The sequence below is a fragment of the Pseudopipra pipra genome, chromosome 9 (assembly GCF_036250125.1).
Source record: "Pseudopipra pipra isolate bDixPip1 chromosome 9, bDixPip1.hap1, whole genome shotgun sequence".
Lineage (NCBI taxonomy): Eukaryota > Metazoa > Chordata > Aves > Passeriformes > Pipridae > Pseudopipra > Pseudopipra pipra.
Window position 1 is genome coordinate 20,534,016 of NC_087557.1, and position 288,358 is coordinate 20,822,373.

The 288,358-nt window shown below is 42.5% G+C and overlaps 6 protein-coding genes and 1 long non-coding RNA gene across 24 annotated transcripts; 5 read left to right on the plus strand and 2 right to left on the minus strand.

The window, feature by feature from the left end:
- The first annotated feature begins 21,640 nt into the window (after nucleotides 1–21,640).
- On the plus strand, nucleotides 21,641–31,781 carry LOC135419052 (cytochrome P450 2J2-like). Its single transcript, XM_064665141.1, has 9 exons — nucleotides 21,641–21,847; nucleotides 23,394–23,556; nucleotides 24,188–24,328; nucleotides 26,291–26,451; nucleotides 27,060–27,236; nucleotides 27,794–27,935; nucleotides 28,510–28,697; nucleotides 29,636–29,774; nucleotides 30,236–31,781. The coding sequence occupies exons 1-9, from the start codon at nucleotides 21,641–21,643 to the stop codon at nucleotides 30,412–30,414; spliced, it is 1,497 nt and encodes a 498-aa protein (XP_064521211.1). The 3' UTR covers nucleotides 30,415–31,781.
- Nucleotides 31,782–32,774: 993 nt separating this feature from the next.
- On the plus strand, nucleotides 32,775–39,234 carry LOC135419048 (cytochrome P450 2J2-like). Of its 2 annotated transcripts, none has more exons than XM_064665135.1 (10): nucleotides 32,775–32,870; nucleotides 33,391–33,692; nucleotides 34,216–34,378; nucleotides 34,536–34,685; nucleotides 35,281–35,441; nucleotides 35,843–36,019; nucleotides 36,256–36,391; nucleotides 36,622–36,809; nucleotides 37,291–37,429; nucleotides 37,929–39,234. In XM_064665135.1, the coding sequence occupies exons 2-10, from the start codon at nucleotides 33,504–33,506 to the stop codon at nucleotides 38,102–38,104; spliced, it is 1,479 nt and encodes a 492-aa protein (XP_064521205.1). In that variant the 5' UTR covers nucleotides 32,775–32,870; nucleotides 33,391–33,503; the 3' UTR covers nucleotides 38,105–39,234. The 2 variants fall into 2 exon arrangements, with proteins under 2 accessions (XP_064521205.1, XP_064521204.1); XM_064665134.1 differs by lacking the exon at nucleotides 32,775–32,870 and adding an exon at nucleotides 32,877–33,027.
- A 601-nt stretch (nucleotides 39,235–39,835) lies between these two features.
- LOC135419047 (cytochrome P450 2J2-like) lies at nucleotides 39,836–52,679 on the plus strand. Of its 4 annotated transcripts, none has more exons than XM_064665132.1 (10): nucleotides 39,836–40,305; nucleotides 40,668–40,969; nucleotides 41,502–41,658; nucleotides 41,811–41,960; nucleotides 42,553–42,713; nucleotides 43,114–43,290; nucleotides 43,550–43,685; nucleotides 43,916–44,103; nucleotides 44,586–44,724; nucleotides 45,229–45,838. In XM_064665132.1, exons 2-10 carry the CDS (start codon nucleotides 40,781–40,783, stop codon nucleotides 45,402–45,404), a joined length of 1,473 nt encoding a protein of 490 aa, XP_064521202.1. In that variant the 5' UTR covers nucleotides 39,836–40,305; nucleotides 40,668–40,780; the 3' UTR covers nucleotides 45,405–45,838. The 4 variants fall into 4 exon arrangements, with proteins under 4 accessions (XP_064521202.1, XP_064521203.1, XP_064521200.1 ...); XM_064665133.1 differs by lacking the exons at nucleotides 39,836–40,305; nucleotides 40,668–40,969; nucleotides 41,502–41,658; ... (5 more) ...; nucleotides 44,586–44,724; nucleotides 45,229–45,838 and adding exons at nucleotides 46,557–47,170; nucleotides 47,522–47,823; nucleotides 48,323–48,479; ... (5 more) ...; nucleotides 51,413–51,551; nucleotides 52,074–52,679; XM_064665130.1 differs by lacking the exons at nucleotides 39,836–40,305; nucleotides 40,668–40,969; nucleotides 41,502–41,658; ... (5 more) ...; nucleotides 44,586–44,724; nucleotides 45,229–45,838 and adding exons at nucleotides 46,559–47,170; nucleotides 47,522–47,823; nucleotides 48,314–48,479; ... (5 more) ...; nucleotides 51,413–51,551; nucleotides 52,074–52,679.
- A 1,304-nt stretch (nucleotides 52,680–53,983) lies between these two features.
- LOC135419049 (cytochrome P450 2J2-like) lies at nucleotides 53,984–60,013 on the plus strand. 3 transcript variants are annotated; one of them, XM_064665136.1, is made up of 10 exons: nucleotides 53,984–54,461; nucleotides 54,813–55,114; nucleotides 55,613–55,769; nucleotides 55,920–56,069; nucleotides 56,662–56,822; nucleotides 57,223–57,399; nucleotides 57,658–57,793; nucleotides 58,024–58,211; nucleotides 58,693–58,831; nucleotides 59,344–60,013. In XM_064665136.1, the coding sequence occupies exons 2-10, from the start codon at nucleotides 54,926–54,928 to the stop codon at nucleotides 59,517–59,519; spliced, it is 1,473 nt and encodes a 490-aa protein (XP_064521206.1). In that variant the 5' UTR covers nucleotides 53,984–54,461; nucleotides 54,813–54,925; the 3' UTR covers nucleotides 59,520–60,013. The 3 variants fall into 3 exon arrangements, with proteins under 3 accessions (XP_064521206.1, XP_064521207.1, XP_064521208.1); XM_064665137.1 differs by having other exon boundaries at nucleotides 53,984–54,304; XM_064665138.1 differs by lacking the exon at nucleotides 55,920–56,069.
- A 2,284-nt stretch (nucleotides 60,014–62,297) lies between these two features.
- HOOK1 (hook microtubule tethering protein 1) lies at nucleotides 62,298–85,642 on the minus strand. Of its 3 annotated transcripts, none has more exons than XM_064665074.1 (23): nucleotides 85,485–85,642; nucleotides 81,449–81,534; nucleotides 80,109–80,181; nucleotides 79,827–79,877; nucleotides 79,200–79,332; nucleotides 78,487–78,554; nucleotides 77,188–77,250; nucleotides 76,409–76,492; nucleotides 74,560–74,599; nucleotides 73,637–73,799; nucleotides 72,899–73,039; nucleotides 71,552–71,753; nucleotides 70,605–70,715; nucleotides 70,228–70,315; nucleotides 70,084–70,144; nucleotides 69,509–69,649; nucleotides 68,899–68,986; nucleotides 68,405–68,439; nucleotides 67,747–67,829; nucleotides 67,232–67,332; nucleotides 66,782–66,883; nucleotides 66,021–66,089; nucleotides 62,298–65,818 (listed from the first exon to the last, which is right to left on the minus strand). In XM_064665074.1, the coding sequence occupies exons 1-23, from the start codon at nucleotides 85,533–85,535 to the stop codon at nucleotides 65,660–65,662; spliced, it is 2,193 nt and encodes a 730-aa protein (XP_064521144.1). In that variant the 5' UTR covers nucleotides 85,536–85,642; the 3' UTR covers nucleotides 62,298–65,659. The 3 variants fall into 3 exon arrangements, with proteins under 3 accessions (XP_064521144.1, XP_064521145.1, XP_064521146.1); XM_064665075.1 differs by lacking the exon at nucleotides 85,485–85,642 and adding an exon at nucleotides 82,112–83,958; XM_064665076.1 differs by lacking the exon at nucleotides 74,560–74,599 and having other exon boundaries at nucleotides 73,637–73,803.
- A 108-nt stretch (nucleotides 85,643–85,750) lies between these two features.
- Nucleotides 85,751–100,089, plus strand: LOC135419054 (uncharacterized). Of its 2 annotated transcripts, none has more exons than XR_010432802.1 (2): nucleotides 85,751–86,073; nucleotides 86,524–100,089. It is a non-coding gene; the product is annotated as an uncharacterized LOC135419054 (long non-coding RNA). The 2 variants fall into 2 exon arrangements; XR_010432803.1 differs by having other exon boundaries at nucleotides 86,934–100,089.
- A 950-nt stretch (nucleotides 100,090–101,039) lies between these two features.
- FGGY (FGGY carbohydrate kinase domain containing) lies at nucleotides 101,040–235,570 on the minus strand. 9 transcript variants are annotated; one of them, XM_064665085.1, is made up of 16 exons: nucleotides 235,446–235,570; nucleotides 224,099–224,346; nucleotides 222,158–222,269; nucleotides 220,522–220,673; nucleotides 211,336–211,421; nucleotides 186,692–186,807; nucleotides 174,008–174,136; nucleotides 169,240–169,343; nucleotides 146,584–146,691; nucleotides 143,314–143,375; nucleotides 138,158–138,305; nucleotides 136,737–136,811; nucleotides 133,493–133,613; nucleotides 130,814–130,908; nucleotides 105,760–105,821; nucleotides 101,043–102,610 (listed from the first exon to the last, which is right to left on the minus strand). In XM_064665085.1, the coding sequence occupies exons 2-16, from the start codon at nucleotides 224,333–224,335 to the stop codon at nucleotides 102,385–102,387; spliced, it is 1,833 nt and encodes a 610-aa protein (XP_064521155.1). In that variant the 5' UTR covers nucleotides 224,336–224,346; nucleotides 235,446–235,570; the 3' UTR covers nucleotides 101,043–102,384. The 9 variants fall into 9 exon arrangements, 8 of the variants coding, with proteins under 8 accessions (XP_064521151.1, XP_064521155.1, XP_064521149.1 ...); XM_064665079.1 differs by lacking the exon at nucleotides 235,446–235,570 and adding an exon at nucleotides 234,894–235,214 and having other exon boundaries at nucleotides 222,158–222,266; nucleotides 224,138–224,346; XM_064665077.1 differs by lacking the exon at nucleotides 235,446–235,570 and adding an exon at nucleotides 234,894–235,214.
- Between the last annotated feature and the right edge of the window lie 52,788 nt (nucleotides 235,571–288,358).

A 288,358-nucleotide genomic window follows, 5' to 3' on the forward strand; every position in this document is an offset into this window, starting at 1 on the left:
ATGAATCATTATTTTAGTACATATTGTCCATTCTAATCTGCAGTCCAATTGTGAAGTCATTCAAAATGCTGCTTCTCAGTAATTAGCAGGAATCTAACTCAGAGCCAATTTCTGATTAAATGTGCTTAAAATCAATAAAACATCATGAGTGATTAGAGTCACGTGTGATTAGCCCTGTCGAACAAAGCAGAATAAGTTATGGCCTCACTTTAACTTGTCAAAAAACAGAACTGGGGGTGGGAATGAGGAGGAACAGCTGATATTTCTATAAAGGGTTTTTCCAGTTCTCTGCCTTTCTCTTTGCTCCTTTAGAAAAGTGAAAGGATTGATTTGTTGTCTGAAAATTGCAGGCTGAAGGGAAAAGTTTGGGGTGGCTTTGGCTTCTCTCATGGGTTTGTTTAAGGATATGATGGGAATGGCATTTTTAATCCTGTGTCTTAGCTGCAAAGGGTTACCTGCTTCTCCTGGCCTCACTCTTTCTCCAGCTCAGTCCTGAATATTTGCAGGAGCAAATAGGTGTACGATTTTATTTATTTTTGTTTTCTAGAAGAGGCTCAAAGATCTCTTCTCCCTCCCTGTGAAAGGGAGCAACACAATAACTCCCCTGTCAGTAATGAAAATAAAGAGCAACTGCTCAAAACCAGGTGTTGATTGAAAAGCATCAGAGGTTAAAGCTGCATGTGAGATGTTTCTCTCCATCACGCTGCCATGAATCAGGGGGACTCACAGCACTCCCACCCCGGGGTCCCCTGGATAGAGACCACCATCTATTTGGGGTCCAGCACAAGGTGCTGTTGATGGAAAGCGGCTTTCTGGGCGAGCAGCTTTTGGCAGCATCTTCCCCCATCACAGCAGCTCAGGGCTGGGGTGTGGAGATGTGCCAGCACCCGGCAGGGAGGGAGACGGCTGAGATCTCACGTGGGGGCTGCGTGGGGTGGGAGATCTTCTCCAGAGCTTGGCAAGGCTCACCAGCAAAGCTTCCCTTGACGTCAGGAAATGGAGAACAACACTCATTTATAGCTTCTTCCCTTACAGCTGTGTGACCACATCCCCACCGACTGGACCTTCAGAGAAAAATCCATCTGGATTGCTCAGTGCTGCCTCCAGATCCGGCCCTGACAGTGGTGCTGCTGGGGCTGCTTTCTTCCCATCTCAGTGAGCAGAAAAAAAGCCCCACATCCACAACGTGCACATGGTGGTGGGTGCAGAGGGGAGGCTTGGGAAGCATTGTCCCCAGTGTATTTCTGCTGGCAGACTGTGTTCAATTGTATTGTTTCATGGCCTGTTTGAGTACATTGAGTACATGTACTATTTCCAGAGTACATCCACGTGCTCATTTCCTGCTCTCAGCAAAGTCCTGGACTTCCACCAGTAAAGCTCAGGAACTTTGGGAAAAATCTGATGATGATGATGACGATGATGATGATGATGATTATTTAACATGTGTGTAACCCTGGAATGTTCCCTCCTGCAGAAAGAAGTTATACATGATGTTGTTTGGGTCTGCTCATTCCCAGGAAACTCCTCGTATGCCTGTCCCATGGGACAAGAGCTTGTGATTCCATGTCATACCTGGGAGATCCTATGAGCTGTCAGGGAAGGCTGTATTTAACTTGGGCAAAAGACCCACAGGCACAGGGAACCTTCTTCTAAGAGGAGTCCTGCTGTGGGCAACCCTACCATCCACAAGTGCCATGCTGAGCTTTGGGTTGGTGTTTCTTCCAAAGGAAATGGTCTTGCAAGCCTCCAGTTGAAATGAAAATGCAAAGAAAGTTCATTAAATGGTGATCTTGAGTCAAAATTAGCAATAAAGACTTAGCAAGGGTAGGTTGTGCATCATAATGTGCTGTTTGGTGGGTCAGCACTGCCAACGTGGGACAATGTCCCTGGTTCACTCTATACAAATTTCCTCTCTTTTATAGGTTTTCTTACTCCTTTTCTTGAAAGCTGCTGGTGTTTCATGGCAAAAATAGTGCAGAAACAGAGGAGCAGATCCTCAACAGATGTCCATGTCAGTAGCTGGTTTGCCCCCACATTACAGCAGCTGAGTCCCAGGGTCTGCTGTGCTCTGAGAGATAAATTACCCTGCACTGACCTCCTGGATCCAACCTCAACGTGGGACCATCTGTGCTCATCCCTGGTGCCACGGCATGTGTGGGGAGATCTGCTGCTCAAGGTGGTCAGAGTCAGGACCATCCAACATAGGGTAATGAGAAAAACCCAGGGCTGAATGTGGGAATTACATAAATGAGCTAATTATTCCTCTCCCTGTGCCCCCGTGCATAGTTTGGTGTCTGAGCTGGGGCTTTTTGCTTTTCTCCAAAGCAGCTGGAGATGGGATGTTGAACATGGTGTGTTATTGCTCCTTATGGTATTAAAGAAAAACAACTCAAGTGCTGGTTGGCATGTTTTGATTGTATGTGAGGGTAAAATGAGTGCCAGATTTGGAGCAGGGAAGACGTTTTCCTACAGATCAGATTAGCAGGAGCAGTTGGGGGAGTGAAGCAGGGAAGCGAGGAGCTGGGGAGTGGGGGGAGCACTGGAGAGAATCTCTCTCTTGGAGTTAATTTGGCATTTTCACTGAACAACTTCCCACTACAGAAGACCAGAGCCCTTGGTGGTTCCTTTTCTCTCTTCCTTTGGTGTTACTATTTGTGGCTTTATTTATTTGTGCTAAAAGCCTTAAGCTCGTTATGGCATTTTTGCGAAGTGTTTTTGTGGCTTGTGTTGAGTGAGTGTATGCAGAGCAGTGTTCTCTGGACTTTTGGATTAATGTTTGTCATATGATTGCCTGTGATTTCATGACCTCTGTGGCTGAAGTGAGCCCTGTGGGGTTTTTTATGTATGTGCAATTTAACTTTTAATTAAGACCTTGTTATCCAGGGAGTTGCAGCTCGGTTGGCTTGCATGCCCCAGGGTTCTCCCGGCTTGATACTGGAGTAAGGTAGCCCATATTTGGAAATATTCAGCTTGTTTCTCTCGTTTCAGTTTTCCAAGCTGTTTGAATTAATCTTCAGTCTCCTTTTCCAATGTTTACTGAAGAACAGCAGTTTTTTTTAACACTCCCTTGTATCACACAGTGCGATCAGCCCAGCTCAGACAATGCACATTCATGCTGGTGTCTGTTGCTCATTTAGCAGTCTACAAACTACTAATGAAGTGCAGATGCATTGGGGAAGATCCTCCCTCCATGGATGAACCCTGGATCGGGATGCACTGAGGAGCCGTGTTGTGCACTTCACAGAAGCCAGTTGCAGGCATCACGGGGAGAGTAGTTTTACTTCTATTTGTCTTCCTATTTACTCCTTTTTTTCTTTGCTAAATGGCTCATCAAGGTTCCTGCATTTAGCTCTAAAATACTGTCATATAATCCATGGACATAAGGTTTGCCTTTATTTCAGGAAAGCGAGTGGTTTCTGTTGGTGTGGTTTTTGGGTGCTCAGGCTGTATCATGTGCAAAGGATCCATTTCCAGAGTTGACTTCCTTTCCATGCATTCTCCCTCTCAGTTGTCTCTAGGATACCCAAAGAATTTAGGAGCTTTGACAGACACCTGGCTGCAGATTAACTCCAGATAACCAGAGCAGATAGGTACCAGACCTTCATCCTGCTCCTTTCCCTCTTCCTCCTGCTGCTCCCCAAAACAGGAATTTACTTGACAGCAAGTTCCCAAGTTGCCACTGCACTCAGCTGTCTTACTAGACTAACATAAAGACTACTATTAGCAAGTTTTCATACGTCTGTTTGGGAGTCATTTAGCATAAGGGCAACTCAAGCTGAATTTTATGGCTGTGTATGTAATTCTGGATAATCACATGCCATCTCTATGAAGAAGTAATAGAGGTGCTTCAAACATCCAAATTTCAGTATCAAGACAAATTAGGTAAACCAGAAGGTGTTGAGATATTTCTAGCCAATGTTTTTATTGATAAAATGCACATTTGTAAAACCAGGATCCATATCTGAGCTCAGACTTGGTGCATTTTACAATTCCCTTGTATGTTAGGTGGGCTCCAGCACCTCCATCCTGGTCCAGTTTTAATAGTTTAAGTGTCTTGTTGTTAGAGTGCACTTCTCACTGACACATGTGTTTTAAAGCTGTTGATTTATGCCTCTTGTTTTCCTAAGCTCAGTGGTGAGATGTTGACCTGGGTGCTACACTAATCTAATAATCTTTAGAAACAGTTCTGGGGTGTTTAATATTCTCACAGTGGCCAAACTCTGAGTTGTAATCATTACACTGGAGTATGGTCAAGATGCAAAGTTTGGCCAGGACCCTGTGGCCATCTGGTTGCAGGGAAACCAGCTGCCTCTTGAGCTGAAAATGCCCTTCATCCATCATGATAAATCCCCTTTTCTACCAAAACACCTTCATTCCGTAGCCTGCCTGCCTGTACATAAATGGCTATACTCTTCAAATAGGGTCATTGATGGCGTTTTAGGTTTCACGTGGCCTCTTGGAGAAAACTCAGACCAGATACGCTGGCAATAAGCTGAGGTGGATTTGCCAGACCTTGCAGAAATCCAGGACCGGTACATGAACCTTGATGGCATCACCTGGGAAGGCAGGTGCCTGTGAATCATTTGAGCCAAGGGGTGTAGAAAGGCATTTGTGAAGGGATAGGATTCTCCCAAAGGAAAGGCACATTCAGAGCACTTTTAAAATTTATTTTTATGATACAGGATAGGAGCCATGTCTCCTGACATTGACTGTTCCATCGGTTGTTACTTGAGCAAAAAAGATGCTTGGGATGCAGAAATTACCCCCAGCTAAGTTCAGATGCCTCAAGTGGCTCAGATAAACCATGATTTACTCACTCATTTCTCTCCATTGATGCTAAAGGGAATCTAAACCAGTAGCTCCAATGCAGACATCAACCCTGGAGACATCTAACATCCGTGGAGATGTGAATCTCAGCTGGATTGCCTCTGCCTCTAAGCTTGAATATGAGAAAAGGGAAACCAGGCTGAAATCAAAGGCAGTTAGAGACATAAAACAGATGCAAAATGTCAAGAAAGATAAGAGCCAAGAGATGGCCTATGGTTCTGGGAAGGCATGGGCACCTATCTGAAAATGAAGTAGCAAAACAAGAAAGCAGCAAAGAAAAAGGCAGGGTTGGACCAGTGCAGTAAGATAAAAAATTCCTTTCAACGCTGAAAGTAACAGTTTCTCAAATCCACCTTCTCTGTCCCTCCCAAAATGTAAATGCTCATAGTTACCCCAATGAAAATCTGGAGCAGTTTTGTGGTAGTAAGTAGCAGATTCTTGGCTACTGGAGCCTCAATGTGGCAGATGGGTTTTCTGGAAAATGCCACTTGCGCAGCCCAGCTGGTAACCACAGCTGAGATCTCCCTGTCGGAGATCTTAGAAGTCAGCGGCTGCATCGGCTTTGATTTCTCTGCAAACAGCGGCTGGGCTGCTGGAAATTGTACCCAGGTGTGAGGTGGAGAGGTCAGACTTGGCCAGCGGTTCCCTGGGTGATAACTGACCCACTTCAGGCAATTCAGGCAATTAATTCTCCATGTTTAACACAAGAATCATCTGCATTAACTGTGATATTGCTGCAATCTTTGGCAAATAATTTTTGCCTTTTTAGGTGATTTATTAAAAATCTTTCCTCCCCTGGGTTTGGATGATATTTAGGCCCAGTTTGGCTGAGTGTTGGGCACCTCTTTCTGGCACTGCCCAAGGCCCTTTGCTTTGGAAAGGCTGATCTGCCACCAGCCTGCTGTTAAACCAAGCCAGAAGCAGGCATTTTCCACTCCCCAACAGGAGAAGTTGGCATTTAAAAACAGTCCCCTTCTGAATCACACAAGAAACTTGGAATATTAAACAATTTTATTGAATAAAAGGATAGTGGGATTACTTTGTCTCACATGTGGCAATATGAAAAGCAGTCAACAACTTCCCTCAAAAGTAAACAACGCAGCACAGGGGAGCTCTGCTGGGGCTGTTGTAATCTTCATGCTCCCAAAAAATTTGGAAGCCATATTATTTCCACATGGAGGGGAAGAAAGCGTGTGGCATGTCTGACCAGTTGCTTCCAACTCCAACACATCGGCTGGGTTTTGACTTTACCTCTGCTGAGAGTTCAGTATTGTCTGTATTTTAATTTTTTTTCTTTCACCAGGTCTCCCTGTACCCAACAATAAATGGAGGGACCTCCAGAGTGTTTTCAGTGTCACCTGTAAACTGGCTTTTGTATTTTAACTTTCCTTGAGATCTAGAAAGCACAGCTTTCCTTGTACCATCGGATCTGACTGCTATTTAACCCTCCTTTTCCAATAGTTTCTGTGTCCTCAAACTTTGTCTCTAAAACTTACTTTTTGTTCCCATGCCATATGCACACCCACCTGGATGTGTTATGTGCTATGTTATGTTTTATGCTGTGCTAAGTGCTATGCACACACACCTAACCATGATGTGTTATGAGTAGAGATAGCTGTGGATTTTCCATCCTGTCATTTTCCAACAGAAAAAGTACATTCAAAACACCATGTTTTCCTGTTGCAAAATAGAAATCCTTTTGCCCCTGGATGTACAGCCCCCAAATAAAGCCAGCACTGTGAAGATTGAAATTAAATATTTTATTTGAGGATAGATTGATTGTAACTAGAGTATTTATAATGTTTCAGCTAATTGTTTTCTTTTTCATCATTTCAGCCAAGTGTTGAACTGCTTTTGCCAGTGGTGAAACCAGAGAACGTGAGAGCCCTGGTTCAGTCCTGAACCTTCTCATGGAGGATGACTTCATCCTTCACCTGGTGTGCAGTGGTCACAGCACTGTTACAAGTAATGGGAAGTGGCATTTGGCCGAGGCCACAGACCTATGGAAAAGGAAAAAAGTCCTGATTTCAAGGCTGGGATTTGATGTTTCCCATCATTGCTGCCAGAGAAAAATGTAGGAGCTGGGCTGCTCATGAAGATTTGGGTCCGTGAGATATTTCCCATTGCCTGTGGGAGCACTGGAGGAGGTCTTTGGTTTGCCAAAATAGACTTTTTGAGTGTTTTTTATGGAAAGGGGAGGTTGTAGTGTCCTTCCTATTGCTGTTTCTGCTTTAGGAGAGACCGGGGAAGTTCTCTGCAGTGACTTTGATGCCGATGGAGAAGGGTCAGTGGAAGGGATGGAATCAAGCTGTTGATGAAGAAGTTGGTTGATGTGTGGATGGTCTCTATATTGATCTCTACAAACAAACAAGGGAAGTACTTGTTCTTTTAAAATATAATTATAGAAATCATTGTTATCCAGTCAGCAACTGGATGGAGGTGGACAGCACTGGTGGTTCTGCTTCACTTTCAGAGCCCTAAAACACTTTTCAACACAGAGTGATCCTGCTGCTACCTGTAGGAGCTCACAGTTGTCCTCTGATCAGTTCTCTCCTCGTCTCCCTAACAATGATTAGTGGTGTGTCCTTTCTGTTGTACTTCTCAATTACTCCTTTGTGCCAGCCCAGAAAAACAGGTGATTCCTGCTCACAAGTCTCCAAGTACAAAATCCTGTGGCCAGGAGGGAGAAAAAGAGAAGTAACTCCAGCTATACTTTAGCGAGACTGACGAGAGGGACACCAGAAGACAACAGTGCAGAAAGCTTCAGTGAATACTCCATTTGTGCAACACTCAAATAACAAGTTAAATACAACTACCAGACAGGCTGCATCAGGAGGGTTGCTTACATGACATAGGTACTGGGAATTAGATCTATCCAATGAAGGGAAACAGTTTTAAACCTTTTTTTACTAAAGTTGTATTTTCCAAGACAAGTCACCCTATGGACTTCACTGGAGAGGTTCTTTTAAGCTTGAGGTTCTTTTAAGCTTAAGGTTCTTTTAAGCTTAAGTCATAGATCTGTGGGTAAAGCATAGTCCTGAAAGTCAAGAAATATGTTCTCCTTCCAGCTCCATGGTGATTTTGCTGCATAACCACGAACAAGTAAATTCACATACCTCGTTTGTGCATTCAATCTTCCTTTAACCTGTCTTAATCTTTCATCTGGCTTCAAAGTCCTCTGGACCAGCCAGTGAGCAGCAAACCTGACAGAGTTCAAGAAGCACTTGGACAATGCCCTAAGGCACATGGTGTGATTTTTTGGGGCTGTTTTGTGCAGGGCCAGGAGCTGGAGTCAATGATTACTGTAGACCCCTTCCAACTCAAGATATTCTATGATTCTAACCTGTGCCAGCCAACGTGTGATGGTTAAAGCTCATCCTCTCCACAATGAACACAGACCGAATGGCAATACACTGTCAGAGATTATTAAATTCCTTTCTCACACTCCATTTTATGGGTTTTACATGCTGTTCACTAACCAAAGCAAGAGTTATATAGATTATTTAATTCTCACAAAGGAGATTAGTTGATTGTTTTGGGGGTGTGTAACACTCAGATAATATAGAAATGCCAAAACTAATGTTTCACCATTGTTTCTGCATGTCAAAACTTCCTACCAAGAATTCTCTGTCTGCTTTCCTGCCAGAAGTCCTCACCAGAGTTTCTTGCTGGAGTTTTCCTGCCAAAAGATCCTGCTATTGTTTATGGTTATCATATCTCTTCAAACATCTGAATAGGGCTACGTGCCAAGAAATCATGTACAACCTCCTTTGAACACTACAAAAGTTGAGGAAAAATTTTGGAAAATGAGGGAGAGGAAAAGGACAGAGAGAACTAGTTACAGTAACTGCGCATCTCTCTCTCGCCCCCCCTTCCCTCCCCTCTTCTCCGCCACCCCACGCTGGCTGCCTGCCACCAGAGACTGAAACCCTGCCGGCCTGGGGAACTGAGACCCACCGTGCCACAGGCGTGAGTTACACCGCATCCTTCTGTCCTTACCGAGGGCCGAGAGCTGCTGCTGAATCGAGACCCTGCACGGCCCGGGACACGGCTCAACGTGAGCAGAAAGGCCACACATCCTGGCTGCATTCCAGAGAACTAAGCTGCTAAGACCCCCCCGCTGCAGCTAAGAGATAACATCGAAAAGCGTCAGAGACAGAAAAAACAACCTGCTCCTTCCCCCTCTCCCCCCCCCCAACCCGCCTCCACCATCTCGGCTGGAAAGGTAGCTCGGTGGTACCTTACCTACGCTTCTAAAAGTAATCTTAGCTTTTTCCAGCCTTTTCTTATTTTTTCCTCTTTCTCTTTGCATCTCCTAGCAATTAATATAAATAAAAATATGGGGTTTGGTATCAACAGATAACTTGTGTGAGTTTTAATTTTGCTCAGGGGCATATTAGAATCTGAAGTTCTTCCTGCAACATTTAAGCATATTGTAACAGGGTGAGAGGTGTTTGTTTTGTTGTGGTTTTTTTTCTTTTTCCTATAAATAATTCTCTTTTTGCATCAAAGAATTCTGGAAAAGGAAAATTATCTATTCCGTAACTACAGCCCTAGCTATGATGTAGATATGTCCTCTGAAAATTACTTCAGCTTTCAGAAATGTCTATTATGAGGAAAATATAACATTACAGCTGCTTTGCAGTATTTGAAGGGCAAAAGTACCTAAGCTATTGCTCCCCTGACTTCTGTTTCCAGTGAGTGAAAAATATCTTACAGACAGAATATTGCTGATCTCCAAACGCAGTGCAGAATTGTTGTTTGATTCCTATTCTCTAACAGGGATGCACCAAAAATAGAAACAGCTGCATCTTTCAATTGGGCGAAATTTGAATAATGTTGCTGTGCTGGAAATAAAATGGAAAACCCACATGGAGTGAGGGGTTTGATCTGGTAGATGCAAATGAGACCAAATTTCAATATTCTGTAGCATATATAATTCTAGATTTTCATGACCCAAAACTCAAGAGCATTTGAATCTGAGGTTCTAATTTCTTCTTATAAAGAAAGTAACATCAACAAAGATTTACCTTACACTGCTTAAGGAGCGTTCTCACCTGCAGATGCTGTCAATAGACAGATGTAGCAGACCAGTGATTGCCAGATGATATCAGTGAGATGTTAGACCAAGAAATTAAGACAGCTGCTCTTCTTCCTTAATCCTGTTCATTTGAATGGTTTTACAAGTTTTAATAAATTTGCTGAAATTAGTAGCATTTTTACAAGAGTTACAGTATTAAAATGCCAGGCATTCAAGAACACCTGCATGCTGTAATTCTGGGGGGGTATAAATCTCTCTTATATAGAAATATAATGAAAGTAGCCCCCAAAACCAGGACCTTGTTTTCTATTGTTCTTGCCTGTAAGACTGAATCTGCAGGTGTTACTTCACATGGGCCTTGGACCAGCTACAGGTCTCTGGCATGCAGCAAAGCTGTTATTTAGTAAACAAATTCTTCTGAACAAGTCAACTTGAAAGCAATGTCTGCACATGAAATATGTAAACTGAGTGGGTTTGGTCTTGAAGAACCTAAGTCCAGGTCCTGGTGTGGGAACTGATTGCTGTGATCACCCAACACAGGGCTCTTTGCTGTGCTCCATAGGAGACAACAGACAGGGAAGCAGGGCTTCAGTCCTGTTACAGTGCTGTGCCAGAGTAAGTTTGTTCCTCTGTCTAGGCTTTGGAGGGTCCTTCTCACTTGGTTTGTTGTCAACACATGGGCTCACACCTGTGTTGCTCCCATTCTCCAGTGCCTCTCAGTTCCTGTGGGTCCCTGGGGCCTCCCAAAGGCTGTCCCTCTGTGACATTTACATCTTTCACATAGTTGGGCTCATTTGCCATGTCCCTCAGTTTACTCATTGCACGGTGATGCATATTTACTAATTCTAACATTTCCTCGTTAGTCATTCCCTCCAGGCCCATTAATCACTATAAATTCCCAAACGAGAGGCTGCAGTACATCGTTCCTTCCAACAGACAGCTGACACGTAGTAATTAGGCAGCTGAACATAAAAATAATGAGGCTGAGGCTCCCGCAGATCTCCTTCCCCCTCTCGGCACCTCAGGGGCGGCCTCTCTGCAGCCACCACTGCACAAGCTGCTCCCCAACACGGATGTGCCTGTTTCCCTCTCTTTACCCCAAAACCTGCTCTCCGATCCATTGAAAAGGCACATAAGCATTTAGCTTCATGAATTCTGGTGGTGTTTTTCCATGCATCACATCAACACATACACTGAATTATTTAATCTCTCTGCCTCCCCTGTTTCCCCGTCATGCAGGGACTGGTCCAGCTCCTGTTGTTCATCTCTACCTGCTGCTCCAGAAAATCCTCGTGCCAAGCTGCCCTGCCAGTTTGCCGCAGCCTCTCTAACCCAGAGCACACTCTGGGAAATAAATGCATCTTTTCACAATGGCTCTACTCCCTGAAATAAATAGCATGATTCAGGCAGGGGTTTGACTGCCATGTGCAATGCAGAAATGGTCTGAGAAATGAAAAAGGCTCTTTGTGTCCAGCCTAATTTCCCTCTGCACAGTTAGGGAGCAGTTCTGCAGGTTTTTTTCCTTTTTTTTTTTTTTGTGTGTGTGTGTGTGTGTGTGAATATGTAGTGATCACTTTTGTTTGCCACAGAAATACCTTGGAAATGGAGAGGGACACAGCACCATCCACTCCAAACTACACGGTAGTGTCCAGCATCACTGGCCAAACTGGAGTAAATGGGAATTAGGAAGAAACTTCCCCTGCAGCTCTTTTTCTTCCCCTCCTGCTCCTTTCTGAAGCAATGTGTCTAGGCTGCATTTGGCTTAAAAAGACCCTTGATCTGCTTTGTTTATGGTAATTTCTTTATTCCTGTGAGAGAGAGAGAGAAGGCAGCACCGAACTGATATTGTTCTGGGACTGCAGATGGGCAGATGGTCTGAAAAAACGATTGCAAGATTTCACTTGCACTCTGGGCCTGTCTTTCACATTTGGGTGCAAAGACCAAGTTTTGTCTTCTGTCACAGGGAGCCTAATTTAGATTGCCTAAAACTTGAAATCAGTCTGAAGACAAATCCCCAAGGTCAATGACTCCACAGATTTGGAGGTTAAGGAATTGAGGTTAAGAACTGACAAACGAGGATGCCAAGGCAAGATTATGGAAATGAGGATCTGTAGCAAATTCTCTCTTGTTTCCCCCTTGTAACCTCCTAATGACATTAGTGCCTGTCTTTGACAGTCCCTTCTCAAAGGGGAACTTACTTGAGCACTAAAGACGCTTTTATGAGTCCCAGAGACACACAGGAAAACATGTGGGCAAATCTGCTAAGACCCAGATATGGGACACAATACTTAAAAGCTCTGCACTGACTTAAAAGAAATGACCTGATATAAGGGAGAGAGCGAAACACAGTTGGCAGGTGGGTTCCCACCACCATATTCCCATCCCAGTCCCTGGGCTGAAAACAAACATCCTTTTCTACTTCCACACTGCTGAATGCACACAGTCAAAAATCCAATCTTTGCATCTCCCTAGTGAGCAGAAGCACTTCTACTGTCCCTTCTCACAGCTGTGAAGCTGCAATTCAGAGGGATTAAAGCCAAGATCATAAAACAGCACCCATTAGCACTGCCTGCCCAGCCCAAACCACTCATCTCCCGAGTCCTTAAAGTTAGCATTTTGTGTAATGCATTTTTGGTTTTGCTTATCCTGTTCACTGCTTGGAGGTTGCTGAACTCATTTACTCCAGGGAGACTTTCTGGACACCTGGTCCATGGCTGGAAAATTTTTTTCTGTAAGTATCTCCCCCATCTTCACCAAGGAATACTGTGTGAAACGTACGCTGGATTTATTTCTCCAAGTGGTGTTTCTTAGACTAAAACACACAACCCATGTTTTACTGCAAGGCTCTGTCTCATCCCATGCATCGTTTGGTTGCTGCAAGTGAGGTTTCCTCCTGGAGTCAGTGTAGCACCAGACCTTTCCTCCCTCTTTGTCTCTTGATCTTCCCCACAGTAACTACTCAAAGAGCTGACCAGGAACAACTGGATGAATAGAAGGCATTTAATGGAGATGCCTTTACTTCCCCATCAAGTCAGTGAACTGAGCCATGGTGCTTCACTCCTTCTCATCTTCTTGTTTGTAGGACTTCTCTAATGATGCTGGTGAGCTCAGGCCCATTTCTTTCCTGTGATTAAATGACAGAATGCAAGGTGAACTTGCTCTTTTTCTTTTAATATATGAGCCAGTGATTGTTAATGAACGCTGAAAGATAATTTTTAACTGTAAAGTGAGTAAGATACATCCTTAAAGGGCAGCAAAGTATACATGTGGCATTAAGTATGGATAAATAACGTACATGGCTATTTGGGAAGCACCTTATTCACCTGCCTAAAAGACCTGCCATCCTATTGATCTCAGATGTAAGAATTTATGGCCTTGTTATGAATTTTCTGATGCCTCAGCTCCCTAACATTGAAACATTCATTCAAAGTAGTTATAGCTTTACAAATAGATTATTTTTTTTTTCAGAAATAGAGTTTTTCCATCTGTTTGTTCCATTTTCCCATCTGTTCCTCCAGCCTCATAGTCTTGTTCAACCTGTTTACGAAGATTGCCTTTAAGTGAATATATATATATATAAATTTTTTTTCCATTCCAAGACAATTGTTTCTTTCACAGTGATTTGACTTGTTCTTAAACTGCCTCTTAGTTAGATCAGGAGCTGGACTGGATTTGCCTCTGTGTTTGTCTGAGGCACAACTAAGCACCCTTCTAGAAGTGATCATTTTTCCTACAGAAAGAACACAAATTCGCGTCTCTCCAGGCCACCCAAAAAGTGATCTTTGATTTGTTAAAATAATCCTTTAAGCAGAGGAATTGAGAGCTTGGAAGATATCCAAAAATGTGTTAATCTACACTTTTTAAATTTCTCTTTTCATGTTAGGAGAAGAGAACTAATAATAAGCTTGTAAATCTTGTGGTTAAGTTTAAAGAAAAATGCTTTGGGAAAGTTTTCTAGCCTTTTGCAAGACATTTTGTTTTTATTCCTTCTGTCTCCACAAGACTTCTGCCTTCTACTGTTTGCCAGCAGGACTGGAAAAATTCTACTAGTCCTGTCATCGCAAGGGACGATTGTGGAGTTGTTTTATTGTTACTCCTCTCCTTCTGGTAGGATGAGATCAGACCCTCCATTTAGCTGAAGACAAGGCATCTTCTTTTTAATTCCAGATGTACTAAACTACTTGTAAACAATATGGGATTTTGTCATATTCAACATGAAATTCAACTCTTGGTTGGGTGTTCATGAGCTTTTGAAGGCTGCTGTGCTTCACCTTTCAGGTAAAAGGGGTCACAGAAAGCCTTTGGGGCAGAGGAGACCCCAATTCCTGGTTCCAGTGCAGGAGGAGTTTCCCAGAAAGATTCAGAGAAAGCACTGGCCTTCCAGACTGAAGGCAACATCTCCTTCTTTTAAAGGTTTATCAAGACCATCTTGCTCAGACATGTGCATGTTGGAGACGGGCAGAAGCCTTTTGCAGCAGCCCCTCCTCTTGCTCCTGGTGGTGGCTTTATTTTAGTGTGGTCTTCTGGCCAATAAGCAGAAATGAGCTATAAACTTTCCTCCAGGGGCAGCTGTTTGGGCCATGGGATTTAGGCACAAGAGGCCAGTCCTGTGTGTTTTATTGCAAGCTCAAGTCTGTACCCTCCAGCTCAGCACAAAAAGTTTATCCATTACCAACCTGTGTTGGTTTGGTTCCCTTTGTTCCCAGAAAACAAAGGCTCTGTGTCCACAGTTGAATTCCGTCATCCAAGTATTTCCTATAACAAAACAAAAGCCTTCTAACCAAGATCTTTTCTCCCTCTGGGAAATGATGCATTCCCCCACGCTCACGATATGCAACATTCCCTTAGTTCCCTGATTTTGTTACTTTTTACAGTTCAGTTTCCATACGCTGCTGCTCATGTGTGGTGCCAATGCTGCTGGTGATGAATTTCTTGCAGAGCTGACTTGAGCAATGTCTCTCTGTAGTAATCACTCTCTGTCTCCCCAGCGTTTAGCTGAGTACATCGTCTCCAAGACCTTTCACCAAGCATCCATCAGCAAGGAGTTCAAGCTAAGCAAGACATTATCCCGTTCCAGAGGCTGAGCACATCACATGCCTGTGCTGTAACTAATTATTTCTATTGGCTGATTGGTTTTTAATGCATCTATTTTACAGGTAAACAGATTTATCTTAGGAAGGGAAAGGTAATAATAATGCCGGGTCTTATTCACTGCCTTCCATCAAATATGGAAAATTTGAATGGTGAAATAGGTGTGAGTTAGTCATACAATCCCTTGATTTTTGTACCTAGGCAGTATAGGTGTCTGGGATTGCTGGGCAAGATTGGAAAAGCCCGAAAAAAATTGTGGAGCTTCCTAACAGGACTCCATGAATGGATGACATTAGCCATGTGGTCTCCAATTCCAGCTCCTCATGAACCTCTCCTTTTAGAATAGAACTTTTTCTAATTGGCAAATTCCCTGGAAAAGGCAGTTTCTGGTGCCCTCACATAGATTCTAAATACAGATGGCACAGGAGCATCAGCCATTTGTGATGTTCCACTCACCCTTCTGATCCCAGGTGCAAATCTGTCCATGGATATCTTGCAGACATCTCAGCAACTGCTCTGGCAACTGAAGTGCTGTTTGTACAGTGGTTGTATTGCATAAGCACTCAAAAATGTCTCAGAGCACATAACTCACCCACTAAAGAGATCCAAAAAACTGTGCTTGACCTGAAGTGCATAAGACTGAAACACTAGAAGGGTGGATGGAAGCACAGGAGATAGAAAAGCACTGCTCGCTGGTGCAATTTAGATACAATCAGGGGCTTGTAGGAATGAAATGGACCCTGAAAAGCCCTTTCAGGCTTACAAACTAAGGAAAGGGAAGAAATTCACAAAGTTAAAATTCTTGGAGGGAGATGTCATACATGTATGAGGTAAGATAAAGCCATGGGCAGAGAGCACTGGGTGATGCCCTCACCCACACCACTCCTCTATGGTTTTTGAACTTTTTTTCAAAGAAATGTGGGTCTTAAAAACAAAAATCTAAAGCTAGAGATATTCAGAAGTGAGAGTGGCTGCCTTCAATTTAATATGGCCAACCTTGGAGACTTGAACCAGCATGAACCTATCTGAACAAGCAAGTGCTCAGCAGCATCCATATCTAACAGGGTGAAAGACTGGCTCCTCCATTCCTGAATTTTTCTGCTTTGGAAAGACCTTTCTTTTTCTTTCCCCCACTAAACAAAACAAAAACAAAACAAAGACAAAGACAAAAACAAAACAAAAAAAACCAACCAAACAAACAAAAAAGTGACTTTCAGTGTAAGTTTTACCACAGGTTTTCCTGTCTGCCCTCCCTGGGCTCAGAAAAGGAGGAAGAGCTTTACCTGCTGCTCGCTGCCAGGCAGGAGGCACCATGAAGCAAACAGGACTCAGCCGTCTGGTGGCAGCTTTTTCGGCTGGATTTCGACTTGCCTGCCGGGCTGGGGTTGCAGCTGGCTGGCCTGATCTCCTTCCCTCCCACCGGCTCTCACTGGGAGCAGAACATGCCTTCTCCTGCTGATTTCTGCTTGCCATATTGATTGCAGCAGGGTATAATGGAGACAAGTCAGGCAGAAAGCCAGCCACCCTTGGGAATGATTAAAGAGCAAGCAGAAAAGGATAGAAGTGAAGAAAAACAGGCTGACACTTAGGACGTGGTGGATTTGGAGCAAATTATGCCCTTTTCCCCACGTCACCCCAGCGAGGTGCCGGGGACGGTGCAGCGGCACCTCTATTTCAGCTCTGCCCAAAAGAATCATCATATCGACCCCCATGTACGCGGGGAACAAAATCCCCAGAACGTGTACAATATCCCTATTGTGCATGGATTTGCAGCCTGATTATTCAGAGCATAGCCAAGGAAAGGTAAGGCTATGACCCATTGTTTTCCTGCGATCAATTGAATACTGTCATTTGCATTTAAAACGCTCCGAATTCGCACTGTCAATATGCCAAACAGCTGCTCGGGCTTTTCAGCATTCCATGGTGACAATCACACTATCGTACATCATTGGCACCAGGATTTGCAATACTCTCAGTGTCAAAATTTTGTGGGGTTTTTTTTTTTTTTAAGAGGGAAAAAAAAAATCCTCCCCTCCCCCCCAAAATACCCAAACCTGCGAAAAATCCACTTTTAAAATGATGGCGTTGGATGCTGCTAAGCAGGCCCTCACAGATGCCAACATATCAAAATTCATCTCTTTTCTTCCTCTCCTACAATTAAAAGGTAGTTAAGAAAGAGGCTGTTCCTGATAGACCCACCTTCTGTTTTCTCCTTTGTATGCGTATTATTCATTAGCAGTCTAATAAGAGTTTCAAAATGCTCTGTGCCTCTGCCAGCAGGGCATATGTATGTAGACATGTGCTTGTGACAGATAAGTACATAAACAGCATATTGGCACCAGAAAGACATCTGTGCCTAGAAAAACGCTTGTGATATGTACATAAATGACATTTTAGCTCTAGTCAAGTCCTTGTGGCTTTGAGAGGAATATGTGACTGTACTCTTCTCTGTGAATACTGAAAAGGTGCGCTTTAGAAGGGAGAGTATTCCGGAGGTTTGCGGGAAGCCGGAGGACGGGCTGGGATGCGGGAAGCCGCCCCGCGCGAACAGCCGGGGTTGCAGCCCCGGCTGTGCCAGGTTGCGGCAGACGGTGGGAGAGCCTTGCCAGGGGGATGGTGGGCGGCTGCCGCCGGCACTGCCTCGGGCTCGGCCCCCTCGGGGGGAAGCACCCGGCACCCCCAAATCTTATTCCGTGCGTCCGTCTGGGCTCTGAGGCAGTGCAGCTCCTGGATGGGAAGGGAATAAAATTTGGCCAACAGACCAAAAAGCTAGGGGTGATCCAGGGTCCGGGAGCACAGGGAGCCTCCCTGCAGTGCTTTGTGCTACCTACATCTAATTATCTGGCTGACAAGTCTGAATGCAAACCCTTCACCACAGCAGAAAATGGACATTTTGGCCTGCTGCAGAGTGGGACTGAGCTTCCCGTCTTCTGGGATCCTTCCCAGATGGCACAGTGGGACACTTTGTAGGTCTACTGACACTGCTCATAATGCCTCACTTTCACTTTACCCATTCCTGGCGACAGCTCCCAGTCTTATAGCTCTGAGTGCTGGAAATAGTGCTGTGGCCAGGAGTGTACAGGTGAGAGGTCTATGGTTCCAGGAAAACCTAGGAAATATTTACATCTAGTCTGTGTGAGAAAGGAGACAGAGAAGATGCAAAACTGGAGGTATTTCAGTATTCACCACATATGCACAGCAGCAAATATGTACTTGGCTCCCTGATTCTGGGGCTTGTAGTCAAAGTCCTAGATATATTTGAGCCCTGAGCTCCCATGGGAGCCCTTTTGTACCTGTGAAATCACCCCAAGCAGGGAACTTAAGCTTAAGAAGTGAGTTCAACCATGTCTTTTTTGAGCTTGCTCCAGGAGGTTTGGGTGTCCCAGCACTCCCCATTCCCGGCTTTCTGAAATTACAAATCTTTTCATTTGATCCAGTAAAGTAAATCCTAAAAGCAAATGAGTGTCCAAAGCTGTCACTGATTCCAGGTTCATGAAGACTCACATCGGCTGGATCATGAAACAGCAGCTGCACCTCTGTGAAAGCTTCTGGGACGTGGCCTTAGGACACTCACTGGGGCAGTTGCTGCTGTTCACCAGCTTGTCCATGGTGAAAATTGCCCTGCTCCTTTGGGACTGACACAAAGAGGGAAGAAACAGCAAAATATTCCTTGGTGTAAGTCAGGATGGGTCCTTGGATTTCTCTGGAGCCTGTTTGTTGACATGACCTGAGCATGTGGTTCCCTGGATGGGTGGGGGTCTCACACCTCCAACATGATGGATGGAACCACGGTGGTGGATGAGCTGTTACTTGCCTGAAAAAAAAAAAGTGTTTTTGGGGAAAATTGTCTCCAGTCATTTCATTTTGCATGTGATTTTTCCTACATATGTTTCTAATCATTAAGAAATTCTGTAGCTTAAATAATGCTCTGAAAGTACGGTAACTGTTGGACTACATTCTGTTGTAACCTTATTGAATTTCACTTCTCTGGAAAAAATAATGGGATACTCTATCTTGAAAAACAAATGGTAATTGCATTTTTAACAGAATGTTTCTCTTTGTGTTTCAAAACCTTCTGCACACAGTTAGACATCTAGCCAGGGAAGAAGGTACAAAGCATATGGGCCAATTTCTGTCTGTTGGCTGTTCAAGATGCCTTAATATTCAAGCAGTGATGTGTGTGTGTCCATGCAATATGGCACAAGTTATCTACATGGTATTCAGGAGCTCAGGTGAGGTGGTCAAAAGTTGTGTACTGGGGTCAGAGAAGGTATTCAAGGAGAAACTGGGGGAAGGTGGGTTTAAATCCTGTTCCCTACTAGATGTGTGAGTTCTCATCTTCATATTAATTCAAATTTTGGTTATTTGGACCACATAAGACTGATGTTCGTGGTGCTGACCAGAGGAACAGGTTCATCTTCCAGATGACCAGGATCTTACGCTAAGGGTCTTATCAAAACTGCAAAAATCAGAGTTGTCCAACACCTTTGCACTGCCCATGCACTGCAGTGACGTGACATCCTCTATGCCTTGGGGATCTGCACATCACCACGTGCTGAGCACTGAGTTGATTAAAGCCTGGGACCCAAAATAGCATCATCGCGACACAGTTTGATAACACGCTAGTGTTATTGTCTGCCAAGGTTAGGAGAGCCCTGCTAATACCGGAATGCTCTTCCCTAATTTTTAGTAAATCTGGTGTGTTAAGAACTTTGTGAGGGGATGCTTTTGGACATGTGAAACTTCAAGGCAAAGGAATAGTCTTGAGGTTTGTGACTGACAAGACACATGTGAGTACATGCAAAATGTGCTCCTCCTGCTAAAAATAACATTTCTCCTGTCAACCACGATGCATCCACCCCCACAACACCACCCAGAAGAACACATTAACACCTTGGCTTTGCACGTAGCCCGATTCACAGCAGCCACAAGTGGTAGAGGGATCTGCACTCTGTGTGCATGCTGACAAATCATATGGCATAGCGAGGAACAGAGGAGTGAAACTGGGCTAGCAGAAGTTGACGCCTTATCATCACAGTCCCTCTGAGCATGCTGTAGGCTGACACCTCCACCAACCGAGTCATCTCCCTGATGCCAGGATGAAGAGCATGAGCCTGCTATCCTGATTTAGCCTCTGGTAAGCGAGGTTTGGCTTGCCACACCAGGAAGGCTGGAACACGAGGTGCATTGGCATGGGGAGAAGCACAGCATGTCCAACCACCGCTGCTCGCAGCTGTGCTATGGTGACATGCAAAATACACTTTATAGACAAGTGATGTGAAATGTTTGTCCCACTGCTCCTCCCCATTTGATGCCTAATCCCATCCAGAAACCTGTAAAAAATACTTCAAAGAGAGAAGGGTGGGTTGCTCTTAAAAAGGACTTCTGCAAAAGCTGAAGTGAAGGTCTATCATACAGCCTGTGTGTGCTTCTAAGGTAATGAAAGACATGGACAACAAAGTTTGTAAAAATGTTGAAAAACTAGAGAATGCCAATTTTTTCCCAATGGTTGCTCCCTATGAAAATTTCCTCTTTTTTTCTGAAAAATTAAAGCTTTCTGAAAAATACTGAAGACATAGCTTCCTTGCCCATGGCACGGGTGGGAATTAGATGGTCTTTAAGTTCCCTTCAACCCAAACCATTCTGGGATTCTATGACAAGAAAAATTTACTATCCTTCTGAACTCCTCACTGTAACTTCTAGGCAAATAATTTGAAAACTCGTTACTGACAGCTTTGCTTCGGTATAAATTTAGATTGTTTGCAAGTAAATTTATTAAAAGAAAAAGAAAAAAAAGGAAAAAGGAAAAAAAAAAAGGAGCTGGAAACAAGTCGTAGCTCAAGTATTAGCAGGTGACATGAGACTGCTTTCCAGTCACAGAGGTCAACGTCAGTGCTCTGCAGCCTTCCCCCAGGACAGCGTGAAGCTTAATTCAAAGGAGATTTTGAGAAAACCCAGGAGATTTAAATGCATAAGTTGCAATCTCATGGCAAATGCATGAGTCTGTCTTCTCACTCTCGAAATAAAGCTCCTTTATCTCTCATTTAAGCGGCTGGAAGAGCCCTGGGCTCCCGCTGTGCTTCCCTTGTCCGAACCTCACCTGATGGCTCCGACAAAGCTGAGAAGGCTTTGGTGGGCACTGATGGCATCCAGCTCTTTGCAGAGGGTGCTTAGCACTTAATAGGATCAGCCTCTTAGCCACTTGTATGATGTCCATCACCTCAGATGCCTCACCATTTCTGAATCTATGCAACGCCCACCATATGTAATTAGCCAAGTAAGCTGCTTTCACCTCACCTCAAATGTTTGCCATGCTGATAATCCCAGCTAGGTGTCTGTATAAAGGAGCCCCTTGTCCAGGGCAAAATGGAGAAATGCTCTTCTATAAGAAAATTAGGGAGTTGACAGAAATGTAAAGCTAAAAGATTTGCAAGATTGCTTTTGGTTGGCCAAATGTTTTGAGGTCTTGGGGTTGTTTTTGGAGGTCCTGGTGTTCACAGTTAGTTATTCAGTAGGACATCTGGCAGCAGCTGCACATGGAAAAGCAGCTCGCCATCAGAAAGCTACCGGTCTTAGCTTTTTTTGTTTCCTTTCCAGTCCTTTCTTACTCCTGTTTTAGCAAATGTAACACCAGAATCGCGTCCCTTCCTGGGATGAAAATCTGTGAGTTCATCAGCCAAGATGGAGCTTCAGTTTTGGTCTGATTTGGTTTCTCTCTTGGAAAAGCTGAATGGTCGGATGCTCTTGGTATTTCTGCTCTTGTTTCTTTTGATTATTGACCTTGTGAAAAAGAGACGACCTAGGAATTTTCCTCCGGGGCCACAGCTCTTTCCTCTTGTAGGAACCTTTGTGGATTTCAAGCAGCCCCTCCATCTTGCTCTGCAGAAGGTAAGAGCTCCATGGACATTTCTCCTACTAACAATAGCTTACCTCTTCCATGACTTTTGTCACCAAACTGGGAAGAAGCAAGGGCAGCCTCTGAAGAACTACCTATATAATAACCATGTATGATAGATGACCCTTCTTGATTTTATCTCGCACTGTCACCTCCTCTTCCATGAGAGTAGGAAGGTTAAATGGAAAAGAAACCCATAATGGAGGAAGACCTACATGTTCCTCCTCTTTCTTCCCATCTGACCATGACCATTTTCTTCTGGAGCCCAGGAAGGACTGAGCCTGGCTAGGGGACAGACAGCAAGTGCTGTGTGAGAAATGAACTGTTGGGACTGTGAGGATCACCTCCGGAAATTTTCTTTGCTCAGAGGGTAACAATTTGCCCCATTACATCTGAAAGAAACATTTAAGACTCTGAATTAACCAGACCTGTGGCTTCTTCTGTGTTGCAGAAAGAGGCAGTGATTGCTCTTGAAAGGTTTCCAGAGCTCTGACTCCCATCAAAGCCAACAAAAGAGAGATATTTTATACATGCTGAGTATGTCTCTCTGAAAAGGTGGGAGAAGTTCTGACTTGCTGGCTGCAAATATCCTTTCTGGTGACTATTTATCTCTTGCTTTTACTTAGCAGGCTGACACCATCTTATCTACCCTGGGTTTTCACATGCTACTAGCACAGATATCCCCTGAGGGTACCCTTGGGGAAGGCTGAAACAGCAAGCTCAGAATATTTTGTCAATACACACAATTATTATTAAGAACATTAATACCATTCGTTTGCACACACACAGTCACTGAAACACCCATTTGGTCTCAGGATGGTTTCATGAGTCACCACAGCAGTTCAGGGTGACTGTGTGTGCCTTTCCATGTAGATTCACACTGAGAAGAGGATGAGCTCCTTGGCAGAGAAAGGATGTGACTGTCCTTTGCTCTCATACATCAGCAAGAAGGCACTAAGGCCAGCAGAGTCCATGCAAGGAAAATGGCTATAATTTGGACATAAATGCATTCAGGCTTAAAATTAGAAGTACATTTCTATCCATAAGCAGCTGGAGCTCCCCTCTAAGTGGGAGAGCTGGAGAAGCCACACTACTTTAAACACAAAGCTGATGAAAGAGATAATTTGTTTTACTTTGCCCTCAGCAGGAAGAGCCTGAGTGTGGTGACCCAGGTGGTGCTTCAACTTTTTGTACTCTTTCTGTGAAGAAATGGCCATCAGTTACAAAGCAAGTCATGTACTTCTTACAAGTCAAATTGATGCAAACACCTGGTAAAACCCAGGTCACACCTGCTAATAAATATAAGCAAACCATCTCTCCCACACTACAGCTCTCCAGCTCTTTTTAGGCCTTCTCCAGCCTTCATGGAATAGTTTAGATTGGATGGGACGTGCAGGCTTGGGTTTGGGCTTTTCTTAAGTCCCCTTGCCTCAAGAAGGATTAAATTTGAAGTTAGATCCCCTTGTTCAAGGTCTTGTCCAGATGAGTTTCGAAAATCCCCACCTTGTTGATCTCAGAGGGCAATGATCTCTCTTTCAGCTCACTGGTCAGTATGGGAACATCTTCAGTGTGCAGTTTGGAAGTCTGACTTTCGTGGTTGTCAACGGATACCAGATGGTGAGAGAAGCTCTTGTCCACCAGGCTGAAATATTTGCTGATCGGCCAAATATTCCACTCCTCCAAGAAATATTCAAAGGCTTTGGTAAGCACAACTACCAAGATTTGGGGACAAATCTTTTATCTATTTGGAATGATAACAATTAGAGTGAAAGGAACAGGCTGAATTCAACACTTGTGAACTGCACTGGGGAAGGCAAGAATTGAATTCAGACTAAAAACCTCCCAGGAGTATGTTTTAATCTCTCTGAGATTTAGGGATGAGGATGGGATCAAAGCCAGGTCTTGATGAAAGAGGAGAAATAAATTCGAGCTGCCCAGCAAACGATATATTTGAAGAGTTTTCCCCTTGGTTTTAATTTCTCCTTTACTTTTTCTCCCTCAGTCGCATACAGCTCCAGAGATGGGATGTGGTGCTCCTGCCTGCAGCTCTGCCAGCAGCGTGATAGTGCTCATAGTATTTTGGCTTACACCTTTTTTTCCCACGCAAAGTGACAAAGTAGCAGATTAAAGCAAATCCATAAAGCTAAAGATCTTTAGCATAAGCCAATTACTCTTGAATTTTAATTCCCAGGCAAAGGCATAGTTTTTCCATATCTATGGGCTTTGTTTGCTTTGGTTTGGGGTTTTTGTTCACGATGAATGGCTGTTTCTGAATCCTAATGCTCACACATGACCCAGAGAGAGGTTTGTTCACTTGTTTTTTCCACCTACAGGGCTCATATCTTCAAATGGGCACATATGGAGGCAACAGAGAAAGTTTGTTTTAGCAACACTGAAGAGCCTTGCCGTAAATTTTGAGGAAAAAGTGCAAGAGGAGAGCCGGTACCTCGTGGAGACGATCGAGGAGGAGAAAGGTGGGGAGTTAATGTACAGCAACGTGCTCAGAGCTTCCAGCTAAATGAACAATGAGAAGTAAAACCCTTACCCCAGCACAGCTCCTAACATGCAAAACATTTCTTCAGTAGCTCAAATCTCTATCTTACACTTCCAGACTGTGCCTTTTAGCACTTATTTTAGACCTCGGGCCTCCTGTTTCAGTTCTTCCTTATAATATCAAGCAAATATATAGTAGGTGGTTATTAAAACACGCATGTTTATAGGGCTAAGAAGGTGTCTCCTGTATTCTCTGAAGGAATAAATGCAGCTCTCCTGCTATCAAGCACTACCACTCAGAGGCTTAGTTAACCTCTGCTTGTCCTTGGTTTTGCAAAGTATTTTAAAACTTGTTTAGTCAGGCTTTCCTTTTGTGTCACACAAAGATGAAGTGTGTGTTTTGCTCTTTTATGGTCCAGCTTTTAAAAACTGCCAGAGGGATATTAGTAAGAATAATTTGTATGTTGGTACATGGGTGATGTTGCACTTCAGCTTTAAATAGAAGCAGATGGGGTTGAGCTAATTCTATGGAGCTATATATAGTAAACAAGAAAGATCTAAATAGGAATTGTGAAATTATATACTAAACTTGCTCCATTTTAATTGCTGTTGCACTGAACAGGCCAAATACTCCATGTTGCCAATTGATTATAGTCCTTTATATTCCTAATCAATAAACTAATTAAGCTGCTGGTTTGGGCCTTTCTTCCCATTAGCAATGACAAATAGTGATCATGTCCATCACTCTGATATCTGAGCACCAGCCCGGTTTAATTACTTTCTTGAAGAGTGGAGATCAGCAGGCCTGTGCAGAGTGCCTTGCATTTCAAAGTGATGCTCCCCAGTGTAGAGACAGAAGCTCAGGGCTGGGCTGGGTTTGTTACTGAGATTAGTCTCTCATGTCACAGCAAGGAACTCTCCACACTGCTGAAATGTGTCCTGGGAGATGGTGGTGTCTGCTCAACAGCCCTCCCAGGGAGTGCAGATGTGACGAGTGTCACACCACACTTTATTCTTGTAAATGTGCATCATGTCTATGGGCCATATGAGCTGTTGCTGGAGTTTACAGTGGGCACAGAGACTTGCAACACTCTTCCCTCTCTCCCTCATGTCACTGGATTTCTTTGTGGTGGACAAATAAAGGCCAGTGCAATGGTATTTTTGCAGTGTGGTTAGTCCTGAGCTCCCTGCCCTGGGCTAAGCTTTGAGGGACCAAATGTGTTGCAGCATACAAACTCAACAGCCATAGCATGGCATGCTTCTGGTTGTTTTCTCTGGTTTCAAACCCTGCTTCTGGTTGTTTTCTCTGGTGTCTCAAACCCTGCTTGGGCAGCTCTGTGCCAATGTCAGTGTCTGCCAGCAGCCTGGGCTGGAGACAGGAGGGGATGTCCTTAGGGAAAGGATATCATGGCCCACAAGGCCTAACCTCCAATGAGATGGTGGAAGTGATGGGGTTGGTGGGTACCTCAAGACCCAACTGAAGCCTTTATCATCACCATGGGTGAGAAGTAGGTGAGGTCTCACCCCAGCTTTACAGCTGTGGTAGAGTTGTGGTTTTGACTGAGATTTTAAAGAAAAAAAAGAAGCTGTTATTGGAATCAGAGAGCCATTTAGATAGGGAAAGGCCCTTAAGATCATTCACCACCTAGCACTGCTGTGTTCACCACTAAATCAAGGCCCCAAGTGCCACATCCACAAGCCTTTTAAACACTTTCATGAATGGTGACTCCATCAGTGCCCTGGACAGTATATTTCTATGTCTGACCACCCTTTCAGTGAGGAAATTTTCCCAAATATCCAACCTAAATCTCCAACCTAAATCTCCCCGGCACAACTTGAGGCCATTTCCTCTTGTCCTGTTGCGTGCTACCTGGAAGAAGAACCCAACCCCCATCTGGTTGCAACCTCCTTTCAGGCAATTCCTTTCATTTTATTTCCTCCAGGACAACCATTTGACCCTCACTACAAAATTAATGGTGCTGTTTCAAACATCATCTGTTCCATAACTTTTGGGAACCGCTTTGACTACCATGACAACCGTTTCCAGGAATTACTGCACTTGCTGGCTGAAACACTGCTACTCATTGGAAGTTTCTGGGGCCAGGTAAAGAGAGTTGGATGTTTTTCTAGCTTCAGCTGCATGTAAGAGCTCAGAAACTGGAGTTTCTAAGGCACTGATATAATCTCCTTTTCCCTGTAGAAAAAGTCACGTTATAAGAAAAATTTCCAAAAGTATTGTTCTACATTAGACTGGAAACATACACAAATCTATCAGGAAAGCAAGGAAGTAAGTTAAAATAATTTGGGCATATGGGGAAAAAAAATACTACAGGGTTGTAAAACCAATCTTATGTGTTACATAGCCAAAGAACAACGTAAATGTAGTTCCTGCATGGCCACATACCATGGGTCAGGTCTGATCTCTGTCCCCTCCATGAGGGCACTAAAGAGCTCATCTGCACCCACCTCATCTGTGGCCACCTCACATTTGGTGCAATCAGAGAATTTTATCAGCAGAAAACATCTGGGCCATTCTTATCTTGTTTGTACTTGTTTACATAGTAGATTTGCACAAATTGGACCTTTGTAGCAAAACTGATGTTTCTTCCTGGCAGCAAGTGGAGTTAATAAATTGTCCTATAATCTCAGCTATGACACCAGCTCTTTTTGAACTCAGGAAATGCTCTTCTGCTCTGTTTGATTTCTCACCAGTTGTATAACGCTTTTCCTTTGGTCATGAGCTGGCTGCCAGGACCCTTCAAGAAAATCTTCAGGCACTGGGAGAAACTTCGATATTTTGTGAAAGGTGTGATTGCAAAGCACAAGGAGCATTTGGACCAGTCTGAGGCGGGAGATTATATTGACTGTTACCTGAGGGAAATAGAAAAGGTAGGAGGGAAATGCCTAAAGCCACTGAAAGATTAACCCATAGAATGGGTAGAGAAGACTCAAGTCTGTTTTGTCAGGGGCGCTTATGCCTCACGCTCCTCATGCCTTCTCCTCCCTACCTTTGCCATGTCAAACTCTAGAAACAGCAGGAGCCCGATCGCTTTGAAAACACACAGATTTTTTTTTTTCCATTTGAAAGTATTTACACTTTGTCTTCTTCCCTTTTTCACTCTGTTACATGGCGTAGGAGGACTCTCAGGGAACATGTTCAGGTTTACATGAGAGCTCTCAGGCCTGTGTTTGCTATTGGGAAACTTGACATTTAAAAACACTACCTTCATTCAAGAGTTGCTCTACAGCATCCAGATTGTCTTTCAAAACAGTCCATAGGGCTTAAAATTCAGTGAAAATAAGAGCTAGAAATTTCCAAGTCCAGGGCTGGTAGATAATAAAGGAGCAGCAGGATTTAGGTTACATACCAGTGGTTCTGGATCGGGTTTTTGAAAGCATCATCCCCTCCTTAATAAGAGTTTTCATTGCCATGTTTTTCTCCTAAGTTTAAGGGTGACACCAGCTCATATTTCCATGAGGAAAATCTGTTGTGCTCCACCTTGGACCTGTTCTTAACTGGGACTGAGACAACGGCGACCGCCATCCGCTGGGCTGTGCTCTACATGGCCACGTACCCCCACATCCAGGGTAGGGCCACAGATGGGTCCTTTGCTTAGCCCAAAACTAGATAAGTGAAACTCAGGGAACAGAGTAATCCCAGCTCTGCCATGTGTCGGATATGCCTGTGCTCCAGGTATCTTATTGGGAATTTTTTGAAGGAGTGATTGAGGGAGCTGGGAGGGTTTAGCCTGGAAAAAAGGAGGCTTGGGGGGCTCAGAGGAGACTTTCTCATACTCTACAACTCCCTGAAAGGAGGTTGTAACCAGGTGGGGGTCGGTCTCTTCTCCCAAGGAATAGGTGATTGGAGAAGAGGAAACAGCCTCAAGTTGTGCCAGGGGAAGTTTAGATTAGATATTAGAGAAAATTTCTTCACTGAAAGGGTTGTCAAGCCCTGAAAGAGGCTGGAAGAGGGAAGTGATGGAATCACCACCCCTGGAAATCTTCCTAAAGGAGTATGGATATGGTGCTTGGGGACCCAGTTTAGTGGTGGCCTGGCAGTGTTGGGTTAATGGTTTGACTCGGTGGTCTTAAGGGGTTTTTTTTACCTTAAAAATCCTATGATTCTATAAAGACAGGTTTTTGTTTTTTTGGCTCTCCACAGAGAAAGTACAGCTGGAAATCGACACGGTGCTTGGCCAGTCCCGCCAGCCCACGATGACCGACAAGGACAATATGCCCTACACCAGCGCCGTGCTGAGCGAGGTCCTGAGAATGGGCAACGTGGTGCCACTGGGGGTGCCCAGGATGGCCACCAGCGACACCACCCTGGCTGGCTTCCACTTGCCCAAGGTGCGTGCAGTCCACCAGCCTCCATCCTACCAGAGCAGGGTCTTCACAGCCCAAATTCCAAATCTCACCTGGAAGGGAAGCAACCAGCAGGATCTTGCAGAGATATCACTGTTATAAAGAAAATACAAGCCCTCCTGATAGAGGGTGTGGGGCTGTTATGGGTCTCAGTTCCTTACAGAGGAGAATTGTAAGATCCTTATGGTGTTGGTCAAAATTTCCAATTTTAAAAGATTTATCCCTTAAAATTTTGTAATTTTATATTCCACACATTATGGGAATAGAGGGCCAAGAAACACAGGAAATCAAATAGTTTGGGTTTGTTAATTCCATAGAGTATTAAAAATCATCTATTAAAACCAGAACTTGATTAAAGCCATGTAGTGGGTATTGTTGCACGCACACTGTGCTGCAATTATGAAAGCAAATATTAGATTTAGATACAACTAGCCTCTTCAATCTATATGGCTGGTTGCATCAAGGAAAATTAGAAATAAAAAATCTGGGTGTTTTCCTCCACATTGATTAGAATATTTCTCTTGCTGATGGAGGATGTGGAGATAAACCAGATCAAGTCTGGGGGTTTTTTAAGGCTCAATAAAACAAACTGATTGAAAAGCATTTGATTTAATTGTTTCAAATTCCTATGGGATTGCAGTGTTACCAATTTAAAGTTGGTTTATAGTAACATCACCTGTTACAGCAGCTCAAGGTGTGGATCAACACTATGGTGATACCTAAAGACACACAGAAGTGAACAATCCTGTAGGTTTTCATCCTCATTTAATTACATAGCTTAGGGGGGAAAAAAACAAACCACATTTTGCCCTTAAGAAAATGTAGTTTACGCTGTGTGTGGAACAGAGCTAATAATAACACGGTCTGACAACACTTTGGCTCTTCTCCGCCACATAATCACCCGCTTTCCCCACCTCTCGCAGGGCACCACTCTGATGACCAGCCTGACTTCGATAATGTTCGACAAAAACGTGTGGGAGACTCCAGACACCTTTAATCCTGAACATTTCCTGGAAAACGGCCAGTACAGGAGACGGGAGGCTTTTCTGCCCTTCTCTGCAGGTAGGATGATGGATGGGGAGGTGGCTTTCCCTTTTGCAATGCTTTTATTTTTTTCCCCCAAGACACAGCTTATAGAGAGGAGCTTACTGCTCCTGTCCAGCTTCCAGCCCATCCCCACAGTGAAAATCCCAGTCACTGTTAATACTGACTGCTCGGAGCAGGAGGGAAATCAATTTTGTTATTGCAGGATAAAGAAAATAAGCCTTTTTCCCTCTTCCACAAGTTGCATAACTGGGGTTTTTTCACCGTTTCCCCTCTCTGTCTATCTGAGCAGCCGCAGTTTGCTCAGCAGTAAACTTCTGGGTAAGGTTTGAGCAGATTGTGTGGGTGAACATTGCCACCTAACCTTTCCAGGAAGAAAAGCTGCAGCAGCCTGTGCAAGGCGGCGCAGGCGAGAGGAGACTCAGAGGTGGCTGGAGCTCACTCAGGAGTCTTTTGGATTATTTTTTGCTCCTTTTCAGGCAAGAGGGCTTGTCCCGGGGAGCAGCTTGCCAGGACTGAGCTCTTCATCTTCTTCGTAGCCCTCCTGCAGAAGTTCACCTTCCGGGCGCCGGCAGACACCGCGCTGACCTTCGCCTTCACACTCAGCCTCACACGCTGCCCCAAGCCCTTCCAGATCTGTGCGTTGCCTCGCGACTGAGGCCAGTGTGGGGCTGCCCCATGACTGCCCTCTGCAGCCCTCCACAACCTGGAGAGTGTCCCTTCACCAATCTGCCCCACAGATTTTGGGCTGCAATGATGGGCCGTAGAGGTCTAGCACCCATCAACATCTGGGTTGCAGGGAAAGGGCAGAAGGGCCACATCCTGAACACTGCAACAAAGACAACCCTTGTGGTTCTTCCCTTCATTCCTCCTCCTCTCTACCATTTTGAAAAAATGCATGAATGTAAAAGCCTTATTACCTCATTTCCATCGTTAGCAACTCACAGGAAGGTGTATGCCACCCGTGAAAACATGGTTTCGTGTTGACTTCTCCGTAAGGGGATATGCCCATCACCCAGAGACCATTTAGCAACCACTAAATCCCAAAGCTGCAGAACCCCATATAGCCAAGGGCTGTGTTTTCTGAAGTGTCCCTTGGCAGGGAGAGCAGTTGGCCTTGGACATGATATACAAGCCCTGAGCTTATGCCTGAGCACAAATTTGTACTTCAAGGTGGCCACTGACAATCATGAGCCTCGGGTGGGATTGGGGTTGGGCTCAGTGTGGTGGGCACTTCCTGCACCACCACACTGATGCCTTGTGATGGAAATAGCAGAATGGTTTTGTTTAGAAGGGACCTTAAAGCTCATCTTGTTCCACCCCCCCTGCTGCGGGCAGGGACACCTTCCACTAGGCCAGGGTCGCTCCAAGCCCCAAGTCCAAGTCCAACCTGGCCTTGAACACTTCCAGGGATTAGAAATAACTAAGCAGAGATCTCTGCAGCAGCATGCATTTTTTGGATCTCATAGATAATATGGAAATTTTAATTAGGAAGCAATAGGGGAGAAGAACCTTATACCAAAATTCCAACCCAAGTGGGATGGCACAAGGAGCTGTGCAACCAGCAGGCCTGGAATGATTATAAAAATACAGTATTGGGATATTGTAATGGAAATGCAATAGGTTTCTGCTAATAAAATAAAAACCAGGAAAGTTGCAAAAAAATAATGCCTCTGTTGTTTGGGAGCACTTTATCCAAAGCCCAAGAGAAGGAGAAGCAGCAGAGAGTGTTGGAAGGGTCGTGCCTGTGGCAGCTCACCGCTGGCTGTCAGGAAGGAAGTGGCTTTGTGGTGAAAAGTCTCGAGTTCAACACTTCCCCTCTGTATGTGGCAAAGATTTGTGTCCATGATGGCCATGATGGGCCTGGACACAGCGTGGGGCCGAGGAAGTGGGTTGGGACATGGCCCCCTCGGTGACAGACACACTGCTCCTGCCCATACCAGCTCCCTTTGGATAAGAGTTCATTAAACATGCAACTTGTAAAGAGCTTTTTCATTTACGTGACCAAATATTTATGCTCAAAAATGCTGTCTCCTGGGTGCTTCTGTCTGCAGTGTAGTCACAGCAAAGATTCTTCTTTTTTCTCTTTTTTTGGCTTCTCACCTTTCATAGAAGACTTTTCAATGGGAACCCATGTAGGACACAGAACAGTTAACAGGAAAAGAGGATTACATTGAGTTCCATTTCCACTGGTTCCCTCTACATCCCTGACAATCCACAGCTTCCTACATCCACTTTGCTGCAGTAAAAAACAATCACTGTGCAGTGGCAGATTTATGCCACATGGGAGAGTCCTCTGCACATCACATCCCTGCCATGCCAGGCACACAGGGATTCTGTCACTGAGCTGTCCTTCCAACTCATCACTTGAATCCTATTGCGTTTTTAATTAATTTTTAACAGTCACAGGCTCCCAAGTTATGGTTTTATCTTTCTCAAAGCGAAAACATAAAAGATCTGAGAAGTTTTTTCGCCTATGAAGTTTTCAAAGCCACTCAGGACCAGGCAGTGGTTTCTCTTCATTTTTTCATTCATTCTGCTGTAGGTCTGACCTCTGGCAACTTGTATTATTTGCAGTGGATTACAAATAAATGTTGCTCTCTTCTCTCTTGCATTTCAAACTTGTGTTTCCCAATTACTTTAGGGTTTCCTCCCCTACTCATGGAGAGAATAAATTATTCAAAATATCTCCTATTTCTTCTTTTTTTTTTTTTTTTTAATGAGTTGAGGGAAAACCCCAAAATGAAATGCAAAGTTCCCCTAGCATACAGGCAGAATTCATTTACTTTTTGAGTGGAGGATCTCACATAACTAAATAGAAAATGTGCATCTCCACAGGCTCCGGCCTAAATGTGCTTAAAGACGAGATGTTAAAAGACAAATTCTCCTCAAAATCAGGTTTCCCACTTTCAGTCCCACAATATAACAGGGATTTCACTGTTCAAGCTTCTCAAGCGTGAGGGCTATGGTAGAAACATGAATGGCATCAACCCAGTTGCTCTGCTTGCACTTGGTGCTTCGGGACCGCTGCCGAGCCTGGATGGCTCTTTGCTGGCAGCCCGCGTCACTGTGACACACAGGAGCCGGAAGGAAGCAGTCAGGCGGTTTGGGAAGGTTTGTGCAACCTTATCTCGGATGCCCCCGGCGACCTGGGCCTTGGTCTGGGACTCTTCAAAGCAGCGAACGAGCTCCTGTCAAGGAGGAAAGCTCGAGGCACTCGGAGCGGCTGGAGCCTCCCGGCACCGTGGAGCTGACACTGGGACCCGGCACAGTGAGGGCACCACGGGGATGAGAGAGCAGGGCTGGGCTGAGCCAGGGGCTTGCGGGAACAGCGCAGGGAAGCTGCCGGAAGGTTTTAATCTCGATCCCGCAAAGCTCAGTTCTGTCCTTGACACGAGGCGTGGATCACTGGGGTTTGGTGAAGCAGCGCTGGAGGCGGGAGGGGAAAGGGGCAGCTGGGGGTGTTTTGGTTTGGGGTGGTTTGTGGTTTTTAACCGCAGCAGAGGAAATGCTCGGGTTTAATCAAGAACGGGGTTTAATCCTTGCTGAGAGCTGGCAAAGCAGGAGTCTGAACGCAGCCTGTAGACCAGGGCAGCAAAAGGTGCTCCGTGCTCTCTTGTGTTTGTGCCCACAGAGCCAGCACATCACCCCTCTCCCCCTGTCCCTGGGGATTCAGTGGTGCCCTGGGAGCTCGACCTGCCCTGACCTGCCGTGGGACACCTCCGTGCACAGCCCCCCCATCCAGCCATGCTGCACTTCCTCTGGGACAGCATCTCCTTCCATACGCTCCTCATCTTCCTCATTGTCTTCCTGTTGGTCGCTGACTACATGAAGAACAGAAACCCAAAGAACTTCCCTCCCACCCCTTTACGCCTTCCCTTTGTAGGGCACCTTTATTTGATGGACTTCAAAGATCCCATAACCACAGTGAAGAAGGTACATGGGTGGTGGGCACTGTGGGGGAAGGAACAGAGGGAATTGTAGCTGCAGGGAAGGGGTTAAACCAGACCCCATGGGCCAGGCAGGAGGTTTGTAATCATAAGTGACGTTTACCTGGGTACAAGGTGGGGCACAAGTGTGCAGTGATCCCTGGGGCAAAGGGCACAACACGATCACACAGGTGCAGTCACAGATGTAGGAGCCCCGTAGGACTGAGCTGGGGGCTGGAAGGGTGTTTGGGAAGGGAGCACAACAAAAGCTGGAAAAACAGAACTGAAAAATCAAACCTGGAGAGGTTTACTTGATTTATGGACAATCAACACCAAGTCCTGACCAGTGATTCAGGAAAAGAGGAAAGAAAAAACACTGTGCAATCAGGCAGAGATTTGTGCACAAATTCTGTGTCCTCTCCCCCTTTCAATTTCCCTTATTTCTGCCTGTGCCCCCTGACAGGTCTGTCCCTGTCCCAAAAGACACAATCACTTCAAATGAAACTCCTTTTACTTATTTCCCCTTCCAGCTTACTAAAAAATATGGTGACATCATTGGTATGTCCATGGGCAGCATGAAGCTTGTGGTAGTAAATGGGATGCGGCTGGTTAAGGAAGTGCTTGTAAACCAAGGGGAAAACTTCCTGGAGCGCCCAGAAATGCCTATTCACAAGGATATGTTCAGCAAGATAGGTGAGTGATCCCTCAGGACATGCACCTCAGCTGCAAGGCCCAAGTGACAGCCCTGTCTTGTCCCCCTGTCCGAGACAGCTGGGGAGAAGGCAGAGCCCTGGAGCTTTTTCCCCCCAGTGGGGGATCAGCTTGGCTCACGGGGGGCTGTTTCTGCCAGGACTGATCTCCTCCAGTGGGCACTTGTGGAAGGCACAGAGGAGGTTCACCCTGAGCACCCTCCGAAACTTTGGCTTGGGGAAGAGGAGCGTGGAGGAGCGCATCCAGGAGGAGTGCCGATTCCTCGTGGATGCCTTTAAGGATGAGCAGGGTGAGTGCCACCTGCCTCCCTCAGCAGCTGTGCTGAAGGCAGGACCTGGTACGGCCTGGTATCATTTCACCCGTGGTTCACTGCATGCTGAAAAATACCTCACTTTACAAGGGATGCTGCAGCCCCACCAGCATCCCTGCTCCCTCCTGCAGGGGTTTGGCCTTCAAAGTGACTGGAGAGTGCAGGCAGGTAACACCCCATGCATTATTCATAGCCCACCTTCAGCCTCCTGCTCTCTCTGAGATCTCTGGGAAATACCATGTGTGTATAAACACTGATGTTCCCAAGGAATTCCAGTGACAGAAAGAATGTTATTTCCAATGTATTCCAATGACATCCCTCTCCTGCAGATCTTGCTTTTCAATGCAAATAAACATCTCCATAATCTGACAGAACTGGGACCAATGAGTTGCCAAGCCAAGCTTGGCCAGCTAGTGGGGGCAGCGAGGTGTCCAAGCAAAGCAGTGACCGAGGTCGATGTCTATCAGGGGCCATTCATTTCATTCATATTTGTTTACTATTTTATCTTTACCAAGAGTATTTTCTTCTCCTTTTCTGAGAAAACCAGAAGAGAATTGATCTTTTCCTTCTCCAGGAAATCCTTTCAACCCTCAGTTTACACTCACTAACGCTGTTTCAAACGTCATCTGCTCCCTTATCTTTGGCAATCGGTTTGACTACCATGATGAGGACTTCCAAAAATTGCTGAAGCTTCTACATGAGATTATTATCCTTCAGGGAACCAACACAGCTCAGGTACAGCCCTCCTGCCACCACCCCACAGCCATATTTTCTTCTCTGGAGTCAACCTCAGAGCTCAGTGTTGTCATCACCAAACCTGTCTTTGCCTATTGCTTTGCACAGGGTGGATTGGCCTGTCATTTCTTGCTGCCTTACTTTCAAGCTGGGCCTTGCTCATGCTACTTTCTCTCACTCAGCATCACTTCTCCTGCCCATTGACTGCCAATCTGCCTGCTCTAATACCTGGCAACACACAAGTCCTTCCTTCATGAGGGATTCCTGCTCTTCTGGAGCTGAGCTATTTCCACCAACTTCAGCACTTCAGCAAGCACAACATTGCAGGATCCTCAATTTTTGGGTTTTGAAGGGATTTTCAGTCCTTTATTCAATTTTTCTTTCTCCTTTTGTGTCCAAAGCTGTACAACTCTTTCCCATCTATAATGAAGTTCCTCCCTGGAGCACACCAAACCATTTTTAAAAACTCAAAGTTGTTGAAAAGCTACATGCAAGAGCAGATCAACAAGCATAAGGAGGACTGGAACCCCTCAGAGAGCCGGGACTACATCGACAGCTACCTGCAGGAGATAGCCAAGGTCAGCAATGCAGAGCAAAACCTTCTGCAGCAGGGCTTAGAAATGAGGAGGGATGAGAAATGAGCCAAATTCTCCAGCTGAGCTTAGGACGGACATCAGGCTCAGAGCACCCATCAGTGGGATGGGATGGCAGGGGGCCAGCAGCTCCTGCCCATATCTTTAGCGTGGTTTAGACTAGGCTTAATGTCAGGACAGCCTTCACAGTTCCTACAGCACTAACACACCTTTTTGTGAAGGACGAGGGCAGTGACACCTTCCGGGAAGAACATCTTATCACTTGCTCACTTGACCTGATGTTTGCTGGAACCGAGACCACTTCCACAACCCTCCGCTGGGCTGTGCTGTTCATGGCCACATATCCAGAAATTCAAGGTACAAATAGCAAAAGGTCAGGGTTTCCCTTCCTTTTATCCCTCACAGCTTTGTGAGAGACACTTTTCTTGAGAGAAAAGTTGGGAATCTCCCTGCACTCACACAAAAGAGATGCAAACAGTGGCACATGTTCCAGGTTAGTCCTTAGGGGACCCTCACAGCAACAACCTTGTGTTGTTCCAAGGGATTTTGTCCTTGGGCCTTGGCTGATTCCTGCTCTTTCCCACCAGCCCGTGTGCAAGCCGAGATCGACGCCGTCATCGGACAGGCTCGGCAGCCAGTGCTGGAGGACAGGAACAACATGCCCTACACCAACGCCGTCATCCATGAGGTGCAGAGGAAAGCCAACATTGTCCCTTTCAACGTGCCAAGAATGGCAGCAAAGGACACGATCCTGGATGGCTTCTTCATCCCAAAGGTAAGCTCACCCTGAGCACTGGGACCTCAGGGAGACTCCCAGCTCCCCAGGCACGATTCACCAGGCCAGGTCCCTCCTGCACAGACACACTGTCCCTGCCCTGTCCAGAGTTCACTCCTGCTCAGTGTGCATTTTTGCCATCCAACCAACCAATATTCTCCAGCTCCCCAAAGGGGGCAGAGATCTCCAGGGTCCCACACCCCCTGGGCACACCTTTGAGGCACAGATCCCAGCTCACAGAGCTCTTACAGGAACTCTGGCCCAAGATTACAGCAGACAAAGTGATGCTGATGAGGGGAAAATGTGGTTCTAGAATCACTGCACCTCCAAAGGGACCCTGGGCCTGCAGTGGTTGTCAGACAAATAATTCCAGTAGAATTTGACTCTGCATGTTCTTCATGGAGAGATTGGAAGATAAAACTGCCCCTCCTTCTGTCAGTGCCACCAAAAGTGTAAATTTTTTTTCTTTTTCTCCTCTTAGGGCACTGTTTTGATGACAAATTTAACCTCTGTGATGTTTGACAAGAATGAGTGGGAAACCCCCAACACTTTTAACCCTGGGCATTTCCTGAAGGATGGGAAGTTCTGTAAAAGGGAGTCATTTCTAGCATTTTCTGTGGGTAAGATTTGCTGAATTGTGGTGGTTTTGTGTTCAGGCACCAGGCTTAGGTTTCCAACTGCATGGAAGGGAATGGGAATGGCAGATACAGTCGTGAGGTGCCGCTCAAACAGTGGCCACATGGTCATCCCAAAGCACCACAACCACACTCAGAGCCCTTTCTTGGCTCTCTTTTTAAATGCAGAGAAGGGAAATGAGGATGACTAAAAATCCCTGATAATTCCAGAGACCCCAGGAACACCTTCACCAGGGCAGAAGCATGTCTGTATATGATTAAACAGTCAAGCCCTCGCAATATTATGCAATTTGGGGGCAGCCTGTGTTGTAATGCCAATATCCTCATTGGGAAATTCACGTTGGGCGGCAAAACCTATCCAGAATGGGGATTTGGGTAACAGACTTTTGAGTAAGAGAGATGGACCATGGTCCTGAGGGAAGGCAGAAGCATTTCCAGCAGCAAAAGCTCAGTCTGAGGATGCCGGGGGTTGCTGTCTCCGCAGGGAAGCGCGCCTGCCTGGGCGAGGTGCTGGCCCGCTCCGAGCTCTTCCTCTTCTTCACGTCTCTGCTCCAGAAATTCACCTTCCAGGCACCCCCGGACACCACACTCAGCCTCCAGCCCGCGGCGGGCACGGTGACTGACCCACAGCCCTACAAGATCTGCGCTGTGCCTCGGTAGGAAAGCCTCGGCCACAATCCTTACAGGGAAAATCCTTTGTCAGTAGTGCGGAAAAAAAGCCCTTGGCAACTCATCTGGGCTAATAAAATAGAAAAGCTGCAAAAAAATAATCCCTCTGTTGCTTGGGAGCACTTTATCCAAAGCCCAAGAGAAGGAGAAGCAGCAGAGAGTGTTGGAAGGGTCGCGCCTGTGGCAGCTCACCGCTGGCTGTCAGGAAGGAAGTGGCTTTGTGGTGAAAAGTCTCGAGTTCAACACTTCCCCTCTGTATGTGGCAAAGATTTGTGTCTATGCATGATGGGCATGGACACAGCGTGGGGCCAAGGAAGTGGGTTGGGACATGGCCCCCTCGGTGACGGACACACTGCTCCTGCCCATACCAGCTCCCTTTGGATAAGAGTTCATTAAACATGCAACTTGTAAAGAGCTTTTTCATTTATGTGACCAAATATTTATGCTCAGAAATGCTGTCTCCTGGGTGCTTCTGTCTGCAGTGTAGTCACAGCAAAGATTCTTCTTTTTTCTCTTGTTTGGCTTCTCACCTTTCATAGAAGACTTTTCAATGGGAACCCATGTAGGACACAGAACAGTTAACAGGAAAAGAGGATTACATTGAGTTCCATTTCCACTGTTTTTTTTTTTTCCCTCTACATCCCTGACAATCCACATCCTCCTACATCCACTTTGCTGCAGTCCAAAGCAATCACTGTGCAGTGGCAGAGTTATGCCACACGGGAGAGTCCTCTGCACATCACATCCCTGCCATGCCAGGCACTCAGGGATTCTGTCACTGAGCTGTCCTTCCAACTCATCACTTGAATCCTATTGCGTTTTTAATTAATTTTTAACAGTCACAGGCTCCCAAGTTGTGCTATTGTCTTTCTCAAAGAGAAAACATAAAAGGTCGGAAAACGTTTTTCCATCTATGAACTTTTCAAAGGCACTCAGGACCAGGCACTTGTTTCTCTTCATTTTTTCATTCATTTTGCTGTAGGTCTGACCTCAGGCATGTATTTTTTGCAGTGGATTAGCAATGAAAGATGATCTCTTCTCTCTTGCATTTCAAACTTGTGTTTCCCAATTACTTTAGGGTTTCCTCCCCTGCCTACGGAAAGAATAAATAATTCAAGTAATTTTTTCATTCTTCTTTTTTTCTGTATTTTAATCAGTTGGGGGTAGAAAATCAATGCAATTATCCCACAACATAAAGGCAGGAGGCATGAATTCATAAATTCTCGGCAAGATCCATCTCATGTAACAAAATGGAACATGTGCACCTTCACAGGCTCATGCCTAAGTGTGCTCAAAGGCAAGATCTTAAAAGAAAAATTCTCAAAATCAGGTTTTCCCACTTTCAGTTCCAAAAAATAACAGGGATTTAATTTTCAAGCTTCCCAAGTGTGAGGGCTATGGAGAACACATGAATGGCATCACCCCAGGGGCTCTGCTGCACCTCTGTGCCTTCTCATCAGCACAGCATAACCCCAATGGCCACAACTGATGGCCCCAAAAGGGAGAAAAGGCCCCCAAAACGTCCCCCAGAGCACGAGGGGGCAGCTGACAACTGCAGAGCCACGTGGTGCAATGTCAGACTGCTGCTGCCACCCCCCTGCTGCTTTCACAAGAAAACACAACATGTACATCAAAAGTCCAGGTGCTGCACGTGCACCAACACCTCCCGGCCTCAGAGCCGATCCAAGGGGAAAAGTCAGCACGGCCTGTTGCCAGCTACCCCGAAAGGGCCCCCGCCGGCAGAGCTGGGCATCTGCTTTGGCTTCTCAGCACCTGCCCCAGCTTTGTGGGGCTTTGGGAACGGCTCCACCACGGGCTACGCACCCAAAAGGACAAGGGAGGTCTGGGAAGGGATGGCTGGAGGGCTCGGGCAGGGCCAACCTCCCGGCCAGGGCAAGTTGCTCTGCTTGTCCCGCGGGGATGAGAAAAGGACGGTGCTTCGGGACGGCTGCCGAGCCTGGATGGCTCTTTGCTGGCAGCCCGCGTCACTGTGACACACAGGAGCCGGAAGGAAGCAGTCAGGCGGTTTGGGAAGGTTTGTGCAACCTTATCTCGGATGCCCCCGGCGACCTGGGCCTTGGTCTGGGACTCTTCAAAGCAGCGAACGAGCTCCTGTCAAGGAGGAAAGCTCGAGGCACTCGGAGCGGCTGGAGCCTCCCGGCACCGTGGAGCTGACACTGGGACCCGGCACAGTGAGGGCACCACGGGGATGAGAGAGCAGGGCTGGGCTGAGCCAGGGGCTTGCGGGAACAGCGCAGGGAAGCTGCTGGAAGGTTTTAATCTCGATCCCGCAAAGCTCAGTTCTGTCCTTGACACAAGGCGTGGGTCACTGGGGTTTGGTGAAGCAGCGCTGGAGGCGGGAGGGGAAAGGGGCAGCTGGGAGTGTTTTGGTTTGGGGTGGTTTGTGGTTTTTAACCGCAGCAGAGGAAATGCTCGGGTTTAATCAAGAAGGGGTTTAATCCTTGCTGAGAGCTGGCAAAGCTGGAGTCTGAACGCAGCCTGTAGACCAGGGCAGCAAAAGCTGCTCCGTGCTCTCTTGTGTTTGTGCCCACAGAGCCAGCACATCACCCCTCTCGTCCTGTCCCTGGGGATTCAGTGGTGCCCTGGGAGCTCGACCTGCCCTGACCTGCCGTGGGACACCTCCGTGCACAGCCCCCCCATCCAGCCATGCTGCACTTCCTCTGGGACAGCATCTCCTTCCATACGCTCCTCATCTTCCTCATTGTCTTCCTGTTGGTCGCTGATTACATGAAGAACAGAAACCCAAAGAACTTCCCTCCCACCCCTTTACGCCTTCCCTTTGTAGGGCACCTTTATTTGATGGACTTCAAAGATCCCCGAGTGGGAGTGAAGAAGGTACATGGGTGGTAGGCACTGTGGGGGAAGGAACAGAGGGAATTGTAGCTGCAGGGAAGGGGTTAAACCAGATCCCATGGGCCAGGCAGGAGGTTTGTAATCATAAGTGACGTTTACCTGGGTACAAGGTTGGGTACAAGTGTGCAGTGATCCCTGGGGCAAAGGGCACAACACGATCACACAGGTGCAGTCACAGATGTAGGAGCTCCGTAGGACTGAGTTGGGGGCTGGAAGGGTGTTTGGGAAGGGAGAACAACAAATCTGGAAAAATAGAGAACCGAAAAATGAAAGCTGGTAGAGGTTTATTTGATTTAACACCAACTCGACAATTAACACCAAGTCCTGATCAGTGATTCAGGAAAAGAGGAAAGAGAAAACACTGTGCAATCAGGCAGAGATTTGTGCACAAATTCTCTTTCCTCTCCCACTCTCAGCTTCCCTTATTTTTACCTGTGCCCTATGACATGGTTGTCCCTGTCCCAACAGATACATTCATTCAAATGAAACTCCTTTTATTTTTTTCCTCACCCAGCTTACTGAAAGTTATGGTGACATCTTTGGCTCTTCAATGGGCAGCATGAAGTTTGTGATGGTAAATGGGATGCGGCTGGTTAAGGAAGTGCTTATAAACCAAGGGGAAAACTTCCTGGAGCGCCCAGAAATGCCTTCTGAAATCTTCAGCAAGATGGGTGAGTGATCCCTCAGAACATGCACCTCAGCTGTAAGGCCCAAGTGAGAACCCTGCAGAGGTCTGAGACAGCTGGGGAGAAGGCAGAGCCCTGGAGCTTTTTCCCCTCAGTGGGGGATCAGCCTTGGCTCACAGGGGGGCTGTTTCTGCCAGGACTGATCTCCTCCAATGGGCACTTGTGGAAGGCACAGAGGAGGTTCACCCTGAGCACCCTCCGAAACTTTGGCTTGGGGAAGAGGAGCGTGGAGGAGCGCATCCAGGAGGAGTGCCGATTCCTCGTGGATGCCTTTAAGGATGAGCAGGGTGAGTGCCACCTGCCTCCCTCAGCAGCTGTGCTGAAGGCAGGACCTGGTACGGCCTGGTATCATTTCACCCGTGGTTCACTGCACGCTGAAAAATACCTCACCTTACAAGGGATGCTGCAGCCCCACCAGCATCCCTGCTCCCTCCTGCAGGGGTTTGGCCTTCAAAGTGACTGGAGAGTGCAGGCAGGTAACACCCCATGCATTATTCATAGCCCACCTTCAGCCTCCTGCTCTCTCTGAGATCTCTGGGAAATACCATGTGTGTATAAACACTGATGTTCCCAAGGAATTCCAGTGACAGAAACAATGATATTTCCAATGTATTCCAATGACATCCCTCTCCTGTAGATCTTGCTTTTCAAAGGAAATAAACATCTCCATAATTTGATAGAACAGGGACTACTGGGGTTTCCCAGACAAGCTTGGTCAGCTCATGGGGGCAGTGAGGTGTCCAAGCAAAGCAGTGACACAGGATGGTCACTGGGACCACTCATTTCATTTGTATTGGTTGACTATTTTACCTTTACCAAGTGTGTTTTCTTCTCCTTTTCTGAGAAGACCAGAAGAGAATTGATCTTTTCCTTCTCCAGGGAATCCTTTTGACCCTCAGTTTACACTCACTAATGCTGTTTCAAATGTCATCTGCTCCCTTATCTTTGGCAATCGGTTTGACTACCATGATGAGGACTTCCAAAAATTGCTGAAGCAGATGTATGAAACAACTGCCCTCAGCGGAACCATCTCAGCCCAGGTACAGCCCTCCTGTCACACTCCACAGCCATGGTTTCTTCTCTGCAGTCAACCTCAGAGCTCAGTGTTGTCATCACCAAACCTGTCTTTGCCTATTGCTTTGCACAGGGTGGATTGGCCTGTCATTTCTTGCTGCCTTACTTTCAAGCTGGGCCTTGCTCATGCTGCTTTCTCTCACTCAACATCACTTCTCCTGCCCATTGACTGCCAACCTGCCTGCTCTAATACCTGGCAACACACAAGTCCTTCCTTCATGAGGGATTCCTGCTCTTCTGGAGCTGAGCTATTTCCACCAACTCCAGCACTTCAGCAAGCACAGCATTGCAGGATCCTCAGTTTTTGGGTTTTGAAGGGGTTTTCAGTCCTTTATTCAATTTTTCTTTCTCCTTTTGTGTCCAAAGTTGTACAACTCTTTCCCATCTATAATGAAGTTCCTCCCTGGAGCACACCAAACCATTTTTAAAAACTCGAAGTTGTTGAAAAGCTACATGCAAGAGCAGATCAACAAGCACAAGGAGGACTGGAACCCCTCAGAGAGCCGGGACTACATCGACAGCTACCTGCAGGAGATAGCCAAGGTCAGCAATGCAGAGCAAAGCCTTCTGCAGCAGGGCTTAGAAATGAGGAGGGACAAGAAACAAGCCCAAATTCTCCAGCTGAGCTGCCTGTGTGGCCATTTAGGAGCTTAGGATGCACATCAGGCTCAGGGCATCCATCAGTGGGATGGGATGGCAGGGGGCCAGCAGCTCCTGCCCAAATTCTTGTGTGTTTTGCACTAAGCCTGGTGTCAGGACAGCCCTCACTGTTCCTGCAGCACTAACACACCTTTTTGTGAAGGACAAGGGCAGTGACACCTTCCGGGAGGAACATCTCGTCGCCTGCACCCTCGACCTGATGTTTGCAGGAACCGAGACCACTTCCTCGACCCTCCGCTGGGCTCTGCTGTTCATGGCCTTACATCCAGAAATTCAAGGTACAAATAGCAAAAGGTCAGGGTTTCCCTTCCTTTTATCCCTCACAACTTTGTGAGAGACGCTTTTCTTGAGAGAAAAGTTGGGAATCTCCCTGCACTCACACAAAAGAGGTGCAAACAGTGGCACATGTTCCAGGTTAGTCCTTAGGGGACCCTCACAGCAACAACCTTGTGTTCTTCCAAGGGTTTTTGTCCTTGGGCCTTGGCTGATTCCTGCTCTTTCCCACCAGCCCGTGTGCAAGCCGAGATCGACGCCGTCATCGGACAGGCTCGGCAGCCAGTGCTGGAGGACAGGAACAACATGCCCTACACCAACGCCGTCATCCATGAGGTGCAGAGGAAAGCCAACATTGTCCCTTTCAACGTGCCAAGAATGGCAGCAAAGGACACAATCCTGGATGGCTTCTTCATCCCAAAGGTAAGCTCACCCTGAGCACTGGGACCTCAGGGAGACTCCCAGCTCCCCAGGCATGATTCACCAGGCCAGGTCCCTCCTGCACAGACACACTGTCCCTGCCCTGTCCAGAGTTCACTCCTGCTCAGTGTGCATTTTTGCCATCCAACCAAACAATATTCTCCAGCTCCCCAAAGGGGGCAGAGATCTCCAGGGTCCCACACCCCCTGGGCACACCTTTGAGGCACAGATCCCAGCTCACAGAGCTCTTACAGGAACTCTGGCCCAAGATTACAGCAGACAAAAGTGATGCTGATGAGGGGAAAACGTGGTTCTAGAATCACTGCACCTCCAAAGGGACCCTGGACCTGCAGGGATTGTCAGACAAATAATTCCAGTAGAATTTGACTCTGCATGTTCTTCATGGAGAGACTGGAAGATAAAACTGCCCCTCCTGCTGTCAGTGCAAGAGAAAATGTGAATTATTTTTCTTTTTCTCCTGTTAGGGCACTATGTTGTTGACAAATATAACCTCTGTGATGTTTGACAAGAACGAGTGGGAAAGTCCCGACACTTTTAACCCTGGGCATTTCCTGAAGGATGGGAAGTTCTGGAGAAGAGAATCGTTTCTGGCATTTTCTATAGGTAGGATTTGTTGAATTGTGCTGAGTCAGTGGTCTTGGGTTTCCAACTGCATGATGGAGATAGAGAGGAATATAGTGACGGAGGTGCCACTCAAACAGTGGCCACGTGGTCATCCCAAAGCACCACAACCACACTCAGAGCCCTTTCTTGTATCTCTTTTAAAACGCAGAGAAGGGAGATGAGGATGAATAAAAATCCCTGATAATTCCAGGGACCCCAGGAACACCTTCACCAGGGCAGGAGCATCGCTCTGTGCTCCTGCTCCCACATGGCTGAGGTCACTGGGGCCTCACTGTTGCCACCCCAGGCTACCCCAGCCAGCAGCTTCCCTGGGGAGGTGGCTTTTAGCACCCTGTTTCCCATACCAGCATCACACAACTTCTCAGTTTGGGCTGCAAAACTCATCCTGGGAAGAGATCAGGGACCGTGGTCCTGAGGGAAGGCAGAAGCATTTCCAGCAGCAAAAGCTCAGTCTGAGGATGCCGTGGGTTGCTGTCTCCGCAGGGAAGCGCGCCTGCCTGGGCGAGGTGCTGGCCCGCTCCGAGCTCTTCCTCTTCTTCACGTCTCTGCTCCAGAAATTCACCTTCCAGGCACCCCCGGACACCACACTCAGCCTCCACCCCATGATGGGCATCACAATGGCCCCACAGCCCTACAAGATCTGCGCTGTGCCTCGGTAGGGAAGCCTCGGCCACAATCCTCACAGGGAAAATCCTTTTGTCAGGAGTGCTGAAAAGAAGCCCTTGGCAACTCATCTGGTCTAATAAAATAAAAAACAGAAAAACTGCAATAAAATAATCCCTCTGTTGCTTGGGAGCACTTTATCCAAAGCCCAAGAGAAGGAAAAGCAGCAGAGAGTGTTGGAAGGGTCGTGCCTGTGGCAGCTCACCGCTGGCTGTCAGGAAGGAAGTGGCTTTGTGCTGAGAAGTCTCGAGTTCAACACTTCCCCTCTGTTTGTGGCAAAGATTTGTGTCCATGATGGCCATGATGGGCATGGACATAGCGTGGGGCCGAGGAAGTGGGTTGGGACATGGCCCCCTCGGTGACAGACACACTGCTCCTGCCCATACCAGCTCCCTTTGGATAAGAGTTCATTAAACATGCAACTTGTAAAGAGCCTTTTCATTTACATGACCAACTATTTAGGCTTAGAAGTGCTGTCTCCAGGGTGCTTCTGTCTGCAGTGTAGTCACAGCAAAGATTCTTCTTTTTTCTCTTTTTTTGGCTTCTCACCTTTCATAAAAGACTTTTCAATGGGCACCCATGTAGGATACAGAACAGTTAACAGGAAAAGAGGATTACATTGAGTTCCATTTCCACTGGTTCCCTCTACATCCCTGACATTCCACATCCTCCTACATCCACTTTGCTGCAGTACAAAGCAATCACTGTGCAGAGGCAGATTTATGCCACATGGGAGAGTCCTCTGCACATCACATCCCTGCCATGCCAGGCACACAGGGATTCTATCACTGAGCTGTCCTTCCAACTCCCCACCACTATTTTAATCTGTAATTAATGGTCACAGTCACAGGCTACCAAGTTGTGCTTTGGTCTTTCTAAGAGAGAAAACAAAAGATCTGTTTTCCCCCTTTAGGTCCCACCATAAAAAAGGGATTTAACTTTTCAAGCTTCCCAAGTCTGAGGGCTATGGAGAACACATGAATGGCATCACCCCAGCGGCTCTGCTGCACCTCTGTGCCTTCTCATCAGCACTGGACAACCCCAATGGCCACAAGTGATGGCCCCAAAAGGGAGAAAAGGCCCCCAAAACGTCCCCCAGAGCACGAGGGGGCAGTTGACAACTGCAGAGCCACGTGGTGCAATGTCAGACTGCTGCTGCCACCCCCCTGCTGCTTTCACAAGAAAACACAACATGTACATCAAAAGTCCAGGTGCTGTACGTGCACCAACATCTCCCGGCCTCAGAGCCGATCCAAGGGGGAAAAGTCAGCACGGCCTGTTGCCAGCTACCCCGAAAGGGCCCCCGCCGGCAGAGCTGGGCATCTGCTTTGGCTTCTCAGCACCTGCCCCAGCTTTGTGGGGCTTTGGGAACGGCTCCACCACGGGCTACGCACCCAAAAGGACAAGGGAGGTCTGGGAAGGGATGGCTGGAGGGCTCGGGCAGGGCCAACCTCCCGGCCAGGGCAAGTTGCTCTGCTTGTCCCGCGGGGATGAGAAAAGGACGGTGCTTCGGGACGGCTGCCGAGCCTGGATGGCTCTTTGCTGGCAGCCCGCGTCACTGTGACACACAGGAGCCGGAAGGAAGCAGTCAGGCGGTTTGGGAAGGTTTGTGCAACCTTATCTCGGATGCCCCCGGCGACCTGGGCCTTGGTCTGGGACTCTTCAAAGCAGCGAACGAGCTCCTGTCAAGGAGGAAAGCTCGAGGCACTCGGAGCGGCTGGAGCCTCCCGGCACCGTGGAGCTGACACTGGGACCCGGCACAGTGAGGGCACCACGGGGATGAGAGAGCAGGGCTGGGCTGAGCCAGGGGCTTGCGGGAACAGCGCAGGGAAGCTGCCGGAAGGTTTTAATCTCGATCCCGCAAAGCTCAGTTCTGTCCTTGACACAAGGCGTGGATCACTGGGGTTTGGTGAAGCAGCGCTGGAGGCGGGAGGGGAAAGAAGCAGCTGGGAGTGTTTTGGTTTGGGGTGGTTTGTGGTTTTTAACCGCAGCAGAGGAAATGCTCAGGTTTAATCAAGATTAAACTGAGAGCTGGCAAAGCAGGAGTCTGAACGCAGCCTCTAGACCAGGGCAGCAAAAGCTGCTCCGTGCTCTCTTGTGTTTGTGCCCACAGAGCCAGCACATCACCCCTCTCCCCCTGTCCCTGGGGATTCAGTGGTGACCTGGGAGCTCGACCTGCCCTGACCTGCTGTGGGACACGTCCGTGCACAGCCCCCCCATCCAGCCATGCTGCACTTCCTCTGGGACAGCATCTCCTTCCATACCCTCCTCATCTTCCTCATTGTCTTCCTGTTTGTCGCTGACTACATGAAGAACAGAAACCCAAAGAACTTCCCTCCCACCCCTTTACGCCTTCCCTTTGTTGGGCATCTTTACTTGATGGACTTCAAAGATCCCCAAAAGGGAGTGACGAAGGTATATGGGTGGTAGGCACTGTGGGGGAAGGAACAGAGGGAATTGTAGTTGCAGGGAAGGGGTTAAACCAGACCCCATGGGCCAGGCAGGAGGTTTGTAATCATAAGTGACGTTTACCTGGGTACAAGGTTGGGCACAAGTGTGCAGTGATCCCTGGGGCAAAGGGCACAACATGATCACACAGGTGCAGTCACAGATAGAGGAGCCCCATAGGTCTGAGTTGGGGTCTGGAAGGGTGTTTGGGAAGGGAGCACAACAAGCTGGTAGAGGTTTATTTGATTTAACACCAACTCGACAATTAACACCAAGTCCTGATCAGTGATTCAGGAAAAGAGGAAAGAGAAAACACTGTGCAATAAGGCAGATATTTGTGCACAAATCCTCTTTCCTCCCACTCTCAGCTTCCCTTATTTTTACCTGTGCCCTATGACATGGTTGTCACTGTCCCAACTGATACATTCATTCAAATGAAAGCCATTTTATTTTTTAGCTCACCCAGCTTACTGAAAATTATGGTGACATCTTTGGCATTTCCATGGGCAGCATGAAGTTTGTGATGGTAAATGGGATGCGGCTGGTTAAGGAAGTGCTTGTAAACCAAGGGGAAAACTTCCTGGAGCGACCAGAAATGCCTTCTGAAATCTTCAGCAAGATGGGTGAGTGATCCCTCAGGACATGCACCTCATCTGTAGGCCCAAGTGACAACCCTGCAGAGGTCTGAGACAGCTGGGGAGAAGGCAGAGCCCTGGAGCTTTTTCCCCTCAGTGGGGGATCAGCCTTGGCTCACAGGGGGGCTGTTTCTGCCAGGACTGATCTCCTCCAATGGGCACTTGTGGAAGGCACAGAGGAGGTTCACCCTGAGCACCCTCCGAAACTTTGGCTTGGGGAAGAGGAGCGTGGAGGAGCGCATCCAGGAGGAGTGCCGATTCCTCGTGGATGCCTTTAAGGATGAGCAGGGTGAGTGCCACGTGCCTCCCTCAGCAGCTGTGCTGAAGGCAGGACCTGGTATGGCCTGGTATCATTTCACCCGTGGTTCACTGCACGCTGAAAAATACCTCACCTTACAAGGGATGCTGCAGCCCCACCAGCATCCCTGCTCCCTCCTGCAGGGGTTTGACCTTCAAAGTGACTGGAGAGTGCAGGCAGGTAACACCCCATGCATTATTCATAGCCCACCTTCAGCCTCCTGCTCTCTCTGAGATCTCTGGGAAATACCATGTGTGTATAAACACTGATGTTCCCAAGGAATTCCAGTGACAGAAAGAATGTTATTTCCAATGTATTCCAATGACATCCCTCTCCTGCAGATATTGCTTTTCAAAGGAAATAAACATCTCCATAATCTGATAGAACAGGGACTACTGGGGTTTCCCAGACAAGCTTGGCCAGCTCATGGGGGCAGTGAGGTGTCCAAGCAAAGCAGTGACACAGGATGGTCACTGGGACCACTCATTTCATTTGTATTGGTTGACTATTTTGCCAAGTGTATTTTCTTCTCCTTTTCTGAGAAGACCAGAAGAGAATTGATCTTTTCCTTCTCCAGGGAATCCTTTCAACCCTCAGTTTACACTCACTAACGCTGTTTCAAACATCATCTGTTCCCTCACCCTCGGCAATCGGTTTGACTACCATGATGAGGACTTCCAAAAATTGCTGAAGCTGATGTATGAAACAATTGCCCTCCATGGAACCATCACAGCCCAGGTACAGCCCTCCTGTCACACTCCACAGCCATAGTTTCTTCTCTGGAGTCAACCTCAGAGCTCAGTGTTGTCATCACCAAACCTGTCTTTGCCTATTGCTTTGCACAGGGTGGATTGGCCTGTCATTTCTTTCTGCCTTACTTTCAAGCTGGGCCTTGCTCATGCTGCTTTCTCTCACTCAGCATCACTTCTCCTGCCCATTGACTGCCAACCTGCCTGCTCTAATACCTGGCAACACACAAGTCCTTCCTTCATGAGGGATTCCTGCTCTTCTGGAGCTGAGCTATTTCCACCAACTCCAGCACTTCAGCAAGCACAGCATTGCAGGACTCCCAATTTTTGGGTTTTGCGAGGGGGTTTTCAGTCCTTTATTCAATTTTTCTTTCTCCTTTTGTGTCCAAAGCTGTACAGCTCTTTCCCATCTATAATGAAGTTCCTCCCTGGAGCACACCAAACCATTTTTATAAACTGGGAGTCGTTGAAAAGCTACATGCAAGAGCAGATCAACAAGCACAAGGAGGATTGGAACCCCTCAGAGAGCCGGGACTACATCGACAGCTACCTGCAGGAGATAGCCAAGGTCAGCAATGCAGAGCAAAGCCTTCTGCAGCAGGGCTTAGAAATGAGGAAGGACGAGAAATGAGCCAAATTCTCCAGCTGAGCTGCCTGTGTGGCCATTTAGGAGCTTAGGATGCACATCAGGCTCAGGGCACCCATCAGTGGGATGGGATGGCAGGGGGCCAGCAGCTCCTGCCCAAATTCTTGTGTGGTTTGGACTAAGCCTGGTGTCAGGACAGCCCTCACTGTTCCTGCAGCACTAACACACCTTTTTGTGAAGGACAAGGGCAGTGACACCTTCCGGGAGGAACATCTCGTCGCCTGCACCCTCGACCTGATGTTTGCAGGAACTGAGACCACTTCCTCGACCCTCCGCTGGGCTCTGCTGTTCATGGCCTTACATCCAGAAATTCAAGGTACAAATAGCAAAAGGTCAGGGTTTCCCTTCCTTTTATCCCTCACAACTTTGTGAGAGACGCTTTTCTTGAGAGAAAAGTTGGGAATCTCCCTGCACTCACACAAAAGAGGTGCAAACAGTGGCAGGTGTTCCAGGTTAGTCCTTAGGGGACCCTCACAGCAACAACCTTGTGTTGTTCCAAGGGATTTTGTCCTTGGGCCTTGGCTGATTCCTGCTCTTTCCCAGCAGCCCGTGCGCAAGCCGAGATCGACGCCGTCATCGGACAGGCTCGGCAGCCAGTGCTGGAGGACAGGAACAACATGCCCTACACCAACGCCGTCATCCATGAGGTGCAGAGGAAAGCAAACATTGTCCCTTTCAACGTGCCAAGAATGGCAGCAAAGGACACGATCCTGGATGGCTTCTTCATCCCAAAGGTAAGCTCACCCTGAGCACTGGGACCTCAGGGAGACTCCCAGCTCCCCAGGCATGATTCACCAGGCCAGGTCCCTCCTGCACAGACACACTGTCCCTGCCCTGTCCAGAGTTCACTCCTGTTCAGTGTGCATTTTTGCCATCCAACCAAACAATATTCTCCAGCTCCCCAAAGGGTGCAGAGACCTCGAGGGTCCCACACCCCCCCAGGCACATCTTTGAGGCACAGATCCCAGCTCACAGAGCTCTTACAGGAACTCTGGCCCAAGATTACAGCAGACAAAAGTGATGCTGATGAGGGGAAACCGTTGTTCTGTAATCACTGCATCTCCACAGAGATGAGAAGTAGGAACAACTGGCCCTGCATTGGTCAGACAAACAATTCCAGTAGAATTTGACTCTGCATTTTCTTCATGGAGAGACTGGGAGATGAAACTGCCCCTCCTGCTGTCAGTGCCACCAAAAGTGTGAATTATTTTTCTTTTTCTCCTCTTAGGGTACTGTTTTAGCAACAAATTTAACCTCTGTGATGTTTGACAAGAATGAGTGGGAAACCCCCAACACTTTTAACCCTGGGCATTTCCTGAAGGATGGGAAGTTCTGGAAAAGAGAATCATTTCTGGCATTTTCTGTGGGTAAGATTTGCTGAATTGTGCTGAGGCAGTGGTCTTGGGTTTCCAACTGCATGATGAATACAGAGGAAAGTAGTGATGGAAATGGTAGATGCGACCTGGAGATGCCACTCAAACAGGGGCCATGTGGTTGTCCCAAAGTACCACTACGACCCTCAGAGCCATTTCTTGTCTCTCTTTTTAAATGCAGAGAAGGGAGATGAGGATGAATAAAAATCCCTGATAATTCCAGGGACCCCAGGAACACTTTCACCAGGGCAGGAGCATCGCTCTGTGCTCCTGCTCCCACATGGCTGAGGTCACTGGGGCCTCACTGTTGCCACCCCAGGCTACCCCAGCCAGCAGCTTCCCTGGGGAGGTGGCTTTTAGCACCCTGTTTCCCATACCAGCATCACACACCTTCTCAGTTGGGGCTGTAAAACTCATCCTGGGAAGAGATCAGGGACCATGGTCCTGAGGGAAGGCAGAAGCATTTCCAGCAGCAAAAGCTCAGTCTGAGGATGCCGGGGGTTGCTGTCTCCGCAGGGAAGCGCGCCTGCCTGGGCGAGGTGCTGGCCCGCTCCGAGCTCTTCCTCTTCTTCACGTCTCTGCTCCAGAAATTCACCTTCCAGGCACCCCCGGACACCACACTCAGCTTCCACCCCATGATGGGCGTTGCAATGACTCCACAGCCCTACAAGATCTGTGCTGTGCCTCGGTAGGAAAGCCTCAGCCACGATCCTTACAGGGAAAATCCTTTGTCAGGAGTGCAGAAAACAAGCCCTTGGCAACTCATCTGGGCTAAAAAAATAAAAAACAGAAAAGCTGCAATAAAATAATCCCTCTGTTGCTTGGGAGCACTTTATCCAAAGCCCAAGAGAAGAAAAAGCAGCAGAGAGTGTTGGAAGGGTCGTGCCTGTGGCAGCTCACCGCTGGCTGTCAGGAAGGAAGTGGCTTTGTGGTGAGAAGTCTCGAGTTCAACACTTCCCCTCTGTTTGTGGCAAAGATTTGTGTCTATGCATGATGGGCATGGACACAGCGTGGGGCCGAGGAAGTGGGTTGGGACATGGCCCCCTCGGTGACGGACACACTGCTCCTGCCCATACCAGCTCCCTTTGGATAAGAGTTCATTAAACATGCAACTTGTAAAGAGCTTTTTCATTTACCTGACCAAGTATTTAGGCTTAGAAATGCTGTCTCCTGGGTGCTTCTGTCTGCAGTGTAGTCACAGCAAAGATTCTTCTTTTTTCTCTTTTTTTGGCTTCTCACCTTTCATAGAAGACTTTTCAATGGGCACCCATGTAGGATACAGAACAGTTAACAGGAAAAGAGGATTACATTGAGTTCCATTTCCACTGGTCCCCTCTACATCCCTGGCAATCCACATCCTCCTACATCCACTTTGCTGCAGTACAAAGCAATCACTGTGCAGTGGCAGATTTATGCCACACGGGAGAGTCCTCTGCACATCACATTCCTGCCATGCCAGGCACTCAGGGATTCTGTCACTGAGCTGTCCTTCCAACTCATCACTTGAATCCTATTGCGTTTTTAATTAATTTTTAACAGTCACAGGCTCCCAAGTTGTGCTTTGGTCTTTCTCAAAGAGAAAACATAAAAGGTCTGAGAACGTTTTTCCATCTATGAACTTTTCAAAGCCACTCAGGACCAGTCACTGATTTCTCTTCCTTTTTTCATTCATTCTGCTGTAGGTCTGACCTCTGGCATGTGGCTAAAACTTGTATTTTTTGCAGTGGATTAGCAATGAAAGATGATCTCTTCTCTCTTGCATTTCAAACTTGTGTTTCCCAATTACTTTAGGGCTTCCTCCCCTACTGATGGAGAGAATAAATGATTCAAGTAATCGTCTCATTCTTTTTTTTTTTATTTTAATCAGTTGGGGGGGGGAATCAATGCAATTATCCCACAACATAAAGGCAGGAGGCACGAATTCATAAATTCTCTGCGTGATCCACCTCATGTAACTAAATGGAACATGTGCACCTTCACAGGCTCATGCCTAAGTGTGCTCAAAGGCGAGATGTTACAAGACAAATTCTCCCCAAAATCAGGTGTCCCCACTTTCAGTTTCACAATAGAACAGGGATTTAACTTTCAAACTTCCCAAGTGTGAGGGCTATGGAGAACACATGAATGGCATCACCCCAGGGGCTCTGCTGCACCTCTGTGCCTTCTCATCGGCACTCGACAACCCCAATGGCCACAACTGATGGCCCCAAAAGGGAGAAAAGGCCCCCAAAACGTCCCCCAGAGCACGAGGGGGCAGTTGACAACTGCAGAGCCACGTGGTGCAATGTCAGACTGCTGCTGCCACCCCCCTGCTGCTTTCACAAGAAAACACAACATGTGCATCAAAAGTCCAGATGCTGTACGTGCACCAACACCTCCCGGCCTCAGAGCCGATCCAAGGGGAAAAGTCAGCACGGCCTGTTGCCAGCTACCCCGAAAGGGCCCCCGCCGGCAGAGCTGGGCATCTGCTTTGGCTTCTCAGCACCTGCCCCAGCTTTGTGGGGCTTTGGGAACGGCTCCACCACGGGCTACGCACCCAAAAGGACAAGGGAGGTCTGGGAAGGGATGGCTGGAGGGCTCGGGCAGGGCCAACCTCCCGGCCAGGGCAAGTTGCTCTGCTTGTCCCGCGGGGATGAGAAAAGGACGGTGCTTCGGGACGGCTGCCGAGCCTGGATGGCTCTTTGCTGGCAGCCCGCGTCACTGTGACACACAGGAGCCGGAAGGAAGCAGTCAGGCGGTTTGGGAAGGTTTGTGCAACCTTATCTCGGATGCCCCCGGCGACCTGGGCCTTGGTCTGGGACTCTTCAAAGCAGCGAACGAGCTCCTGTCAAGGAGGAAAGCTCGAGGCACTCGGAGCGGCTGGAGCCTCCCGGCACCGTGGAGCTGACACTGGGACCCGGCACAGTGAGGGCACCACGGGGATGAGAGAGCAGGGCTGGGCTGAGCCAGGGGCTTGCGGGAACAGCGCAGGGAAGCTGCCGGAAGGTTTTAATCTTGATCCCGCAAAGCTCAGTTCTGTCCTTGACACAAGGCGTGGATCACTGGGGTTTGGTGAAGCAGCGCTGGAGGCGGGAGGGGAAAGGGGCAGCTGGGGGTGTTTTGGTTTGGGGTGGTTTGTGGTTTTTAACCGCAGCAGAGGAAATGCTCCAGTTTAATCAAGATTAAACTGAGAGCTGGCAAAGCAGGAGTCTGAACGCAGCCTGTAGACCAGGGCAGCAAAAGCTGCTCCATGCTCTCTTGTGTTTTTGCCTACAGAGCCAGCACATCACCCCTCTGCCCCTGTCCCTGGGGATTCAGTGGTGACCTGGGAGCTCGACCTGCCCTGACCTGCCGTGGGACACCTCTGTGCACAGCCCCCCCATCCAGCCATGCTGCACTTCCTCTGGGACAGCATCTCCTTCCATACCCTCCTCATCTTCCTCATTGTCTTCCTGTTGGTCGCTGACTACATGAAGAACAGAAACCCAAAGAACTTCCCTCCCACCCCTTTACGCCTCCCCTTTTTAGGACACATCTACATGATGGACTTCAAAGCTCCGCATATCACAGTGCAGAAGGTACAGGGGTAGTGGGCACTGTGGGGGAAGCAACAGAGGGAACTGCCCCTACAGGGAGGGGATTAAACCAGTCCCCATGGGCCAGGAAGGCAGGCAGGAGGTTTGCCCTCAACGGTTTGCCTGGGTACACGGTGGGGCACAAGTGTGCAGTGATCCCTGGGGCAAAGGGCACAACACGATCCCACAGGTGCAGTTGCAGCTGTAGGAGCCCCATAAGACTGAGTGTGGGCTGGAACGTTGTTTGGGAAGGGAAAAGCTCAAAAAACACAGAACTACAAAATGAAACCTGGAGAGGTTTACTTGATTTAGTGATCAGTGATTCAGAAAAAGAGGAAAGAGAAAACACTGTGCAGTCAGGCAGAGATTTGTACAAAAATTCTTTGTCTCCTCACACTGTCAGCTTCCCTTATTTTCACCTGTACGCCCTGACAGGGCTGTTGCTGTCCCAACAGACACATTCACTTCAAATGAAACCCCCTTTATTATTTTCTCTCCCAGTACACTAAAAAATATGGTGACATCTTCGGCATGTCCATGGGAAGCATGAAGCTTGTGGTAGTAAATGGGATGCGGCTGGTTAAAGAAGTGCTTGTAAACCAAGGGGATAACTTTTTGGATCGCCCAGAAATTCCTATGGATATGTTCAGCAAGATAGGTGAGTGATCTCTCAAGACATGCACCTCAGCTGTAAGGTTCAGGTGCTGGCCCTGCAGAGGTCTGAGACAGCTGGGGAGAAGGCAGAGCCCTGGAGCTTTTTCCCCTCAGTGGGGGATCAGCCTTGGTTCACAGGGGCTGTTTCTGCCAGGACTGATCTCCTCCAGTGGGCACTTGTGGAAGGCACAGAGGAGGTTCACCCTGAGCACCCTCCGAAACTTTGGCTTGGGGAAGAGGAGCGTGGAGGAGCGCATCCAGGAGGAGTGCCGATTCCTCGTGGATGCCTTTAAGGATGAGCAGGGTGAGTGCCACGTGCCTCCCTCAGCAGCTGTGCTGAAGGCAGGACCTGGTACGGCCTGGTATCATTTCACCCGTGGTTCACTGCACGCTGAAAAATACCTCACCTTACAAGGGATGCTGCAGCCCCACCAGCATCCCTGCTCCCTCCTGCAGGGGTTTGGCCTTCAAAGTGACTGGAGAGTGCAGGCAGGTAACACCCCATGCATTATTCATAGCCCACCTTCAGCCTCCTGCTCTCTCTGAGATCTCTGGGAAATACCATGTGTGTATAAACACTGATGTTCCCAAGGAATTCCAGTGACAGAAAGAATGTTATTTCCAATGTATTCCAATGACATCCCTCTCCTGCAGATATTGCTTTTCAAAGGAAATAAACATCTCCATAATCTGATAGAACTGGGACTACTGGGGTTTCCCAGACAAGCTTGGCCAGCTCGTGGGGGCAGTGAGGTGTCCAAGCAAAGCAGTGACACAGGATGGTCACTGGGACCACTCATTTAATTTGTATTGGTTGACTATTTTACCTTTACCAAGTGTGTTTTCTTCTCCTTTTCTGAGAAGACCAGAAGAGAATTGATCTTTTCCTTCTCCAGGGAATCCTTTCAACCCTCAGTTTACACTCACTAACGCTGTTTCAAACGTCATCTGCTCCCTCACCCTCGGCAATCGGTTTGACTACCATGATGAGGACTTTCAAAAATTGCTGAAGCTGATGCATGAGACAGTGTTCCTTCAGGGAGCCATCACAACCCAGGTACAGCCCTCCTGTCACACTCCACAGCCATGGTTTCTTCTCTGGAGTCAACCTCAGAGCTCAGTGTTGTCATCACCAAACCTGTCTTTGCCTATTGCTTTGCACAGGGTGGATTGGCCTGTCATTTCTTTCTGCCTTACTTTCAAGCTGGGCCTTGCTCATGCTGCTTTCTCTCACTCAGCATCACTTCTCCTGCCCATTGACTGCCAACCTGCCTGCTCTAATACCTGGCAACACACAAGTCCTTCCTTCATGAGGGATTCCTGCTTTTCTGGAGCTGAGCTATTTCCACCAACTCCAGCACTTCAGCAAGCACAGCATTGCAAGATCCACAATTTTTGGGTTTTGAAGGGGTTTTCAGTCCTTTATTCAATTTTTCTTTCTCCTTTTGTGTCCAAAGCTATACAACTCTTTCCCATCCATAATGAAGTTCCTCCCTGGAGCACACCAAACCATTTCTAAAAACTGGAAGTCGTTGAAAAGCTACATGCAAGAGCAGATCAACAAGCACAAGGAGGATTGGAACCCCTCAGAGAGCCGGGACTACATCGACAGCTACCTGCAGGAGATAGCCAAGGTCAGCAATGCTGAGCAAAGCCTTCTGCAGCAGGGCTCAGAAATGAGGGGGGATGAGAAATGAGCCAAATTCTCCAGCTGAGCTGCCTGTGTGGCCATTTAGGAGCTTAGGATGCACATCAGGCTCAGGGCATCCATCAGTGGGATGGGATGGCAGGGGGCCAGCAGCTCCTGCCCAAATTCTTGTGTGGTTTGCACAAAGCCTGGTGTCAGGACAGCCCTCACTGTTCCTGCAGCACTAACACACCTTTTTGTGAAGGACAAGGGCAGTGACACCTTCCGGGAGGAACATCTCGTCGCCTGCACCCTCGACCTGATGTTTGCAGGAACCGAGACCACTTCCTCGACCCTCCGCTGGGCTCTGCTGTTCATGGCCTTACATCCAGAAATTCAAGGTACAAATAGCAAAAGGTCAGGGTTTCCCTTCCTTTTATCCCTCACAACTTTGTGAGAGACGCTTTTCTTGAGAGAAAAGTTGGGAATCTCCCTGCACTCACACAAAAGAGGTGCAAACAGTGGCACATGTTCCAGGTTAGTCCTTAGGGGACCCTCACAGCAACAACCTTGTGTTGTTCCAAGGGTTTTTGTCCTTGGGCCTTGGCTGATTCCTGCTCTTTCCCACCAGCCCGTGTGCAAGCCGAGATCGACGCCGTCATCGGACAGGCTCGGCAGCCAGTGCTGGAGGACAGGAACAACATGCCCTACACCAACGCCGTCATCCATGAGGTGCAGAGGAAAGCCAACATTGTCCCTTTCAGCATGCCAAGAGTGGCAGCGAAGGACACGATCCTGGATGGCTTCTTCATCCCAAAGGTAAGCTCACCCTGAGCACTGGGACCTCAGGGAGACTCCCAGCTCCCCAGACACGATTCACCAGGCCAGGCCCTCCTGCACAGACACACTGTCCCTGCCCTGTCCAGAGTTCACTCCTGTTCAGTGTGCATTTTTGCCATCCAACCAACCAATATTCTCCAGCTCCCCAAAGGTGGCAGAGCCCTGCAGGGTCCCACACCCCCTGGGCACACCTTTGAGGCACAGATCCCAGCTCACAGAGCTCTTACAGGAACTCTGGCCCAAGATTACAGCAGACAAAAGTGATGCTGATGAGGGGAAAACGTGGTTCTAGAATCACTGCACCTCCAAAGGGACCCTGGACCTGCAGTGGTTGTCAGCCAAATAATTCCAGTAGAATTTGACTCTGCATGTTCTTCATGGAGAGACTGGAAGATAAAACTGCCCCTCCTGCTGTCAGTGCAAGAGAAAGTGTTAATTATTTTTCTTTTTCTCCTCTTAGGGCACTGTTTTAACAATAAATATAACCTCTGTGATGTTTGACAAGAATGAGTGGGAAACCCCCAACACTTTTAACCCTGGCCATTTCCTGAAGGATGGGAAGTTCTGGAAAAGAGAATCATTTTTGGCATTTTCTATGGGTAAGATTTGCTGAATTGGGGTGTTTTCGTGTTCAGGCACCAGGCTTAGGTTTCCAGCTGCATGGAAGGGAAGGGCAGATATAGTTGGGAGATGCCACTCAAACAGCGGCCACGTGGTCGTGCCAAAGCACCACAACCACACTCAGAACCCTTTCTTGTCTCTCTTTTTAAATGTAGAGAAGGGAGATGAGGATGACTAAAAATCCCTGATAATTCCAGGGACCCCAGGAACACTTTCACCAGGGCAGGAGCATCGCTCTGTGCTCCTGCTCCCACATGGCTGAGGTCACTGGGGTCTCACTGTTGCCACCCCAGGCTACCCCAGCCAGCAGCTTCCCTGGGGAGGTGGCTTTTAGCACCCTGTTTCCCATACCAGCATCACACACCTTCTCAGTTGGGGCTGCAAAACTCATCCTGGGAAGAGATCAGGGACCGTGGTCCTGAGGGAAGGCAGAAGCATTTCCAGCAGCAAAAGCTCAGTCTGAGGATGCCGTGGGTTGCTGTCTCCGCAGGGAAGCGCGCCTGCCTGGGCGAGGTGCTGGCCCGCTCCGAGCTCTTCCTCTTCTTCACGTCTCTGCTCCAGAAATTCACCTTCCAGGCACCCCCGGACACCACACTCAGCCTCCAGCCCCTGATGGGCATCACGATGGCCCCACAGCCCTACAAGATCTGCGCTGTGCCTCGGTAGGCAAGCCTCAGCCACGATCCTTACAGGGAGAATCCTTTGTCAGGAGTGCTGAAAACAAGGTCCTTGCAGCTCTGCTCTGCTCAAGGGAGAGGCAGGGCTGTTTGTTTCTTTTAAAGCAGTTGCTAAATAATTTCCTTTATATGTGGACCTTGTGCTCTGTTTGCCATGAGAAATGTCATCAGCCTGGGAGCTGCCAGGGCACTTTCAGGCCCTATGGCACTGTAAATGAATGAGAGGTTTGGGGCCTTCCTAATTTTATGATGGATGGCCATAGTTCACCTTGGCAAAATGAGGGACACTTGAGAGATTGCAGTGTAGAGGCTGTGGCTGTGTACAGTCGAAGAGCAATACCAGCCCTTGTTTTGTAACACTAATACAAGAATACAAGCAGTAATTCATCACCATTTTAAGGAAATGTACTCCTCTAAAAAAAAAAAAAAAAAGTCTCTCTCTAACAGCTCTCTCTTATGTATCAATAAATGTTTACCAAAACATTTTTGGCATGAAGCATTCTGCAAAGTAAAGACCAACACAGGACATGTCCAGCACTGGCTGTAGCCTTTGGACTGCCCACATTGCTGCAGCATTGCAGGAGGCTAGCACTGTAACAGCAAAGCCAGTTCTGGTGAACTGATGGAAATAAATGACCCTGACAGAACACGTAAACTAGAACTAGGATATTTTACCTGCCCAGCATCACTGAGTGGCTGGTGTGTCCAGGGGCAGAGGGAGCTCCAGCAACACATGATGTACTCAAGATTCTAATGAGAAAGAGGTTCCCTTGGAAAACACCAGCAATAAATTACTATTTTAAACAATCACATGCAAGGTGAAACAGTCCCAAGATTCACAACTGATGGTTAACACCAGTAAAAGCATTGACTGGGTGATGGCTGCACCACAGGATCCTGGTGAGGCCTCCAGGCATGAGAAGCTGCAGCTCCTGGGAGCAGGACCGGGGCTGCCTGGCAGGAAAGCAGCACAGCACCAGTAACACACACTCCAGTTCCTGATCACCTGCTGAGGAAATGGGGAGAAAACAATCTTTTCCTGTTAATTTACAATTTTCCCTGGAGTACTGTTCACGTATTCCTAGAGGAAGCAAATTTCTCCCAAGTGAACACAGCTTCTGGCAAGGCTCTGTCAAGCACAGGGCTTGGTGGGGAGGTTCTGTGCCAGGTGAAAGCAAGAGGTTGGAGTAAGATGCTGTTTCTGGCACTCAAAGCTGTTTTGCAGATCCATAAGGAGGACCCAAACCAATCCATTTATATAGTGCAGGAGACTTGTCTCATCCCAATTCTAGTGAGAACCTGGTCATTCCAACCCCAGCTCTCAACACCTCCTCTCCCTGTGCCAGCTGCCCTCCCACCTGCTGCTGCCACAGGGCTCCCACACCTTTCCTTGACAGCAGAAACAAGACAGTCTATTTGACTTTCTAGACCTTACATCCTTTCTTTTCCTTTCTTGGGAGAAGCAGAAGGGGAAGGCTGGAAGTAGGCTGCGTGCCTGGAATTGACTGGGAACTGGGAAAGGGGGAGCAGTGACAAGTGTCTGCTGTGTGCAGCATTACTTTCAAAGCACTCCCAGTTCGCAGGTGTCATTTGACTGTTTTGTGGTACTTTTGTTTCTCTAATGCTTGGCTCAGATTCCCATTTCCTTTCCCAAGCTGCTGCTATATCCAAAAGCTTCCTCCCCCTCCTACCCAGGCCTCTGTTGTACTTTGAGAGAAAAACACATCTCACAGGCTTCTTGAATATTTTGCCCCCTCCACCAAAACCATCTCCCACACACGGTTACCTCAACTCCTTGTCTTTGCACTCCGGGCTTTATTCCTGCACCTCTCCTCCAGGCCCCCCCTCTCACAAACATACAAACCTCCCACTGCAGTGCTTGGCTCTTCAGGAGTTACCAGAAAAGGCGTAAGTAAACAGGGTCAGGGCTGAGCACAGCTCAGCTCAGGCTTCCTGCACAGCTGAGTGCCTCCTCTCTTCCTTTCTCCCTCAGACACACACCTGCACATTTTTTTCTTCAGTGTCTGAAATTGCCTTTACATCTAGTCTCAGAAAGCAGAAAAAACAGTTCTTCTGTATGTGGTTGTTCACCTCATGCTCACCAGGATTTCTGCCAGTGCAAAGCGGCCCTTCCACACTGAGGCATCACAGGTCCTCATCCTCAGGTCTTCCCTCTGCAAGGCTGAAGGCTGCCTGATCTTCCCCAGCATCACTTCTGGGTTGGAGCTCAGGGAACAAGAAAGCTTACAGTGAAATTAACAGTGGAGCACTTAAATCACCTGCAAAGCAGGCTGCAGAGGGCAGTCAGCTTTCTGTTCCAAATAACAGCAAACAGTGATTTAGAGAGGTACCTGTTCTGTGTCCTCTCAGGTAGATACCTATCAGGTAGATGTCCTATCAGGCAGATACCCTCCCCTCCTTCAGTAGCTGTAAGCAATTCCTGAAGTCACCTGACAGTTTATCTGTAGTAGGGTTTAGGCTTTTCACTTCCCAAAGTCCCTTGCCCAGCTCTGAGATGACTGACTGCAGGCTGAGCAGAGGGAACCAGCTTTGGGTGGGAGCAGAAATATGAGCAGGAAAGAACTGAGAAGAGGAGGGAAAGGTAGCACAACTCATTATACACACGTTACACATCCCAGCACATGACATTTAGGTGGTATAAGTGTTATCAACATGCTGATCCAGGTCACATGTTGCCCAGAAATACAGATGCTTACATCAACTAGGGACCATTAAATGCATTTCTTGGAATAAAGACAACAAAGAATTAATTTTAAAAATCTTTATGTGAATATAAAAGAACTCTTTCCAAAGAAAAAAATAAAAACAAAAGTTTAAAAATTAGTGCAATTTTCAAGTTCTATGCAACACAGTGTTTACATTTGTTTTAAACAGAAGATGTAGACACCGATACACCGAAAACTTTAAGTCTAGCATTAGGGGAAGGAAAAAAAGAAACATGTAAGAAAATTACTGTACTAGACATAACCAACTCTTAAACAATTGTTTTTATTTTCTAATTTCTAATCTATTTATGGCTACCTAAATAGAACATCAGTATTGCTTATATTACTTATTTCCAAGTAAGTGTATATCATATAAAATAAAATACCCATATATATATATTTTTAATGAACCAAAAAATCAGGTGAAAATTTTTTTCAGTGAATGTTTCTTAATCCACTATAATAAAGTTGTTGCAAAAGAATCTTCTCAAAACTGCTGCCTGACCCATCTTGAGTAAAAGAACTCACTAGTCCAGAATTTGTATTATTGCTATAAAACTTCTCTTCCATAGTAATCTTATATAAAAAATAATTAACGAATGATATGTCAATCAGAACATATTTGTTGTTTCTTTGGATCTGTATTACCCGTTTTACTGGAAACTGGCTAAATTACTAATAATCCTGTTTAACTTCACCAGTATTTAGTGATTTAACCTCATATTTGGATGTGTTCCTAACTGTGCTGATGGGATGGTATGAATTCATCTTGCAGCAGAGACAGTGGTCTCTTTCTTTGTCCTGCCTCAGCAGTGGTGCATAAAAGGACATGTATTGACAGAGCTCTGCTGCTACATGTTGGATACAACTCGGCTGTAAAACAGCAATGGCATTAGTAGCTTTTTTGTTTGACATGAATGAAGCAAACATTAAAATTATACTCATCTAATGGTCCTTCCTGCACAGCCAGAGGAGCTGAAGTGAACACACCACCATGGCTTATAATCCAGTATTTATTTCTAAAGATCAGTTCCTCATTCATACGACATAACCCAAGTTTTACCAGCTGTAGAACAGCTGCTCTTAAACAGGTTCTCAATCCCAAAGAAACCCTTAAGTTATATTCACAGGCTTAACTTCTAACAGTTTGGAAAAGTCCCAAATAAGCAACATTTTATTCAATATCTGAAAACCTGATTAATTTTTGGCAACCCCAACGAGACTATGGGGACAAGTGTGCCCTGAAAAAGGCTGATCCCTGCCTGTAGTTTGGGATTGAAATCCTTCCATCACTAGTTAGAAGACAAACTTCCAATTAAATGATAAGGAGGTTCTTGCTTATTTTTGGTCCCAGGGTCTGCAGTTTTGAGAAGTGCAAGTCAAAGACATTTGCTCCAAGTTTGTCACTATTCAGCACCTGACAGACACTGACTGACACAGCTCTACTACTGTGAGAAGTACAACAAATGCATCAAGCCTACAAACTAGATGAATATTTGAGGGACGTCCATGAAAGTTTCCATGCTGCAAAGAACGAGGGTTAAGAGACCCACTCAACACCATCAGTGACAGCTTCACATTTCACTACACCACACCACAGACCAGGCTTTAGGAATGTAAGCATCTTGCTAAGACTGAATCTCCTGCTCCACTGCTCACCACCATCTCCCACACTACCAGCAGAGTGAACAAGCAACTGTATCTTAAAAACACAAACTCCACTAATATCACTGCAGCAATAAAAGACCTCAAAACCCAAGAGGTAGTCCAAGCATAGAGTCCCAAAGAACAGCACCAGACAGACAAAACTCTCCAACAGCCACTTGTCTGGCACGTTCTCTGCTCTCACAACATATGTAGCATGAGACTGGCTTTTAAACAGTGCTTTTTGAAGGAGGAAATCTGTTGGATGCCTAAATGTACAGCACTGTAAAACAACCACCACAACTAAGAAGCAACCTTAAGTATTAGAAATTAATACTTGCCTTTTCCCTGGCATTGCATGCAATGCCCAATAAAGAATTTAAGATGTTGGGGAAGGAAGAAATCAAATGACAAGCCATAGTGAGAGGCATGTAAAATGAAAGACTACCCAAATTTCATAATTCAAGACTTAAATTCTGCAAAGCTGAATTCTGCTCTCAAATCAAATATGGTGAGACGTGTGTTTTCATTCACAAATGTGGTTTTGTATTAGATGATGCTCTAGTACACCATCCTCAAATACTTAGTTTAAGTGTATTCATTTTATTTTACAGGCTGCTGCAATTTTATTTCATTTAACTACTGGCATAATGAATTTGTTCTAGACAGTCTGCAAAGAAGAACAGACATTGACAGGTTTCCTAAAAATACAATTCAAAACAACAAGACATTTGGAAAATAAAGTGACAAATTCTGTGAAAGACAGCAACTTCCTGCACACAAATTTCAGATATCAATCCCTTTTTCATCTTCTATTACACTATTATAGTTTATGCACTTCTCTCACTGCCAACAACTGTCAAAGCCATCTTTCATTTCTCTGCCTAGTACTCAGTTGAGAATAACTGAAGTGAAAACTACATTTAAAAAAGAAAAATTAATTTCCATGCACAGGGTTGTATAAATAGGTTGAAATAAATGGGGCTCCTTCCCACCTAATTCCCCTTCTGCAAATAAATGCAGCATATGAATATGCCAGACTTTAAAATACAGCCCAGACTTTTGAATTATTATTATAGCTTTCTCTTACACAGGAAAAGACAAGCTTTTTTGGCTTAAGTGAATTCAGCATCTTAAAGACAGGTTTTCTTTAGTGTGTATATGCACAAACTTAAGCTTTTTTTTTTTACTAAACTGAGTAATTCTGCTTCTTACGAAACAAATCCTGTCTTCTGTACTGGTACTATACCTTTATTTTCTTTTTCTATAAATGCAAGTATTTTCTTGCATTTAAAACTGTACTTTCTGTTCTAAAAAAACCTGTATTATTTTAAAACATGGTACCAATCTTTTAAATCTATTTTTAGAAGAGCCCAGCAAAAATGCCCAATATTGCCAGTTTCCTGAAGTAAATTTTTGCATAACATCTTCCCATTATAAAAGTCAACTTTCTAGCCCAAACCCATTAAATAAAATTTTAAATATATAGTGCCAAATTTCATATTTACAATATAATCTGAAGGCAAATATAAATCTTTTACGTTGTGCTTGTAAATAGGTACTGCAGTTATCTAATCTACTTGGAAAACTACGTGCTACCTTCTACACACACCACTGATCAAATCAATCACTCCTTGAGAGTTCTGATGTTGAATTTGCAGCTGCCCAGTTCTAACCTCCTCTTTCCTCAAGTAAAGTGGAAGCTATAAAACATTTAAGGACACTTTAGCAGGTAAGTTTTCCTCATGGTCCTTGTGGTTTAATCAGATGTTGCCCCTGGTACTTTAACAGTGAGATTCCTCCTGCTGGTGGTGACGTGACGTTGCTGAGCCAGGAAGGAGCGTCCAGGCCCATCTTTGCAGGCACCACTGCTGCCAACCAGCCTTGCTTCCATACCCAGCTTCTGCAGAGTCAGGCTCTGCAAAACAGTTAAACAACAGCTTAAATAATAGCAAAAACGGAAGAAAAAAGCCCTGCCATCTTTCATACACAAAGCTCATCCTTATTTAGTATGCACACAGAAATTCTTTTACTGGATTTCTTAGATTAACTGAAATGTAACTGTTGCATTTAGCAAAATATGTTTTTCTGATACACCAACAAACGAATTTTTGACCCACCTTGTTATACCACGCAGTTACAATTAGCTTTTCCTCATAATCACGTAGCTTAGCCAGTTTGTATTCATTCTACAAGGAGACAAGAGGGAAGATAAGCTCAATTAAAACACAAATTTTATCTGCATAAACTTATGGCAGCCCATAGAGTGAAACAGAGGCAGCAGAAATGCTTCAATATGCAAAACAACTAGAAAGCTTAGAAGTATAAAGATACTTCCATTAAAGACTGAGAGATAAATTACCAGACTACTTCAAAGAGGCTAAACTTCATAAAAGTTGCAGTTAGAAACACAGAAACAACTTAGAAATATACTCTGAGGGTTTGTGTGGGGTGTATCAGAAAGTCTATAAATAATTCAGTAATCTTTCCAGCTGAAAGGACAAGAATGTACTTCCAGCAGCTGACTATTCTTATTGTGTTACCGAATTGCTATTATATAATATACTTAGAACATCTTGCATAAAAGCAATCTGAGGCCACAGCACATATATAGTCAGACCTATCAGCCTACTCATCTGTGTTGAGAAATTCTGTATTTGTCCAGGTAACTATTTAACTAGACCCATCAATACTGCTGTAAAACTGAATGCATTTCTCCATTTTTTTTTGATATTTGGACTACTGTCAACAATCCTTTCAGAATTTCAGCCAAGCTGAAATCCTGAATCATTACTGAATCATTAGGAAACAGTATCTTGACTGTCTAATATCAGGACAGAACACATTACAAGTTGTTATTAAATATATGTAAAATTTTTACCTCTAGTGCTTCAATTTTTTTGTCTTTCTCCAGTATCTGTTTTCTGAGCAACATAATTTCTGCTGATGCTGGATTTAGCTTGGGGTCTAAGGTTTTTATCACCTGGATAAGGCAAAAAACAAGAGCATAACAAGTTAGGTTTGATTCTCAACAGCTCTGCACCTCATCTGCTCAGAGAAGGAATATGGAAACAGTCTGGGCACTGCTCAGGGAATTATGATGAAAATTAGGCTGTTACACTGTTAACAGAGACCAAAGGGTACAAAGGAATTATTAATGTACCTCATGTTTAGTATAAACCCCATTCTCTCATACACTTAACTGACTGCAGTTGAGCAATTTGATTAAGAATGCCATTTTTAATTGGGAGGTGGGGACACACACATTCAAATCAATCTGTTTAACAATTTATGAGGGAGGAATGTGTATGTTCAGAAATAAGCCACTTACATTTCTTGCTTTCTCAAGGTACATTTTATATCTTTCTTCCATTGCTTTCATATCCTCATCTTTTTTTCGTAAAGCTGCTTCCAGCTCTCCAATCTTCTGGGCTATTTACAGAAATTACCAACAAAATAAAAAAAAATAAAAACAGATGTGGTACTTTCAAGGCTTCTGAGTTCCCTTGATTTCAACACTCTCAAAATAAACCTTCTGGCTACTACAGAGTTCTCTAAGTTATGATTTTTGTCTCAGTTGTCCCACCCGACCCTGAATTCCCATTTGGCAGAGTGCTGTGCAACAAAACTAAGCCCCCAGGATCCTCTCCCTGCCCACCAGCGGGCACAAAAAAAATCCCCTCCATACACCCCATTTCATGTTTAAAGCTAAGCTGTAGCAGAAACCCCTATCCAGACAAGTATCCCATAGTCCACTGGCTATGGGAATCATTTCAGAAGACACTTAACTTATTAAAAAAAAAAAAGAAAGCCAAAAGCCCAAAAATCCCACACAAAACAACTTACGGTTCTGACTGTCATCAGGCTGGAGCTCTGCAAGATCAGCCTCTTTCTTCTGTAACTCATCATGAACTTCGTTCAGCTTTTCCCTATGAATGAAAGGCTGGACTAAGGCTTAAGCTCACAAATAATTCCTTGCAGTTTTAAGAGCTGGAAGCTGAAACTTGATGGCAGAAGTACTTAAATAACTATTTTAAGCTCTGGCAATTCTTCTGAGTTTAAACAGAAATATCAGTATGTGTTTTTGAAGAACCATAAAAGTTGTGACTCCTGAATTGAGTCTCATTTACCTAAAACTAGGAAAAAATGAACAATTAAACCCCTCCAGCAGCTCCTTAGCAGGAAGTACATCTGCTGAGAGGAAGGAAGTATTCCAGAAGAATGGAATATGTTTTGAGCCCAGTAACAGTGATGCTTTTAGCAGTCTGTTGTAGAATCAGAACACTTAAAATGCTAGTGGTGGTGAAGACAGTTAAGTGGTACTAGTATTACCAGATCATCATGATCAGAGTAGACAAAACCAGAACACCAATACTTTACTCACTTTATGCAGGATTCCCAAATCAGTGGCTTAGAAAGACAAGACATCCCTGCAAAGATTTAAGCAGTTTCTGTGCTGTATTTAGCATAAATAAGCTGTTGTGGATGCATGTGCCTTACTTACATGTGTGCTGCCAACTTCTGCTTCAGGTTGCTGGACTATGAAAGGGAAGAGTTAAAATTGAGTTATATTTCAGTGTTTCATTCCAAGCAACATTGAAGTGCTCTTACAAATCAGCCAAGAATACTTAGCACAAGTAAGTCAAAGCAAATAAATACTAAGGAAACTGCATTTTTGTAACTACATTCATATTTTTTTGCATTGCACAGAAATCAATTCCACATCCTTTTCTTTAAAGCTCTTCCTCTCGTTACACCACTATTGACTGATAAAAACTAAATGTAGAAGGTAGAAGAGTTACAGTTCCTTAAAGAAGGTGGAGGAAAGGAATCACATAAAACATGAGCTTTTCAACTGAAATACAGTTGGTGTGAGGTGTTTTTCAGACACACTGAAAAATAAGCTGCACATCTAAACAAAGGACTTGATGTTACACTGAAGGACTTAAAACAAAACTGGTATGTGTTCAAGGCCAAGAAGCCTAAACTTCTACTTACTCCTTCAGTCTTGGATCCCTGCTCCTGCAAAGTCTTTTGCAGATCTTCAATCTGCTGCTGTAATCCCCCAATACGCTCTTCATTCAGCCTTTTAGGAGGAAAAGACAGTTATTGGTCATCTGTATAGATCATAGACAAATTTTTCTGCTTCATGTCTGGATAACAGTTTTTCAGAGGTAGATCCAGGAGGACTTAAGCCACAAAGAAACTGATTTTTAGTTTGACTTGAACTTCTGCTGAAACAAGCACATGGAGCTTTAGTCAACATTTTATAATGAATTGTTTTAAGTTTTGAGAAACCTTAACTACCAAAAACTGTCATATTCTAATGAATTGCTTTCAGCATTAACTGATAGAGAAATTCAGACCATATCCCATGGTCTAGCAGTTTGAAGTTCTAGAAACAGAGTTTATATCCATTCTTGGTCTACTTTCAAGAATCACTCAGAACTAAGAAAAGTGTCCTAAAAGCAACTTCTCATTTATGGTTACACTGGTGAAAGAAAAGGTACTTGGCTTCCTACACGGTGCTACACTACAGATACAGGCCACAAGGCCACTCTCAAATTCCAGAAATCACTTTTTGCTGTGTTTTAAGATGTAGTTTCACCTTTTCTCAGTTTCCAGTTCGTTCACTGTCCGGTGCTTCTGCTCCAGCTGTTCCTGGAGCTCTGCAATACGCTCATTTTCTGACCCTTCCTGTTTCAACAGGAGCATCTTATTTTCATGCTGCAGCCGAATAAACATTTCTCTGAATCAAAAAAAACCCAAAAAAAGTCCCTGTTAATTAAGAAGGTGACGAAGAGGAAGAAGTAATATTCTTGTTCGCTCTCCCAGCCTTAAAGTGTGAGTAAATCAAGTTCTGCTTAATGATATAATTGGGGTAACACTGCAATTTTTTATTAAAAGGTAACTTAAAATATTGTGATGTTTGCAAATTGTAAGAGATATGAGCAAAGTTTTAAGTTGTCACTCCAAACCCAGATTTATTTACAGCAATCTGATATGCTTTTAAGAAAAATTAATTGTAGTATAGGAAAATAACAATTAACAGCTATATGGTGGTCTGAATAAGCATCATGGAGGCAAAGCAGGAATTGGGATACAGAGTCATGAACCTTCCCAGAGGCAGCATCAAGCCCCACCCATGAACATCCCAAAACAACCTCTACCTTTTGGTCTCACCTGTATTCCACTGGCAGAATTTCAGCAGCAAGATTCTCATGGCTTTTAACACGAGAGCCACCTGAAATCACATGGGAAGTTTAATTAACACACTCAAAGAAATCTCTAACACAAATAAAAAAGCCTCTGAAGGTACAGCAATACCTGTTTGACTCAGGTGATCCTGCTGCATCTGTGAACACCGGAGCTCTTCATTTGTTTCTTTTAATGCATCACACTGCACTATCAGTCTCTAACAAGACAGATTTGAGGTGGAGTTAAGTCAAACTGCTCCCTTTTAAGAGCAAATAACAAGAAGCAGAACTAATACTGACACATGCACTTTTCAGGTTGGACTTTATGATCTTGGGAGGTCTTTTCCAACCTGGATGATTCTATGATTCTTTATTATATGTGTATACACACACACACACACACGTGTGCAATTTTTTTGAAGACACTAATTCCAGGAAGATTTTCCTCCAGCAGAGCATTTAAGAGAGACATTAGGTGCTCAAATAAACTCCCTTAGAGAGACTTACCTCTTTTTCTTTGATTAAAGCCTCATGTTTTTCTTCAAGCCTCTTCATTTCAAATGCCAGTTTATCAGCTCTTTTGGATTCTTCAGACAGTTTGTTATGAAGCTCTTGGACCTTTTCAGAAAAACAGTGTATGAATATTGCAAGATGCTACTTCTAAAAGCTATATTAAAACAGTCACTCCTGTCCAGTTCAGCCAAAATAAAACAGCTAGTCCCTCAAGCTTAGGGGAGGGAAGATGGGACAGGAGCCTGTGTGCTTTGGGGGTTTTTTTGTTAGTTGGTTGGTTTGGGGTTTTTTTTATATTTAACTCTCTCTTTTAAGTACTACTGAAATTAAAATAAAACTACAGTTTAAAATACATTTCCATTAAGAAATATAAGAATACAAGCATGTAGTGACAGGACAAGGGGGGATGGGTTCAGATTGTAAAGAGAGAAAATTTAGGTTAGATATATGAAATTCTTTCCTGTGAGGGTGGTGAGGTCCTTTCCTGTGAGGGTTGCCCAGGGAAGCTGTGGTTGCCCCATCCCTGGAAATGTTCAAGGCCAGGTTGGATGGGGTTTGGAGCAACTTGGTCTAGTGGAAAGTGTCCCTGCCTATGGCAGGGGGTTGGAACAAGATGATCTTGAAGGCCCCTTCCAACCCAAACCATTCTGTGATTCCTTACAAGTGACCTCAGTAATAGCTGAACAACCTCTCCCAGAAGACAGTAAAAAAGAAAAGTTTGCAAACCACAGACTCTCACATCAATTGAGAGGGCAACCAGTTAAGCTTCCCAGTTTAAAAAACAGGGGAAAACCCCAGAAGTGAAAGGCAGCATATGAAAGAGTTTTCATAAATAAGAAATTCTAAGGGGATGACACAGGTAAAGCCCATGGGCTGTTACATTAAGCTGTTCCCAAGTACCTGAGGAAAAATTAATATATCCAGTATAAGTGTGGCCTCACCTGTCGTTTGTAGGTCTCCAGCTGGGCTCGTGCTGCATTGGCTTTCTTCAGCTCATCCTCCAGGCTGACTGTGTTGTGCATGTACATCATGTTGGTCTCCTGCAGCGACTTGACCTGTCTGCGGAAGTCATTCAGATCCTGCAGCTTCTTCCGATACACTTCCACAGTTGATTCCAGCTTGCTTGCCTTGTCTGCAGTAGCCCTTAAAGTATGAACAGGAATTAGAACAGAGAGCATGTTTCTTCAAAAGCTTACAAAAGCCCAATTCTGCTGTCATGAGCATTCAAGCTATTTTCAAAGAGAGATGCAACACGCTTAGCAGCACTTACATCTTACTACTTTATTTTTAAATGTATAATCAACATAAACTTGCTCATAAAAATTGAAATCAGCACAGGGTTTAAGTGGGAGTAAGACTGACAGTTGTATGCAAGAAGTATGAGCAAGGGTTAGTGTGTCAAATACCCCTGGGGAATTCTGTGGGGTGCAATGTAAATGCACCACATCCTGTGCTAGATAGTCTTCTCAAACTGCTGGTACCTGGGAAGGAAAACCACACAGGTGTTCTCATTGTGGGATTATACATAATGAGAACATAATTGCACTATGAGAATGGTCATTAGCAGATATGACCAAGAATTATCAGCTTATCACTAACAAAAATCCACACAGTAAGAAAATACTGGAATCATAAATTTCAAATTATTTTAATATTTGTGTTTAATATCTGCATTCTCATATCATTAAAAACTGGTACAAAAAAATTATGGAAAAAATCTATAGTTAACATTTGTTTCAGATGTTACTTAAGAATCACTGTAAGTTAAGCCCCTGAAACCAATTTTCTTTTTATGTTTTATTGATAATATTTTATGAATAGCAGACCTGCTTTCACAGTGTGAGTTCTTGGGTGGTCTGGTATTTTATACAGTTTACACAAGCTGGAATGTTACCTTAAATTCTCATAGAGGTTACTTTGTATTTCATCTTCATTTTGTTAATGATCTCCCTAACCTAAATCTGGCCTAGAATGCTGACACCAAAATTGTGTCTAGCTGTATATATGCTTTTCTACTTTAGAACTTCAACTTTCCATCCCACATGAAGAAGTATAAGTTCTGTAGTCATTAATTCTGCTTTAATTAATTCTATGTGTTATTCTTGTCAAACAACAGAGGTTTGCCTGAAAGCTTCCACTTCATCTCTCCTTTGTCAAACACCTCATCCAGGTAAGATCTGCAGAAGTAACACCTCCAAAAAATCTTGTTAAATACAAAGCCTTGGATTTAGTCATTAAATCTTCCTAACGTGTGTGTGTGTGTGTGTGGAGCTCCCCCTACTACATACCTAAGAATATCATTTTCATCTTTCAAGGCTCTAGATTCTTCTGCCAGAGAGGTCAGTTCATTGTTTCTATGTTGCAGTTCAATCAGTTGTTTTTCTAGATCTTCACAATGGACACGATAATCATCTTTTGCAGCTTCAAGCCTACCAGATCAAAAACAGGAACTCTGTTAGGACCATTTTGTTATTATACAGTTATCATTTAGTGCTAGAATTACTAAAAATAAGACAAAGCAAAACTGTTAAGTCACCAGAAAAATGGTATTGCAAACACGGAACTTTTTACTGTCTACCTGTTAAATCATAATGGATTGTTCACTACAAATCTGCCACACCAGTATCAAGGGATCACATGAAAAGCGATTTTCCCCCCACTATGTATCACAGAGAGAAAGACTAATATGTGAAAGAAAAGAGTACAGTAAAGAGATATGATGGTGTTAGGTGGGTTGGCGTTTGTTTTGTTTACACACCAATCACTTCAGCACTCATTTTCTATCCCCCCTCCCCTTTTTTGAAGTATCAGAGGGCTATACCAAAGTATATTACCAAAGTAATATCTTTTACAAGTAACAGTGTCTTTTTCTTTTTAAATATAAGGACTATCTTTAAAATATGCTTATACAGCACTGGAAAGCTTTTAATGCAATAGAAATTGAGATGGGAAATCTCAAAAGAGTATCAGAAATTCTCAGGATATATTAGACAACTGAGGGATTTTTGAAGGAAATAATTTAATACCTGAAATTTTCTTCTTGCAATTGCTCCAGCTGCAACTGTGCATTAAAATACTTTTTTGCAACCACAGTATTTGGATCATCAAGAGAGTCGTCTAATTGCTCTAGTCTGTCATTCATAATCTCATTTTCTGACATCAAGCTGTTTTTTTCATCCTGGAGAGCAGCTACCTAGTACAGATAAAACAGCATCAACACTGTAAGACCTGTCCAAAGAACTCAAGCAAGGCAGCAGGATGTCACCAAATTAGTTTATGAAAAAGGTTGAGCGCTTAGAAATTTTAGAATGTAGTTTTACAGAGCACACTTGAGCATACAGATGCTTTAGTGTATGACAGTTATGAAGCACTAAAGGAAAAGTCCTTCTAAAAAAAAAAAAAAAAGACAATTTTTTGTAACTGAAACCACAGTAAAGGCACACAAAGTGATATGGAGAGGAACTGGTACTTTCATTAAAAACACCACGGACGCCGTACAAAAAACTCCAGAACTGGTGCAAAGGTTACTCTCCATCTTGCTTGTACTGGACAATAAGCAGCAGGATGGCATGGCCAGCACACCCAGGGACTGCCGTGCTCAGCAGTGAATGGCTGCGCGTTCGGAAGCGGTTTCAGGCGCCGTAAGCACACACGCAAAAGAAAACCTGGCCAGCTTCAGAGAGAGCATGCACTGGGCAACAGTCAGATACTGGGTGCTCACAGCTAAGCAAATGAGGATACAACACTTCACTGGAAGTATATTAACAGCCATAAAATGGGGAAGGATTAGGAGGATAGAACCTTTAAAGTTTTTCTAGTGAAAGCTGTTGTGTTAATTTTAACGTCCTGTCAAACACAAGAGCACGTAGCATGTGTTAGTCAACTGGCATTTAAACAGGGACAATATGCTTTTTGGGTTATGTTTTCCTGAATCAGAAAGTAAACCTACCTTTCTTATACTCTTGGAAAATATCAAGGAAGACTGAGACCTTACAAGTGAATTTATTAAGAATTAGTTTAAATGAGAAGTGTCAGTCAATATTACGGCTTCAAATAAATAAAATTAAAAAAACATATCATGATATTATAAAATAGATACAACCTAGAGTATGCAATATTAAGAAACAATTTGTTTGTGATCATAATTTTAAAGTCTATCAGTCAAACAGATATAAAAATCAAACAGTAGTTAATCTACCACTTCATTAGGTGCTGGCTTTCTGGGCTCACTCCTTTTTTACAATACCAGATGTAATTTACTATTTGCATTCACAGAAACATCTGTGAGTAGAGAGTGTATCTGAGCCTTGCTCAGTAAAACACTTCCTGTTCAAGGTTCAGCCACTCCTTAAGCATGTGCAACATTTAGACTTCAAGAATAACATTAAGACATCTCCCATCTCAGACTTAAAAAACCTTAAAATGACAAAACTCGGAGCAAGTTTTACATCTTTTCTCAGTTCCTTTCTGATAGTTTTCTCTTTCATTATTTCAGCATAACAGAAGTGGTGTCAAAGTCAACACAGATTATAAAGAGATATTTTAAACACACATCACAGTATTACAGAGTGTGGTGACATTAACTCCTCTGTTTATACTCAGCAGTACCTTTTCCTTAAACACCTTTCACCTGTCCCATACTATGTTATGAGCAACTGGCTTTGCATAACTTATGATTAATTAATAGAGAAATCTGGAAAGACAAGTTTGTGGGAGACAGGTGAAAGCCTGGGACTTCTGCAGATTCTGTTCACTTTCATATCTCTGTTCTCACTAGGAAGCCTTACTGCTGCCTCAAGAAAAAATTAAATACCAATTCCATTATAACAATAGCTTCCTGGGCATGGCAACTAGCTCTGAGCTACTTCATATACAAGTATTCAACTTTTTCAGTTGTCACTGCCTGTAAGAAACATAAAGCTGGCCTCTGCTTTTGTGGGTGTTCATTTTCAGATGCTCACACAGCCAGTACAGCCCTTTGGCTCCTCTAAGAAGATGCAATCCAAATGTTCTCTTTGTGCAGAGCCAAATTTGAGATGAAGTGCCTTGCCAGATAAAACTCTCTCTATTCTCAGATGATTGTGCCATAAAAGAGGAATCACACTTAAGAGTATCAAATGGATTCTTTTTTTCCTTTAAAAAGTTGATTGAAATGCAAATTTCTCTTTATTGTTACGAAATCCTCTCTACTTTTTCTCAAGAGTGACTTGATTAACTGCTATATCCATTAAAAACAAAAATAGGTCTATTATTAGTGTTGTTTGAAAATGTCAGCAAGGATCTATTAGTTTCCATTATTTTATCCAAAAGTATCCTCCATGCTACACTTGTGCATGACAAAAAGTTAACAAATTTTAGATAAATTTCGAAATTTAGTCATTCATCAACTCCTATTCAAACAGCATCATTTTCCTGTGATTAAATCTAATGACTGGTTATTACATGAACTGGATTTTTTGGACACAGTACAAAAGACTAGAGGAAACAGTGATTAAAAATGAGAAGGGCAATTTTTACAACCATGAGAACATTGTTTTAACACTACCTGCTACTAAAGGTAAACAAAGGTAAGAGATCAAAGACCATCTGAGGTAACAGCTGGCACAGGACCTCAGCTTACACTTCCATTGGAAAACGTTCCCCAGTAACTGCATTTTGGAGTACAGAATGATTGCTTTTCCCCCACAAGAACTCTCACAGAAATTTAAATAATGCAAAATTCACTCTGCCCTTCACTTCTGCATCTTAATAGCAGCACCACTACATATTAAAGAAGTAAGTGACTTGCTGTTTCTTACCTGCAAATCAAGCTCTTGACATCTTTGTGCCAACTCTTCTTTTTCTGCTAATGCTTCCTGAAGATCCTCCAAGGCTCTTTTAAGCTTTCAAAAAATAAGACAGTCAGTCACTGTGGCCCATATCCAAAGTGCTCACAGTTGTAGCTTACAAAACAACTTAACTGCTTATATGAACTGTTTAAGAAGTATGTCAGGTGCACGCACTGACACAGAAACCTATATATACACTGTTACATCAGGATCCCTGCTCATTTCACTTGTCTTCTAAATGATTGCCACATGTAACAAGTAAATTATTGAAAAACAGCAAACACAGCAACTTGGGCTAAAGGCATAACAAAACGAAATACAGGAGCATTTATGTGGTCACAATTTCAAAATCCCTGCCTATTAAAGAAATGCCTGCCCTTCATCTTAGAATAGAAATACTGATGCTCCTTTATGAGCAGCTATTTGTAAAGACAAGTTTCATTTTATGTGTAACTTGTAGTGTTATCAAGACTTTCCACGACCCCTTAACAATAACCTGAAGTGTTCAGCCTGGCATGGCTGAGCCTTGATGTACCCTCACCTCTTCTTGCACTGACCAGTTTTACCCCATCCAGTAAGATGACATAGCAGGCGCTGTTTTTTGGGGTTTTTTTAAGAAGCTATAGAACAGCAGATAACTTTTTACTTAATTAGCACTGAAAAACAACATTACTTCACTTAAAGGATGGCAAGAAACCAGCTTATTGTTCAGGCTTGATCTACAACAGCGACAAATATTAGGCAGTTACCTGCTGTTCCACTTCACTTGATGCATCACAGGTGGAAGGACTCGTTACTTCCTTGCTCATGAGCTACAAGAAGAGGCCACAAGAAAAAAGGTTAAGTTAGAGGTTAAATATCTGTAAATTCACTGCCTACAGAGTACCAGTTGTATTTTCCACTATATCACTGCATTCCTTCAATATGTCAAAATAGATTAATAGTAATAATAAAACCCACCTCATGATTGGTAAAGGATTTAAACAAATCTAGAATAAGATTACATTTTTTACCTCTCCCTCCCTTCCCTCCCTCAAAAAAAAAAAAAAAAAATCAAGTTAGCAGTAATATCTTATTGGATGAATCTGTGATCTGTTGAAGATAAAAAGGAGTGAACCAGAGGACAGGATTTCAGTCAATTAAATTAACAGTCATCACACTTCTTTGTACTCCGTTAATTGCCACTAAGCAAACAATGGGAACATTAACACTGCTCTCACTGATCTCCAGTACAAAGAGGTACACAGTGTATCTGTCAACAATTACAGGGCTTTACTTTTCACTCAGGAATTACTGTATTATTTCTAGACCTTCTTCAGAAATTTTAATTAATCAGAAGACAACAACCAAGAGGTTTATGGATTTCTTTCTACCAACAGGACCCCTGCACCTCTAAAGACTATCCAGTCAATTTAAATCTGAGTTTTAAAGCCTATTACCAACTCCACTCACACCTTGATGAGGTTGCAGTTACACACCACCTTTTCTTCAAAGTCAGTATTTAGTTTCTCCACACCTTTCTCCACACTCTGCTTCAGTCCTTAAGCTTACAAATGTGAGTGACTGCAGAGCTAAGCCATGAGCTGGATCTCCAAGATGATCCAACCAAAACCAAATTAAAATAGGAGGAGGAGCACACCATGACAAGAATGGAAGAGATGCAGCTGCAAGCTTGTAAATCAGAAGCTGGAATGGTCCTTCCGTAACAATGCAGCCTCACAGACACAATCAGGTTAATTCTGGGACCAAGACTACAACACTGGGATATTTCAGAACCTGACTCCAGTATAATCAGTGGTTGGCAACTATATACATTTCTTGTGTGGAATGAAAAATCTTAAGCATTTGTTGTATGTTTGGGCACATGAGACTAAAATCAAAACCCCTTGGTTGGAATCTGGGGCCTCTTGGTCCTGAACCTCCCAAATAATTTAGGAAAGTACTTACAGTCTTCCCTGTAAGTTCTTTCATTCAAGCAAAGGTCAAAGATAACAAATAGATATTTGGACTTCTCAACTGACAGCATTAGGCTGTGAACTGTTACCTACCTCTTGAATGGCTGTCATGACAACATGCTGAACAGACTCTTCAAGGGTCATGATATTTTGTATGTGTTCTGTGAAAAACAATTTGCAGTGACTCACGACCACGTTCATCTTAACAGCTTGAGTAATGTGATAAAGTGTTTGCAGAAAGATCCAGCTTTATTATCTATAAAGCTCCTTCAGAACAGGTAGTGGTCTTTTTGTACAGAGGACTACTGTTAACCAACAACATTATTATCCAGTAATATGGTATAAACACAAGAGATTATAAACTCTTAACTGCACAAATTAATATTCTGCATAACAGAGTAAGGAGCAATGCCATCAGAGCATGGAGCATTAGCTCTTGTACAGGGAGAGAAAATAACCAATTCAATTTTGAGACTCACAAGAGACAGTTCCCAATGTAAGTTTTTAATTTAATTCGTTAGATTTGCATTCGAATAGTAAGTTTTACGTCTTATTTTAATAAGTACAAATAATCCTCAAACGCTTTAGACTGTTTTTTTAAACCTACTTGAACAAAGTTTTGAGTTTTAACCAAAGAAGATTCCCACAGATTTTCCTTTAAGTGAACTCCAGTTTCAGAATAGGAATGTAACATATTAAAAATAGAGACTTTCTGACACGTAAGAAAAAAGTTTCTATGCCTCTTATACCTTAACAATCACCTGTCAAAGTCTGGTGATTGTTGAACAGGTTAAGGTAGTGCCTACCTTGTTTCCTCTCACAGTTGACTGCACATCCTAAAATAAGCTGCAGAAGCCTGCCCAGTTCAGTGGGATCTGAGTTCTCAGATATCTGGTTTAAATCTGGAATAAGCTCTTCTGAAATCTGCTGACCCAAGAACTGAAAAAAATGGAAAAAAAAATAATTAAGAGATAAAGTAGACTCCCACTTTTGTACAACATGAAAATCTGGTATCACGCAAAAAATCTGGACTCGGTGAGCCATGCAGAGAAAATGATCCAGGAGGATTTGTACCTTGGCTTTCAGCTTCCAAGTGAATATCATAAAACCTAAACTGGGGTTGCTGAGTCTGTTCTGTTGTGTACAAAAGGATTAAAGCTTCTCTAGACAAGAGCAAACATGAATGCACAGACTAAAGTCAACAGGATTCTGCAGCTCAGTCCTTATGACATTTACCTGGGCAGAGACACGGTTTCCAGATTATACTCCAAGAGTCTTATTTAAAATACATCTGCTCAAATTAATTTTATATTCACTCAGACCTCCCACTTAGCAGATAATCAACATACACTTTCTGCCAAAGAAGTCCTTAAGATAAATTCACTTGCCAACAAAAAAAAAAAAGCCAGGTGAAGGAGGGTAATAATCCATACCTCATGGTAGTAGTCCATAATTCCTTGCAGTATCTTCTTCAGATTACTGGACTAATTGTTGTGCATGAAAGGCAAAGTTACAAGCTTTAATTAAAATTTTTGATTTTGATGAAATATCCCCACAGAAAATCCCCATGCAACAATGCTGGAAGGCACTTAAAACTATCAACAGACAGTTCAAGCTCATTTAAAATATGCTTGAAAGCCTGATCTTAATTCTGTAGGTTTTGGACTTCTAGATCTCAGGACTTCATAAATTTCACTGTCTTCAGTTTTAAATACCTTTATTCTCCAGTTGTCACCAACATCATCTTTAATGCGATTTAGCCAAGAGGCATCAAACCAAGCAACGTCTCTGAAACAAAATTAAATGATTAATCAATAAGCACAGACTTAAATAAGACAGCAAATTCCCAGCATTAAATCACCAGGTGTTGAACTACAGTGTCTAATGAGGCATGAATTTCTGGAGATTGCAAGGTAAACTTATGTCACAGGAAATTCCCATCCTGCTGGCTGCATTAAGACACCTTCCAGGGCTGGGAGAATTTCCATGTGTGCTTGAGCTGGGAACAGCTGGAACACAAGGATGTGTAGATCTTTGCCATGCTGAATTTTTATACCTGACAAAGTGATCGAAATCATGCAAAGGAACATCCCTTTTTGACTAGTGCTGATATTAAGTTTGGTATCTATTCCTGCAGGTTGCACTTTCTAACATTCACCACAATTTGTCAAAGGCACTTATTAAAAAAGCAGTTTGAACTACTGGCATTTTGTATTTTTTGTGTGTTTGGTTCCCCTGGGCAGAAGCCTTTTCTCTTTGCCAGCATAAATAAAGATGAGTTGTTGTGGGAGGTGTTTATACACACCAAGCTGCCAAGCAGTACAATCACAACATATTTAACAACATATTAACTTTTACAACGTACTGTTTATTCACTGGTCTCAAAGCACCTAATAAAGGACAATTATTATCCCAACTTGCACATGAACCAACTTGGCTGTGCAGAGGTCTGCCCAGAGCCTGTGGCAATCCAGTACCCCAAACACGTGGGAAGCAATCCTCAGCAAATCCTAAATCAATTTTTGCCATGTTTCAGGAAAAATATGATTTCTGTCCTTACACAGCACATTTTAAATCTTCACAAGCAGACAGGAGGGCTTCTGAGTTCAGGAGGGGTTTTCTTACAGGGGTGGGGGTTAGTGGTGGTGTTTAAGTAATTTCTTAATAACCAAAATTACAATTTGAGCAGGAGATGGTAATGCAGACTTCTCTTTAATTATCTTATCCCAACAACAAGTGTTGATGGGAAAAGTGAAAAAGATCATGTCATTCTTGCCTAGTTATCCTTTATACTGCAGTATAAACATATACATATATATAAAAACATATATATTTTTATATATATATATTTATATATATATTTTTATCACCTTCTCCATCATGTTATTATTCAACTGTTATATCATCACCGAAACAGCAATACACAGCCATATTCTCTCTTCTTCTATAACTGCCCACTCCGAGTTTCTGCCTACTTTAAAAGCAACTACGTATGTCAGACACAAAAACCTCAAGGAATTAAATACCTCTTCTTCAAACTGGAGAATCAACTTACATCTGGTGAAGCACTTGTGCCATGGCAACCCCATTAGTCAGGTCCTGAACATCTCTGCAAGGTGCAGCAGTATTGAAGGTCTGCAGCTAAAACAGGGAAAAAACACTGTGTTTCTCATTCAGCAGACAAAAGGACAGGAAATTAGTTACCACTTTCCTTTTCCTCTTTAAGTTAAAGATGTCTTTTCACTTGAGGCAGCTAAAATCCTTTTTGAACTATGCAGGTTTTAAGCCAACCCAATTATCTCAGTACTTGTGACTGTTATGACTAGTAGCTTAAAAAGTTAGTACAACCACCCACGCTTTGCTTTTTCATGCCAGACCTTCTATTGTAAGTCAAATTATGGAATGATAACTTGGGAAACTACAGTTGTATTTATCCGTCCCTCCAATTATGTTGCAGTGCTTAGTTCTGGCCATAATTACCTAAATAAAAAATGGTATCAGAATAAGGTGTGAAATTTGCAGAGAAAAAAAATTCCAGTCTTTTACAACAAGAACTTAGTAATAGAAGTAGGATGGGATTACCTCGGTGTTAAAAATGTTTCTCCATTTTAGATATTTTGGGTTTTTTTTAAGCTGTCCCCAAGCTTATATCTAACATTATGACAGAATTAGATGTATATTTAGAGTTGCAATATTTTATTCCTCCACAATCAATCACCTCAGAACTAACTATTCTAGGTGAGAGAGCCATTTCCATATACATGTCAGTTCATCACAGGAAAATAAGAGCCTTCTTCACCACTATGAACAGAATAGAAAGTTTGCTGTTAGTGCTACTAAAAGATGTGTATATGAAATGGAATTGGAGCAAGTACAGGTCCTTATAATCTCTGTCCATCGCAGAAATCATAAATGTAGGAGGTTTAAGAAGTCAGTGTCCTAAATTACCTTTCATCTGCAAGAGGGCTTTCCCAAATGTTCTGTCAAACACAAGCTTCTTCAGAACACACTGGTGAATGAATGACCTTGTGTTTGGGAAATGGAGCTACTTGGACCACAGTGATGGAAAAGCAGTTTCCAGCTGTGAGAATCTGAGGCAGTTTTTGTCCAGTCTGTGTTTACAAAGAGCGACCACAACTCTGAATATTTGTTTGCTTCAAAAACAGCCAAATCAAGCCAAGAGAAAAATATGCAGATCAAGGATTTGTTTTTACTGTTTTTCCATTTGTTTTTCAATTGAAAAAGCAGTTTAAAATCTTGTATTACGGGAAGTGAGAAGTCAGTAATCCCTTGCAGGTTACATAAAAGATTAAGTGGAACACCACAGCCCAAAGCTGCTGTGACTGACAGCCCTGGTTTCTGTTACTCCAGCAGCCTCCACACCAACACAGGCACGACTACGAGTCAAAGGCTGAGCTTCCCAGAACCCACAGAATTCATAGCACAGGACTGGGATGCTGCCATGTGGATAGACCCCGCTGCAAACCAAGGGAATTGCTAAGCACAGGTACTACCATTTCACCTGGGCCTGGTAAGCAAAGCCTTAGAAAACCCCATGGTAGGTGACACTGCTTTATGCAGAATCTCCCAGAATAGAAACAGCTAATTAAAATTAATTATAAAGCAGGACTGACAGTCTGTTTCTCTCTATATTTAAAAGTCACATAAGGGCCTAGAAATAATATGAGAGTAGAAGTGTTAATTACAGGTTCTCCAAACCTCATGCCAGCCCAATCATTTCCTCAAAATGGATTTTTAGTGTTCTAGCAAACCCCACGAAAGCAGCAGGCATGGGAAGGAGGTTGGCAGAAGCAGCCACAGACTTCAGGGCTGTAGCAGTGCTCTATTTCTTTTAGTTTTACTAAATATAGCTTCAAGGACATGCTACTCACACTGAAAACCATTTTGTGAGTTCCAGCCCAAATGCACCCTGCTACTACAGGAGAAGTAAGTGTTTTTCTCTCAGGCACACAGATATTATACTCACAATAAACAGCTGAAAAATTAATTTTGTAGCTCCACCACCAAACAACTGCAGATGAAAACATGAGTGTTCACAGTGCCCAGAGGAAATCATCCTCTCCACCTCGGGAAGGTGTGCCCTCAATGTCACCTGGACAATGTGGGGTTGAATTTCTCCATTTCATACCCAGATTTTACACACTGGGGATTACAGAGCAATCAAAGAAATTTTAGAGTAGTAATAAACATTCCCGTTCTTAACCCCATAATATTGATAGAATAAACTCAGCCAGTGGACAGAGTTAACATCACTAACAATGCCAGTGCCATCACTACACCTACTGCTGTTAATCTTTTCCCTCCATTTCCCCCAAAACTCAGTTCAACTGCATTTTGTTTTTTCTGCAACATCCTCAGAACTTCATAATTCAATGACACCTGGGTTGCAAAATCAACAGATAATGTTTTTATTCAAATTCTCTTTCTTCTCCGGATAATGTATGTTTTCTAATACAGAATTTGGTAAAACAAAAATAGAAAAATACACGCTCTGGCAGCGGAACAGAGAAAATCAGAAGCATGTGCTTGCTACATTAATGAGTAAGCAAACTGAGAAACCTTTAGAACCATAGAGCTAAAGAACTCTTTTCCCTCCAGCATTTCATTCCCACTCCCCACACCACATTTTTCCCTATTATTCACACTGAAGTTCAACTTGTGAAGGATGTTTGAAACACATCTTAGAGTGTTAACAATCAGTTTCTATAAAGTTGTAAACTAGGTCTGAGAAATAGGGTGTTAAATCTAAGAACATGCTGACAATGCCTCTGCTGAGGGTTGTATAGAAAACCTGAACACAGGGCTGGATGTTCCTTTACATTGACACAAAGCTCATCTTAAGGCCAGATTTACATTCCCTTTAAGATTCAGGATGTAATTACAGCTATGCACTGTGAAGATGCTAGAAATGAGAATTAGGCTTAAAATATTTTAAGCAGGAATTATAAAAATTATAAAGGAGTTCAGTACTGCTGACTTAAGGATTTTAAGAAAGAGTTCAGGAATGCAGTGATTTCTTTTGCAACTGAATCACGATGGAATTATTCTTACGTGACTACTGAGAGGAAAACACAAAGTTAAAGAGCACAAAACAGAAAGATTAACCCAGGTCCACAGAGGTAAGCATAAGACAACCAAAATTCTACAGACCAACAAAACCTTGGAACGTCACTAAAAGGAAAATTAACGGAGAAAAAGAAGGAAATTGTTTTTCAGTGATTTATTACCAACTTAATTTCTGCATGGCAGCACAGAAGTTTTGAAGAATTAAAGAACACTACCTACCCTAGTAGCTACCACTTTTGCCAGTTTCATTCCTAGATTTCCAAGATGCTTCCAAAACACTCCCTTCTTCCATGATTTACACCTCACAGAGGCAAAACACCTGCTATTTCTAGAGAAACCCTTCACACAGGTAATTGTGGCCTCCCCTGCCAAGCTGTCACACAGCAGTTCTATTTAGCAGAGCTCACTCTCACCAAAAACACTGCACTTGCGAGACCAGATTTACAGACAAGGTCACGGAAGGAGCCTGGAAAGAAAGATAAAGAGGAAGCAACGATTGATGAGTTTAACAAACACGGTTGTCCTCGATGACCTTAAAAGCCTTTTCCCACCTGAATGGTTCCACAATTCTAAACCGGTGCTTCTGGCCCAGGTAACACCCCACACCCAGGTGTGGTGTGCCTGACTAATACACGCTTTAACCAGCTGCTGTGAAACGCTCTGAGGTTTCTGCGCCCGCCAATTCAAATTAATTGCATTTATTATTGTTACTATTATTATAAATTACTGAGCAGCTTCCACACTGAAGCCACCGCCGGAGAACCACTACTGGGCCCAGGCGATACTCCAACCACCACATCCACACCCCGGGGGTGCTGCAGGAACCTTTTGCGGGCTCTGAGAACAGTGTCCCGGGCAGCCCCACCGCCGCGGCCGCGCCTGTGCCCGACCCTCGGCCGGGGACGGAGGGATGGAACAGACGGGTGGAACTCTCCCCCGCCAGCTGCGCCTCCTCGCTGCCCCCGCGGGTTCCCCAGAGGCGGCAGCACCCCGGCGCCACTCACCCAGAGGATGAGGCTGTCGCACAGCAGCGGATCCGCCGGTTTTGGCTCCATCGCGGCCGCAGCCCCAACGCCCTCACTCTCAGACCGCCTCCGCTCGGCGGCTCCGGTCGCGGCTCCGCTCCGGCCGCGCGGCCGCGCGGGGGCGGGGCTGCCGCCAACGCCGGCCAGTCAGCGCCCGTGCCTGCCCGAAGTGACAACGCATCTGACCAATCAAAGGGGAGGAGGGGTGTGTTCGCGCCAATCACAGTGAGACCCGTTAGGGGCGGGGATCCCCTCACGGCCGCGCCCCCTCTCCCCGGGGCAGCGGGGCCGAGGTGGGACCGCGTCGCCAGCCCCGGGGTGATGCGTGGGCGAAGCGGGATTGTGTCACTCGCCCTCCCGGAGTGAACTAATGGACCGCGACTCAGCGAGTGCAGCCCCCGCGTTATCCCTCCCGCCTGGGAGGTGCCGCTCCGTCACAACATGGCGGGCGCTGCCGCGTCACAGCCCGCCCAGGCTGTCACGGCGCTGCCGCGGGTCGGGCGGGCCGGGGAGATCGCGGGCGGAGAGCTGCTGGTGTGGTGCAGAATTACCTGTGCTTAAGGTGTAGGTAGGTCAGTGTACCTGTACCCGCCACACGCGTTCATTTCAGAGCAGGATACAGAATTTCTTAAAAAACAGCTAAATTTTTAAAAAATTGTTAAACGAGGCAAAAATAGCATTCCATCTCCTGGGGAGGAAGCGCTGAAGCACAGGGGTGAGGAGCTACTGCTTTAACCCCTCTGGAGAAGGGACCCCTTGCCCCCATCGAACAGGACGGATTGAGGAGGGCTACATCAGTTTGACCTGTTCTTAGTTTATATTGTCATTTCTGCCTGCCTGCTCAGCACCTCACACACCACCACGCAGGCACCACGCACTTCTTTGCATTTTACACAGTTCACGACATGAGAGCTAAGACGCAGAAGTACTTTGTTGTTTGATCTTTTTTTGTTTCAATGAAAAAAAGGAACTACCAAAATTTGTTCACTCTCTTCCCTCTACTATATTTGTTTCATAGGAAAAGCTTACCTTATTTGATCAGACCTTGTGGATTGATTGGACTGATTCAGGATCCTGTCTTCTATACCACCCTGCCCCGGACACCAGAGAAAAATCTCTACCTTACACTAAAACAATGGGATTATTCTGAGCCTTTCCTGTTTCAGCGAAAGAACTTACTTCTATCTCCTCTTTTACTCATCTATTTGAACCATTATTTTTCGTTAGCTGATTCTGTTTTATAAAGATTCTTACATTGACTGTACTGGAATGTGCAGAATGGCATTAAACACATTAGTGTTTAAGGTAGCCTAAGAATACTCTAAATATCTTTAGTAATAGCTGTTACAAGCACTATATATTCCTTTTTAGCCATTCTTCAAGACACATAATTTAATTTTCTGTTACTGATTCTACTTTTCCTTGCAGAGATGGAAATTGTGGTCATGACATGGACAATATTTACATGACTGTTTCCCTTAAAGTGCTGTCCAGAATTCATAAAGGCTCAAGAGCGGACTTTGATTTCTGGAAACCCTATTACCGATTTCCTTCACCAAAGGTTCTTAAAGAGACTTGGTTGCCATGGAAGATTAACGTAAATCCTTATTAAAAACAGAATAAGGAATAAAAGGTTTTTACAGTAAAATCCCACACAGTTCTGTGCTGGGATTTGCACTGTTGAGCATGCTCATTTTAGTTTTTTAGTATTTTTGCTCTTCTGTAATTTCTACTAGCTTTTGCTTATATTACCCCTCTTTATTTCCTTACAGGTTCCATAATTTGATGTCCTTTCCCTCTCAGGCAGTGTCATATCCCAACATCAGTCGCTTCCTGCCAGCGTAAAGCCCAGGAAGCCAGTGAGGGTGAGGCCCAGCGAGGTGACCAGAGTCAGGTACAGTCCTGTGACCACCAGGCAGGTGCACGGTGACGAGGCAGCTCTGAGGCCAAGGTGGGAATTCAGTCCACAGCCCACCATGGGGTCCCTGGACAGGCACAGGCATGACTGTGACACTGCTACAGCCAGGGCTGAGGTGGAACAGAAGGGATGGGTGGAGGCACCAGGTGGGGCTCAGGGTTGCTCCTCTTTCAAAAGCATCCAGAAATTATTATTCCTGAGGGATGGCAGTGCAGGAAAGGTGTTATTGAGAGTGTGGCTGGTGCAGGGAGCATGGCTGAGATCTGTGTAAAAACAAGGCAGGCTGTGCAGGTCCGTTAATCTGGGATTATGTCAGGAGAGATCGGCTCACCCGTGTGCTCCCGGCTGCTGCATCCAGGTCAGACGGCTGGCTCGGGTGAGGGAGCACTCACCCAGACAAACTAGTGTCAGCACACAGCAAGGGTTTGTCTGAACCTGCAGAGAAATAAAATACAGCTCCAGACAGATCTGTGCAGCTATCCCACATTTTTCAGGGCACATCAGGAACACCACAGCACTGTCCAGCCGTGCTGGGAGCTCAGCCGTGGGGCAGAAGTGTAACAAAGGGATCTCTGTGCCTGATGCAGAATAAGGTGGTTTGGGTTTATTTTTTAAGCCTGGTTGGAGATTTCTTCATGAGCTGCAGCTTTTGTGAATGTCTGTCAGCACATTCTGGGTTAGTGCCAGTCAAGGATTATGACCTATATTAACATCCCAGAAACAGGGCAGGCCAGCCAGGACTCCACCTCATGGCAGGACTGCAGCTCAGTCTCCTGATGTCTGATATCCACTGTTACTACATTATAAAGTCAGGTTAAATTACTTCTCACAACAGGGACTTATTTAAAATGTGCCCACTCCTTTTGATAGTGCATCTCTTGCCTTCTTGACAAAGCATCTGACAATCTCTCAGTGAGGGCTATTTAACTTTCTTAACAAAACAGAAGAATGGCATTTGCTACAGTTATTTAACTGCTATTCATAAAAATAAAATAGATGCCTAATGGGTTGGCTTTATGTTCAATGGGACTTACATCATCGTATCCAGTAATATGAACAATATTCAGTTCAGACATGACTTGGTGGCTTGCTCAAGAAAGCTCCATATCCAGACACTGGAATTTTCCCATACCTTGTGTGGCACATATGCATCTCACTGGTAGTTTAAAAAATAGTGTTGTTGGAAAATCCTAATATACAAACTGGATCTAAAAGGGGTTTTCTAAGCACTTGGAAAGAAAGACATCAGGATGTGAAAACACCAAACAGTGACCCTTAGTGGTTAGTTGTGTACCTTGCACATTTCTTGCCATTAGAAAACATAAGATAAAAAACATTCCTCAGCTTTTCAGTCATGTTTAGCAGCTTGATGGATTTGATTTATGGAAGTCTGCACCTCCCAAGCATCTTTCAAAGCTTTTTCAAAAGCTTTAGGAACAACCCATAAGCCCCGTGGTGTTCTGTGGTGCTGAGGCATGTTAGAATTTTTCAGATATACAAACTAGAAACAAATTCCCAAAATGTGTGCAGTGAATTATTACACAATACGAACTGATTTGATACGTGCTGTATTCCCTGGGCCACACATCCCTTCATGTCTTGTCACAATCTCTTACACCTTCCTGGCATAAACACTCCCACTTCTTTTGAGTCAAGCTCTATGTTTATTGGACATTATTCCATTTCCATGAAAAAGGCATTGACTATCTGCTTATTCTCCAAATTCGGCCAATTTAAAATCTATTGTAATCAAATGGAGTTTATTCAACATAACACCTAAAAATCATAAAATATGAATTAAAAAGCCATTAATGTGAACTGTGGTTGTGTGACTGGCTGGAGGTTCTCACTGCCTTGCTGGTCTCATGCAGGTTTGTGTTTCCCAACTGCTTTTCCCTGCAGATGCTCCACAGTACTTTCCAGGTCAGTTATACCCCGAGGGAAATGGGAGCAATGCCATGATGATGAATGTGAAATTTTTCACTCTGTAACTGAAGTATCTGTTTTGCAAAATACTCTGAATTAATTTGGCTGTTCTAGGAGATGAAAGTTGTTAGAATCTGTTATTATCAAAACAGTAGGAATTCTGGATATTTCATATATTAATTCTGAAAATTAATACCTTTTACAAGAGTATATTCATTGAAGGAGTCTTGTATTCAGGCTTTACTGAAAGGTGGCAATATTTTCACAGGGAATAAGCATCTTTCAAGTATTTTCACATTAAATGGAAATACTTTCATCACTTGAGGCCCTTCTTGGAAGTCATTCAACTATGAGAACATTTGCTTTAAATAAAAGACTGTTTAAGCCAGTGGGATTCCTGGAATTCCTGAGCCATTTATGCTCTTCTTTACACTTTTCTTAGCACATCTTAACTCACTGAACATTTCCCTCTCCCCACAGATTTAATACTGGTAAGAAATAGTCATCTCATTAAAACTATGAAGGCTTGGGCTGGCATTTCTAGTCTGTTTTATGGTTAATTTAGTTTTGACTGGAGTAGTTTCTGGGGTCCTTGCTTACAAACTTTCAAGTGCAGTTAGCCCATGTGATACAGCGAGTGTGTGCATGCAGAGTAAAAATGCATCCACACCTTCTACACAGAATAATAATATTTAGTTTGTTATAGCAGTTTCAGAAAAAAATAGCAACTGCTTTTACAAATATTATTTAAGGTTTCTCATATGTCAGTGAAATAGGCATTGATAAAGAGAAAAGATGGAAATAGAGCCACAGAGCCAATAGCTGTGCCAATAGCTCATTAAATTCCATAAAAAGCTATACTGGAGACAAAGCAGGTCAGAGGTGGAAAACTACCTACCTGTGCTCATAAAAGAGACCATGTCTTGGAATTGTACCTTTTGGCCCTGTACAGCAGGAGAGTAAATGGTTAACATGTTTAAGGAATGATCCACTTCGATTTTCTCAGGGCAACACCTCAGAATCAGGAATTTTTAAGAGCAGTGACTTGAGCAGAATAAAATACAGCTCTGCAACAACACTTCTCCTCAGCCGGACCCTGCTTTGCCACTGTCACATCCCCTCCAGGCCTGCTCTTGCTGCCTTAGTCGTTCCCTAACATTTGTCAATCTCCTATCTGCATTTTTTTTATTTCATTTTTATTTTATTTTCATTTACTTTCTCCCTGATACCTGCCCTTCTATTTTAGCGCTCTTATCTTTTTTACTGAACAAGGTCACAAGTGAAAGTGGGCTTTGGCAGTTCCAGCATTCCGGCTGACGTTCATTGACATCATGGAACTGTTTGCTCTGTCACGGTAACAGCTCCTGGCTTTGCAAATTCACATGTATTAAATGTCTCAGATACAATTTCAGTTGGTGCCTAGGAGAAAAAATGCAGGACTGGGATATGAACTGTGACAGAGGCGTGTGGGTCACAAACAAATCCACATTCCCACTTTGAGATCCTCTTTCCACAGGTGCATCAAAGAGGCGGGGCCATGTGGTGACTTGTAAGGCACCAGCTTGGCAGGTGGGTTTGTGTCCAAACAAGGCCATTCTGGAGATTTTGATCCTGGGAATATTCTCACACTTATTTAATATTGTCCAAATACTTTCAGTTCTCACCACAGTCTGGGATTACTCCATGAGTAAGCTCAGAATTCTGTTTTTTTGCAGGATCAGGGAAATCACAAACTTAATTTCCAAAAAGAAAATCCCCGTAGATTGATTCTGTACCAGGGTGCTGGTACGTACTACTAGAGAAACTAATTCTGGTAATATCTCTAATCTCTTTAAATAAAATAATTTTCAAAACTCTGTGTTCCATTGTACCAGTTACATACCATTATCTTTATTATTCATAAACTTTATCAGCATAGAAGATTCACTGAATAAAATGTTAATAACTTGATTCATTATTTTTAAGTGGAAAATCAACAGCTCACTTATTAAGGGGTATTTCTTTCTCAACATCTGTAAGTTGGTGTAAAAAATTACTAAAAGATATGTTTTTTAATGGAATATTTAAATAGTATTCTCTAGCTGAAGAAGAGTCTGTGTTGAAAAATAGAAACACTGAGTGAAAATGTCACAGCTCTCACTTGCTATTGAATAACACAGCAATGTCTCAAACCCAACCACAGCTAATCAGAGTGGGAGAGCTACAGGTATGTGAAGTGCAGGATGAATTATTCTGATAATAACTGCAATATTTATGTATTAAATAAAAAAGTTACTGTGCATCTGTCAAAACTGATTTCAGATTTCCCATAATTTTTATACCAATGTCATTTTTCTTGGTTTTCTTGGAAAATAAGATTCAGTTTGCCTAAAAATTTTGAACACATATTCTTTCATATTTGAAGGTTCTCTTGATACAGTATATTCCAAAGAGGGAAAGCCAATTCCTACAGCAGGGAGTCGAGTCTCTTCAACAGACTGTTCTCTCTAAGCAGTGCTGGGGAGTTGCAATTGTATTTACTGGCATTTCTAACAAAATTGCATTTTGCACTTGCATCATTTTTGAAGCTAAAGGTTACTATTATCTGATTTTACCAGCCAGTCCCTTCTGTTTGTGCTTACAGAGATTCCTCCCTTGCTTTCCTGCTGCCCTCCACTGGCAGCTGCTCAGACGTGCTTTGCTTGTGCACAGGAACAGGTTCTCAGCTGAGCTCCTCATCTGAGCAGAACTCTGTGAAGCCTGCCTACATACCCAGCAGCTCCCAGTCTTACATTCCAGGATGGAATTAGGGTCACAGATGGGACTCACTGAGGGTGCATCATGCAAAACTGTCTCAGTCGAAAACCCCTCAGTGGTCAAAGGCCGTTACACAGGCCTTGCTCCCAAACACTGCCAGGGAATGCTGTTTCACACCTTTGTACCTCTCAGCCCCATCTTTATACTTCACAGGCCCAGTTTTTGGTTAGGTAGCCTTTTGTGGAGTAGATCAAGAAACCTGATTTGTAAAATTGGGAATTAATAATGCAGTAATGCCAGTGGTTGGCACATACAGACCTGTTGGCTTTGATGGGACCACTGGACTGTGCAAAATAACTCAGGCATGGGAGTGTTTGCCAGCTTAAACTCCAGAGCCAAACAACAAGCTCATTATCAGCAAACACTGTGACTGGCACTGCAGTTGTGCTTCAAGGACTCTGCAAAGATCTAGCACCAAAAAATCCCAACCTATAAATGGCAAAGTGGATCCGGGATTGCAACTTTCAGGCATGTGCTGGGGACCAATAAAGTCAGCAAGGAAACAGGAATGGCTGGCCTGGGGTGATCATGGATTGACTGATTTAATGTAGAGATTCACAGAAGTTTGGATTTTCTTGTGTCCGGTATCTTTCTCAAAATATTCTGGAGCTGTGTGAAGGGAACCTGCTGTTATTTAACAGCCTTTCTCTGGTCAAATTCACTGAGTTTAGCCAAATAAAATCTCAGTTTCCCCATTAAAGCCTAGGCACTGATGGAAGTGCAAGAAGATTCCCTGCTCTCCTGCATCCAGCTGTGCCCAGGGGTGGGGAAGAGCTTTGAACCAAGCAATAATAGGCTTAGAGTGAGATAAGAAAATGGACCCAAAATCCTGCTTATTGAAACAGTGCAGAATTAAGCCTCCAGTTTCCAAGACAAGCATGTCTGAGTTACTGCAGAAGAGCCACAGGCCTGTGCACACAGCCCCTGGCCAGCAGAAGGAAATCCTCTGGGCTCATTCCCCCTTTACGAATAATCTTTTTTGCTACTATTTAGTTAGAGTAGGTTTCACCTCTGTATTAAAACCATTCAGGTCCTTTTTTGAGTTAGTACTAACCAATGGTCAAGTGGCCTAGCTAAAATAGATTTAATGTGTTCAAAATGATTTTCCAGGGTATCCACATTCCCATCTAAAAACCACAGGGCTAACTGACATCTCTGTGAGCAGCCTTTTTGAATTTAACACTTGGAGTAGAGAAGCTGGGAAAAGCTGGAGAGAAGGATTTGAGGAGTCCATTGTGGTGAAGCATTTTCCAAGAACATCCTGAAAGGATATTACTGCTCACACCGTGTCACTTCTCTGGATAATAAAACTGCTCCAGCTTCTGCATCTGCCAGTCTGGCACCTTTAATAAGTAATTAAATCACACTGTGGATGTGAACACAGCCACGGATAAATAATAACTGACAGCTCTCACACTGGCACGCGAGCAGGGAGACACAGCCAGGGCAGGAAATCACACACAGCATTTCATTTGTTACTGATTTGTCTGTAACGAAGTGAGGAAGATGCCCTGGGGACTGGTGACTAACAAGGAGCATTGTTTATGCTACAAATCCCATCCGGTTATTAGTCTTTGAAAAGTGCTTTGTTTAGCTTATCAGTGCTCCAGCAGGAATACCAGGGGCATTATTGCTGTTGTAAGTGTATTTCTATTCCAATATTACTGACACATAAGAGGTTATGTGTTACCTGAGGGCTGAAAATTCAGCTTGTGCTTCAGTGCCTTGTTGAATCAGGATCAGGATGGTGAACACTGCACAAAACCAAGCCAGGAGCAGGTTTCCTTATTAATTTTTCTGCATTAAATTGGAGAACACCTTTACAGAAATCAAACCTTTCTCAAGGACCACAGATCATGACAAAGTATAAAAACCCTATGGAGTATAAATGCCCATCAATTAAAATTATTTTAGCATATTAGACCTTCTGCTTAAATTCTGCACTTCACTTAGGAATTGGACAATGTTGTATTACACAACCTAATTCTGCAGTTATGCAATTCCCAAGCACCGTTAAGTGTCTGGCAAGTTTTAGGGCTGTTTCACAACAGCACTGATAAGCTGCTACTCTGTCAGGTGATCAAAATACCTGCGGTGTGCACTTGATCAAGTTAATATTTAAAAATAGGAACACAATTTTTTTTTATTAGGTTCAAGTATCTTTTCAAGATGTTAAGTGTATCTTGGAGGAGAAGATTTAGAAAGGGAGCGTTTTATTTTGAGATGGAAAAAAGTACATTTCTTTCATAGATATAATTTAGAAAACCTGTCAGCCCCTTGCCATTGGGCAACTAAGTTAATAATTGACAAATAAGGCATAATTGGTCTTGCTGAATGATTGTACACCAACACTGTCAACTCCTCTCAAACATTTCTGGAAAGGGGAATGATAAGCCAAACATCACATAGGTGTCCTGGACCACTCTAAAAAGTGTTCATTAGACTGATTATGAATAAATAATTGAAATATTTATTTAGACTTTATCATTAGATTACTTTTTGAAAATCTGCATGAATCAATTCTTCCCTTTAAAATGTCATGTTTAGAATTTGCTTATAATTAGGCTAAATGTGTGTTGTCAGATAATGAGCTGTCCAGTGTCTCCTCCCTGATCATCTTACTGGCCTTGTAACTGAGACCCTGAGCAGGCTGGCCAGAGGTCACACACTGTCACACCTTCCTGACAACTCCAAACCTCAAAGCATGGCTTGCTTTACTAAATACAGCATATTCTCTTGCAAAAATGAATTACTGTTTGTTAGCACTCAAATCTGCTAAGTGCTCTTTAAACTTTAATTCCCTCTCCTCAAAGATGCTGATGAGAATGGACTCACCACTGATGCTTTAAAACTAAATTTCCTTGTGGTAAAGCTGGAGGATGTTGTGAGCTGAGCTGTGGCACAGAGATAAAGGTTTATACCCAGGAGTTTCTGGCTTCATAGTCAACAAACTGATCAGTGCCTCATGGCTTTCTTCTGCATGAAAGAATTAAAAATGTGTCATATCTGATGGCTGGGGTTTAGTACAATGGGCTTGGTTTTGCAGCGTTCTACTACGATTGTTTTCTGAAATGCTCAGCTTTCATTTTAAGCCAAAAGATGTGTCAAGATTTGAAAATATCTCCTTTGTCTCAAAAATCCATCACAATTTCAAAGCCTGGGCCCTGATGAGGTACCTACATGGAGAATTCCTTTGCAAATCTGAGCTGTAGAGAAGTGACCTCAGTGAACACCTGTTCACTGAGAAAGTAATATCAACATAAGGACTCTTCCTGAAAAAGTTAAAAGTGTTTTCTGGATCTTTGAATTCTAAGTCTGTTTTTCAGAATAATTTGCTGCTGAACTTGGGGTTTGGTTTTAGTTGCTTGCATTTTTTTTTTATTTCCTCCAAATGAATTAAATTGACTTTTAGTGAACTAAACATTTTACCATCCCATTCTGCTGTAGCAGGATTCCCAAGAAGATGGGGATTAGAAACATCAATATATAGGCACCAAGATCAAAATCAAGGCTATAAAATAGTCGCTTTTATGGGCTGTCACAGAGTTTCCAGCCTGAAATGCTACAAGGAATGACAAATTTAATTGTGCTCTTTGCAATTGGACACAGAACTACTGCATGAGAGGAAGCTCCCTAAAAATCTGTCATTGTACGCAAAGTCACACTAAATATTTTATTTTGTTAAGACTGTTTAATGCCATCAAAAACTCAAAGCCTCACAACACAAACCCTAACTGCCATAATCATTCCTGCAATCTCTAATTCAATCTGCTCGTTCAAATGTTCAAAGGCCAGCTCAGGATTTTGGAAGGGGTAAATTAATTCTGGCAGACTCACAGCGATGTCAGATATCATCTGTCTTCTCCTTCTATCACATCCAGCTGGGAGGGCCCCTTATAACCAGGACAGAATCAACTCGAGCATCATTTTAAGTGCTTGGACTCAATAAATCAGAAATTTGATTATGTGCATATAATCTGTTAAAAACCAATGAGAGGTTTGGCATGTTTTTCCTAGCTGATCTACTCAGGACAAGACTAAGCCACTGATGTCTTTGCTGAAGGTGACCCCAAGTCTCTTTTTCCTCCCAAATGCTGTGTTAATACAACTGGGGGAAGGAATGGCTCTACTGGGTGAAACCAGGGCCACCTTGCCCTCAGTACCTGTTGGGCTCAGAAACCTCTAGCATCCATAAGAATGTCCACAGCTTAACCATGTATGTAAAGAACTGCCTTTTTGCATCCTCTGTCACACTGCAGGAGCTGGCTGAGTTTCCCACTTCGCTTCATTCACTCAGAGATCACGAGAAAATAAAAAATGTGGTGTCATGATACTGGGTTTAAATGATTTTTCTTCTTCCCATATATGCATATACTGTTCACCCAGAGCAGGATCACTGCCTGGCTCTTTGCTGTAATTCATAGTCCTAACTCAAATGCTCTGGGAGCAGAGCTTGAGCATTTTCAGGGTCTTGACAGGACATTGCACTGAAGCTGATGAGTTTCCAGTGCCTTCGCACGGTGCCTGAGCTCAGCAGCCAGAACTGGGATCATCAGCAACACTAAACATTTCATTTTCCTATCTTCTGAGCAGCACAAACTCTCTTTCTGCAGACTTGCTCATGAGTCATCTGGAAATAAACCATGATCACTTGTCCCTTAGGAGTCATATAATAAGTTAATTATTGTACAACACATGCTAATACAAAATACACAAGAGGTTTCAACGTGTCGAGGCTGCAAAGGGCAGGAGAGCCTTTCAGAATTTCCATTGGTTATGGTCTGGGAATGCTGGGTTTCCCTTGACTCCATATCTATTGCATAATCAGAAACACATTTAGTTCCCTTTGTTGTACGAGACAAAGCTAAAGAAATGTGTGTGTTATTACTGTGCAAAAACAAAGAGTAGATACCTAATGGGCTTACGTCATGTGTGCAGTGTTTGTAAACACAGCTCTGGGGCAGTGCCAGCTGACAGAAACCACCACAGCTTATACCTGAAATAATGCTCTTCCGGATCTGCAAATACCCTCAGTGCTGCAGGGAAGTCAGAATACAGGAGAGGGACGTGCTGGATGCATTTCAGGTAGCACTGAATTAAAAAAAGCCTCTTTGCCTGGAGTTCACCTCACAGTGCCCTGGACCATCCTGAGGTTTAGTTACTCCTACATGGCCATCCCAGCTTTGCTATTGTGTGGTTGTTATCTCATCAGGAGAGAATCTAATCAGTGCAGGGAGAAGAAAATCTGAATACAGTGGAAAGGCCTTCGGCATCTGAAATTCTTCTTTTGAGAATCGGAAACAAATACATTTATAACTTCACAAACAGTAAACGAGAAAGATTCTTTTCCAGTAGTTACAGAAAGATAGTATTGTTTAGGTTGGAAAAGCCCTCTGAGATCATTGAGTCCACGTTCTGGCACTTTGTTTTGAAACCTCCAGTTCCTCCTATTTACAGATCCTCATTCTAGGAGGAAAGATTGGTGCTGATCTGAAATTATTCATTTGATGAATGAGTTTAGACATAGTTTTAGACATGGCTCTGGCAAGAGACCCAGTTTCTCAACACTCACCTGGCAGACCTACACAATGACCTTTCTCTTCTTTCTTAGAATTATTATATTAGAAAAACTAATTAAAGAACCCACTTTGTTCTCAAATGAGCTTGAATCTTCCCAATCATCTGGTTCTTCCCACTATTCTGTAAAAAAGTCAGATACTTGGAGATGCATTCATTGATCTGTCATGTAGACAGGTGCCAATCAGGTATTTAATTTCTGACTTCAAAGACTGATCTCATCGTGGCTGTGGCAATGGAACATTTGATAATACACTTTGCATTTGAGAATGCCTCTTTATCATTTCAGAGGCTTATAGAATTCTTCTCTTCCAACTCCAAAACCAAAGCTTAATATTATTACTAATTTCAGACTTTGCTAAGCAAAGGGATGGATTGTTTGGAAGCAATTAATTTACTTAAATAAAGGATCTTTTTGCTACCCAGCCAATGGAACACTAAGAATCCTGTTCTCCCACCCAAGGAAGGCAGAGAATGCACTGGACTTTATTTCAGTACATTTAAGTGACTGACATGACTAAAAAGGAGGGGGGAAAACAGTAACAGGTATGTGTGGCATTTGTTCTTCTGTGATGTTCTGCTAACCACAGTAAATTATTATTAATGAACTGAATATGTCAATCAAATTACTAATTTATTGAAGACTCTGTACTACTACTCTTCCAGGAATCACTCCAAATCTGGCAACCCAGTAATCACAGGGACTCCAGCTGCCCCAGCAAATTTTTATTTGCTCATTGCTTTCACATTACAAGGTGCCACTTTTGAAATGCCCAAGAAGTCTAAGGATGACAAGAAGTAATAGATCCTCTCATAGTATACTGTTAAATTACAACACAAATTTGTGGAATGGGTAAAATGCACCAGAAAATTACAAAATTTGTATTCAACTATGCAAAAACCCCCCAACCTATTATAAAAATCAACAGTCCAATAATCACACATTTGTAACTGTGAAAGCATGAACTCAATTCTCAGAAGACAGCATGTCTTTTTAATCATCAGCATAAAAATCCAGCTATTCCATAAAACTAATTTATATTGGTGGAAATCAGGAGTAAGACACACCAGTCTTAGGTCTGGTTCTGCCTAAAATAAAGCAGAAGTGATCCAGGCATAATTACATTGCTTTGCAGCCCTGTAAAAGTTTTCTAAACAAACAAAATCACGGAAGGTCCATATTAAACAATTCAGTAAGTTAGTTTCTAGCCATGTATAAAGCCTTTTTTAATCTGTTTACTGCTTTTTAAGTAAATCTTTGTGGTCATACAGGGGAAAAATGTTCAAAGACATCTCATTACATGCTCAGTAAGTGTTTATTCCAGCCCAGGATCTGTTTAACAGGAAAGGGACAGATCAGATTTAGAGGGTCCTTCTGTCAAGGCTGCCCCTGATGTGGGCTCCTGTCTTTCCCCAGAGCATCTCCAGCCACGGGTAATCTACGTAAACCCATAATTCTCTGGATAAACGTGCCTGCTAAATGCCTTCTCTGAGGCTCTGAGCCATATGGTTGGGATTACAGCATTTCAATAGTTATTCCAAGTGAATACAAAGATGAAGCATAGAATAGTCGAGGCAGTTATGTTCATAATTCCATTTATAAAGGGGATTTCAGGATTTTTAAGGCCCACATTCTGCACCACTGGAGCCAGAACCACAACCTTAGAGCAAGTGCAAGTTATATTTACAAGGAAGAACAAGGTGCAATAAAAACATATTTTTATCTTTAGGAAACGTGCTTTTCCCCTAGATGGAAATGATGCTCACACAGCACAGCCCCTTGTCACCATTGCCAGCATCACCATCCTCTGAGGCCACGACACATCAGTGGATCACCAACAGCCAGGACACCTCAGGAGAGACACCGTGTAATATTTTATGTTGTTTCATGTTTTTCTAACACTGTTTTATAACATACAGGAAAAGGCGGCTTTGAATAGAACTCTTCCAGGACAAACAATGAGCACATGGCCTCAAAATGTGTTTCAAATAATACCACAGTAGTTATAGTTTCAAGTACAAGGACAGACATAACAACAAAGAGCATCAACTTCCCTCTTTCCTGGTCTGGTTAATTTTCCCTTTCCATCTGTGAGTATGACATAATGACACAGACTATTTGTCCTTAATTTTGAGATCTGCAGAGGAGAAGTACCATGCAAAAGCTTGGTCTATATTGGTTTTGTTAGTTGGATGTGTTTAGCCAGGCTTTACTTTCCTCCACACACCATTATTTACACTCCAACGCACTGACTCCTTGCAAAGCATTATACATGTTATGACTGTGTTTATGGAGTAGAAGTGCTCTCTGTAACGTCTGTTTTTCATGTCTTAAACCAATAAAACTTTACATTGGGCTTATCAAAACCATTCAGTGTAGATCTAAGTCTGCTGTGACTGAAATCAGCAATAAAACTTCTCTTGATGCCCTGTGGATCAGAGCTAAGGCAACACTGAGCTCTCTTAATAAATTCCGCTCCAGTAAAAGTTTTATTTAAAAAATGTGGTCAACCCAAAGCTTTTAAGGAAGATTAATGTGGACTTATAAAAAAATGTCTGATTTTATTATTAGTAGTAATTCATACAGTTTGTCCTGAAGTTTTCCTTTTCAGCTTCAGTTTGAACCATATGTTCAGGAAGTTCAACTGAAAAGCGATCCTTGAGCAATATTATTTTTTTCTAATTAACAATAACCACAGAGGTATTTTAGAGAAACCTACAGGCTCCCTCAGAAGGTTGTAGAGTGAGCTGGATTAAAACAGGATTTTGTCTATTTTATGAAAAATGCACCAAAGCACAAATAGGTCAACTTCAGAGGAGTCCTTCCTTTCCTCTACCAAACAAAGGATTCCACATGCAGCAAATCTTAATTTCCACAGGGTTCTTTTGTGAAAGGCCTTGGAGAACTCTGGGACCCATCAGTGCCCTGTCCACCTCACCAGGATGGAGCACAGGCACAGCAGTGCAGCCACTGGATCACCAGACAGGATCTGGATCCAGTGGGGCAAAGCAGTTCCTGAAGTCAGGTGTGATGGCTGGCAAATGCAAAAGCTCAAGGGGATGCTGGAAACTGGGTGCCAGACTGGGCTTATACAGACTGGATGGGGATTTAGGGATAAACACAGCCATGGGCCCAAACAACTGGTCTGTGAGTGCAAACAAAACGCAACAGTCACAAAGGAAAACCCTGCACTTGAACAAAAACAAGAGTAAAAAGCAGAAGTCAGAGCAAGGTTCATAAAAATACTTTGGGGCCAAATTTAACATCCCCAGTCCTTGTACACAACATGTAACTGATGGCATCAGGACCATTGTTATACTGGATTTCAAGCACAGTTTATTCCATATTCCCCTTTCCAATGACAGCAGACAAAGTAACTCTGGGTGCAGAAACCCTGCACTGAGGGCTCCTGGAGACTTACAAAAAAACTGCTTGCTGGTTATTTTGAAGAACAAAGGTAATTGTTCAGTTCAACAGAACAATTCCATCCCAGTGGCAGCTCAGTGTTGTGCTGCTGTTTGCACTGGGGTCCTTGTCAGGTTTGATCAGTTTAATTGTTGAGAGGTTTTGTTTCCCCTAAGCTGTCACACTGCTCGCTGCCCCAGGAGCTGCAAGTCAAGCTGTGCTGCTTCTGATCAGATGCTGTTTGTGCTTTGCTGTTTTTGCTGTTGGTGCCAGCCCTGACATTAGTGTGTGTCACCCACTGCTGTCACCACACGTGTAGCCTCATCTTCCTGCCCTCTTTCCTGAAACCTCTCTATGTTGCACTTGGAAATCAGCAGTTGTCTGGGTAAGAAGAATTGGAAAGGATGTGACAACTGGATTTTCCAGAGGTACATCTGCTCCTTGGCAGTGCCTCCTGGTTTATCTGGGATAACTGGCCCTCACAACCCTGAAAGCCACCCTGGCTCTGGACAACTCTTTGATGGAGCAGCAATGCTTCTGTCCACAGGGTACCTGTATTCCTGAGGGCTTCAAACAATCCAGGGAGCTTCAAGAATAAGGTGCTATCCACAGGGAAAGAAACTGTGGAAACCCTCCCTCGGTTGGTCTGTGTATCTCTGTACATATCAGTGTAGAAGAGCAAAGGCTCCATTTTTGCACAGCCACTTTGCAAAGTAAAAGGCACAAGCAAGGCCTGTTCCTGACAGGGTGTAAGATATCACCAAAGCACATCCTTCCTCTCCTGTCACATCCTGGGAAGGAGCCTGAAAGAACTGTGGAGTCTGTTTTAACCTACCGACTAAACTACACCCCGTGGAGGGGAACATTAATTTTTAACCCAACCCAACAGCATTAATGAAGAGGAACAATCACTTAGTCCTACAGTTCCTGTGCAAAGCCGGGTGAGACTCAAGGCCTCATTTCCAAGCACTCACAGTCTACACTTGGTGCCAAATTCTCAATCCGGGCACACACCAGTGCAGCCATTAAGACCCAATTCCCAAAAGGATTCAATGTCAGGCAGAATATTTTCTTTTCCAAGGTCTGGAGCAGTGGGGATCCCTTTTAGAAATGTTCCTCTGGATACTGCACAACAATTGAACAGCATAGGGGCATTCACACAGCACAGAAAGGTTCTTCATTCAAGAGATCTGAATCTGAAAATGCTTAGAGACACATTGAACTGAAACACTGCAAGCATCAGGATGCAAAATAACCTATGTCATGTGAATACTCAGTTTGCAGATTACCTGTGTGACATGCTGCTGTTCCTGACTCTTGCCTTGTGAAGAATCTTCACCTTGGGGTGTCTCGTGGATTTTTTTCCTCAGAGTTGCTGTTTGCTTCTTTGGAACCACCATATGCTTGTCTTCTCCATTTGATGTGAAGCCTGGGCCTCTCTGCAGGATACTTGGAGCAGCTGATGACATGGTGGTTCCCCTTCTTTTAAGTTGCATGATAAACATCTGTCAGCAAATTGCACCCAGTGGGTGAGGGAGGCAAGGCCTGGGCCTGACTGGCTCCAGTTGGGGCCCTTGGGCAAACTTCACCAAACAGTGAACGGGCTTCTCTTGGACTGGGGACACGTGTGATGGGTTTGTCCCTCTGCTGGTGACATGGGCTGGATAAGGACCCAGCAGTGCTTGGCACTGCCAAGCGACTCAGTGTGAAACCTCAGAGGGCAGTTTTACACTGTGCACTTGCTAAACTCTCATGTTGCATTTTTCTGTAACTTCTCATCATCCAAAGAGCCTAAATTGAAAGTGCCTAAAGCCAAAAACAGAGCTTAACATTAAAATGCCCATCGACCTGCAGCTGAAGAGTGCTAGAACTCCTGAGCTTTAACATTTTACATCTTGGTTCAATTTGAATTAAATTTTAATTTGAGAACTCGACAAGCTGTACAATTTGCTAAGTCTTGCATAACAAAAGGATGGTCAGACAATCTCACTGCAAAATCCTGTACCAGTGTTTGTGTTATCACAGCTGATTTCCCAGACACTGAGATATGGATTTTTTACAGCTCTGCAATGGGAACAGATTTTAAAATGCATAATGTGAAACTGGTAGCAACACTGTCCTGCAACAGAAATGCAGCTATCAAGTACAACTATTACACGGGGAGAAAAGCATTAAAAAGCCATGTAGGAAATGTGAACAAATCTCCCTGTACCTGTTTTGTACAAGCCCATGTAAGGTACAGAGATTCCTTGAACTTTGTGCATCTACATTTTACACCAAGCCAGTGCGACTGTTTCCTTTCTAAACTCCATACACTCCTTGTGATCACTAAGCTTGGTACCAGTTCAGCCTGAGGAATCAAGGCCAGTTTGATGATAATGATATAAAAAGCAGGAAGTTTATGGAAACTTTGCTGAAGCTGTTTGTGTGTGTGTTTGTACTGAGCTGCAAAGAGTAGAAGTGCTGGTACAGTGCCAGCCAACCCTGCACATCTGTCCCTGTATAATCTGTACATTTGCTATCCATTTGGAGTCTGTGGACTTCTTTTCTACACATTAATTGTATATTGAAATAGATACATTAAAATTTATGAATATTTGTTGTTTACAACACACTGCTCTCCAACTGCTTTTCCCCTCCCTGTATCCCCAGCTGCCATATTTTATCATGCCCTTGAGCTGTGAGCTCTGACACACCACTGTGTCTCAGTCATTTTCTTGCTTGTTTTACTCTTTGTGTTGTGATGTTTCTTCATTTTATTCCCATCAACTTTCATTGTCTTTAATTATGTCCCTGAACTTGTAAAGCTGTTTCTCCTAACAATGGGTACTTTGGAAATGGCAACAATTGCTTTTCCATGAACTACAAGGCAGGAAGTGCATTGTTTCTTTAAAAAAATTACCAGATGTTTTTCAGGATTGACTACGAACATAAAAAAAAAAGCAGAAACTATTATTTTCCAAATATTCCAAGTCCAATTTTTTTATTCTGTGACTTCTGTTTGCATTTAACTGGAAATTGCAGCCTATGCCAATGCTAAAGAATGAATTTCTCTCAAGCTAAGGGCATAAGATGGAGTCTACCTACACGACCAGTGACTCTGTGGACTCAAGTCCATCAGAGTGAGTCATGTTGTTCCTTGTGCTGTTCCTGCCAGTCCAAATACAAGCACTGGGGTACCTGCAGATGGTTATCTTGTGTTCTCTGACTGGAACAGATGAATATTCCTTGTCCCTGGGGTGCAGGGATTATTGACAGGAAATACCCAGTGCTTCACAGCGAAGTGAGTGCATTTTATTTCTCATTAAAAATTAAAATGTATACTTTAAATGATAAAAGTATATTTTTAACATGGACGGTACAGTAAGAAGAAATTACCCACATCACACGTGCCTGGAAATTCATTATCCCTGCTGTTCCCAGACTACATCCCTTGGGATCACAAGCTGTTCATGATGGAGCGATACTCCCTCTGATGTTCCACAAGCTTCAAAAATACTTCATATTTCTTGTCATAAAATCTGTGTAAGAAAGTTAATTTCAACAAAGCCCAAGATTTGAAGATCTAAACCCCCTGTAATACACACGTTTACTGCCTTCCCTCAACATCAAAGAAACTTTGACTCTTCCCTAATTACACCTTCTGCTGGGATCAGAGCCCTCCCTATGCGCTGCCAGAGCACAGTTTCCACCCAAACGAGTGATTTCAAGCTGTAATTACACCTTTTCCCTACAGCCAGCTTTGCTTCCCAGACAGCTTTTCCCCAGAGTTCTCTGCCATGGGAGTGGGGAGACACTGGTGCTGCACAGAATCATTCAGGCTGGAAAAGCCCTCCAAGACCAACTGTTCCCCCAGCACTGCCAAGGCCACCACTAACCCATCTCCCCAAGTGCCACATCCACATGTTTTTTAAGTATCTGCAGGGATGGGGACTCCACCACTGCCCTGGGCAGCTGTGCCAGGGCAGGACAACACTTTCCATGAAGGAATTTTCCCTCACATCAATCTAAGTCTTCCCTGACGTAACTTAAGGCCGTTTCCCCCTGTCCTGTCCCTTGTTCCCTGGGAGCAGAGCCCGATCCCCACCCGACTCCACCCTCCTGTCAGGGAGTTGCAGAGAGCCAGAAAGTCCCCCCTGAGCCTCCTTTTCTCCAGGCCGAGCCCTCCCACCTCCCTCAGCCGCTCCTGGTGCTCCAGACCCTTCCCCAGCTCTGTTCTCTTCCCTGGACACTCAATGTGTGTCCTGTGGCGAGGGGACCCCCGTGTCCCGCCGTGTCCCCCCTCCCGGTTACAGGGCGCGCGGACCCGCTCCCGCCGCCAGGGGGAGCCCGCGCGCCGCCGCCCATGGAATATGGAATCCTTAAAAATGTAACATAAATAACCCTTAAAATGTATTATAGTCCTTAAAAAATTAACATAAATAACGCTTAAAATATAATCCTTAAAAATATAACAGAAATAATTAAAACTTAATAGAAATAATCCTTAAAAATATAATGTAAACAATCTTAAAAATATAATGTACTATGACACTTAAAAAATCTGGGTGCTCAACACTACTGTCCTCGAACAGGGACATAAAGAGATACACCCCAACTTTCCCAGGGGAACACAACAATCCCAGTGTTACCTTTTGTGCTCGTGGTTGGGCTGCACAACTCTCCCAATTTTCCCCATTTTCGCCATGGCCTCCTAGGAAAAGACAAACACAAACTGGAAAAGCCTGTTTTGGTTTAAAATACTTTTTGACGAGAACAAGATGTTTCAAAACCAATCGGAACATTAGTGATGTATTTTGTTTCGGCTGCACGGGCCAGATGGCAGCAAATATGTTCAATCCCATTATATAGTAGTCATGAGAACAAAGCACTGCAGACCCCTCATCACCAAAATCTGTTCCTCTTTCTCACTGGGAGTCCCAGGCAGAACAGAGTTATCTTTTATTATTTACAGTAACCAAAGGAAATGTTAAACACTGTGTCCCCAGAGGGGAGTTTCTCAAATAAAATGATACTGTACATCAGACCCTGTAATGTATTCTGAAAGTATCAGTTCCCTGCAGCAAGGGGGGACTGGAGGGTGCTCCAGAAGCTAAAGGTAACCTGGAAAGGCCTGTTCTGGAGCCCACAACTTCCCTCACACTCTGTAAGAGGCAAACTCTGATCCTCCTCTGCTTTTGGCCAAAACAAAGTCAGATTTTGCAGAACCCCCTAGAGAAGGAGTCTGGGACAGTCACGAAAGGGAGAGAAACAAGTAATTTGGTTCCTCTCCTGATCTCTGTGAGATTCTGATTTTCCATAGATTCTCCTGAACAGTCCTCCTGGAAGGAGATACTAACCACTGAAGTCCACAGGGGACCAAGCTCTCAGGAGTGCCAGGAGGCACTCAGTGATTTCACAAGGAGCATCAAAGCAATAGCTTTTAGATGGAAGAATGTTAAAAGCATTAAATATCAGGATTCGAGAATCAGTGTGTGACTAAATCAATGTTCATAGTTTCTAAGCACGACCCTGAAACTGCTCTAATGTAGTGCCTAAGAATCAGTATGACCCTGGAGAACAGGCAGCCTGTGCTGCTGCTAGAACCTTCCACCCAACTGCTTCAGCTGCATTTTTAGAAGGGTTGGATGATTTTACAGACTGTAATATCTGCTGTAGTGAAATCTGTGCTTTCCACTAATCCAGCACTTCACAGCCAAGGATTTCCTAGAACTTTAGAAGTAGATGAGCAACGTCAGCACAGTGTCACAGCCCAGGGCAGGCAGGGAGGCTCCAAGGATAAGCTCTGCCTGACTGAACCTGCAGTATTACCTGGCATGTTCTGGGAGTGTCCTTTCATCCTGCCAGTCCAAATGTCCCACTAGAACATGGAACGCCTACTTTCTACTTTTGTCAACTTCAGGGTGTCGATACTGGATGAAATCGTGGTTCTATAGAAGTAAAAAGACTGCCAGTGTGTGCAGTCAGGATTTTACTCTGCTAGGGCTGCTGATAAGCTAGGAGGGAATATTTCTGTGCTCTCATATGCCCATTCTTTTTCCTATGTGCAGAGGTTGATTGTACTTTGATTCCCCAAGAAACACCCTTGAAATAACACTTCCAGCGAGATAGTGTGTTCCTTTCCATGGGACATGTGAGCCTGCTGGCACTGAGAGTCTGCACACCCGCCAGATTAAAATACGGGCATGGAAAGGTTGATATCCTTCCCAGTAAGAGGAACGGGCATTTTATTCCCTGTCGTTTAACAGGTGATGCTGACAACACTTAAGCATTGTCCCTGTTTACAACAGTCAGTCTCTTACAACTCCATTACATGGCCAGCTGGATTTAGAGATACCAACAAAAATGAATGAAGACACAGAAGAAAAGCCTACAAGTAAATGCCAATTCCCTCTGTTACAATGGATACTGATTTTCCATTGTGTCTTACAGAAAATGTAAGGCAAAGCCCCTCGCAGCCCTTTCTCTCACTAATGGAAGAGTCACCTTGCTGAATGGAAATAAAACCAAGACATGTAAAGGGTCCAAACATCCAATCAAACTGAAAGGGAGGGACGGACTTTGCCATTCCCTGCTCCCTGCACACTCAGGCCCGCCTGGGCAGAGTTAACAGACCAGGACACAAACAGCACCATTGCCAGGATATGTCCTGCCTCTGACATAAGTGCTCCACACACTTGTGTTGTGCTTTACTCTGAGGCCTCTTATGCCTTCCAGTGCAGCACAAGCCTTGCTGCTGCTTTGGGCAGTCAGCCAGCTTGGAGATAAACCCATCTCCACACAGGTTTTATTTTTACGCTGTTACTCATCAAACCCAGGTCTCCTGGGCTGATCCAGGAGAGAACAGGCTCCCCCAGGCATGGGAGGCTGAGGGCATCCCGGCTCTGCACGGCAATCCCACCCGGCTCAGGGTCCCTCCACATGTCCCCCCTCCCCACCTGTGCCTCCACTGCCCTGCTGGGGCCCAGCTTCCAGGCCAAGTGCTTTGTAGAGTCTTCAAAGGGTGAAACCAAGTCTCCACAAGGCTGCTGAGAGCTTCCCACACTCCCTGTGAAGTCTCCCCAACCCTGAAACCCCTGTGCACAGATTCACCATCCTCTGTTGGGCACCAGGAGAGGGTGTCACTGCTCCCATGGAGAGGGCCCTAAAGGAAATCTGGTCCCTCAAGGCCTGACCTAAACTAGGAAACAGGGCCTGGTCCCCTCATCCAGCCACCTTGAGCTAAGGAGGAAGGTGCCCAAACAGTGTTTCCAGTTTATCTGCTAAAATACTTTTGTGTTTTTAAATCTACAGAAAATACCCAGATCCTTGAGAATCCACAGTATTAAAGTCTCACAGCAACTACCACGGTTATGTGGAATTAACATGTCAAAAAAATACACAGCCAGCAATTTTCAACAACTCACCCATTCTATGTTGCTCAAAATATCCTAAATTATTCCCTCTCTTAATTCACATTTCAGTTGTGTGTTTTTCTGTGTTTTAAAGTCAGTTTGGTCATTGTTAGTTTGAACAAAAAACTTTACTCCCAGAGGAGAGTCTTTTCAACAATTTTCTGGGGACAAAGAGGAACAGAACATTGAAAATATGAATTCATAATGAAATGGGAAACAAAGGAACATTAGAATTGCATTACTGAATCGAATCAACCTTGTGCACTGCTCTGTCTCCAACAAAGCCTTAAATATAGCAAAGTGATAATACTGCTGTTCAGAAATAGTTTGTTGGAGGGTTGACATCCAAATCCATAATTCCAGTCACCAAGAATTTCACAATCTTAATTTGAATGACACTCTATCCTCTTTGTTTGCCAGTCTAGACAGCACAATGAATATAGTGATTTAAAACACAATGAATTCTCTCTTAAAACAAAATATTTTGTAAAATTGCTTTTTAATCATTTCTTTTCTCTCTTTCCATAAAGGCTATGCTATAAATAACCCCTGAAAGTTCGCATTTGATCATCGTTTCTAAAGGCTGGGCAAGAGGCAAGTGAAGGGTTTACACAGAAAAAAAGAGAGGCACTGTGGAGCAGGAATAAAGGGATGCATTCATGATTTCTAACCTTTTGTTGGAGTGTCAACGCTGAGACAGATACAAGGCAGTAAACACTCTGCTCTCCACGCAGAGAGTCAGTCCAACAGGGTTACCCTGCCCGGGACAGAAGGAACAGGCCCAGGGAACCAAACTCTCCAAGGCCACCAAGACTTCAGAACAAGGTGCCATTTTGCTGCTGGGAAGATCATTCAAATCCACTTGGTCCTGGTGGCTGAATTCAGCTCTCCAGCACCATCTCTCCAGCAGGGGATAAGTTGAAAAATCCAGGGTGGAGCCTCAACAGGCAGTGGATCTCCCAGGGAATCCCTACTGGAAACCAGGGAAAACCTTGTCTCCTGTGGAGACCCTACTTTGACACAGTAACTAAAAGCTGTACATTTCAACTGTTTTCCCTTCAATAATGAGAAGGAAAAGGTTTTTAACCCTGTGTGGCCACAGTGCAGCAAGTTACTCTATCATACCAGGAGGCACCAGGACAAGCCCATCAGCCTGGCACGGGAGCCCAGAGGAGGAGCACACAAGGAATAGCTTTAGACTGGGAGCCTGGTCTTCTCTGATTCCTTACCTCATGGGATCCTCCAAGAGCTGCCTCAGAGCACCCAGCACCATCCTGCCCATCCTACAAGAAGAGCCCATCTTCCTTGGGACTACAGAGGAAGCCATGGAAGATCAGCCCATTTGTGAATAGTCCCCAAGTTTGGTTTTCAGTAGTGACCCAAGGACTTACATGGCTGAGTATTACTGAAAATAAATGGATGCAGGCCCTTAAATGAGAAGTCAGATTCAAGGATGTCAGTCTTGGCTAAGAATGTGCAGTAATAAAATGCCATTGAAATGAATGAGCTGGGAACATCAGTCCCTTTAAGAAACTGGGGGGTTGCTTTATTTAGGTACTTTAAAATTGTATCCAAAGTTAGATGGATATTTCCAGCACAAGTGCAATTTCCCAGATGTGTTCTCTTCACTTAAGTAATTTCAATAATCCCAAGAAATGTTTGGATTTTTACCTGGCATAGTTATTAACAATAAAAACCCACATATCATTTAAAGCTTTCCTGTACAATTTCAGTGACTGAAAGCACCGGGCTGCACATACAGCAAAGCACCAAACTGTGGGGACACGATGCTCCCACTCAGGCCAGTCTCGACTGCCCAGTGTTCCTGTACAGCTTTCCTGTCACAGATCCAGCAGCACAGGAAAATAATGTAAAAGTTGCCCTATTCACAATAGGCTGAAATGCAGGAATATTCTTCCCACCAGACCTGTGCTGACTTGAGGATTCAGCAGGTGTAACAACCTTCAAACTAACAGACTTTCTTTACACTTCTAGTCCTCACAACAAATACAATAAATAATGTTACATATAATAATTTTAACTGTTCTTTGTCAGTGAAGAACCTCCCTCTCACTCATCTCTATTCCACACACATAAGCTCAGACTAACAGATGCTCTTTAGCATCATTTTAAGAAGTCCAGTCACAGATATATTTGGATTTGAGAGGAATAAATAGATTTCTTGAAATGCTGATGTTTAAGAAACACTTCTAAATTTTTCTAAGAATTTTAAGTAAGGCTGCTATTTCTTTATAGGCTTTTATTTAGGGATTGCTTGTTCCATAGCCTAGAGATGCAAAATCCATCTTATCTACGCTTACAGGAGTTACATGAATGTATTTCTGTAACACAGGCCTAGCAGAACATTACTTTTTAGTGGTATATGACTGCATGAAGAAAGCATGTGATGGACCATATACAATATTTTTCTAGTGGTTTTTTTTCCCCCCCTTAAATTTGTTTGAGTTATAGGGGCAGATCTTGGCAGCGTGCACAAAGCCCAGAATCTGTAACTCAATTCTCTGTGGTATTCTGAATGGAGCGAGCCAAGTTTTAAAACACATTATGGATAAATATTAGAGCTGAGCAAAAATTTCACACCTAAGACCAAAGTGTGAAAATTTGGCTTTGATTCATTTAGTGAAAAGGTGGAAAATTTCACACAAGCTTGTATTTTCCTTTTGCTCTGATCCAACATTGATTTCTGGGTCCATATCAAACCTCAGAGAGAAAAAGTGTTTCTGTCTGTCTGTGTCTGTGTACGTGAGACTGCAGAGGAGGAGGGAGAAGGGGATGGAAGGATGGAGGTCCAGCAGGACACCAGCTCAGGACTTGAGTTTGAATTTGTCTTCCAGGAAAAGTCACTGGCCTTTTGAACCTCATTATCCACATGTTCAGTAACAGGTTTGTTGCAAACTGTTACTGTTGTGGAAGGGAATCAGGTAGGTAGCTTAGAAGAAACCCAACATTATTCTATCTTTCAACCATTCAACCTGAGTTGACAGAGGCCAACTGGATGGATCCTCAGTACTGAGACAAGGTGGTTTTCTGGTTCAAACACTGAATCAGGATCCATAAAGTTTCAACAAATTCCCTGAGTTATTTGGTACATGTAATTTACTCTTTTAATTTTCAGTGATTTTTCAGTAATTCCTCTCTCTGAAATAGGCTGTGCCCTGTTTCCCCAGTTTGCTTTGTCCCTAATTTTGCACTGTGAGTGGTACATGGAGTTCTTGCCCTACTGCACCTTCCACATCTCACTAAAGCACAGATCACTCAACCTGTCCTGTACCATCAGAGCACAGTTTTCACTCCTTAGCATCAGGGACAAGGACAAATGGAAGAGAGCTCCTGAGAGCAGAGACAAGTGCAGGTGAGGTCACAGCACCACTTCTACCTCCAGAGCACTGACTTTGCCTCTGCCTCAGTGGCTACAGGGTGCCAGACAGGCTGTGGTCACTGAGTGCCCCACAGAGCTCCAGCCAGGCTGGGCAGCCACGGGCACAGCCCTAAGAGGAGCAGCAATGGCAGGGCAGCTGCTGTGAGGGTGCCTGGCCATGCCAGCAATGATATTAATGACTTATTCCACAGCCCAAATTTAGAATGGGATGAGGATCAGCTATGATTGCCACATCATCTATCAGCTGGAAACTATCTTTGGGTCTAAGCTCCAGCCACACTGCTACTAAATATAGGTTGGTTAGTTGTTGATTTGCCTCTGCCCTCCCCCAAGTTGCCTTTGACTATCAAATAATTAAGTAGTTTGCTTTGTGAGGGCTCCGTTGCTGGCACCTCTCAGTGCCCAAAGCTGCCTGGACGCCAACTTGACGGCTTAGCAAGGGTTTCGGCTTACCCAGGCAATGGAAAGAGCCCAAGTGTTCAGCTCCTGTTTCAGCCTCACAGATTGCTGGCACTGGGTACCATGAATCAACAGTCTGGGGGCAACATTCAAGCAGGCTGGGGCAGGGTTTAGCTGTTCTTACCCTGACATGAGCTTGTACAGCTTATCCACGAAGTGAGTGTTCACTCCCCAGCGTCTGTGTGTGGAGATCCTGGGGCCTCTTTGCCGGTCCCACGCTGTGGGTGGCAATGCCACAGCTGGCACAGGCTCCTGACTCCAGCACCACCTGGCACAGACAGCACACTTCCCTCACCCCCTTCTGAGGTGGAATAAACTCGTTAACCACACACAGCATAGCTGTCAGAGTAGACTGAGGTTTGTCCGTATAAACCACATGAAAATATATCGATTTAACCCACTCTTTGGGCTTGGCAATGTTATGCTGACAGGCAGCTGTGTTTAACAGGACACAAGCTCACCTGGGAGTCACGAGATTCCTCCATCAGCTCCCAGTGCAGGGTACTCCTATAACAGCCTTCTCCCAACTTCTGGGGATGGAGTAAACTAATCCTGGCACGCTGCTCCTCTGCACAACCTGCAACAAGTGGTTTTGCTTCTCTGGCTCCCTTCTCCTTACAGCCTCAGCTTACAGCACCTGTCCCAGTGCTTTCACTCTCAGTTTTAGATGGTAGAACCTTTGGGGCAGGCAGGGCGGGTGTGTGGTTCCACAGACATGCACAACAAAACAAAGCAGTTCTCCCTGTGAGGTGGTGAGGCCCTGGCACAGGGCGTTCTGTCCCTGCAAGTCTTCAAGGCCAGGTTGGACGGGGCTTGGAGCAACCTGGTCTAGTGAAAGGTGTCCCTGCTCAAACCATTCCGTGATTCCATGATTTGGACATGGAAGGATAAAACAGAGAAGCTGAGGATCAAGATATCCTGATGTCTGGCTGTGACTTGACACAATATTTAGGTGAACTGCACCACTTCCTTCAGGGTGCAAAATTCAGATTTATTCAGCTGATTTCTTTCCACGTTCACACTGAACATACAGCTTTCCTAGCCTTTAGTCACCAAGTTCAAACTTTTATTTTACTGGGGGGAGGGGATAGGAAAGGGGCTTTTTTTTCTTTTTTTTTTTTTTTTTTTTTTGCATCTGTATTTGCTTTATGAGCTATGGCTAAGGCATCATTTACACATGGGGACCTGGATCGGGTTCTCTCAATTCTTTCCATATGTTCACTTATGCTGTCAAAACATTTTTTCGATCTAATTAATCCGTCTCTCTGTTCATTTCCCCACTCGGTGGGTTTGAGCATTTTTGGGGTATCTAGCAGGGATTTTGTCATAAAACCAACTTCTCCCTATACTTTGCTTTAGGGTTACTCCATCACAAAAACAAAATTATTTGCAACATTTCACTCTAATTATTTTTTCCCTGTTTCCAGCTCTAGCTGAGGAGACTTTCCCTTTCCCCTCATCTTTCAAAAACACTCTTTGCTGTGCTCCAGTGTCTACCTAAGGTTAATGAGGGAAATCCCTGCTGTGAGTTTTCATTTGGGATTATTTTTTATGTATTTAATCTGATACGTGGTTTACTATTAAAAAAACTGTACCTCAGAAATATGCTTAAATTTTGCCCAATCTGGACTGCATTTGGGAAATCACCCTGGACAGGGGCTCATAAAAAATGAGAGACCTTTAGAAAAAAAGTCTTTCACTACTGTATACGAAAGGTTGAGATGTTGAACAGTGGGTAAAACTTCATTAAAATATGAAGAAAGCATTTCTAGGAACCTTACAGATATTCTATGTCCAACAAAAACCTGAAGTTTAATTTAGGAGAAAACTGGTATTTTATTGTGAAGCAAAGCCTAGAGAAGGCAGTTGTCCATGGCACAAGGCATTTGCTTTCCTTGCCACAATTGCTACAGAGAAAGGGTCAGCAACCTTTTGTAGCAAACTGCTCCAGAAAGTATTTTTCTTTCCCAAATTAGAGGTTACAAGTGACTAAAGTAAGTGAGGCTGAAGCAAGGCACACTCATCATGGCAGCGGGTGATGACCTTTAAAGGTCTCTTCCAACCCAAACCATTCTATGATTCTATGACCAGCTGATGATATTTTTTCTGTTAAAAACTGAACACCCTTTCTTCTTCAGGGCTGGAAATCAGAGGCAGCCAGGGATCAGAAGCTACTGCTCTCATTTGCTCTTCTGTCACTAGAACTGTCCTCTAAGAAGAGTGCTGTTTCTAAAAAAGCACTTTAATGCTGGATACATATTGCTAAACAATTTCAGGAAGCTCTTGATTCCTTAAACACCTGGGAAGCCTGGTCTGACAGATGGGATGGCCAGTCTGTTGCAAAATGTGCTCTAACAGCAGCAAGGGAGACTCTCAACTTGCCCTGTAGGATTCTGTGGACACAGAATTCAGGGAGATTTATGAGAAACTGTAACAGTCACATCAGAATTGGTGTTCTGCTCCCCTCACACCTAAAAACTTTGGCTTGTATCTCTTACAGACCATTGGGAAATGGTAAATACAGTTTTCTTTATAATTAAAACTTCTCTGTCAGCAGGAGCCTCTCTATATGCAAACCTGTCTGTGCACTGCAATCACATTTATTGCACAGAAAACCTGTAGGCACCACCTTGAACAAATTAATTTGAAATAAACTATTCTTGCTGATAAATTTCCAGTTACCCTTATTACAACTCTGGGTATCTGACATTTTTCTACACAAAGCCAAACCCAAGGGCTATAAATTCCCACCTGCTCCAGAGCCATAGAAGAGCCTTTGATGACAGTAATATTGCAAAATCTCTCTTAATGAGCAAATCCAAACCTGCTACCCAGAACTGCCAGGGAACAGCACAGAATCCTTCCAGAGGGATGTTCTCGCAACACCCAGCCAGTCACCATTCCTACTTTTACTTTGTTGTCCCATCCTATTTCCCAGTTTTTAAGAATCCCCAGTGAGCTGCACTGTGTGGCTCCTGTTTCCAAGCAAACCTTGCCCTTTCAGTCACTTCAGTGAGAAATCTCACTGCTCCTGAAGTGCTTATGGGGGAAAACTCTTCCCAGCACAACTTCTGTGACTGTAAGGAGGGCAGCTGGATTCATTGGCTCCTGAATTTTAACCCTGGACAAGTCACACAAGCCTTCTGCACCTCAGTTTCTCATGTATTCCATGGCAATCAATAACACCACTAGACTAATATCACTCAGGAGGAAAACCTGGCCAATGTGGGACACAACTGAAGTAAAAACACTTTGTGCTTCACAATTCAGCTGATCCTAAGAATTGAGCCAATTCCTGCTGCTGAGGATCTGTCCTTTTATTTAAAGACAGCAAGCTGGGAAAAGAGATGAATAGCAGAGACTCAAATGGCTCATGGAGCTTTTCACTGGTAGGTCACTGAACAGAACCTCAGCGAGGTCAGTGAGTGTTTGGAGCTATCATGGTATGCCAGCTTTTTATAGTGTCCTTTGCAAAGGGGATTTATTGGTTTCAAATTAATTTCTCTTGTATGCAGCTTTCACAACATGAAACCCTCCACTGTTACAGCTCAGTCACTGTTAACCCTTCGCAACACTCCACAAGGGAAGCTGCTGCCACCACCTGAACACTTGCCTTTTAAAATCACACTTGAAGTGTCCTGACTGTGAACTGAGGCTGGGTGACCTCAAAGAGCCTTTCCCAGCCGTGGGTAGAGGCACAGCCCTGCAAGGAAAGTTGCAGTGCAGCTGCACATACTGTTCCTCACCCGTGCATAAATTGGGAAAGGCAGAGCCTGGCTCTGCGGGTTGTTCTTTGCTCCCCACGGGGACTCTGCAGCCTCTGCTCGTGGAGAGAGATAAGTGTGTGCTGGCACCATCATGGGCCTATTCTTTGCAGAAAGTACTTTCTGAAAGCAAAAAAAAAAGCAAAACAGAAGAAGCAAAAATGAACAACTCCATCATTATCTAATGTGCTGAGATCTCGGCAGAGATCATCTCAAAGATCCATATTGTTTACAGCAGCTGATGAGTCTCACAAGTGCTGGAGCTGTGCTCTCGCTTAAAGTGCTAACATATTTTCAGTTTTCAATCCTGTCCTTAGCACTTATCTGTCATTTCAAGATGAATGCTCCTTTTGTACAGCCTAATCACTTAAAATCCCAGATTTGTTTTGCTTTTCCATTAGCGGCAATTCCGTACCTTGGAAATTGCTTAATGGAGCAAATCTGAAAAAAAAAAGCTACTTTTTGTTCAAAGGTATTTCTTCATCTGTGACAAGTCTAGGGTGGGGGGAAATCTATTAAATTACTTTTATCTGATGAAAGTCTTAATTTTACAGTACACCTTTCTAAACACACTTAACCATTGTTCTGCTCTGGCTTGGTTATTGGTATTGGAATAATCAGTGAAGATCTATATAAGATTAGACTGGTTCAGCAACAGATCTAACTAAAGCCTTGATAAGTAGCCATTTTCTCATGCTCAACAATCTTTATATATAATATGTAAAAAATTTGGTAGGATTCCATTCTGTGCCCTCCTCTCCCAACAAACAGCAGGACCATGTGCAACTGGAAAGCTGTCAGTCATTTTTACAGGAATAGAAGGAATGTGGGTCACTCTACAGCTCAGTAACTTAATTTAAAAGAATATAACCCAGACATACAAGAAAAAGGATACAGTTCTAACAAGGAGGTCTTATCCTGCTGAATGTTTTAGATTACACTCCCTGGTTACCAGCCTGTCACAAACAAATTTCAGATGCAAATTGGAGAATGCTCAGCAAAGCAATATGCATCTGTTGTTTCTGGTAATGCTGGTCCCACTGCAGTCAAAAAAGGATAACAATTGATTTTCAGAAGTCTCCAAAAATGTCTATAACTGCAGTTTAGAAGGCTCCATACTTGAGCAAAAAGAGCACCCAGTCCCTTGGTTACATGCTGGACAAGGCATGAGATGTCTAAAACTACAGGCCTGGGAATGAAAATGCTGCTCTGGAATTAGCCTTTGTTGTTCCTAAGGAATTGCCAATACAAACCATGGGTGAATTTGTGCTTTAAAGGATGTGGTCAACCATTCCTGCCCAAATATTTTCAAAAAACAAGAATTCTGCATATAAAGTGCATTTTTCACATTGAGCATTTCGGTGCAGATGTATAACACAACCTTTAAAAGTCCTGAATGCTGTAAATACTAAAAATTGATATAAAAATCAGAGCCATGCCATACTACATAGGCCATCTTTCATATTATATTCATAGCCATGTAAATTATCACAAATAATAAAACTGCCGTTCTAAAGTGAGATTTGAAGTCAAAAGATGTTCCAATTATGTGTAACAGTGTTGTCAGTCTCCAGCCTTTCCATTCTGATTTATTTCAATCCCCCAGAGCAACACCATTAACATCATCATAGATTTTCCTTGCACTTTTCATTCTATCACCTTTAGTGTAACTATAAACTCCACCTCTGAGGTACTTAAACATCACTAAATCTGCTTCACAAATCAGATGGATTAAGAGCAAAGCTAAACAACTTGCCCAAAGACATAGACAGAATCAGTGCTTGAATTGTGAATAAAAACTACTTACTCTGACTCTCGAGTTAGGTAACATATTGTTTTCTCATTGCCAAATTCTGCTTTTATTTATACTGAGGTAAACTCAGAATAACTTAGCTATGCTGCAGTAGTTTATGTTAGATTTGAACTAGCACAGAGTGTCTCCCATTACCAGGCTGTCAATAAGAACTACTTTGGCAAATACAGATTTTTTTTTCCTGTGTCACTAAGAAATAAGCCACTACATTTTACTGGGTATTTGTTTGATCTGGAAAGCCAGGCAATTCAGTCCTTATCTCCAGGACATTAAACAAGCCTGTGATTTGAGGTGTCTAGTAGTTCTGGGCATTCATATCTGTTCATACTCAAGGAGTTACAATAGGAACAGGGATGCTGATAAACCAAGAAAATCACTTCTTCCTTAACCCTTACTACTAATGCTATAAAAAATCCAGCATGGGTGGAATATGGGCAAAAACCTCTCCACCCTGAAATCCTACTGCTGTGTTGCAGATATAAGGTAGCATCTATCCATAGGAGGGTTCCCTGCTTTCTAAAGTTACACTCCAAAGAATGGCAAACACCATCATTCAGAGAAATTGAGACAGTTACAAAATACATCAAAAAATTGTGGATGGGAGGAAAATTGGGCAGGGAAGTGGAAAGGCAGGGGAATGACATGCTGGTGTGAGGGAGATGCTGTGTAATTAGCCACTAGAGGGAACAAGAGTCATGCTCTTAATTAAGGTGCAGCCACTTTTAGCAGGGGGTCTGAGGGTTATCCTTGACCAGAGAAGCTGGATGAGGGGTTTGAATCCTTTCCCTGTAAACCCTGGATTGGGACAAAGCTTTTTTTGCTCTTTGGCTGTGTTTCATTTTCCCCTTTCAGATCTCCATAGGCTTTGGCACAAGCAGGGAACAAGACTTGAAGAATTCATAGACCTTTCATATTTTATAGCTGCAATTAACTATTTTTTTTGCACCTGAACCACATGGTAAAAATATTTAAACAAAAACCTGGGAGGAAAAGGGAGGAGACAAAGGGAGAGGATGAAAAATAAAATAAAAATGGTAAAAGAGGCAAAGCTGTATTTTTCAAACAGTGTACACTTTGGGGTTGGTTCTTTTAAAGGAGAAGGGAAGAAAAATCACCTGCAGCTCATTGCAAACAGTGTGAGAAATGTGGAGTGATGCTCTGCTGGTATCATTAGACAGAGACAGTGATTGGGAGGGATGGCAAGGACCTGCATTCCCCCTCTTGCCTGCTGACCTGCTCAACTGGAGCCACAGGAGAAAAATGAATGAGGCAAAAAGTAAAAGCCCCGCTTGCACCACTTTTTCTCTGCTGCTGCTGAGGACACAGACCTATTCAACAGCATGGCTGGGACTGAATCGCAGACAAACAATCTTTTTATTACCATAAAAATGACAAATAAGTAATAGTTACAGCCTGTAAACACAAGACTCAAATTAAATAGAGTTCTAAGTGGCAAATGTAAGTGGAAGCAGGATCCCACTCCTATTAGAGCCGGCTCAGGCTAAGGAGTATCAGATGTTACTCGGGCCTTAGAAGGCCTGAGACATAAACTATGTGTGTAAGAGAAAAAGAAGTCAAATGACTCATGACAGAGTTTGTTTTAACATAAATGACTTCTTCTGGCTCTTTGCTTTTAGAGACTTGCCATTTTCAGACCCTGCACAGCTACCCCAGGCAGCTGGCTCCCTCAGCCCTGCCCTTCATTTTGTGTATAAAACGCTGGCATTTACAAACTCATATTCCTCTGGCTGAGGGAGGGCAGTTTATTTTAGCTCTGTGATCGGTGCCATCATAAATCTCTCCTCTTCCAGTCCAAGAACACTGGCACGGCCCAATCAGGGCTGGAAATGTGTGGAAATGCTGTACCCATAAAGCAGAGGACATGCCACAAGGCTTTACTGAAGTCTACAAGCCTTGAGAGTGGACCTGAGGTGAGGGATCAGCACAAACCATCCCTTCATCCTTGCTTTTTATTATGTGAGGACAGGGGTAAGGGACTGAGATGTGGAAAGAGTTGGAAAAGAGAGAGAGAGAACAAAAGAAGAGGAAGAAAATGGAAGAGAAAAGAGAAAAGAGGAGAAGAGAAGAGAAGAGAAGAGAAGAGAAGAGAAGAGAAGAGAAGAGAAGAGAAGAGAAGAGAAGAGAAGAGAAGAGAAGAGAAGAGAAGAGAAGAGAAGAGAAGAGAAGAGAAGAGAAGAGAAGAGAAGAGAAGAGAAGAGAAGAGAAGAGAAGAGAAGAGAAGAGAAGAGAAGAGAAGAGAAGAGAAGAGAAGAGAAGAGAAGAGAAGAGAAGAGAAGAGAAGAGAAGAGAAGAGAAGAGAAGAGAAGAGAAGAGAAGAGAAGAGAAATCAACAGTTGATAAAAGAAGAAAAAAACAAATTATTAAACAAAAGAGAAGTACAAACAAGAAGGCAAGAATACAAGAGGAAAGAATAAACAACATCAGAGCAGGAGCAGGGAGAGGGAGACGGTGGAAATATATGGGATATAGAGCCAAAAGAGAAAAGCCACATTCTCCTCCAACTTATCTTCTTTCTTTTTTTCTCTTTTTATGCCTGGTTCTCTTTTGGGATGAGTGGAATTTCCACGTCCAGCAAGCCCCAAGTTTGGCATTTTGTGTCTTATGGCATGTGTGCTGAATATCTACAGGGGCAAAGTTATACAAAGTAAATAAAAAAGTGGATTTTGCTTAGACTTCCTTTCATGCAATGCAAGAATCATCCCTTAGATGGGACTATTGCAAAATTAAACAACCTTACAACCACGACCAGTAAATAATGAGTAATGTGCTTGTATATTCAAAGCTTTTATGCCAACCAGTCCAGGAACGTGAGGATAGCTCATCACGAAAAGACCCCATTTATCAGAAGGTTTTCACACAGCTTAGCATCTTTAGGGCCATTACTCACCTCCTACACCTAAAGTAAGTGCCAGCTCCCAACCTAGAGACTAACACATATCCCATTTATCTGCTGGAAGACACCCAAGCTGCTTCACTCTGTCTAAAGATACAGGACTCAATGCCTGAATTTCTTCAAGTTAACAGAAACGTGTGATTTCACAGCAACAGATACAAAGACACAAATCTGGGAAAATTAGACAAAAATCAAGTCCTACCAGACATTTTGAAAGCAAAAGGAGTCTGACACAAGGGTACTAGACTCAGCAATATTTTGCCAAATGTATCCAAGACGTCTAAGTCGGTTCTGTGCTACAAGGCTGGGCAATGAAGGAACCTTCCAAACGTGACATGTTATCATCATCCAACCCATGGTGTTGGGAGGGAGAGGTTGGGCTCTGGGGTAGAGCTCTCTCCCACATATTCTTATCATGCAGAGACTCTCCAAAGGAAAAAATACTGATTAGAAGCTGGTTTACTTTCCAGACTGTTCTCCCTTGAGGGTCCCCTGTGCTTCCCAAGCTCCAAAACAAGTGACATGGTAGATCCAAGCACCCTGGTCTGCTTCGCAAGGAGCAGCATTGTCACATCACTTCCCTCTGTTCCTTGCCCAAACAATGTGCTCCCACCAGAGCTTCCACACCCACGCTCCTCCCTAAGACTTCTACCTGGTAAAGGATCATCAGGAGGCAGTGCAGAAGGCAGCAGGGGCTCACATAAACAGGCCCAACATGGGTCAGGATGTATTTATGTGCTGAGGGTTAGTAATGCTCAGGGGAATGCAGCTCCAGGAGTGCTACACATTGAGTACATGCCCTATAAATCATTCTTAAGATGACAACCCAACTCACTTTTGCTGCTTATACATGTTTATAAGGCACAGCAAGAAATGAGCACAGAAATTCTCCTTATTTGTGTTCTTCCAGTGTTTTTCAACCCTCATCTGGAAGAATATCTCTGTGCAAAAATTTGCAACTTAGGCTTTTCCGTGCCCACTTGGTGGTCAGCCTTTCTGCCTATACTTCCCTCAGAGTGACAATTATGGTTTTGCTACTCATTACATGGACACTTGTCCCAATAAAAACAAAACAGAGTCATGAAGGAATTTCATATGGATTCTCTCTACATCTCATTGTCCAGTTTCAAGAAATATTTACATACAGGAGGTGTGAAAAGTTGCTTCAAAACAAGAAAGAAGGGGCTGGGAATGGTTGTTATACGTCTAATCTAAGAAACCAAGGAAACAAGAACACAGGACAGAACAGAGAAAGGAAAAATGAGAATTGGATTCCAATTCTGAGGAAAGCCAATATGCTAACAAAGTAACTGCCTTCTAAAAAACCTAATAAATGTTATGGGATCTCTCCTTCCCCATTTCAGATCCATGATTATATGAAAGGGAATAAAGGAAAATGTCTTCACTGTTAACCACAACAAAATGAAATGCACTGGAAACTCCTAGACAGTAAATGGTCTAGTTAAACTATACAGATAGGGTGAATTTTGAGGAACAAAACCCTCTAGACATCTTTAGGAGAAAGAACAATCTCATATATGTAAAACATAAAACCTTTTCAAATATAGGGTAGAAAAAGTATGTTCTAGTGGTTCGAGTTACTGGCAGGCATTAAATCCCACGACTAAGTGATCATAATGTCCTTCAGAAACTTTATTGTGAAGAACCCTCAAGCATTTCAGACAGTGCTGTGACTCCACACGCCTGTGCTTCACCACGGAACAGTCTGATCCCTGCGCTGACACTGCAAGAGTGCAAATCCCAGATGGAAAATTAATCTCACAATGTAGCCAGATTGAGTTTCCAATTCTCCAGTGCATAACTTGAAGGTTGTTCTGCTCAGCTACTGAAGAGATGAGGGCAGTGAGACTGTAACTCATTTGACATCCCAAACATCATTTAAGCAAGACACGCTCTGAAAAGGACCTTCTTGGCTACTGACAGTTACAAAGGATCCATGGTATCCTCCTTTGTACTCATCCTGCCTATAAAATATTGCTATCACACTTTTCCCTGCTTAAATGGCCTGGACAGAAGGGGAGTCCAAGGTCTGAATGACTTCAGCCATGTCTCTTGAGTACGTGGGTAAAATCTGTCCTTAAAATAGAAAGGAGAAGGATCACAGTACATTTTAAAGAAAGTAACTATCTACTATAAAGACACATTTATGGTTTCCTCATATTTATGGTTTTCCTCAAGAAAAGACAAGGTCAGCAAGCTGGAAAATCTGTAAATTGTGATATTATTAAACTGCTACAAGATTTTTCTTCTTGAAAAAAAAAATCAACTAAGTGTACATCTCCTTAGACAAACTGCACTGTGGTCATTTCATGGTTTGTTACAAAAATACATAGCAGCAGAACCTGAACTATTCCAGGCAGCATTTTGTCTCCTGCTTGCCAGGTCTTGGGCTTACTGACAGAAGAGAAGAATACCACTGGTTTAGTAAGAGTCTCAACTTCTGCAGATTAACAAAACACTACATGTTATTCTTTGCCAACATCAGCTGATGTGAGTTTTTAAAAAGCTAAAAGACATGACAATGTGTTAATCCCATAGACAGAGCAGATTATATTGACATACACGTGGTTGTTTCTAATAGAGTAATTGGGGTGTGCCTGCAAGATCCAGAACTCAGGTGAAGTTCTGTGCCAGTGCACAAAGCTGGCTACACCTTCAGCACAGAGATTAAACAGATTTCTTTCATCATGCTTCCCTTTGGGAGGTCTTCATTACCTTTTAGTCCATCCTTGTAAACGTGTGAAATAGGCAATAAAACCTTTATCACCACTTTCAGCCAGAATTAATAACCAGGTAAGTCAAACTGATGTCCCGACACACAGAGCTCTGTCTCTTTCTGCCAATGCCCAAATGAAAGGCCATGTTTGATTTCATTTTAATTAAACCACCTACTTCCGGAAAAATAATATGGCCCCATCTCTAAGCACTGGATTTCTGAGGTTGTTACCTCCTGTGTTTGAACAAATACTCAGCTAATGTAAATGGGCAGTTAGAGCTGACACATTACACTGACCCACTGCAGCTGCCTTTCCTCGTCATTAAACAGTTACTGAGAAATTCCAAATCTGAACAGAACACAAATCTATGTACTGGATGACATTTAAAATTCAGGCATGCTGGGTTTCCACAAAAGCATACCACTTAACAAAAGACAACACCTTTGTACCTCATTACATAGCATCCACAACTTGTTCCTGAAGGGGTAATAACAAAAACCAATTGCAAGAGCTCTAATCACTCTTATCATTTCAAGATGTGTCATCTCCAGTGAACTGTGTCAGATTCCTGCTTGGGCTCTAATCCAGTAAAGTATTTCAGCACATGGGCAGTCCTGCTTATCTTCAACTGAGCTTCTTGCCTAAAGTCAGATGAGGTACCTGAGTGCTTGACTGGATCAGGGCACTGGAGTAAACTGGTGTCACTCCTCTGAAATCCTGGAGCAATGCTGATTTACATTAACTGAGAATTCTGCATTAGGATTATGGACTAAGATCATCTGTCATTTCAGTAGCTATATGACCTGCTGTGACAAACTTCGACATTTTCTTAGACAAGTTTTTACCTGTAATAATTTCAAGTGATATAAACCGACCACAAATCATGTGCTGTGACAATGATGTAAATGCTACTGTACAGCATGTATTGATCTGATCATACATCAAATGTATGACAACATATAGCACTAGACATTGCACTCCACCAAGAACATTTCACAGCCACAGAATTATTTCTCTCCACTCCAATATAAAAGGCAGCCAGCAGGATGATATCAAATGGTGGCAGCTCTGCTTCTCATAAAAGGACCTTGGGGACTGCAAGGAGATTTGTGTATCTGCACTTCAGCAGCACAGCAATGTGGAAATGTTAAAGTTAGTAAAGCAAACAGACCTCAAATGAGAAGGGCAACAGATGTCAACCAGTATCACATGTCAGTAAACAGCAACAAGACAGAGGGTACTTTTCTAAGCACTTTTGTGAAAGCATCGTGTGATCAGCTCCAGCCACATCTCAGCTGTGTGACTCTAAGTGGTGGTGCTTGTATGTGTGATTTAACTCCCACCAAGAGAGGATCTCCAACCACATGGAAATACTGTCCACTGGAGTCAGCTGAAAGAAAGTAGAAAGGTTTCTATATATTTATTGTGGTTTGAAAAGTGAAAAAAAAAACAAAACACATTCTCAAACTGATTGAAAGCTCACCCTGTGCTTGCCAGAGACAAACCAGCATTTATATTTCTCAGCTTTAATGCAGAAGGATCAACCATAGGGCAAAAGAGTAGTTGTGATTCATCTGCTTTTTACCCTCACTGCAAAGACTTCTGACAGTAAGGCAAAAATATGCTAACTAAAAAGGCACTCTTTGTACCATAAACTCTAGGCCACAAGGAACTGGCCAGTGGCCATCAAATCACTGCCTTTTCATTTTTCTCCCTCATCTATATTTCTCTAAAGATTTCTGGTAAGAAGGCAGCTGACTCTATACAAAAGCCAGAGGCATTGCCAGTATCTTAGTGGTTTCATGCATGCCATACTGAATCAAACTTTATTACACAGGGAAAAAAACCCACTTTCGATTAAGGAAAGACGTATTTCAGTGTCAAAACACCAAGGAAAGAGGTAAAGGGATGGAGTTCTGCTACTGCCGAGTCACAGCCTTGAGTCAGGCCCGGTGAGCTGTAAATGTTCTCCACAGCCATCCAACATCTTACAGGGAAAACAGTTTGGTTCTCGAAATCACTTAGATGAAGAGGCTATACCAGCCAATACACTACATAGGAAAGCAAGAGCTTTTTTGGGTTTTTTTAAGGTTTTTTTTTTTGTTTGCTTTTGGTTTTTTCCCCCAAATCACTCCACTTTTATCTCCACTAAACCTTGGGCTCAAACTCTACATGCCCAGATTTGGAGTTTTTGAAGAAAAGCAAGGGAAGATCACAGCACCTTAGGACACTCCTCGTGTACACCACGGTGCCTAAGAACAACCATCTCCTTCCTCTGCCTTTCATAACTCTTCTGATTAAGGGAACAGGAGAAAAAAACCATCCCAACACGGCAGGAAGGCCTTTACTAAAAGGTGCATTAATTGGGGAAGGCAAGCCAACGAAATGATTAATTTGCTGTTCTCCTTCAATATTATGTTTACACAAGTTGATTACAGCACTTAATTACTAATTCACCCTGTTCAAAAACAAGAGTGCTTTAAATTTTTAATGAGATGAGGGAAGGCAACATTCCCTAACTCAACAGGGAGAAGTCATTTTACTTCCTCTTTTGATTTCCCATGTTATTACCATTTCTAAGGAAAAAACTATCCCCTCCCTGATCTCTTACTTGGTTCTTCCTTTTGAAAATATGGAAATCAACAAGAGGCTTGTATTAATTTCAAGCCATGACCTGACAGGTAATGCTTTGGAAGAGGAATAGAGGATCAGATCATCAACTGAAGTACGTCCATTGAAATAAATGGCACAAAATTACTCCAGAAACTGCCTGATTCAGAAATGGAAATGGCCTAATCCCCTCCAGTTCTGTCAGCAGAAGTGTTGAATATGTCCCAGGACTATTTATGGGTGTTCTTATGAAATGCTGTTTATTCCCCATTGCCAGTTGGTCCATTACCAAGGTTGTGGAGTAACTGTAGTACTGAGGAACTTCTTTACATTCATAACAGTCTGTAACATTTTAATTGTTAAAAGGCGAATAAGCTGTGTATCAGATGTTCTTCCTGGCTGATCTTTATAAAACCTGTATTATCTGTGGGGTTGGTTATTTGATTTTATGCTTTACCACCCAACAACATCCCAAGACAATTGAGAGGAGATGTCCATTAAATTAAGCAAAACCCCCAGTGCACAAACAAAACTCTTCTGAGCTCCTTTAGTGGAGTTGTAAGTGAATCATGTCCCCTGCACCACCGTAACTTCAACCCCCACCTGCAATATAGTCCAGAGTTATGGACACAGGAGCCAGGTGATCCCGATCCACACAGCTCCTAGGGCTGCTTCCAGGGATGCAGATTGTGCCCACAGGGTACTTCACCTGCTCAACTGCTACTGCTGCTAAATAATTCAGCTAATCCACATTAGATAATTACCTAACACTTCTTTCTATAGAATCCAGCTCATTTTTAGATACCTCCAATCTGCTTGATAAAAATAATTCAAATGCTTTTTCCTATCCTTTTGCAGAGTATACCAGCAACTTGTACAACAACTAAAACTAACAAAGAAAAGACTAAACCTCTCTTAAAAGTCAATTTGTACCTGAAAAATCTTGTAATCATGAGGACTCTCAATTCTAGCTCAATGTTTGACACGAAAAATGATTACAGAAAGCTGATTACAGGGAGATACCGACAATATGCATTATAGAAAATCAGAGTTTCTTCTCTCCCATACTGGCCAGTAACAATGTCCCACATGAATGCAGAATACCCAAAATAAATCTGGTAATCTGGTTTCATACAGGTAATTTTATTAATTGCTTTAATATGCAATTAAGGAATAGTCAGTGGGCTGCAGGGTTTTATAAGGCAATAATCCTGTTCCCTTGTGTACAGCTTTGTCCCAAAGAGTGGGCTATTCAAAAAAAAAAGAGCTGGATAACTGCCAAGTCAAACAGCACCTTCTTCCCATTTTCAATTATGAACGAGTGAGGCAGAGTAACGAGGATATACTGGAAACTTTGACATTTATTTATTGAACATTTTCTCTGAGAAGGAATTGCTGGCTTGCTAAACCGGAAACTATATTTTTACTATAGAAACAATCCCATAGAAAACCAGGATCCTGCTGCTCAGCATGAAAGGAATGGCCAGAACCAATAAACTGACCTATCTAAGCAGCAATGTGAGGGTTAGTTCATTCAATGTAGCATATTTCAAAAATCCAAATCCCCAAAATAGAGTCTGTATTTCAAAAATCTTTCTTTCACAGGATTTTACACAGCACTGTCTGCTGGGACACAACCAGGCTGTGTTAGAGCTCATGGGCACCACAAAACCACTCACAGAAAAAGGGTGTAACATTTGGACAAATTAAAAGATGAACCAAGAAGAAATTCAGTTTATTTTCTCCTCTTTCCAGAGTTTCTAGAAACTAAATAATGGAGAGACGAAATGGGGAAGAACTCACCACACTGCATGTTCTTTTTTCTTTTTGGATAGACCAATTGTTTTACCACAGAGGAGAAAAATGCAGGGAGAGTAAATGGAGAGGAAAATAGGGAAGTCAACATTCTTTGAAGCAACAACATATGGTGACCAGGCCTGAGAGATGGAGGTTATAAATCTTCCCTTGATAGAATTACCTAAAGATGAAATTGCAGCTTCAAGGGGCTTGAACTTTTAAATCCACACTAGGAGCTTGCAAATTAACTTGTATGGTTACAAATTTTACAATGACCTTCATTTCCAATGCTTCTTTGTAAAGGCTCAGCACACTGCGAATTTTGATGGTAATACAGATGTGGTCAGCAGAAAGCATGAAAACATTTACCCAAATCACTCAAAATATGAAGAAAAATATATGAAAATTAAGAATTAGAATAAAATGCTGCATCCTGAGAACAGTTGCTGCTGTGGTATGGAAAGGGAAAAGAGATGGGAGGTACATCAGTGCTTGTGTCTTTGTGAGAATAAACTTATTTAGGGATATCAAAGGAAGAGCTCTTTAGAGTTCCAGTCAATATGAGCAGGTCAGCTCATGGTGCACATTTCATCCCCAAAGCATCAGGTTCAGCATCACTAGTGGGACTCACTGTTCAGCAGCCAGTCTTTCAGTCAGCAGAGCATGGTAGAGCTGGACTAAGATTATCAGGAGTGATTTTGAGGGATCCTGGCTTTGGGTGCTACTTCCAAGCTGTCCTAAAAAAGGCTTGAGTTTTAGAAAATGGAGAACAGCCAACCCATAAAAACCAGAGAGCTTTTAAGCATTTTGATCTTGACATTGAGTGGAAATGTCCAAAAATCATTCTGAGAAATGTGACCAGTGACTGGGAAAGCTACAGTAAAAAATCCCCTTCAAAAAACCATATACATAAGGAGAGAGGTTACCGAAAAAACCCCACAATTTTCTCCTTTACTATTAGACTGAGCAAACAAAGAGCTTTGAGAAGGACAGTAATTAAGCACAAACCATCTATTAGAGGAGAGGTAATAAACTCTATTATTTGCAAAGTCTACAACGATGCTGAATGTTTGCAGCAGCACCTCTAAGAAAGGGTTGTTTTGGAACATATGTTACAAAGATAAATGTAAGAGATGTTACTGAACTGTGATGCTAGATATGCATTTACACTTCCCTGTCTCTAAAATAAATTCATTCCGTTTCTCATTTCTTTATCCCATGTAGCTGAATTCTTTTAAAAATGTTTTTACATAATCTAACATATTGCAATTTAAAAGTCTGCGACATGGCTGGTTCAAAGGATTCAGTTTCACTGAAAAAGACATCTGAAGGGGTGTGTGATGAACACTGACATATATTAATGTATGTATAAAATATATGTATCTGTTCTGACATTATTGGATATGCTTCTGAAATATTTTTGTATATAAGAGCAAGGTAAAAACTAAAAGTAAGCAAATACACCAAAAATATATACGAACACATCGCAGAAAACTTCACAGCATTAGGTTTTTCTAATGTTGATTAAAACAGACTTGATAAAATCAGTTTTGAGATGTTCAGTTATTGCATTGTAATGAAAAACATGGCAGACTTGGAATGAAATATGTATTTGAAGGCAAAAGATTAACAGAAGAGTAAGAAATAAATATAAAGTCCTGTCACCAAAAGTTGCTACTGAAATTACATCTATCAAAACAAGTTCTTCTTACAAGCATTAGAACTATTATATACAGATATTATATACAGATATATTGCACTCTATATTTGTTGCAATGGCATTCATTTTAATGGAAAAATTCTTATGAAAGGAAACTGCTCTTCCTGCTAACCTACATAGCACTGTAGAATATTCCCATTTGGAGAAATGCCAAGCACAGCCCAGCTCGTCAGCTTATGTTGAGCTGTTTATTGATTCCAGTGGAACTGCATCAATTTAACAAGGTCAAGAAGCTGAACTCCCTATCAGAAAATATATTCAGATAAGTTTTTGTGCAAAATTTCATCTACAAGTATCTGTGCCTGATGCTATAAAGAAAAATGTATTAAATGTTCAAGGGACTATCCCAATAAATAAGTTTGTCCAACTGAATGCAGTGTGTTGTTTAATGTCCTCGTGTAGCATGAAGAGAGAAGATGCCTCATACTAGTGGGATTGCCAGGTGGGAAAACAGGCATGATCTGGGGAATTCAGACCCTTCCTCAGGTTTCTGTAAACCACTGTTGTTTATACAAATGCAGCTAAGTCATGCTTTGCCTGATCCACTGAAAATAAAAGCCTTACTGCTACTTTTGCAACTGCTAATGGATTGAAATAACATGAATAAACATGAAGTTCCATCCTCATTATTAACTCTGCATTCACTGTGGGCAAGACAAGAGCTATAGGTGTGTTATTTTTTACTGCATTAATAGTGCTATGTTGCTTCTTATGTTTAACATTCCTCAATATGAAGGAAGGAAAGTCAGACAAATATAACTGAGATGAAAGCATGACCTTCCTGCAGGATCAGAGCCTTGCTAAATTCCCTGTTTTGTCTGTAAAATTACATGGCCCAACTTCATAGACAGCAGCTTCCATGCACGTCTCTACAGTGAAAAGACAAATGAATACTCAATACACCTAAATGTGGAGTTAAACAGGGGGTGGAGAGAAGGCTATACTGGCTCTTGTCCAGTCATGTAGAAGGTACAAACTTTTCCACTTGGGTTGAAGTCTGTGTGTGGTGCCAAAAGTCAAGGTGTAAAACACATTAAAACTGAAAAAAAAAATAAGTATAATCAGGTATTTCATACCTGTATAGATGCAAAATCCCCAGAAGCACAAGCTCCAAGAATAGCAGCACCCACCAAAACAGACTCCACCTCTTTGGACAGGACAACAGGCTTCCCTGCACAGGAAAGAGTCAGGTCTGTTAGGGAGAACACAGCAGGACTGCACCAGCAGCACCATAAATAATTAAAGCAAAAAAAGAAATCAAAAAGGGCTTGAAAACCATTATTCATTACTCCATTCAGAGCTACCTTCTGCTGTAGGTTAATGTAAATCACTCTGCTCTGTGGTTCCAGGCTCCAGGAAAAATGCAGGATTTAAATACAACAATTCAGCAAATATTAATGCAGAACATAAAGGGCACAAAAACCAACCCCCCCCCAGATCTTTGACACTGGCTATTTATCTCAGAGGGCTTGGTATAAACCTGTTACCCACACCCTCCAAACCCACGTGCCCATTAAAAGTTAACCTGGAGGGGAAAACAGGGCGGTGTCTTTTTTGTTTCTTTTGCAACAAACAAACAAAAGACTGTTTGTGTTTGGTTTTAAATATATAGCCAACAAAGCCAGTCTGGTTTTGCTGGAAGACATGAAAATATGAGTAGCAAACTTTCTCAAGCTATGTATGAAATAATAAGGGAAATCTTGCCTTCCAAATTGTGCAAGATACTCAAAAACAAAATTAAAACACTGGAAAAACAAACAAACAATATATATTATGAAGTAGAATTAAAAAATATTGTTTCATCACCCAGGGGTACTATCGTGAACATACTTTCCCTTTGGTTCACACAAAGTGTCTGAGACATGTTTCACCAATGTAAAAACAGGAAGAAAAATACTAATAAATAAAAACCAGCCTGCTTTATTAATTCTCCTGAAAAATCTAAACCAAGAGCATAAGTTTAAATACTTTTCTAGTTGCACTTCTGATGCTTATCCTCACTAAGTCGAAGAAATTTAATATTCCTACAGTATCTGGCATGTGGCTAAATTTCCATTACTGAGATAATGTCATTGAGTGAATGACGATGCAAACGCAGGGGCAGAAGGAGGGATTCCTTCTGAGAATAGTCTCCATGATATTACACCCCAAAAAATGCTGCTCCTGAGAGCCAGCTGGAAGATTAGAAGGAGCTGGAATTTGGAGGAAGACCTAAAGTTATCCATGAACAACTGCTAGACAGGAAAAGGCAAATACACGTTCTGCAAAATGAGGAATAAAATTATTAATATAAGCAGCAATTACTGACACAAAGTAAATTCTCCTTGCAACAGGCATCCAGTTACATTTCCAGTTACTTTTCCCTGTCACCTGAGCATTCCTCCAGTTCAGCGGGATCACAGCTCAGGACTTGGGTCAACCTGGAACAGCAAATCTAAAGCTCAAGCTCAAAGCTCCAGGGCTGTTTGTCAGGCGTCAGTGAGCAATTTTCAGCGTGCTCGAAAATTTACTGCCCATTTCCCGCATCATCAGAATGAATAGGAATTCTTACCAGGCAAACAAAAAGATCAAGATACTTTTTAAGTGGCCTGTGGAATTATCTATTGGATGTCTGCATGGCTGAGTCATGGGCATTTGCAGCTAACAATAATATATTCAGATTTTTTTCTTTTCGGGAAAGAATGGGGGATTGATCCTGGAATGTTAGTTATTTTATCTGATAGGCTCTAATGAGTTCAACATAACCAAGAGCATTTCAGTGAGATGAACTCTGACATCCCTTGTCAGTCACTGATTTTACAAATGGGGGAGAACTCCAGACTGCAAAAAGGCCTTTTTGTACTGAATTGTACTTGGCCATTAGTTACAGTCAAAGAACTTGTGATTACATTTTAATCAGAATACCTTTTCACAGATCTTTTCTTTTACACATCACAGACCAGCAGCACAACTCCACACGTAGCTGAAATTCACCTAAAACATCTGAGTTCTATAAGGCACAGACTTGATAATATCATTTTTTCACTTTGACGACAATGTAATTAGTGAATTTTCAGGTCAATAGGCATTATGCTTTTTGCTTCTCCATTTCTGTTTTCCTCTCAGGTAAAGCACGTTTTCATCTTCCTTCCTGCATCAAGGTTATGAAGTGTAATTTGATGTCAGGGCAAGACAGATCTCCAGACAAAATGCCCCAAAATTGAGCCTTAAACTTTATTCATGACAGCTCAACTGGTCTTAATTTGAAATATACCCAAAACACACATCATTCAATGTTTCTCTGAAGTCCTTTACACTAAATTTTGTTATTTTTTCCACATTTTTTGAAGTATATTCAACTGACTCGCAGGTGTGCTAAGATGTCCAACACACACAGGCTGAAGGGGGACCAAAAATACCATGTAGGCCTGAGATTGCAGTAAAACACAGATCCAGGAGCTTCCTTCTACCCATCAGGAATTCTACAAAACCAAAGACAACACTGTGCAGGAGTAAGAGTCCAGACATTGTCCCCTAAACCATATGAGAGATACAGACATGGAAGCAATAATGGATACAATGCCCAGCAAGAGCAGGAAGTGTCACAAGTCAAATAGGATGAAGTTCATAAAGTAATATTTCATGACACGCTTTTTGGCCAAGCAGCGAAATACAGTTCTGTATAAAGAAAGTCTTTATTTTTCCAAAGACAAGGTACTTAGACACCTAAAATAAAAGCAGTTTACACTCCTTTCCCTGTACTTTCCCTAACTTACCAGTAATGTCAGCATGCATCTGCACAAAGAGAGGGTTCTTGCTCAGCCCACCACACAGAAACAGCGTGTTGATATCATGTCCTGCAGCCTGCATCATTTCCAAAATATGTCTTGTTCCTAACTTCAAAAAGGGAGAGAAAAACAAGCCAGATGAGCACAGGAGAGCAGCCACAGGAACAGAACTATACTTATGTGCAAAGACATCCCCACCGAAACTTTCTATTTACTTTGTGTAACAGCATCTGAAAATCCCTCTCAGTGAAGAGGTTTCAATTCTGAAGCCAAATAGCAAAACAGAACAAAAAAAGAACAGCAAATTAAAAAAAACCTATGTTTTCTGTCATTTCAGCAAAAAAGAAAACCTGAAGAATTCTGTATTGGCTTAACTATTTCTCTTGGCCTTTGCCCTACACAAAATAAAATGTTCCGTTTCATGCCTGAATTAATTGAAACATCTCAAATGCAGGCATATTTTAAACTTTTCATTTACAGTCTCAATTCTGAGAAACTCAAATTAGAACAACCAAAGTGAATGCTTTGCCATTTTAAAAATATAGCTTTTCTCTTTTTGTTTGCTTTGCTTGCCTCCAGCTCCTCACTGAAGACAACCTTCTCCCTATTTCCCTTTTTCAGGAGTATTTCACATTTCTTTGACAAACTATGTGACCAAAAATAACTCCCAGCTCTTTATAATACCTTGAAAGTTAAGTTTGAAGCTCAGACTTGTCAAATTCAAGGCAAAATGCTGCCCAGGCTGACTCTTTGTAGGTAGATTCCTCACAAAACACAATCTGGTCAGAGTTTTCATAAACTAATGTTTAAGTTTTCTTTATGTCATGCTGCAAGTTCATTAAGCTGTCTGCAGCTCCAATAAACTCATCTTCAAATAAAAGCCACTGAAAATGGAACAAGCAGAGTTCCATCAGATGGAGACGTCCACGATGAATGACCAGCACTATTCTGGACAGGCCTTCAAATATATTTTGATTTTTAGGGAAGCAGTTAAGAGGAACATGAGCAGCCACAACCCCAGCTGACTAAATCCATCACTTCCCTATTGACACAGAGGGCTAATTTCCAAATCCACTATTTTAATTATGGAAAAATAAACTGCTCTAAAAGGAGTCCGTCTGCTCAGAACGGGCCACAATTACATCCCTGATCCTGTTCTCAGCCATCCAACTGTTGCATTGCAGTGAATGGTTAAAAGGAGATTCTCTTTCACTACTTCTGAAATTCAAATTTATTAACAACTTCTCTCACAACATACACACGTCAAAGACCCTGAGAAAGAACATGCTGTGAAAATTATTTTGTGTTTACCTGCCTGGAAAATTGTATTCACACAGCAATTTAAATTAAAGCCAGACTTATTTCACCGTGGGTGGGGGGGAACTAATTTAATCCTGGATTGGAGAAAATGCAAATCGAGGGGCTTCAAATGCAAATTTTATATAAAAAGAAAAAAGCCTCTCCTGCTGAAAAGAAAACTAGAGATTAACATTCTGTGGGCAGGCCTACACTTTGTACAAGATTTTTACTTGGGTTGAAAGTTTATCTTGCACCCATTGAAGGCAGCTAATGGTGCAGGATTACTACAACTGTTTCCTTCAATAAAAGTGAAGCTAAAATTGGGAGTGAAGGAGCATGGGAGGAAAATCAAATTTCCTAGGTGTCACATTGGCAATTAGTAAATATATCAAGTCAAAACCAATGTTCTCTATCTACTTTTTAGTTACTGTTTCAACAACACTTCAGGAAAAATGAATTTCCTTGAACTTACAGTGAAAAGAAAACTACGGGATGGCCTTTTTACATTAAATCAGCCCAATCAGGTATCAAAAAGATACGCAGCTGCTGAATTTAGTGTTCAACACAGTATTTGTGTTTTACAATAAAATCTGAGCTGTATCATACAGTGAGATAATAGGTGACTTTCCCAGGATTTCCAGCAGAGAAGGTTTCCACTTCGTTAGCAGCATATAATCAGGGAGCACCTGTTCCAGACTGGGAAGTTCCTTTCAGGGGCAGTGTCAGTCCCTGGCATTGTTCAACCTCTCCTAGGCATTCTTATTTCAATGGTGGGATTATGCTGAAGCATCAGGTATAACCATGCCACTTTCATCTTAAAAAGTCTCATAACTCACAACAATGAATTCCAGGCTGGGGTTAAGTTCCCCTTATTTGCTGACTAGGGAGGGTTAACACATAAAATGGACAATTCCCAGCAAATTCACAGCAGCTACCCACCCTCTCCATCCCAGATGGCTGACCCAGCCTAGCAAAGTTGTTGTTTAACCAGGAGAGGAGTTTGGAAGTTTTCCAACCAAACAGAGTTTTGTCAGGAAAACTCCCCAATTCATCAAACTGTTAATGTTTTGCAAAAAATGCCTCAAGTTCAGCAAACTTTAAAAAAATAAAAAAATCACAGAAAGGATGTCAAAGGAATGTGGATTTTGGTCACCAAAAGGCCTCATGGAAAATACCCTCTGCCAGGTTTTCCAAACAACTTCTGTGACCCAGGTTTTCGCTTCAGAACAGAACTTCTTGTGAACTGGAAATCCTGGGTTCGACAGAAAATCAGGGCAGAAAGAAAAGTATTCCAATAAAATTCCCCATTTGAGTGCTGGCAAAGACCAGGGACATTTCAGAGCCTCCTTGCCTGCTCCATACATCCACCCACCCAGGAGTGCCACGGGAACCAGCTGCTCTCCTTGGAGCAGGGACAAGAGGGGGAAGATCTGCTCTGTTGGATCTGGAAGCTGTGAACTTAATCTCAGACCCTCCTGCTCACTGTGGCACAGAGCTCTGCCTCATCCACCAGACAAGCAGGGGAAATCCATGGATTTAGGAACAATCTGAAGCTAAGGCTTTTAGGGGAGCTCAGAGTCCTTTGTACAATTGCCAAAGCTTTTTTCCCCCCTCTCAGCTTCCCTCTAGACAGCCCATGGTGTAACACTGCTCCATGGACTATCAGCTCCTTCCTCACATCTGCACCAGAGGAAAAAGCTCCATTTACAGAATTGCCTCAAGGAAAAGACGTTATAGGGGAACATTTTCTGTCTGTCGATTCTCCCACAGTTGGGAATAGTCACCAACACAGATAAACAACATCTTGTTCCTTTAAGAAGTCCATTAAGTGAATTCATGTATTATTAGAAATCTGGTTAGCAGAAGGTAATGATCACTCTTCACAGCACATGAGACAACTCATTTCTTCTTTTATGCACTTAAAATGCCTTACAGCAATGGCTTGGATCGTGGCCAGGTAGATAAGGGCAAGTTCATCCAGACCCCGGGACAATGTCAGTCCAACAACCTGTGCAAAGATCAAAAAGAAAATGTACAAATCCAGCCAACATAAAACTCTATTATTTTCTATGGCTTCTTGTTGTAACAAGTTTTAAACATTAATTCTAAGCCTTACTTCTGTGAGCTGTACACATAATGCTATGTTAAACATGTTATTCCTGATCTGGAGAAGAACCACATAAATTATTCTTGCCCTTGCAAAGAAATAAAGAACAAACAGCATATTGTACGGGATTAGAGATAGATTAACCCTGACAGTTTTATGTTATGACTCAGATATTGCTCGTGAATGTATTTAATGTAATAATATGAAAATGCTATTACATAAAAATAACTTTTTAAAAGCATTTCTCCCCCTCCCATCCGAGCACCCTAACACTGAAACACAATTAATAATTAAATACTATATCTTAGCCTCCTTTACTCTGACATAAATCAATACTGCACTGTAGTTACTCTGGATTAATATCAGCATAGGCAAGACCTGAATGCAGCCATAATTATGACAGAAAAAACAGGCTGCTATCAACAGCATTTGCATAGGGGCATCATACCAAGGAAATCGTAATTCTGCTGCAGCATATAATTCTCTCATAAAATAAAGCAGGTATTATTAGGACCCAAAAATATATAGGCCTTTTTTATTCTTTTAATGTTTCCCTCATTTGTGATTTAAATGCTGCAGTGCTTATACCCTTTCCTACCTCAACCTCAAATACTGCAGATTATAGTGCTGGTGAGTAGCTTGAGATGCTCATTTCAAGGACAATATGTCATTTTGAAAGACGTTTTTGCATTAATCATCAGGTATTTTGACATCACCAAATTATACCCTTATGACATTCTTCTGTTATAGTTCTGCACAGCCTTGTGACCCATCTGATCTACCACCATAAGCTCAGTAAAAAGACACATCAAAACACTTAAAGATGGGCTGAAAAGCTGTTTAAGCAATCTATCATCAGAATACTTCATGCCTTTTCCAGATAGGTTTACCCAAATCCGTGTCGAAATTCATTGCAAGAAATATTCAAAATCTGGTAGACAAGTCAGTTAACAACAGCAAGCGCTGTGAAATGTGATTCCTAGGGAAGATCCTGGGACACACACAGCACTCCTCATATTTTTAGAAAATAAATGTGGCTGTAGTGATATCTTAACAACAGTGATCTCTGGTTTTCTACTGAAACATCAGCACACTTCGAAATGCAGCAAGAAACCCAAATCCTATGTGACAGTGTAAACAGCTAAGGAGGAGTACACTCAAAATTGAAGAAAAGCTCCTTTTTTTTTTTTTTTTTTTTTTTTTTTTACCCTGTGTTGACCTTTTTGCAAAGACAGGCTGTTTCTTACCATGCCCTTTAGTGTCAGATCTGTTAAGGGAGATCTGTTACCATGGAAATCTGGCCAAACATGTAAATCAACAGTGAGGAAACCCACAGGCAAAGATTTCTTAATCAGATCCAGGTGACTGTTCAAGTATGTATATATGCTGTGAGCACTAGGAGAAAAACAAGTTGGAAACAGAGAGGGGAGGTTATTCATCAAACATAAAACATTTGTACTACCATCAAATGCACAAAACCCATCAAAGAACAGCAAAATCCCCCTGCTTGCCAAGCCCATGGCACTGAGGGGATGTCTATCAGCACGTGTGCTCAACAGGCCACCTGAATTCCTTAATTTCACGGGATGAGGGGAGATAATATGACCTTGAGTTTGTACATTGACTCCTCCAGGTCCCTGGAGGAGCCAGAGCTGTTTGATATTTGGGGCTGCTGATGCTTGTCTCCCACAGAATGGTGCTGACACTGTGTGAGGAAAGCTGGAGAAAAGCAAGCGGAGAGGGAGGAGTGAGGAGGATTCCAGACAGAAGTGAAAATCAAATTCCTTTGCAAATGTTTAAAAATTTCTCTGATTAATCAATAGCATGTAGAGCTTTCCTTTTTCAAACCATAATTATTTCAGTGTGTGTTATGATTAAAATGCAGCACCAAGGGTGGAGGAGAGAAAGTGAGTGGCTGCTATTTTAGGGAGGAGCCCACCATGGGCCTAAATATGATTGTATCTAAGTTCAGATGCTACACCCAACTCCACGATATCCAACAGACTTTTTCCTGGACCTAGGACTAATGGTGAATTCTTCAGTGCCCTGGCTTGCAGTGACTCTGGTGACATTCTGTTTAAAAAATGTTGCAATTATGCTGGGAATATTTTTTTCAAACACTCACCCTATCACAAACAAATCCATATATATTTTTCAACTCCTTGGAAATCTCCAAGTGGGGCATTTAATTCTAGACATATGGGTCAATAACAGCATCTAACCCTAATTACAATTGATTAGTCATTGTCTCATCCACTGCAGACCCAAACAGTGATATTCATTTAGCCTCTACATGTATATTCAATCATGCACTAATGAGATCCCTGAGGGAATTTGGCATATGCTTTACTAGTTTGACTTCTGACCCACTAGCAGCTGTATATTTATACTTTGCATTCAACCATTCAGCTGCATGTTTTTTCAATTATACCTTACCATGTGTATGCTATCAGAGGATATCATTCAAAATGAACTACACTTGGAAGACATTAAAATAACTAATTTACATCATTATTCACGTCCTTTAAAATGTACTTTATGTGTCTTCCTGGGCCTAAATTATGATAATTTTGAGGTCACAATCATTTTTTTTCCCCCTTGTTGTGAAAGTGGCCCTGTTTTCTCCATCCCTAAAGACTGCACTATAAGCAGTACATGCTAAGGATAAAGTAATTTTATTTCCAGTCTAAATCAGGGCTTGACTGTTGGGAAGGGGGACAATAATGGAAAGCTTCACTCAAGAAGACCCACCAGATATCTCAGCTTCTATCTCTTCTCCATCGTGCTTGACTGCTCTCACAAAATTAGTCATTTGTGCAGCTCTGTCAGAACACAAGGACTGAACAAAAAAGAGGCTGAAATTGAGCCAAATATGCTTAAAACCCACATAAACTTGGAATTACATTTTTTCCCCACACCTTTTTAAATGTATTTTTTTTCTATATATAGATAAGGGTTCAAGGGACTACAATTGGACTGGCAAAATCCTTCAAACACTTGCCAGTTCCTGTTTCTCCCACCTTTGGGTTATACATAATATTATACCATCAACTCACAGACCTTTCTCTATTCAGTTCTATGACAAGGTATCAGTGGCAGCTGCATCTCACCTGCAGAGCTGAGCATGAGCTATTGCTATGAAAAAAGAACTGTGTTGAAAGTAGAGAATAAGAAATCGATGCAAGTTTGCCCAGGTTTATGTTCATAGTTGGGACATAACTTCAGAAAGCATCAATCAAGAAGCTGGTATTTAATCTGTTCAAGAATCCTAGAAGATGCCAACAGGTATCTTTCAGGGGAAAAAAAATTTTAAATTACAGATTTCTATATCAAAAAAAAAAGGACTCTTAAACCATATAGAGGTACAGAAAACTGCCAAATATGGTTATTACATTCTACTTGAAAGATCCCAGAATTGCTGATGGGTCCTGTATGTGTAACTTCATAGTTTTATTTTGAGGAGACATCTCTTTAGATGGGGAAGTGACATCGAGACGAATAGGAAAGGGAATTCTGTCTGAAAACACAGCACTTCACAAAGTGCCAGAGGGCACATCAACTTTACTGTCAGATATTTTTCTCCTCCAAAAGATTAGAAATGGTCATTCTAGGCAACAGAATTATTTAAACTTTAGACCATAAATGATCATATTATTTGTTTTGATTTCCCACTCTAGCCTACTTGTACAGGATTTAACACATCAGTGATGGTTAAATGTCAGACCTACACAATATGCAGGTTGAAGAGCAAAAGTAATGCATCACAGCAATTTCTGCAACTCAGTGAATTGCCTGGAAAAAAACAAGTTTTGTTGTTTGCAGAGTACCAACCATTTGACCAAATGTTAAATTTACAGCTGTCCAGAAAATCCTCATGTAATTCAACCCTGTCCACTTCCAGTAAAAGAAGGGAATAAAGGACATAGGAATAGCACTGGGAGGGTTGCACAAGCCTGGTCCTCAGCAGCAGTGGTCAGCAGGAGCTGGTTGTCTGAGCTCTCACGCCCTTACAAGTTACCAAAATTACTAAACTGGTGATAAATGCAGCTGGAAAACTGCTCTGGTGTGGGCAAAGGAATAGGAGGAGTTTGCACAAAGAAGCCTCTGGGATAGCTGCTCAGCAGGCACTTGCCATTCCAAACCTGCTTACAGGCAGCATGAGAAGAAAGGGAGGACAGGTTTAGGGATGCAGGAGTAGGTGAGAGGCAGCAGAAAGCAACAGGCAGGGATTTGTGACCTCAGATGTTCTTGTTTTAATGATCCAGACATGCATGTGCTTAACTCTTCCCAGCACTACATCTACCATGGCAAGTAAAGGTAATATGAAATTGCACACCCAAACATGGAATTCTCATTTTGTTTTCCTTCTGTGGCCGTTTGCAATTGACTGAACAGATGCAAATTCCTACACCCACACAGAGAACATCCTAAACATAATAAAGCAGATTGTCTGAACTATTCTGCTGAAATTTCCAGGCAGATAATTTATCATCATCATCAATAATCCTCCAAAACAAGACACTATGTTCGAAAGGAGCCTGCCAGAAGGATGGAGAGAGACTATTTGCAAGGGCCTGGAGTGACAGGGCAAGGGGCAATGGCTTCACAGTGACAGAGAGTAGGTTTAGATGGGATATTGGGAGGAAAGGAAATTCTTCCCTGTGAGGGTGGTGAGGCCCTGGCACAGATTGCCCAGAGAAGCTGTGGCTGCCCCATCCCTGGAAATGTTCAAGGCCAGGTTGGACAGGACTTGGAGCAACCTGGGATGGTGGAAGATGTTCCTTCTTTAAGTTTAACAGATATTTCAGCAGGAAGGGGAGAAAGCGGATGAGAGAATTAGTAAGTGAATTGTTTACTAAATTTATAGCTATGTAAACATTTCATTAGTAGAGTAATATCTGGAAAGCATGACAAGAATACCAATACCATTGAGCAAATTAACTTAATAAAATATTATTACTCTTTTAATAAAATATTACAGCTCTTATTATCAATACTGTTCTCCAGAGTTTTACTAATTGCACGAGACTCAAATCCAAAGTTATGACATCATACCCTTGGATAACATGGAGTTCTATTCCCAATATTCCATATTTAGTGTCTTGCTCACACCACACTGCAAGTTTTTGCACTATAGCATTATTGTGCTCAGTCAGTTCAGTATCAGACCTAGCAGAGACAAGGAGGCTACTCTATAGCCATTTTTCCAACAACAAAAATTGGTTTATCCTGGCATTACAGACTAAACTGTTTGTCCTATGCTTGAGCTTCATATAGGGGCACTGGAAAAATGGCCTGGAAGCCAAAATTCTGAAAAAGCCCCAGATCAATCTTTATTCCAAATATACACAGATGCATTTATTTCCTGATTTCCTTTTTCACAGAACAACAAAGAGAATTCTAGGAAGCGTGAATCTGTTTCATATTGAATGAAGTCCAATACATTTCTGGGAATCTTGGACAAGTTCTTAAAAAACAAGTAAGACAGTGGGCCCTGCAAGGGATGGAAGGGTCATCCAGAAAAACCAGGTAGCTTTATCCCCCCAGGAGGACTGAAAATAACTATGTGACTGCGCACGTTTAATATATGTATCAGGACTGACCCTTGTCTTTTAGACCAGAGGGATAAACTGAAGAGAAAATGCCAATTTTGCTGGTTTTTTCTTTAATCTAAGGATGAAAAAGACATTAAAAGAGAATCAAATTGTCATCCAGTGTGCCCAACTGTTCAGCTAAGACCTCTCTGGAAGTGATGGGAACCATCTTAAAAGGAATCCAAGCCAAAACTGCTTGACAAAGTCCAGACCAGTCTGGACCATCTTCATCCACTTCTAAAGCTGACCACACTAAAATTCCACACTGCACACAGTCTGCTGCTCAAGGAATCCTGGAGTTACCTCCAAGTCACTCCTCCATCTTGAGTTTTGTCTGAAAATTCATCCAGGGTTTCTCTGTTCTATTTGTGCTGCCGTGCAGGAGTTTTCCATACGGTGGCTATACCTTCCTTTAGATGATTGTTTCAAAAATACTGAATAACATATCCTAATTAAGCTATATCTCATCCTTGGAGCTTAGTTGTGTCACCTACAAATTAAGACACATTGCTAGCCCAAAGCATAGAGGCAGGTCTGCTGAACAGGGATGATGCTGTAGAATCAAGAAATACCCTTGGACAGAAAAGCTGAAAAGCAGTAAGTTAATATCACTACTTAGATATACCAAAGGTATCTGAGGGGAGTTTAAAGCTTTCATCTTTGAGCAATCACCTGGCAAGCCTTTGTAAGTACTTCCAACCCTCTATCAGACTGTTAATTGCCCTGTTTCAGAGTAAGGACACTGCTGGGAATACACTGTGTCATCAGTTTGTGAGGCAGGTGTGTGACAAAGGAATAAGGACAGTGACCTGGCTGCAGCTTTTGACTGTAATTCCGGGAAGGCGACATGGCCTCGGACCACATGATCGATCTGAAAAAGAGAAAAGCAACATTTTTAGGATGATTACATCTTACAACTTCAGTCCTGGAAAAGGGCAAGGCAGTGTTATAACTTTAAAAAGACAAGAGAGCTTCCAAATTATTCATGAAGTGTTAAGTCCTAGTGAAGCCAATGGCAGAACTACCACTGACATTATTCAGGATTTGGTTTATGAACAGTAAGGAAAAACATCCAACCTTGCACCAAAAACTGGCAAAATGCTAAGTATGCAGCTCCTCAGACAGGAGAGCAAGGTGACAGGATGACATTTTTCCTGTCTCCAACAGCACCCGAGAGCATGTCCTCTGGTCTCTCCCATTCTCTTGCATGCTTATCCTCATTGGAATTCTACCAGGAACATCTCCTTGGCCCAAATCCCTACATCTTTCTGTATCACTCCGTTGAAATAAAACACAAGGTGTGTTGTCATCCTGATAGATGCTTCATACATTCATTGCAGGAAACAAAATGTATACCCTGAGAAGCAATTACTGCTATAAAGGAAGATCAATATACGCTCTGTCTTATACTGAATTTATAAATCAACTTGTCCTTTCAGTCCAGAGTGGTTACCATTACTCACAAAACAAAGTATCAGGTAGAATAATATGGGCTTTTTTAAGACAATAATTCAGCAGGTTTTGTGGCCTCTTGGTAATATCCCATCAGAGGTGACAGTAAAAGCTAAGGAGGCAAAACTAGAGCTACTCAAGAGCACTGAGTATTTTTGGCAATACCTATGGGCAGAAAATCACATCAGTATTTAATTTTTAACAGCATGAGTCTAGTCCTGAACGAGTGCGGGAAAACATATAATGAAGCAAACACATCTGAACACAGCAACGAAAATAATGCCTGTTCTTCCTGAGATTGGCATCAGACAGAACTCAAACGTGCATCTGCATTAGAAACAAAGCTCAGGCCTGAATTCTGCAATCTTGCATAATCCCCTCAGAACACAGGGGCAGCTCATAAATTCAGAAATAAATTTATAAATAAACATCACATGAAAACACTTTTACAGAAAACTGTTGCAGGAGTTATGAAGTTAGATATTTAAATGCCCTTAATTCAAGACATGGCCACATGAGGGATGCACATAAAAACCATTTTCTGCTATTTTTTATTTCACAGTTTCTAATTATGTCATGTCATCCTTTCTCTCTGTTGTGCTATATCTTTCTTCTCATAAATTTTGAAAATCCAGTGCAAAACCCCATCTAACATACAAAAAAATCAAGCTTTTTCAGAACGAGAGGACTTAATCCTTCATTTGGACTCTACAGTTTTCAAAACCCAACAGATTTCTTTAGCAGCTGTATAAAAAAAAAAATTAATTAGAGCTTTTTAAAGGGAAGTGTATCAGCTCTACGTTTAAGAAGTTAAACAGACTGTTCACATTTTATGAAAGTAATTAACATTGGGGCGTTGATCAAGCAATGAAAAGAACCCGAAACATGCCCTTTTTGTTTGTTTGTTTTCAGAAGGTGTGAGAAAGCAAGATCTTAAAAACCTTCAGCTTGAAAATGACAGAGATAATGAACGCCCTGTACCCTCCGCACAGAGCACATGCACTGTTACCTCCCATGGCTTTTGCTATGAGTCCTAAAAAGACCATACACTTTTTCCAGCAATTTCTTTAATGATTCAGGAACATCTTGTTCTCTGGTACTAGAACAGAAAGGATTTTTTAAATCGTCTTTTTGAAACGCCCTAACTGTCATAGTACATTTAAAGTGTGGAACTATCCTGAGCCAGCTGAGAAAAACCACTGACTTGCTGTATCCTCTCTAGAGCTTAGATAAGAGTATTTACCTGCTTTGGATTAAACAGATAGAGACTTCCCTCTCAAACATGTTCTTGCAAAGAAACACACAAGATTTGCCACTTTCCTTTTAAAATGAGGGTGTATTGAGCATATATTATTTTAGATATTAAATGTATTTTATATATATATAATTTAGTTTTATTTCTGGTTGTAGCAGTTACCTATAAAATAGGACACTTTTTGGTCCTAGCCCAATCTTGACCCAAAAAATTTAAAGCACACAATTAAAAGAATTAAAATACACATCCCATGTGCTGCAAGAGCATTTTTTAGCCAGAAGGCTAAGGATGATCTGGTGGTGGGATGGGAAGCAAGGCTGCAGGAGAAAGAGGGGTGACTCTCCCACTGAAGCCGTGACACAGAGAGGAATGTCAGGTTAAGGTGGCCAAGGAGAGAGCACAGGAGGGAACACCATTGACAGCTCAGTGCTTGGGGTGTGTCTGGATGATTTGTGCTTCTCATTCAGTGACTGTTCCATGTGCAATGTGTAAGTGCAGGGATTCCCCAGTCTATTTTCTGGACATGTTCTCCCATCTCTAGGCTTTTAAAAAGGTGGGTGGTGCTGGGTCTGAGTCAGAGCAACTACACCTGCAACTGGTGACAGACCAAACTCCACCTGCACATGGTGGGTTTACAGGGGACACCCCCAGGCCTCACCTGCCTCCTGCAGCTTCTCACAAGGCCTTTGCAGCTCAGTCCTAAGAGCAGTCAGACTGGCCAAGGAGACACACAGGGAGCTCTGGAAGCTTCATGGTTGAGCAATCACGAAGATCTTGGTGGCACTTTTGGACTCAAGCCTAAATACTGTTGTGTATATCTAGCCTTTCTTTAAATTTGACATCAATGTTTTAGTTCTGACTTCCTGTAAAAAAATTCACTTTTTAGGTAATCCAGCCTGGCAAATTAAATTAACCTAATACTGTTAGACTCTTTGTATTTGAGCAAAGACCTGAGGTGACAGGATAACATGTTACTATATTACTATCTGTCCATAAAGTACATCTTTCACTTATGCCCATCGATGAGCACAATTGATCTATGCAACATAATATGTGCAATTTTCTTTATCTCAGCCTCCTGCTGAAGTAAAGAATGTAGCCTATTTCCCTGTAAGATAATAACAATAATCACCACCACCATAAAAGGAAGACATGCCCTGTATAAAATCCCTTATCCATATGCAAATGAACAGTTTGTAAGAGACATAATAATCAACTAATTGTTCACTGCTTTCAGCAGCCTGTATCTCCCATGATCTTATAGAGGTGCTTCAGCAGAGCTCTGCCTGAACTGACAGTGAAGTTATTCCAAATGACAGCAATTATGCCAGACCTCTCATCTTGGAGTCTGCCTGTGTCTCCAAACACTTACCAGCTTTCCTGTAGCACTTTGACCTCCCTCATTCAACCACAATCCAGGTACCATTGCAGAGAAATATGGTCCCCAAACACCAGGAACAAAAATGGGTTTTTCACTGACCTGTAAAAGCAAAAGAAAGCTCTGGTGAATCAAACAACCTGTCAAAGTAGGGACTTCACAACTAATGCTTAGCAGCTATTGGAGTCCAAGACTGAAACAATTCCTGCTTTTCCACAGGAGTTACCAACAGGAGTGGAGATCCACAGGTATAGATTTACTCCAAGGATAATGCGGAGATCTTCCAATTGCATCATTTTTAGCTCACATGACACAGTTGCAGCTACTTATCACACAAGTGCCCCCACTCTGACAGAACAGCTGGGCCTGGCTGAGCAGAAAGGAAGAAGTTTCAGGAATGGGAGCTGTATTTTACAGGAAGAGGGAAATTGCCTCATTTCTCTATAAAAACGCCTTATTTAGAATGAACAGTTGGATACAACACTGTTGACTGTCCTCAGCAAATACAGCCAATGTACTTGGTGATGGGTGTTTGCAGAGTTAGGAATCGGGAGGGAATCCTGCTGACAGAGGACAGTGACGTCCCCCAAGATCTGCCACCAACTCCCAAAGCTGGCAAGGGAACCCCAGGCTCCAGTGTTCCCACACAGCTGCCAGGATTGTTGGTGCCTTGTGTGGAAGCTGCAGACCTGGGCTGGGCAAAGGGGGATGTGCTTGGTATGGCCAACAAGAAACATGTGCCTGGGTAAACATCAGACTCTGCCCCTTACTTAAGCTCAGCTTTACATAAACCACTCCTTCCTTCACACCTGTGAAGGCAGATCAAGGCAGCTATCTGAGCACTATCCTACAGAAACAACAGGCCCCTATTCACACCAATACACCCCTCTGTGTACAGTGACAGCTGCCCCACACAGTATTTTAGTGGTTAGACCACTCAGGATGTGGGAAACACTGGTTCATTTCCTTTCTCTGCTTCAGAAGATGCAAATTACCAGTTTATAAGGGTGGAGGGCATTTTCCTTCCTCCTATAAAGCTGTGCCACTTTCAGAAGACCTGACAGACTTTCTAGGCTTTCATTCTGGGTCAGCAGAAGGCCTAGGAGGTCCTAGTACTTACTCCAAAGACTAGTTGTGTATTCCTGACTGTTTGAACAATGAATTCTTGCAGCAGGGGCTGGAGGAGACAGGTCACCATCCCCTGCCAGGCTACCCTCTTCTCTTGGAAGCAGGTTTCATGTTTTCTCTTCCAGGACCACATTTATACACTCGAGAGAACAGCAGTGCAGTCCTACACCACCACATGATGCATGATGCACTTGCCATCATTCCACCTTAATGGGATGGCTAAATCTGCAACTGTTGTTTTCTAGAAGGTGCTTTGCTCCCAGAGAAGGAAACAAGAGAATTAATTCCGTAACAAAACAAGTCTGTATGTTTTCAATGCTGCAACAGCAAAAAAAGAGTGGTCTCAGTCAATGGAACAATAGGTTTTTTTGTATTTAGACCTTGTTCTTCATTAGCAAAATTCTAGACCCATTGAAGGATGCTTAAGGTTTGCTATTGATTCAATAAGGCCTGGACTTCATGTCAAAACAGTTTTGAGGCCTGTTCCTGTTAAACATGATGCACATTCTCCGTATATTTAAACAGGCCAAACTTTAAAGACAGTTTTTACAAGCAACAGGGGAATATGCTCCAAGATGCAGTTTACTGGCATTTGTGCATCACACATGTTTAGTAAATACAGCAGCAGGGAGGTTTCTGCACAAACAATAGTCTGCTCCAGCCATAAACTCACAGTACAGCTGATTCTTGTCATGAAGTTAAGTAGGAAAACAAAAAACCCAAAAATTTGTTTCTCAAAATAAATCAGCACCGTGTCAAGAAATCATGATTTCTCTCAGGAAAGCATCTAACAAATACAGGAATCTTGCTCAGTTCTCCCTTATCAGCTCTAAAGCCCTGACTTACTTTCCCTAAAGATGTACGTGCACACGTGTCTGTGTGTCTGTGCAAGATTTTGGCTGACTAAACCCATTAAAGAGCAAGAATAGCTGCACTGAATTTACAAAGGCATTTATGACTCGAAGTGGACGAAGCTACGTCAAAAACACTGCGGAGACATTTGGTTTTGTTTTGTTTTCTCTTAAAACTACAAATTAATGCAGCTTTGAGTTTTCATCACCTCAACGGGACAAGGCTTCTTTTACAATTTCAATATGAAAATGAAGTGCAAGAAAAAGCAAATCCTAAACTAAGCTGATTTTTAGACCTATTCCACATCACTGACCTTACTGAGAACACACCATGTCAGCATCTGCTCCAAACTGGTGATGGAAGTGTGGGGAGAACCCAAACATCCTGTCTCCTTCCCATCCTATAGCTGTGGACACAGCATGTGTCTCTACAGGTGACAAGAAACATTTAGGGTAAAAGGGGCTTGGGATTTTGAAGTCTTAGCTCAGAAATTTTTTGATGCAGCAAACCTTGCAGTGTTCTGTAGCTCATTGAAGGAAAAATCTAGTTACACCAAATGGATCGAGCTTAAAATCCAACTGCTGTGTAGTCTGAAAAAACAAATAGCCAAAGGGCACTGAAAGCATAAAGATGCTTTGTGAAGTCAGGAGAAAGTCTAAACATCAAGAAGGACAATATATTTTATAAAATAAAAACAAAAATCACACCTTTTTTCTATCATTGGTCCTCAATTTACCAAGTTGTCCTCTACATCTGATAACACCAAAAGGTTTAGATTCATTATAAGACCAAATTCTCTCTGCAGCCAGTACTTCTGCCCTAGTACTTTGGGCACCCACAGGAATTTGCCAGGACAGGATATTTCCATGCTGGCTCCTCTCAAATTACAGTGAGACCTTCCTATCAGCTTACTACTAAGTACCGTCTGTTCACATTCCAGCAAACTTTCAACACATGAACAGAGCAAACAAGGGAACTGGGAATTGCCACACTGATGGATAGAGACAGTGGGGTACTTAGTTATCAGTTTTGTTGCTGTGGGAACTTTTAACTGGAATAAAAGAACCTTGGCTATCATGCATTATTTGATGATAGGGCACCATCAGATCTCCTATCTCCTCTCAGTTAAGGGGTTTAATTCACATTTTTCAGACTCTGGGTTTTGATGCATGTGGAAAGCGAAAATTGGGAATAACATTCTCCTCAAAACAGACACACAGTCTTTGAGAAGTAACATCCTTCCATAGCTCTATGCATAAAAAATAGCAAATGGTTTCCATTTCCCTTTCTTGAAATATTTGGATGGTCTTTCAAGCCATGCAGCAGCTGGCATTTGTATTTTCATAATAAAAGGTCCATGTTCTGTTTGAGTATACATCCCACCCAATCCCACCAAAACACATGACTAGGCATAAGTGTAAGGTCAGAGAAAAAGTACAAAGTTTGCCACAGAACCCAGAAGAAAAGCACAATTTGCCAGATTCAGGGCTATTTTTGTTACACTAATACCATGTCTCTTTTACAGCTTTCAATTGCCTTCAGACATTCTCATGATGATATAGGAGGATCAATGCCATTTTTTTTTCCCTTTAATGAGCTTAAGAAAATCCTTAATCTTTTTAGTAGAAAAACAACATGTGTTTTAGATTTATGGGGAATTGATTTTTATTTTGAAAGCAAATAAGAGATGTCATCCTTCTATGGAAGTTAACATACAAATTCAAAAGGAGCCTCAGATTTTCTGCCTTCCATTTAACCGAAATTCCTTCTGTGACACACTCCTATTGCAAGACATGTTAATGTTTATTATCTTTTACATAGAGCGAAACTGAACACAGAGAGGATTTCCTCTGCTAGACCTGAGAATGATCTCTGCCCGACAATGAAGCAGGAATTAGAAGACTGGAGATGAGAAGCTGAACTTATTCACACTTTGAGTCATAAGCTGCATCTATAAATATTTCAGTTGAACATGTTCACACCGAGACTGTTGCTCCTACATGTGATGATGCCAACTTACCCAAGGATTACACTCAGCCATGCTATTCCACCTCACAGTTACTCTGTCTGTCGATGGGAAAGAATCCCTTTTGTGCAAGAAAATGTCACCTTTCCATGTCTCCCCAACACGCACATTCCTACTTGCTCAGTCCCATCATTTCAGATGAAATGAGCATTAAGCATTTCCAAGATTCCTGCTCATTTGAAGGGAAAAAGAGTTGAACACCTTCTGAAAGGGAGAAGAAGGGAAATAAAGTTCTGTCTGGGAGGGTTTAACCTCAGCATGTGCTTTATAAAAGATCATACTAATATGTAAGATATGTAAACATTATAGAGCAATCAGAAACAAATGAAATGATGAATTCAGTTTAACAATATTCAGCTGTGGTGCAAGTGCCAGAAGGCACTTTTTGTTATGAATAGATCATTTGGATGGGTTACAGACCAGATTTGAACCCTGGCGTGTGCTAGGAAAATCAGTGTCAAACTACCTCAGATCAGAAGGTATCAGCAGTACATCTGGCAGCCCACAGAAATAAAAAATGTCTTTAAAATACATAAAGCTGTATAGAACTAAGCTAAAGTATGAGAGGACCTGCTTAAATGACGCTAATATGAGATCTGTAATGTATTTCATTTATTAGTCCTTACCACTTGCCTCTCCCCTTAGAAAAAAAAGAGGCAAAAAAATTCACTTCTATTATTAAAGACATAGAAAAAAAGCAGGATAGGCTAACTCAGAGCTCATGGAAGTGAATCAGGAGAGCCAGTGCCTTCCATCCAAAGTAAGTTCAGCTTTCAGGACTATCATTTGGTTCAAGGACAGAACAGAACACAGACCTTCACAGAGGAGCATCTCCCAGGCATCCAGCCATCCCATAAAATGAGCAAGTGGCAGTGGGAGATTCATTTTACTTAGCTTTGTTTTGCCAGACTAGCCATAATGATCAGGCACATGCTTGTGTTTCCTCCTCAGTTTTATGTAAATGTTACGGCAATCAGAGACAAGATAAAATAAAACACACCACACTGGTGAGAGCAGGTTTGTGGAATCATGAATTTCAGCAGAATTTTCTTCCTTAGTTGACACCATCTGTTGCTGGTGTGGGCTTACACAAACTTATTCAGTAACACTGACAAAGAACTTGCTATTACCTGAAAAGTAAATCTTTATATTAACAACGTATATCCATCTTGTGCCATTTTCATTTCTGCTTTCCAATATTGTGTCTCTGAGATCTGGCAGCATTCTGGTGTCACTATCAGATTTTCGATTTACTTACAGAGACAGAAAATCAGATTTCTGCTGAACTCTTCTCGAATTACACTCACTTACATGAAAGTAAAATTAAACCTTCATTCTACTGTCACAACTTTTTTAGAGTAACCATTTGCTAAGGAGAAGCTAGGTCAGAAAATTTGTTTGAAAATCACCTCACTTATCAGCTTCTATAGCCAGAAATTCAAAATAACAGCTGCTTTTGTTAGGCTAAGACAGGTATGAAGAAAAGATCTAAGATATTAATGGAGAGCAGGGAAAGAAACAAGGAAAAGCACCGTATCAGTCACCAACTAATAAATGCCCTTTACAGTTCAGCACTTTGATCAGTGACAAGTCAAATACTTTCATTAACTTCTCTGCTGACTTTTAACTTTCAAAGTTTCTGACTGACTGTGGATTGAGAATACTGACATTCATTCAGGCCAGGGACTTTACATCGATGCATAAAATCCTGTATTAAGAAAACTGTATCATTTTGCTTTTGCTGACAGATGGGTCTTATATAGCTCCTCGACCCCAACTCTCTGACAAAGAATGAAAGAGATTCATAAAAAAAAAACAGCATTCAAAGGGAAACCCAAGAATGTTTCATTTCTAGGTTTCTGGTTCAAACTTAGGTCACAGTAATAGCTACTGAATGTGTGATTTAATAACAGCACTTGCTGGTGGCATTTATATTAACGGGGTGGAGTTGGGGCATGAAATTGTGTTTTCAGAGAACTGATGCCTACTCTAAAATTGCCATCCTGGCATTATTTCTCAAGCACTAAATGGGTTTAAAACTAAGCTTCCCTCTAACTCTGGAGGCAATTCTCTACATTAAACCTATGGTGCACATAGTCAACTTCTTAAAATATGCTTATTATTAGCAGTAATTACATGTTAAACACATAACAGCATCCCAGTTTTAGCCTGATGCAAAATGTATTTAAGAAAACAAGGTCTTGGAACACAAGAAATGTACTTCAGAAAACAAAGGAAATTAAAATTCATTAATATTCCAATTCCTATAGGTCATCCACTACCAGCAATTTATTTGCTTATATTTTAAGCTCAGGTCCCTGGCCATCATGGGTTTGCTATGCAACTGCACAGCTTGTGGTGGCAAGTCACCCAGCTCTGCTCCACGTGACAGGTTGGCATCCCCTGAGCCATCCACAGTGACAGATTTACTCTGCAATGATATTAAGACTAGGCCACAAAAATGTTTGCACAGAGCTCACTTTATCCCACTGGCAGCATGGAATTTACTTGAGTGGCAACAACACAGAGAGAGAACATGGACTTCGGGGTTCTGCCTGAACACATCTGCCCACGGCTGGTTTTGGTAACCTGTTTACATCCAGTTGAAGAATTTGGGCTTATGTGATACAAAACACTTCCATAAATGCCTTGCTGAATATGCATCCCGTCATTTATTGCCGAGGCTATGCCACAGAGACCCGCAAAATTTTTAAACCTTAGTTAATCTCAATTAGCTCTGAGAATGGCAACAGAATGAATCAAAGCAGAACAAAATTCTCCAACTATGTCGATCAAGGTTGTGCAACAACGAAAACACAACATTCGAAGCCATCAGGCAGTATTTTTGCAGCACAAGATACTGCAAGATAAGATTTCTGACTGTGGAGCCAGACAAGGTTGAAAGAGGCAGATAGAAAGGCAGATACCATCCAAACCAGAAACAATCATGCAAGAGAATCAAAGGGTTCTGGGCACTGCCCAGAGCATAAACTTATGGCCAGAGAGTGGTCTGTGGGAGGGAAGTTGAAACAGAAACATGCATTCAGTATTATTTTTTTGCCCAAGTTGGTTTGTGTCGTGTTGGCTGTAGTACTGCCATGTTTTATGCTCCCCATGTCCCCTTACTGGCTCTGGGCTCATGGGATGAGTGTGAAGGGTGACTGCTGGCAGGGCTGGAGCTCTGGCAGAACCACATGTGCCTCCTGAGTCCTCAGGACATGAGGCCACTGGCATGACAGGCCTTGGAGGAGAGTTTACAACCAGAAAATCTAATTGTATTGATATTGCTTATTTACCCACCACAACAGCACTAAGAACACAAGCCTAGCACATTTCAGCTCGGCAAGGTGCCAAGTGCAGCTCACCACAAAGGAGGTGGGTGACAATATGGAAGCAAAGATCTTCTTATTTTTGCTGCTTACTCTGAAATTGATAATATCACAAACTTGTCTGGCAAAAATCAAACCAGTCACAACCACAGGAACAGGTTTAAGTAAAAATTACCAGAATTAGAAACATACAGAGAGTATGCATCAAATGCAGACTGGTATCTGAAATTTCTGATGATGATTTGGAGCTCATATACCAGTTCAACCCCTGTGTTCATTATTTCCCAGACAAAACTCTCAGGTACAACCTAAAACCATGAGACACAAATGGGTTCTTAGGGACTACTGTTACCCCTTACTGCAAACAGTAACCCATCTGAGAAGGGCAGCAAACTGCGAATTACACGCACGCAGAACTATTTCTAATTTTCTAAGTTCTTCATAAAACATTAACTGGTCTACAAACTAGAGACCAAACAAGGTATGTGATTAATACCCAGTAAAGAAACAACACTACTAGGGCAACCTGATTGCTTCATCTCTGAAAATATTTCAGGTGAATTATATGTTGGGACTATATACTGCACAAACTGTCTTTATATCTAACAAGAATTCATTTGAGTAAAACTTCACTCAGTTTATTAAACATTCGCATGGTAAGATTTTTATTCAAGGCTAAATAAGGAAAGGTATTTGAAAAATGTTTAAATCTTACCATTTTTAATAAAAGAATAGGTTGACTCACAATAACATTAGATATTCAAGTTGCATTTAGTTTATATTAATTGGTATAAAGAGAAATTTATTTGGCCCAATAGCTCAAAAGAAGAGAAGAAGAAGAGGAGAAGAAGGTAGAAGGAAGAAGAAGAGGAGGAAAAAGAGGAGGAGAAGGGGGAAGAGGAGGAGGAGGACAAAAAGAAGGAGAAGGGGAAGGAGAAGGATGACTTGACTAGACATACTCCTCACTAAGGAAGATGACCACATACTCAAACATTTAGAGCTTTAAAACTAATCCACCAGCAGAAATATAAGGCAGTGTTTGGGTGTTTCCCCTTTCACCCAGAGAATATCAGATCTTAAAACAGTTAAAACACATCAATTAAAATGTTGTTTAAAACTGGTAACAACAGCAACAAAAAAAATCAAATTTAGCAAAAAGACACCCCTGTTTTACTCAGCTGTATTTTAAAAATGTAACAGATCAGACTCTCGCCAAGAGCAGTGAATGCAAGAAGAGGTCACAGGCTGCACTTGTATGAGTGGGTGCTGTGGGGCTGAACTAACACACTGTTCTCCTTAAACAGAGCACAGACCCCCCCACACCTCTGCATGGAGGCCCATTTTCTGACAGCAGCCAGGTCCAGCCTCTTCATCTCAGCTGCCTGTGGGTATTTTATGCTTTTTTTCAACGTGCTGCATCAATTTTCAGCCCAAGGTATGTTTGGTATTAGGACGTCTCAGGGTACAGCCACATGAATAAATTATTATGGGCAAAACTAGGAGGACAGTTGCCCAGCAAAACCACCTCTACTCATCATCCTTCTGTGGTGTATCGTGTGACAGATCCCAGGGACCTCGCACATTCCACAGGAAACCAGGGCCAGGAGTGCTGCTCCGAGCTGCTGACACCGTGCAAATACACACTAGAGATTACTCAGTTAATTTCTTCATCTGCCTCTGCTCTTATTACTTGATCATACAACAGGATTTTAAAATTCTACTTTTACTTTTTTTCTAATACCGACCTTATGAAGGAAGCTTGCAGTGGTATCAGCTTCAAACATTAACCAGCAAAGCTGGACAACTGATACATGTTTTAAATAGAACAATATTTTTCACATTATAAAATCCTGCCATTTTCCCTAGGAGAAAATAGAGTGCAAGACTGGTACCTACCTCTCCTACTGTAAACTTTTTACTTCCTCCCTTTGCACTCAAAACTCCAAATTCTGAAGCAGAAAATAAAAACAGGAAAAAATTTAAATTATACTGGGAGCAAAATGCTCTTCATTTTTTTGCCTTACTATTATCTATTTTAAAACCGAGATGTTAATAAAATATCATTTCTCTGCCAAAAAAAATGTATTTTTATAGATTTCTTTTTCAGCCAGGAAAAGATTTTAGTAAAATGAGAGACAGACAGAGAGAAGAAAACTTCAGGCATGATTAAACAAATAGGGTGAATATATATTTTATTTTCATTATATTTTGCCTACCTCATCGAGGCATGGAAACTCAATGATAAGAAAGTCTTTGGCTCACAGCATTTAGGGCAGCATTAAACCTTCCCAATTAACTTTCTCCTCATAAGGAGAGATCAAAGAGTGAGTGCTCTAGTTCAAAAATGGTGCTGAAATCCAAACCATGTACAACAGTAGCCATCAAACTCCCACAAGGCTGCCAGCAATATCCTTGTACCTCCTTCTCATCAAATCTTCTCCCAGCTGTACACAGAGACCTCTCCCTCCAGGTATTTTTTCATAAAAGACAGCTACAACCTGTATTCTCATTATCTCTCCCCTTGCCACAAGGAAAGAGTTGTGAGGAGGATTTGAGATATCGCAAACATGTGATCCATGACCCACTATTTGAAAGCAGATGATGCACCTTGGAATAAAGGTGCAAAGAAGGGTTGTAGGTGATACACCTCTCAGCCACCTCACCTTCTCTTTACACAGGAGCACTCTGGACACAGAGGCTGAGAGGGCCACATCTGAACAATGTGTTCCTCAACTCCTGCTCCAGTTCTTTTCTGAAATTTGGCTGCTGTGTGCAAAAGAGGAAAGCTGTAATGGGACGTGACTGGTTGGAAGTTGGCCACTTAAAAGCACAAGCTATAAGAGGAGCAGGGCTTAATGATACCTGTATCAGGAATATTAAATAACCACCCTACCAGGGCACTTTGAGGTGAACAATTAAAAAGGGGAATTATAAAAATCAATATTGTGGAACAGACACAAACTTCTCAACCTTCTACAAGATCTTTTGCCAGTGATCTCCTGACCATGAGTGATGACTTGATTGAACCCCTGTGGGCAGCAGACTCTCAGGTTTCCATTTCATGTGGGTATAATCCACCCATGAGGCATCAAAAAACCCTGAGTCATATCTATGAATCAGGGTCACGAACCTCACACGTGATGGAAGAGAACAGCAGCTTGGGGTGAGGGAGCTCTACCATCTTGGAAAGCTGGATCCTGAGACTCCTGTCGTAAAGAGGCAAGCCCTGAGCACTGCTGAGGTAGAACTGCAACCAATGAACAAAAAATGTGAGCAGTAAGATTGATCCTTCGAATTGAGCAACAGGGAAAAAGACTACGGTGGTAGAAAAATACACCTGAGACCCCTGGGCTGAGGAGGCTGCCTGGGGTCCAACAGGTGATCTTCTAAAAATTATAATAAATTAAAAGGTGTCAGGGATAGGATTACTTGTTTTCTTTGTAGAAAAATGATGCTGTTTGTTTTGTAGAATGAAGGGTTTTACGAGGCACTGTCAGATGGCTGAGACACTGAACCAAAGAACAGGGAACCGTCCCCAGGGAGCGGCTGGAGCAAGTGGGTCAAACAGGTTCTGAACTGGTACAGGGAGAGGCCAGGAGGGTCTAGAGAGTGGTGTCAGATTAGTCAGAGACATTTATAGGATGGGTCTCCAGGAGGTCACAATGGGAGCAGAGAGAAGTCTAAGCATAGCATCTGCCTCTGGAACTCTCCCTGGGTTTGCTGTCCCCGGACACAGAAAAGAACAATACTGGTGTCCTCAACAGAAAATCTGCACTCCTGTTAAGTTTGCGTTCCTTGTATATGAGTTTAACCTCCTGTGTTTGTTCCAGGAAGCAAATTTGGAACTAAGCCTGGGACAACGTGTGAGTTTCAGTTCTGGAAGAAGTTAAATAAGAATGAATTCTGGGGTAATTATTCCAGACTCATTCAGTGTCCACCATTTCCATCTGTCTAAATAAGAGATGCAAAAACTTCCAATGTCTTATCAGGGACCCTGACTGAATGCTCAGCTTTGAAACAAAACCCTTACACTCAATAAATTTTGACTGTTCCAAGCTTGAATGTTCCCATACATTTACTTCTGCTTTTTATCAGAATCCATTAGCACTAAGCATATTTATGTTTCAGCTTGGGAAAGTACACAACAGACACACAGTAGCAGATCGTCCTTTTCTTTGTATTCCCAAAGGTCAAGGTTTCTTATATAACTTGGTAAAAAAAGACCTTTTAATCTGTTAAGTTGTTTTCAAGATCCAAACCAGTAAAAAAGCACCCATATTTGTGATGGATTCAGATGCTTTTTGCTAAGCACTTAAGCACCAGCAGTCCTGCATTGATTTATTTTATTGTTTTATTTAGTGAAATGTCTGGATACAGATACACAGAATAACCTTTTTTTTTCTCATATTTACTGTGTCGCCTTCCTTGAAATGGGCACTACGAGTGTTTTGATAAATGGACTGAGAGGTTGTCTGGTTACACCACGGCTTCTACTTATGTCCTTACTGAGATGCTGCTGTGTCCCCTTCTCCAGCAGTCCATGACTCACAGCAGTTCCTTCTGTGCCTCTCAGAACAATAGCTCACAGGGGATACAGGGCCTCAAACGAGCTACAATTTACACCACCCATTTATTTTTACTTCTCCTCCAATGATAGATACTCGCTGTCACAAAATGCCAGTTTATGTGAAGATTATAAATCTTCCAGCCCAGACAACTAACTGCAGGCCATTTTAAATATGTGCTTTATAACACTACAATTTGGCTGCTATGGTAAATTAAATCCCTTAAAGCTCATCACAATAAGAACTAACTCTCCTCAAGTTTAAAAAATAAAATCAAAACCCAAACATCCATGAAGCCCACTAACCTGTTAACAGTGGGCAGGAACAGGTGGCTTAGGAAAGATCATAGGAACACAGTAAACATACAATAATTCTTCCTCAAAATGTCCTCCAACCCTCCAGTGAGATGAAGTTCAAGCAAATTTCTGTTCTTACTTTCAACCAACCAAGTCTTCAAAAGTGACTGAGATTGCAAACAAATCCCATTTTCATGAACATTAGCTATGTCTCAGTAAAAAGCTCAATTTTTGCATTAGAAAATGAATTTACTATAGTGACAACTTGCAGATCAATGTAAGTCTTAAACGAACATTGGAATTTTTTAAGTGTCTCAGAATTATTCCTTTAGCTCACAACCCTTTAACTTCAGTTCTGGTTCCTAAAAAAACACACCTCGGGTACTACTTGCAGCACTATCCCATTTTAGGAGACCAGGGAGACCTCATCCCAGCCTGGAAGGTTGGGAACTGTGCTCATGGAACAGCTGTGTCACAAATACAAAAAAACCCTCCTGATCCAAATGATATTTAAGAAAACCCCACCAAGCCCCCCATCTGAACAGTGCAGTCCAAGGAAAGCCCAGCCCTTTCTTCTGGAAAAGAAGAGTGGGACACACTGGGCCAGCACAGTACAGGGGGTCTCCAGAAGAGCTTTCCAGCACTGACCTTTTCCCAAAAAGCTGATGAAGATACCAGCTGTGGGAAAGAAATCTCAGAGGTGGAACAGGAAATTTGAGGGGGGTTGCATATAGGTATTATCCCTAAACTTATTATTTTGGTAGGGAGAATTATTCTTCAAAACCTGCAGTTCTTACCTCACTCAGTGGGAAATATTAAGAACCAAACTCTTTTCAAACGAGGTCTGGTGTATTTATCTACTCTGGATGCCCTTCCCACGTACCTTAAGGACTTTCTTATTTATTTATCACATAATACAGTTCATTTTAGAGATTTATTTTCCTTTTTCACCATTAGCTAAGTGTGCCTTCTATATCAGTGAAGGCCACTATCAACAATAGTATCACCTCCAGGTTCAATAAATCTTCTGCAGTACCCCTGAGCTTGGAAGCAGATTTACATTGTATGGGATATGTGTTCACACACTATTTTAAACATATTTTTAAACATTTGAATAACTAAATGGGTAAATCCTGAGAACCTTACCCGGTGTTTATTCAGCCCTTACTTACTGAGACAAACTCCCAAGGACAGAGTAAACAGTGAGAGGGGACCTCAGGCCTTCACCCACAGCTATAAACAATGAACTCAGCACAAACTGTGATTCCCAGCTGACACTGGGAGAGAAGCAGCACTTAATGCTGCTCCCCATTTTGCTTCCAGAATGATTATATGAGGAGAGATTTAGTTTCTCCCTAATGAAACGTGGCCCATCTAAGATCTTCTCCCATGCACAGCTGGAACAGCAACAAGAAACTTAGATGAAGAACTACTGATTCATGAGATGATGAATACAACTGGAAATGGAGGGGGGGGAAAAAGGTCTCAGTGGGAGGCATAAAACCCAAATACTGAAGAAATTTGCCTGACTGGGGGGAACTGGTGCTGTTAAGAAGAGTAAATACCATTGCATCTATACCCCCTTGGACCATGAAGCTCTTAATACCCAGCACTCTCATAGCCCCCCTTCCATTAGAAAATGCCTGTGTGCACAGCTTCAGTTTCGTGCTCATATTGCAAGTGGGTGAACTAAGGAAAGGCAATAATCTGACAGACTCATACAGCAAACCAGCTCACTGAACAATATCTGGGGTTTTGACCCAAATTTTCACACTCCTCATTGCAAATATGGCTAATTCGAAAAATTTAAATCTAACAGAAAATTCTTGGTTTTTATACAATTACTGTATTCCCTTGAAAATTCCATTCAGTTGTTTCAAGGCCCAGAAGAAACCTAACAAATGACCAAGAAATCCCTTATCATACCCTATTTCATTTATATTTTAGTTATTATTTTACAGTTATTGTAAGAAAAGGAGCACATATTGCTTCCTTTTTGTTCACCATGAGAACAACAGAGAGCAAATAGGCTGTTCAATAAATTCATGCCTACTCCAAAATCCAAGACAGACAAAGAATCTGGAAGGGTCATTCATTATACATATCTATGCTTGTGATCTGAGAAAAATCTCCTATCCAGCTCTCCTTGGAACAGAACACTCCAGGAAGACACTTGGGTTTGCTCAAGATTTTGGGCTTCAGGCTAATACATCCTCCTGGGTCTAGAGAGTGATCCGATTTGGTTATCTGCAGACTTGATAAGAGTGTTGTACCTGTCAGATCTGATACCATCACTTTGAAGAATACAGAAAAGGAACACCAAAAATCTTCTGTTACAATGAAAGGCCGCCGCTGCTGCTGGACTTTCCTGAACAAAAATGGGAATATTGATATATTGACAGCAAATCAAAATTTAGCTGCTTTGTCCTGTCCCCTACAATGGAATGATGCTGTTATGTGAAGGTTAATGAAGGAAGACAAATTTGTAACTTCCACAGAATCACATAATCCAGAATACAACTCCTTCCAACAACAGAAGCAGCAAAATCCCCCAAACACTATTAAAATATTCAGCTGTTACAGTTAGGATACAAATGTGCAATGTGCCAGACTCAAGGGCTAGATCTGGTAACAGGTAACCTTCAATACTACACTGCTTTAAGCAGAGAGGCCCAAATTAGGCAGCCCAAAACTTCCAGCAGCCAGACCAGATAAATCTTAGTAGTGTCAACATAAGTATGTGAAAAGCTCAGTCTCCCTTTCTCAGTCTTTCTAAGGCAAAACACAGGGAAGGGAGTGAGGAACAGGAGAAGAGCCCTGTTAACAGTCCTGGAAAAAGCCCAACATAAGGCTTTATATCCATTGTGTTTGTATCAAAAACAACAGAAAATTCAAGGAGGCAGAAAACAGATCTCTGGTTTCCACATTGTTTATCATATAGTGCAATATACTCTTGTCTGTGGTGTGCAAATGCTGTCACTTCAGAACACAAAGGAAATACACACATACAAGCCAACATTTCCAGCTGTCATACACTCCCAAAGCACTGGATAGGGCAGTTTGTAAAAGTAGCAATTAAAGGAATGATAATTAAAATCATACTTAACTATGAAGTGCCTCAGTCTACCATCTAACAAAACTGGAAGAACATTCCTACTGTCTTACCCTTTCACTGTTGCAAAAAACCCCAAGACCACCAAAGAGAAGACACTGCAGAAAGAATCATAAAAACATGGAATTCTGGAATGATTTGGGTTGCAAGGGAGATTTAAGCTCATCACCACCCCCTGCCATGGGCAGGGACACCTTCCACTATCCCAGGTTGCTCCAAGCCCCATCCACCCTGGCCTTGGACATTTCCAGGGATGGGGCAGCCACAACTTCTCTGGGTAAGTATTCTAAAGCCTCAGTATCCTAAATCTACACCCTAATCCATGGCTCTGTGTCACATGGGGCAGTTTGCAGGTAACCAGAGTGTGTTGGAATTTTCAAAGCAAGTGTTTTCACTGATGCCAGTGAGACGTCTCTGGAAAATCAGCCCTCATGGAGTCTCCAAGCAGAGTATTTTCCAAAGCATTCCTTCTGTCCACATCTATCCTTTGAGTCTTTGAACCCAAATGATCTGTTCACAAAAGGGGAGTTGGATGTACAGTTTTCTGGGAACGTTACTAAGCTTTATCTAGTTTATGTACAATAGAGATTAAATTGCTTTCACATACATTGCCCTGCACAGGTTGATTACCAGGAGAGCACTGGGGTGAAAATCTTTGATGTCTCTGAACAGGCACACACTAAATAGGAACGTCCCATTCTCCCTGTCACCAAGACATACCTGAGCTTTGAATTATGTCAGGCCAGGAACAAAGGAATCTTGCTCATAACAAAAACTTTTAATAACTCGCTGAGAAAGCCTCCCTTTCATCTCTGCCAAGCTTTAGGAAAGGCTGGGAGGCAAGCAGAAATAAACATTGTACAGACTCACCACTGCTGGCTCTAATGTAAACTCTCCAACTTCCTATTTACATTTCAAGATCTTAAGCTTTGTGGTTTACTAGTTCTGCAAGTAAGTGCTTCGGGTTTTGGAGGCTGCCTGCACATGATCTCCCACCACTACTGAAGTCTTCCTAGCTTTTATTAATATAATAAGGAGGTCAGAAAAGCAACAATCTTTTATATGCCCTGCTAGCAAAAATATTTTACTTCTTGCCTTTTAAAAACAAAACAAAGCAAGCAAAGCATACAAGGGCAAATTAATGCCAGCAAAGGGGATATTACAGTTGTGTTTGTTTCTTTTTGAAACTGAGGATGCAAGAACATGGAACGAGACAGTTTCATTTAAAAAAGGGTGTGGAGGAGTTCTTTGAGGGACAAGTAAAAGAAGGTGGCAATTTTATGGATATATAACCCTTCTAAGGCCATGAGCTGAAAAGGCATCTAAATAGGCTCTGTGACCTTTTCTTCATAAGGCTAAATCTGTGTACACTAAGAACCTGCAACAAGAGTCGTGAAGTCAGTGTGGTTTTCATTTCATGCAGCCGTCCCTCAATGTAAAACGTCTTCATTAGCTGGGAAGTCAGCACTGTGACTGCTGCCAAATGCAATATAGAAGAGAGCAGGACTCAACTGAACGACAGAGCAAGGGAGAGGTTCCTGAGACAGTCATTTCTCCCATTCGAAAGACACTGGCTCTGTGACTCACGTGCAGAACAGGCCTTACAGAACACAAGAATATTAAAAAATCAAGAGGGCAGGCACTTATCAATTTCCTAAAGCTCACACAGATCATTTCACAAACATGCCCAGGCTGCCCCAGCTTCACTAGGTTTGCTTTTGTTTTTATTTTTTCCCTCCCGCATTCCTCCCCCTCCTCCCTGCTCGCCTGACCCTCCCAAACCCAGCCTCTTTCCCCTGGTCAGGAGAAGGACAAATTGCTGCCTCTGCTAAGCCCTGGGTCACAGCCAGTTGGCACCGGGATGTGCTGCCCTGGGCTGCTGGCCCTGTCCCCCCGGAGACTGCACGTTCCGTGTGAGGGATGCGTGTCCTGCGGGAGGGAGGCGTGCGAGGCTGGAGTGCTCCGACCCGCTCTCCAAACACACGCTGCCCGGTGCCATCCCACTGGATCAAACGGAGCTGGCAAAGCAACTACCAGCCCACTTAGCCCCTGCAAGCTTTTCTCTCATCACAGATGATTTCCAGCAGCTGAGGAGTCCCTGTGCAGTGATTACTCAAAGTCTGCTGCTTTAACAACGTGGCATGTTCTGAAGAGGAGACTCTCGTATCAGAGCCAAAATACACTGAATGCACTTGCTGGTCTGGCTCCCACCGAGATTAGAGATCAGGCTCTGAGAACACTTTGAGCCAGCATGTCTCTGCAGTCTCCTCTCCAGGATGTACTGCAAAGGACACGTACTGTGCATGCTTTGGGGGTGGAAACGTGCTTTACACTCTATTTGTGTGAACAAAGCTGGCAGCTCAGGCGGATATTGTGGAGCAAAGAAGCTCTATTGTGTTTGCCAGTCATCACGAGAATCAAATGAGCAAATTTAGAATAAGCAAAATGGGCTGAAGTTCCTTTAGCAAAAAGCACTCAAAGGCTGGTCAGGCTTAGTGAAAGAGAGTATGGGATATTCTTCCTGAAATTATAAATAGTAAACACTTGGACAGCAAAATGATCTGCCCATTTTGCTATTTGCGTAGTTGCTCTGTCTTTTAGAACATACAGTGAATCTAAAAAGATAGAAGATAAATTACTCGTCCCTCTCCAATTTAAAAAATGACTAAATTATACACTTCAAACCACATATGCAATATCACCTGGGGAAAAAAGAACTGTGCACCAAGCCAGGTGAGTCCATTCCCAATGTCAAGAGTTAGAGAAGTAACAAAAACAGATGCAAAAGAGACTACACCTAAACTTGAAAAGGTTCCCTGATAATCCCCCAAAAGAAGTGTTGAGAGCTGATAAAGAAGGAATGACTAAAGAAGAACACAGACCACATCCCCAGATGAAGACAGAAAAAAATATCAGAGACTCTGGATAGGAAGTAGCACAAACCTTCTGTATTTGGGACTCAAAATACCATCAAATTCAGACACTGCCCCCCCACCTCAGTAAACTGAAAATAGGCCAGACAATGTTCCCATTGGAAGATGCTCCTGCTAATTCCTTCAGCTGTGAATCACAAAAGGTTTTAGAGTAAGAGCAACAAATATTTTCATGATGCTACAACTGTTCTGGGACAAGTACAAAGCAGAACACTGATCTCTAACTGAGATTCACCACAAAATAGAAACAAAAGAGAAGATGGGGTGCTGCAAAAGAAAATCCCAGTTTTCTTCGATATGTCTGGATCCTGTAGCTCTGTGTGCACATTCTCCCTGTCCCGCATGAAGGTCCCAGTCTGGTTGGAAGGGACCTTTAAGGGGCCATCTCGTTCCACTGCCTGCCATGGGAAGGGACACCTTCCACTAGCCCAGGTTGCTCCAAGCCCCATCCAACCTGGCCTTGGTCACTTCCAGGGATGAGGCAGCCACAGCTTCTCTGGGCAACCTGTGCCAGGGCCTCACCACTCTCACTGTAAAAAATTTCTTCCTAAGATCTAGTCTAAATCAACCCTCTTTTGGTTTAAAACCTGACAGAAGAAGCAGTACTGCCAGATTACTTGCCACAAGGAATACTGGAAAATTTCTGTGTCCAAGTCCCCTGTCACACTGCTTGTCCCTGTTACTTTTCAGCTTTTGCTAACTTGCATCTGAGAGTTAACTCAATTCTTGGTGGTCTTACACATCTGCAAAAGGGCAAACACGCCTGCGTTCAAGGCCGGGATATGGGAACACAGATACCTGAGCCTGAAATCCTCCTGATCACATCAAGGTTTCAGAAGAAAAAAAAAATTTTGAAACATTTACAACATCCCATAAAACCCTAGGACACTGGCAGTTTTCTAGGGAAACCAATTACCTTATTCCCAGAAGCTAGGGCATGTCTCTTAGACCCTTGCAAACTACGAGTTAGGAGTGACAAGTGAGCTCCTATTTCAGGGCCTCGAACCTGCTGCTATTTTGCTGGGAAAAACTACTCACACATTTTGTGCAGTTGCTATGGCTGTACAGGGAAAGGCTAAAAAGTTCCAAAGCTAAGTGTGGGTGCTGGAGCCCAGAGACCCTGTCTGCAAAGCATGATGGAAGCAGACCATTTGGAAAAGTCATCTGTGAGTGTCCATCACTGGAGTGGAATACCCATGGATCAAACCCGCAGGGATGAATCCCAGCCCCAAACCAAGGGACAATCCTTCACAAGTGCAAGGACAGCTTATTTGCAAATATATGCAAATTCTGTCCATGATTTTTGCTAGGGCAAGGGAGGCAGCAGAGAATCACGTAAAATGAATAACTGTCCAAAAATATTCAGAAGACCATCTTTTCATTTCTTTTTCCTCATGGATAATGATGAGCCCTGAGGTGGCAGTGATTTTGAGCAACTAACAACTCAGACCTGGACTGGGATCAATAACCTAATTACAACATGCATTTTGCTGCTTTCATGAGCTATTCAAGTATCTCAAAGAAACACAAAATTCTTCGTGTGTGTGTGTGTGTGTGATTACCCCAAACTGTCAGTGGTTAATTCCAAAAGCGTATCCTCACTTAAAAATGGTAGTTGTACCACAAATTAAACTATTATAGCCATGAGTAAAATTAGGTTCCACATTTGTACTTTCTAAAATATCAAAGGTATGGTTAGTAAAGTCTTTTGTTTAAGATCTCTAGAGTCCTGGAGGTAATGAAAACTGGGTCAAGGAGTAGTTTCTCCCAAAGTTTAAAGTAAATGCTGTGTTCAAGCAATACCTGCTCCTGTGACTCATGGAGCATTTGGTGTAGAGAATGGAACTACTGTAGCAACACACACACACCAACAGTAGTACCACTGCCCTCACAAAAAAGGAGGAAGGGGGGGAAAAGAAAGGCATAGCAGATGATTTTGAACAGTTTCCTGTTACGGTCCCTTGAAAGAAATCCAGCCGTACTTTCTCCCTGCTTTCTGTTTGCTGAATTTCTCCTGACAGTTGGCTCCTTCGTTTGCCAGAACCACAACAAAGGACGGCCTTGAGTTTCCACACAGGCCATTTTCTCCCTCTCTCCTCTCTGATCATCTCACAAAGGTATTATTGTTGCTGGTTCACTGGGGCTCAGTGCACCTGAGGCACATCAAAGGCACTTTTTAGTGCCCGCCTGACCACACAGGTCTCTCTCCCACTGCATTAAATTAAACTCGATGATTAATCTCTGTTGCCCTGAGGGTCCCCTGGTGCACACAGAGAGAGAAAATATATATTTCTATCAAAACACAAGTATAATATACTTTCATTTTATAGCCCTAATTAAAAAAAGGAACAGCTAATTTCAGCCAAATGTAGCTGCATATAGGTCTCATTAAAACACAAATACAACTGCTCTGTGTGCTGTACATTCACTTCATGCAGCCTGTGCAGGTAATAGATAAAAGAACAGTAAACCAAAGTCCTTTCACAGATTGAATCCAGAGAAGTTTAGAACTTACTTATTGTCTGCTGGCTACAGATTGTTATACCTCTGTGCAGATGAGTGAAGGAAGGCAGTTAAGGAAATGATTATAAAATGCTGAGTAGTTACATTTAAATAAAGATCCACTTAAATCTAGCCAAAAACTGCACAAGCATCTATTCCCGAGTTTGCATTGAAGTGATTAAGAGCCTTAAAAGGTTCTACCTTGTGCAGTCTGTGTTTGACTTCGGGTTGCTTTAATGACAGAACATTGACATGGACTTTCTCAAGTCCCTTTTGTTCTATTAGCATATTTAATGGAGCCACATCTCTCATGGTTGTGGAGTATGCACACAAAAAGTGCTGTGGAACTGTCAATGCTGATGTGCCATGCTCTAGTCTGGGAAGCAAAATAATCTATACTTGTGAACTGGGTCTAGTTAGAACTTACTAATATACAAATATTAAAAATTAATAAATAACCACATACATGTGCTCCTACAGGGCTGATTGTCCTAAAGGAATAAGCTGGAGCCAAGTGGCCCATTGCCAGCTACTCAAGGCTGCCCTTAGACCTTTGGGGGAAACTGTCTGCGAGCTCCTCAGCTCATTTCAGTCCAGTATTATGTCTCTATTAACTCAACTAATTTTAACAATTTAAACTAACTCAGCTAAATGAAACAGGTTAGGAAGAGTTCACTCAAACAGCTTCTACTGAAAGGGCAGAAACCTCCAGCAAAAAACCTGGAAGTAATGAAAGTAGTGGCAGGCTCAAAGGGTGACTCCTTCCCCCAGGGCTGGTATCTGCAGGTGCCCCACCTGCCCTGTGACAGACACAGAGGTACCAGTGGAATTTTTCAGAGATAGAGCAAGTCAAAAGTGATGGAGTTTGAGGTTTGAAACTTTTGCTTAGGAAGGACTCCAAATATATTCCAGTTTGCCTACAGGATTTAAGCTCTTGTTCAATGCTCTGCTTCACAATAGTGGGATTATTCACGTCTTTAAATTCAATCATGTGCTAAAATGCTTTGCAGAACGACAATCCATGTGACAAGATCACCATTTATTCATGCTCAAGATCACCATGGATTCACACTGTCACTACAGAGACAACTTAACTTACTGTTAAGCCTGATGTTTTATTATCAGCCTCCTTTCTTTGTCTCTCCTGCCGCTTTCTCCATGAAGCATGTTAGTCCTCTCTAACACCTCTAGCACTCCCCGTGCCATTTGCTCCTTTTGGAAAAATCCAAGTTATAATCAGTCTAAATTTAAGACCAAAATGAGTTTTAAATAAAAAATGTGGCAGAAAAGGGTACTTATCTAAATGGAATGCTCTCAGACTCATACATTTTAAAACGGCATAAATTTCAAAAGCAGACACTAAATTTTAATTGCAATCTCAGAGAAAGCTTTTGTATTAATTCACTGAGAAAAATTAGCAACGTGAAAACTGCTTATCGGGGGTTTTCCTTCTTTTTAGTCATGATAAGTATCATAATTCTATACACCATGGCAATTTTCAGAGGAAGAAGGATTTATATTGATTCAGGGAAGAGGTGGGGGAGAAGGGCTGTGACTGAAGACGTGCACTCCTTCTCCAAAGCCACTATTCTGCAACACATTAGTGACAGGCTTGTCACAGATAACTCAGGCTCAGAGTCTTTGGCTCAGATTTCAGGCTGCTCTTTAAGCCACTCTGGCATCGTGGTTTTTACTTTCCATGTCATTTTTCAGTATTGATTTCTACTACTATTAAAGTTCTTGCCTAATAGCAAATGCACGGTAATTTATAATTAATATCTGAAGGAAAAGATAGAGTTACCAGAAAAAATTCAAGGGAAAGGAACTGGGTGAGAAGGACAAAGGTCAATTTTCCCTTCAAAAACATAAGTTAGTATATTCTGTACAAATTAGGACACACAACCTACCCCCATGTGGCACGAAGATGTTCCACAGATCATTGCAACTCGGGATGTAATCGGCTGGTTCTCACATGGCAGGTTATGTCCTTTCACATCTGCTCCAATTACTCCTATTAAAATAAAATTAAAATTCTCTTTTAAAGAAGAACAAGCCACCCCTCACCAAACAGAGCTCTTCTGCACACAAATGATTGCTAAATAATCTGACACAACTGCCACAAATCAAGAAAGTCTACCTAGTCAATAAAGAAAATTATTTTATCCATCAGATTAAAATTTTTATTCCAGATACAAGGACACAAGATGATTTCTTCTGTGTTCATGTTTATCACCATGATTTTTCAGTGTTATTTTGCCTATAACCTGACTATATTCTCTTAGGTAGCACACTGACATGCAGAGTAAAGAGTGCCCTGCTGTAATGGCAGGCTGCAGATGTGTTTATTTGTTCACAGTTTATCATGCACATCCCAGATGATGTGTTTTGTCAGGGGATGAGTTGGAGAAAGGGGTAACTTGGCAGGAGACTGGAAGGCTGCCAGCTTTGTTGTCTTCACTGCTGCTGCTCTTCTGTCCGTGTCAAACCATCTAAAGGGAGATTATTCCTTCCCTTAGAGGAACTGAGCTTGGCTCTGAGGAGCCTCTGCGTGCAGGACAGGATAGGACACAGGACAAACTCAGCAACACTCAGGCTGCAGCAGAAAATATACCCAGGAGATGCCAGAGAGGTGCCAGGCAAACCTACGGCCAAGCCTCAGACACATCACATCCTGCTTGATTCACTCCATGGGAGGTTATAGTGGGAATCCTGGCCTCTCCTCCTCCTCTCCCAGGCTGCATTCTTGCACCACGTTGTGCTGCACCCAGAAAAATGCAGCAGCCCAACAAGTAACATTCTCTTAGTTGTCTTTTTTCCTCTTGAATATCACTTTTCAACTGGCAAACTGGTCACCAGACTGCTCATTGCATCTGCAATGCTCAGTCTGGATACCAGTTTGCCAATCCTGCCAAAAAAACCCCTTTCCCCTCACTGTAGAAGGATCATGAAAGCACTTGCTGGACACTGTGAAGGATGCCAAGTGTTGTGGCTGGTTCATATCCTACATTTCATTAGCACCTTATTGTTTAGGTCACCACTAAACAAGGGGTTTGTCTTACTTTGAGTGCCATGGTTATCCTGGTATTATCATGGTTGGAAATCATCTAAATAATCAGAAAATTAATGGGCTGAAATTTTACAGTCTTCAATAATCATAGGAATCATAATCTGTCCTTATGCCCCTTTATCCTTTAATTATGTGGTAGCACAGCTGTCATGCAGACAGTCAGGAACAAGAGAAAGCTAAAAGTAAGGCTTCTACCTCATATGCTTTATTTTTCACTGCTCCAACATGACATGTATGAGTTCATTTTGGATAGAGTTGTCTACAAGGCAATTTCCTGTACTAAGCAACACTGTATTAGAATTTCTAAAGGAGCTAAAAATATTGTTCACACTTGAGGGACCAAATCTATGAAACTGAATTGTTAACACATGTCATAAATGCATTTTCATAAACAATACAAAATTAAGGACTCCATGTTTAGATATTTTTTAATCGCTAAGAAAATATACATTCTGCAAAATAGGCATTCTGGGCCTTTTTGGAGTTTTCCAGGGTGGCTTTACTAGTGTTTAGAGTTGCAAGAGTCTTCCTATTCATGATTAATTGAAGTCAGAGAGCAAACGAGTCCAGAACATTCTCATAACAATGAAAGCTTTGGTATTTTATTAGTTAAAAATAATATAATGGCTAAGTCACTTTCACCTCTAACTTAGTTGGAATTTTTCATAGTCCAAGAGTGACTCAACATCTTCTGAAGTATCTTAAGAGACACTAAGAACGAGAAACCTGTGCACCCTACAAAACATAAGCAAGTTTTTTAGGAAAGCAGGCAATGTTTAGCATGTGCACTTCTGGATCTGCTCCACGGTGACAAGGTATTTTAGATACTGTATAATAAATTATCTACTTTTGTTGAAACAATGCTGATGTCTTTTGAAAAGGTACAATGTAAACAGCACTTTTATAAGGCCAGTCCCAAGGCCTGGCCTCCCATACTCACATTTTTATCTGTACACTTTTAAATTGGTACAGTACATCAAAATGTAAGACATAACTACTCAGCTCTTGGATTTTTACTTTTCCATAAAAGGTATCAGATGGACCAATTCAGGAGTCACACATGACCTCCACAAACACAAATACTAAATGATTCTTTATCCATACCTTATTTTACTCAAAACTTTGAAGCCTTCATAAACTTCAGGAACTGAAGTTTGGCCAGCAAAACTGCACTTTATATCCAGCCAAAAGTAGATGTGAACTGCATCAAAAATTATTAATACTGAAGACAAGATGTCCATCATGTCATTCTGGTTTAGCCTGCAGGACACCAAAGAGCCCTTTTCATTACTCTGCTGTTAGAAACTATTTTTAAAACAACCAGCAGAATAAGAAGAATGGCATCACTGGATGTTGTTGTCCCCCAGACTAACCTAATGCCTACTACTCTACAGGTCATATCCTTCCAACAAATTGTAAACCTCAATATTTCAATACAGAACACAGAAGGGTAAGAACTAAAACATACATCAGTGCCTTTTCTAAACAGATGTTTTATACCAACTACAAGATATATTTATTTCCAATATTTTCACATTTTACTTCACTATTTCAAATATCTCTTCTCTCTTTTCTTCTGTGCTCTTTTAATCATTATTAAAAGATTAATATGATTTAGTGCATTGCCATCCTTGGTGTCTTTTAACCAGAACAGTTTCATTTCCTCATTATATTATCTTTCTTCTCCTTTTTGCTTTCCTGCTTTACCTTCAGGAATTTCAGCTCTGTATTCTACACAGTGCAGGTAAAACTCAACTTGAAAAATTTAAATTTCTTGTTATCAACAGCTATGGATGAAGGATTTATATTCAGCATTTCAGATGTGCAGCCACACTGTTTATTCTCTTTACATACATTTGCACTCTACAGTTCTCCTTTTTCTCCTGTTGTCACTTCTGTTATCAAAATCTTTTCATTTTTACTGCCTTTTCTACTAGTTTCCCTACCTATTTATGATCCTTCCCAGACTGAAGGATGAGTTCCATTTTCAATCTTCCTCTTGTCCCAGACCGTACTGAGCTATCCTGTGATCACCACGTGGGTTCTCCCACTGCCTTCCTGACTCTTCCCTCTGTGATTCCCCTCTCCCTCTCTAACAACAACCTGGATGTTGTGTTTTCCTTCCCCTGGCAATCATTTCAGTAGTCTGCTCATGTTTGTGGCGCCATCTGGGAAAACATATTTGGATAAACAGGACTAGCATAAGCAGACTGTCTCAATCCACCGAAGCTGTTCTCTGAGGGCTGTCAGTAGTTATGTATTTCTAATGTTAGAGTTTCTTTACAGAAGTCTATAAAAAAAGGAACGGACAGTTGCTCTCTATTCTTCTTTAAATTCAATTAACTGATTTCAACACATGAAACTTCCTGTGCTCTGGATCCAGTACTCACATCATGATCCCAATTAAACACGGTCCCTCCACTGCCACATTTTCAGGTGCTCTGTGACAAACCAGTTTTGCAGCAAGTTCATTATTTCAGGTCAGTTTATTATTACACCCTTTTCCAAGAACACAGAACTGCCAAGGCACACAGTTTAACACATTTTTATGCAGTTGGGATAATAATTGACATAAACAGATTTTTAAGTCAGTCACAACAGTAGGGGCACAACACACCTACAACTATGACCCCAAAGCTTAGTCCTGCTTTTTGCACATGGATCTATGTCTAATCCCTCTGAGCTGGTAAGAAAAGCAATCTGCATGATTACTAAACCTCATCAGAAACAGTGATCAGAAGCAAAGTAAAGGGATTTAAACATTTTAAAAGTTCCAGACTCCAGCTTCTAGAAGAACGAGACTTAAAACAGCACAAAATATTTGAAACAAAACTGGTATTTTAGCAGATAATCATATTTCAGTTCAACCTAAAGAAAAATCCTCTGATGAGCAATAGATTTCCATTGAAAAATACTGTTTCAATAACACTGTAACTCCCTGAGGTAAGACTTTTTTCTAAACAATCAGACTAAATAACCTCAATTTCCTGCTGAAAAAGTTACACTGAATCTCTTTGTTATTGACTGCATTAAGATAAGGCTAAACTACATAGTAAGAAAATGAAGGCACTGAACCTACCAAATACATTTCAACACAGTTGAAACTGGGCACATCAGAATAGGATGCTGGAAAAGAAACAAAGTCTAAGCATCAGGCCTTAAAGCCTTGAAGCATGAATCACTTCTAAAACTAAGGAGAAAGACGAACTGTGAACAAGCCTCAGATATGAGGCTTCTCCCTCAGAATGTTACTTTTTTATTTTTCTTGCCTATCCCCAAAGTTTTGAACAATAGAAGATGCAAACTCTCAGCATGCTGGCATTCCAGTAGAATGGTATTTGGGCTCTGGAATTCAAAGTGGAACTAGCAGAAGTTACTGGGATATATATGAATATAAACCCAAGAACTGGGAAATTCAGCTGAAAAGACAAATAACAGTGATAGCTCCTTTCTATAAACAGACATACAATATTAGCAGTTATTGGGATGACTTTCTTTTTCTTAAGAATAGCATCAGTTGGATAAAAACAGGCTGTGAGAAAAACAGCTTTCTAAGGTTAATTCAGTACATTCCCATCTCCAAGAACAGTAAACACATGAGTGAGTACCTAGTCCTCCAGCATGTGCATCAATGAGAGATGCTGCCACTGCAATCCCTTCGGGGAGACCCAGATCTTTGGCAGCTTCTGGCGTTAGACCTTTTCCAACGGCCTCTCCAGGAGACAAGACGTGGTTTCCTGGGCAGACACAAGAAAAACCAAACACCTGTCAATTTACTAAACAGAAAAACCAACGTGTATGTTATTACGAGAACTCCCTTCCTCTCCCTCAAGTCAGCCTGGGATTCATAAAACAAAAAAGTGCATCAAAGAACTCAGTGGGATGGAGAAGGATCTTTCATTATCTGTCTGTACATTAAACACAACCAGGCTGGATCAGGCTGTCCCATAGCAATTTAGAAGTTCAAAAGCATTCAATGTCCTATCTTGCCACAGAGAAAGATTTCAGCACAAGCAATTAAATTCTGCTTGGCATCTTTCCAGGAGATATGAAATGCAGAAATCCCAGATTCCTGGGGCAGTTGCTGCCTGGGCTGCCTGAGCCACTCTCTGGGCATGGGAAGGAGACTCGGCTCAGTCCATGCTCACAAATGAACACTGCACCTGTTGCAGAAGGAACAGGCCAATTTTTTTTCCATTTCCATCCCTTCCAGCAGTTACTACTAGGAATAATGTGGCTATAGCAACAGAAACTCTGAAAAAGAAACTGGCTTAAGCAGCAAATTCCTCCTGTTGCAGCTGTATTTCCTCACAGACCTAAATAATGTCTTTTTGAGCCTTCCCTGGCCTTGTGCAGCATGAAGAAGGCAGGGAACACAACCCCTCCCTCCCAGCCCTGTCACTGGGGAGCCCAGGGGCAGGTCCTGCCTGCATTTCCCTCCAGTGCCATAACACACATCCAGTTCTGTCTCGTGAAAAGAGACTGTTCTAATAATTAAATCACGGTGATAGAGGCTGCTCAGACTTTAGAAGAACAAATCTAGATTCATTAAACTATCAGAATTTAAGGACACCCCTGAGAGCCTCCTCTCAGGCTGCTGATAACCCCAGCCAGTGAGACCAACAGCTCCTGGGAATGCACACACTCCACTATTTATCTAAAGGTTTGGGGGTGGGAGGCAGAGAAAAGCTCAGTGGGAGCTCCCAGAGATTTCCCTGCCAGTGCCAGGGCTTTTAGTACATTATTTGTAGTGTTTACTAAATTCAACACATCTGGGTAGACTTGGCAGAACTCCTTTTTAAAATACAATCCTATTTTCAGGGGTAAATTCTATTGTGAATGTTACACCTAAAGCACATTCTGATGTTTAGAAAGGACACAACAATCCTCCACAACAGACATTAATTAAGAGGAATAGCACATCGTAACATATCAGGAATACACTAATGCCCACGAGCGTGAACTTCTAGAAATGCAGTTATACTGCCTGTTGGATGAAAAGATTATGGTATTAAATTCACAGGTCTTCAGTTTTTCATATCACTTCACTGTAAATGATGTTGGTTCTTCAGTTTAAGAATTCACATTCCCCTTCTGCCTACTTCCTGAGGAATGCAGTGTATGGAGCACTTTGGGATCACACAGCACACACAACTTCATGGTATGAAGTTCATTTCTCCAAGAATTTCTATTCTATTGACAGTCACACACCACTGAGCCTGAAATTCCAGGCTGAATCTCACACTGGAAATTTAAAACAAGTCTATATAGCCCGAATTTTTGCACTTGACTTTGGTTTATATTCAAATATTGGAGGCAATAACCAAACTTCACCATTAAGCTTATACAGAAGGATGTGATGACATTACATGACCTCCTCACAGGAAAAAATGTCTGTATTTTATCAATTTTACACTTCATTAATTACTTATTGTAAAATCAAAACATTGTGCTATCTTTTTCAAAAGGTGTATCTTTTGCATTTTTTCCCAATAATTTGGAGTGCAGGATGTTTCTCTTTAAGAGAATTCTGTATTATCTTTATGGCTTTTTTTAAGACATTGGAGAAAAATACCAGTAAACCAAAGCTGTTTGCTTCTCCTGACATACAAAGACCCTGCAGGTGGGAGGAAGTTCAAAAGAGTTCATGCAGCTAAACCCACATCTTTTTCTTCGGAATCAGTTGCCTGACCTGAAAGCACACAAACATGATGTATATACAGCATGAGATGAAGTTAACTTGAAATAAAACCTCTTTCCAGGTACTCCATTCCATGGTTGACTTGTTTATATCAGTCATACTAGTCAAACATTTCAGTGTCTAATTACTATACTCCATTTTAGAGATCAGGGCTACTATTACACAAAATCTTTTCCTAGCAGCTTCTCAATTACTGTATTTCTAGTTAATAAGCACTGAGGGAGCAATTTCAGAGATAAAGATAATCCTCTCTTCTACAGCAGCAGAAGAAATGAGCCTATGGATTCCTTTGGTACTGGTTTTATATCAGAATGACCAGCAGCAGCACTGCTATCTCACATGGCAATGAAGTGTGTGAGAACGTGCAGGGATGGCCTTCTTGAAGATGCAGCATAATCATCTTGTATTTTGAACAAAATAATTAATACTAGAGTCTGTCCCACATGTTTGAGGAGTCAAAGTACACCTGAACAAATATTCCTTGACTGAAAGCACTTCCCAGCAGTGAGAAGTCACCCACGACAGGGACTGCAAAGGGGAGTCTCCTGGGTCACACAACAGCCAGGGACTGTGGAAAAGAGGTGCCGGAAAATGGGTGCACAAGGAGAGGATTCTGACTCTGTCCCTCTACTTCATACTTCCAGCTTTAGAGATCAATGCAAGCTCTGCTACACCCATACAGTGTGTTCACGAGGAGCTTTGTAAAAGGGAAGGAGCAAGATCTGCCTGGCCACTCTTTTGGCATCACAGAATTTGCCTCTCCACTTACACAAGTGGGAAAAAGTATGTGGAATGGACGCTGAACCACATGGGTAGAGACCTGGGAAGGGAATTATAATTCTCATGGTTTAATCTTCACTGAAAAACTAGAAAACTCAGCTAAGCATCAGTATTAGAATCTGTAAATGTAAAGTTATTAAAGGATAAAACATACAAAAAGTAACCAGTGAGGAGCCACAATTGAAAGTGAAGTGTTTGAAACTGCATTCCGGTACCAGACTGGGAGGGAGGGAACAGATTCTTACTTGAGCAAAACACAGCAGCTTTAGAAATCAAGGGACAGATACTATAAACATAAAGGTATTGTACAGCTACACACCAGCAATTCAGAGCAGGTGCTGCCACCCCTAAATCCAACCTGTCGGGGAAAAAGAAGCTGTGGGAGGGGAAGGAAGGGAAGTGAGAGCTGCCTGCACAGAGCCAGGCAGTGAGAGCAGGGCAGGAGGCTGCATAAAGGAGGCACTGAAAGGCCCGAAACTCCTCAAGGCTCCTGCCAAAGTAAATGTATCGAGTCCTTTGTTTACAGTAGTCTCCTGTGCAAGTCATTTACCTTTGCTATAATGACTTCCAAAATTAGACCTAACCAAACAAACCCATAATGGCTGAAGCTGGAGGACTTTCTGTTTCACATTCGTGCAGCTGTCTCACTAATGCAATGCCTTAATCCACAACCTTTCATTTGGGACGAGACAGGCTATTTCCAGTTACTTTTTTCCCCTGTAAAGCAGTGAGTTTACAAAAGGAAAAAGCTGTCTGAATCTCTTCCTCCTCTTTTATCCTCCTTCGAAGACTTGTATTAGAATTTGCTATGATCAAGCTTTGCTTAAAGAATTTCTGTGCTACCAAGGAGCCTCTACCTTTTTAGGTGGTTCCCACAGGAACCAGCTATTTACAAAACACAACACACAAGGCAGATAATGTATCTTCAGTCAACTTTAGTGATCAAAATACACTGTACTGGCTTACTAATATTTAACAGAATGAGGTACTTTAGGATGTAGCCCTTTTTAAAACAACAAAGCCAAGCCCAGCAGGGGCCCAGCTGACTGAGCTGTGATACACTCACCCAAACAGCTTTTCATCTATCACACAGAACAGGGCTGCACTTCACATGCACTTATATTTGGCTGCGTAAGTGCTTAAAAATTCAAAAGGAATAAAATCCAAGGGAGACGTCTCTGTTATTCACTAACTTGACACAAGCAAACTTGAATTTGGGTATATCAATACCTTTCTGAAATCCCAGCAGCCTCAGAAAGAAACCCAGCTGGATGGTACATCCCATCCCCATTTCATAGCCCCCCAAAATGGACAAGCTAAATGCCTTCTGGTTTAAAAGACCATCCAAAAAACAGATATTCTGTTAAATAAGGGATATAGAACATGCACTGAAGAAGTTATCTAGTTAAACAAAACAGTGCTAAATAAGCACCAAAGGAAACAGGATCTCAGTAAAAAGAAGCACCACCCATTCAGATGGATCTTGTAATAGGCAATGTAAGGGATTTTCCCCTTTGATGTTTTGTTCATTACAAAGCATGGAGACAAACTCCAATTTTTGTATTTTATAATAATCTCACAATGCCAAGAGTCTACAAATAATATAAATAATATACATCATCCCAATCCTATCTCATACACAACACATTGTCAAACATCCCTCTCAGTTACATACAATACTCACATTTAACTGAGATGTATATGGCTGCTTTTCTAGAATTTTTAATCCAGCTGAATAGCCAAAATAGTGCTAAGATCAAAGGAAGCAGGATAATGATGCAGACTATAAAACCATAATACTAATTTTTTCTTAGGACTGAATGCATGGTGGATAAAGGATGCAGAAACAGTGAGATCTGGGGCTTTTTTAACCTGCAAATACCCTCCACAAAATTCCCTGGTTGGCGGTTAAAGACTTTAGCATTTGCACTGAGGAAAATCAAACCAAAATGTGATATTATAGGCTAGGTAACATAAAAGTGAGAAAAACAGTTGGTTAAACAAAACCACTTTAGCTTTCTTCAGATCAAAATCCATCTCTGTCTACAAGAGCTGCCACAGGAGCTTGAGGCAATCTACTTTGGGTCCTTTCCATCCCAGTGTCCCACACAGCCAGTGCCTTTGGCTGAACTACATCTCCACCTAATGTGTAAGTAGTTCAGGCAGACATATTAAGCTGCTAAATATTGGCAAAATCAAGCAACCTGTGTGCAGGCAGGTCTTGGTTGATTAAGCTGAACAGTACATTGGTCAGCAGACCATTGGTGCCAACTTCAACACAGGCTGCTTCCCTTCTCGGCCCAAGGAAAGAGAGCTGCTCCATGGATAAATGCCAACCTTTCCTGGTTAAAGGTCAAAAGAAAAAGAAAAGGAAGCATTCTGCATCACTGGATCATTAGACACGTCATGGTGGCCGTGAGTGAGTTTTCTTCCCCGGATTTCAGTGAACCAGTGCAGAACAAACATCTCCTGCAGTGCCTGGTTCACTGCTCACTGCTGACAGGCCTCTGGGTACACAGCACATACATTTGATGTCTTACTCAAGGTGTACAATATGTACTTGGATGTCTTACTAAGTATCTAGTTGCAATGTATTTGCATCCAAACTCAGCTATCTGACCTTGTTATTTGTTGCAAACAATAATTTCAATAAGCTGATAATGTACATTTCTGGCACTTTAGAGCACAATATTCCTCAGAGCTTCTCTAAATACAACGATTATCAATGCAAATGACAGGACTACTGATATACTTTCAGAGATGTTTTGGTTTGGTACAGTACACTAAGATTGTACAGGTATTTTAGCTTGTATTAATTACAGATTATTGCCTAACAGAATTTTTTTTACTGGATATTTTTTAATAATTCACATAATAAAACTCCTCTTCAAAGAAATAATTAGCCCTTTTTCAGAACCAAAAGAAATGACAGACCAAAAATAACCTTATCAGTTACTGAAAGAACACTTTTAAATCTCCCAGCCAAGCTTCTTCCCCACCACATTCACACAGTATCCAGCTCTAACATCCGTACTGAGAAGATACTGATGCACTGTGAAGGGTTCAGAAATGAGTCAGGCCAGCAATTACTAGGATTGAGAAGTCTGACAGTTTGCCCAAGTGTTTTGGGGAGAAATCTCAAGCAGCTCAGCATTTTTGTGGAACACAGAAAATTTCAGTTTGTGCAGGTCAAGCGTGTCCCTCCGTCTGCCAGGCAGGAGGAGGAAGTCAACCTTCAGATGAAAAATAAAGTGTGTTCTTTAATTAATTCATTCATTTTGAGACATGACAGCAACTAACAATCAACAACCTGTAAGTCTGAAGTGGGCTCTCCATCACAGGAAATTATAAAATCAAGATTGGTTCTAAGATACACTTCAAGCTACTTCAACATTAATTTTAAGGAGTCCAACTGCCTCTGACTTGGAGGAAGTCAGCAAATTGTTTGAAATAGCCCTTCTGGTTTTGTGAATCCTGACTCATAAAGCAGACAGCACTGTTTTAAAAGTTATCTCAGTGAGAGGTTGAAGCCAAAAAAAAAGAAGATGAAGAACAAATCGAGCCCAGGGGGAGGAAGAAAAGAAGGTGAAAAGAAGGTAAAAAGAAGGTAAAAAGAAGAAATGACCCAGCATGATTCTGAGAAATGTCTTTTTTTTCTTTACTTTTTTTAGAACTGTATGAAAAATAAGAAAAAGGATGATATCTCAGAAATTTGAATATTAAACAATCACAACAGGCTCAGAGTTTCTACAACATTTAAAAATGTAAATTCAAAGAAAAAGCTCCTAGTTTTCATATCAGAAAGTTCACAAGTCCCTGGTGGTGCCAGAGTAGAAGAAAATGTGATTCCCCAGACAGGCAGAGTCTGAGACCAGAACTCTACAAGTGGACAGCAGGAAATTTCTGAACTATTATTCTTTGAAAGATCTAAACTTCTACCATGAGTTGTCTAAGCTATGACAGATGAAAGGACAGCACACTTCTTGCAGCAGAGAGGAGGCAGAAGTGGAGAGGAACCACCTGCCAGCAGGACTCAACCTGATGATAAGCAGAGTGAATGATGGTCCCTTTCCCAGAGGAAGAGGAATGGGAAATGTCACCCAGGAAACACTGTGAAGAAACTTGAGCCATCCAAGTTCAGCCTATTAAGAACAGTTACTGGAAAGAGGAAGAATATCCCAGACTAGACAGCAAAGAGAAGGCTTGGAGGTGGTGGGGGCAGATCTTATCCGTGTGTGTATCAACGTCTGGCAGGAGGGAGGGAGCAAAGGTGATGCAGCAAGACTCTTCTCAGAGGCACCCAGTGACACTACAACTGGTAACACACAAACTGAAATACAGAAAACTGCACTTAAACCAAATGAAAATGTTTTGATTGGGGAAAAGTGGTCAAGACACTGGAACAGGTTGCCTGGGCAGATTTTGGAGTCTCCATGATTGGAAATACCCAAAACTCAACTGGACACAGCCCTGAACAACCTGCTGCAGCCAACCCTCCTTTGAGCAGGGGGAAAGGGACTAGATAATTTCAAGACGGCCCTTCTAACCTCAACTATTCATGTGACTCAGTGACCTCAAGATGGAAAAAGTATAAAATAAAATAAAAATCACTGGAATGTGTATCTTTTCTGAGAAAAATTCCTTCTAACTTCTTACTGCTGAATTATGTACTACAAAATAACGCCTGAAGCTCTGAGGAAGGAGAGACCCAAAAACTTCTTTGCACTGGGCCAGTTTCAGCTCCTTTACAGTTGCTACAGCTCTTGGACAGACTGGAATGAGAGGAGGCCAGAAAAATGTTAGCATATTTGGAACACTCTTCACTTGTAAATTCCATGGATTTTGACAGCATGTAAGTGTAAATATCCTCTGATTCATCCTTTCAATTTTGTTTGAAATTGTAATGTGTTGTAATTTACTGGGGAGAGCAAAAGACCAAAGAAAGACAGATAAAGGTATCTCATACTTAAGAGAATCCCTTTACCTATTATTCTCTACTATTTGCAGAGTATTTTAAAGCTTCTTGCTGCAATCCAGGTTTATGAAGAACTGGCAGCTACAATCTGACCTGAAAAAAAAATTATCATCCTTTTCTCTCAGCCTTCAAGGAAATCCCTCATATACTCCAGAGCATCTGGCATCAAAGGCCTTGGAAGAGATAGAAAACTGGCAGAACAAATGGATTGACCATTCCCTTCACAGCTGCTACAGCATTAAGTTAATACTTATTTAATTCTCTCACCCCAGACTCAATCTCCCATTTTCAGCCTAAATGCAAATAAATGAACAGAACTTTCAAGTATTAAAACTGACCACTTCTGACAAAACACAAAACCTAAGCAGACTCTATTTAAGTGTAAAAAGTGAGATATACAGTACCATTATTAGCTTTGTATATGGAAGGAGACAGTGGGACATGCAGGAATATAACTATTCCTATAAATAACATGTTTTCTGTATTATCAATTTATTAATAAGTACTACAAATGAAATAGCATTAGAAAAGAACATCTAGTCTCCCAGTTATATAGATCCTTCTTTTCAGGACATTCAAAAGTGTCCAGGAACACGAAAACACCAAGCCTGCAGTCCCCAAATTCCTGGAATTAAGGGAAGAGTTACAGTTGCAAAGTGCTGGGGCTGTAAAGTAAATCCCAACTAGCTCAGTAACACCTATTCTGCAGTACCTGCAATGCTCAACATCTTCGACCCAAAAAAGACACGGTATAAAATATTACCATTCCATAAAAAAAATCATTATTTGATCCCTTAAGTAGCCCCTGAAGTAGAAGGCTGTGGTGAAAATTTATCAGGCATTTTCCTCCAAATGGAATTTACGCTCCAATACCCAAAGAGGTCTATAGGACATGAAATTTTAACGGAATTGTTAATGTCTTTCTAGGTTTTATAATACCACAAAGAGATACTCATCATGTGCTTCCACGACAGCAGATAAATGCTAATGCCTGTAGCACACAACACTTTCAGAGTGGTTTTGAACAAAAGTCATCTTCTACTCTTGTTGGGCAAATTAATGGGATCAATAAATTTTGTAGTATCTCCACATAAGACACTTTACCTTCACAACCTTAATCAGTAAATTCACAATGTACAGAAGGGACCACAAACAACTTGTGTGGATTCCCTGAAAGGCTGGTCTGCTCTGAGAAACATGAAAAGTCAAAGGCCTGGGGATTTTCAGATGTGAACCCATGCCTTGATGTGGGAAAGGTTTGTGGAAGATCCTAAAGGTCAGATGTGAGGCTCTCTCTTATCAACAAGGTCATATGTTAAGTGAAACTGAAACCAGGAGGAGTGTACTCCCTGGAACCACAAGCACCACTCTGATTACAGTAAATATATTTTCAAAGGGAAAGAAGTTTAAAAAGTGATGTTTAAAAGTGTATTTATCAGCATAAAGAAATATGTCCACTAAAGAAGTTGTTCTCATGTAATATCCATAAGTATTTCCAATGGCATGAAATTTAAAGCTACTTTCAAAAAACAAATCTAGTTGTAACTCTTGATCTATAGTTCCCTCTGATTGAAAACAATAATGATTTCACTAGAGAGTAAAAAAAAAAAAAAGTCTTTTCTGCCTCTTTTAAACTGGAAAACTCTGTATTTACTTTTGTTACAGTAAGAAATTTTTGCTAATTTTATCTTGGGACATTTTGCTTTGGTTAGAAAGAAATGATGATTCAAAGCCTGCTCATCTTTTATGAGAGATACATGAGAAAAATGCCATTATCTCTCTTTGCAAGGGGAACGTGCAGGCACTAAAATACATCCTTGTATTTGAGCTAAACAAACCTTCAGCAGACAGACACGGACTTAGACGAGCTTGAGAACAGAAAAGGAAATTCCACTAGAATGACTTCAGACCTGTCAGGTTTTTGGTTTTGTTTTCATTTTAGGAGGAGAGTTTGAGCATGTACAATCTCCCTTCAACCTACTCCTACCTGGGTTATCTGACAAGTTCGAGTTCATTAATCCACAACCCAGCTAAACCCACTGCTTCAAATTCCTCCCTGTCAGCTGGAGTGAGTTCTGATGTGCCTCCTGGAAGCACACACTGTCCATATGAGGTACTCACACAAATTCCCTCCTTTTGGGTGACAGGCTGCAGTTCCAGCAGCTGAGCCCATTCCCTTATGGGGCAGAACCCTGGAGCAGTATTATAAATACACCTTGAGTTGAGTTTGTGCAAGGTGTGGCCCTGTGGCACTTGAGGGCTCCTGGCAGGAGGTCTGTGCAGGGATGGTGCCTCACCACCAATGTCAACACTGTGGGATCTGTAGGAAGGAATCTTCCACTAACCAAGACCATTCCAGCTGCAGTTTGGCCAGTGCTCGATATCAGTTCCCTAGTAGGTGGATCTACATTGTCCTGATTGATTTAAATTCAGCAGAGGAAAGCTGAGCTGATTTAGAGTGCTCTTCCCATGTCTGACACTGAACACTCATTAAAACAAATCAAATTCCCCAAACTTTCGTTGGAACAAAGTCACCATTCCCATTTCCCCACGTTCAGGGACACTGGTAAGATATGGGGTGGCAGAAAGCAAAGCCCATCCACAGCACACAACACTGTGCAGCAGCTTCTGGGTAGGGAGTGAGGTGCTTTGTTTTCCTTCTGAAGCCAAACCCTTCCAAGAGACTCCAGCAGGTGCAGTGTAGGAGATAAAGGAATGAAGTGGTTGCTAACTGGTTCCCACATTGGTGCAGGGAGCTCCTCACTCCCTCTTCACAGACACAGGAGCGAAGGACACTCTCCTGCTATTTTGTGATTTTATCACACAGTTAAACATAATGAATGCAACATCTTCCTTTGTAAAAAAGGCAAGGTTAGACAAATGGTCAGGGAAACGAGCACATATTCTCCCTAAGGCTGGGTTTCAGCATTATTATGCAAAACAGAAACTGTCCTATGCTTTGGATATACCTGAGGGAATCAGTCCCAGAATGTGAAAACCAAAGGATTTCTCAAGGTGAGCACAAGTGTTTGCTCTGCAGGAACTTCAAGTTCTGCCCTATGGTTTGAAGGTCAGATTGTGCTTCTCCAATTCCAGCCAAAACTCATCCTGTGTTCATTTCTTGAAAATCAACACAATTTTCCAAGGAACTAAACCCTTTCACCATTAACTCACAAAAACATTTACATCTTGCAAGAAACACCTATCAACAGAAGTTAACTTACTGATTTATTTTGTAAACACTGTGTTTTAATGAACATGGCAGCCTGATATTGGAAATTAATGATTTTTCTCTTGCTGAATGTTGAGCTTTATATAGATCAGTGTTATGAGGCTTCCATCACAGCAAAAGGCCCTTTTTATTAATGGCTACTTTATCATTTAAAACATGTATGTTGTTACTTAAAATGGTAAATTGCTTTGCACTGTCCTTGAAGTGCATTGCATAAATATTGTATTAAAGCCTTAGCTTACACTTCATAAATAATTTAATTTTAAAATACTCTTCCATGAGACCACCAGCTGGCAAGATGTTCAATTTTCTGGTAAAAACATGTATTTATTGCACGTCTTAATTTAACTTGTTGAAGATTTGTTAAAAGCCACATGTGATAGATGTTGTAAGAACTGTATTCAAACCCAAACCTCAGGAAGCTAAAAAGCCTCATTCCCCTCATAAGTTTTATATCTCTGCATAAGCAGTTTCAGCGGCAGTGGAAAAGCTGAAATCTATTCAAGGAAGCTTTCAAGCATAATTTTCTGATAACCTGAAAATGACTTATAGCTTATTATGTGATGATCAGAAAACTTTATAGATTCCATTAAATTTCTTTTCACTACAGTCCTTCCTCCACCATTTCCATTTCATGTTGCTGCATTTAAACTGCTGTAGAAACTTGTTCAAAGTGCCAGACATTAAAAAAAAAAAATCAAAGGAAATTTCAGATAATTAACTTTGATGAATGAGCATATTTTAATTCATGTCTGGTAATATTCTTGTTAATGACATGTCTGCTTAGGACATCCATTAAAAGTCCATTAACTTAACAGGGAAAGTCTAATAAAGTTATCCTGGAAATTTTCTGGTGTATTAACGTTATGGACTTTAAATGAATATCTGCTGTAGGAATTGCTATTAGCAAGGCTACCATTCTAATTAAACTTGGGCTCTGAGAGTGAAAAAAAAATGTATAAAGATAACAACAAGCAGAAGTAGCACTTTTTTTGAAAATTGCTATAAGGGAGATTGGTTACAGGTCACAAATCACACTATCAGTAACAGCTATAAATTATGATATTATGGCTTTTTTTTTGTAGCTTGCCATCCAGTATATGCAAACGGAGTGTTTCCTTCAGGGAATCGATTGCTGGGGCTCCTATTTACTTCTAGATTGTTGAGACTGAACTGTACAAAAAAGGCTTTTTAGGCCTTTGCAAAGGGTAGAAGATAAAATATTTAAACACACTTCCTCATGACAATGCAAAGTAAAAAACGTACTTAGGAAACCTGTTCCCTATGGGCATCCAGCCTTCTCAGCAGCCCATCTGAAGTACATCAAGCCCAGATACATTTCTGCTGACATTCACAATTATACAGCAAAACATCTTTTGATATCTATATATCTATTATTCATACAATTCCAGAATGGTTTGGGTTGGAAGGGACCTTAAAGATCATCTCCTGCCAACAACCTGCCATGGGCAGGGACGCCTTCCACCAGACCAGGTTGCTCCAATCCCCATCCATATATATATGTTTATATCTGATATATTTTTATATATATAGCTTTTTATTAGTATGAATATACATAGGTATGAAACAACACCCTGATATACCTATTTTTTCATACTTATCCTTCACCAAACATTCCAAACCAATCATTTTCCAGAAGCTGTCATCCCAACCCTTGTCTGGCGTGTACGTCCACTTGCACACGACTGTACAGAGGGACCTGGAAAAGAGACAATATGGGCACAGAATCAAGCAGGTGAACACATTTGGCTTTAAACCTGTGACTAGAAAAAAGTTTCTGCAAAAGGATCTCTTCTTCATTGGTCCAAAAACTCCGAGCATAATGCTAACATTAAAAAAACTGGTTACTGTTTGGAGTGCACGTCTTAAGGACCTTAAAAGGACCTTGTGTTTAAGATTCTTCTCTGCTGAAACAACCCCTGGTCTGGCCACTTCATTGCATAAATCAGTCAAATAACAGGCCATGCATTTGCCTAGAGGACAGCAGAGCATGAACACAGCAGCTCTTCAGCAGGCAGCTCAGATTGCTGCTATTCCGGGCTAAATAACTGCTTTGCACACTGTACGTCCTTAGAAAAACTTTGTATTTCTTATTTTCAAACCAAATTACAAATTACAGGAGATCATGTATGCACTGGTAACCAGGTTACATGTTCAAGTCTGATTCTTGATAAGCTGAGGCTGCACTGCAGGAGCAGGATATACACAAAATACAAGAACACTTGCAGAAAAGTCTGTCATAAAACACAGAACGGTCTTCTACCAAAATTATTGATATTCCCATTCTCTCACTCCTCCCCAAAATAAGAAAAATGTTCCTGAAGATTTAGTATTACTAAGACTCTTTTCTGTCTGAACACTAAAAGTCATCTCAGAAGATCAGTATTAAACTGCACTTGAGAAGTCAATAAACTAAGATGTATTAAAAATGCTAAATAACACTGAAAATTGCAGCTACATGTAGGCTTGGGAATACCACTGTGCCATCAAGTGCAAGACATCTCAGATGCATCTCAGGGAAACAGAACTTCATAACTGTTCTCAAAGAGAAACCCTGTTCAGAGCTGGATTGCCTTTGATGTTTTACAAGGCAGCTTATTTGTGACTCATTTTTAGCCAAGGTGAGCTCTCACAGACGTATTCTCTTTACCAGGATGTTACAATTTGAACGTGTATCTTCAAAGCAAAGTCAATTTTACTGAAGCATTTGAGTTTTTCTGGCAGTTTTGCATAAGTAAAAATTCAAATAAAATTCCTCTCTACAAAAAAAATTTTTTGAGTAAAAGGAAACCTTTCCTTTCATCCAAGTGAACTACCTAAGGATTGAAGTATGAACCACAGAATGGTTTGGTTTGGAAGGGGCCTTAAAGCTCATCTTGTTCCAACCCCCTGCCATGGGCTGGGACACCTTCCATCAGTCCAGGCTGCTCAGAGCCCCATCCAACCTGGCTTTGAACAGAAAAACAGAAGCTATTTTTATTTACTATATACAAATCAAAGCTAAGGCTTCTGGACACTGGTACTATACACACAGTAAAGCCAAATAAGAACAGGAAGAGCCTTCCACACAGATGGAAAATTATCTGGGACTCACATTCCATGTTTTGGGGGTTTACAACAAGAACCAACACCCTTTAATGTGACACTGATAGGAATGAATGATTCCATGGACTCCCTGAACTCCCATTTTCTCATCTAGGACAGAAATGTATATTTTAAATGCATCATGTTTCGTTTCATCCTGTTCTACTGGAGTGACCATGTTTTTACAACCAGAGCACAGGTGATGTTCATTCACATCCCACTGGTTATAAAGGGGTGTTTTTTGCTCTTGAGAATTAATTAACATCTTTTTGGGGAAAAAAAAAAGATATAGAGTTAACTATTTATATCCCTATAGATACTGTAGAGATTATTTCAATGCTACCCTTAAAACAGCTTTGATACCTCACCCCCTTTTTTTTATTAACAGTTTAAGAATAGATCAGGCAATCACATTGCAGTGATTCTGTGAAAATAGAAAAGCACATGACCTGTAACTACAGCAATGACAATGTTGATATAAGAAATTCCAATTTCCAAGGATTTAAAAGCCAGACACAGAAATCTAATTAGGACCTTTGACAAAAACTGGGTGAATAAATAAATTCTAGGCTGAAGAAAATACTGGGAAAAAATAAACATTTTCCCCAAATCAGTTCAAACCCCTCATAAAAAGGAAAAATAAAGACGGGGTATTTGACAAAAAAAGCACTTCATCACTTTAGGAAAAATTTAGACATAAAGAGTGAAACAATAATGAAACAAGTTTTCCCAAATATGGGAAATACCAAATCATAACAAATTATCATCAGAACTGAGTGTGTCTTTTTCTAATTAAATCGGAGCTCTGAACTAATGCCACACCCTGAAAAACGCTCCAAAGAGCATGTTTTAAACAGGGCCAGTTCTCCCAGAGAGCTCCCCCTGTGGAACACCACACACACGGGCCACTGAAATGGCGTGGATGGGACAGACCAGCCCCTGCCAATCCACAGAATTCCAGCAGAACACAGCTCTCTCACAGGATATGGCTGGACTGAACACATTGTGTAGATTTATAAGTGCAAAGTGCTTGCAGGAGAAGGACAAATAGATGATTTTTAGTTGAATTTTTAAACAAACTGGGAAGGACAACTCTGGGAAGGACTGGCAGATCTGTAAGTGGTAGGTTCTGATAGGAAAACCAACCTCAAATCTGAGCTAAAACACCAACACATTATGTTGGTAGGTTTTTATTTCCATGGCCACAACAAGGAACTCAAAATGCTTGTTGGAAACACAGTCAAAGCATTTGCACTTATCTGGGACTTAAGCTCCTTATTTCACTCTTGCTGCCACTCAAAAAGCAGGCTTTTAATGGAACAATATGGCTTTATAAAAATCCTTAATATCTAAGAGAAAGTGTTATACAGCAGAAAGGACTCTGGTCTCTAAGATAACAGCTCAAGATAAAGGAATTTCTTTGAGATGCCTGTAATAATGGATTAATGTCACCACAAGCTTCAGAAGCACCTGGATGCGTTGAACTCAAACACCTTCCCTGATGAGGTGCTGTAGTAATTACAGACAGATGATCAATTTGCATATGCTGAGGAGCTCTGTGCACACACAGAGAGCACTTCATTCCTGGTTTGTCACTGTTGAAGCCAATGGCATAGACTGATATATATTATATAGATTTATATTAACTTCATGGGAAATCACTCAGAAATTCTTCTCAGAGTATCCCCCTGAGAAAAAGACAGCATGACTCCTAATGTGGAAAAACTGTATCCAGAAGGACTATGGTAAAGACCAAATCACTACACCTACAAAGAAAGCCTCAACTATGAGAAAATTTTATATTTCACAGTAACTCCCAAATTTTATGAGATGAAGGGCAGATGTTAAACAGAAACAGAGGTGATATTCACTGCGGTATATCCCATTTTTCCTAACTATTTGGCAATACTGCCTCAATTATTTGGCCATAAACACCAGACTTGTGCTGGCTGAAGCTGGATGAACCAGATGGATAGAAGCAAATGTTCCTCTTATTTTACTGTCAGGATCAAATGGGTCCAAAGGTGCTGAGTTAACAGGCAATCCTTGAGGCAACAGTGCTCTCCCAGCTGCCTGATCCAGCACAGGGTTTGAGAAGCTGTGGTGTGGAACCCCTGAGTAGCACAAGTCATATTTAGCCAGGCTGAAACACCATGAATTTAAAGACTCTTTTCTTCAAGCATATTCCCAATACAATGAAATGAAAGCTTTCCTTTCTCTGTTCAGAACAAAAAGTTTTGCTTAGAATATTCCTACTGAAAAAAAAACAACCGTTGTGCATGGAAAATTTATATTTAAACCAGATTTTCAACAGGAACATGATTATGCTTAGAGTTTCTTACAAATACCAGTCTACAAAGAACTATAGGATCCTACTTGCATCCAACAGCCTCAAGAAAAGAAAATCCCTGCCACATTCATCACAAATGTTCATTACAGCACCTTGCACAACCCTTCCTCTCACTGTCCAGCTCTGAGTTTATGCACATCTCTTGCTGAGGATTGACTGTGGATGTGCTGAAGTTCTGTATGACCAGAACCTCAGCAGTCTTAAAAACTCAGTTCAACCTGTAGGGATTGAACACACACTGGTAATTCCCAAAATGATGTTTGTAAAAAACTAGGTACCCTCACTAACCTGCAAAAGGATCCAGGGCAACTGGACTTGTGGTCACTTCGGTGCTCAAGGTGAGCTGTGGCTCTTCCCACATTCTGCCCTTTCTGAGTAGTATCTCTCACTCTCTTGTACTTCTTGGAGAGAAGGAAATTAGATACATTTATGAAAATGGGAAATACTGTGTGGTCTAAGTCATCTGCATAAAATGTATCTAAAGGGTAAAGGTTACAAAAAATTTCTCCACAGCTCTGAAGAGTCACTAGGGCTTTACACTTTGGTCCATTCTTTGCTGACACCATCTCCCACACTCCAAATGGGATAAAGCAAGTATGGACACAACTCCCAACTCTGCAGAGATTCAGTCCAGCCTGGAAGAATACCTGCTATGAAAATACAGTTGGGGGATACTCCTTAACTGCAGTTGTCTTCTGGAAGTCATCCTAATTTTGAATAGGGCAATAGGTAAATCCTACTAACTAAAAGTTATTAAAAGTAACTGTTTCTTCCTGAAAAGTGATCCCATAAGGCATTTCTACACGACCTTCCATTCCAGAGGGTTGGTTCAATACTAGTTAGCCTGGAAAATGCATCAGTTATCAGTTTTAAGGGCAGAGAATCCTGTCTGGGCCACCCTGCAGTGAATGCAAGCTTTGCTTTTGATTGCAAAGCAAAAGGATCTGCTTCATTCATCCCAACTGCTCAGAAATGAATTTAAACTCATGAACTTAATTAATTTTACAGGCATCATTAACAAGGTAACAGTCTAATCACAGGATGTGTTCCCTGGATCACTGTCCGGTGGCGATGAACTAAAACCAGCTGCACCTGCTGAGGGCTGGACCGAAACTAAATCCTACAGAAGTGAGAACAGGGTATAGTTAGAACCCAAAAGGAACAGTGTGCAGCAGGATAAAGTCACACTCCGTGGTGTGTTGGGCAGATTTATTTAAAGCTACAAAGAATCAAGAGCTAAGAAAGCTTTATGATGTTGTGAAGGCAAGAAGGAGACCTGAAACAATGGAATGTGACAGTCACAACATCAAATGTGTTTTTCCTTTTGTTCTCAAAACTTTAAATTTAAAACAGATTTTGAATTCAAATTCTGCCTAAGTGAATGTCTCCACATATTGACATCTGGACCAAGCTGCCAATGTCCTCCCAAATTCTGCACCCCACAGTCTCCAGGCTTTTCACAAGAACGAGCAATTCCCCGCTCAAACGCAGTCACAGATCTGACTGTGGTTTGTGCAAAAATGTTCCAGACAAAAAAATTAATACCCAGCACACACAGTCCCAGCATCCAAGAACAGAACTGGGCATTGGTGCTGCAAGAGCCTGAAATACAGCAGAGGTTATCACAGAGCAATAGGAAATATGTAATTACTCTCTGCTCCTTTAGGGCTAACGCCATATCCATTAATGAATGAGCTTTGGAACAGAACCAACCTGTTGGACCCACTGGTATTTTTACCTGGCATGCCAATGCCTCTGCCTGCTTGGGGTATTTGGCTGCTTTGGGGAAAACAGGGAAGAAGAGGGCAGTTTGTCCTAAGGGAATAAGTAATAGGAAGTAAAATGTGAGTAATAGGAATAAAAATGTGGCACCTGGTCATTCAGTCTTGATATGTATAAAATGTATGAGATGCTGCCCATGCTGAGGGTTTTTCAAAGGATTCAGAGAGGTGGGTTGAGCTCAGGGTGGTGTGAGAAGAGCTGCACCTGCTGACACTCAGTTCCTACAGTTGCTCTCAGGCAGATTGGTTTGGACCCATGGGGCCAGGTGAGTCTGGGTGTGCTCTGGTTCACATTCACAGTCTGGGTTTTACTCATTGCACTCATTCAACAGTTCTTTAATTGCATGTGCACACACCAAAACATGTCAGGGGCTGTTCCACCCACCCAACTGTGCAAATCCCAGGTTCCCAATATTTACAACACACCACTTCATGATTATTGCCTTTGACCCAAAGCCTGTGAAACTCCAGCCTACCCAAGCCCATTGTCTTAGCACAGCTCTCCAATATGACTCTTACCTGAAAAGGGTTTTCTTCTTCTAACAGAACATTAAACAGGCCAAACAAAGGAGACAGGTGGGGAAGCCTGTTTGGGACAAGTAGCAGACGCATTCCAGTTGCACTCACAGGCCTCAACTTTCAGTCTTTGCACGTCTGAGGACTTAAATCTACTCAATAAAGGCAGCAAGGAAATTACGGTAATCAGACTTCTTCATCCTTCTTATGCTCTGGATAGCACTTACATTTATCACAAATAACTAAAAGTAGTCTGGCTGCCATTTAGATTTTTTTAAGGAAGTTAAATATCACAGCAAAAGAAAAGCTTTCTCCCCACTTTGAAATCTTCACTAAAACTGCAGAGAAAAAAATAATAATACAAATACAAATGATGTAATGGAAGGCCAATATTTGTTAACACTAAGGTCAGTGGCAATTTTGTCATATTTCACAGGTGGAATAGGATTAAACTCCAGATCTCAACCTTTAAAAGTTAATGTTCAATAAATTGTTTGGATTTTTCCCTTTTTCCTCACGATGGGGAAAATTCAATCTCAGAAAACACCTCTTCAGTTTGAAAAAAAAGGGATTTAATAGAAAAGATTTCTCTTTATTGTGTGTAAGTGACAGTGAATAGCTCATGACCTACAAGCTGGATACTTGAACCCAACGATGATACTGATATTTGACTATATAATACCTTTCCAAAACCTTTCAAGCCTTTTCTTTGTTGTTGTTGTTGTTGCAAAAATTATACTGACATACTACATTTAGTGTAAAGACTTTACAGGTTTTCTTTCAAATCTGTGTTTAAAATACTTGTTTGATGGGACACATTATTTCCTCCATTTTTTCCCGCACACTCATGACTCAGAGAACTTGTAAGATCCTAACCCTCCTTCACAACCAACAAGACTAAACTCTGGGTTAAAAATCTGTGAACTTGTATTCAGCAGCTCTGTGGGCCTCACATCTGGCAAGTCAGAATTCTCACTGGACTGGTGGCACAGCTTTTATTTAAAAATATAAAGCAGGTCTCCCTTCCTCTGCCATAAATCTCCCTGCCAGAGCACAGTCCATGAAAGAGTAACAGTCCATGAAAGAGTAAGAGAGAGGTCCTGGGGGAACAGCAGCTATATCAGAGCCCTTGAGGGACTGGGATCCATCAAATCTCTGACCAACAGACCTGGGCATTATACCAGGACTTCCAAACTTATTTATCAGACAAGGTTTTTAGGTCTTTTGTAGGGTGTAGAAGCAGGACTCTGGGCTCTCCCGAGCACATCCCTCCATGTGTGACAGCGGAAGTCCCACTCCCAGCCCTCGGCAACAACCAGCGAGCAGGAAAGAAAGTCTTTCAATTAGCAAATCGAAAAGTAAAGATTATTTTTGTAAAGGGGAAAAAGTATTAATCACTTTTTTCTAAATACTCTAGTATTTGGTGTTCATGCTATAACATGGAGGTTTGGAGGTTTGTGGCCGGCTCTTTAAATCACAGCATTTTCTAAGCAAGTCTGTTGCCTACTTGAAGGGATAGATTTTATTGTATGAAAAATACAATTCACATTTGCAATTTTCTACACCCACATCTATAATTAATCTCCTCTGAATACAGCCACTCCCTGACAAGATTCCATGTTATATTTAAACTCTGGATGCCACTTTGAAGGAAAAAAAAGAAGAACAATAGGATCATTTTCAAAGCCTACATAGCAGCACAAGGTTTCAAAGAGCAAAGTGCTTTAAACTCTGGCATCAACCTTCTCACCACCCCAACCAGAGTGAGGAGTGACCTCCAATTACCATCACAACAGGCACAGAAGTCTTTTGAGAAATACAGAGTGTAGATTTTTCTTATATTCCAGGAGAGGTAGGAGACTGAAGTTTTATTAGATAAACCTCAAACCTAATGAGAGACTGTTGGGACACTCAGACTCTAAGGAACAATAGAAAGAAAATTATAGAATCATTGAAACAACCGGGTTGGAAAAGACCTCTGAGACCACCAAGTCCAACCCTTGATCCAAATGCTGTCTTGAATGAGGTACCTTAAAAGTGTAACTTTCGTACATCTTGCCAGAGATGTGAAAGTGTTCATTTGATATATTAAGTATTGTAAGAAAACTGGAATGTTTTAGTTTTTCATAAATACACATACACATGTATTTATACCCATACAGAGGTTTACTTTGGATTGGGAGAATGTGCCTGTCTGTGTTTGCTGTAATCTATTTAAACCTGCCCTTTAAAAACCACAAATAAATGCATCAAGCACTGCAAATATCAAAAAAGTCATACACAGAAGGTGAATCACACTAACTACAATGAGATTATGTTTCTTCTATTTGTATGACAGTTCAATTCTTTTTAAAAGTGTGTTTCTCTTTAGGAACACGCTATCAAAAGATTGAAATACTTGGACCCTTGAATTAAGTTTTCCTAGAAGTTATGTAACCAAACCTGAAGGGAACCACCCATCTCAAGTGCAACATATCCAGTCAGATTAATCCCTTGTGTGCATCTAATAATTTCAGTGGATTCATACCAGGGATGCTCTTAGTTAAACATGTTGAGTTGGACCAGAAAGTACAAAATAAGAGTATTTTATCCACCCACATATGCCTCACCATGTCATGAGGCAAAGGGAAGCAAACAGTCAGCAGACTGCTTAGTTTTTTTATTAATTTCATTCTGTGTTATATTACAGACACCCAACCAAGATTCAAGTCCATTGTCTTCGGCATTGTTGAAAAAGTCATAATGAGACACAGTCCTAGACAAAAAAATGTATTGTCTAGACAAATCAGACATAGCATGTGGGATTGGAAATATTAATCCATTTCCTTAAAAGATGGCAAACAGAGGCAAAAAAAATTGAGGGATTTGGCCAAGGGTCAAAGAGTAAACATCATTCAGACCCCTGAACTGAATCTTGAACTGCAGAGACCCACACTAGAGACAGACCCAGGCACGAAGACACCATTCAGAAAATGTGATGCCAAACAGGTTAAAAATCTTTCTATGGACAACTTCAGTCTAAATTTTTAAATAGGAGAGGAACAAGAAGTGTGCACATATGTAAAACTGAATCACAGTTTTAAGCAATCACTGCATTAAGTTTTAAAAGCATAAATAAGTAGAGGAGAGGTTACAAAAAATAATCATCCAAAACTGGCAAGGGATATGAAAAGTAAAACTAGAAGTAGAGCCCATGTATGACATCACCACAGTCCTGCAGCCTCGGGACCCCACCTCCTGCCACTCTGCAACATCAGCAACCTTTCAGCTCCATTTCAGCACAAAAATATATCTCTTTCAAGCTCAGTATTTCAAGCAAACCACTTTGCAATAGGAAGTCAAATATTTATTTCAATTAAGAGCCTGTATTTAAAAAGCATATTTTCTCCTGTTACCTTCTTCAGGCAGTTAAAAATATGACACGATTAAAACTGAAAATATCAGCACACAGAGCCAGTGTACAGCTTCCTCTGGAAGGAAAAGCTTGAGCAAATTCACCACAGTCAAGGCTTCACCAAACACTCAATGAAGTTAGTGAAGAGATTAAGCAAAGGCTTAAGCAAAAGGAAGTTGGGTCATGGTTTCCTCACCGTGGTGTGGCTTTTGATAGCGTGAGATTATTCCCTTCAGCAGCATCAGTGTCTCCCAGCACACCCAGATGTGCATCACCCAACATGTCTGTCAGCACCAGTGGGTGCCTCAGCCACATGTACCCTCCCATTTGTGTTATACCGAGATATATGTTACATACAGACATGGTTATTCCATGGGCAGGCTGAGGGAAGATGGCAGTTATTGGCTCCATGACCGTGTATCGTTCCAGTGGGTGAGCACTAAACATGGGACATGCACAACCAACATCCCTGTTCAGCGAGCACAAAGACTTAGGAAGTTCTGTGGACTCTTGCAGTGGTTTAGGAAGTGTGGCAGATGCTGAGGGCGATGCCTGGCCAGCGCCACGTGCACAGTGACACTCCAGACACAGAGCAATGAAGCAAATCTCCACATGATCAGTGCTACACTTCATGATGTGGTTTCTGCTGTCTTCATGTCACTGAGCGGAATTAGAGGGGTGTGAAAAACCACACCCTTACAACTCTCACAGTGATATTCTGAGAGAGAGAACTGTTAGTCCAGACATCTCTTCACAAGTTCACTATAAAGGCACATTTCACTAATTCATGAGTAAATAACGTACGTATTCCCAACATCAACACTGCTGATAGTCTAGTTTAGCACAGTACGTGAACACATGTGTGAGTAAGAAGTTCTGAAGAACAGTCAGTGGGTTAATGGGAGTTGTTACCAGCTTAGTCAGGCTGTGCTGAACTGGAACCTCGGCTGTCGTGCACTTGTGGCCAGACAAAGCCTAAGTGAAACCAGAACAGAAGCAGGGAAATTGCCAAGAGTACTGCAATAAAAGAAAGTTTTAATAACTACATTTTGATGGAGGCTGATCCCATTTCACATGCTGAACTCCAGTGCTGAGCCCCTTTTCTTTACTCAGGGAAGCCACCTTCAAGTCTTACTCCAGTCTGGATGACAGGATACAGCTGCCATGTGCACCTGAGTCGAGATGCACGTCAGAGACTCCTAAACAAGGTGTGTTGCTACCTCCTGTCACAAAATCAGTTCAGTCAATGACAACTCTTAAAATCATAACTCATTCCTAAATACTAGATCTATTCAGTCAAAATTTACAGTCATTAGTATTTATTTCTGAAAATATGTTTTGTTAGATTTTAAGGTAAGTCATTTAAATCACAGCAAAAGCAAGATAGATCATACATGTACTGCATGCCTGTAATTTAATACTTTAAATTACAGTAGCAGTGTATCTATTTCTGGAGTATCTTTAATTAATTATAATAATAATGCTTTGCATTGCCCTTTGTAATTGTATTCATGCAAAAAAAGAGGGTAAATTTTTGAGCAAATCTCAAAAAGCAAAGACATCAACAGTATTATTTGGATAGCTGTGGGATTTCACAAACCAAACAAAGAAAACCCCCACAAAGTAGAACCACAAAGAGTTCTGAAAATGGTAACAAGTGAGTAAAAGCATACATAAATTTCCATAAAGTAAGAATGAAAAAACATTTCAGCTTATTTACATCAGTAGAGCAATACAGAAAATAAGGGAGGCTATAGAGTAGATAAATCAGCTGTCATTATTCCTCAGAATACAGCAATAAAGGCATTCAAACAAAACAAGCAATCATTCTGCAATTGAAAAAGGGTATTTCTGGGACAAAAGAAAAGAAAAACAAAAAGGAGGCTACATTACATGGATATCTAGACTGCTTTCAGTCAATAATAGAGAGAAATAATACACAGGAACATAAATGCTCATTAACTGAGCATGATTTGAAAGCGGCGTCCCCAGAAGGATGCTCACATGTTCTCAATTCTAGGATTCCTCTCTCCTTTTATTTCCTCTGAAACCATTACTGCTGCCACTGTAAAACAGGAGGGACTGGACAAAATAAACTTCACTTTGACTTGTTCTAACAACCAAACAAATCAACCCACGGGTTCTTGGAAGAGTGAAAGAAGGATGTTGCTTTTCTCGTTTCAGATGCTTTAGCCTGTTACACAAGGAAGGTGGACAACAGTGGGTTTTACATTCATTTAAATGTTAACAACTTCACCTGGGAATGCACATCCACAGCTCTCTCAGAGCCAGAGCTCACCCTCCCAGGCACTGCCCGAGCTTGCCTTACCCCAGCACCGAGAAGGGTGACGGTTGAACCACCAGGGTGGAGTTCACCACTGCTCTAAACTCTAATGAACCCTTTCATGCAGCTCTAACAACACTAAAATATTTGTCTTTCCCTTTCTTGGGACTTCAATTATACTGTAATACTTGCAGAAAATACACTCACAAATGCTGCAAGCACAGAGGAGAATGGAATAAAAGTCAATTCAAAATCCCTGTGTTAGAGGCCTGAAAAAAAGAGAATGCTTTATTCCCTCTTTTATGGTTTATAGCTTTTTAATGAGGAAAAAAAGCACAAGAATTTCCATATTTGTGTGCTTTACCAAACTAAATGAGGGAATTAAAAAGATCACTGCTCATAGAGACGCTGTACATTTTTATATAAGAGAAATTAAGAACCAAATATATAAATACAATTTTGCAAACTGCTATTTATCTATGAGCTTGGTCCTACAAAGACTTAGGTGTGAGTAACTTGACCTAAACCAACAGTGTCTCTGACGTCAGTGGGAGCATTTATGGAAGTCCCTTGTTTGGATAAGCAACTGCAGGATTGTGTTTGACTTATTCCATACAGATGGTCCTTGCTCCCTCCACAGTCAGGTCAGCAATACCAGGCTGTACATTCTGCCATTTTCACTGCTGTAAAGTGGTTTGCACCTTGACAAAGAAAAGCATGAAGAAATTAACTCCCTGGTGTTCTAAGAGGTGAAAGGCCAATTTTCACTGCTTCAAGACAAAAAGAGAATTCCCAGGGACTAAATTTAAACAAGTTCTCCTGTCCTGACTTGCCATGGATGTTAGGGGAATGATGAGGAGGGACAGCACAATACCTGCAGTCCTGCAGGAATCAGAGATATGCAACTCTGCAGTGCAGAAATTAAAACCATAAATAAATCAATCTACATCCAGATCAAAAAATAAAAAGTGTCATCTAAAAGGCAGCAGTTACTTCAAAGAGAATTTTCTGGAAGAAGGAATAACGTGTCACACCATGGGCTAAATTCACAGTACCCGAACTGTTTGAAGATGCTTTTATTATATGACAAGTGCTGCCAGTCATGTTACTCAGCTGGAGAAAGATATCACATGAAAACTTCTCTGGGTGGACTGACCTTGATTTTTCCAAATACACAGTTTCTTCCTAATCAGTGCAAATTAATTTCAACCAATAACCTACAGACGGTTTGCAAATTGATATCAGTGTCACACTGAAATGACACACTATCTTTTCGAGGCCATAAGTAGCCAAGAAGTTCAGAAAAGGAAAATGAGCAGTGTAAGAAGGACAGTTCCCCAAACACTCCTACAACCAACAGCCTGTTCATACCAACATGCCTGGACAGCAAATAAAGGACCCAGACCAGCAAAGCACTTAAGCACAGGTTTTAACTTTGAGCACGTGCCTTAAGTGCTTTGCTGGAAAAGGGCCCAAAGAAAAGAATGAGCCTGGGTAACTGAAAAGCCCTTCAGAACTGCAGTGACTGCTTTGTTTTCCATTCCAGTTGCTAGTCAACACACTTTTGGGCTCAACATCCTGCCCAATGCATTTAACCCATATCACAAACACAGTGATCTGGTACAGCCAATCTCTTTACCCAGCAAAGTTCCACAAATTGGGAAGGAACTGCAAGACATGTTTGGGATTTCAGCTACTCATAAGGAACAAGTAATAGCAGCATCTTCACATCTGTCCTGCAGGAAAACTCACAGGAAGACCCCAACCACTAATTACTCTTTCAGTAGCTCCCCACACAAGCCTGCATTGTCCTGAGTCTTCCTCCTCTTACATCCAGCTCCACAGAACATTTTTTGGAGACCTCATGAAGAGAGCACAAAATGCTGCCATAGGACTGATGATTCTTCTGGCATCTCCCACTTGTGAAGGAAACCCAAGCTTAAGAAGATAATTTCTGACTCTGGGCCTTGGGAATGTGACAGTCTTTTATATTACCTCCACCTTGGTCCATTAATAACATTTTTATATGTATCAAATTTACTCCCAAACCAAAATGAAAACAAAGTTTCCTAGAATATCTTAGGCAATGCACTTAATTTAAAAAAAGGACTGCAGTCCAAAAATGGAAAGATGATTAGGGAGGCAGGTGAAGTTTGAATGAAACAATAATAAAAAGTCCTAACTACACATCATATATTCATAGTTCTTGAATCATTAAGGCTCTGCATGACAGCTCTCACAAGCACCAGTATGGCAAACCCACTGACTTTTAAGCAGGAGTGAAAGTGTTTAAGCCCTAGGACAAATAATTTGAAAATCTCAGCACAAGTCTGATCTCAGGGAGTTTAAAGGAATGCAGACTGCCCAAAAACACAGCAGCTGTTTGTTTTTTCTGCCACCTTTCCAAGGTTCATGTCTGGAGTGAGGATAAACAGTTCTGAAAAAAAGTTATGTGGAGTTCAGACTTTAAGAAAATAAAACATCAGACTAGTATTTCTTGCAGAAAGAATAAAAAAAAACCCCAAACCTTAAATTATTCAGTCCTGGAAGTTTTCAGGTAGAGCTCTCAGGAGCAGAGGTAGATGGCTTGAGGCTTCAATATATTAAAACGCTTTCTCTAAACCAGTCTGCATTCTCAAAAGCTTGTCCTGATGTGGTTTTCTTGAGCAATATTCCTCCAAGCAGAGTCTCAAACTTAATGAGGCCAAACTGTATTCCCTATTTTATGCACAAATACAAATAGAGGCCCTTACAGATAAACCAATATGCAAATGAGATAGTGGCTGAAGCCTTAATCAGCCTGAAGTGATTTCCATCAGCACAGTATCATAGTCACAAAGTTAATTTGTGCTGTGTCATTTTGGACATCATTTTTCATACTTTATCTCCTTTCTCTGTTTGTGCCAAAGCAAATGAGCACCTACTTTAATTAATTAATTAATATGTCTCTTGATAGGCTAGGCAATCAGAAATCTCTTAACATTTTAGTAGGCCTGTTTCCCTTGTTCCACATTTAAAAAGACAGCTGAAAGAGTTAACAGGAAATTTCCTTGAATAACTTACCAGTGGAGCTAACTGGTGTAAATAAGGATTGTCTGTGTTGTTACAGGCAGGTCAGAAATAGCAGGAAATAGCAGGCACCATGCTGAGATTCAACATCTGTTTATGAACTGTCCTTATACACAAAATGAAGAGCTGCTACAGGACAAAATATACAAACCCAGAAAGTCTTAAACAAACTGGGAGCCCTGCAGAGAAGTCCCCTGGTATATCCATACCTGGTGCTACTGAGGAATGGAGAACACTAAAGAACTTTAATTTGTCTTTGTGATGCACAAATTATATATATGTGTATAGATACATATCATGGGCAGCACTGCCCAACAGGATACATGAAAAACACCACTTGGGAAGGAGACTCGACCCAGACTGCACATGTGCCCACAGAGCTTGGGGGTGAAAGGTGAGGGCGAGAACAGCACAGGATGGGATGAATATGAAGAACAAATGTCAACAGTGTATCATCCACCATTTTCCCTTCTTTATAGGGAGACGAAAGCTCTGTGATTATTACCCTCACATACAGATGCCATGTACAAGGAACTAAGGACACCACCACATCTACTTTTTCCACTAAGACGGGAAGTACACTCAACTTCTTTCCTGAAAGTAAACTTATATCATGACATTTCTTTTTCTCAAAAGAGTCTGTATTAGGTATTTTATATACAATGACAAAACCCCCAAGTACAGTTTCTCAGAGGGAATCTCAGAAGATGGAAACCACAGGAAAGTAGTTTTCTGTGTATTTTGTGGCATGTTCACCCCCTCTCATCACTTTTAATAACAGATGTAAACACTTCAGTGTGCAGATCCAGTCTCAGCCCTCAGAAGGAAGAGCTCACCTCAGAAAATGAGGTTGGAAGGAGAGGATCTAAGTAGTTTCAGAGCTGTAAGTTTCAAGCTACAGTGAGTGAAAGCTGAAGTTACTTCCCTCATCCATATGGGTACTCCATATGGATAAATGCAACTGGGATTTGGGGGTGGGGAGGGTTTTGGATATAACAAGCATATATTTGCACATCCTCAAATTTTTCCCAATCACCTTCTGCAGCATGAAGGGCTTTCCCACTTTCTTTCCCACTTTGACAGAAATTCCTTGTGCATGGGTACAATTGCTTTGTCACCCTCCACGAATTCTCTTCTACTCTGCCACTAGCACATGGATCCTGGGAGTGACTTCAGGAGAGCCCCAGCTCAGGGGCTCTGAGCTTGCAGCCTGCTGGGAACACTGGGACAGGCTCTCACAGGAATGCTTGTGGTTTCCAATCTCCACTCAGGGAAGTCCAAGGGTACATCCATTCTGCAGAACACCAGCAGGCTCACAGCTCAGGCTGGCAAGTTTGAGATAGAGAAACTGAACTAAAATAAAGTGGACAAACACAGGCTTTAACTTAGGTTAGCAGCTCCAAGCAGTTTAAAGCTGAGTGTGAGCAATTTGAACCAAAAAGAAATATAACTGAAAAAATATTATCTGAAGTTATGTAAGAGTAAAATATAAAATACAGAACTTCCCCTTTGCTTTAAAATTAAACTACTGGCCATGGTGGAATCTGAAATTCCAACTCTCCTGTCCACAGGAGAATTAAGTTTCCTGCGCATGCAGGGTCTGACAACCAAGAAGCATAACTTCAGTCATCTCTGCTGGATCCCACTGCAATCATTGCTGCTTCATCTGCTTCTCTGAAGGCAGACAGTCAGAATCCTACCATCGACATCTAATTAAAGAAGGTAGTAAGAAAATAAACAACCTTTCTTGGAATGTCTTTGATTCCATAAGTACATACACGTTTCATCCACTGAAGACTGAATTACAACCTTTCATCTAATGAACAGCTTAATGGAATGGCACTGGAATAAAGAACGGGGAAGGTAAAAACAAACCCTTGGTGATTTCACAAAACACATATATTTATATAATATCAGGCTTGCTATCTGGCAACACCAATTTGCAAACTGCAGTGAAAGTGTTCCCCACCTCAGAGCACGCCAGACACTGACACCAAATCAATACCCAGATCTCCCCGAGAGCTGAAGCAGCAGATGGTCCATCACAATGGAGAAATGACAGAACACATACATAGAAGTGTCTGCTTTCTTCAGACACATTCTTGAAAGCACTGTATCATTGATCTAAGATTATTTTTATAGGCAGATGACAGGTCAAGCATAAAAGTGCTCTGTTTTAAAGGTTACAGAGTTGGCAAGCTTGGTATCACTGCCACGGACAAAGAATCATTTGCTTTTGAAGTCTTCCTTGTCAGGTTATTTACATTTCACAGTTAAAAGGCTCCTCTCTGGAGAACATGAATGCTAAAACAAATAAAAGAAAAAGTCCTAGGCAAGCTAATGCTCTTTAAAGAGATAATGTAAATCAACCGTGACACCATCAGTGTCATCCTAAAGCATGCTGAGAATTTCCAGGGAAAGTTACTCACATTAAGCAGATTGAGAGAGTCAGCCAACAAAAATAAAGCAAATCTGTAGGTAAACTGCCTTCCAGGCCAAGACTGTTGCTACAGCCATGTATTACAGTGAAAGGGAGAGGAGGAACACTCCAGTGGTGAAAAGCATTTGTTTGGGAAGTCTGCAGGAAGAATTGGTCCTGAATAAATAATTTATAGTGTGATCTGTGAAAATGTCCATGGAATACGACACCTAATTCTCACTGCAAGGCAGACAGAAAGCTGGATGCCCAGCTAAACACTTAGAAGAATGTTACCCTTCAAATTATACGGCTCTTTTCCCAGCTATAAAATAATAATGCTACTTTCTTACTAGAGAGCAGTATTTAAAGCCTGAATTTGTTAACACTTTCATATGCAAGATATTCCAGAAGAGTAAAGGTTTGGATTTTTTTTTTTTTAAAGACAAGATTAAAGAGCTCCTTATGGAATAATAAATTTCTGTGAGTTTAAATACTTCTAAGTACTGTATGTACACATGCAATGCACAGACTTCATGCTACATAGCTTTCTTTTCCTTCCCTGGATGAGAACACTCCTGGAATGTTATTGTTTTCAGGGGGGTGGTTTTTAAGAATTTACTGTGAATACATGCATTATATATGTGCACACTGAAACACTGCCAGGGCTGCAAATGACCCAGGAGTTCATAAACATGGCTATTTTCTTATCTGGTTCAAATTTATGCAAGGAAGCAATTGTTACCCAGCTCTGGCTGAACAGAGACCCGATCCCACAAGGGGCAGGGGCTTTGCGTGGGGCTTTCCATGGGGTTTCACATCAGAAGAGTTCAAAGGAGATGACAGATCGTTCATTACACCCCCTATACCATGAGGGTCTCATCCCTGACAGTGTTCACAGGAGCTGATGCAAAAGAAACACCCTGAACATTCAGCCTGTATCTGAAGATGATTATAAAAAATGAGATGAAGAGAACCAAAAGACAACAAACTCCTCTGCGGTTCCTGTCTTGTCTTTCCTCAGAATTTAAGGCCATAACACCACAACCTCCTTCAATACTCTCCCCCAGCCCCAGTGAAGCACAGTTACCCAGTGGCACCATTAGTCAGGATCCCAGAAAGACGGATCTCAGAGATTCCCAGCCATCTCTTCACAAACTTTATTAAGTGAAGATAATCATCTGAACCTCAGGGAAGTTAATAATTACAGTGATCATACGTATCTATACTGCTTCTGCACAGGATCAACAATGAAAGGGATGTTTAAACACAGCTTTTTTGCTTCAATGGAAAACTGTGCACCACTCATCAGCTCAAGTAAATGTTAATTATCACCATGCAAAAATAAAACATATTTTCTGATGCACATCGTAGATTTATTTAAGAGGCTTCTTACGATGTAGGATGTTGCCTTTTGAGACTGAAGAAATAAGACCCTTAACAATGAATATATGAACTCTGATTTATTTTTTTTTAATTATTATTTTTTGAAGTGATGGAGAACATTTTAACCCTCACAGAGACACATACACACACTCACATACACACACACTCTCAAACTACCACACTAGGCAAGATCAGAGCTTAACAGCCAACAAAACACACATTCAATCCCTGAGATCATTTTCCTGAAATAGAAAACTACATATGTTTCTCAAATTTCACATCAAGCCACTGCACAGCCCGAACCACAGGGGAGAAGGGAGCCAAGCTGCCTTTGGGCTTGGGGGAGTAAGGACCTGAAAACAGGATGATTCCTTTCATATCAGCACGTTTCTCGTCCACAATCTCAGTTTAACAAACACCCCCTGTGACAGTATTTCTAGCTGGGCTGGCTTATCAAGCAGCCTTTGCTTTGTCAAATTAAGACACATTGCCTTGGATTAGTGAGACTCCCTGAGTTCACGATGACTTCATGGTTGGCTCAGAGTTCACTGTCTCTGTGGAACGCTGCCAGGAATACATCCACTGCCTGCCCCAATCCTTTCTATACTGACCTAGCTGGCTTTTTTTTCTTTTCAGCAGCAAATGAACACAATAGAAAACAAAGGGCTAGATACTGCCACAGCTAATTAACAATCCTAACATCTTAAAAAAATAATCAAAGTAGTAAATATTTGAAGATCTCAATGCAAGCCTCTGCAATGCAAGGTCTCAATGTATGTCCAAAGCTGCTGGAAAGGGACAATGCAGTTTTTCTGCACAGTGAGATACTATGAAGGGCTCCTGTTCTTGTGGAAAACACATTAAGCTCCTTTTGCTAATATTTTGTAAAGGGCACTTGTACAATAACAATAGCTAAAGCTTCCTGTTTGCCTGTGTGCTTCCTGGCTAAGGTTAACGAGACCTGCTAACAGTTTTCTTCTTTAGCACACAGAACTTTTTCAGGTTACTCTGTATACTCAAGGACATATCATTTTTAAATTAAAAAAAAAAATCTAACAGTAATGGCCCACATTGCACCTGCCCTTCACAATCCTGATAACTTTTCCAGCTACACATTTCCTATTTTCTGGATCAGCCTATGTGTCACCAGTCTCTAAAGAACATGTTTTGAATTTATTAAAAGCCCAACAGCAGAAGAATTCTCTCATTTGGCAAAGATACCATCACAGGGACACTTGCTCTTGGCTCCATGACAAGAAATCCATGGTACTTTGTTTGTCCAATCCACAAAAACACCATTCCTCCCCTCCCAACCAGCCCTTCAAGATAGTTCTCCCTTCTCCAGAGACTTTTCCAAACAAGTCTGCAAGTCTGAAGTTTTGGGTTTCATTTCATAAACAGGACACAACCCCCGAGTGCAGCTCAGGATACTGTCACTGCCACATGGGCTCAGCACTAATCACAACAGCCTTCTGAAATATTCCCTTGGCCCTTTCTTTCCACTGAGAGGCCTGATTTTTAAACCAGCCATCTTTCGAAGTAGGCATAAAATATAAACAAGAAGCCAAACTCCAGGGCCCAGCCAAAGGGTATACATTAGTCATGGCAAGGCTGGGAAGGAAGGGAAGGGCAGCTGGCCCCAAAATGGGTGTCTCCACTGGTCCAGTTACCACGTCTCACTGCAGGGATTGCCCAATCCTTTAAAAAGACACAGACATCCTTCAGATAATCATTTAACTCACACCAGTTTGTTTTTTCAACTGCACCTCTGAACATAAGCTCCTCTTCCAAACTCTCTCCCTTTTCAGAGTTTCCAGCCTATCTGGATAAAACATTTGGTGAGGACTCCACTGACACAGCGATTTCACCTCACAGCGGTAAAAGCAAGAAACCTCCTAAGAGTGTGTGGATATATCAATTTAACAGCTGAAGAGCAAATACAGGGATGAACAAGAATGAAATCCCCAAATGCGTTCAGCTGCCCAAACACCTCTGAAGATGCAGATTTAATTCACTTCTACAATCACACAGGGGATATAACAGAGCAGAGACCTGAATCCAGATTCTTGGATTCAAGAGCACCTTCCCAGCTTAATGGTTCACTAAAAACTTCCATCACTGCGATTCAGCAAGGGACCAATCTCTGCTATTGATCCCAGCAGACTCTGCATCAACCCCAGAAATATCCAAGGAGTCCTCTGGATTTCCATCAGTGCAATGGAGCCATCTCAAGCCCTAATGATGAGCAACTGGAAATGGGTGACAAATAAACTCTAAGGACTCAATCACTGCTTAACATAAAGAGTCAGCTATTTAAATGTGCTCAAGCCAAGGAACTCACAAATGAAAGAAAACAATTAGTCAAGGGATCTTCCTGTTGAAAATGCACTGCATATTAAAAAGATATCACCCCCTCTCACAGAGATACAGACTAATATTGGTTACGTGGTTCCCAGAAACGCTTTTAATCAACTACAACCATTTCTCCTTCACTTTGCAGTCTGTAATTACTGTAACAGCATGAATTTCTTTCCTATAAAACTGATTTTCTCTGGAGAAACTCATGATCCTGAGATCTGTTGGAAGGAGATAATTTAGAAAAGTTCCTCCAAAGTATACAAAACATCTGTTCCACCCTTTTCCCTGTCATGATGGCAAGCAGCTGAAGACTGACTGGACAATTATTTCCACAGGAAAATTATTTGCATCAACATCCCTATAAGAGATGAAGTCTCTCCTAGGTAATACATTACTTTCCCCTAAATATTAACATATCTAGGGGATAATAATATGGAAAAAAGAATCTGCACAAATATTCATTTTATTCCAACTTTTTTTGGTAATTTTGGGAGGTGGCTTGCAGCACAATGTTGGACACTCTCTATGTCAGCCTGACATTTTTCCCTATGCTTCCAAATCCTCCTTCACAGGTTTAATCTCTCATTAGTTACAGTTCATCTTAAACACAGGAGAGACCTGCTCATTTTCCTGTGAGTTGCTCATGACTGGAAGTGGCCCTGAAGCAGAATGCTGGGTCTATACACATGACCTTTGAGAAATCTGTGTGTGAATTCCACCCAGTTGAACAGCTCAGCCATATTCTTATCTGCAGTGGAATCCCTCACGAGACCTCAGAAACACACTGAAATTACAGATGTACATCTCTGGATTCTCCATCCATAACACAGTAGCCTGTAACTAGATAAGTGTTTAGATTTTATTAAGATAGCTGTACCCAAAACACCATATAAAGAAAAAGTTATCAGAGGTTGTAGATGGTGGGAGGGGGAGCAGTGAGTCACACTCACCACAAGTCGAAGTGCTGAGCCTCTGCAAAGCACTTCTAACGTGCCTGTGACAGAACAGCTCTTCCTCTCCACCACAGCATTTCTGAGAGAACACAACTGAGTGTTCAAGTGGCAAAACCAACACTTCATTGTTGCAACCTTGGGGGGCAGAAGCTGGGAAGTTCCAAAGTTTTAAATTTGTTAACTAAAGAGCTGTCAGTAACATTTTCAATGCATAATAGTCAGGATCATTCAGAAAAACTCAATGGTCTTTCATCAAGGAGAAACAATAAAAAAGAACTATTTTAAAAATGAAATATTACAGGCAACAGTCTTCCAAGAACAATGGGAATCAACAATTTGGAACTTATTCTCTGTAAGTGATGGGTGGGTGTTGTTCAGTGAGACACAGAGCAATTTCAAAGCCAGTAGGTAAAAAAATCTCAGAATACATTTGAATCTTCAGTTTGGAGGTAAGAGGTCTTTACTGTTTTTGTTATAGTTCTACTGGAAAAAACCTTGGCAACAAGGCAGTTCAAGCCAGCAAAATTAAAGGGGAAAGAGAAAGGATTTCATGCTCAGAAATACACATCAAGAACTGCTTTTCAAACACATCCCATTCACATCTCACACACAACATTCTGCTCTGAGCGACCTCACTGAAGCAAAAAGACTATACACAGTTTTTAAATGTCAAACACACACAAAATGTTCTAGAGAGCCCCTTAAAATTTTAAAGAAGCAAGGTCTTTCCCATAAAAGTGCCTTTGGAATTGCATTTATTTTGGTAAAAACCCCATCACCAAAACAAATTTTTAAAAAAATAAATCTGTCTTTTATCAAGGCCAAGTTCTGCATGATTCAGAGTGAGTAACACTGGGTCTTGCCCTGTGAATAGGCTCCTTTGTGCTCAAAGGGAGAAAAGGTGGGAAGAATCTTATACTTGACAAATTCACAATTCCCTTGTATTATGAGCATATGCAGGGCAAATTACTTTACTTCACCAAACCACAAGGAAATTCCCAAAAAACAGGTGTGCATGGGGGAAAGAGAGAAAGGGGGAAAAAATTAGGTTTGATTCCAGCCAAACATTTCTTGTCCTTATTTTCCTATCTTTTTCTTCCCGCTTTGCTACCCTATAAGACATTCCACTAGAGCCAAAACAATGGGCTTAATTTTAATGTTAATGGGCTTAACATTAAGCTAGCAAAGGAGGCACTACAAAGAACTATTTTATCCAAAATAGAAGACTCTCAACCAAAGGTGGGGGAGGACTCGGTCCAGAAAGTCTTTTCCCAACATTCATCAATAGAGTCAAAATGTTTTTGAAAAATAAAATTGTCATTGCTAAGGGAATGAATTTGCCAGCCTAAATTCAGGCATCTCTACTTCTGAGTATAATCTTCTCCAACAGTTTTTGTTTTTAGAAGAGGTTCTCTGCTTCAACTCCAGGAAGCTGCAGCCAAGAGCACAAAGCCAAAGCCAGGCAGGACCAGGGAGCCATCAGTACCCCTGTATCCTCCCTTTTCAGACTGTTCTCCATCTAATGCCCTGACTAAAGGGTTCTAATTCTAAATCCAAGTCTTGAGTACTTTCACGAGTTGCAGACCCTGCATGGAATATCATCTGGGACCTGGGATTTATCCTGTTGAAGGAAGAGTTGGTCCAGGTGACAGGACTGCTTAGATTGCAAGATCTGTGGGGTGGGAGTTGTTCTTCTGTTACATAATTCATAGTTATACTGCAAAGGAAGGACTGAGATACTATCTATCAGTTACCATCTAGCAACTCTGTTTTTCTTTTAAGTCAAACACAGCATTTCCCTCCTCTATAATGCAGGGAATACATAATATATAACACTATAACAAAAGCTGTCAGTCATGAAGACTAACTAGGGAGAAATAGAGCACTCAAATAACTCAAAAAACTGTGTCTGATGCAAAGGTATCTTCATTTCCAGAGAGACCAAAAGTACCCTGTGATCAGTTTTCATCTGAGACTACATTTTGCAGATTCAGCTCCACAAACTGCAATGGAAATAACTGTGAACTGCAGCTGGTCATGTAAGTCCATAAATAATACTATCCCTCACTTTTCACAAGGAGTTGTTTATCTGCAAATACACTTCACTTGTGCTGGTGACTTCAATGCAGATTTTTCAGGGGTTCTCTCAGAGGATTTTGTTAAACTGCTCAGGAGGTATTCCAGGATGCTTTTGAGGAGCAGTACAGCTGCTGTGTTTTACAGTGAAGTGACCACTGTAAACAAGATTTTAACAGATCCCTCCCACATGGCAAAGAAGTGTTTCTTTCCAATTCTCCCTGAAGTCAATAAACTTGTAAAAACCCCCAGATTTCAGAGAATTATTAAAAGTGTATTTCACAGGAACTAGAGCAATCACATTTCTGTTCCAAAATGGATCACAAGACCAATTAACTGACATTTGTAGCAACAAACTGTATCTGTGAACTACACTGCTCCCAGGAACAACTGTGCTCAGGAATGCACATGGAAGCAGGAGATAGGTTCAAGATGTTTTGGGGCAGACTCAATTACAGACAGATGTACATAACAGCATGTCCAGTCACAATGAATTAAAACAGAACATACAGAAGAAAATAGATGAGGATGACCAAATCATATTGTTATAATTAACATACCTTGCAGTGACACCTGTGGCTTTCCAAGACAAGAAATCCGGAAGATCAAAGAAGTAGCCTGCCTTCTCCCAGGATTCCTGCAAGTTCTAATAAAAATATGTTTAGAAATGCAGATATTAGAGGTCAGGCATAATCACGTTCTTATTTTAATGCAATTAAAAAAACTGATATTTAGGTAAAAAGGACAATTTTTTCAAACCAACTACTCTGATCATCCTGTCTGCTCTGCTCTCTGATTTACTGCCTAGAGAACTGAGCCTTTGCCCCACCACAGGCTGATCTTAAGCAAAGTTTCCCATGAAAAGTTCATGGAGGCACAAGTTTCAGATCAATAACATGAGCTCTCAGTTCCCCATCAGCTGCTCCGTGTCACAGCAGCCTCGAAGTCAACACACAATCTTCTCAAAAACCATTTGCTTGAAGGACACTCTACTTTCTAGAATTTACCATTTTAAATTTCCTATTTGTTAATTGTAAGCACAGGAAGGAAACAAACAGCTCTGTGAGCACAAGAACAAAGCTTTCGGATCACACGGCTTTTGGAAAAGCCACTTGACATTTCCAAACTCCTAAAAAACTCTTCTACCAAGACAGATCATTTACAGGGATCATTTACAGTGGAAACAGCAGTTTCCACTGCTCTACTCTGCAGACAGATGCTGGTCCAGAAAGCAAGAATTCAATGCCCACTTCTGACCTTGGTATGCTTGCTAAAACCAGTAAAGAACATCAAAACCAAACAGAAGTCAGTGCTGCTGACCAAAAGGGTCACAATCAGACTTCCACAGGGAGATAACATTGCTTTAAAAACCTCCACCAGCTTTTTAAATCATTGGAAAGGTGCAAAGTTTTCTCACTTATTAAGAGCAGCTGCTGTGCTAGAAAAACGAGTCCTACCTGGGCTCTTTCTGGAGCCAGATTTAATTCCATGCAATATCAAGAAGGTACATGCTAAATTAAAAGAAAACATAATTCCATTTTAAGAAAGAATATGTGGCTCTAGAAATTCTTCTCTGTGAGGGTGGTGAGGCCCTGGCACAGGCTGCCCAGAGAAGCTGGGGCTGCCCCATCCCTGGAAGTGTTCAGGTTGGATGGGGCTTGGAGCAACCTGGGAGAGTGGAAGGTGTCCCTGCCCATGGCAGGGGGTTGGAACTGGATGAACTTCAAGATCCCTCCCAAGTCCGTGCTATGATTCCATGATTTTGTAACTTTATTCAAATACTACATGATATCAAACTAAAATCTTACAAGTCCAGAAAATTGTTGAAAAGGAATTAATGAATTCCAGAAACTAAGGTACAATTGGGGTAAGTGTAAAAAAAGAAAAATTTTCTTTAGTTTTGGATCATGCAAAGAATCTGTCTTACCTTTCTGTTTAGTTCTTCAAAAGCTTTTGAAACTTACCAGATTTCTACTAAGTTCAAAAAACAAATGCTCCAATTACAACTTTTTAACATTAAATGCACAACCTTCGGATGTTTGTTCCTGACCATTCAGGTTTAGCTCATGTGGCTGCTACACACATCAAATTTAACTTCATATGTGAATGCAAAGGAGCTCCATAATTTAGTCCAGAGGTCACTCAGCCCGATTATTTTGATAATAAAAGCCATTATGTGCTGTTAACACATCTGATGGCCTTCAAGGAACAACAGTAGTTTGTCTATTACTGGTAATAAGAAAGGAAGCTGGATTAAGAATAACTGTCCTCTTCAAACAAATCTGCTTCACCAAAGATACTCCTTGGATCCTGATTCTATTTCTTCAAGAATTCCCAAAAGCCACATGTTAGTGACACTCAAAGTATGTTGTTTCATGAACATCCAAATGATTCATTTTTTGCCATCTCGATGCTGTGTCATCACTAATTAGTACAGACAACAAGAATCATGGTGCTTTTTCCCAACAAATTTAAAGTCTCCATGTTTCACTGAAGTTAATTCAGATTTATTTTCACCCACAGTCAGGAGTCTGTGACCACATTAAAAGGATTGTGGAGAAGATCCGGGAACGTTCCCAACGCTGTGTTCACATCCTGCGACTCACCCTCCAAACTCCCTTGGAGGAACTCACACAGTCCTGCTGTTTCCCAGGGGTACTTCCAGAGTCCCTTTCCTTCAGCTCTCTGATTGTTTTGGGTTGTTTTAACAACTATACCTCCACAGAATAATTTTTTGAGGTTGTTATAGATAATCCCAAATGCCTGGGGAGAAAGAGTTTAAGAATTATGCAGTGCAATGCCTTTTAATATTCCTAGATAAGGAATGTCCAGGATAATGAGGGACTTTGTAATTGGACTGAAAATACACACAAAGGCAGAATTTCACAGGAGCTCCAGCATCCAATGAAATTTTTTGGAGACATCTAGAGACATTCTCCTTGGGAAAACTGAAAGAGCTTTAACATTCAGATTTTACTCAGGTTTGCTGAGGTAGCCTCTTTCTGTACAGGAAACCTTTGATTTCTGCTCTTACTGAAGGTATAGTAATCTTGTGAGATGGAGTGATCTTCAGTCATCTAATGTTTGTTAAAACACACTTTTTTCCACCAGAAGTAAACTGTGTATACAAACATTAAAGATATTCTAACTTTTGTTATTGTTAAGAGATTAAATATTAATCAAATTATCTTAAATGACACTATAGACAGCCTTCACAATAGATCCCTGTTGGCCATGAGAGTAACTAAATTTAGGCTAGAAGCAACATCTGATTTAACACAGTGTATCAGTCTAAATTTCGTGGCTACTTATCAGCCAAAACCCAGAAATTCAAAAATCATCTGAGAGTGGTGTATCAGAAATCCAGGTTAAAATCAGAAGGGACAGATGGAAGCAGAAAAATGTTTCACCATTTAGGGCAAAAATGAAAGTTCCACATCAGGTAAAACTCTAAGTCATCTGAAAACCAGAAAGAAACCCGAAAATCCCTGAAGAACCATCCGCTTTTCCCAGTTCATCCCCAGATTTGAATCTCCATCTCCCAGGCAATCTGCAGCAGAGGGCTATGAAGTCTATCGGTGTGGCTTTTTCTAAATTACCGAAAACAAATGTACATTGTGTGAACGGAGGAGAGAGAACAACCCGATACTTTAATGCAAACACTCCCAGGAATGTAAGAAACTGATGTCCCATGCCCTGCTCCAACTCAGACAGAGCAAGGACTTGTAGCCTGCTCTGTCTCTTATAACCATGGGATGCCAAATCATGGGATAGAGCTATTCCAAGAGAGGCCCTGAGCAGAAATTCTGTCCTTGCCAGAGCCAAGGCCACAAATGGATCAATTTTGCAGCCATGACTTGCCCTCTAATTGGTAAAAGATTAACTGACCCAATGATCAGATTCAGGAAGTGGGACAGGGGGAGAGGAGGGCCTTGGAATGTAAACTCTTAGAGGAAGACCACCAGGGCAAGATGTGTCAGAGCCACGTGCTGGTATCCTCAAATCCCAGAGGCATCCTGAGTGTGGCTTGTGCACATGTGTCTGCACTGCGAATGGGGTTTGATAACACAGAGTGCTGAAACATTTATAAACAATTCTAAACAAGAGTTCAGCTCTAAACTCAACAGCCTGGACTCATTCTCACTTAACACGGAATTTACTGTTTATTTTAATGGAAAAACATTCACTCACATTCAACAAGACAAAAAGCCAGTGCAAGGGCAGCAAGCAAGGAAGAAGAAATGCAGTAAAAGAGCTGCTGCCAAGCTGATGCCAGTCCATCCACTGTCCTTCCCTCCACAGGGAAAGAGATGCCTTAATTGTTCCTGCAAGTTATGCCATTGGTAGCTGCAAGTCCCAGGGGGCAGAGAGAAGAAGAATGCTGGATCAAACAGCAGCTCTAACTGAGGATGTGAACTGTAACACACAGAACCATCACTGACCACTGTGCTAGGGAAAAAAATACAGCCTATTGATTTTAGTTATTAATTGCAGAGGAATAATATGTAGATAGTCATTCTGTGAAGTGAATTTTTTTTTTGCTAAAGGAAGGCTTTTCTTTGTTCTTCAACACTACATTAAGAACAGAGCTGAGAAGGCACAGCATAGGAAAATTGCATTTCATTTGGAGACAGTTACTAAGCAAATATCTACTCCCAGTCCAGCATCCCCCACCCACTTAGAATAAACTACAGCATCTCTGATTTCATGGGACTAGTATTTTTTAGAAATAGCTGATTTGTAATGTCATTACTATGAGGAAAACATAACATGCATCCTTTCAGTTTGGCACAAGCTACAGTACAATTTCCAGCCAGAAGTTAGTAAACAAGATTTTTTTTCTTCTACTATCTCTGGGGGAAAAAAATACTAACAGGCTAATTCTGGAGCTGCAAACCCCTGCCCTGCAGTTTTTGCACTGCCATGTTCAAGCTGTGCTCTCACTGCTCTAATGCTGGTTTGCCACAGCACAGACATCTCTACAGTCGTGATGTACAAACACCTGCAGCAAAATAATTCCCAAGGGAAGGAGCCTGTACCTGTATTTTCAGCTCATATGCAGGCATCTACCTCCCAGAACTATCTACACACCCTGAATGCGTGTGAACATCCCATTTCTTTAGCCAAAGTCTACAAAACAGCAGAACTGCTGCAAAAAAATGCACCTGAAACTACAGAACTATTGCAATAGTGCTGTGCAAGATAATTCTAGACCACAAAGAAATCTAAGGAAATAAAAGCAAAAAGAGTGAATTTAACTAGCTATTTTGAAAGACCCCTTTCCTTTTCAGTGAAGCTGACATTCACTTACCTTACTGACTTCAGCAAGACCTTGTCAGAATTATGTTCCAGCTAGCTTCTAAATATTTGTCACAGGATAATGATTCTTTACTTCAACTTTATCTACACTTAATGTTTTTGGTTTGGTTGACCACATTCAAAAGTCAAATGTGGCTGCATCCACACAAATTAGCTTTTGGGAAAAAAAAAATCATGTATTTCTTTTATTTTACATTACAGATTTAACACTGGACTCCCTCTCACCACACATGGTCCACAGAAGCAGAAAAATGCTCCTCCTAAGTGGGCCACAGATGTGCCCACTTCACCCAGACTGGCCCATAGGCTACACAGGAGCTGCACTCAGCTGATCATTGACTGCAGCTGTCCCTGACACAAACTCCACTTCAGGGGTGGCTTTGCCACAGGAACACCCATCTGCAATCACAAACACTTCATGGAGACTGACTACTAGGTGTTAGAGGGTGAAATGATTCAGCACTGATCAAACTAAACTGAATGAAAGGCACTGCAAATCTAACAAAAGATCTCAAAAAGCCTATTATGGTCTTCAAAGTTTATTTTCTTAATTCAAGGCCAAAATGGAACAGAGATGAAGAGCTGTAAGAACAGAAAACATCCTGAAGCCTCTTCTCTCTACCTAAATCTCTATTATGTGTAAGGAGATGAAATGTTAAAGAGAATGCATTATATGGAAAAAAAAAGTAAAAAAGAAGCAGATGACAGTAAATCCTTCCTCAAATAAAAACAAATTGAGCATAACAAAAAAGCATAACAAAAGAGATAAGGACTAGTATCTACTTCTCTTACAGCGGTGTCAGCTCACTCCTTACAGTCAGTGAGGCCATCCTTGACTTCAGTTCTAGGAATAGGATGATGGAAATGGAAAAGCACAGTTAGGTCATCACAGAATCACAGAATGCTTTGGGTTGGAAGGGACCTCAAAGCTCATCTCGTTCTATCCCCTGCCATGGGCAGGGACACCTTCCACCAGACCAGGTTGCTGCAAGCCCCGTCCAACCTGGGCTTGGACACTTTGGAGATGGGGCAGCCACAGCCTCTCTGTGCCAGGGCCTCACCACCCTCATAGGGAAGATTTCCTCCTAATCTCTAACCCAGCCCTGCCCTCTGTCAGTTTGAAGCCCTTCCCCTTGTCCTATCACTCCATGCCTTTATCAAAAGTTCCTCTCCACCTTAGTCCTTTCTCCCCTTTCCTCCCTCTTTATTACTGCAACCAATTCAGAGTAAATTTTCAAAGTCATATTCTTCAGAAATACTTTTAATTGCTTGGATGAAAATTCTCCAAGCAATAGAAATTCAACTCCTTTCTTTGAGAGACACTCTAATGCCTCACAACTTGCCAACACTGCTGAATTGCCCCATGTCAGAACCTTCCTCACAGCAGTCAGGGTTTTTGGATACTACAGGGAAACTCCCTGTTTTTGGATACTCCCAGGGGAAAACATGAGACAACAGGATCTCTTAATGTGGCCCTCCAGAGTCAGGTTAGTACCATGGAAAGGGAGAGGGAGGCTTTCATCACAATGTACACACAACTAACTATTGGTGTAACAACAGTCCAAAGGGTCATTTAGCATCAGTTCTTCAAATAACTCACTTCCAAAAGGGCACCTAGTTAATCTCCTAAATCATTAGTCTCACAAATTACTCTTAACAAACTAATTTAATTTACAGTCACTTTTGTGCAACTTATCTTGTACTAGCAGGACTGAGGTTTTATATGACTGAATCCACAAACTGTGGAATATGGAAAAGTCAAGGGAAATCTTGAATATTAATTGGTTAGGCAATAAACTCAAAAATAAAAAATTATATTTATGCCAGCCTAAATAAACTTTGAAGTTTGAGAAAACAATTCTGTGAGTTCCAGAGAAATAAGGATCCACTGAAAGGAACATATTTCATGGGGACTAATTTTAAGGTTCTCCTAATTAGATGCTGTTCATTGTTACAAATACATGAGGTTTGATTAAAAGAAAGGTATCAGGCATTTTTCCAATGACACCAAAGATGACTCTGCTGGTTACTTCAATGGATTTATAAATAGTTTTTAATTATTAGTACCAGGTTATTTTACCTTTATTATTTAACTTCTATTTTATTATTTAACTTCAGACTCAAAGCAGTTTTTTTCCCCACTGCACCCTCTCTGCAAAACCTAAATCAATGCAAGCAGCTGTGGAATGTGCACAGCACCAATCCCATGCAAAGATGTATAGAGGGAAAACAGCACAAAACCATTCAACAGCAGAAACAATAAATTCCTGGGGAGTTCAAAATAAGGTCCAGGGAATTCAGAGAAAAAGTCAACAGAATATTTTTTCCTTACGACACGTGAGTTAGAGCAAACTTTTACTCTGCTATGTCTTTGGGAACTGTGTAGTATTAGCAGGAGGGAAATACACTAAATACTAAATACAGAAAATAAAGATATAGCACAAAAAAACCAGGAAGGACACATTAAGTACCATAAGTAGTTTTTCTGACCATACTTTTAATACCTGTGTCACAGTTTATTATCTATAAAATATTGGTAACAAAGAATCTGAAAAAAATTCATTTCTATTTGTAGACCAGTTCAAGACAGTGCACTGAGTAACAACTTATGTGTAAACTCTGTTGTAGTTCTCTTTTGGAGAACCTGACATTCAAAATTATTGTAACACTTTTCTTCCTTGGCAAAAAGTGATGACACTTGCACTACATGAGATTGAATTTGAGCTGCCAGAGGCCAACATGACCCTTTGCTGACAGCCCCATGTCATGTAATCCACAGATCCATTACTGTGACCGGCACTGAAAACAAACCTTTCCTCTTCAGACAATTCCTTCCACCCTCCTACTTTGCAACGAGTACAGAAGCAGTAAGAACACTCCATCCTGTACCTCTCCAAAGCTCAAAAGCTGAGCACTCCACGCCCAAATCTCAGCTGATTACAGCTGACCCCACGGTAGCTGTTGCTGTTCCTCTCCCCAGCTCAGGTGCTGCTGTAGATGTTGTTGAGGTGCCTGAGCTAAGCAGGACAAGCATAAGCAGTTTAATGGTGAGTCATTCCCAGCCCACTCAGGAACTGTCTCGTGAGCAGCTCAGCAAAGCACATACTGAGGGAAAAAAACCTCTCTTAAGGATAATAATCTCCTTATCTGTTATGTCAGGAGCTGAAAAGGGACACATGAACAAGCCCTGTTCAGTAACACCTTCTGCCAGGCAATCCCTGCTCCTGGCTGGCACGTAGGATCAGGTGAGTGCTGTGTCCTACCCACTGACTCATGGAGGGAACAAGCCCTGCAATGCTCTCCCCTTTAAACTACAGCAATTATGGCAGAGGGCTCACACAGCAGACACTTACAGCCCTGGGTGGGCACATCTGGACACCTCATAATCTGGGTTTCCTGATCAGTCAGGTACTGATATTCCAGACCTTGCAAAATAAAAATGTTTTAAATTCAATGGATCAGTTTAAGGTTTCTACAGCTTACATTTTATTATTTTTAAAATGACTGATGTATGATACTCATTGCTCAAGAAGGGAAGAACTAGTAGATGGATACTGGTTTTTCATTATCAACTTTCACTGTCGTCTATTATCATTAATCTGTCAGTACCTGCTTCTACCAGTTAATTCCTTTGACTCTCCCCAGTGTGCACCTTGTTCTGATATGATATCTCATGTTTGCAAGGACAGGAGACTTGGACTACTTGAAACTGGCAGCAAGTACTTTTGGGCTTTGTTAAAGTGACCGTGAGAATCACTGAGGCCAAACGTAAAAGCCAGGCTGGAGGAGGTTATAAAAAATTCAAGTAGCAAGTGTCTCTCCTTTTATCTGACAGTTGTTATTAAGAGGCCATATGTCATCTGTGACACACAGAATTTAAACACAGGAGACAGAGGTAGAGCTCCACATTACAAACAGGGCATCTTCCCTCTACAGATGGTTTATTTGCTACTGATGGGACAGAACTAAACTGAATCTTTAACTGAAGAGTTCCTCTGCCAGCAGCCAAAGCCATCACATCCCCTCTCTGTTGGATGCAGTGCCTCTAGGACTCCAGCCCACAAGCAGCACCTACACCTCTGTAAGCATGCTCAGATACAAGAGCTGGAACAGGAAATACACCTCCGTAACTAAATCCCAGGATATTTCAAGGACTCATTCATTACCTGCACCTAAATTTCCATGTATAGCTAATCTTACAGAAGAAAGGCATATGAAATGTCCTCTCAGGAAACATGCCATTTCAATTAAATCTAACATCTTTCTATGTAATTGAGAGGAAAAAAGAACAAGTTAAGCCTGGCCTTACTTTGCACACCTTGGAGTTCAACACCAAGGCTGAAGACTTTCTAGAAATCTCATTCTCAGGAATTAACAAAGGGCATTAATCACTAGTAAAAATGCCCCACAATGTGAACTGTACTCACCTCCTTTATCCACAGCAGTTTAGGTGGTTGCATTTCCACAGACATTGCTCCCCCTACATAGTTCAGAACTCTGTGTTGTGTTGCATTGATGAGCTCGACTTGACTCACTGCACGATGATCCATCCACATAATAACATTCCTATGGTTCTGTCCTGGGGAGAACAAAAGGGAAAAAGAGATTATTTTAGGTCTGGTTTAACCCCACCTCAATACTGTGAGTTACCCTGAGCTGCTTCACACTTTCACTTCTGCATCGAAAACTCAAATTCTCTTTGAGCTAATAATCCACACCAAGTATCTAAAAACAACATTTCATCCCTCTGAGCCAACTTTAAGACATGCTGAGCACTGAGAATGCTGACAAACCAATCAGGCTTGGGAGCATCCAGGAACTTTGAAACACCATGCTCTCATAGACTGTATTGCAATCAAAGAACCCAAACTTCTTGACAAAGTTCACATAATTAGTTAAAAATATAAAGAAGCATTTTGGTGACCAAGGACTAAAAATGTGATAAAATCTGAACAACTCTGCTGTAAATTGAAATGAACTCAGCTAGTCAGCTAGCTAGACAGCTCCAGAGATTCTCCTTCCTCTTCTGTGCTTATGGGCTGAACTATCCTAATTTCTTTCCGAAGTACAGTTTCAGGAGGAATAATTTGAAACTTCCTGAAATCCCACCACTGCATGACTTTCAGCAGCATGAGAACATTCAGTGAATTCTTGTCTTCTTGTTTAACACCATCACTCACAAGTTCCATGGGGATATCAGAACATAAAAAATAAGAAGTGAATTGACTCACTAGACCAGAATAGCCCCAGACATCATTAGGCATTGAACAGACTGTAAGATACTCTGAAACTGAAAAATAAATAATCTCATCTAAATTTAGAGAAGGATGTTTTGGGGGCAAAGCTGGTTTTTTGAGGAGGATAAGAGGAGATGACAAATATATCTGAGAATAGGAAGAGAACATACACAGAATTGTGAGTAGGTCTCTGTAACTACTGATTTTGCACACACCTAATCTTAAATGGGATTCATTGAAAAATAAAGTGCAACAAAGACTTTGAGTCTTCTGAATCATCAACTCTAATAAAACCCACCAGATTTTTAGAAGAAGGTCACAGTCAGTTTCTGAAGTTTAGCACTGTCCTAGACAAAGACAGAGCACCAGTATAACAAAATACACAACTGAACCTCTTGCCTGCAGCTTCATGACAGAGTGAGCAGTTGGACTACACTGACACCAACATTTTTAGCATTCCTTTAGCCAGTGTGGATGGGCATTTATACAGACTATAAAAGCCACAATCAGCAAAGTCTGAAGGAGGAGAAAACATGCAAAAAAGAAAAACGAGCCTAGATTTCCCTAAGAAGCAATTTCTTTGAGCCAAGATGAATTAATTTGATCTTGGGATGCCAGATACTTAGCCAAACAGTAATTCTCATCCCAAAATTAATTTTGCAGTAGAATTAAAACAGTAAAACCGGAAAAAGAATCCTTTTGTAAAAAAGGTTTTGTGTCATCTCCATCTCCAAGAGTCAGCCCCAGCACGTGGATGAAATGGAAAGTTCACTCCCACCAGTGGTAACACACACACAGTAACACCATTTTCTGTGTGCAGTCCTACCTTCACAGTTGACTGCCAAAGGTTGGAACTGTTTATCCAGAACAACAAGAGAACACGTAGCATCAAACCCAACCCCTCGAATCTGGGCAGCATCCACTCCACAGACAACCTTCTGAAAATACACAAAACACACATGAATACAAATGTATCAATTCATATGCAAGTACCACTGAACTGAGTACAGAAAATGAGTTACAAGTTAAAAATGCAAGCTCAAACTGTGAAATTATATTCGGTATTCTTTAACACTTCCAATCAAAAAAACATAAATTACAAAAAATTCTTTGGTTCTGAAAACTGAATTCAGAGGTCCTTAATAGCTTTTCAGTTTTACTAGCCACAGTCCTGGATAAAGCAGGAAGCACAAAAATATCAGAAAATAAATGTAGCAGAAAACCAGCAACATTTATTTTCTGTTTTTGAAAGCTTAGAGTTGAGCTGCATGTGAAACACGGACACAGGATTAGGGCCAAGTGTTTCCATCAGTTACTTCACTCAGTTCCCACCTGTGGAAGCAATAAATACTCAGGAATTGCTTTGGTTATATTGAGCCACAGCTTTTTGCCTTGCAATACTGAAGGGTCCCAAAATAAAACCAGTCAAAACCTGTAGCAGTGATAACACCTCTGCAACGCACACCTTTTCTCTCTTACCAAGAGTTTGGACATCATACTTTTTTGGAAGATTTTCAAAAAAAAAAACAAAAAACACTGCCCCAAAATGCCTGAACTTCATGGCTTCCAGCAGCACTGGAAAAAAAAACACAACACCCATGTGGATTAAGTGCCAAAGGAGGTTGCAAGACACCTAAAATGAACAAGAGTAATAAATTGCCACTTCTCAGCAACAATAAAAATATCATTATTTTAATTAGTACTATAAGGAAAGACTTTCACTAGACTTGCTACAGTGCCAGTCTCTTACTGGCTCTGAAAAGCCATAGTTTCAGAGACTGTTTTATTGCTCACACATCAGAGACTGCATTTAAAGGGGTCCAGAGCAAGAACAAAGCAACTCATACAAAGAAAAATCAAATAAAGAGTAAGACTTGCTTGTCTTTAACAACAAGCTGTTCTTCCTTATCATTCCTGTCACTCCCTTCTTTCCCTTCCTTTCCCCTCACCTCCTCCTCTCCATCTCAGGGCATTTCTACAGAGCCAAGCTCATTAATGTTTGAAAAGGTTGATCAATAACAAGACAATGGGTGAACTGTCCATCTGCAAATTACCAAGCCTGTCATGAATATTTAAAAAGCCAACCCTAGAACATGGAGCAGGCCTGAGCTTTACTAAGGAAGATGAAATGGCCTCTGTGTGCACTGCCAAGCAAGGTCACAGATTTACCTTTACTGCCAGCAGGTACAGGCAGAGCCCTGGATCAGTGGGCACAAATTTTCCCCCTACAGTAAGGTTTATTTCAATCTGGGTTTATGCTTGATGTTATCCACAAACATTTATCATTTATTTTGATCTTACAATACTGGATGCTCTTATAATGAGGATCACAGCTGTTATGTTGGGGACCATCCACAAACCAGATAACAATTTCTATACAATAAATGCTCCTTTGTGACTCCAGTGCAGTATGAGCACATTTTCAAATATATTCACTGCCAGGCTCTAAGCAACCTTGACTCCTCAAAGAACTGTCTCATGGGTAGAACAAACACCAGCAAAACAAACCCCACAGATGTGAGACCTGAAGGCAGTGGGTAAGTCCTCCCCCTGCCAAAACAGCACAAAGAAGGGCCTTTCATTCTATTTGCAATTGTAGCAGAAGTTTTTTTCACTCTAGCCTTCAGCTCCTCACCAATAAAACAAACACTGTTGAGGCTCCATCATCCTCAAGGTGAGGTTACAAGTTACACAGCACAAACTGACCTGAAGGGAAGTGACACACAGGGACTGCAAGACCTTAAACATTCAAAACTTGAAGAACTACCTGCAACACAAATCCTTCATTTTCTCTGCCTTTGCCCACCTTTGTGACTGAGCAGCAGGCAGCCCAGATGTCTGCAGAGGATTGCTCGTAGTGGTCTGGCTGGGGCTCCCAAATTTGGATGGGCTGCTCCGCGTGTGCCACCACTGTCCCACAGCCATCGACCAAAGCTGCTCGAACACTCGCCGAGCCAACATCAATCCCAACATAGTACCTGACTGCAGTCTTCTTACTGTGCATTCTTAATAAACCTGGGGAAGGGAAAAAAAAGGATTAAAAGCAGATAAAACGACTGATGATGGAAAACTGTGCTGAACGGGGCAGGAGAGAAGCAGTACAGGCACTTCACAGGATAACTCATTTTTGCAGCAAGTCTTCACTTGGCAATTTTTAATTACTTCGAGTTTTCAAGTCTTTCACTAGTTGTTCCACTTTTCTTCAAATGTTTGCACATAAGCTGCACGGCACAGAAGCTCCTGAAAAGCAAACTGTAAATGTGCATGTAAAATATGCAGGCAGTGATAAAATTCCTGCACTCACACAATGAAAATGTGCTGCTGTCACAGAGTATCAATCTACATTAAGGGGAGAAAGAGGCAAAAAGAGAGGAAGGGAAGCAAAGGTTGTGCTGGTGCTTTACACACAAGGGAAATTTCAACCCAGAGGCTCCTGGGTTTTCTTGGCAGATGGGGATGCTGGTGATGCCTGGAAAGCTGAATTCCCCTCTGGACAAGACAGCCAGAACCACCACAGGTCATTCACTGTTTCAAAGCAAACAAATTCCACTCCTGAACCAGTGAAAGGGGGGCCGGGCTGGGCTCCACTGAGCCCTGACCTGGAAGGGAACGAGGATCACAAGAGTTGCTGCCTCCCATCAAACCAACCAGCTCCTGAGTGACATTTTACTGCTGAATGGGACAGTGAGTCAGGCTGGAGCTCAGCAGATTCTGGAAACAGTTTCCTCTTCCAAAAAAAACTAGTGTGATGCTGATAATTAAAGTAAACACATGACAATCTGGTACATGTTACCCAAGGAAAAAGAAGGAGATAAAAAGTTAGGTTTTTAAGAGCTCTCCACCATCAATCCACCCAACTTTAAAGCCTCAGAAAATAATTTGCTGAAAAAGTGTTATGAGAGCATCCGAGGAAATCTCTGCCTACTCTCTGACAACCTACAAGAACAAAGTGAGGTCAAGTTAATTGATTTAATTATTCACAATGAGTTGCATATTTCACTATATTAACTGTTTCACATTTAATATAGTGACAAATTCACTGTTTTAAATTTCTCACAGTTTGTTCTTAATTAATAGTTAACATTTACATTTTAACCGAGCTGGGAGAATGCTAAGTAAGAGCTGGTACAAGTACTTGAAACATCAGACAAGTACCAAGTTTAGTGCCTGTGTGAATCTGTTACGTCTCTGAACCACGTGAAACTCAGCTGACACACAGCTTCTGACTTCCAGAAAGTGAATGGATCGATTACCACTTGACGAACACGTGGTATTTACAGAGCATCAACATGGCTCTACTTAAAAACAGCCCACCTCCCCCAAAGAAGTGACCTGGATTACTTCTGGATGGGGACTAAAGGGTGGTTAGAGGGAGAGGCATAGGCAAAGAGGGAAAGATTGGAAAGAAATGCTTAGTAGAATATGATTTTTCACATATCAAATTAATCCTTTTTTCTCTTTTTTAATGATAATTTTGAGTATGGGTCAGGAACTATGCTTGGCTGTCAGTCTGAACATAGCACTGGCCCAATACAGGTGGCTGTTCACATCCATGGCTGGCTTGTAACCACTGCTGCTGATGGGCATCACAATCTATCATCGCTGAGGCTAAGAGGTAGCAGGTAAAATAAAGAAGGAAAAAAAAGGAGCCCTTTATCTCAGAAAACTCCAAACATGATTCTGGGTAATAATTAAGCAGTGTAACAGCTGGGCAAAGTTTCATTTGCCCTGAAAAAGGCATAAGACAACACCTTGGCAAAAGAAACCTACTGAGGCTTCCCCTCATCCCAGCCTTTAAACAGCTCATGGGAATGTGGTCGGTCTGCGGAGATCTGTTATCACAGGATAATTTTGTCCTGCTTCAAGCTGGCACTTCATGCTTAGACCCCACTGCTGGGTCCAGGGACCATTTTTTGTTCTCTACTTGGACAGCACAAGGGAGTTCTATCCATCACTAAAACTCCTGACCAGCCCAGCACAGACCAAAGCAGTTATGAGCTGCATTCTGCACACACCATGGCAGGGGCACCAGAGGAAGCTGTACAGGTCATCAGCTTCTAACAGTGTCAGAAACTTGGAAAAACTCGAAGCTCCAGAGTATATTGTGGCTCCTCTCTGTGAGCACTGACTCTGCCCAGCAGCTGAGGTGCCACACACTAATCTTGTTAAGCGAGGTCATGTGTTCCAGCGATGAGCAAGCAGCTAAAAATGGTGAGCCGTGAGTTAACACTAAGGAATATTGGCAAGAAAGCTCCTTTATTTTCTTGGCCCTGGCTCTGTGACCTGGTCAGACTAACAAAAGCCAATGCCTCTGCCACAGAGGGGACGTGGGTGACTAAGGCTGCATCTGTCACCTGGGGGGACACGCGCTCGGCACCTCCCTCTCAGCCCTTGGCTGGAAAAGCAGTTTTAAGACGTTCTTTTCAAAAGATGGTGTTTGTTCACTTTTTAATTTTGCACTCCATCTCCTCAGAGCTGCAAAGGCTGGCTGCAGGTGCTGCTAGTTACTTGGGAGAAGCTTTACTATAAAGACATTGCATAAGACTGTTCCTGATACTATCTCACGAATTTCCCTGGTTTTCCCCTATTTCGGCACTGCCTTTAGCTGCTGACTCAGAAAAAATTGAGAATAAACCACAAGCTGCAAAACAGATTATTATTTTTTTTAAACACAGGCAAATCTTTCTTCCTTGCTTTTCACAAAATACAAATAGCAAAAGGAGTATTTTACATCCTGTCTCCTGCTCTCACACACAATATTACTCTAAATTTCTCTCCCTTGTAAGGCAGCCTTGATTTTAGCTCATTAATGTGTTTTTGCTACTTAGAGAACAAGCTTAACAGATGTTAGAGAATTAAGCTCACAGTACCTCCTACTCAGCACTTAAAATTATGGCTTTGCATTGGATTCTTCCCACAAACATTTGAAACCTGGAACCCAATCTGCCCATGTAATGTTTACTTTCCTTTTTTTTCCTTACTAAGCAGCCAGGATGTGCACGTGTGAGTGACTGGGCAGGAAGCAGAGTTTGTTTACGTGCTCCAGCAGCCCCTATCAGCCTATGCACATCCAGGAGTTTATTGCTGTAAATCAGTGCTCACAGGAACCAGTTAAGTGACAGAGTCCAAAACCAAGAACCACAAACCTATTTTAACCGGTCTTTCTCTGAGTAAAGCTCCCCTAGATTCACAAAGCAATACTCCATGTCTTATGAAAAAAAAGGTAAAAGTAAATATTAATCTTCTTTTCAAGCACCAAGTTACTGAGTCTGTTCGAAGTAAGTAAGATCTGCAATCGGATCTGATCTGCTTGCAAAAACATCATTTGATGCCAAGGGTTTTTCTGGAATACCAATGGCTTGGTATGCCACCTACTTATCAAGCACATCCACAGAAAGCACTGTCATCTCCAGGTCATAAATGTCACCAATTATGGACTCTGCCCAAAGGTATTTCTTGAGAATCAGCAGTCAGGCTAGTGGAAAATCTTTAGCCAAAGTACTTTAAGAAGAATTTTAAAGAGGAATGTTGCCATTCTGTTTAGCTTCCAGAAGATTCCTTTGTTACACGAGGAAGCTCCAAATCAGAAATCAAGAATCTCTTTAATGTAGTTCAGAGGTAGCAGAAGGTCCCAGGTTCAAATTTCTTGATTTGGAATACGGACACCAACATTCATTGCCACACGCAAAGAAAACTTTGGTTTGGGTTTTGTATCTATTGGACTCTCAACATACAGCTTCGGCAGGCAATGCAATCATGAGGAAAACAGCAACCCAGAAAAACAACTGAAATAAAACGTCTGAAATAATAAAATGACTGAAATAAAAGACCAGATGGGTCCATTCTTCACGTGCAATATTCCCAACATGGCACCAGAATATCCGATGCAGGGATGATACGTGTTTATGTACGTCCAAGTGGTGGAAAGCAGTGGAGATAGAACCTTTTATCCCCTTGAAGTATCTAACTCAGAAAGCCAAGAGCAAGTTTGCAGCCAAGAAAAAAGGCCTCCAGCACTTTAACAGAGCCTTGTCTGTCCACTGCAGAATTAGAGCCTCGTATTTACAATTTATTAATTGAATTTGCAAACAGAAGGTGAGGGACAGAGAAAAAAAATAAAATTAAAAGCCATGTTCAGCTTGACTGTGTTAATCCATGACTGTAACTGCTAAGGCAGGACAAGAAGCCAAAATTCCCTCCAAGCACTAAACCAGCAATGGCCTCTTTCTCTGCAAATCACAGCAGGGACAGAATGGCTTTTCAAACAAGCATTTATGATCAAAAGGCTACAGCATATGATAAATATTTATATGGCCCATTAAATAATAGTCTGTATAAATATTATTCAAAATGTGCATGCTGGAAACCACAGACTTCCCAGTTTATCCTTATACAAACGTGTTAGTTTTCCCACATAGGCAATGAAAAAAAAAAAAGGAGGGGTAAAACTCGGTTGCAAAAATATTTCTTTAAAAAAAAAAAGAAAATCCTTAACACTATTTACTTTAATTTAAAAGGAATGACTAAGTAATCAGAAGACTGTTTCATTACAACTATTAAGCTCTGTCCTACTTCATTTCATGGTTATCAAGTTGCCAGGACGTACCTTTCTCACACGAACACAGGTTGAAGCTCAGCTCAAGTTTTTAGCAGCAGCAAGTCTAGATTTGGTGGTATCATGTCCTTAAATACAAGGAATTAGGAAGGACAGGCACGTCTGTTTTAAACTTTGATCTTTGGAACGCTGCAGGCTGCCCAGCCTTGGTGATCATGGATAAACAGTATGTTTTTAGTAGTGCAGCTGTGCTTTTCTATGGATTACCAAGAAAAAGGTTAACAGGCTCAAATTAGGTTTCCCAATCTTTGTGTGAAAAGATCTAAATATGTTAAATAAAAGCTGCTTTTCGATTGTAGAAAGTGAAAGAATCATTTTTGACATTATACTGGAAATTCAGCACTTTGTTGGCTTTCTAGAGTTACAGTAAACTCACACACAGGATGGTGGTGGAGTGGCCATCTCTTCTTGAAAACTCCCTTTCCTCTTCCAGGTTCTGTAATTCCTGTTTGAATTTGAAAAAAGAAAGAAAGCACATGTCTGTGTGGGAGAGCAGGAGCAGATGGGGAATTCTAAGGCTGTGTTGAAGGGCAGTACTAATATAGAAAATACCCTTCAATGCCCAAGAGACTGTGCTATAACTATCAACAGGCATTTATTTTTCAGCTACCAGACAGCAAACAAAACAAAAACAAGGAACAAAAGCACACCTCATATCTCCCCTTTTCCCTTCCCAAAACAGAAACACATACGTGCAGGATCTCTGTCTTCAGAATGTGAGGACAATGTTAACAACAACAAAACTGGAAGAAATAAAAACAGAGCTGGAGAAAGTGTGCTTCTTCACTAAAACCAAACACCTCTAGATTCTTTTATCCATTCTCTGGTATATTCTGTGGAGCTTACTCACATCTTACAACAAGGAGAACTAGTTTCAAATAGCAGAAGAGAGTTAATTTTAGTAGTAGGATCCAGCCCCATCTCCCAGTCCCATAATACCTAGATTGTTCCACCAAAACCTTCCTAACAGTCCCTCTAACATTGTAATGTAGCCTCAATAAATCCCACCACAGGCAGGACTGAAAATATTCTACTGTTTTCTAGTACCTCCTTTTCTCCCTATAAATAATTCACTATGCACTAATCCTCTGTAATGTCTCTCCATATCTTTTTTTCCCCCTCAGTGTCCAAGACAAAGCCATTACTTCACCAATGCCTTCTGCCCTTTAATTCTACCTCTTGCATTTTAAATACTTGCAGGCCAAACTACTTCCACCTGGTCTGATATAAAGCAAGATGTATCCCAGTTTATCCTGGTGTAACTAATCGGCAAAGAAAGGAATATAACTGTGAAAATTATTCTAAGAAACTAGAGCATAAATTTATTTCTTTTCAGCTTCTACTGTCTACATAGATATCTCTCTCAGGAACAGCACAAAGACATCAGCATGGCCAGTGTCAATAAATATCAAGCTCTTAAAACAACAGAGTTGTTTTTCTCTATATTCTGCTCTAGAAGAGATTTGCACTGAACAGAAGAATCCTGCTCTCCTTCCAGTTCCTGTCTTCAGCTCACACAGGCAGACACAGCCCATGATCAAATAAGAGCAATGGCATTCTGGCCCCTGATTAAAGAGCAAAGCAGGGCTGTGCTGGGTCAGATGAAAGGTCCAATTAGCCCAGGATCCTGCCCCAGACAGCAGCAGCCATAAGAAAAGCATATGCCTGCCCTTTTCATCCAGCAGTCCTTCCCCGGGACACCTTCTTCCTCCTGCTATCTATAGCAGAGGCACTTCCTGAGCCAGAAATTTTATCTTTAGGATTAGCAGACCTTGAAGACTTTTTCCTCTCCAAATTTGTTTGTGCTCTTTCTGAGTCCAGGGAAACTTTTGTAACTGCAAACTACTGTGGTAATGGATTATAAAGTTCTGTGTAAACAATGCAAGAAAAAGCCCTTTGGTTTGCTCTGAGTGTGCCACCTGCTAGTTTTGTTTGATGTGTCTGAGTTCCTGAGCTAGAGGAGACATTAAGCAATTGCTCTGTATTTACCTTCTCCATGCAGTCACGATTCCATGGCATTCTGAATCATCCCCAGAGGGCTCACTGCAGCTCTCCACAGACCACGGCTGATGAGCTGAATTCGCAATCTCAACATGGTCAGATAAGTCAAAAAGCATTTTTCTGCTCTCTGGCTGCTCATGGATGTGGCAGTAACAAGTACTGTAACACAGTGCAGTAGTAAGCACTAATAAGCAGCCACAAATGATCCCAAAATCACTTTGGAGTAGAGATATAGCTCAAAAACAACGTGTTGGTGTCAACTGAGAGGTGCTGATCTGGAGCATGGAAGTGGCTGTGGAAGGCCAGGGATTTCCAACTTCAGGCAGTTCCCAAAACACTGGCCTCCAGGAGCCCCTCACAATATATGCTTGGAGAAGGCTTAGGGCTCATCTTGGCTTTCCTTGGGAGGAAGATCCAGGCCCCCAACCGGCAGCAGGCACAAGGGTCATGCCCAGCACACCCCGTGTCCTCCCCAGCCTAACTCTGCCACACAAAGGAAACACGCTCAGCTCCCTCTGCTCCAGTGCTCACCCAGCCCTGGGAACAGCAGGAAACAGCTGCCTAGAGGAGCTCTCAGGAAAAAGGAAGGCTGAGCAAAGGGCCACGGGAAGACACAAAACCAGATGAGAAGACACAGTCTACTGAGGAAACCCAAGGGCTCCAATTTCCTCAGGAGCTCTCCTAGCCCTGCTGGGACAGAGCCATCACTCCAAAAGCAGGGTCTGATCCTGCATCCATTAGTGCCAAATTCCCAGACACATTAGGAGCTCAGGATTAAACTCCTGATGCTCGTGAACATCACAGGTGCTCTCACAGGTTGGCAGCATTTTGAACTTTTGCCATAACCTATAACTTGTCAAGCAGAGGAAATGTTGATCAGTTTATGTCAAGACATAATTCTCACACAGGAAAACCTACAGAATAAGGGGGGTATATAGAGCACCCTTTCCTCTCCACATCCTGGAAAGGGTAATGGATACAATCCATGCACACCAAGCTCTTTAGATCCATTCCCTGACCTGACACTGCTCCCCCAGAGGCTGTGCTAATGATCTGGCAGCCAGACACGTCCCAAATGACACTGCAGGATGCCTGGAGCTCTGAAAGAAGACACTATCTTGTTTACATTGACGGAGGGGGAAAAATGCCATCTGATTATTACATAAATTCTGACTGTAGCAGCTTCATGACTAGTTGAAAGGAGGTAACAGGCTCCAAAATGACTGATGGATCCAAGTGTTTGGATCCACCAGCTTATTAATCTAATGCTGAGGAAGATCTTTTTTATCCCTGTGTCTCTATCACTTTAACCTACCCCATGATGGTCAGAAAGAAAAATCTCTGTTCTTTTCCTGTAAAATTGAGACAGTCCTGTACTGTGACGTTTGAATTTTTTTCATTCTCTTTTATGCTATAACAGAAATGGAGAAACAAATAAAAAACTCCAAACAATCAACAAAACATGCCAGAAAATAAAGAAGCATAAAATAAACACAGCTCTAGCACAATAATGTTAATTTGCAAAGTATCTGTTTAAGTTATAACATGTAACATGGGAGTAGATGCAATTCAAAAGGCACAATTACAGTTCACGTAACAGCTTTAAACTGCATTCCTGGAGCAAACCAGCCTCGGACCAGGAGCTTCCGTGCAGGATTACATGGAATTCTGGGCAAATACAGCCATTATACTACTGTGGATACTGAATTGGCCAACTTAGGTTAATGCTGATATTCTAACTTTAATCCCATCTTCAGATTCCAGTGCTACATCATGGTTGAATCTGGCACTAGCCCTGTGATTACGTACCAGCAGATCAGTATAAAAATAATTTGTTCTGAGTTCACAGTTTTATGAAATGACAAAACATCAAAATTAGCATTCTGGCTCAAATCCACTGCATTTCCCATCAAGGCTTACACTTTTAAGCAACATCTGAACCAACTGCCTATAATTACTCCTGGCAGATACTGGAGCACTTAGGCCAGCAGTAGATGCAACAGTGAAATAAATTTTTAAAGACATGCTGCAAACCACTTCTTTCAGGATGCTCAGCCCAGAAGCAAACATGTGTCTATAAGCCGAATCCACAGTTTATTACACAGTATTTGTTCACTCTTGCATAGCAAAAGCCTGGGAAGAGTGAAAGCCCCAAGTAATTCATCAGTTTAAAATTAAACATTTATTTGGGCTGCAATTCCAAAAACACTAGCCCTGAAGTTCCTGTCACAACTACTTAAGAGGAATTGAGGTTGCATATTAGCTTAGGTTAAAAGAAACACTAATTCTGCAGAAAAATCTGTTGTTTAAACAGACCATACATGTTAACTTGTCTACATCCCCTTCTTTTCTATAGGGCAAGAAGAAGCACACCTGTGTCTCTGAAGCAGTGAGTTCTCCCCACATACACAGCTGGGGAGTTTGGTTGGTTGGTTTGGTTTTACCAATGCAAAATCTGCCTTCTTAATGAGCCCACCAGTCTCTTAACTCCAAACTTTTACAAAGCCAAGCCCGAAAGGATATCAGGCCTACACCACTCTGTAAATTCCCTTCAACAACTTTCCCAAAACAGCTCAGAAGTCCAGAGCTGGAAAGCTCCCTTGCCTCAAACAGCTGAAGGTCACAAATTCTCAGACTTTATGAACAGTCTGAGTACTTTCCCTTTCACACATGGAAATGCAGAAGGGAAGCTGAAGGCAGCTCAAGACACCTTTCAAATGAAGCTCATTTCCACCAAGGCTGTGCCACTTCTGCTGATTTTATACATCAGGCTGTTCCAGCAGCAGGTACCAGGGAAAAATGTCGAGTCATTAGAAAAGCCCAAGATACAAAACAGGAACACATGGGAGAGCCGTTCTGATCCTCTTCTGTAAATCTACAAGTTCTCAGGAAACAGATCAACCTCTAACAGAATCAAAGGAACGTCTGAAAGAAGGATGACTTATGGAAAGAGAGAAAACAGGCTTATTGAAATAGTACAAGAAACAAAATGGATAATAGTCCTTATTTAGGAAGAGAATGTTTTCAAAAGAATCAACATTTTAAAATGGTAATTTAGCTGAGAAACACAGAACAGAGTAACAGAAGTGGCTAAGAATACACATAAAACCTTCCCAGCATAGAACTACTTTGTTTAGTCTCTTCTGGCACTATAAATTTATTTCTTCCATGATTCTTATAGCTGGGAACAACTGTCCCTGCAAGCACCCAATTCCCCCTGTATTCCTCTTTCCTCCTCCTATCCCAGACACACATCCCAGGGAAAAAAAGTGACTTTTTTTTACTACATGCTCATACACATTCCTGAAGGAAACGGTACCATTAACATTACAGACCCTTTAAAATGTCAATGTTTTTGTACTACATTTAAGTACATTTAGAAAAAAGTTAATTTGAGCTAATTAAGCAAATGGTCTTCCAGGATGAGGGAATATATGAGGATTAAAAAAGACAAGACCACCTTCACAGCAGTGTTGTTGCTTATTACTTTCTAAAAACCTCGGAGATGACTGAGCCGGCTCCTCTCCTTCCCTGGAATTTGTTTCCTAAGTGTTCTCCAGACAAGAGGCATCGGTGCTAAATTTATTAAACTTCCTAACAAATCCCAGGCTCCTCAGCAGAGAAAGAATCTGCAAGGTCAGTGCAAAGCCCGTCACCAGAGAGGAACTCGGCTGTGATGGGACGCTCTGGAACCAAGCACAAGCAAATTCCAGCAGGTTACTGGGATGGGCTCCCTGCCAACCCATGAGCTGTACGGGAAGGCAGGAACAAATGCCATGGGAAGGAGAAAAGACTGCGAAGGTGCAAGAAAGCAGAGCTGCATGAGGATGGAACAGGCAGTGGTGGAAACGGGACACCAGAGATACCAGACTGGAAACTGCATTTATGGAAATCTCACGGGGATCTGGAGGATTAGGCCAATGTATGAGTGATGTGCACATCCCACCTGCCCACCAGGTCATCCCAGCGCTGCCATCTGAGGGAAGGCGGTGAGGAAATGGTGATCCAGCACTTCAGGAGGAGGCACTGGGACCATCTGTGTGCCGTGCCCAGCCCAGCCCAGGGAAGCCTCAAATGCCTCCCCGGCAGTGGGGGCTGTGAAGGGCAGCCCCATTCCCACTAAATGTAGGAGTTACACAAGTAAATCCTATGATGCCCCACGAGCTCCACGAAAACCAGGCTGCGAAGTGATTCGGAGCGATTAAATCGCTCAGCCCACGCACGGCCGGGGCGCCGTGGGGCCCGAGGCTGCGTGAGCGGCCCCCTGGGGAAGGAGGCGGGGCTGGTGATTAAACAACAACACGAACGCGAGACCTCAGTTTAGCAGCAGGATCCGAGCCCTCGAGGAGGGGGGTGGATTTAGAGAAGGGACAAAGTCAGCGACAAGGACAAGGGCAGGGCAGGGACGGGACCCGCCGCCGCGCTGAGGCAGCGCGCGCTCCCCTCACGGCCGCGCTGAGGGGCCGGGGGCCGTGCCCTGGCGAGCGCTGTCACTTACTTGTCCACCCTGACACTACCCGGGCCGCGCACACCCCGAGCACGGACGTTCCCTGAAACCCGCCGCTGCCGGGAAACCCGCTGGGCTCCCCCTTCCCGGGCCGGCCGCGCCTGCGCCGGGAAGAGAAGGGAAGGGAAGGGGAGGGAAGGAGAGGCGGGAGCGGCCTCGCACGGTTCCTCCGGTGCTGAGGGGCATCGGCTCAGAAGGAAGGGAATCGCCTTTATCCTGTGTTTAGAAGCGAATAAAGCAAAAGAAGGTGGGGGGTTGGCTTGCTTTGCTAAAGGGGTTGGTATATCGTATTTCTCAGCCCCGTTGCTCTCATAAAGGACTGCAAAATTCAGGCGGTCAGAGAAGCGTTGGAGCGGTGCAAAAAGCCACATGGTGAGCCCCGGGAAGGACATACACAATACAGAAAAATAAATATATATACAAGAGCAAGTATAATAATAAATATATGTAAATATGGAAGATTATATATAAATATATATAATATTAAATAAGCAGGAGGGAATGTCAGGGCTAAGGACATCCACCACCCTCTGACCCATAAATATGCAATTGCTTCTTAAATAAATAAGACAGGGCTGTGAGCCGTGAGTGTGATGTTCTGCACAGTTACTCTGAGAGTTTTGCCTAAAAAGCTGGGAAACTGCTGATGTGAGGAATAAACCCTGAGTTTAGTTAAGGTTTGCTTAAAATGGAGGGAGGACGGGGCAGTGGGATCCGCTCAAATGCATCCCTGGAAAACAGAGATCACAGAATCAATTAGGTTGGGAAAGATCTCTGAGATCATTGAGTCCAAGCCATGGCACAGCCGTGGCTGCACACTGCAGATCCCACCACATCCCTCCATGACCTTCCACAACCCATGAAGGGAGGAGCAGATGGCAGCCCTCACATTCCCATCATGTCCAAACACTTCTGGCCCCAGGAAGCCACCAGGGATTTTTCCCGTTATCCCCCAAATATTCTACAGCAGGAAATCTTGCAGCAAAAAAGCTGTCTTGCAACATTTCCAGAGTATTCCCACTTTGGCCCAGGCAGAAACGCTGCAGGAACAACCTTGCTCAGGGAAGGATGAGTGTTATCTCGTGGTCAGAGCACAGGGTTCGTGGTCAGGAGCTGTGGGTTCTCATTCCAGCTTTACCACTGAATCATTTTGAGAGCCTCGCTAGTCACTTTGTACTACAACCAGTTAGTAATTTTCCGTTGGAATGATTTTCTGATGGAAAACACTGCTACAAAACTGAAATCTGGGTGAAAATCCATTTTCCCATTGGGAATACCTTGCATGTAGGTGGGGCAGGGAAGGACATTTGACCAAATGGAGGTTTTCTTGCATTAACTCAAATGTTTTGCTTTGACTAGATAGATTTAAAAAAAAAAATCTCTCTATTGACTGTAATTCCAAATCAGCTCGTGGCACGGTGAGAGTGTGCGCTCTCATGCTCTGCTTTGCTCCAAGACAGGTCTGCACTTTTGTAATAGGATTCAAATGTCTCTTTTCTGAGACATGTCTATCCCGATCTGAGTCCAGCCTGGCCCATGGGGACAAATCCCAGCATAGGGTCACCACTCTGACCAGGGAAGTGCTCCATGGAGAAAAAGTGCAGGACTCAGAGACACAAACAAGCTGTTTCACATTAGTTCAGTGACCTAAAACAAAGCACCGTGGCTGGGGAGATACCCAAATGTTTTGTTGAACTGAAAACCAGTAAAACGAAGCCCAGAGAAATGGACCTGAGAGTGCTTCTGTCTCTGACAATCAAATCCTACAACCCCACCATGCACATGCTGGGTGCTGGTTCATAGTTCTGGCTCTTCACCCTCCCAACTATCTCCCTTCTTTGCTGTTTTGTTCCAGAATCCTATTTCTCTGTTCATTAAAACTAAATTTATTTCTGTCCCCTGTATATTCGTACATTGCTGAACTTTCTTTTAATCTAAATAATACTTGTTGTCCTCCCACAGTGTATTTGTAGACACCATTTAAATCCCTTCTTTTGTTTTGCCAAGTTAAACATTAACCATTTACATTTTCTTTCATAACAGCAAGTTTTGCAGTATCTAATAAGCTTTCTCTGCACTTGTTTCAGTCAGAATTCATCTTTTCTGAGCACAAGTCATCAGAGCCTGACATAAAGTGTAATGTTCAAAATGATGGCTTGCTAGAGACTTGTATAGTGGCGATGATAATTCCCCGTGCACTCTTTTAGTTACAGACAGGGATCAATTTTGCCTTTTTTATACCTATATCACATTAGCACCTCCATGTGTCCAGGTCTTTTTGCTCCAAGAAGTAGCAAAAATAAGTACAGACAAATGTATTAACTTAAGATTTCTAAATACATTTTTTCCATTTCATCTCACTTCCCTAGTACTCACATGGTTTCTTTCCAAGGGGGTGACAAATGAAGACATTTCCAAGAAAGTTACAGGATCTCCAGCCCTCAAAATCAAAGCCCTGAAAATGCCTTTTTTTTTTTAATGGAAGAATCAGAGTTTAGATTATTACATATTCCCAAGCCCACATGAGGTTTAATTCATTGCTCCTTTGAAATATTCTGAAAGCCGAGGGTTAAGAGGTGTTGTATTAGTGCAGAATAATGATGATTGATTGATTCGTGCTTGTATCAAATGCAGGAGGAGTAGGAACATGTGTGGTGAATCCTCTATAGTTTCAAAATCTTTCTGTAAAGCTGAAAATCCCCTGTAGATGTATGAAATGGAACCCAAGACCACCTTTCCCTGTTTAGAGCATGGCTGTTGTGGTTTTGCTTCCAAATAACCCCTCTCTTTTTCCAAGATTCTGGACAGATTCACTTAAAATATACCCTTTTGCATTTTCATTACAGAGTAACTGATGAAAATTCCATTTTAAATGGACTTTCTGGGACACAGGGACATTCTTTTCATCATTATTAACCAAAGCTCATATTTCAAGCTGCAGGGATACAGCTCCAGGTAGTGTAAATCAGCATTGCCCGGGATGGCCCTGAGTCCTCTCAACCAGCCCCTCAGAACAATTTAGTGGTTTTAGATGACAGTTGGCATCTTTGAAATATTCTCTGTTGCAGAACTAGACTAGATGTGACACTTGCTGCAGAAGAAATCTTGCATAAATCTGTCCAAAAAGACTCAATCATATTACTTCACTGCTCGTGGTAACCTTTGGAGGCCAAAGTCCAGACAGGTTGAGAAATGGAGCATGAGTCCATAAAGGTGACAATTCCATTAACTGCAATCAGAGGAAGAGGTGAATGGTGAGATAAAGACAAATTACTTCTTCTATAAAGAAGAGAAAATATGTGTGTGAAGGGGAAAGAGATGGAAGGAACATTTTCCAGCTTTATCAAGGAAATAGAGATTCAGCCCCGCTCTGTTGAGATCAACACAAAAATGTCCCTTGGGCTTTGTGGACCCAAGTTTTGCACCATCACCCTGGTGAATATCAGTGGGAACCATCACTTTGGGAGTGCAGATGTTCACATGGGAGACACCCCGGCAAAAAACCATGTGCAGAATTCCTCACTGAATTGCCCCCAAAGCCATGCCGGAATTGCAAATGCTGGGCCCGGCTTTTCAGTTAACAGGGCATTTTGCAAAAATAACTATGTGGAAAAATTGTTGGCACTTCTGAATCCAGTGGTTTAGGGTTCTCAAATACACCAGACAACATCTGCCAGCCCAGTGGGTGCATTTCAGCCCCAGGGGCTGAACAGAAATGGCTTCGAGACCTGTATTTGGGCCCCAAGTGAAAGAGTGGGACATACTGATTGTGTGTGACATTTTCAAGGGTTTCTATGCAGAAAACTTCATCTAAAACCAATCCATGTACAAACCAAAACAAGGCAAGCAAATTGTTTTACTTCCAGAAGTATCTCTGAGCATCCAAAAATTCCACTTAGGTGTTGATTAGCATAACAATGAAAGGGAAGAAAATATTTATAAAGGTTCTTGTAACACGTGTGCTCAGGTAGTTCATACAAGCACTTGAGAGTGGGTTTTAATCTCATTTTAAATAAGTATAACAGTGGTATAGGACATAGAGGCTGGAGAATACTGTGGATGAAACGGTCATGGGGTCATTAGATTAGGACTATTCATTCAAACAGGGAAATAGGGAAGTAAAAACCAACTGAATTTTTCATAACGACAAGAAGGAATTTTTGAGTGTACCATAGGAAAAAAAGGAAATTTCCTTTAGGGGACTTTTTCTGTTTTTAACAGAAATATTAAGTTACTCTCAGATACTTGAGCAGCCAAAAAGGGAAATCCCTGTTTTATGCAGCTCTAAATATAGCTAGAAAAAAAATAATTCAGATTTTATCAATTTGTGACCCATTTGGGCAGCTCACCTTTTAATACCAAAGTCAGAAACTGATACAAACAAACATACAGTATTTCAGGCTTCAAAATTCCAGTGTCTTGCCCACGGCCTGTTCCTGCCTGCCCTCTTGGCTGGACACCAATATCCTTTATTCTCAGGGGAGCCAGCCTTCCAAAAAACCACTTGGCACTCGAGTCAGGGCTGCTCTGTTTTCCTAACGTTCACGGCAGGCAGGATGTTTTCCGACTCTGGTACCCAACAGTTGAGCATTCCAGACAGCACGGGGATTTTTCTTCCAAAACCACACTGCCAATGCCATAAGAATAAGTGAAGTTTTGTGACACCATGTGATCCTGGTGGGAAAATGGGATGACTTTGCTGTCACACAGTGATGCACAAAGGGAAAATGCGCATGGCTCTTGCCACCTTTGTAAATTCTCCTTCTGGGGTGTGAATGCTGAAAAAATGCTGGCCTGAAGTCCTGTTTTCATCAACTGGTTCCCCTCTGGGAAGGCTGCCAGATCTCCACAGATTAGTTAAGGAGAAGACCCCCCCTCCCAAACTGTCTGGCCAGAAAAGCAACCCACTGGTGCAGTGTGGCAGAGGGGATGCTCAGCAGTCTGTGCACACAGTGTTTTCAGCAAGTGAAAATGTTCTGTTTGCTCCACAGAACACACAGTACAGATACCCCTGCAACTTTTTTTGTCTATGCCTTTACACTCCTTAAATATTAGAAATCTTAATATTATCATTAACAGTTATATGGAAGTAATTCCTGAGCTCACTGATGTTGAGCCAACTCTAGCTGTGCAGCCTTTCCTGTGTGGATCAGACACGGCTCGGGTGAGGGCAGGCAGGTGACAACTCACAGCCAGGACTCCTCACTGACCAGGAGCAGACAGAGGCAAGATTGCCACACACATCTCCCATCACAGCTCTGTGCCACAATCCAGATGTGCAAAATCATGAAATCACAATCTCTCGAGCTGGAAATGAATTTCACAAGCCAAGCTGTGAAAATCTTGTCGAGCTCCTCGAGTTTCACAATACCTCACAGCTCCGGAAAAACAACTATAACAGAGGTTAAATATTCTTTCGGCAACATCCTTCCAAGACTTTTTCCATAGGATTTGACCAGCTTGTGAGAAGTAGTTTGTTACAGTGGTGATATATCACACAGTGGTGCCAAATCCAGTCAGTGTGGAGAGGATTGAAGGCAGCTCAAACCCCCTTCAGGCAGCGTGTCCTGATTCCACACCTGGCACCTCCTACAAAAGGCAGATCCTATTTTGCCCTTTGAATTCCAAAGCCAGTGAACACAGTCATGGAGGCAATCAGTCAAGATCTGTTAATTTGTAAAAAATATAGCTCTCTGTTCTCCAAGGGTAAGATTAACCGGGATCTGTACTTCCAAGATTATAAACAACACACAGCCTTTGTCCAAAACTTGTTGCAAAAAGTACAAATGATGTTCTAATGCCAGCACTGTAATCTTTATAAATCTTAGATGGAGCAGGGACTCGTTCCATTACATAAAAAGTTTGTAGGATCTTGTAGCCACCTGCAAATCATACACAAATAAGCCAAACAGCACGAGAAACAGGAATAAAATCACCATATATGTAGCTGGTTCCTATAGCAGAGAGAGTCATGCTCTGTATAGAACCCAAAACAAATTGTCTGCTTAGAATTAAAATATGATACTGTTTCCAAAAATCTTGCCTCTGGGGAAATAATTTTTATACCACAGGGCAGATTCAGCCCTGGTGTAGGATTTCTGATTTTCACGGAATTGCACCATTAAGGAATTTGGCCCAACATCTTACCCACACTGATGCAATTCAACTTCTAAGGGACAGTTATGGGGTTTCCTCCTAAGGAAGGCCAAGTTTCTGGAACAAGGGAAGTCTGTAAAAGAAACGATTGGAGAGATGTTTTAGTCTGGCATTTGGGAACGTTCACATGTTAGAAAATGTCACAGGGTTTATTTTGTACGTCTTCCTGCACATTTGAATTTCGTGCTTTTTCTTCTTCCTGACAGATACATTGTCAGTAGGTGGTCACAGCAAAACTGGATAAACCCCAAATAACTGTAATGAAATGATTATAGACAGTGTGAGTAGAAAGACATTTGTGGATCCGGTTCGTTCTGCCTCATCTTTGTCATACAAATCTATTTTCCAACCTAATGCATTGCCTGAGCTTTCAATATATGATTAGCAGAACATCTGCACCACTCAGGACTCTGGAGAAAAATTTAAGATATTAATTCTCCAACATTTTAGGTACCTTTAAATGTTTTGGGCATGACTGATCTCACATAGTGCCTTGGATTTATGCTTTGTGTGACAGATGGAAATCTGAAGCACACACTGATGCTCTCACTGATGTTGAAAACTTCTGTGCAGAATCACAGAAAAGGAGTTATAACACCTCCCTGCTCCTGGAGCTAACCTGGTATTTCCTAAAATCCTGCAGCCCCACAGGTCATGGCCCAGAAAACAGGAGTTTCCCCGGCTCTTCCTGCCAGCACTGCCTGTACCGGGCACTGTGATGGGGTGGGATGTGATCCTGTCAGGAGGCTGGGGGAGATTATTCCCTTCCCTCTGCAGTTGTTCAAGCTGCCCAAACAGCACAGAGCAGATGCTCAGTTTCTTAAGGCTTCCTGGGAAAATCAACACTGTTTCAAAACCAGAACCGAAAGTCTGGAAAGATTAATCGAGCTTGGGTCAAGAGGGAGGAAGGATGAAATAGCTTTTGACAGCAGTGAGCTGGTAAATGATGTGCCCAGTGCTGAGCTCTCAGCATTGAGTCAAAATATTCAGTGCATCACATCAAAAACTCCTTTAGACTATTGACATAATATTAGAAAGAACATGGAAAAAGATAGAACAATCAAAGGTACATTTTCAATTTCCTACTTGCATTCTTACACTAATAAAGACTTAGTATAAATGAAATGGAGCAAATGCTATCAGTAAATTAAAATGTATGGAGAAATATGTTTTAATGTGTGTACAAGAGTTAAAAAAAAACTTTGGCACAGCTGCAGTTCAGAGTTTTTTCCAGTGTTAAGCACAAGCAGCAAATGAAGCAGCTTCAAGCATTCTTTAAAATCCCATGCTTTAAAATCCATTCTTTAAAATCCCCAAAGGGTTGCTACCCTTTGGATTTTACAGTTTGTCTTTCCAGAGCAATGATAAAACCATCACAGCTTTAATCAACTTCTTGAATCATTGACCAGTCAGAAAAGCTGAAAGTGAAATAAAAATCAAGACACGTAAAAAACCCAGAAATATTGGACATTTTTGCCATTTCTGTCAACCAGGTAGGAACGTTGTTAGAAAGCAAGATAAGAAATTGAGGGAGGGAATAAGTGGTAACTGCTCCCTTATTTTAGGCTGCTTTATGTCTGACTGTTTCAAAATTAGGATGAATATGTGACTGGGTGCGTAACTCCACCCTCTCCAAGAATTGCTGGGATCATTGTTTATGAGAGTGATCCAAACACAGGAACAGTTTCCTTACCTACAGTCTGTTGCAATCATGGAAATACCATGGGATGTTCCCATTGATACCTTGTCCCCATCGTCACAGCACACCCTGAGAACTCCTCATCTTGGGACACACAGGATTATCTACTTAGCCTCAAGCTTTGGAAATCACCTTGATATGGAATAAAAAATACCTCTTAGAGTTGCTTTGTTTTAATGTTAGTGAAGGAAAGAAATCCCAATAAGAGCTGTGGATGTGACTGTTTGTCATCCTTTGAGAAAATAAATGTTCTAAGTCAGCTCAGTGGTACTTTTGTCACTGAGTTTCTAGTGTTGAAAACTGACACCAGTACCATGACCTGAATAACTTAAAATTTTGACCCAAGAGTAATGTCCCCCTGTAAATGAAGGACCTCCCAAATTAAGACTTCAGATGCTCCATCTTGAGCTAGAGAACTATTTTTCTAAGCTGCTGCCTGAATTGGGCTTCAAACCAGAACTGAATGAATGCAGAGGAGGAAGCCTAAGGTACAGCAGTTAAAATATATGGAGGTTTGTGGAACATCAAACCCTTCAGAGTACAAAATATTTGCAATTTGATATTGCAAGCATTTCCCTTCCCACTGGAAGGTTAGTTTGTTAGAGAGGAATATATTGCTCTCAGAGAATATCACAGGCTGCTCATGTTCTTGCTCATTAACTTATTTCCAAGCAGAAGAAAATTTGTGTCACCTGTGGTGAGGGGTGTCTTGGTCAGATTGTTCTCTCCTATCTTACCTAGTCCTAATAAAGGGAACCAATTCAGAGATTGAGAGTAGTATTTTTGGCCTTTTAACCATGGCCTTTTCAAGGTAATCCATATTTTAGCAGTGGCCCATGATGTTACCTTCATTTGTAACCTAGTGCCAGATTTATTCCACAGAATTTTGCACAGATCCTGGGACCAGGGAGGCTCATGACTGCAGCCCCTCCCAGCCCAGCTTCCAGCAGCACATCCCAGCCCCCTGCAGCATGTTTAGCAAGCGAAACCCCACGCTGGCACTCAGGGTTGAGTAACAGTGTTCTTGGTGCACCCACCCAATGTCCTGAATATTGGGTAACAGGAAACCAGGGGATGGAACAAGCCACTGCTTTTGGTTTCTGAGCTCCTGAATCCCTGAGAGGTTCTAGGGGGTATCTGCTCTGTGACAACACCTACCATTGTGTGTTCCAGCCAGGAAGATGGATGTACCTTAGTTAAAGTGAGTCATTCACTGAACCTGGGCCAAACTTTGAAGCAAATCTGGGCCAGTTTACTGCCTCGGGAGGAAACCTGGTTTTTGCATGAATTAGATGTGAAAATAAGCAGAGCCTGACTGACATCTTCTCCAAATTCCAACTGTAAGGGTAAAACCCAGAGGGCACGAGCCTCAGGCATGACAAAAATGAGGAGGGGAAAATGAGGCATCTGTCTCCCCTCCAAGATCCAGAGAGACACATGTTACTGAGAACTTAGGGTAAATCGTTAATTATTTAGACACTAATTAAGTAATGTTTATAGAGTGGCTTACGTATGTAAATGGATGTAAAGATGCTTACGTTTTTTCTGCAGTCTCCAATTAAACCAACTTTCATTATAGAGCAAAACAGTTCCATCCCAACTTGTTACACCAGTTCTTTATCCAGGCAGCTTTTCAGCCAGTGCTCCCAGCTCAAACTGGGCTATTGTTGCTTCCCTACGGAAATTTCTGGTTTGCAGTTGTTTTAATTCCATCACCGATCACATTCTGTTTAATGATAATTTGATTTTGCATTGCAAGACCCAGATGTACATTAGGAGGTCACAACCTTTCCATTTATCTCCTAAAGTAACTATTTTTTCCCCGAGTTCCATCAGGTTAAAACAGTTAGCAATTTTTCTCCTTGAAGTGTCCCTTCAGCTTGGCCGAGATATATAATAGATCAGTGTAGCTACAAATGCATTACAACATTAGTCATCAATTAGTTTTAAACCATCGCTGTAATATATCATTTATCCAGCTTGCTGTAGCACTATTGTGAACATTTAATTTTTTAAAGGCATCTTGATTTTTTAACCTGATGGCTGCATCCCCCCTTTGTCTCCTGTGCAGACATCTCCTTAAGGAACAATAAAAATTAGATTTGTTTGACCTGCACTCAGGGTTCATTTAAGCGAGATGGATTTTAATTGCTCTGCCCAGTCTCCCAGACAGCTTTTATGTAATATTCCAGACATTTACGCACTGTCTTTCCCTGGCTGTGAGCAGGTGTGTGCCCACAACTGCCTGTAAAGCAGCTCTTACAATTCATTTCGCATCTCGGGCAATCCTTGGGGAAATTGCTTACTCTGAGATACCCATTGGCATCAAATTAAGGCCTCTGTTCATTGCCACTTCTTCCCTCCTAATACCATTTTCTTTTGTTTTTAAGATTCACCTTTCTGTGTGGCTGACTCTAAAAGGGCTTTGCTGAGGACTGTGTTCCTTGCACTTGTCTTGTTGTCACAGAGCACAGGTGACTTACCCCAAATACTGAGAATGGGTACAGGGCCTGCCTCTCCCAAACCCCACATTGTCCTTCTACGATTTGCAATCAAATTTATGATTTGAAAAGGTTTGGATTCTGAGACAGCCAAGACTGGGAGCAGCAGGTCTGTGCCACAGTCTGGTATCTTGAAGGATCTCAAACTTCAATTAGCAGGTCACGCGAGCGAGTTATCACAGCACTGACTCAGAGCCCAAACACCCCGACTGCTCTGCCAGCTTGGAGTGGAGGCACAATGAGCTCACGTTTGCCCACGATGAACCTTATTTGCTCCAGATGCTGCATCAGGGAGAGGAGAACCTCATGTGGAGAGTTCTCTCCCTGCTAACTCTCCCCTTCCACGGGTGATACAATCTGAAGATGAGGTCCTCTGTTTTTCCTGTTCTTCTCATTCCTAAAAAGGAAGATTTGGCTGGCCCATGAGTTACCAAATCAGCACAAAAAAATGGGCCTCCTAAGCAGTTCTTTGTGCCTACAGCTGGTTCTGGTCTCCTCTCTGTTGGACACGCAGATGTGCTCAATTCCCAGTTGTGCTGGATGCCTATTAAAAGAACAAATCTGCAAGTGAGGAGGGTCTCTCCTGCCATGTCCGTGGAAGTGAACTACGTAAATCTCCTGCATGCTGAGGGGAATGAATGCTCAAAGTGCTTGGGAGAACAGCTGTGAAAGAATAAGCAGTTTGTGTTCTGCTGCACAGTGTCACCGATCCAGCTCACAAAGCTGACCCTCATGTGGCACGTTGTGCCTGCTCCATGACACTGCCTCCTGCTTCTGGGGGGGTGATTCAAAGTGCTCAGCATTCCAGGCAGCACGGGAAAAGGGACAAACCTGCTCCTTCCACAATGGTACAACCAGCACACTGATGGTGCACAGCAGCAAGGGAGCACTGGAGTGGGAAGGACAATTCCAGTTAGGGGCCCTGTGCAGGGAGTGGAGGTGGAGATCATGGTGAGCCATGGGCAGAGCTGTGGAGAAGCAGGGGAACTGCCTGTCCCTGCCAGCCTGGGAAGCCAGAAGAGGGGTTGGAATAATCTTCCTCAGTGCCACTGGTTTTCTCTTCTATCTGTCGGTGGTGAATTCTGACCACTCAGGAGACATCCTGGAGTGAGACTGGTATATGATTGACAGGTGAATCACAAAACATTTAAAGAATATGAAGGCTTCAGTAGGACTGTGGAAGGAAGTTGTGTTTCCTTTCCTGAAAACCAAGCAGAATTGCCCACTTGACTTGCACAGCTCAAGGCATTCACCTTCCGCCTGCCCTGAGCCAACATCGAGTCCCACCATAAACCACACCCACCTGTGGTTCCTTCCCCCTCTGGACAAGAGAGAAACAGCAGAACATGTTCAATGCTAATTATGGCATCAGTAGAAGAAACTCAGAGGAGACGTTCACTGAGAGAAGCCTTGGAAGAATTTTACTTGATGTAGAATCTTTGAACACAGCAATGACATTAGGAAGGAGATGGGAGGTCCAGTGCACTTATTTTGCATGTGGACACATCATTCTTAATTTCATATTCTGTGGGGTTTTTCCCCTGGGGCTTTTATATCCATCAGTAACACACACCCCAATATTTTTTACTTCCCTGACAGAAGCACTGAAAATCAAACCCATTTATTGAATATCAAACAAATGCAGAAATAAGAGCAGCTTCAGCACTAGAATACACATTTGTAACCCTCCAAGGACCAGATGCAGCAGAGCTGGAACACTCAGCAGCTGTAATGTGCACCAAGAAGTCACATTTGTTCAAGAAAAATCACATTACTTATATTAATTGGATGTGTCCAGCCCATCATGAGTCCACTTAAGCCTTGGCAAACCTCTAGCTCTGAGCATAACAAAGGTATTAATACAGATATTCCTTTATATTATCCCATTTACATAACAGCTCCCACCTTTGCAGCCTAATACTTATCCTTTGGAACACAGAGAACTATTGACTCATATCTGGACTGGGTTGCCAAAAACTCCTAAATTTAGAGATGTTTGGAACAAGAAAGAGAGTTTGGTTCAGGCCCATCCACTGCAGCAAATTGAACACAAGTCATCATCTACGCGAGCGACATTTTCGGCGTGTCCAGAGCCTGGTGGGAGCTGACATTCCTTCTCCCAGAAAGATTTACAGAATCTGTGCATTGACAAGCATTGAGGTAAGCCCTGCTCTGAGGGCCAAGTGCATAAATTAGGCCTGTCCCCTCCCTTCAGTAGATCACATCCACACTGTAGGTTGGCTCACTGTGCTTTGGCAGCTCCCAGTCTGTGAGCGCGTGTTCGCAGAGAGGGAGTTCGTGTCATACTCGTGCATTTACATTTTCTTTTCTGAAGCTCTGGTGCAAGGAATACGTTGCACATCATTTTTTCCCTCCATTCACATCAGACACTGGATTAAACAGGAAAAAAAAAGTACTATTAACATGTTGGCACATATTGCACTTTCTCAGCAGAAACTGTGTCGCTTGTGCATCAGTTTGGTTTAAATTATGTAGGTCAGTGTAAGGTCAGCAAGAAGTGGATTAGCATCCTCAGAGACTGAAGTCCTCTCCTCGCTCACAGAACAAGGCCACATCAAGAAATGTCATTAAAGCTTCCTGCACAAAGACAGAGATATTTCCTCAGGCCAACCAAGTGCTCACCTGTTCCATGAGCCCTTGGCTTACATGGAAAACAGACTGGCCAGTTGGCAGGATGACGAGGGGACTGACACTGTCAAACTGCTTCTTCAAACACTGTCAGGGTTTTTATGAGCTGCATATTTGCAGCAGTCCATGTACCTGTGAAACGACTGAATCACTGTCTTCCATGTGTCAAAAAGATGCCATTTCTGGGCTGTTCCATCTTCCTCCCACAGATTACCACATTTTAGGTAGAATGCATGGCCTGAAAACCCAAATATGTGTGGCAGCACAGACTGGCTCTTGGTGACTTCTAGGAAAGTAACACAGGGATAGCACTGGGAGCCCCACACATCATCCCAAAGGCTTTCAGCTTTCCCAGCTGGATTATCTGTGCTAAGCTTTTCTCTGTGACCTGAAGAACCATTACAGTTGTTTCTCATTGAGGGCCAAAAGCCTCATATAATCAGGCAACATGAGGAAGAGGGCTTTCTGAAGAATGGAAAACATGGAATGATTTGGGATTAAATGACAAAAGAACTGAATATTGTGCATGCATCTCCTGCATTTCCAGCAAATTCATGCTCTTGCCAGCCTTCTCACACAGCCCAAGCACTCCTCTTCAAAATTCCATGCTATCCCATCTTCCAGGCTGCCTGGTATCTCTGCTCTTCCTCAGCTTCTTTCCAGGTTTTTCCACAGATCCATGGCATTCCAGCACTGTGGCATTTCTCAGTGTCCCTTTGACCAACTGGAGGATGTGATACTTTGCATGGCATGTTCAGACTCTTGTCCCACGGCTTCAGCCATTCCCAATGTTCCCTGTGCTCACTTCTTAAGAGGCAGAACTGTTGTTCCAGAAATAAGATCCAGCAATTACTTCATTCCAGAAATGAAAGTTGCAGGAAAGGTTTCCCTCCTTCCGCTTCTTTCTAAAAATATATCCAGGAAAACTAACTGATTGTTAGGGGCTGAGTTGGCAGCAGGGAGGAAATCCTGTGTGTCTGTGTCCTGTCTGTGTCCCAGAGCATCCTGCCCTCTCCTTTTGGCTTGGCATGTTCAGCCCTGGTTTGGAAGTGGCCACTGGATAGGAGGTGGGTTTACCTGAAGAGGGAAAGAAAGTGATGACACATGAACTGGGCTGACAGTTCCCTGTTGGCCTCTGACAGGAGGAGATGGTGCCTCACTCAGTGATCCTTCTCCCCATAGCTTGGAGCTCCCAGTCCTGCTGCTCTGCTGGGCTGGTCCTCCCAGCAGGAGAAGGGGCAAAGCTGGCAGCACCTCAGGGATGAGTCTGCAGCCTTGGTGTCAGAGGAAGACCCTTCCCAGAGCACTGGCACTGCCTAGAGCAGCTCCCTCCTTCTGTTCCTCGTCTTCAGAAGGAGCTCTGCTGTTTCACAGTCCCTTCCCTCCTCTCTCATAGGACTACAATCCATTAACGGCCCCAAAACACAGCCCTGAGTGCAATTCCCATACACAAGGCTTGGGAGACTCTTTCTGATGTGCACCACATTTTAAAAGAAAAGCTTTCTCTTACACCACCCCCTCCTGTTCAGAGCAGCCTGGTAGCAACTACAGCAAACTCACAGTGGGAAATCTAACAGCACAGAAGTATCCCGTGTCCACAATCATTTCCTTTACTATGATTTTGCAGAAATGTGACTGCCATGGTCTGAATATTAAAAAAAAACAACAGTATTTTGAGTATACTGCAGGAACTGCTGCTACAAAACGATGCAAATTCCAGAACTTCTGTTTCTGTAAATAAAAATTTTCCAGGGGACAACATCCAGAGGAGACAGTCATGTGCTCCAGCCTGAACAGGAGTCAGGAAATTCAGGGTCTAGTCCTAGCTCTACTCAGGCAGTTTGGCTCACTGGCTTCCACTTCCCATGGTAAGACCAAAACAATGATAATAAAAATCACAATGCAAGCAATTGAAAATATTTGCATAATTATTTAGCATGTGTTTGCATGCTTTGCATGTTAAACAAGGGGTTGTTCCTTATCCCACAATCTCAGAACAGATAGGGAAGTAGAAAGTGGGGAGGAGAATGGGGACAAAACCTAATGAGTGTAGAAGTAAACTCAGTTCTGTAGAAAAACAAGCTGAAATGTTTATTTAAGAGAGACTAAATAGGCAAAGCTTCAGAGCCTGGTGGAAAAAGTCAGGGAGTTCACATCAGAACAAAGGCTGTAACACAGAAGAAGGATGAAAATAATTGTGGAAGAAGCTGATGAATGGGTGGACTGGGCTGGAAATACTGGTGGAGCTGCAGACAGTGTCGTGACAGGTGAACACATGATGATGAAGATGATGATGATGACGATGAATTCCTTTTCAGTTTGGACATGGATGGAACATGAGTCCTGCTGACTAAGGGTGACTGTGAGATTCTGCTGCTCCAGGACAAGGAGCATCAGCTGCATCCACACCAAGGCAGGGCCCCTGGAAACTCCTCTGGGAGTGTTATCTGCGGATCTGAGCTGCTTCCAAAGCTTCCAAAACCCGCCTGAGGAAGAGATTACCCCACACTCCTTTGATATGGCACATTCACCAGCAGGTTCAACCAGTAATTCATTGAACAAAGCACTCAAGTCAGTGGGACAAACCCATATGGGAATAAGTGTGAGTCACATGGGGCAGGAGTGGCCTCCCTGCCCTGAGCCCATCCTGGAGCTGTTCCCTCTTCATCCATTCAGGGCCTGCCACAGGTCGAGTTCTCCTTCTGAAATATCAAGCTCTGCCTCATCTGGGACAAATTTACTGCCTTGATCTTTAGACCCCACTTTATGTGGACATGCCAGATGAGGTTTCCTGAACACTGATCCATGGAGACAGAAATATCAACAGGAATTAATGCAGAGAGGTGTCACCTTGGCAGATTTAACTCACTGTGCCCCCTTTGTGCTCTGGCAACTTTCAGTCAAGGCCAGTTGTATGATTTGTTCAACTAAATTAGGGAAAGGCTGATTTGAGAACAAAAAATGAAGCTGAAAGGAGCCGGAGGTTTCATACTCAATGAAGTAAAATAATAATCCCCTATCTGGAGAAAAATACATGATACTCTGGCAGTAAAATTCTTTGGAGCATCACAAGCTGTAAGTTACAAGAAAAAGGACAAAACGTAAAGAAGAACAGATTAATCCAACTGTGGGAGAACAGCAAGAAAAGCAGCTGGTTCTGATATTCCTATTGACAAAACTCTGGCTGGATACCAAATATACCTTTCCCACCCCAAAATTCTGTGGGGTTGAGGAGAGCACAAACATCCCTTATCATTCTTTATCATCAATTGTCAGTTCTACTTGGTGTCCAGCTACTTGAATTCAGATACAGTGTGGTCCTTATCACCTCAAATAACAGCCCCCTTTACCCCAAAGTCCTTTGGGTTCATGTGGGGAGAAGCATGACCTGCCATGTGGAAAATATCAGTCAAAATAAAATATCTTATATAAAGGCTCATTCACAGTGTCCCACTGATGTTTGCCATAAAACCAAGAAAAAGTGAGGTTGTTTCAGCACTGTCTGGTCTCAGAGACTGTGGATGGAAGTCCATCCAGCTTTACTGCAGTCTGGCATAGACTTCCTTCATGCAAGGAGCACATTTAACTGTCTACAAATTCCATAGATGTTTTTAGTAGAAGTGAGAGGTTGTGCTACCAAAGGAGAACATGAGCCAAAGATGTTCTATTATCCATATCCTATTAAAGGTCAGACAGAGCTCTTACCTCAGTGTTATAATGTGACCAGAAACTTAATTGAAAATATAGGAAAAGGTTATTAACAAAGAGATGAAGCTGTAGTAAATTTAACACAGCCCACGGAAGGACTCTTGATAGAAAGAGAAGGTTATATAGATAGATAGGCCTTTAATTAAGGTGTATTGCTGGGTTAAGTGTAAATTTTCCAAGCAAAAATGAAGATAGAAAACTGGTAATTGCTTCCAATTTATATTATAAAAATCAGTCATATTCATTTTACTTCCTGTGACAGCCTTACTAAATTCTAAGCTTCATTCACTTAATTGGAAGGGACAATTCTTTGAATAAAAACATAAGGAACTAAGGAAAGAGACAGGCAGATTGCAAGGATTGAATGAACAGCACTTTAAATGAAATCATTAAAACCCCTTGTCCAAGATTCGCAGTAGATTCATGTTTGCTGTCCTCAAGGGATATTTATTATCAAAGCTGAGTGGGAAAAGATTGGGAATTATATCAGAAAAAAAGTCTCTAATGGTTCCTTGAAAATTGAATCTGAAGAACTCCCTGTTTCTATTGCTATCGTAATTTTTCCATGTCTCAAAGTTAGTGTAGAGTAGAAACTCACATATTTCTCTCACTGACACCTCTTGCAACGATGGTGTCACTTGGTGTCACACGTAACCCAAAGGTTCACATGCACAGGAACTACATTTACTTCAGCCATATTCTCACCTTGTTCACAACAGAAGATGTTCAAAGAGAGCTTTGCTGGAAGAGTTCATACAACTCTCTTGGCAGAAGTCAGACTCAGAAAAAAAGGCCTTCCTAAAGTGGTGAGTCTTTGTGGGTTTGGGAGTTGCCCTGAGCCTGATAAGGAAACAAAGGGTGGTGGCTGAAGTGGCAGATCACAAGCAGAGATGTGAAGAGCTGGCATTTAAAAGTAATAGTCCTGGAGAATACTAGTGATTCACAAGAGCAGATATCAGAATCACTCGATGACTACTATAGAATAATAAATCCATATCTCTTTTGCAGGTAAAAAAAAGATATGTTTGCCTTGACAAACATTAAGTTGTGAGGGGGTTGGTTTAGTTTTTCAGTGTGAATATGCACAGAGCTTCATGATCTGTGGATAACTAACAAAGCCCAACACACAACTGGCTGTTTCCACATTTGCTGTTCCTGGATATGAGAGAGAATTCTGCAATTATAATCAAGGTGCCCTGAATTTTAGTCTCCCCGTGCCCGAATCAAAATTAGTGCATCACAAATCCTTTCCTGGCATGAGCAGTGGGTTCTGCCACAGGCAAATGGATCAGCAGCACCATGCCCAAATCTTTCTGAGATCCATTTAAGCAGCCTCCTGAAAAGGATCCATAGCAGAAGGTGGGGAAAGCTGAGAGAAAGTCAATGATATTAAATCCCTCCCTATCAGAAGTCAAATGACAAAGAAATGACTCAGCTGATGGTTTTGGTCTATGTCTCTGGTTTCTGGGGGGAAGTGACAAGGGATGCTCCTCCATCAGTGGATATAAAGAGAAGGTTAAAACATCCTGATGCCAATTGTTCAGAAATATTAAAGAATCATGTCTCGTATTTTCTATTTTCAAAGGTCTGAGCAAGCTTTAACTAATTAAACAGCAAGGGTAGAGTAATTAAAAGCTCAGATGTTAGGTTGCTAATAGGAACAGAATAATAGAATGAATTAATTATCTCTAAGGAATCCAAGACTAAAAGAAAACACCAAAACATTCCCATGTTTACATGAAAGGAATGAGATCTTAGTACATCAGGAACACCGAAGGTAGCAACAATAAATCTTTATCTGTCAGCAGGAAGGGAAGACAGAGCTGCAGAAAGCCCAGGGAGGATTAGGGAGAACAGTAGACAATCGTCAGTGAAACACAGACAAAGCTGGGAACATGACTATAAAGTGCTTGAGGAAATCCCTAAATCCATTGGTATTAAAGCATTTACAGTGACTTTTCAATCCCTGGGCCAGTCTCACCATCAGAGAGTTCTGTCATTTCTGACAGTAGGACCAGGCTCAGGTCTTCAAGTCAAAAAAGTTTTAGTGAGGTTTGAAGTTATTTCATGAAATGCAATTTGGATGATTTTCCTAAGATACATCTAATATTGGCCTTGGCTGGGAATACAGAAATAAGTTTTGAAAAAAGAAAAATTAGAGACAGTGTGAAAGTGAAGCATTTCAGCTCCTGGGCAGAAATGAACTTCCAAGAGTAGAAGAATTTTCTTATCATGGCTTTGTTGCTTTGCTTTTGTTTTCACTAAACATAAAATAAACTGCCTTCAGGAAAAGAGAAGTAAGCTCACTTCCATTTTTCAAGGGCAAAAGTGAGCATCCAGGCAGTTATCAGGGACTTGCTGAAATGTTGTGTGTTCACACCCCACCTTCCTCTTCTCACAAACTGTGAGAGGGACAGAGCAAGCACTTTGGCACTAAAAGTCAGTTCTGATAAATGTCCACATTTGTTAAGAATTAAGCCCTAAAAAGAACTTCTCTGGTATCAGAAACAGAGTAAGATGTGAAAACCCAGCAAAAGCTGAAGAAATAAAATGGAAACTCCCTTTGCTGTCAGTAAGAATAGGGTCTAGATAAGCATAAGAAAAGGGGAAAGGGGTTATTTCAGGAAAAAATTATCCATAGTTCTTGCCCAGAGGGACAGACCCAGCCGTTCTTAACTGGAAGTGCCCCCTGTCCTTCTCTGTCCCAGTTCCTCCAACAAAAACAGAGCTGCACAACCCAGCTCTGTTGTGGAGGGGTTCTAAAGGACACATGTAGGGAAATGGAGCTGTTCAGATCAGCTTCCTCTCTCCCTTTTCTGCACAAGAATTCTCTTACTTAATCCTTTGGTTATCCATCTGCTCTGAAGAAGCCATGGAGCCACATCCCAGTGCTCAGCCAGACCCGAGGGGCTCTGCCCACACAGCTGGTCCAGCCTCCATTTCTCAGCATCCTTCTCCTCCCCTCTCCTGCCACCTCTGCATCTTCGTGCCTGTTCGTTTGCATCTTTCTCTTTCATTTTAAACCTCTGCTTTTTCCCGTGTGCAAAGTCTCCACCAGCACAGGGTGGCACCTTCTTCTCTAAAACCCTCTGAAAAGCACGTTTCCCTCATGAAGCAGAAGTCACTCACTAGCCAATAATAAATAGCATTTCTCTTTGAAGAGGCATGAACCCATTGCTCTCTAAATAGTCCCATGGGACAAAAAAAACCTACTTCCCACTCTGCCTTTACCATGTGGATATAGGGGTTGTGTTTGCATTTCCCTCATAAGGCACATTATGAAGACCCTTTACCTTTAATTGTCAGATATTTCCACAGAATCTATAGAAACTATATGTATTTGACTTCTACTTCCCAGTAAAATTTCAAAACCATTATGGATTACTAGAAAGGGAGTAACAGACTGCCACATACATGGTCCTGACTCTTGTTTCCTTAGAAAACTTGGCTAAAATAATCCTTTTTTCAAGAAGAGTCTTTATGAACAAAGATATGATGTTGAATTCTCTTTCTAACCTTCTGGATATTCCTTGTTGCACGTTCTTTTTGGAGAAAGCTGAGCACAGTAACTACAGCAAGATAAAAAGAAAATCTGGCAAATAAACAAAACAGCAGCAAGGAACTGATGCCTAAAATAAGGATACAACCCAGGAAAAGTTTGGTTCTCCTTCCTGACACATCTTTTTCTTTGGTTGTCCAATGTTGTGAGTTTTTAATGGATTAATTTCTTATTTAAGGAGTTACAGTATATCACACTTTTTTTTTTTACCAATTCTATTCATAAAACAATGATTTTCCAGATTTCTCATTCTGCCGTAGGAAGAAAAAAAAGTTTCCAGAATCAAGTATTACTCAACAAGAAGCAAATAATGTCAAACATTTTTGCAATATGGAAATAAATTTAAAAATATGGTCTTTGTTAAGGCCCAGCCCAAACCCCCATCATGTCTATGAAAGGTCTTCAATCAACTTTGATCAGTCCTTATAAATCCAGCTCTTAGTTCAGACTGAAATGTTGATGGTGCAGAGTAAAATGGGGCTTCACTTTGCCCTTTCACAACAGCAGGAACAGGAACAAAATGCAAAGTGAAACCAGGCCAGACAGGATCCTTCCCCCTGCTGTCAGCTCTGCCCATCCCTTCTCTTTGAAATCACAAGTTTTATTCCAGAATTACACATTTATCAATCTTCTGGAAAAAAGCAGTGACTTTACCCTGTCCCCTGAGCCCTCCCACTCTGGTCTGCTCCAGCCTGTGCTGCCCCAGCTGTATTTCACCTCTGCTACTCTTTCTCCTGGGATCCAAGGAGGGATAATGTGGCCATCAGAAAAAAGCCTTAGAACAGCCTTAGCCTTCATGGGCCACAAACTGGTTTAGGTAAGGGAGATGATGTCCAGCTCTTAAGTATATATATATATATGTGTTATATATGTAATCATAGAATTACAGAGTGGTTTGGGTTGGAAGGGACCTTGAAGATGATCCAGTTCCACCCCCTGCCATGGGCAGGGACACCTCTCACTAGACCAGGTTGCTCCAAGCCCCGTCCAGCCTGGCCTTGGACACTTCCAGGGATGGGGCAGCCAGAGTTTTTCTGGGCAACCTGTGCCAGGGCCTCACCACCCTCACGGGGAAGAGTTTCTTCTCGCCATCCAATCTAGCCCTGCCTTCTGTCCATCTGAAGCCATCAATCTATCCATCTATCTATCTATATCCATCTATCCTATCATAGAACAGTTTGGGTTGGAAGGGACATAATGCTATTTCCTAAGCTTCTAGCCCTATAAATATTAGGATAATCCAAAGCTGAAAGGCAGGAGTGATTTATACAGACACCACTGTGCTAACAGATAACACTATGTGAGTGGTCTTATGGACCACCCAGAGCAGGAGTGCATGAGCCTGAGCTCATCCTGCCACTGACACCAAGTTCAGCCTCAGGGAATTTTACAGCTTGATCCCAGACCTCCTGAAGTCATGGGCAAAGCTGTTTGACGTCATAGCACAGGATCAGTTCCTGTATCTCTCCTCCTCTGTTGCTGCAAGGTGTCTCTGGGGTGAAAGTGTGTGAAGTGTTTCAAAGATTTAAAGTACTATAGTTGTCATCCCACAATTCTTATTCATCCCTGATAACTCCTACTAGTGGGAGTAGGCCCCTTGGCTCCATAGTCATCATTATTTGTACCATTTCTAGTATTATTCATAACACATCTAGTTCTCTGACATATTTTTATTAATTTTAGAAGCTGAGCATTTTTAGCAGCACGTTCTACATATTCAACAGATGCATGATATAATTAACCAAGAAATGTCGTAAGAAACACAAAGAAAATATTCTTATTACATTCAATATTTAATTGCCCACAGTTATTCTCAAGTCAAACCTTCTGCTTCTCAGAGAGAGTTGTCACAGATCCCTTACATTGTTTTGTGGGGTTTTTTTAGTGAGTCTAAGTCAGAGCTCATTTTCTTAGTTTTAGGTTTTCAATCTCTCAAAATGAAAAAGCAAAATCACACCCCAGGTGAGGCTGCAGCATTAGTACTTTACCCTCAATCTTGCAAACACCCTGTGGGGATTTTTTTTTTACTCCATCAAACAGAAGTTTGCAAATCTTGTCCCCTATTGCATCTCTGTGATGGAAATTTCAGCAGCCCCATAGTGCTGGCAGGGTTTGTAGATCCTTCTCTGCATCTTCGAAGAGAGGTAAAGTGGGTCCAGAACACACATATGGCTTTGGCCAAGTTTGCCAAAGTTTAATTTTATTACTGAGTGTCCCCATTCTTTTCCCTTTATTATCCTAATAATTGGAATTGCTCATTCTCTCCTCTGCCATCCATTCTGTGTAGTTGTTGCTACAGAATGAAGCAAATGTTTTCCTCTAGGAAAGAGAACTATAGGACAGAGATTCACAAGGTGGTTCACTGATTAGATGTCTCCCTTTTTTCCACCCCAAAAGGAGTCGTAATAAGCCAAAAATCTGCCAGAAATGCTACCTCTAAAGGAAAAGAAAGTTATTAAGACACTTTGAGTACCTGGACAGTCTGGAAAAACATTAAGTGAGCCACTGCTGGCCATGGAATCATAGAATCCATGATTCCTGTGAATCTGTGGTCCTTTGCACATGGCAGTGTATTAGTGTTGTCTTTATCTTACCTAACTTAGGCTGTTTAATATCAATAAACTGCCCACTCCAGATTCTCTACATATTTTGCTGAGTATTAGGAAGTGGTATTAGGAAGCAACTTCAAAGGACAACTCATTTCAGCCCAGCAGAACAAAGTCAGACGGGATGAGTCACCCTCTCAGAGCATCTACTTGTCCCCTCTGACAAGAGATCAAGAGTTGGGTGCCTTGTTTAGGCTGAATTTAACTGAATGCTTAACTTCACATGGCTTGAGTTTGGTGAAATGAATCCCACTTGGGTTTTATTCAACATCAAATCCTGCTGCTTCCCACAGTCTAAATTATTTTAGTCATCAGATGCCTTACTCACTGCCTTTTGCTGTTTTGTTCAAGGAGCACTCGTGGACTAAATGCCTTTCCAGGAAATGAAAAGGATAATGCTCCTTGTGTTCTTCACTTTGCTCCTGGCAGCCAAGTGCTCCCTGCAGGATGGAGAGGGGTGGGTGTGGTGGGCTCTGTGTGCATAAGAGGTGCCAGGGAGGGCATTCCAACTGCTTCCTGGCAAGCAGTTGGTCATCCAGGTGTCAGGAGAACTGAGAAATGGGCTGACTTGGCAGCCAGTGCTGTGCTGGTTGGTGCACTAGGAATCAGCACTTTCACCAAGGGAAGCAGATATCCCAATCCTATGGAATCTCAGGAGCTGCTGGGGGTGTCTGATGCTCTTGCAGACCACTGAAAATCTGCATGTTGGATGTTAAAGATGCAGCTAATGGATATCCTGGTGACTCAACATGAATCAGTCCAATTAAGAACTGAATCAGGCTCTTCAAATACTCCCATGAAGCTCTTCCTCTGAAGACTTCAAAGTGCATTACAGAGATCCAAAGTGCTAAGAAGGAGGATAATCCAGTGATGATATCAATTCTGGCATGACGCACTTCCCATGTGACCAGGGACAGGTCCATTTAGAGACACACTTATGGCACACATATTTAGAAGCCACACAGAGATTTGGACTGGAACGTAATAAAGATTGCATCTTGACAATCTTCTCTGTGGAATTCTATAAACTGGTTGTAAAATTTTATAGAAAGAGCATTCCACTAAATATTGCACTCTGGGGGCTTTCCCACAATAAATACCTGTCCTGCTCCATTTTGGAACATAAACTGAGCTTTACTGCTCAGCCAGATCTGCTGTCTGAACCATGTAGCCCTAAAATCATGATTTTGATATCAACCTCCTGTTTGTCTGAGGAGAAAATAAATAAAAGGCAGAGCTGAACAGAGCCATGGCACATGTTTCTTTAACCCTTCTATAATGAAGGTACAAAATATGGCATTAGCAGCACATAAAGCAGCTGTGCAGTTTTATAGAATCTTAGAATGGTTTGTGTTGGAAAGGACATCTTGTTCCATCCCCTGCCACGGGCAGGGACACCTTCCACTAGACCAGGTTGCTGCAAGCCCCATCCAACCTGGCCTTGAACACTTCCAGGGATGTGGCAGCCACAGCTTCTCTGGGCAACCTGTGCCAGGCCTGCAAACACCTGAACAGGATGAGAGATGTCTAAACCACCTGAACTGCAGAATTGGGTATCGAAGTTTAGCAGCTGAGTTGCATCTCAGGGCAGCAAGGATGGATCAAATCCCTGTAGCTCTGGTTACTGCACAGAAACATCCAGATGACTTCAAACAGCCTCTGAAAATCCCAGCCACCTTTTGTCTGCCTGTGGGCCCCCTGTTTTGGGAGGTGTTTGTCTGTGACTGAGCCTTTGGAGCAGCAGAGTGCCTGGCACTGCCTTGTTCTGGTGTCCCTGTCACACACCCAAACCCACCACTGGCAGCTGCCTTCCCTGCTCACAGCTTTCCCAGAGGCTGAATCTATACTGCAAATCCAGAAGGAGCAGGGCACAGCTTTGATCCATGATCCATGTGTCACTGTTAGAACCCTCCCTGGCATGGCTCTGGCCTGTCCCAGCCACTGCTCTCCCAGACGATGCAAAGACCAAGGATTGCTCCCTGTAGACCGTCTGGATGAGGCCACCTGCTTGGGATGCAGGAATGGGAGGAAAGAGTTGAGTCATGTGGATATGAGTCATGATAGGCTACTTTGCGTTTGGGTTATTTTATTTTCTGGCCACAGCCAGAGAGAGCAGGGAGTGAACATTGACCCTTCCTGAGGCACTGAACTGCTCTTCCTGAAAAAGCTGATTACTGAAATCAGCCCTTTGGGGAGCACCTGCAAGGAGAAGGCTCATGGCTTTGGCCAAAGTTTGCCCTGTGCCGTGGCTGAGCTGGGCATGGCCGTCTCCCAGGCTGCATTCCAGCTGGATTCGGCACCAACTCATTCACTAGGAAAAGCAGAAAAAGAAACAGGAAAAAACGAGGTGAGGTTTCCATGGCTACCGGACTGTTTACTTTCTTCTGACCATTATCACAAGTTTTGCCATCCAAACAAGAACAGATGTCAGACCTCTAGGTTTGGTGAGTTCATTTCGGATACAGAACAGGGAAAGGTGCTGCCTGGGAGCCCAGGGAAGTGGCACAGGTTCATCTGTGGGCAAAACACAAAGCACAGACAGCCAGAGTTCTAAACACTGGCCATAGAGCTCCCTTCAGGAATGCTTCCTAATTACACTGAACTTCCAGATTCTATGTGATGGTTGTTGAAAATAACAGGTCAAGAGTAACACCACATCAGGTTTTCTGGAGGAGACTAACATACACTAAACCCAACAGCAACTTGTAGAGAAATAGCCCAAACTTTGACTTTAATATTCTAGAACAATGAGGAGAGGGCAGAAATCAGAGCCATGTGATCAGTTCCTATTATTGGTGATGCTGAACTGCAGAGCAGGTTATCCTGTGTTCATTATGATACATTCCAGAGCAACAGGTAGAAGTACAAGTGGTGTTTCTCCTGTGAGCCTGGTCAGATTATCATTATTATTCAGATAACAACATACAGCTTAAATGGAAAAACTCTCAAAATTCTCATTAACTACTAACCCTCTACTTGCTTTCCTCTGATTCCATTTCATACTACTTCCTTAGTCCAGCCTCCCCCACCCTGGTCCACTTTTTGGAGCAGTACCTGGATCCTGCATTTGCTACAGAGCCTTCTCCCCTCAGTTCCCTGTCTCAGACAAGTTCATTTCTTTAACACACCGGTGGCATTTACAAGGTTTAGGACTGAAAAATTCTAAAAAGAATTTCATAGCTCTGCCCAAATTTCCAATCTGAGGACTTTGCTAAACCACAATCTCAGCACTCTTGATTTAGTTTTCTTGTAAATCAGACTTTTTTGTCTCAGTCTAATAGATCAAAAACCCCAGAGAGTTTCCATAGATGTCTTTGCTGGCTGAACAGGCTGCACAAACCACAAGCTACTCAATAGTTAATAATAAGCAGCTTCTCCCCACAGCACTTGGTTTGAAAGGACTACAAGCTCTGAGTCATTGCACAGATGATTTGAGCTTAACCCTAATAGCTCTGTTATGTCCTGGCTTATTCCTAAATCGTCTTGGAAGCAGGAGAGTGTCAACAATAAACTTGTAAGGTTTAACACTCTTAACACCAGGTAAACTGCTTTATCTCAATTAAAAATATCGGTAGTGTCCTTTCCACTACCTCACGGAGCTGTGAAGTAATGCTGGAGCTAAAGCATGTGCCTGCTGGTCTGTGCCTGGAGAGGTTCTGGGAATTAATTCTGCTTTGCAGAACTATTCCAGTTATTCATGTGACTCAGCGGCGGAGACCGGGATCTTCCTGCACTCCGGGGTGACGTGCTGATTCAGGCTGGTTCAGCAGCCTGGGATAGGAGACACCTTATCAAAAGAAAAGCCCTCTTTGGGGACAGGCTCTCCCAGCAGCTGGGAAGGAAATTTCCGTTGCGCTCCCCAGCTGCTCCGGTGGGGTGAGATTAGAGGGTTATTATTAGATCTGGATGATTTTCTTTGCTCTGGGTAAAAAGGGAATCGTTCTTTTCAACCAATAAGTTATTCCTTAGCACCGCTGCTGTGATGTGTGTCCAGATGTGATCTCAGGGCTAAGGCTCTGCACCTCTGCTTTCAGTCATACCTAGGAGTATTCCAGCCACACTTGGTATTCAAGTTTTATTTATAAATGTTTTAGAAAGGATTAATACCTGGCTGACTCTTGTTATACACACACTGCAGACAGGAACAGTAAATTGCAAGTCATTTATCAGTAATCCCTGGATTTATTCAGTTTGGTGTGGAATGACTGATTGAGACATTAATAATAAATTAACCCTTTATAAACCAATTGCAAATAGTCTCTTGATGGACAGGGCACTCCTCAGCCCCATTATCTGATTAATGCAGGCATCTGGGATGGAAATCTCAGCCAGCCCCTCCACACTCACTCTCTGGGTAACACAGTCAAGGGAGTGAGCTGAGTCCTCCAAAACTAAACATCTAAGGCAGGTCTATCAAAAGGTGGCTGAAGCATTTTGAGTGACCAGCCCAGGATCTCACATAGCAGAGTGTGGTAGATCAAGACAATTCACATTTCCTAATTTCTGCCCTCATTCTCAGTCCCCAAGACCACAGCTGCCCTATAATCACATCATCAGAGCTCTGCAGTTCTTCAGAGAAGCTGTGAATGCATTTAATCAAGGGTCTTAAATCTGCCAGCTCTGGAAAAACAGACTTCCTTTCATATTGTCCACAATCCAGGATTTCTGTAGGAGCAACTAATGTAATCTCAGCCACCCAACCCTTACAGTGCAAACAAGTACCTGGGGAGGTGCAGAGGTTACTGTGGCTTCACAGTTCCTCCTGCTACAAATAACAATTACAAAGTGTTTTTGAAACGTGCTGTACCAATTGCAATACCAAGTTATTGCTTCCTGTACTCACTGTTCCTCCACTGCCTCCCTCCCTTGACCTTACATTGGATTTGCTCTTTCAGGAGACATTATTTTGTTTGCTCATCTTTCCCACAATGAGGATTACCTACAAAATATAGGGGAAATTTAAAGATTTAACCCCTCCCATGGATAAAGGAATAATGACAGCAGCCTGTGATACATATATGAATCTAAAAAAAATCCATCTGCTGACACAGGCTCTAAGTGGCATCAATGCATTGGAGCAGAAGAGATACTGTCAATAAAACTGAAAACAAGGCTGTCCAAAATAGAAAGGAAAGGGGAAAAAATCCAAAACTGTCTCAGGATGTTTTCCCTTTCCACCCCAAAGATCTGGAAGGCTTCTTCATGACTAGTCAGACTATAGCTGCTGATGTAGGTACAGCCTCTCCCAACTGCCTGCAGTCCATAAAGCTGTAAATTCCACCCAAAAAGAGACCTTCAGCATTTTTATCTACAAGAAAAACTTCAACAACAGGTACTCAGAGGCATAAATCCACATGGTATTTGAGGGTTAAAAAACAGAGGAAATCTGTAGCCTGGGAAAATTAGGGGCTTTCCATTCCCGGTGTAATGAAACGACAGATTTAAAGTTCAGAGTGAGAAAAGTCATTGAAAGGAATTAGACTTCAAGCTTCCTGAGACATACAGGCTTTGTTTTTCAGGGCTATTGATAAATCTATCAGTGTCCCGATTACTGTCCCCCCACCCCCTGAAAAACCCGCTAAAAGAGGAATTTGCCGCCTTAATTGGAAGGAAAAGGGTTTAAAGAATATCCACTGTAAGGTCCCTCTGAAGAAGGAAAGTCCCTGGAGGCAAAACAATAATTGGTTTTGACCTTCCGCCGTTCAGGAGGCGTCGGGAGAGACGAGACTTAAACACAGCCTGACAACTGTGAGTTCCAATCAAACTCAGAAAGAGACGGAAATTGGATAAGCAAATTCCTTTTTGTTCATGACCCCGGTCCCGCTTTCCTTTCCTTTCCCCCTGCAGCATGACACATCAGAATCTGTCCTGCGTGCCATAAATCACTCCGGGACAGCAGCAGCCCTTGAATAGCTGTCTTGTGTTACGCTCCCATCTTCCAGAGGAGCGGCATTAGCAGTCCCAGGCTGCCCTGGGACACACGTTCCCCGGCACAAAGGCTGCTGGGGAGGAAGGAAGCTGTGATTTCATTGCTGTTTTCAGCACGGTGTCAATTCCCCCGCTCAGGGTTTGGGAGAACTCTCCACAGCAGCACTGGGAGCCGCTTGCCAATTTAAGGAAATTTGGTTTTGAATGCAGAAAGCCACAATCCTCATTCTGTCAGGAGCTGCAGCTGACAAAATGCTTTCCTTTCTGTCCATCTGAGCTCACAGAGGACACTCTTTGTCATTCCCCGCCACCACTGCGGGAAACGTCATGTTTCCTGTGTCACCTCCCGCAGGGCAAGTGCATCTTGTCTGGGTGTCCTGCAAACTCCTGGCAGCAGCTGGAGGCACCTCCATGCTTCCCACAGCTTGTCCCTGTCACTGCCCATCACCCCTGGCTGTGCAGGCCAGGTGCCCTTCAGGCCTAACCACGCTTGCTACTTGTTACCTGCAAACCCCACACTTTGAGGTGTCACAGAACTTAAAAATCATTTTTCTGCTTTGAGGACAACTTAAGCTAATAATGCCTCAAATGCCAGGAAGCAATAGTTGGGTATTGCAATTGGTACAGCACGTTTCAAAAACACTTTGTAATTGCTATTTGTACCAGGAGGAACTGTGAAGCCACAGTACCAGGTGTGGGATGTAATCCCTGCACCTCCCCAGGTACCTGTGTGTACTGTAATGTTTGGGTGGCTGAGATTACATTGTCTGCTCCTACAGAAATCTTGGACTGTGGACAATATTAAAGGAAGTCTGTTTTTCCAGAGCTGGCAGATTTAAGACCCTTGATTAAAACTCTTACAATGGACCTGAATGCCAACATACAATTAAACATCTTTAAAAACTGAAAGAGAAATGGCAAAGACTCACCACAGCAAGGCCACAGACCAAATAAAAACGCATGAACTAATGGTGAATTTTTCCAGCAGCCACTTTGAGATGGTCACCACTGAAACCTGACTCTTGTAATTTGCAGATATGACTCACAAGACTTGGAACTCCAAAAGCAATAAAAGCAAAGATTGGAGAGATATCAGGGCTTGGGAGACAAAAATCAGTTATTTTTCGGGTCTGATGAGACAGAGGTGAAGGTGTCAGTGATCTACAGTAAGGTAAGGGTGATGTCCAGGTATTTTCACTAAGTCAAAATGGTTTCGCTTTCTCCTGGAAAGGAGCTGAAGGCTGGGAATGGCTTTGTGAGGATAGGGTTACATGAGTTACGAGCAGTAGGACTGTCCCAGCTCCACATGCTTTGACCTTTCCTCAAGTTTTGGGAAAAGCTTCTCCTTAGACGTGCCTCCCTCAGCTGAACTCAAGCCCTGTTTCCATTAGCCGTGGCTCTTCCAGCCTTTTCGGTGCCATGACAGCTGGTTCCCGCTGAGTCCATGGAAAGCACTGTGTCCCAGAAGGGCTCCCTTTCTCTTAGGCCCCAAGAGTCAATGTGACATTTGATGGCAAAGCAGAATATCCCGACAGATCCAAGCCACGCTGCAGCTGCTGCAGGTCAGCAACATTGAGACTCTGACCTGGCACCTTTTGTGCTCCCTGAGACCAGGGCCTGGGCCCCAGCCTAGGCCCAGCCAGCAGCAAACCACCCCTACACAAACCAGCACCACCAGTGGTCTTTGGAAAGGCCAGATTTGGAACACGTTTCAGAATTCCAGGTCTCTGCCATTTTAATCCTCCAAGTCTTTGCTACCAAGATGTTTCCCAACCACAAGTTCCACCCCATCTCATTCCTATTTAAAAAGATTTGGTTAATTCACTTTGACTTGGGGAACTCTAGCAACTGACAACTCCCCTTTTTGTTCCAGATTTCATTCCACAGACCCGGACTTCTACAGCACCCTGCTCACAATTTTTCACTCCTGTCCTTAGGAAGGATTACAGACAATGACCAGGAGAATGAATCCTTGTCTATGATAATGTTCAAGCTGTATTTAGACAATGGGAATTAATAAAACTGGAACAGGCTCAGCACTGGCACTTTATGTAGGGCAGTATGTACCTCTGAGCTGGGTCGTGTACCCAGCACATCCCTGCTGACGTGACACCTTAGCAGAGGAATTCTGACACAAGGGTGCTGCCATGTGCTGCGGTAGTGCAGAGGTTTCTGCAAAGAGCCAGCAAGGCAGGTTGGCTGGGAGCAAATCAAAAATCCATAAATAACATTCTACAAACAAGGTTCCATAAAAGACTTAAAAATACCAAAAGGGTGGTTTGTCAGTTGTTGGGGTTTGTAAAGTTATTTTATTTATTTTCGCTCTACTGAATGGGAATGAAGCTTTAGAGCCAGATAAGAAAAGAGAAAAACCTAACACTTAAACTGCAAGATGCCATGTGCCTTTAACGCCCCAAGATCAAATGTGCTGAGCTCCCATCACAGTGGTGCAACCTATGGCCTTAAACCATCATTAACTCTTTATAGTCATCATTCAGCACTTGCTCAGTGCTCAGAAAGGATAATCCTTGATTCCAAAAAGTCTCAATTTAAGTAGTAAGGAATGCTTGCAACTTCTTTTCGTTTCTGCATCTTGTCTTTCATTTTCATGTTTTAACTTCCTCTGCTTAACATACCTTCTTTAACTGCCTCTGCTTCAACCATTGATCTCAAAATAGCTCAGAATATTACCCCCAGATTTCAGAAGACAAAGCAGAGTTTTAGCCCCCTGAAGGACTTTACTGGAGCTCCCTGGGCAGGTCAGCAGCAGAAAGAGCCCAGTTTGTGTAAGGCCATAGTGACTCCTCTACTCCTCCATCTTCTATTTTCAACACTGTGAGTCTCAAGAAGGAAAGCCCACGATGGCAGGGGTGACATTAGGGTAGGAAATGAGCCAAAACAAGTGTCCTGAAGTTACTTCCTAACACAGGAGCAGGGGAGTTTTCCATCAGAATCCCTTGGCTCTCCCCATTAAGGGCTATAGTGGGTTCTGTTAAGAAGAGGTCAGATGAGGACCCAAGACAGACAATTTTCACTTAGTGTTCCAGTGTAAGGCCTCAGGAGAGAGCCCAGCAGAGCCTTGCCTTCTGCATGGCACCTCAGGTCTGAGCTCTCCTCATTATCCCTACGCAGCTGTTCCGGGAGAACACGCCATCCCGCTGGGAGCGAGCGTGTCTGTGGAGTCACCCCGCGGACGGCGGCCGCTCTCCTGGCTCAGAGGGCACTCTGGGGTCACCACATTTGTTTTCAAGGTCTGTCGAATCCCTCAAATGTACATTTCAAAGATCACCAAGGCAGAAGCCGCCGTGCTTTCGGTGACATCCCTGCCCAATGCTGCCGTGCTGGAGGAGGGGGGCACCCAGCGCCCCCCTGCCCAGACATCCCCGCTATGGGAATGACACACCGCCCGTCACACTGCTCACACCAACTGTGGCAGTAAACTCCACCTCAACTCTGACATTTAGTGCCTGCACTGTGACTCATGGTTGCTTGTGATGCCCCGTTTAGGGATGTGGGACTCCAAAGCCAATGCAGAAAAAAAATCAGCAAGACACAGGAATCGGAAAGAGGCATTTGCTGAAATGTAATTTTTATATATTGCAGGGAAGAAACAATAGATGAGGGCAAGTTCCAGTTGCCGTGTCTTTTTGCAGAAAGAAGCTGGAAATGTATATTTAAAGTGCACTTTACTAAGTGTGCTTTGACCTGGTGTACTTTTCATAAAGAGTCACCACTCAGCTTAACGAAAGGATCAGGTCTTCCAGTTTCCAGAGTTTTAGAAAAAATATGGGACCACAAGTTGATTTAGAGTGCACTGAATAAAACTATAAGATCACCACATGCATTGCTTACTATGTTCAGCCTGTTTATAATCCTTGACTTACAGCTCCTAAGAGTCACTCGTGCGATGAATGACCATTTGTGTCCCTTGTGAGGTCTGGGGTTCCTCAGGACAGCAGTGAGCACGTTCTGTTTCTGAAGGAACACTGGAGCATGTTGGGACAGGGCTCCATTGTCATCCCCAGGAACCCACCATGGTGAAGCCAGGACATCACAGCTAACCCAGACACAACCAAGTCCCCTCTGCCTGTCCCTTCTCATTTTACTAGCAGTGTTCTGGATCTATTTATGCAGCTGGTGCTGAGAGACCACTACATAAAATAATAATTTTAAAATCCTTAATAACTTTCTGTATGTGGGTGTCTAGAATTACTTCACAGGTACTAATTAGGACAAACATGGCTGTATATAAGTTAACAATTAGAGGTTGTTTTCTTAGGCTGAGTGAAGACATTCTATAGATAAAGTAACAAAATTTAGCATTTCCTTAAAGTCTACATTATATACAAATATATCTTACAAGGATGTGCTCTCACCTTTTCAGAGGCTGAAATGATGCTCCTTTGAAATGTTTAATTTCACAAGGTACAACTCCCTTGTCCCTTCAACATCTACATGGAACCATGAAACCTCCTTTGCAGAGGGAGCTGAGCTCTGAGCTCAGACTCTCAATGGATCCCTGCTGAGCTACCCTGGCTTCATGAGCTGAAAAACAGCCCAGAGCACCCAAATTTGCCTTAAATTTCCACCTATAAAATGCATTACCAAACTCCTGTAGCAGAAAATCTGCAAACAGCCAAATGAGGGCATATATGTATCTGCTGCCTGGAAAATGACCAAGTTTACCTACTCAGAAACCCAACTCCTTTCCCTCACTTTGCACCACAGATCATTTATTTGCTTAACAGCAGTTTGAGGCAATTATTATGCTCAAAGGTTGGTAGTAAGACTGCTATTGATAGTGGCCTGGGGAAGAAGATTGCAGTGAATGTCAGTAATCTGAGCATTTTTGGACTAGAGCAGTGTTCAGATTAATGAACAGTGATTCTATTTCAAGGTTACATTTGCTAATATTAGTATAAAGTCAGACATACCAGAGTGCCACCCAACCTGGCCTTGGACACTTCCAGGGATGGGGCAGCCACAACCTCCCTGGGCAACCTTTGTGTGGAATCTGCAGTCAGAGGGTGACCTGTTGGTGACCAGCACTCTGAGCTAACACCTCCTCCTCTTTACACAGATTACATCACACAATCTGCACAGTGCTTATTTGCTACTCAACATAGTCATTAAATAAATATTAATGTGATAGGCAGGCAAAAATAACACCAGGTGTAAAGAAACAGCTCATTATACACATACAAGTAGGTAACAGTCCAGGTAGGCAGCAGGTAACACTGTCCAGGTGCCCTCTGGTAATCCCTTAAAAATAAACTCTTACACCTTTCACATAAAATTCTTTCCCTACTTAATTTCATCTCATTACTTTTTGTAGAAAATTCAAATGATGAACCCTCAGTTTCTTCAACAACACATTAGTGTGATACAGCTGCTTTGATTGGGGGTCAATTGCAATTCTGTAAAAACAAATTACTCACAGTACGTGTTCAGCTCATTATCCATGTGGGAGTGAGAAGTATTACTGTTTGCCTACCTAACTTCTCTGAACTGGCAGATTCCCCCCCTCTGCTGTAGTACTTTTCTTCCATCGTGATTCCAAGAAGTTAACTGGCAAATAACAGTGTGTGGCTGCCAAGAGGTAAAATTCAGTGTTAAATACACCAGTGACATGTGTCTGTATGTATGTATACACGACAAGGTATGTGTTTGTATGCAAAGCTAAGCCCTGAATTTGGAATTCTAAACCCGAACTGGATTGCCTGAAATCCTCACTATATTGACCTCAAACTCAGTTTTTCACCCTGGGTACTGAAAAACTCTTTATTCTACTACTCCTGCCCTCCTGAACTGTCCCTTTGCAATAAAGTCAATGAAAAACCCTGTTATTAACCCAAAGCGTCACTGAAACCTATGGTTCCTTTCAACGAGTCCAAATAAGAAAAAGCCAGAGATCCTGGCCTTTTATTGCACAGATGTGACATTGGGGAAACATCTGGGAAGAGCACCACATTTTTAAATGACTGTAGAAGAAACAGGTGAGAGGAAGCACTGGCATCATCTCTGTGCCTGCTGAGGTGACTGTGGGACAACATGCAGACATAAGAGTGCTCTGGAAAGGACCTTAGTTCTGCCTGACAGACTTGCAAGGTAAAACTTCAGGTATTTTAGAGAGCAATGGCTGGGAATGGAGAGTTTCTAGATATCACAAACTAAGTCTTCAAGATGTGTAGCAGATTTTTCAGAGGACCCAAGTCATCACTGAATTACTGGGAGAGTCACCATGTAAAATCCCTGTGGGCATTCTGGAGGGTGAGCCCTCCAATACTGTGCATTTGGCAGTTTTGCTTTTAATTGCATTAAAAAAAAACAAACAACCAAATATTGTACCTATTTCAGATGCCAAAATTTAACTCAGATTTAAAATTTTTCTCTAACCTTCCATTATTTTCAAATTTCCATGAACACCTCTGGTAGTGAACACCTCTGTCACCACAGAGAGGCTTTGTGGAGCAGGAGGAGCCATGTCCTGCTGTGGGTGCTGCAGACCTTTGTCCAGGCCTGGCTTTCAAAGCAGGAACACCCATTTGGTGTTTGATTCCTTTCTCCTTCCCACACACACACACAGAGAATTCATGGACATGGTGGGAGATGAACACTAATCTCAGGGCAGCATCTCTCATTTCACTGCCTTTTAAAGCCCAGACAAGACTGTGCTGTCACTGTTCTGCCTTTAAACAAGCTCTTTCTTTTTGGTGCCTTGTGCAGGGCTTTTTGTTTTGCCTTTGGGTTAAAATCCTTTTAACTTGGATTTTTTTGTGAGAGTTTTCATCCCCCTTCTAGATGTCCCACCCACTCAGCATCACTTGGAATGAAAAGATTAGATGTCAACTGGTCTCCAAGTACAGAATAAAAGAGAACAACAAATTCTACCAAGGATCTCTCTCAGACTGTAAAAATAAAAGATGAGTTTGTATTGGCAAAGGCCTCTCTTGATCTGTTAATATCAAGGAAGACAAAATTATCTGTGTTCTTTGTGAAGCAGCAGTTGTTTGAGTGGGGAAGGAAGCCAAGACAGCTGTTAGATAGTTCAGCACAAAATACTGACAGTGACACACCAACAACAACACCAGCACTGAGGGACTCGGCCAAACCGCCAAAACACCAAATATTAGTAACGTTGCTGCTTTTAAAAAGTCTCACAAACTGTGATAATTTAAAATTTTCAGAGTGAAAGATTGAACTTCTTAGTTCCTCTTGGCCTACTGTGCTTAAAAGATGCTGTGGAAAGAGCAGCAAAATCTCTCAGATACAAAAGACCCCACTGAGAAGAAGGAAGCAGGTCTTGGTCAGCGCTCAAGATTCAGTGGGGAAGGAGCCATCCATGTTTAGTTTGGATGCAGGACTTCACTCCTTTGAGGAATGAGAGGTCATGAGATTTCAACAGCTTTTGAGGAGTCCTCAGGTCAAGCTACTTGAACAAATGGCTTTGTCCCCTTGACCTGCAGCGTTCCCAACCCCGTGACAAAGGATTATGAAACCATTTTTTCCACTACCCTCTGGCAGGATGAAATACGGAGGCACCGCTGTCGGAGCTTCCTGGCTGGGACCCTGCTCTCACCCTGTCGTCTGGCTCTGGTGGCCTGACCTCTCCTGCACATCATTTTCTCCATTTGTTCCAACTTCCCAGGAAGGGTTTGTTTGCAGATCTTCAAGACTTTCAGACAGAGCCAATATCTAAATGCCAGGGGATTTAACTCTGCTTTCAGCCACCACCAGGAGCAAACAGGGTCACACCCAAACAGCTCCAGGTAAGTGGCATATTAAGCTCAGCAACAGGGATGGGAGGGAGCAGAATTTGGCCCATCAGCATGAGCTCCAGCCACCAGTGCAATGCAGGCTGTGTGAGACTGCAATAAACTTGCCCTCTGCCCTTGTTTGGAAGGTTTCATATCCAATTTCTCCCTTCCCAGGCCCCTGTGTCCTCTGGAAAAGCTTTCTTTTCCTCAACTACACCCTTTTACATGGCACTCTACATTTCTCTCCAGCTGCACCTTCAAAGCTTTGCAAACTCCAATTACTGTCTAAATTGCATTTACAGTAAAAAAAAAATATCATTTTCTTTCGGTGCAGAATAACACATTGACTGTTTTCTTATAGATTTGGATCATAAAAGAACTTACAGGAAAAAAACATATAAACTTACAGCGCAGCTTGGCTGTAACAGCCTTTGTTCTGCATCAGTGGATGTGGTAGAGAACAGAGTGTGATACATTTTTATAATAAGGAACAAGAAGGACCCCATAGCTCTGATGGAGTTCAAAGTCATCCACCCCACCAACAGAAAGCTCCCACTGGTGCCAGGAGCCTGTTCCAAAATGGAGCTCAGCCCTAGATCTCCCCAAACACTGGGAAATTATAATGAACACCCTTTTCACAGCAGCATCAGTGACTCCTGCAACCTTCCCCCCCCCCCCGTTTTTCTAAGGGATGCATCACATCCTAAATTCTGTAACAGATGTTCTTTACAAGGCCATAACCATTTACAATGAGTGTTGTGTGAATAGGGAACTCGGACTTCTCAAAATCCCTGGTTTTCCACGTGTACACAGCTTGCCTGCAGCACAGGCAAACTCTGTGAACATTCCTGACATCCTCTAACCTCCATGTGGGAACTTTCCCAAACAGAAGCGGATTTGACAAGCCAGCAAGCAAAGAGAGAGAATTCTTAGAATCCAAAAGTCAGTAGAAATATTTAAATCTCCCCAGCACAACTCGCTTTGGGTGTCTGTTATTTCCCATCTCGATTTTGTGCCGGGGCTCAGCACCGTGTTCACTGGGGGAGCAGATCCTTTTGACTCACCAGATCAGAGATAACCTTGCCAAACGGGAACTTTCAAGAAGCTGCCCACTGCATTCACAGGAGATGAAAGGAGAGTTGCAGTTCGAACAGCAACATCACCTGACAAAGTCTTTGGCGATTTATGCCTAAAAAAAACCCCTTTTCTGCATCTTCTCACAGTGTTTTTAACAGCTGGATGTTTTACTGTGTTCATAGGCAGGTCCAAATATAAATAGTAGTTTCTCTACTGACCCACATACTTGGCCTATATTCAGAGCCTTTTAAGATGTTTCCATTAACCACAGAACACTGTCAGGTCTTTCTCCAGTGTAATCTTATTTATGAGGTCCTGTTTCCCAGCACAAAACAGGACCAGATCAGCTGGAATCGGGCTCCTAGCTCACAGCTGAAAGCCTGTTTTCCTCCTATCCTCCACGGGCACACACCTTTATCCTCAGCATCTTTCATGGCTGCATTTTTAGATCTAATTCCCAGTGCTCCATAAAGGAAAGAAGACTGAAAAAGATGATAAGCCATAGCTAGTGGGAAAATTGAGAAAACAAAAAATCAAAGAAACAATCTAGTAGAAGATGAGGCACGTGGCTCCACAGTTACTATTTTTTAATATTTTATAACTACATTTACTGTACCCTTAACTCATCTGGTCTGTGAAATCTCCAGTCCAGAGAATCCAGAGTAACTGAATTAATCTTAGTACAAAAACCATGGCTCAAATCCTCTGGCCTTTGTCTGGGGAAGTCTTTCATTGGAGCTTTCAGCTGGAAAGAGACTGCAGGAATTTGTGGCTGTGGAGCATGCAGCTCCAATAAATATATAATTCATCATGGAGAGGTTTGTTAAAACCGTTAGGGATAAAATAAATGTTCTTCTTTCCTATTGAAAAGAGATGTCAGTTTTTCTCTTACCATTATTAAAAGGGCCAGCCAGGGAGAATAAAGGCTTATTACATGGGAAAGCATATAGAGCCCTTTTATGAACTCTGGCTGCAGCCCTTCTCTTTGTGAGACTCTTTGTTTCAGTTTGTTTTTCAGCAGCTGTATCTGATCTGTATCTCCACACTTTCATCCTGTGACAAAACACAGCTGCAAAGTGACTACAAGTTTCTCATCTGTCCATCTCTGCCTGTTCTCACAGAGGGGACAGGTATGAGAAGCCCCAAAACCGACTTTGGGGTGTTAAATCCAATAAATAATTGTGCAGTGAGTCATGAAGTCTGGCTATCTCTTGGCTCATCTTTCTTGGAAGTACCAGTGATAGCACCTTATCACCAAAGATGCCAAATTTCATGCGTGGAAAGTTACTGGTATAACAGAGTCAGTAGGGTTGCCATCCCTTGAAAAGGGTTGTTAGGACAGAAATACTTTGTTTTCAAGTGCAGAATAGAAAATTAATCACCCTGTGTTTAGTCTAAACCTCCCTGTCTAAAAAAATCCTTGACACTCAAATGGAGTGGTAGGAGCACAACTGATGCAGCACAGCTTCAATCATCTCCTTGCCTGATTTTGATGACATTATCAGAGTTAAAAATATTACAGAGTCCCACTGTATGAAATGTGTGTGCTAATGCTTTGTTTAGACAAAGTTGCCTCAAAAGAAAATTGTATTTATGTAAATGCATCCCTACATCTTCCCTACCATCCCCTGCTCCCTCCCATTTTAGGAGTGCCATCCTTCACAAGCTGAACATTAAGGGACTAGAATATAAATCCAGGGAGCTGGGGGGGCTCAGCCTGGAGAAAAGGAGGCTCAGGGGGGACCTTCTCTCTCTCTCCAACTCCCTGACAGGAGGGTGAAGCCAAATGGGGGTTGGGCCCTGCTCCCAGGGAACGAGGGACAGGCTGAGAGGAAACGGCCTCAGGCTGTGCCAGGGGAGGTTCGGGCTGGATGTTAGGGAAAACTTCTTCACAGAAAGAATGTTAAGCATTGGCACAGCGTCCCCAAGGAAGTAGTGGAGTCACTATCACTGGAAGTGCTAAAAAAAGTAGATGTGGCACTTCATGATATGGTTTAGTGAGAATGGTGGGGATTGGTCAAAGGTTGGACTCAATGATCTTGGAGGTCTTTTCCAACTGTAATGATTCTGTGATTCTGTGCTGAGGAGCAGAGGAGACCCAAGAATATTTTCAAGCCTGATGAGGGAACACAGAAGACACTGTGCAGGAGAGGGCTGATTTTACACAGGAGGGTTCCAGTGAATTCAATGCATCTTGGACACCAAAGGAAGAGCCATGAATATCCTACAACTGCTAGACTTGCCATCTCCTCCCAGTTATTCCCTCTCCTGAAGTTTCCTAGTTTCTCAAAGCACATCTCCTATAAGGAGCTGTTGGGATGGGTTACCCTATTCCAGCCCTGCAAAAAGACCACAAGGAACAGCCACTTCTTCCCAAACACTGCCATGGAGCCCTCTCCGTCCTGCCCCACACACTGAGCCAGGGCTGCTGAAGAATCCCACGGCTGCCACTTGTGATTTCCAGAGAGAGGGATAAGATACACTAATGACTGTGACTCTTACTACTGATTACCACTAATGCACTTCATTGGCCAGTGCAAGTCAAATGTAAAAGCTTTTGCAATTTGAAAAGAACTGTTTCAACTTATTAAATACTGTAGATTTCAGGCTCTGATAATGGTCCATGTGCCCACATTTCTCTCACAGTTACAAAAAGGAATGGACAGCAACAGCGACTGCACCTGCCTGGCTGGCCGTGTTGACCTGGACTGCACTTACAACTTTTATTGCTGCCCTTACTTTGAGTTTAAGTGCAATCAGTGAAAATAGTAGACTGGCAAACATAGAATCATTAAGGTTGGAAAAGACCTCCAAGATCATCAAGTCCAACCTTTTATCCCATAGAAGATGCTGACACTGACATTTGCTTTTTTTGTAATCAGACAGAAAAGCAAAATATCAAATATTTTCAGAGTGGAAACTCTGAGTTATTTTTAGCTGAAAGGATCAAAATTAGTTCATTAAGAAGTTCTATCTGATAATGTCAAACCATTCATATCTATAATTAATCTTTAATATTGTGGTAATTTTTAGAAGCTGAAAAGAGCTGAACTCTGAAACAAGGAGTCAAAATGAAAGTTGCTTTTTCAATCTCAAGTAGTATCAGTGTTTCCGTTGAAAACTTCATCAAGATGAACTTCCCCCAAAATTCTAATTATGCTGAAACAGCATTTTCAAAAAGAAATTTATCCTGTTCAAATTAAAAATGAATTAAAAAACCAATAAACTAAACCAGACAAAAACCCCAAAACACAAAACTTGGCTGCCTGGCAGCCTCAACCTCTCTAAAAATAACTGAGCCAAGTCAAATCCACCCACCTTCCCTCTCCATCACAAACACAAGCTCTCACAGTTTGATTACAAACCTCAGGGCACGCTGTGGTTTCACTTCCAGCTGCAGGTCCCGGAGTGGGCTGATTACAGGAACACCCCATGACCTGCCCACGCCAGAGAGGATTTTCTCAGAAAGAAGTGGCCCAGACAGCAGTGCCAGTAGGTCTGTCTGGGCAAAGCTACATGGACATGGCAGAGCAGAATAAGCTTGTTGGTTCGAAGGTGGGAGCCCATTCCCAGCACACATCTGGCAGCCCAGCTGTTGCTCCAAGGTATGACCTTCCCACTCCCTGCATAGAGGCAGCTGTGCCAGCAGAGCTTTCCAGAGGTACATCATCACACTCCTTCAAGTGAGCAAGGCTTCTCTTGCTTTCAGGACTGAATTTTAAACCTTAGCTGAGAATGTTTTGGGATCTGAGCTGTGAATTTTTCATTTGAGGGGTTGAGAAAAGGCACTCATTTAATTAAGAAACTGAATGAACTCAAAGGAAAAAAGGAGCACCATTTCCAGAAACTGATTTAAATGCTCTTTTAGAAATCATTAATTATGTATTTAAGTTTAACTTTTTACTTACTGAATGCTTCATTTCTACACACAAATCCCACTTCAATATCCCTCCACATTTGAGCAACCTGGTCTAGTGGAAGACATCCCTTCCCATGGCAGGGAGCTGGAACTGGATGAGCTTTAAAGTCTCTTCCAACCGAAACCGTTCCAGGCTTCTATGTTTTAGAGCTGTGCAAAATCTTCAAAATTATTTTGATTTGGTAGATTTTACTTCCACTCTGCACCCACTTTTCATGGGTGTGATTGACTTTAGTAAGAGGAAAACCAAGGAAAAAAGGGTGATCCACACCAGGACAGGGAAGACAAGAAGAGCACACACATGTTTCTCAGCTGCTGTACATTTACAGGGAAAGGTCCAGGGAAGGAGAGAAATCAGGTAACCACTCTGTTAAAAACAAAGGTGTTTCCGGGTCACTAAAAATTCCACAATTATTTCACGTTTTCCCCAGTCTTCTTTTCCACTGCAAAGACCAAAATCTGCCCCGTCAGATGCCAACCAAGCTGTTACTTGTTTTGTTTTGCAGGTTGCTAAGGAACGGGGCTGTTTTTGCTTACTTGCCTCCCTTGGGCTATTTCACAACACTTTGTAATATACACTGCTCTTTTCTGCTGCACATCTGGTTTTGATTTTAGGTTTCAGAACCCCCTCTGAAAACTGAGATATTAGTTTTTCATATCTATCATCTAGACAAAGTGCATCAGCCTGTCAAACCGAGTGCACCGGTGAGACACATTTAACCCTCTCAAGTTACTCTCCCAAAAGCTGTTTTCATTTGTTGTCGAGTTCAGACGGTGGAAGTAGCTCAAGTATTTTGTCTAATTTGCTGTGTGAAATTAGCTGCAACCACCATTAAATTTTAGGTATGAAATAAAACTACCCCATTTCTTCAAAACATGCCATTGGAGAGGAAACCCTCCTGCCTCGCAAACACGAGCGAAGAGAGACGATCGTCGCCCCAGCAGATGCTCGATAATGTCTCCCAAAGCTTCTAGTCTTTCATTTTCCTTGGAAGCAGCTACTCCCAGAAAGCAGCTACCCAGCATGGAGAGGGGTTCTCCTGTGTCTTTGGAAAATGGTGTTGTGGGATGGCAGGACAACTCAGTTGGTACTTTGGGGCAGCTGCAAACACGTCCCTCATCCCAGCAGTGCTGCTGGTCACACAGGCACAGAGTCATTGAGGTTGGAAAAGCCCTCTAAGATCATCCAACCATTACCCCAGCACTGCTGTAGTCACCACTAAACCACGTCCCCAAGTGCCACATCCACACGCCCGTTGAACACTTCCAAGGGTGATGATTCCACCACTGCCATGGGCAGCCTGGTCCAATGCCTGACCACTCTTCCAGTGAAGAAACTTTTCCTAATATCTAATCTAAACCTCCCCCGATGCAACTTGAGGCTGTTTCCTTATCTGCATACAAACTGATTGGGATAACATATATTCCTGTACTGCTGATACACCTAAACCAAGGGATCCTGACCTAAGTCCTCTCCCAAAGCCTTTCTCCATACTCTGCAAGCAAATCTCTGACAGGGAAGGGGGTGGCAGAGCTAACAGTGTTCCTTTAGTCTTCACCCATCTGGTCCCAGCATCATTTAAAGTTGCAATTAAAATTTATATCCCCAGGCTAAGGTCACTCAGAAAACTTCTGCCAAGAACTACATCCATTTGACACCCTGCAGAGAAAAGAAACTGCCTCTGCTTTATCCCAATAGTTTGCTTTTCCCACCACCCTGAGGATTTGTCTCTGTGCCCTTTTTAAGCCACTCTGGTGACTATCTGATCCTATAAAATTCTGTAGTCCAGGGAATCCTCCTTTCTCAGCAGGACATGGGGTCCAACAGGTTTCACAGCTCCAGAGCAAGGCCAGGGTGATTCAGTCTCTGGCCCTGCAAGTTCTGGCCCCTGGTGCTGCCTGGCAGTGCCAGGGAAGTCCTGTAGTGCACAAGTTTTTCTGAGAATCACCAAAACTATAATTTAAAAAGAAATACTGGCCAGGAGAGGCAGGTCTGGCACCTTCACTTTGTGCTGGATGAGGCACAGGCTGCTGCAGCCTGTGTGCTGCAGAGCTGGGGCTGCCAGGGCAGAATTCCCAGGTGGGAAGCAGGTCTGCTATTCAGCAATAGCAGACTAAACCTAAATCCACAACCTTCACCTTACAAACCTTCAGTGAATATAAAATTCGAAGTCTGATTTTCACTCTTCTCCTGAGACCTATCCCAGCAGTGTTAAAAATTCAGTGTGAAAAAGTATTTGATGCCATGGAGGTCCATACCAGTAAAAAATAAACTTGGATATTCCCAAAATTTTGCCTCACGGACAGACTGCCCTTTCCTAAACATGAGGATGATACTAGAGAACCACTCCACCACAGAGGGGCTGTAGATTTTTAAGATTGCACAGACACCAAATCTTGTGAATTTTGAAGACCTGCTGAGTTCTGGACACGGTGCCCGTGGCTGCACCTCAGATTATGTCCCAGTGCTGCCCAGCTTCCTTCCTGAAAGGGCACTGAAGGCAGCTCAGCAGCCAAAGGGAGGTGCCTGAAGGACAACTGGGCAGTGTGACACTGGATTTTCCCTACCCCATCTTCTCTCTGACACATCAGAAGTCAGCCAAGCTCGGGACAGCGCGTGGCCAGCCCAGGGCCTGGCAGCCTCCCCCTGCCTGGGACTCTCAGGAGCTGGGCCAGGGCTAATTGCTGCAGGGGCTCTGTGATCCACACAACCACAGGGCTGTGCTCCTGCTGTGCAGCAGGGATTCAGAGCATATGGGATAATAAGCCTGTGGAAAAATCTCAGCATAAAGCAGAGTTGGTCTCGTCATTACCCCGTCACAGCTTCTTAGATGCTCCGGGGGCAAAAACTGAAACAAAGGTATTAAATGCAGCAAACCACATCTTTCCATCTCTTTGCATCAAATCTAAACCAACCCAATGCTTGGAGCCCTCAATATCCCATTTTACCCCACACCCCTTTTCATTTTGGTGTGGTCAGGCTTTCCTCTCCCCACAGCCTCTCGCCAGTTCAGCCCTGGGACGGCTCAGGCAGCTCCCTCCACCCAGAGGGTCCTGCCCAAAACCGTCCTGCGGCGTGAGCTCACCGTGACCTCTCAGCAAAGCACAGCCCTTCTCCTCCCCGGGTTTAGAGAGGCTCGTGGGGCAGCGCCTCATTTGCAGCTCGTGTGCTTCACTCTTAACCAATTAATAGCTCTTCCCGTCCTGATGGGTGAGGAGAGGGTTAAGAATATCGTGGAGCAGTGGGGGCATAGGAGAGCTCAGTCTGGAAGCAGTTTAAGTAACCTAAGGAGAATCTGATACAGACCAAAGACACACAAGTACAGATGCATTTAATAGAAGCCTCTCTCTGCTCGAGATCTACAGCTGAGACTCCTGCAGCAAAATGTGCTGTTGGGAACATCCTGTGCTCCAACCACGATGGCTCTGGGAGGAATCAGAGCCAGTATTATGTGCTGGTGCTCCGAAGGACTGAATGTTCACTTCAGACACACGTTTGGGGGATGTATATTTACGCATAGATTTTGGGATGCAGCACATCCCACTGTGAACTTGGACAGCAGCTTCCTCTTCCATCTAAGAATTCCTCTCTTAAGAAATCCCAGTGTTGTGTAAGGAAGGGCACAGCCCAGGAGCTGTTCCAGCAGCAGCTGAGCCAGGTTAAGGCGTTCTCACCTCCAGCCTGCCCACAGCTGTGTATCCACTGCCCCCCATTAGGGGTTACCACCCTTTTCCATGAGCCACATAACCACATCTGTGGACACTCCCAAGTCTGGCTCCCTCAGAATGATCCAGCTTAGCTTAAGCACTTTTTAGTAAGTTTATTGTTTGGGCTTATTTTTATTATTTTTTGAGCTAGCTCATCTTGAGATTGATAGTTTCTTGACTCAGTTCAGCTGCAACTGGAACAGCATCTCTGACCACGCTCCAATAAAGCTGTTGCAAAATTGCATCTGTCAGTCTCTTCAGTCAAAGCCTGCAAGACCAATCTAAAGATAATATATTTAATATTAATTCCATAAACATTCTTTTGTCTGCTATCTCACTGTTTCCTCGGTATTGCTGGAAATTTAGATCACTTCTGTGTGCAGCAGTCTATTCTCCAACAACTTATTTAAGGAGATCTAAGATAATCAACGCTCTGAAGAAACCATCACAAAAAAACCCCTCCAGGTCCTCCCTCTTCCAGAGAATTTACGGTTTCCATGAGGTGCAGAACTGCAAGAATCCAGTAAGTCACAGGGGAACCTGATCAGAAACTGTTGATGCATTTATATTATTAGTATTATGACTTTATTTCATTTTCAATTCTTGGCATATGGGACTTAGGAGACTTGTGCAGCCAAGGCCTCGCACAGCCGTGCCAGGAGGCAGGAAAGGTAGTTTGGGGAGACACAAATATTTGCTTCGCTGACCTCTGTGTTTGGCTCCTAAGGAGGTTTGATTTGTATTCAGGCCCATGCTTGTGCTCTCAGGGAACACACATAACTCAGGCCAATTGTATGGGATGGGAGCACAACGAGGAGCCCTGCTCAGGCTCTGACATTTAGCAAGCCAAGAGGGTTGAAAATGGAGCCAAGTCCATTGCCTGGCTTGGCTGCACAAACCAAAACACAAACCTCGCCACTGGAATTGATTATAGGCACATGAAAAGAAAATACATAAAATGATACATAAGGTTCTTGTAACCTCCAGGAGCTGATGCCAGAATATGCTCATGGGCTTGGTTCAACACCACAAGTGAGCGCAGAGCTCGGCCCAGGCCGCGCTCGGGTTTTCATCAGATTAACTCTTCAGCTCAGGTCAGAGCACCCCTTGTGCTGCTCCCAGATCTGAGCTTCCCCTCCAGCCCCCAGGGGAAGGAGTAGCTGGCTGTGTGAATGCAGGATTTATAGCCCTTCAGCTGGTGCAAAAGGTGCTATAGCTGCCCACAGGAGGAAAGGAAATTGAATTAAGTGAGATTAGGAATCTACACAACAGAGGAGCCAGAAGGCTGTTTATGCTAAATGTAAAATACTGCATGAGCCAGCCCCACAGAAAGGGGATTCTTCCTCTGCTACAGATCCCAGTTATCCCTCAACACAACTGAGGGCTTTGGCTATGCATTTCTTAGTTTAACTACGGTTAATAATTTAGTTAGGAAGCTTAATCCGTGCAGACTACTACATTGATTTGAACAACAAAGCCCAGCAGGCATTAAAATGTTATATTTCTTGGAAGAATATGAGTTATTAATAGTATCCTTTCCCATGCAAAAACCTGTGCCTTTCTGTAGAGTCTCACTGTTCTCCAGAAAGACACTTTTTTCTCAGTTTGAAGTATTTGATATGATAGTTTGATATGATGAAGGTAACACTTTCAGGAAGGGCTTGAAAGCAGACATTATTGTTTTACTGCAACACCAGTGAGACTCAGCATTTCCCTGGAAATGAGCAGAGCTAAGATGATGGTTTTTCACTTTCCGGTAACCCTTGTGCAAGGTGTTGGAGCCTTTCTGAAAGAGCACTAAAGAGATTGTCTGAAAAATGAATCAAGCCTTTATCCAAAAAACCATCAAAAACAGAGTTACCACAACTAGATCTGCTTCTGGCCAAGCACCTTTCCTTCCCGAAACACCAAACGCAAGGGCTGGAAGCAAATAAAATGTTCTTAGAGGACAGGGTGAAGCAAAGGAATGATCTTTAAGGTCCCTCCCAACCCAAACCATGCTGTGATTCCATGAATAGTGGAGTCCAATGTTCAGGTACATCATATTTTCTTCTAAGGAATAAGTAATTTAATCCTACTACAGTTACTCCTGTAGCAATTTCCCTTCAGGTTTCAGGAACTCCTGTGTCGTGCTAACAGAAAGCAGGAGTTCAATAGTGCACTCAAACTCTCCCAATTTAACTTAAGGTTTAGTCTTTTCTAATTCAAAGGCATTTCATTTGAAAGTGTTTTTGCCTTATAATAAACAGATAATAAACAGATTCTTGGTTTCCTACAATAAAAAGAGCAAAAGACTGTAAACTTGAAACTTTTAAATGGGCATGTGGGACTATTCTTTAATTTTATTCTTTGGCTGTGGAATCTATACTCATTAAAAGTGAAAAGTTGAGCTCTGATTACTATTTGTGCTTTTAAAGTTTGCATTTCTACCCCCAGAAAGAAAGGCAAAATGTGCTGATATGCTTTCACTTTTTGATTTTAGATTTTTTTCCTTCCTGTTGCAATGTGGCACCAAAATGCAAAGTTTGGGTTCCCTAGAATGCAAAGAAAGTAATGTAACACAGTTTTAAAGAATCCTTCTAAAAAGAAAGATGTGTAGTTAAAGATGTAAGATACTGCAAACACTTCACAAACTATGAAGTTTGGCTATTAAGTGATAGAAAGGGTTGTGAGACGGCCCAACTCTTTCCTTGCTATGAATCGTCTTCATGTGCTGATGATCCAAATATGTAATTCTTCCCTGTTTTGCTGTATTTTTCTATAGAAGAAGAATAATAAATAATAAAAATAATATAATTGAGCTACAGACATAAATGGAGATTGGATTTGTGACAGCCAGCATGAGAGAGGCAATAATTTAAGCTGATGGGAGAGGGCAAGAAACAGGAAAGTGTTTCCATCTTCTCATCCTACTGTTGGAAATGGAAATATGACTTCGTATAAAGGCCACATTTTGGAATATGCTGAGCTTCTGTACACCCTGTTGTTGTACTATAGTAACAAGCTTTCTGAATGCTTGAAAAATGGGATTTCATTTAAAGCTGGGGAAGGGGTGGCAGGCCCAGGAGCCCCATCTGGGGATGAACAGCTGTCTGGATCTCGCTGTGGGTGTCTCTGTGCAGCATCTCCCTGGTGCAGCCTAGCCCCAGATGCAGCTGCTGGCCCTGCCCAAGCTGGGCACACCCCTGCTCCCAACGGGATTTGCCAGATTCTAAATGTCTGCCAAATCCTGTCTGTTCAGAGCAAAGCAAAACCCAGCAGTGCATGTGCAAATCAACAGCACATGGACGAGTTTTCCCCTCATCCCCCACGGCTTTCGTTCGCTTTGACTGGAGAGTTCAGAACATCCCGTGCTTTAAAGGGTGTTTGGGAACTGCTTTCTCCTACAGCTTGGAAAAAACTTAATTATTATTGAATTAAAACTGTTTTTTCAAAACTTGTTTTCATTCCTAACAGAGCCATAACGATCCAGCCAATGCTCTCAATGTAAACACACTTAACACAAAATGGGTTTTAGAACAAACCATTAATTTCAAGACTTCCTGGTAATATATATATTGCTGTTAAAGCAAATATTTTTCCATAGGTTTTGAGTCTGTGTTATCAGGGTTGCAATAAATTCTGCTATTCCCACATAAAGACATTAAAAACAGAATGGCATTATGTGTCAAGTGAATTATTTCGATTGGATTAAATGAATTAATCTCATCCTGATTTTCCAACCTTAATTCTAAACATTTCTTGAAGGAACTGAAAAATATGTAAATAGGAACAATCACTCGAAATAAAAATATGCAGGGTCTGTTCTGAAAATATTGACATGAAATGATTGACATTATCAGAGGATCTCTTTGCCTCGAGATATCTCAATGAAATTAAATTGTTTCTGACAGGTTCCTGAAGAAATTTTTAGTTCAAATGAAACCATATTTTCAAAGAAAAATATTTTGGAGACAAATCTGTGCCTCGCCCCCCTTGGTGCAGAGTCCCCTGCGACTCATGAACAGAGGGAGCTGTTTGCCCTGATGTGGTTTTCAGTCTGAATTTGCCTATTTTTAGTGCCCTGTGTCAGAACTCAGTGGCAACCTGGGGATTTTCCTTGCTTTTTTGGTTTGGTTTTTTTTCCCTCTGAGTAAATTGTGCTGCACATTGATGTTGCTGCTGTTTGTAAACAGTGGGCTATGAGCTGTTCCTAAAACCCCGAAGGGTTTGAGCAGAAGGGTGCTTCGCCTTTCCTTCAGCGTTTCTCTCTCCTGCTCCGTGCGTGTTCAGCTCCACACTCAATTCCAAGTATTCTTGTAAATGCAACAGCACAATAAATTTGGGAACCACAACACTTTCAGCTGCCCCACATCATTCTCGCCCCAGTGGTTTCTAAACTGCTCCTCACACCCAGGCACTGCAGATAAGCAGGAACAGCAAACCACGGCTGCCCCCGAGGCACATCCTGTCTCCACGCTCATTTGCAGCGTTTTTCCTGGGACAAGTCCCATGGGATACATTCGGAGGCTGTTATTTAGTTTTGCAACGTGAGTGTACTGGAATCAGGAAAATTCAAAATAGTCCATAAGCAATAGAAACAGAAATTAAGAGATAAAGGAGTTTCACAAAGGAACTCAACAGTGGAAATACTTTTTGGGTTGGGATGTCCGGCTTTCTCAGCCTGAGGGTTGGGACTGGTTTTGGGAGCTCTTGTGGGTTCTATGGATCAAGTGATGTAAATACTGCCAATGGATTTCAACTTACAGACTTTCTAAGCTCTCCTTTAAATATTCTGCCTCTCCTCCAAGACAAAAGGTGGGGAAAACTGATGGAAGAGGCCTTGTAATGCTTCCAGAAGATCCGTCAGCTGCGTGTGGAGCCCCTCTCGTGCTGTATCAGCATTTCTGCTTCTGTGCTGAAAACTGGAAGTGAAAAGGCATCTTGTTAGAAGAACCCAGAATCAAGAAGTGTGGAGCCAGGTTGCAAAACCAGGAAAAAAATCAGAGGGAAGTAGGTGACCAAAAAGGAGGAAGAAGATGTTTCTAAATACTGCCTGTATTTGCCTAACTGGGCAGCAGAGTTACCAGTGAACCAGCCCAATAAAAGAAAATCTGCATTTTACCCCTGTTTCTTATGGCAGTGCATGGAGACATCTCCTGTTTGAGTCATGCTGTCCTTCCCTTTCCCTCTCCCCAAAGGTATCCATAAGAATGCTGTGAAATTCAGCTAGTGAATTTTTGGCATAGAAAGGAGAGAGCTGAAGAAATGCAAGAAGATTTCATAAGAGTTTCTCAATAACAAGTTTTTTGATCTTCCTAACATTATCCAGAAATAAAACAGATATTTCTGCTCAGCTGAACCCAGCTGGCTGTGTGGAAAACATTTCAAAATCTGCCACAAATCTTTATTTTTTTTCCTGATGTCTGTTAATTTACTTAAAACAAATCAATTAAGTGTCCTAATTACAACTGAAATATATAATTATATTGTGCACTCAGTTCAGTGCATGCTAATGAAGCAATCACCACCTTCTTATTAGTCACTCTGGAAAACTAAACCCAAGTGGGAGCTGACAAGGTTTTTCTGCATCTTCAAATGAGGCACTTGGTCCATTCTTTGCTTGTTTCTATACTTGAAACCTGAGCAAAACAGGCAGCAAAAGATACAGGATCATTATATTATTTGCTTTTTTTATAGTAAAAATTCAAGAGGAACTATCATCCCCTAAGGTGGATCAGCTCACTTAGAAATTAGAGGCTATTTTTAACATATATGTTAATATTTTGCCAAAAACTTTTAGCAAATGAGTATAAATTTTAAAAGAACAGTACACAGCCCTAATCTAATTCAGATGAAAAGTATTTTGGTGAGTGTGCTTTGCCTGCCTAAACAGAAATATTAGAGCAGCTACTTAAATGGTAATTGATAAATGCATAAAATTACTACCATTCAAACTGCAAATCAGTTAGCAAAATTCAATGAAGGTTTAAACATTTCATTGCATTAATGATATAAATGCATAAATTTACAGGGAGCAGCATCCAGCCATTTGGCAGCTTTCCACTGTATTTACTTACAGGTGATAATGCATTTAAAAAGCACTTGAAGCAGAATATGTATTAAGCACTACTAAACTTGCAGAGATTTATTAGCACAAGCTTTTAGACTGTCTCTGCCCTGAAGCAAACTCATTTTTATTTCTGAAAATTAAAAAAAATAGAGCAATACATCATTTTAAGAAACACCAGCGAGGACGGTGTGGGAGTTATCTCAAAATCCAGTATTTCTTCATGACAAGTGTAGGTCTGTAGCCTTCAGCTTGTATGGGACTGACTGATGGGACTGCCTCAGAAATGCTGATAATATCCACAGGATGTTCATTTACACATTACTGAAAGGATGGACGTTGGGAAAACTCGCTGGGATCTCCAGAGACTAATGATCTGACACTTCCAGCACCTTAAAGTGCTCTGATTTTTCAGACAGAGGTGAAATCCTGTCCATCCAGACAAAAATCAGGCACTGCCAATTCTTTGGGGAACTTAAGCTAATGAACATTATTAGTTCTCCCAACAGATGAGAGCAAAGACAGCAGGAAAATATTTGCAGGTATTTAATGGTATTTGCAGAAGTGTTCTATGAGCATTTGCAGGAGAGGGTGAATGCAAAAGAAAACATCCTAAATATGAATCTCTCGTAGAAGACCTTGGAAAGTAAGTATGTGGCAAGGCTTGAGACTTCCCTTTGAGTTGGAATAAACCAACGTGATTGAGAGGGCTGGTCAAACAAAATGGGAACTGTGTGTATCGTGTGTCACAGCAGCTTGGGATGTACCCCCATCTCTTCATTTCAGCAACAGCAAACTCTATTTGTGGCTGGTTAAATCAGAGTAAACCCACCCACTGTGAAGAGCTCACATGCCCCATTCCTGTGTCAAGGCTTCTTAGATGCACCTGGACCTTAAACACAAAGATCACTTTTGTGTGGAGGACATGCAGGAAGGGTGGCATTTCTTCTCACCCAGCAACAGCAAAAGGCACAGCATTCATGCCCCGATTCCTCTGAAGGCCACTACACCTTCCTAATTAGTGCTTTTAGTAAGAAACAATGTAAATTAGTGAAGATTTGCCACATGAACCTTCCCACTTCCCACCCAGGTCAGAGGTGCTGGTGCTGGAGGCCCTGCATCCTGAATCCAGCACGACAACTTCAGACTCCCTTGATAAAATTCCAACTGTCTCATGCCTGGTACAGTCAGGAACATGGAGGCTGTGTAAACAAGCCCCTTCTGATCTGCTCCAGATATACAATGTCCTGCCCTTGGGTTTTTGTGTCTATACTGACAGGGCAGGCACCCTCCTCTTGGCTGGTGCACGTTCTGAATGGATGAGCTGCAATGAGCAGATGACAGAGATTTCTCTCCATTTTAATGCTTTTCTGGCCAAAATCCTCTTGAGAATTCAACTCAGCAAGATCTTTAAATACAACTGAGAGCAGGATTTGGCTCAGGGAGTGTTTCCCTGTTTTATTCCCTACAGCTTTTCATTACCACCTTCTAAATCTGTAACGAAACCAGGAGTGTTTTTACAGTGCTCTGTATGAGAACGTTGCTAATAAGTAGCTCCATTAAAAATAGTAAACATAAATCATTTATT

Bases quoted from the DNA above. Each gene is read 5' to 3' on its own strand.
- LOC135419052 (XM_064665141.1), top strand. From the start codon at position 21,641: ATGGAGCTTCAGTTTTGGTCTGATTTGGTTTCTCTCTTGGAAAAGCTG. The intron at 21,848-23,393 runs GTAAGAGCTCCA...TCTCTCTTTCAG, and splicing joins TCCATCTTGCTCTGCAGAAG to CTCACTGGTCAGTATGGGAA. The intron at 26,452-27,059 runs GTAAAGAGAGTT...ATTTCTCACCAG, and splicing joins TTGGAAGTTTCTGGGGCCAG to TTGTATAACGCTTTTCCTTT.
- LOC135419048 (XM_064665135.1), top strand. From the start codon at position 33,504: ATGCTGCACTTCCTCTGGGACAGCATCTCCTTCCATACGCTCCTCATC. The intron at 33,693-34,215 runs GTACATGGGTGG...TTCCCCTTCCAG, and splicing joins CCATAACCACAGTGAAGAAG to CTTACTAAAAAATATGGTGA. The intron at 35,442-35,842 runs GTACAGCCCTCC...TTGTGTCCAAAG, and splicing joins AGGGAACCAACACAGCTCAG to CTGTACAACTCTTTCCCATC.
- LOC135419047 (XM_064665130.1), top strand. From the start codon at position 47,635: ATGCTGCACTTCCTCTGGGACAGCATCTCCTTCCATACCCTCCTCATC. The intron at 50,501-50,730 runs GTACAAATAGCA...CTTTCCCAGCAG, and splicing joins CTTACATCCAGAAATTCAAG to CCCGTGCGCAAGCCGAGATC. The intron at 51,552-52,073 runs GTAAGATTTGCT...CTGTCTCCGCAG, and splicing joins ATTTCTGGCATTTTCTGTGG to GGAAGCGCGCCTGCCTGGGC.
- LOC135419049 (XM_064665136.1), top strand. From the start codon at position 54,926: ATGCTGCACTTCCTCTGGGACAGCATCTCCTTCCATACCCTCCTCATC. The intron at 55,115-55,612 runs GTACAGGGGTAG...TTTCTCTCCCAG, and splicing joins CGCATATCACAGTGCAGAAG to TACACTAAAAAATATGGTGA. The intron at 55,770-55,919 runs GTGAGTGATCTC...TGTTTCTGCCAG, and splicing joins GGATATGTTCAGCAAGATAG to GACTGATCTCCTCCAGTGGG.
- HOOK1 (XM_064665074.1), bottom strand. From the start codon at position 85,535: ATGGAGCCAAAACCGGCGGATCCGCTGCTGTGCGACAGCCTCATCCTC. The intron at 70,316-70,604 runs GTAAGTCTCTCT...CTGTCTTGTTAG, and splicing joins CTTTAATCAAAGAAAAAGAG to AGACTGATAGTGCAGTGTGA. The intron at 68,440-68,898 runs GTAAGTAGAAGT...TCCCTTTCATAG, and splicing joins AGGGATCCAAGACTGAAGGA to TCCAGCAACCTGAAGCAGAA.
- FGGY (XM_064665077.1), bottom strand. The intron at 138,306-143,313 runs GTCACTGTCCTT...TTTTTCTCCTAG, and splicing joins CAGTCAAAAGCTGCAGCCAG to TGCTCACAGCATATATACAT. The intron at 105,822-130,813 runs GTATGAAATACC...GTCTTTTCCTAG, and splicing joins GGGATTTTGCATCTATACAG to GAGGCCATGGCGAAAATGGG.